The 233,949-nt window shown below is 45.6% G+C and overlaps 3 protein-coding genes across 3 annotated transcripts in view; all 3 read right to left on the bottom strand.

Annotated features, from left to right (window-relative positions):
• The window catches only part of LOC144129732 (antigen 5 like allergen Cul n 1-like), a 5,426-nt gene extending 2,988 nt beyond the window's left edge, over window positions 1–2,438 (bottom strand). Inside the window, exons 1-2 of the mRNA XM_077663819.1 lie at window positions 2,180–2,438; window positions 16–103 (exon numbers count right to left, since the gene is read on the bottom strand). Of these exons, the coding sequence (XP_077519945.1) occupies window positions 16–103; window positions 2,180–2,416 (325 nt within the window). The 5' untranslated portion in view covers window positions 2,417–2,438. The remainder of the gene's footprint in view (window positions 1–15; window positions 104–2,179) is intronic.
• Window positions 2,439–37,028: 34,590 nt separating this feature from the next.
• On the bottom strand, window positions 37,029–208,032 carry LOC144130292 (MAM and LDL-receptor class A domain-containing protein 1-like). The gene is made up of 31 exons (XM_077664244.1): window positions 207,747–208,032; window positions 201,842–201,874; window positions 201,225–201,359; window positions 190,808–190,943; window positions 188,490–188,598; window positions 181,702–181,783; window positions 170,457–170,582; window positions 161,838–161,985; window positions 158,926–159,043; window positions 157,064–157,160; window positions 156,911–156,961; window positions 151,152–151,238; window positions 121,797–122,002; window positions 119,956–120,043; window positions 119,581–119,823; window positions 103,310–103,441; window positions 91,579–91,730; window positions 85,555–85,639; window positions 82,247–82,366; window positions 80,322–80,477; window positions 67,863–67,948; window positions 64,421–64,588; window positions 59,819–59,915; window positions 57,722–57,871; window positions 55,275–55,358; window positions 52,631–52,780; window positions 50,540–50,623; window positions 44,262–44,370; window positions 43,061–43,116; window positions 39,593–39,636; window positions 37,029–37,856 (listed from the first exon to the last, which is right to left on the bottom strand). Exons 1-31 carry the CDS (start codon window positions 207,856–207,858, stop codon window positions 37,806–37,808), a joined length of 3,495 nt encoding a protein of 1,164 aa, XP_077520370.1. The 5' UTR covers window positions 207,859–208,032; the 3' UTR covers window positions 37,029–37,805.
• A 2,722-nt stretch (window positions 208,033–210,754) lies between these two features.
• Window positions 210,755–217,888, bottom strand: LOC144130291 (scoloptoxin SSD976-like). Its single transcript, XM_077664243.1, has 6 exons — window positions 217,635–217,888; window positions 216,817–216,904; window positions 215,694–215,866; window positions 214,189–214,301; window positions 212,608–212,718; window positions 210,755–210,872 (listed from the first exon to the last, which is right to left on the bottom strand). Exons 1-6 carry the CDS (start codon window positions 217,878–217,880, stop codon window positions 210,776–210,778), a joined length of 828 nt encoding a protein of 275 aa, XP_077520369.1. The 5' UTR covers window positions 217,881–217,888; the 3' UTR covers window positions 210,755–210,775.
• Window positions 217,889–233,949: the final 16,061 nt, after the last annotated feature.

The following is a 233,949-nucleotide window of genomic DNA, read 5'->3' as shown; positions in this document are numbered from 1 at the left end:
ACATTGAGAACGCACCTGCTTTTCTGTCATATTCGTCCTCATTGGCAGCGCCGCAGCGCCTTGCGTGCGCCTGAGCCAAATCGGCTAGCTCGTCGTCCCAACTCTGAAAAAATATATTTTGCGTATATCATGAACGTACAGTACGAATACACAGAGTTTCACAGCCTTCGGCCAATCATCACACTAGTACCCTCTGGAGCTTTATTGCGGCCGTAGGAACATTTCGTGAGAAGGAAGGAAGCTAATGCTTTACGTAGCGCTATAAAGGATCGAAGCTACAGCATCTATTCTATTGAACTGTTTTAGACTGTGCACTGAAGAAACAATGCGGAAACATACATTCTTAACTGACGTGCCAGTTTTGCACGAATTAAAGGCTCCGAAATGTGCAAATTGCTCAGCTGAAGGATTCCTCTGATGAAGGACAGGCTTTTGAACGACACGAATTAAAAAGTGGAGTTTAGATATGTCCTCCGCAATACTTCGAAAACAGACATTTAGGTTTTTGCTTCGGTAGTGACTAAAACGCCGTTTCGACTTTGTCTCGTGTCTACAAGGCAGCATGACATGTTTAATTTGCGATTGTATCTGGCTTCTAGATGCTTAGGCAGAAGGTCACCACGTAAGGATGCTGCTCCTCGACAATGACGCGATAAATTCTCAAGCACGCCCAAAGTTTCGATATAAGAGTGAGCTGAACGGAAGCAATTCACTCACAGGTGTTGCCACATGGAGCGTTAGGAAATCGCCAGTAAAAATACGGCAGGAAAAGTGTAAATTATGAGTTATTATAATCTTCGAGCCAGATACGCTGCATGCGCCAAGTGTGAAGGGCGAAGAATGACCACCGATAATGTTGTCTACCCCAGAAGACGAAAACAAGCCATAAGAAGAGGCAGAAAGACACTCTTAAAACAATGGGCTCCTGAGTCTGCTTTCACTGCGGCATGTGATGATCACATGCCTGGCCTGAAAGAGCACGCAGACTACATGCGATCTTACGGCCTCTCTGAGTTAGTGGCTTTCGGGCTTACATTCGGAAGACGAGCTCATCGAGCGATCGCAGCCGCGATGGCAATCGTTTTCCACGAACGCAAAATGCAGGAACTACCGCGTAGATTTTGGTGGCCGTTCATCAGCCTTTGGTGGTCATTACTGCGCCGGAACCATCTATTCATGCCGGCTTCGTGCACCACGCAAAGTGTTATTTCTGCGCACAAAAACTTGTCTCAATGCACACAGCGCCCTCTGTTTGATATTGGCGTGTCTCAAAGCTAGTCGCGATTGGGGAACACAGAGGCAGGGGGCGCGCATATTCTTTCCAGTAACTTTCACGCTGACAAAATAAACGAAGCTAAAGAAGTTATGTTATTGTACGAGAACATACCATTCAGAACGGCCTGCAAAAATCGCCTACGTAGCTTGTCTTAGCCGCTCATTTTCAAGCTAGGCAGAGTTTATGCATCTCATAAATTGCGTACTCATATCAACAAATTGACAAGAGTACGATAGTGCTTTGTTTTCAACTCAGCGGCTCCTTGGGTAACTATATCATAATCACCAGGTCACTACACCCACTGCAGGGAAACGGCCTCTCCCATGTCTCTCCAATTAACCCGGTCCTTTGCCAGCTGCGCCCACCCTATGCTTGCAAATTTCTTAATCTAATTCCCCCACTTAACCTTTTGTCGCCCCCTGGTACGCGTGCCTTCACTTGGAATTCCCTACGTTACCCTCAAGGACCAGCGGTTGTCTTGCCTTCGCATCACATGCCCTGCCCAAGCCCATTCATTCCTCTTGATTTAGGCTAGGATGTCAGCCTCCACGTTTCTGCCCCGTAGGTGAGTGCCGGTAAGATACAGCTATTGTACACTTTTCTTGAGGGATGTCACTTGAGGGTTATTGAGGGGTAACTATATACTAAAAACGAATTCCATAAAACACGGAGAAATTTTTTCCGACAAGGGACGAAATGCGCTCGACCATTGTTCGTACTAAGTGTCGTCTACGTCATGCTATTATTCACGGCTCGTCAAAAAATGCACCAACTAGCCCGACGGCATTTTTTTCTACCAATAATTCACAAAAGTATTCCAGCTGCACTTCATGTGGCTAAGCCACATACTGCATCCCTTAGCTGGAAGTAAAAGTCAACCACTTTTATCTTTCCGCCTCTTACCAGCGCGAGCATGTTGGTAGCCGGCTTGAACTTCGGGAGGTGCCCCAAGGCCACCTGGCTGCGTAGTTTGTTGTGCGCCCGGAGAAGCTCGGCTTTCTCTTCGGCGCTCAGGCCGCTGCTGATGTTGTGGCAGTTTGGATTGGCCGATTGTGGAGTGCTCATCTCCACAGAACCCTGCAGCTGGGCTTTGACCGGCCATGCCGCGAGCAGGACGAACGCAAAAAGAACCTCAGACATCTCGCACAACTTTGCTGATAGATGGGAGAAGCTGAAATAGTGAGAAAAGGGCTCAATAAATAAAAGTGTTGGGATCGGCGTAAACGTAACGAGGTGGTGGCCACGGCAAATTATGCAAAACCAAAAATCAAATAAAGAAAGCGTTCTTTATGATACGTGTTTTAAATGCATGAGTAAATGCAAGAGGCGTGATAATCATGGCTCAGGACCATGACAACCAGACCGGACAACCCCGAGAGTTTATCCCGCGAAGCAACTGTGTGACCAAAAGGAAATAGGTTCTTGACTCCAAAGCTTTCAGTTATGGTGGTTATAATTGTATACGCATCAACGCATTTAATGTGTTGCACCTTTGTTCCTGTGCGCAATTTATACTACTAAGATACCGGTCAGAGGCTGACGTTGTCTGCAGTATGAGTACTTTGCTACTTTCATACTAGTCGAGTGTTGAGCGTTTCCTATGAGGAATAATCAGGAGAAAAAAATCGACACTCTCAACAGTTCTCTGAGGGCAAGGTGTACCGCAATAGCCCCCCTGTCCACAGTTCATAACGGTAAGGTGCCGCACTATAAGGCGCAGAGACGTCCCGAACACTTCACTCTTGTAGAATATTAGTGAATTGTGCTGGTCAATCAGGAGCATCATGTTCTGCCCCACGGTGTTAAATGCGTGTACCATTGCTTAATTTGGATGGGGTTCACGAGTCCGAAGAGCCATTTTCAAGGAACTGGCTCGAAAACTGAGTGCTTTCTCTTCATCTGACGAATAGAGGCCGATTTATGCGGACCTTTAAGGTTGCGACCACAACATAAATAATGGCCTTTACTTTGTACAGACTTCTTATAGACTCCACTGCGTTCCTATATATATTTTAAGATAATTCTTGTCGTCTATTCATAACCAACAGAAAAAAATGTGCTTAAAGTGTTTGGACCCAAAATGTCAAGATTCGACACATCTCACCAATCGTGTACAATATGTTAACATTGATGGCTATCATTAAAATTTTTTACCCCTCACTTCAGGCATTCCACAAGGGAGTCTATTAGGCCCGTTGTTATTTCTAATGCATATAAAAAATATCGTTACTGCTATATCGGAACCGGACGAAATTAGAGTCTGCCGATGTGTGCATTTTGTCCAATGAAATCAACAGCCCTAAATACAAAACACTCCATAACTCTAACCTCCAGTAAATTGACACATGGTGCAATAATTGGGATATGCAGCTTAATCCCGCCAAAACAGTTTTTATGAAAATCGCCAACAAAAAAATTGGACACTCATTCCCATACAATCTTACATCGCAACCTCTTGTAGAAGTTAATATAAATATATCGGTGTGACCACAACTAATAATCTAAGTTGGAGCAGTGATATTGCCAATACACGCTCATCTTCCCACAGAAAACTTGGTCTTCGCAACAAACTTAAAAATGTTCCTTCCCGGGTAAAACAGTTATCACGCTACAACCTCATCAGACCTAAGCTGGAATATGCTTGCACATTCTGGGACGCTTACAGCAGGAAAAAAAAATGAGGAATTAGAGGCTGTAAAGCGGAAAGCCCTTTTCAAAGTATCGCACATCTGAGTCTTCCTCCATTTTAGTGAACGAAAATTCCATCCCGCAACAGCAAGGACGAAGGAAAATTCAGAGATTAAAATCCTTAATTTTGCTGAAAAACAACAAACTTGCCATGAGTTATGAATCCAGCCTTGCGTTCCTTACATCTCATCCCACGAGACATCATTGCGCACATTCTTTAACTCCGTATCAAGCAAAAATTAATGCCTTTAAATATTCTTTTTACCCGCGTACTATTGAGCAATGGAGCAAGCTGCCTTGTGATGTGATTATGTGCATTGATTCTGCTGACAAATTGCTGGCGGCTTATTCATGGTCGTGTTTCGTATTTATGTACGTTTCCTAGCTAGAGCTGAATATATCTCACTGTATTTTGCCTGTTACTTATGTTTCGTACGATGAATTTATATTCACAAAAATATATTGTTTTTGCCCCTCCAGTTTGGGCCCACTAGGGCCTGCAGTGTTTGTTAAATTAAAAAAAAAATATTACTGACAGTGCTTAGGATTTGTATTCGCTGCAGTCTAGTCAATTGATTTGTTTATAGAAAAACTTCAGACTGTACTGAAAAAACGCTATGACGGTCTATAGACTGTACAGAGAAATTTTTGTAAGGGGCTGCCGTCCCTACTGGAATAGGCACGTCGAGTTCGCCCGTTTCTAGCGCGCGCGGTTCGATGTACCGACTAGTAACCCAAGGCGTTTGTTCATCAGAGAGGGCAATCCTCGAGACTTACACTTAAGCGGCATTGACATTACGTATAAGAAAAGCGTAGTCACGTACTGGTAAGGAGACCTCTGCCCACAGTGCACAACATAGCAATATACTACAGCTTCTAAAACCAAAACCTGCGGAAGGGCTTGCGACACAGTGCATAAGACCGTACTTCGGTCTCGGGTGACTAAGTGGTGGGGTCGGGAAGCGCAAACATTTTAATTTATGCGCAGTTTATGGAAAGCGCATATGGGAAACTCTCTTTCACTTCTGAGTTCCCTCGACGTCGCTTGCATATGCACTACTTATAAAGCGTTCCACAGGTGTAGGTACTGCGCAGAAAGAGCAAGAACCGTCTCACTGGCTGCTTGTGCCTGCGAAAGTGTTATTCATCACACGGACTGGTTATTCCCCACTTTCCTAAAAAAAGCGAAGCAGACTACTACTAGTGCATGGACTGCTTTGGCCTTGTCGTTCCAGTGAAATTGCCTGAAAAATGAATCTGCTTTCTGTGCAGGCGTGCCCTAATAATTGGAAAGGCCGAATTTCAGGACTCTCTGATAATAAGGTTTACAGCCATGTGTTAAGGGTCTTTTAATTCGCACTTCTTGTTCGTGTTCAGCCGTGGCAGTCGGGCCAGTAAACCGCAGGTGTAATAACTGACGTCTGGACGGCCAATGCTAGATGCGCCACGTGTGTAGTCTGAATACCCAGGAGAGCTACGCAATTTATTTTCCCTCGTAGGGAGAATTAAAGTAGTGTATGCCTTACAGGAAGCGTGACAGTAAACGAAACAGTAGAATTTATTAATAAATTGACTCTGGTTGCATGTACCTCCCTTCTCAGAACACTGTTATGATTAGGATGTTTACTGCCAAAAGCTGCTTGGCCTGCCTGCTGAGACCTGGGCAAAAAAGCTCCAATACGTGCTTCCCCATCTACTGAATGTTTCATATGGACATATTTCTCCACTTTTCACATTGTTGGACAGTGCTACTGATGAGACAGCGAACGCGTTTTAGTTTGTCAGCTTTATTGCAACAAATGCAGAATAATAGTTACGGTCATTACCACTTCATCTATTTATTTTTCTGATATTGATCATATCCCTTTGTTCTCTCCATTTTCTATCTCTCCCTCCGTTCCCTATTCCCACGTGTAGGGTAGCATACCGGGCGCTGCCTAGTTAACTTACCTGCTTTTCCGTCTTTCTCTCTCTCCCTTTTCTGCTATTTCTTCACTCAGCCTTGACTCAAGGAATAACCGTAATGTGCCTTCTGTTTACTGGCGATGCTGACGTCGCCTTTCTTAGATATTCCCCTAAACGGCTGGCAGCAACTGCCCAGTTGACAACGGCCAATGCAGGCTTGCATGTGCTCTCGATTCGAAGGCTGCGTCGGCTACACAATAGGATATTAAAGACACATTCGTCTAGAGAAAACTGGCAAAATAGAACAAAACCACGCATGCCGATATCCCGCGACAATATATCGTTCTCCACAATGACAGGAGCATGGATGTCACATGTATTTGTACTGCTAGCAGTGATTGCGACACAACTGCTCTGTGTTTGGCACAAGTTCACAAATTCAGTTGGTGATTTCCTAAACGAGGTCTGTGCGCAATTCGGCGGTAAATAATCATAACAGACTCTGTTACCTTCGCTACATACAGAAGCATGCAAGTTTCCGAAAACGGCTAAAGTCTTGCGAGTAACCATCGAAATGCGCCACCTACTCGCCTAACAACCAGCGCAAGAACAGCTTCCCAGCACGCTATCATTTTTAGACGCATACGTATGCACATTCAGTCCTGGCGGGAAATCTGAGCGAGGACTCAGAAGTGGCGGGGAAGAGGGAGGGAGGACCAGATGCAGCGCATGGGATAAGTCAGCGACCGATTTCTGTCACGCGAACGCGCGAATTTTTTTTTTTCGCTTTGCAGCACCCAAAGAAAACGCGACACAAAAATTCCGCTGCGAGCAATTGTCTGATACAGACAGACGACAACGGTCACCTCGCATGGCCGAGCAGCCTCCTGCGTTGTCGATCACTGTGTTGAATGATGCAATCAGGCGCACGTACTTGCCAATCAGTAGCCGTAGTGAAAACGGTTCCTTCTCTTTCATTCAAGCTTATAGTCTTGCAGCGAATGTAGAGATAGGGTGAGCCCAGACCAAACAATCGTCGCCCGACGGGGAACGAAGTGAGCACCTGATAACACGACTGAGCAGTCGTACAGATATCAGAGATTACGAAGCAGTCTCGGTACTCTCCTAAAGGCGCGAACTCTGCTTTATTTCGGCTATTTCGTAGGCGGCCATGAAACCATGAAGAAAAGAGAAAATTTAATGCGCTTAGGTTGAGAAGTGCGAACATGCAGGTATGTAACATACAGCAAAGAACAGTATGAGACGAAACAATTGGCTCATGCTGATTCAGTTCGATGGCGCTTCTAGGGCCCTTCCAACAAATAGGTGAAGACCACACCACTTTACCGAGTAGTGTGCCTTCAGTTAAACTACAGCGTTTGTTTATAGCCCAGCGGTATAAATAAAAAAAACGCTAGTTGCTTGGAAAGGCCCCTAAGAATGCATAGCTGCAATGCCGTTGTTTATATTGCAGATAGCTGGCAAGCGTGCATTGATTATTAAGGACCTTCAGTGGAACGTTATCGGCAGTTATCACGGGCTTGCAGTTTCGGTGTCATACTGCGAGTTGCTAGGCATGTGACGCGCTAATGCTGCGCGTTTTCCGGAGGTGCTGGGAAGAAGACATTCTGCCGTAGACCAACACAGAAGCCCTGAAGAGTGTTTGAACGTGTTTCGACGCGAGAAATAAAGAACACATTTTAAAGCATGCAGTGGTATAGGTCGTGTTGAGCCATGGCTCCGCTTACGTTGTTGTACCATAAGGAATTTTTGTTCTTTCCGTCGTACGGGCCACGTGTCTGCCAGGATTGAAAAACACACTGAGCCTGTCTATCCCCGTAACCACCCCACGACCACCTTTAACATAACTTTTCAAGAACAAAATACACTAGACCACGAAATGCAGGCAGTCAGGATACTGCGCATTTTACTGTCGCGATCGCAGTTACGGTCTGGTTAAAATCTCTTGCGCGTCCTGCAGGCGACTTTTGCTCTTAGCTGAATCAAATTTGCAAACTGCAGCTGGATCTTTTTTACACACTTTCCTTGGTGTGGTTTACTATGGGTGGATATCGCAAATTGTTTGCAGTGGCTCAGAAACCAGTTCAAAGACTCACCTCTGCTCTGACGACTGTGAAATCTCGACACGAAATAGGCACCCTGCAAAAGAGCCTGAAAGCCAGTGGCACAGGAGAGGAACCATAAAAAAAAATGCCGGTCGCTCCGAGTGAGTTAAAACATTGAGGTTGAAAGAGAGAGGTTGAGGTTGTTGCAAGCTATAGGTGAGGTTAGCCTCGAGGATTCTGCCGGATATTGCAGATAAGCAGTTTGATCAGCGAACTTCATTAGACCAGTTAACATTGACTTCTTAGACCTAAGCTGTTGGTCACCGCTCCAATTTGCAAGCCCTCTGGGTTTGAAGTATTTGATGGTACCCTTTTGAGCGCATAAAATATGATGAGACAAAAGCCATGTCTGCTTGGTACGTGGACATAGGGAACACATATTTGTTTGTAACAACACTCACCATTGCCATGAATGCAATATGGGCATTACGAAGATACAAAAAGCTTCTCTCTCAGCCTCACTGCAGGATAACAATGTCCCGCAGTTTACAAAACTTCTGCCCAAATTTTAGTGCTGTAATGAACAAGCTTCGACTGTGAGCTTAGTATTTCATTTGCTTGGGAACAATCTTATTCACGGCTCTGAATTAGTCTGAAAGCACGATCGACAGGTTCTTTTCTGAAAATTTACCACTTAAATCTCTTTCGGGGAAGCACGAAAAAAGAAGGATAAGCGAGAGTCACTCATTACGTGCGTCAAGAGTGCTGGTCGCACCATGGGGAGCAAAAATCTTTTCTTTTGTTTGTCACGTCATGTTACATCACTACGCGTTTCAGATTAGTGCCACGTGAATGCGTATTAAGGGCGTCAGGTGCCTTGAAGAAAGAACAAAGAGAGTCAGCAAAATTTGTGGGACGCTAAGAAGCGATCGTGACCTGCCTGTACTAACCCCTCAGCGCAAATAGTCGCTGATTGGTGGTTTACCTGGAATCTCTTGGCTGCCTTCTGTTGGTTTCGTCTTCTTCTTGTCTAGACCGCAGCGATGACACGGCAATGTTGAAAAATACGGGCAAAATCCGATGAACACAGCTAAAAGCAAGCAAAATATTTTCCTTTACGATGTGATAACGCTTATAAAGGCTGTCAGCTCCAGGTAGAAAAAGCTCCGAAATTCCAGAAATGAAAGCAAAAAACCTCACTACCTCAAAAATGCGTACCTAATGCCAGCTGGGTGAACCGACTGAGGTGCAGAAAAGACGGTGGACATTATGACACTAAAAACTGAAAAAAAAGTAAATACGCATTTTGTCCAAGTACAATGCCGTGTCTTCTTGCTATGTCCACAATTTTTCTGGAACGCTCATTATTGAACTGCTCAGCTAGTTATGGCTATTGTAATTTTTGTGCGCTAAAGATAAGGCGTAAGCACTTTCTCGAGAACACGGCTGTTTATGGAAGAGGGCAAGTGACGCTATCGCAAGTGTACGAAGCCAACTACCCGGACTCGCTTCTGCTAAAGTTACAATGGTTGCGCAGCAACAAAGTAAAGAAAGCGAGAAACAGGGTAAGGAGCCGCCTACTGGTACAGAATCTTACTCTAAGCGCTTGAAAACTTTTCTTTCACCATTAGTTTTGCTGTTTTCCATTAAGGCGAAAAATTTGGCTTTTAAAGCCGTTGTTTACTATCTGAACGTAACCGTGCTTCTGAACAATGTTAACAGAAATAAGGCAGACTGGGAGCCAAGAGCACTGCACGGTTAAAATTGTGCGAGGATGCCATGCATATCGGCTACCATGGCGGCGCCACATGTTAGGCGTGGATGTAAGCGCTAATATGGACAGATTTTTGATGATGCAACGTTATAGTGCGCTAAAAGGGGCGCGGTGTTTCGCTGATAAGCTGGCCCGCGCATTTAATTGTGGTGAAAAGGTGAGCGTCCACAGTGGGCGGATGCTTGCTGCGGCGGCGCTACTGTCGCGTGGTAGTTTGGATGCCGCCGGATAACCGTTGGCTGTCTTATTCGTGCTGTTGGCTTGTCTGCTTTGCGGCGAAGCCTTTCGATTTTTTTTTGTGCTTGAGGTAGGATCTATTCAAGCAACAGTATGCTAGAATGTAAAACCGTCACCGACAACGCCGCTGTTTCGCTCCCAGCTATGACAGTTCCAAAATGAAAAATAAAGCTTTTGTTGTTTAGTTTGGCGCGATTTCAAGAAAGGAGGCAAACTTGGGGCAAAAGCTTACATCGCCAAGACGAAGAGCTGGAAGAGACCTGCGAGGTATGTACAATCGATTTTGAGGCGTTGAGCACTGGACGAAACTATGTCCATATTGTAAACGTAAAAACTACGTGTCCTATGTGGAGAGGCGCTATTGCCGGACGCTGTGCCGACGCAGTGCCAAAAGTCCCGAGTTGCTCGTACAAGAATACATGTAGCCAAGTCCTTTGGTAAGCCAATTAGCTAGCTCTTACCTCTTATTTTCCGTAGTTAAAAAACCATAACTTTGTGCTGATGCGCAAGCCGTGACTTACCTGTCAGGGAAACAGCGGTGAAGCAGGCTTCTGCAGTGAGTTAAAATTACGGGTTGTTGCGTCTTTTTCCTTATAATTTTGCGCGCGGTAAATAAAGTTTGAGGACATTCTGTTTTATTCATCCGAGAGAATCCTTGCGGCGATAGCAGATCCGGTGCAAAATATTGCCCTTAAAATCACATTTTAACTTTGTTTCAGCTGCAGTCAAGATCGAAATTGCTCATGAAAGATTTCACATACTATGAAGTGGCTGAAGGCTGTTTTTCTGCAGAAGGGCTGAACCGATCACGAGAGGAGAAAAACAGTTGCGGAGTACGACAAGGCGTTGCTTGTTGTTGGAGGTCCTTTCGTTACAACCGTCAACATTTAACAGTGGCTGCCCGTTACTGAGTTTATAAACAGTTGTTCGCTGCCAACAGTTTCTTATTTGTTAAGACAGAAGCCTTATATGACCCGTTAGTAAAGAAACCAGGGGTTTTTGTCGGCGTCCTGGAAGAGTTGTGAGGAAAACCCTTCGTCGCGTCATCAGCAAAGAGCAAAATTGAACCAAGGACCTTCATACTGCAAGGCGAGCACGAATCCCATAGGCCAATGCTAATGAACAAGTGTGTCGTAAGAAAGAAAGAAATAAAAATAAAAGTTATTGCTCTTGCCTTGAACGTGCTTAAGTAGTCTTCAGTGCCCTCCATATTTTTTATCTGTACTGGCAAGCACTAACGATGCATTCGCTTTACTGGACAAGCGATACATCGAAATTGCGGGGGCCGTGTTAACCACCCAGCATGAACATATTGTACATTAACATATTTTAACGCTGGAAGCCATTTGGTGTTTTTTTTCAGTGAAAACCCGCCTGTAGCCGCCGTAGTGGCTCAGTGGTTATGGCGCTCGGCTGCGGACGCGAAAAGTACGGTTTCGACTCCTTCCACGGCAGCCAAATTTCGATGGAGGCGGACTCCCCGGACTGTTCCAGATGTGGCGTGTTCTAGACTGTTGGCCATGTTTTAGTGGCGTGCCATTCATATCCACGAAAAAAACTCATGTTAGCATCTACTATGAAGTATTTTGACAGCATGCCCCTCTCCGAGGATTTGATTCTGTGCGCTTTGCGAGATAGTTCAAAAATCTGCGAGAGAGTTCAAAATCTCACGCCTTTTAAGCGAGACGGTCCGTAACTCGCGGTTGTAATGTTAGAAAATGTGTATTTTTTTTACATCCGCTTTCTCCCATGAACACCACCACCCATCGTGACCCTCTTTTTTCTCCTCTTCCCCTTCACCAGTGCAGATTACCAGGCCAGATATTTTTTTTTTTTGGCCAACCACTCCGTGTTTCCCCTCAATAAATCCTCTCCCGCTCAGTGGAGGCGAAATTTTAGAGGCCGTGTATTACGCAATGTCATTACACGTTAAATGCGGCTGGTGGTGGAAATTTCCAGCGTCTTTCACTACGGCGTCTCTCATAGCCTGGGTCGCATTTGGACGTTAAACTCCTGCAAACCATAAAAACCCTCCTTTGTAAATATTGCCTGAGAAGTACACTCATTTTGGGAAATGCATTTTCTACTTAGAGTGTAACTGTTTCCAGAGATTTGATAGTAGGAATCCATAATTTAGTTCTAATGCACGTCCACAATTTTTGTAGCAAAATGACGACGTATCAGCCTTCTTCAATTTTACTTTTCCTGCCGTTTGTGGGGTCGCTTTGAGCTTAGAAAGCAGCACTATCTTTGTTCTGCCGTGAATTGTCTCAGCTGCTCGGCTCTATCAGCGAACAGAAGATAGACTTGTTCGGCTTTTCATTTTTTTTATGCTCCTTCTCTCGAGATCAAAAGTTTTCAGATAAAATGCACTTAAGCTGCAGACGTCCCTTATTCGGTACTACGAAAAGCACGCGAGACTTTCTGGGAGCAGTAGATGCAATGCCTATTGCGAGTGTCATTCGACGCGAAAAGCTGCACCCGCGAGGGCTCCCTGAATGCACTAACGCCTTATAGTAACCAATATGAATGTTACGCGCAGGTGCGGCTAGTAGCGCTGCCTTTACAATATAAGGGGTGTTAGAGGGAAGACAAAGTAATTTTCAGAATTAGTTTAATTAAGGTAAACATATGGCTTTCGCGACATGATATTGCCAGCGTTGGTGCACGCCAGAAATCCTGTGAATCAGTTAACTAGTAAGATGGTTAAATAATTTCTAATAATTAAATTTTTAACTATTAGAGTTAGGTGCCTGTTTGCAACTAGAAATCATTACCGATCGTTAGTAACCGCATAGCAGTTTGTGCAATTTCGAAAACACGAATAATTTTGCCGCCGTGGCTCGAAAAAATATTGCTAATTTGGCTGGTTACGTGCACTGGAGGGGTTGCTTTGCCAGCATACTTCCCTCCTCCTCGCACAAAATTAGACACCCAAGAAGCTATCTCCTGACGTCAGATCCAAACGAACACTTTCCCTCATCTCCACAAACTTGACCTCATGCACCAAACGCTATACTCTCACACATGCCCATGGTGCCAGGCCCGGCCAACACTTTCACATTTCGTGAGGATGCGGGGCGTGTCGGGATGCGGGGCGAAACCGAACCACTTACAGACGCAGTACCCGCCATTTGAGAGGTGGGAGGCGATGCTGACCAGCGATCGTATCCAGGACCAAAGAGCCCTCATAAAATAGGTCCGTCTGACAGCTAAACGCAAATGAGGCCCTGGATAGAGGACTCCACCCACAGACCTCAAGAAACATTCCTTTGAATTTATTAAAGTTTACCTTCCTATGCATTCGAAAGCGCGTGTATTTTCGCACGATGCAGCCAGATATTGTCGAGCCGCCGCGGCGAGAGTAATCACGTGTTGAAAATTCTAAAAAGTGATATGAGGATTACAAATGACCTGCTGCAAATCTCTAATTGAAACCAGGCGCCTAACACTAATAGTTAAAAATTTAAGATTTGATAATTAGTAAACCACCTTACTAGTTAAAATGACTCGCCGGTTTTCTGCCGTCCGCCAACCCTGGCAATACCATGCTGCGGAAGCAATATCTTTACCTAAAAATTCCTATTTTTCAAATTATTTAATTTCTTCCCTCTAACACCCGCTATACTTATCAACGGTTTGAAATCTCAGAAATGGCTGTACTCAAGCTTTTTGTTTCATATTGAGCAGAAGGTATGGCCAAGCACTTTTTTTCGACATTTGGCACTAGAGAAATGTTAGTGCATTTGGCCAAAGGTCTACCGTAATGAAGTTAATTAACTACTTTCTTTTTCTTAGCTGTTCTTTGCGAGCGGGAGAGCGATCGGCTTTCTTTGCCGCCTAGTGAATTTAGCGACACGCGTGAAATTCCAAAATTCGATCCTGAGCATCGCTCTTCACGTGCCAAAGAAGGACAGGACGCCGCCGCCAGACGGCCCGCTCCGTCTACCAGCAACATTCGACGCAGCTGCAAGAAATGTGGTCGCGGTCGCGAAGGAAAACCCTGGGGGGTCCAAGTTAATCCTAAGTCCTCCACGGCGATATTTAATGTTCATTCTTTTCTTCCGTCTTTCATTCCTTTGTACAGGGTCGTCAACTCTTAGTGAGAACACGCGAGTGCGTGGCCACGCTTCGAGGGCCACTGTACAACACGGTCGAGCAATGAAGCGAAATTGCCAATGACGCAAAGCGCCACCTCCAGGCACATCTTTGCTTGTTCCACTTTATGACAGTTGCCCTTGTACCGCGCTTGTGACGCAGTGGCACTCCGAAGAGCGCGACCACATATTCATGTGTTCCCACTAAGAGTGGACGACATTGCACAGTGAGAGGACGTTGTACTGCGCATTTCCTTTACTCGGAACCATTTTTTCGACTTGCGACCTACGCAGACAATCGAATCGCAAAACGATCTTAGCTTAAGAACACGAAGACAACGATACATAAAGTTCGACATGCGTCTTTTCCTATTAGGCGCACGTTACAAGAGACAGCGATGATGGCGAAGTGCTCCAAAGGCGTATTCCAAAGGGTGATCTGGAACAAGTTTTCTTCCTCTGTAAGACCAATACAGCGTGTTTCAATTAGCACTTCGGGCTCGTATCCTGAGTTTTATAGGAGTGCGCTGCATATCTTGCCGCTTGGCGGATTCAGGAAGCTGCACCGGATTGCCAATTGGAATACGCCATAGGAAAGCGGAGCCTACCTCTTAGTGCCGGTGGTAGTTCGAATCAATCCCGGTTTGGGCAATAAGCATGGTAAGTTTTTCTTTTCTGCTGCCAACCATTCTCACGCAGATGTTCAGCCTGTATTGAATATGTTCAGCTTCAAGTTCTTTTCCAGGCTCGTGTTCTCAGGTTCGGGCTGATGCTGTTCTTCTGGTACGGTTTCATTTTCTCCTTCAGCTTCGGAACATGCTCGGCTGAGGCGATTGCAATTATTCTGACGCCCTGGACTTCGGCTTCTCTAATACCTTATGTGCTGTCATCCGACGTTAAACACAACACACTAGGAGCAGCATTCGTCTCCCCAGCAAAGAGGGCAGCAGGGTTGGACACGATATTTCACAAAAGCGTCTTCGATAGAGGTACTCGCCAGCCCTAAAAACTAATTGCGATACCGTACAGCACACATAGCTCAAATTGGTTTCCGATACAGATACTCGATACAGTACGCTCGATACTTCTACAGTTCACATAAACTGTCAGTGTTAAGAACGTTGATAGTATGACTAGCTAAGGTGACAAATGTTTTAGTGATTTTTGGCGTTTTTACTGTATTCAATATAGCCCACTGTTTTTGAGAATGCTTTTAACAAATATGGCCACATAAATTTATTTTGCGCTCTAATTTGTACGACCACCAATTTCAGAGCAGCTGGTTTTGTTTTAACTTTAGCAGCGGACTGAAGCCATGCTGACGATGTCCATGAGCAGCCTAGCGAAATCTAGTTTTAGGCTTTCTTCACGCGAACCGTTACTTGACTACATAATAATACACTTGCAACTTTTTTTGCTATTTATTTGGGCTAGCACTCAAGAGCCCCTTCACGGGTTTAGGCGTTGTCATACAGGTTCTTCTGGCAGGTGGTCCGCCTGCCCCGGCTGGCAGGTGGCAACCTTCCCACCCAGTTGTGGGAAACCTTCGGAGTTGTGTGCACCCGTTTCTCTATCTTGTCCTTCTCGCAGGCAGCCCACCGCTGAGGGGAACCTACTGGCTATGTTACACCCGAGAATGTGGCTTCTAAACATAGGAAAAGTTGCATAGACTTAGTGCTTCAGACAGAATGTGTGGTTTCAAATGTTTGATGTGCGTCTAACAAATTTATGGATCACAATACAGTGTTCAATATTAATTGTAATTGTGACTGTAATGCATGCATACAGCGAGCGTAATTACATTAGTGTGATATATCTACTGTGCTTCATCCATGCCATGCAAACACACAAAAGACACAGAATACACTTGATATACCACTTTAATCGCATAGCCACATCATGCTGAACAAAGCATAACAACGATAAACGATGCAGAACAATGGCCACAGAGTGCTAGCTCACCAAATCAGCTATTGGCCGAACACGCAAATCGACCGTCCCTTTTTCTGTTTGTTGCTGCTGTATTGACAGACGATCATCAGAGGGCAGCCTAGGAAGCAGTTGAGCCACCTAGGTCACGTGGCCTTGCGGCGTCATCACAACCAACGGTGGGGCCTGTGAGAGCCATGTTGCTCTCTCCGACCAGCCTCTTGTGTGGAGTCATTAATTCAACTGCCATTTGTCACGGAGGGCTGGTTGTTTTGACGTCACAATGCCACTTGTCACAAGTGGCAGAAAACCCACCTGGTACAGCGACTTGCACCATGTAAAAAAATGGCTGCGGTTTAGATCTTGTTAAATCTGGAGTGACGCAATAGCTACTCCTGGCCGAGTGGAACTAGCTCAGTCGAATTGCAGTCAGTATTTCGCGACTCCGCTCCGCTGGGCGTTCCTTCTTCATCTTCGTCGCACTTGACACGACGCATGCGCACAGCTGTTTGTTGCAGCTGTTACGCGCCGTGCCGCCAACAGCAGCAGCTGCTTCGCACCACGTGACCAACCCACGTGACCCGACCAACGGACACCCCACGTGGTCAACCCACGTGACCAACCACGTGACCAACAGCGCCACCACGAAGCTCAAGTTGTGCTACGTAGCTCAAGTGGTGCCACGCTGAAGGGTCGAAGAGGTGGCGTAGTGTGGCTATCGCTGCAAAATGAAATGGTGTCGTGCGATGCATAGATAAATGACTTTTCGGCTCTCTCGTAAGAACCTCGTTCATAATGAAAACAAAATAGAATGGCGTCGGTTTGTTCTCTCCGCATGACGCGAGCCAGACCTCGTGCGTAAACTGATGGGAGATACCTACCATGTTAGAGCATGAGTGCTGCCTTGTTTATTATCTAACGCTTGAGATTCTTCGCAGTCTCAGCATATATTGTTACCTTCTGAAATCGAATCTCTTGGAAGTTCTTTAGAAGTGATGTGTGGTGTCTGTATAAGGTTTTAGAGCTCTTCACTTTGATATTTTCTTTTTCAAAGAGCGCTTGTTATTACAAACCGCTTGCGACGCCAAGCCAGCAGTCATGGACAAGGGGGGTTCGCGTCCGGCCATTATGGCGCCTGGGCGTCACAGCGCGAATATGCGTTTTTATTCAAGTCCCCGCGTTGCTGCTGTGTTCACTAGGTTGTCAAGTGTGTGCACCATCAGCGCCCTAATTTCCCTATGTGCTAGCAGGGATGACGTGTAATACTTGGACACTGGCAGTCTTTTATATTTAAGGCGAATGCCTTATATGGTAGCACCAAAACTTGGCGTCGTTGTCGCTACAAGAAGGGTGTTCAAAACAATCCCCAGTGACGTCGACAGGAAACAAAGAAATCTCTTCCGAAGGCACAGCGAATCGAACCAAGGGCATCAGATTCGAAACAAGCACGCAACTCATATATGCCAGTGATCCGCTTTGCTTCTTGTCGAACACACTTTGACCCATTTTACGCATTGCCTTACATCTTTAGGCTAACGAGTAGGCATGTGATTAGAAAGGAGAAGAAAATAAATAAATAATTATTACTTTCGCCTTCAAAGCAAGAAAGCACTCCTAAGTGCCCTGTGTAATTATATTTTTCGGCTAGTATTTGCCGTACCAGAAGCTTGCGCTGAAGTTTGGCCAGCTCGTTGGCTTATGAACGTGTGTCTGCTACAGAACAGGAAAGAAACCCCTTGTTATTAGCTCATAGCCAGCGACAAAGGCTGTCAATGTGCGTGAAAACTGCGGGGTCAATACAAACGGCTAGGTAGTGACGAGACTTATGAAGAGATCACTGAGTTTACGAACAAGTACAAATAGCGTCGTCACAGCAAAACTTATGGTGCATCACAATCCGCGAAACAGAGCATCTAATTGAATCTGCGAAGAAGCTACATATTCTTTGTGGTCCAATCAGACCTCCGGATCGCAATCTTCTATTAAACTGTCGATTTGATTCAGCGCAGCAAGAAAACTTGCTGCCGAGCTCCGGCTGGAATTCGCCTTTAGCAAAGCACGCTAATTAACCAAGCAACATAATGGTTGAACCATCCTGCGCACGTTTGCTCTCTAAGGTCTGCTGATTGTGGCTTAAAGCCACGCGCTTTGTCGTCCGCATTTAATTCCTGCCAAATAGTAAATTCCACGCAGTCTGGTCATGGTTTATGGGGTATTTAAGTCCCAAAGCAACTCAGGCTATGAGGGACGCCGTGGTCTGGTGAGCAATGCTTAGCAGAAAACACACATGCCAAGTTTTCCTAGCATTCAGTGGTTTGATCGCTTTGCTGACAAGTCTGCCCTGATGCCTGCTGTTCGCATCTGCTTAGCTTGTGCATTGTTCAGATTGTTCGTGGAATTATAGACTCCTATCGGACTTGGCAGTGGCACAAAACGCTTATTCCAGTACACCATTTGTTTGGTGAACAAATTAGACAAGTTATGATTAGATGGTGGTGATTTGATGGCCTGGTAATAGGAATCGGTGTGCAAGCGCATTTTGACGTCCCTCAGACAGCGGTCATCGTGACCGCCAAGGCTGCCAGATGAAGAGCATTGCGAGCTTTGTATAAACTTAAATCGCTCAATAAGTACGCATCTTATCCTTTATAGGGCGACCAAGGCTAAGTTTTGCCTACTCATAGCATTGCAAATGTAACACGTTTTTGTATACAGGGCGACCATGAACAAACGCAAGGTAAAGATATCTGGGCAATCAAGGACAGAATAGGCATGAGCTAGATATGTGCTAAGAAGGCAAGATAGCAATGGTTCCTTACGGAGAGAGAGTGCATTCTAATGGTGCGGATACAATTATAAGGGTGGATGAGATCCGGATGTTTGGGGATGAGGCGACCGCAGGTGGCCCAGGAGAGGGTTAGATGGAAGCCAGTGGGAGATGTTTTTGTACTATAGAGTGCAGGATGTCGAACTGGAACCCGAACCTAACCAACACCTTATTTTTGCGCCATCTTGGAACTAAACTGGAACTGGAATGATTAAGAGTAACCGTTCCAAACCTGTTCGGCATGGGGCTCAGCTCTACTTTTGGTGCAACACGACAGTTTTTTTCTAAGAAAAATAGCATGCCTTATCGCGTAGATTTAGCTAGCGGCAGCTTCGGTAGACTGAAAATGACACCCGTCCAAACAATAACGAAATCGAGAAAGCCCCGACAAAGGCCGGAGAAAGGCCGGTTCCTTTTCGCGCGACGACTACCCTTATCATCAACAAGCATGCAGCTCGCCCGTACTTCCCCCTTGAGAAAAGAACGGCGGTTATGCAAATACACCTCCCGTCTTCCAGAAATATTGCGCATTCAGAAACCTTATAATATTTTTCACGAAAATAATGGGAAACCGAAACTTAAGCATAGTCGGCCCTTATCCCCCATTTGCAGCAAATGTTATGAAATTCCTACAGCTGCCGTTCATCAAAAAATTATCCATTCATAATATCATTTTCTTTTTGGTGCCATGCGTCACAGAACGGGCGCAATAATCCAACCATGTTTTGGAACATTTAAATTCAAAGGCATTGGTTGGTCGGGACAGAAGCTACACAGTAAAACATGCATAAATCACATTATTTGTTTTTACGAATCTGGACATTGTTTCTTGCAGGTGACGGAAATGGGCACAGAAAAGCGGTAGTTGTACTTGGTGTGTCATCGTAACAAGGAAGCGAGTAAAGGACGAATGCAAAAGAAAGACGACTAAACAAGCGCTTTGTCGTGGTCTTTCGCTTGCGTTCTTCCTGTTGCTCGCTTCCTTCTCAGACGAATAATGCACAACTCGCCACCTCCGTGTATGTGTTCTATCGGGTTTGACATGCGGAAGCGCCGCATGAGCTACGAGGAACGCCTTACGGGTATGGTCCGTAATAGTTCAGACCTCGTTTAGTTCTTTAGCATGCGCTGACACTGAACAGCACACGCGTCTGTTTGCGTTTTGTTTGCATCGAAATGAGCCCGCCGCGGCCGCAACTCGATCCCACTTTTTGTTATCTGCAGCGGAACGCCAAAGCCACTAAGCAACCGTAGTGGGTGAACCGACAATGGGGCTTGGAACAGAAGAAGAGATGGTAATAACAAAATAGAAGAAAAGAACGAATTCTCTTCCTAGATCACTCGTCACAAGGTAAATGTCGCTTGCAGGTGGCGGGCTTTTCGTTTATTCATGCTATCTGGAAAAGCCTTCTAAATGTAGGGTGTTAGTTACGGCGTAAGGAAGGTGAGGGGTAATGAATTTTCTTTAAATGAAGATCAAATAATAAATGATAGGGACCAGTGCGTGGAAACTAAGAAAGAGAAAAGAATTTCAAGACTAAAAAGACGCACAGGGCTATATGAACGCAATATGACAAGGAGTAATTATTCATTGACACCCACCAATGAAATTTTGTGGAAGCTAGAGGATTCGCAGTTGAAGAAGACTTCGTCTTGGTGCGGGGTCAGATATCTCTGCAACTATGAATTTTATGTTCAAGCTGTATTGCTTCACTTTGTAGCCTTAGGCTGCGCTTGAGTGGATGTCGATGAGTTTTTACTGCCTGATTACAGGCGTACTCCACCGTGGGAGATTCCCCTAGAACTTTGGACAAATTTGACAAGGAGCATGAATCGACGTCATTCCTTGTTTCCGCCGCTTCAAACGACCTTTTAAGATTATTTTATGTCCATTTCTGTGAAGATATTCGGCGCTAACCGTTCTATTATAAAGTGCGCATAATGAATGAGTTGGCATTAAGAGGACAATAGAAGGCAAGAGGTTTTGCGTTGAAATGAAGGCCACGTCCCAGAGGGATATTATGGAGTAAGTGGGAAAAATTGTCTCGAGGTGACTGATGGCAGGATAGATTGTGGAAAAATGCTTAAAGAATTTCAGGCTGTGCTGCGAGATACGTTCTTCTCGGTTCATCATTCAGTCCGGTCGATAGTACGTTTGAAGAAGTTTTGCTAGTGGATCACATGATGTGGGCCTGTCAATTTACAATCCCCTCGGAGGAGCAATGGGAGGGTGTTTTGCTCGGCCATGACCGTGACCACCGTGGGATGGCCAACGCGGCAGCGATAACCACTCGACTACGGGACTATGCGGCCCAATCGCGGGCTCTAAGAAGATTCTGCCCCAGTAAAAATATTTTCTCTCAATCAATCAAGGAAGCTGCGAGTGGTGCTTAGAAGGAAACAGACACGCTCAGTTTTTCTACTAATGTTGGACTTGAAAACTTCACTCGAAAAGCTTCACTGGCTCCCATTCTGTGGTACTTCAGTTGTCCATTGTTCATGTTCACTGGGATATCGTAGACTCCCCCCTTTGTTAGAATATACACGAGGCGCTCATGCGCGCGCAACACGTGTTTGGAAAACAGATTATTTAAGATAAGAGGGAGTATACATGGTGTGCTGGCTCTTTGAATGGGTGTTTAAGCACACATTGCAACCCCTTAGATAGAGGTGTTTTCGGCGCCTTGGCTGGTAGATAAAAATCACAGCGTTTTTCGCTGAATACCAATCGCTCTACAAGAGCGCATCTCATTCTTTTATGGAAGAACAAAGACTGAGTGTTGTCTGGGCAGAACAATGGGGATACAATACTTTTGCTTGTCTAAATAGGAAAAGAATCTTGAATAACACAGAATTCATGGTATCCGAGCTGAGATCAAAAATTGTAAACTAGCTTGGCCAGGGGATGCAATGCGCAGAGGAGAAAATTGATGGTCGAATATTGTAACGCATTTGACTCCAATGCAACGCGAACGTAGCTGTGGGCGATATAGAGTCAGGTGGGCGAATAAGATTAGCAAGTGTACGGGGCTAACGAGCTGGCACTGGACAGGGTTATTTCGAGGTCTGTGGCAGTGGCTTTTTGTCATGCAGTTGACGTGGTTCGAGAGATGATTCTTCTGATGAAAACAGGACTGGATTGTTGGCGTCACTGTCAGTGGTGGTGTCACTTCCTAGTACCCGGCTGCTCGAGCTCTCAAAGGCTACGGAGGCGGATATAGATATATCGGAAAGGTGCAGGTTTCTCGCCTATTTGTACCAAACGTTGCTGAGAGGCTATGCATAGTGTCATGTTATTATTATTTATTTATTGATTTACAAAATACTGCAGACCCTGAAATGGGTCCACGCAGGAGTGGCCAAAGACATATTGAAACAAACACAGCAAATTACATCACAGAAAACTAACATATTGGTAATAGTACATACTAAAGAACAAGACGCTACTCAGCAACTCTGAAGTAATTTTGTCAATGGCACTGATGCTGTTTACTACTTCCGGCGGGAGTTCATTCTATTGAATTACTGTGAGACAAAAATTTATATTTGAAACCATTAGCACTAGCTCTGTACGATGCTAATGATTCCGTGTGATGATCTCTTGTCGCGTTGGGATCGGCCTATTAAATCAATCAGGGCTCGTGGAAAGTACGTTGTTTTTGAGTAAGGAAAGAAATTTCAATCTGTGAATTTTTATTCCTGTTTTGAAATGTCTGTATGTTCTGTAGTCCCATGACAGTGGTTAGAGAGTCAGTAGAATGATATTTGTTAAAGATAAAATCGCATAAAGTTTCGGTGAATCTTTTCCAATGCCTCGAAGTTATGTTTTATGTAATGGTACCAGACGGTGTATGCGTACTCATAATTCGGTATGATGGATGTGTAGGCTAAAAGCTTAGCACTAGAAGGGGCAGCTTTGAATTCGTCTAATGAAGCAATGTTTCCAAGTTTCCGAAAGGATGGCGTACATATATGTGTTATAAGGGAGTAATTACTCACAGGCATCCACCCAAGCGCAGCCATACGGCTACAATGGAAAGCTATGCAGCTTTACTAAGTGAGCTAACCGGGATGGCAAGCTTATGATAAGACGAGAGCGAATTGATCACTAACCCGTAGTCGGAACAGTGTTGTTCAAAGGTTTTAGGAGAATCCCCCAAGTTGGACTAAGATTTGTAATACGCCACTATTTACTGCACTTGGGTGGATGCCAATGAGTAATTACTCCTTATCGCAAATCTACTCCACCTTGGGGGATTCCCCTAAAAATTTGATCATCACTGTTTCCATTTCGAGTTATTGATCAATTCGCTCTCGCCCTACCATAAGCTTGCCGTCCCGGTTAGGCCAGTTAGTAGAGCGACTGCTCCGGTGAAGCGGTGGTCCTAGGTTTGAACCTCGGACAAGGACGAATTTTTCTTTAACTGCTAAGTTTCTGAGAAAGCTGTATAACTTTCCTTTGTAGGCGTATAGCTGCAATTGGGTGGATGCCAATGAGTGATTACTCTCTTATTACTAACCTACTCCACCTTGGGGGATTCCTCTAAAATATTTGGCCAACATATATATGTAATGCACTCAGTCGAGCTAAAAGTTTTCGTTAGAGTAACACGTAAGTATTTGCATTCGTTAACCTCCTGAAGCGGATGATTTGGGTTGTTATGCGGAAAAAAGAGGGTATACTTCGTTTATTGGTCACTTACATAAAGTCTATTTTGTCAGAGTAAAGCTTCACCTACCATCGGCTGCATAAGAAATGATTGTTCTGCAGGTTAGAATAAGAATGACTTGGTTGTCAAATGATATGATTTCATTAAACAAGGAGCCATCAGCAAAAGGCCTAGTTTGCATTGGTTAACAAAATACGTAAACAATGCTACTTTTTCAGACCAAAAAGAGTAGTGGCCTCAGTACATTCCACTGCTCTACGTCTGAGGTGATCGGAAGGCAGCTTTAACAATGAGCATATGTATACAGACAAACTGTGCACGATTAGATCGGTAAGCAGAAAACCTGTAAAATATGTTAGAGGAAAGCCCGATAAACTAAAGCTTATGCATTAGTTTTGCTTGTGAAACAAGGTCAAATGCTTTCTTAAAACCTCGAGAAACAACCCCCATTTGTGCTAACTTGTTTAGAATATAAGGAAAACAATGAACAACAGATATTGAGTGAGGGTCGAAATCTATATCTTAATTTAAGTTCGTGTGTCGATAGAATGTTTCTGCCAATTTGAAATTATTTATATAAGTGGCTCCAATGTATTTGATAAGTTTACAAGAAGTTGTAAGTGGTATTGGACGAAAATTTGTAAGAGGTAAGGCCGGAACTTCCTTTAGTATGGGCACAATCAACGTAAATATCCAGTCTGAAGGGTCACTGCCAGTTGACAGGCTTGTATGAAAAATTGTATCAATATATTTGGATACCATTTCACTATAACGGGGTAGGAACATATTTGGAATCTCAGAAGGACAAGGAGACCGTCTGGTTGCAGATTAAACAATACTGAAAACACACCTGCAAAAGATAAAATGTTTGGTTCACGAGGACTTCATACAGCAGATTGACGTAAGGAGAGCCTTGATTATGTGAAGACACTGTATAAATATATATTAAACGGTTCAGCAATGCTTTTTTTAGGTGATAAGAACTCTGTTGGGTAGAATATTATCAACAGGTCAGTTTTTCGTGCCCAAGCCTATCCAAAACTTCTCCAGGGCATTTTGAATGAAGCTCGGTGGCGTGTGCTCGAAGTAATGACGTTTTGATTGACCCAAAGCCTGACATAGCGCACCTTGTGCATCTTCAATAGCGTTTCAGCATACACATGTTCGTTTAATCTATTTATTTTTCATTTAAACGCAAGATTTTACGAGCAATCGGAAGATAAATTTTGCATCTGGTCTTTGCTCTTTGTGAAACAAAATTTTAGGGAGGGCAGTACGCGCAGATTTCTTTAACTTTATTCCACATCATTTCATTGGAAAGTGCTCAGGCATAGCTGAAGGTAATCAAGAACGCGAAAATCTTTTACGCCAACAGGATTTGCAGGAGGGGAGTTGTTGGGTTTTCGAACGCTTGAAAAATACACCCTACAGTGATAGGAGACGTTGCTTTCCACCGAGACAGAAAAATTCTCAGTTTTTCACCTGATAAACAGAAGATTAAATATAGAGGCTTAAGTGCCCAGGACAGCATGTTGAAGGTTGCGTTGCAACATATTATCAAAAACGCTATATATGTTTACCTAGGCAAGTGCCAGAAACAGGACCTTTCCTTTATATTCCAGGCACGTTGAAATCGCCAAGAAGAATAATTTTATCATGAATGAATTTAGTTATGTGATCTATTTATAACATGTTCGCTGCGAAGCATATGACAAGCGGTAGGGTGGCGCCCCAAGTTGAAAATGGCGATGAGCTCCGAAATCATGATCCAGCAGGCAGCAAAGAAATCGTCTTCGGAAAGAAATTGCGGTAAATTAGAGAGAGGCGGAAAGGAGAAAACGTTAGTAGCTAGAGGTAGAAGCAGAGGCCACAGGCTGACATACAATGGTGCTTGCGCACGTGAAAAGCGCCACTAAAGAAGACCTCAAGCAGGACTGGAACACTCATAGCGCGCTGAGAGTATGTATGCAAGTTTTATTATATTGTCATGGGTAAGTAAATGCTTCTAGACAAACAAAAGAAAGGACGAAAAACCCCAGAGCGGCGGGCTTGATGAGGCTAACGACTTAACATCAGCTGCGCAGGCGTTTATTTCAGCTTCCTCGCCTCGGGAAGACGTGCGCTCGAGAATATCGCAGATGGTAGACGAGGAATGCTGAGTGACAATGGCTCCCGTGTAATATTAGCATCATCTCAATGCTTAAATGGTGCACCTAAAACTGAGTACTGAGAAGAGCAGTTCTGCATATAACAGGTAGCCACACTCTACCGGTCGCAATATGGTTTGAGGAGGACCAGGTGGACCACCTAAGGAAAAATAGATCGTGGAGACCTTTGAAAGCCTCCAGGAACGTAGTTTAGAAACTTAACGGGCCTTATCCTTCAATACGACAAAAAATGTCGTGACAGTATCTTTTCGCTGAGCCCTCGTCTCTGAACGGGAAACCAGACCCGCACAAGATCATCAGTTGTGTATCTAGCATCACGGCGTCTGTGGTTATAGCGTAGGGCATCCCGGCGTTGTTGGTTCTGGATCCGCACCCTGGCCAGTTCACAGGCTGCTTCTTTGAGGTGCATGCAGGCTGTCGTTGTCCGAATAGGGTAATATGGCGTCCAGCATCGTGGTTACTTCGCAACCGTGAAATAGGTGGAACGACGACATGTCAGTAGTTTCCTGTACCGTGTTATTCCACGCGAACGTGACGTATAAGGCAGCATATCGTCCCATGTTAATGGCGCGACGTCGAAGCACATTGAGAGCACGGCGTCGAGCGTTATGTTCAGCTGTTCTGTGAAACATTTCGTTTGAGGATGATATGATGTTGTCCTGCAGTGTTTTGTATGACTGTGCGGAAAAATGTGCAGGAATTAAGCTGCGAATGTAGTAACCGGGCCGGTGATTGGAATGTCCGGTGCACCATGACCCAGAATTGTGTAATCAACGAAGAATTTCACAAATTCCTCGGTTCCGCCGCTCGGAAGAGCTGCGGTTTACGCCTATAGTGTGAGGTAGTCCGTAGCAACGATGACCCACTTGTTACCTTAGTGGGAAAGTGGCGATGGTCCCAGCATGTCTATGCCGATGAGCATGAAGGCTTCGGTGTTAGCTTCAGGAACACCGTTGGTTTTGTTGGTGCACTTTGCGACCCTGACAGCCGGGACATCTGACGTAATGCGCAATTTCCGCATTAAGAAGAGGCCAGTAATGCTTTTTCTAGATACCTCAAGCATACGGGCCCCAATTTCAAGGTTTGTATCCCCGCCCCGGGTGTTCAGTCTGCAAGAACAGAGGTACTGAGGCCGATATTCACCACCTGCTATGGGTTTGCACGGCGCTGAAGCCGACGAGAATTTGACACTTGGTGGCAGAACAGCCAACCTTTTTTCACTTGTTTAAGCATCCTCATCATCCTTCATTAAATACCATTTATTCCCTGAGGTAATAAACATTGCTTAAAAAAAATCCTGGTTCATATACCGCGTGGACGGAGGGACAGCATCATTGTTCCCTCCTTTATGTTATTAAATCAGCACACCTTTTTTCATTTATTTAAGCATCCTCATCACCCATAATTACATAATCTTTCATGCCCTGAGGCAATAAACAAGGCTTAAAAGAAATGTCCAGAAGTTGGTTCATTGTGGGAAGCTTTTAAAGTTTCATCGCGCAGACTCCGAGGTATAACGATCAGGCACGGCGCATTGCGAAGCAGCAGCACGTGCATGAATGCTGAATCTGGGCCACACACGACTCGGATGGAGAGATTGAAGACAAACCGCAGAGAGCTGCAGACACTGTGCAGAACTATGCCCGAGCTGGAGGCCTAGCATTTGCTCCGTCTAAAAGTCTGAATTGCTTTCCTGAAAAAGTGCAGGAGGAGCACCGACCCTACACCAGACACAGAAGTCAACATCGAGAGTGGAGCCGTTAACAAGGTCAGTAAGCTCCAGTTACTCGGACTACCAGTGCAACAGGCACACGCGAGAGTCACATACAGCATGCGCTTCTTAAACGACAGACAAGCAGATAATTCATATCACAAGCAGACTAGCTAACCGCCGTCATTATCTTATTATACGCGCCCCTTTTATCAACCGCCTTACATATCGCGCATGTTGCTATCGGCTAACCAAAAGTGAGTTCCAAAAACAGCATATTCCCTTCCGTAAAGCCATGAAAATGAATTATACCAGAATACTCAGAAACTTGCAGACTGGTGCAATTAGATATCCGCTATGGGATCTAAGAATTTATCGAACCTCATTAAATAAGCCATCTTGAAACCCTCAAACGTACCCCTACCCTAAAGGCAGACATGTATTGCAGCAAGTCAAGCACTCGCCCCCCCCCCCCCCCCCCCCCCAGTCATTGGTAATGTGAATCTAAAGGCACTGCCCAGGAATTAAAAGTCAACATCTCTGTCTCTAAAAGCCGAGAAACATGCGCATGGAATTCCACGAGGGAAGACGCAAGGAAACGGCAAAAGCCCAGCCGGGCCCCTTTCCAAACAATGAAGCAACTCTGCTCGGACGCTGCTACACAGTTCACGGCAATTATGGCGATGGCAGCGGTGGCTGACTGCTAGGACGGCACAGTCACCAGAGCCACAGTACGCACTGGAATTAGTAAAGAGGCGGAAGAAGATTTTTATTTCAGCAGAATGTGCGTACATAAAACAAGAAAAGTTTTAATTGAGGGGGGTGGGGGTAAATCTGCTGAGGTATGTGAGGCAAGCGCCGGCTATGTGACATCAGACACGGCCTCGAGGCCTTCTCGCACTGCGCGCTGCAAAGAATAGTGCCATTTTTTTTTTCGCTGGACAGAAATCTTTAAACAGGGTTACACACCACTGTCACGGTGTAAACAATCCATGAGATAACTTCAATACATCAAGACATAGATGAAGAGAAACCATCTTAATCAATCTACGTACAGCCAGAGATAGCTCAATTTTTGAAGAACAAAATAAAAGCAGGAATAATAAAAACGCAGCAGGAAACCTACAGAAAACATCCAACAAGCAACAATACAATTTATCAGATGCTTTAACAACGCCCTCAGCGCACACAAACGAAATACGAGTGTTGAGATTACGACACTGCAGCAAAGCTACAATTGAAAGCAATACAGAGCTCCAACTTCAAACTTGCAAACCCATCCAACTCGTTTTGGTTTTTTTTTCATACTTATTTCCATTTTTCTTTCAGATCTCGATACTATTATAAAGTTGTCACTACACTATTTTGCTCGCTTCCTCGATCTTATTACGCAGCTTTTCGGAGTATTTCTTTCACTCGCCTTTTGAAAGAATAATGTGTTTTGCCTTTTATTTCGATGACAACTATTACTGGGGAAGTGATTTGTAATAGTGATAGCTGGTAATCTACTGACGGTTCTCCATACGTTGTTCTAGCCGCTTTTTTACCGTATTTTCTTAACGCATAACCGCAGTCTGATCGGCTGTATCTGGCAACGAACTTTCAGTCATGGGTTTTAATTCGAAAGCACTATTCCACTAGCAATGCTGTTAAAGGCGAGGTTTGCGTGTAGCCTCCAAGATGCCTTCAGACATGAATTTTATATTGCCGCCACTTGGTTTCGAGGCCGCAGCAGTGCGAACAAACGAATTTCGTTGGCTACTGCACGAGAGCACTAGGCTATCACCACAGCCGATCACGCCTCGCGTTAAAATGCCGCACTTCCGCTCTGCGCATTGCACGTTGCCGTCTTCATAATCTTAGATCTGTGCGCAAAAGTCGCGAAATGAAAGCCCACACGCATAACAGGGCCACTGGGCCACTGGACACTACAAACTCACATTACGTTACTGGGTGTATAGAGGCATCTGTGCTGCTTGCGTTTTCGTTGTCTAAATTTTGGCAGAGATGCGGCACTGCAGCAATAGGTCACCGGCGTTCATTGGCGTTGGCTTTGACAACGTTGCAAGCTCCATTGATTTTGAGGAAAGGAAAGGCGCATATTTCGCTCCTTGGTGCGGTGGAGACCTGAATCGCGCTCTCAGGTACGTGGCGGTGGTGTGAACTTGTAGAAACTTGCTTTCGCACAATATTTCGTACTTAGAAATGATAAATCGCCAGCATTTTTCATGGTGAAGTACGGGTAATTCGGAAAGCTCTGCTCAGATATGCTCACAACGTGCAATATTTTGCAATTTGAAGAGAGTGGTAATGCATGTTCATTTCTCGATTTGTTTCCTATGATTCGAGTACATTTATGTTTTAGAACATAGTTTTTTTTAATCTTGGGAAAAAAAACACATTAGCGCAAACAAATTCACGCAGACAAAAAAAATAAGAAGGAGACAATGGACAGGCGCCAGTTGTTCTAGACTATTTTTACCTGTGCTGTCATACACTAAAATACAGTAGTATAAAGGGAGGAATCATCGCGTAATAGAGTTTTTGATCAAACCAAGCTCAAAAATGAGCCTCAACATGCTGAGAAGAACAAAGGTGCTTGAAAGAGTTACTGCCTGTTTTGATACATGATCTACCCGCCGCGGTGGCTTAGTGGTTAAGGCGCTCGTCCACTGATCCGGAGTACCCAGGTTCCAAGCCCACCGCGGTGGCAGCGTGTTTCCATGGAGGCGAAACGCAAAAGGCTACCGTGCGTTCTGGCATGTCAGTGCACGGTAAAGATATCCAGGTAGTCGAAATTACGCCGCACTGTCGCTCTGTGCATGTCGACCTCTACTACGGTATCTTTTTCTTTCTTTCCTCTTTCACTCCCTCCTTTATCCCTACCATTACTGGGCGGTTCGGGTGTGCACCGAGATATGTGAGACAGCTACTGCGTCATTTCTTTTCCCCAAAACAGAGCTCATATGTTCATGAAAATACACTCCCAAAAACTTTTACCCTTTCACTCTACTAATTTGATGAACCTGAAAAGTTTACTTTCTATTCGTTTCAATTTCCCTATTCCTTCAAATATCCACAGTTGGATTTTTTTTTACTTTAATAGATCAGAACCGCCGAAAAAAAGTTTGTGTCGCCTGCGGACAAGATAATGCAACGTGTCTCCGGTATCATCACAGCATTATTTTATTTATGCACAAACGAGAAGTAACGGCACTGGAATCGAACTCTATGGCACGCCATATTTTATCGCTTGCAAGCTTACATTTTTTTACTTTTTTTAGAACCCATGCTGCTGGGTTTTGATGACACTGTAAATTATATTTTCAGTGTTCGAAATCACATTTATTTATGTTTAACAAAACAGACTCAACCTGCCGCCGCGGTGGCTGAGTGGTTATGGCGCTCAGCTGCTGGCCCGAAATGCACGGGTGCGATCGCGGCCTCAGCGGTTGAATTTCGATGGAGGCGAAATGCTAGAGACCAGTGATCTGTGCGATGTAAGTGCACGTTAAAAAACTCCAAGTGGTCAAAATTTCCGGAGCCCTTCACTATGGCGTCTCTCATAGCCCGAGTCGCTTTGGGACGTTAAAACTCCCATGAACCAAAAACAGACTCAATCGATTTATCTTTTTTAGAGCCCATGTTGCTAGGTTTTGATGACGCCCTTGCTGAACAAAAAAAACTATCCAGTTTCTTGTGGATCACGTGCTCTGCTTTGTTTCAAAACACCAAATGACGGAGATAGGACGGCAGTTGCCCAAAATATTCTTGCCAGTTTCCTTTGCACAGTGCGGACGCGGGCGATTTTTTTTTGCCGGAAGCAAACTATCCGCAGGATGATTGTGAAGTGCGTGACAAAGGAAAACTTAAATTGGTAGCTACTGCATTCACTGGCGGAACAGCAATTTCTTCATGCCTTTGATACGTTTCAGGACCGATTCAACTTCATGTGGCGTAGTCGGGTTCAGAAATGTTGAATTTGCCACTCGATCACCAAAATACAATTCAGAGTGGCGCTCTTACAACTATGGGAAGCGCTTAGCGTTTCAAAATGGGGATTAATGTTTTCAGCCTGGATAATATAACTAGGTATTAACATCAATAGTGAGTTCTTAAGGGGTAGTATGAGCATTTTGCAAAAGAACTGATTTCGTAAGTGGCCGTTTTTTTTTCGGGCAAGTGTAAATTGATCTGAATTTTTAAACATAGAGCCGTCTGCTGGCTTTCTTGACGTCAGTGGTAAGCTTATTTTTGTGCCTTAGCCCCGGCAATATGAACAAGGCCACCGGAACAGTCAATAGTTAGTATCAGTAACTCGCAAACTGCCTCTCGCAGCTACTCACAGGCACGCATTTCCCCTATCGCATATAGCGTCCTACATCGCACGCATCTTATCCCGAGATCCTGGCTCGTCTTCCACCTGGGCAACCGTCTCTGCCTGGTAGTGAGCGCGTTCACGTGCTAGACCGAGAAACTCTCGTCTGAGCGCCACTTGAAGGCCATCCTCACTCTGAGGAGGCAGAGCTTATCGCACTCACCTGTTCGCACATCCTGCAACATTACCGACTTACGGTAGAAGGCACTCAGCATTTAAAAAAAAATGGTGGGCGATTCAGCTTTGCTAGGCACAAAAAAATTTCGAAAGCGTTGTTTTTTGCAGGTGGACAATGCCACCGCGTACCTGAAAGCGCCGTTTAGTTATCCACTGCTTCAGGGTGCCAGTTTGCTCGTCTTCATCTTTTTAAATGTCCATGCCAATTTACCCAATGCACACTGGTGGCCCATGAACCAGTGCCGCCTTTCTGCAGCGATGTTATCAAAGCCAACACGTCTTGCTCTACTGTAGCGTTTCTGCCACAACTTCGGCCACGCCAACGCAGGAGCGCACATATGACATTACCTCCACACGGCTTTAAAGTCGAATATTAGTTTGGTAGTAGCATTAGTTGATGAAGAAGACCATGTGCAATGCACAACGTGACAGTATGTAGCAGTTAAACACGAGGCGTGTTCGGCTGCGCGTTCGACGCGCATTGACAAGCGCAGCTTATTCTCCGCCGCGTCTCGGGATGAAAATTGGTTTTTTGAGAAATAAAATGGCGCAGTATCTGTCTCACATATCGGTGGGCACCTGAACGGCGCCGTAAGGGAAGAGATAAAGGAGGGAGTAAAGAATGAAGGGAAGAAAGGGGTGCCGTAGTGGAGGGCTCCAGAATAATTTTGATCACCTGGGGATTTTCAACGTGCACTGACATCGCGCAGCACACGGGCGCCTTGGCGTTTTGCCTCCATCGAAACGCGGCCGCCGCGCTCGGTGGGATGGAATCCCTGTCGCTGACATTTCTTTCATTAATTTTTATCTTTTAATTAACTTGGCACAAACCCCCAACCACCGCAAGCTCTTGTTCGCGGTTTCCCTATCGGAATGTGCTGTCGCACTAATATTCATCTAAAGGAGCTGATGTCCTGGCCCCAAGCTGAGGCTAACACTTTCCGATATCTTGCGCTTAGGCACATATTTTAAACCACACGCTGCCCTGAAAACTGCCTTTTTTATGGCACACAACCAACTCTATGCCTTTCTACAGCAGAAACATTATGTCCTCCCTCAGTGTCCTCCATTCCCCATCCTTCCCCGCCTTAGTGGGAAGCTGTCCTGACTGCCACAGTCCTCGACGGCCAGCGTGACCTAATCACCTGGGCCACCAAAACAGTTACGTGAAAGGGCGCCCTGGACTAAGGGTTGCACTCTCCGGGGACCTCCGTACGACCTTTGTTCATAATAAAATTGTTCTCTTTCCCTTTTCAGAATTGGCTAGACTTCATTCTATTTTTGTTAGGTGTGCAGGTTAGCGTTTGGGCCTGCCAAATATAAGAAAAAGTAGACTAACTCCGCAGCGCAGCTTTTCATTTGGTGGCTTAAAACCGGGACACAAATTGTAGTTTTCGTGACACCTGTGGTACCGGGATGGGGCGAAGAGGTTCTCCGTTAACGTGGCGGGCTTGGCGCGCCTCGGCCCACCTGACAGACCAGTTGGTTTGGTTGTCGTGGTCAAAATATTCGCTATACAAGAGACAGGAGGTATGCCTGGATAAGCCCGTAAGGGACAGGTCCTTAAAAAGGCTAGGTGTAGGTCTCTAGTTTGGGACACCAGTGGAGGTGGCCGCCGCCCGGGCGCGTCTGACTAAGGTTTGTTGGGCTTGTAATTCGTGGCAGCCGAACAAGGTCGCCTCCTAGTCCTTCCGGGTTTGGTTCGGGATGGTGACAATAGCCGGGTTGGAGGGTAAGGACCACATATTGTGGTGGGTGTCCAAACACACCGCTTTACAGTGCGGGCAACTGCCGCTAAAGGAAGGGTCAAAATATTTTAGGGCTTGTGGGAACAGCAATGTATTGGTGAGAAGGCGTAGAAGGAGCAGCTCATCCGCATTCTTGATGCGTTTACACAGGCGAGAGTAAAAGCGATGACAATCTGGATAGTATGTTGTAATAACTTTAAAGGTATAGAGCGGATTAAAATCGGGTTCCTGATAGGGTGGAGAGGAGAGAACAGCCCGGTCGGAGAGCGCGCGGGTGGCTACGTCTGGTACCTCGTTCCCTGCCGACCCCTGATGAGGATGGGCCCATATAACGTAACGGTGTGCGGGGTCGGTATCATGTATGCAATTTAGACAGATTAGATTGGTTAGGAAGGTAGTCCAGCCTTGTACGATGTTCCGACAGGCCCCTCGCGAGTCGATGATTATGTATTTTGAACCGAAATGTGAGGCCGCGAAAGCAATCGCGACTTCTGCGTGTGTTGCAAAGCGGGCTCTGAAGGGGAGGTCGTTAATTGTGTTACTAGTACGAACTACCGCGGCCGTGTACCATCTGCCGTGGCGTGGACAGAAGCGTCCACGTGGTATACACCTGTTCAGTTGCCATAATGCCTGGTTAGAGCTTCCGCTCGTGCCAGGCACCGACCATTATGGTTTTCTTGTGACATGTTGGCCCGAAGAGGTTGCACATAGATGGCGCGTCTCCACAGTTCTCGGATGTCAAACCTGTCTTCCATGGGAGTGGTGTGTTGGATATGGAGTCGAGCAAGAAGGCAGCGTCCCGACTCCGTATGCGACAAGCGCGTGGACTAGTTAGTAAGGCGCACCTCCCGGAGCTCCCGGAAAGTATTCCCCGCCCCAAGTGCCATAAGACGGCTATTTGAAGTAGTGATGGGGACGTCCAGGGCACGCTTAACAATTTTGCGAAGGATGACCTCAAGGGCATCCTCCTCTTGTTTCCGTAGGTGGATATAAGGAATCGAACAGAGAAATTGAGCGGCCATTAAGGAGTTTGCCAGACGCAAGGCATCCTTAGTTCGTAACCCCCCGCGTCTGTTGGATACCCGGCGGACCATCCGGCCCACCTAGTCCCCCACCCTCTTGAGTTTGGCCAATGCAGTGTATGGCCGTCTGTGTTTGTAGGTTTAGAGTCTGTATACCCGTACCTCATCATTTCCACGTATGGAACCAATGTCAAGAGAAAGAAAAATTTGAATTGTGCACCTTGGCGAGAGATGGAGGTGCACAAATTTCGGCTTATGAAGAGAACATTGAAGAACGCAGCGAAGGGCGTAGCGGTGTACTATCGTCGCCGCTGTTTTCAGGCTGTTTGCGATGTCTCCTATGCTGCCCTGCGTGGTCCATAGGGTGATGTCATCGGCATTCTGCACGCTGGCTACACCTCGCAACTGGTCCGGCACAGAAGTGGTTTTAACAGTTGCATGTCGAACAAAAATAACAAGCGTGGCGTCGAAACTCCTCTGTCACCACTGTGGCCCATACCATTGCCCTTTACCTCGTGCGGCGTATTCGAGCCAAGCGTGGGAGATCCCTGACTGATGTGCTGCCTGGGCGCGAGATCTATATAACAGAGGGTTGTCACGTTGCCACCATCGAGAGCTAGCCGCTTGTTGCGACCGGTGGTGTCCCTGCAGGGATTTGCCGAAATCTCAGGAGTGACGATAAAGTTAGCCAACTTCAATGAGATAAACCATCGGCATCCTTCCGCGACCTTTTTTGCGATCGCAGGCTGCGAAAGTCAGCTTAGAGTGCTTCAATGCACGTGCGCCGGTTCCGACTCGCCGAGTGGCCCGTTGTCCTCCCCACGTGTGCCTTTCCCGACCCGACTGGCTTTGGGGCAGACTTCTTGCGCCCTTTTTCGCCCATATCCCGGTTACAACGATCACTGGCCATCATGTCATGATGTGCACAGGACCCCCGTAAATGGATATACCTATGTCAACCTGGGTCGCTACGCTTTCGGTGGCGAACTGGATCACGCCACCTACCCACAATGGCGTATACACACTTCCTGCCATTGTGCGGTGCTTTTTCAGGGCGCAATGTCGGTATATATTTTTGCAGTGACCACTGTACGCAAGGGCCTTTCTTAGATGTCAGCAGCGTAGCGATGTGGGGCCGTCGAAAATTCTCGCCTCTGCTTGCTGGACTTGAATTTGGGGAGAGGAAAGACGCACTAACTGTCACTTTCGCCGGAGACTCTAACAGCACCGTAAGGAATGAGATGAAAGAGAAGTTAAAGAGGAAAAAACTTAAGAGTACACAATTTCATAGCGTCTTGAGAATGCAACAGCATTAAAGTCTGAAATCCGCTCGGCCAGCTTCATTCGTTATTGCTGCTCGCCGCATGCGCTGAGCCTGTGCAGCTGCCGATACTACATCTTCAGACGGAGAGAGACGTGATTGCACGTTTAGCTTACAATTTTTAGCTTCAAATGTAAGTTTCAACGATTCAATGAGTTTCATAATGCCGTTAGCATAAACTACAATCGGTTGCACAACTGTGTGACCGAGAGCTGGGAATTCTGGTAAGTCGCGTCGGGTTTGGTTGCAAAAACTGAGGAAAAAAGTTATTATGAGCGTTGCTTGATTCGTGTTTCGGACAAGGTTGTCCTCATGTAAAGTTAGAGGCTTAGAGCGTGAGGGTTTAATAATTTTCTAGAACTTGCGAGAGTTGGTTGCGCAACATGGAAGATAGGAGAGATGAGAAAAAAGTACGTTTAGGTTTGCCTGATAAATATGAGAGTGCTTCCGTTACAAACTGACATATTCCTTCTTTGTTTTGCTAAGGTTGAAAGTGACACCTGGAAGTTCAGAAGAAAATGATCTGTCAAGAAAAAAAGGGCAGTTGTTCAGTAGCACCGATAGTTTAGGATCAGGAGAACAGCTGAACTTTTAGGCACATATTAGCACCGCTTAGACTACAAATAGGGGTGAAAACTTGAAAATTGAATATGTCATTGCGTGCGGTACGGTATAGACTAGCAGCCAAGCCCGTTTTCATTCGAGAGCACAACAGGAAGCGTAACGCGGCATCACAAGCAGCTTCACTTTTGTCACAAGGCAGCTGGAAATAACCGTTTATTCGGTTAAAATCCTTGTTTTCACCCCGGTTCCTGCCCAGATGGAAATTAAATACATTGCAAATCTCGTTATAACTATATACACAAGGCATGAGACCAAAGATGCAATATTTTTTGTTTTTTCCCTTGCAGGCATGATTGCTTTCACTTTTAGCCACATATTTGTTCACGACAAAAATTGAAAAATACGTACTGGTGTCCTGGTGTCTAGTCGCAAAGCTCTGCAGGGCTTGGAATATAAGCAGTGTCATTTTTCGCTTTAATGTTTTATTCAAGATACATTACAGGGCACGGAATGGATTTGGGTAACGAGGAAAAAAATTGCATAAGCGCAAGAGGAGCAAGTAGTAAAATTCATCGCGAAATGCAAGAGAAAAATGATGAGACACAGGAGGAATCTAAAGGGAAAAACACACATTGGTGCAAGGTGCAGTCATGGCGAAAACGTTACGGCGTCCAGGTTTGAAGAAAAGAAATTTTGCCTCTGTTGCCTCGCTGATCGGCAATTTGATGTTTGTTCCAGCGAATGGAGCCAACAAGTTCCTTTATGCTTCTATCCTTTCTTTGCTTGAGTGCGCAGCAATCATTTGTGTTTTCGTGAATTCCGATCGCGCGAATTTTTGTTCATGACTCTATATAGTGTCGTAACAAAACAAGCAGCAAGGACGCAGCACATACGGCAAATACACAAGCAAGAACAAAGCAGAGTTCATAGTAGAATTTTGAACCGTTGGAAAATGCACAACAAAGCAAAAATAATGCCGGAGTAAATAAAAAAGAGCAACAGAAACAAAGTTCGACATCGGCAATGGGTGCTTGTACAGGTGTGCCCGGAAGAAAAGTACACTGCAGCAGTTCATAAAATTCTCTATCGTCCGGCATTAGACCAGTTTAAAAATTTATTTCCGGGCCTGAAATCTCATCACACAACTAGTACATATATGACATGCAATATACATTACAGCTATTGGAAATAATATAAACCTCTTGGTTACAACGGCGCGCAGTAGGCCATGAAACTGTGCCTGTCGCTTATAATTCCCCAGGGTTCTTGACGAGGTCTTGTCCGTCAGTTGAAGAGCCCTATGGAGGAAAATTGAACATGGCAACATTAGTGGCAAGGACTCCTAGAGTCCACATTGTGGGTCGCGATTAGCAGTATAGCGAGAAAGTAAATGAATTCTGAGGGTTTATTACTGTGCCGTGGTAGTGACTGAAATCTGAAAAAGATAAAAACAGGAAGGGAAACTTAAGCTCCACCTGAAGTTTATGACGCGATGACGCTAATAAGTAATTGCCTCTATATGCGGAATCGCTCATTGTCTACTTTAAACACAGATCAGCGGGACTCCTCGTACCAGTCCTGGAGTAGTGGTGCTGCGGTTAAGCGATGTGTCACTGCCCAGGCACGTGACCGTTTCGAATAGAGCCGCCGGTGAGGCTTGCGAGACCCGGGTAGCACTTTCCGAGCCACTTCTCGCGATGAAACTTTACCTTAACTGGCACATGCTAAGGTGGTGAGTTTGCTCAGAATACAGTGGCAGGTTCCCTCCTGGCATGCTGGGCAGATTACAGTTCTCTCACAAGGTCGCCTCTGGAGATTTCTTGGGGGATTTTTTGCTCACGACGCCGCGCCACTGCCAGCGAAGACGACGCTGTAGTGTTTTCCTCTGAAAGGGACCCTGACTGCTCTCGCGTAATAAAAATAAGAATAGTAAGCATGTGAATTGGTAGAAAAGTACATCTGCGCGTTATCGTGAAATTGGGACAGCGGTTTAGGTGATCGTTTTTACGCCACGTGGCGCTACACTTTGTGGACTAAAAATCTTGGCGTCTACGAAGACGGCAGTCTTCGCGGAGAGGAAGCAGCGGCGGAAAAAGTAAAGAATGATATCGAAGCGTCGAGAAGCAGGTTATTTCTCACTATCATCTGGAACACTCACATCAAGTCACCAGAGATCGCTAACTGCTGAGCGCTTATTGGACCCAGGTGGGTAACCGTAGCGGAGTCGAATATCACGGAGTCGAATATACGGGACGCAATGAGCGTGGGCTGCATCGTTAAGCTTATGAATATCTTTCCACCCATTTCCACATTGCTACTGATCTTGTGGATCTTCGGCAAGCAGTGTAACCTATTTCAGAGTCATTTTCTAGAAAAAACCTCCGCTCTCTTTTACCTGTATGACACGTTCTGCGCCACTGGAGCCGGAGACCAAATCTAAACGCTTTGATGTTTAATTCAACAATATTTTATTGGAGAATTGACATATAAAAAACATCGATGTTTTTATAACATGCAACGCTATATTTTTAAGATAGAAAAATAAACTCCCCCTCCACCGCAAACTTTCTTGATTACTTTCTACTAAATAGACAAAAAAAATTGAATACGTCCCTTATTTCGGGCCATTTTACTAACTCAATATTATCGGCCTCGAAAGAATTGATAGAAAAGCTGTAAAGTTTATTAGCCCAAAATTCTCTCTGTATGACTGACGATGTAAATTAGTTAAGGCTAATGGCGCTCAGTCTCTCGAAGTGCGAACAAAAAAACAACGCTTACAATTTATTTTCTTGCTTTTGGACTGAACTGTAGCACTTTAACCTCGACCAAACTCTCCTTTAGCGTCAAACATATACTAGCTATCACCATCCGAGTTCCCAGACCCCTCGATAGGATCGACAGATTTATTCAAGTTTTCATACTTTTCTCGTGTGCTGTTCTGTTTGTGATTTCTACCGCCATGTTTATCCCTCTACAATGTCTCAAGCATTGAAATAATAAATATACAAACAAACAAAAAGTACAGTTGTACCTGCTTCAGTTGGATGCCGTTCCATTGCATAATTGTCGGGATAGCTGTTTGGGAAAGCATATGTTAAAAAAAAAATTAGCAGGATGGTAATACGCATATCAGAGTAGGACTGCAACACTTTTCAACATATAATGAAGACAGCGTCAGATTCCTGGACACTGATAAAGTTTAATACCAAAGCACCTCAAATCCTCCAAATGTATGGGTAATGTGGTTTCTCTCATAAATTTTTGCATAAAATTTCTTAGTGATTTTTTCATTCATTGTGCAAGAAATGCCAATCTTTTACAACAGGCGCTCAAACAGCGCCGTAACGCTCTAAAAAATTCAAATTTTTCTTCACACTATGCACCCGAATTTATTAACGGCTATTTAATTCCTTGCAGGCAAGAATAACAGAGCCCCGGCATTTTGGTTCTAGTTTACTGGTGCATTGGCTGCGGTGCATATTGCGTGTGTTGTCAGTGAAACAGTTCTGAGTTTCTTGCAACTCATCGAGAACTTTTTTAAGCAAATACGATATATAACTACCCGGTTAATATTTTGAATCTCTGAATACCAACCGCCTGCACTAACCTTCAGACCGGCTAAATCTTTTTGTGATATTTGCAAGGAAATGTGTAGATATTGCATTAATCGAAACCCCTTATATGTCCATGTTTTTGTTATTTTTATATTTTGCTTTTTGCTTTTATTCTGAAGAGTGGTTCTGCGTTACCGCAAAGGTCCAACTCTCTTTCTCTTGTACATTAGATTTAATTGTTAGGCAATAATGGAATACTGTAAGGTACTGCTTTAAGCACATATTAATGGCAACTGTCTAGCCTTCAAGTGCGCAACAAAGTCTTCCTTTTAAAGTACGTCCTGCGCTCGCAGCGATTAGTTGAGACTGCCACAGAAAACCAGTGGGGTGCGTTTTGGCAACCAAAAGTTGAAACCTACAAGCGTCCCGAGGAGGGATTTGCGGGTATATTGAGAGTTATCATGCAGTCCTACAATTCGCAAAAAATTGCATTCATAAACAGCTCCCCTTTGACATGGCATGTCAAGTGCTTGAGTAGCATATCAGTGCGTACATATGCGCCAATGTATGTCCATTCGTGTTACTAGTTGTGTCTTATTGCTTGTAATATGTCCCCTTGTACGCCAATGAAAAATAGTAGGCTTGATTGTGTCCAATGAGCGTGACTATACATCACATGTATAAGTGATCTTTTCTGCTTTTTCTCCAGTCATGTATAACTGTTTCTTTGAAAAGCTGTATGCTAATGCTCTTCAACCTGTAAAATTTAGGGGCAGCAACCTTCATCAAGCTGCTAATCAGCAGTGTTCTGTTGCCTGCGCTCGCATTTTTGTGTCTTTGTAAAGAATGCGATAGAAAACTGAAATGAATCGAATTTAAAAGATGCGTTTTTCTAGAATTTCTGAGTACGATGGCTATCTAGGCCTTTCAAAAAACGGTGTTCATACACTGCACAATGACTAACGTACTGATTCCTTCAAGATAGCCTGGCATGCATTCCCTTCGGCTTCCAAGGCGCTTTTTCGAAGACTTGTTTAATCTCAACTAAACCCATTCATGATATCTCGATTGTTACGCAAAACTGTTCAATAGGGAGTAATCACCGGATTTCTCTTTCTTTTTTTTCAGTTCAGAACTTCTCATTCACAATCCTACGGAAAGATATGTAAAACGCCAATTTAACCAACACAAATCATAGCTTTGAAGAGTCAGTCACTGAATTACAGTTTGACAGACTAAGATGAATGAAGAGTCCCACTCTTAAGTCATTACCTCATTTTACAAACACTACTTTATCCAATCCGTAAAGCCATGCGTGCTGAAACAGAAGGGAAACCCAAGTCTTCCCTTCCCGCGAAAACACTCTCATAGCTCACACTAAAAAAAAAATGGCTGCATCGTTTATAAGAATAGCTGACAAGACGACCATGATTCCTGATGCGAGAAAGCTGCAATAAGAGTTGGACTTAGCCTCGATGACTACTTTGATGGTTTTGTTCTAATTATTTTTCTACTTCAATTGATATTACACATCGTGACTAAATTTTGCTGGTGGGTGAATGCGGACGAAGGTGGGCGGTGGGTGGCGCTGGCGGATGAAGGAGTTGAATTAGGGAGCAGACGTGGGTCAAGGAGGTCGATGTGCAGCTGGCAGCACCTTGCCTTGGGGCTGGCGTAGAGAGGCGGTTGGTGGACAGTGCTTCTAAAAGGCAACTGGCTTTCTCACTTCGTCCCCGAATTACACTTTGCTGTCGGTCTTTCGTTTCCCTGCTAACGGGCCTGCAAGTGGGTGGAAGCATTGTGCAGGGTGACGGTGAGTGTATCGGTGGTGGCAGGCGCTTGAGGGGCTTGGAGTTTGGTAGAAGTATGGTGGATGGCTCCCATGGAGGACGTTATTGGTCAGAGGTGATGTAAGGTAGTTTGAGTGTGACGAAGTGTTTAAAGGGAGGCCCCTAGCTAAGGAAATGTGGCGGAGGAGATTCTCTTAGGTGGCGCTTCTGGAGGTGGAGGTATCAGACACCGAGGCTCACTGAAGAACGCGGGCCATTTTGCCAAGTGCCACTATTGCTGCTGCCGCAGTAAAACATGCAGGGTTCTTTAACGATCGGGCTTAATACCTTTTGTTTCTTAGAGCGCAGAATAAGGTCACTCGGCCACGGTGCATAGAATGATTTAAAGTTGACGCATTGCCCTATTGCTGAACAACGAGAACAAGTATTGCAGCTCTCTGAAAATATCAATTTTGAAGAATTTTCTTGCAGGGTTTTACCACAACGGGCATAACCTAAGGAAAGCGCGCACGCTTCTTTACTTTCTGCAGCTGACAGAGACAGCAATTACATGCAGCTAGTGATTTTTCTGAAAACGTGTTTTCGTTACCCAAGAACGCCTACTATTTATTGTCACTTTCTCAGTCAGCAAACGTTTTAATTTCCTTTGCACATTATGTTGGCAGGGGAATCGAAGCTTGCCTATTTTCGACATACACAACAGAGTTCCCACTTTAGCTTGTTGTCATGTTGAAACACCCGCCACTCTAATGCATGACTCTTGTGCATGATTCCTTGCTACAGAAACGACGCTGCTCCCATTTAAGCCCGAAAGATCAGAAGGCCTAGCGGTGCTGACTAGCAATTTTTTCCTAATTACTCTAAGAGTTTATGTTTAAGATATATTACTAATAACATTTTCTCTGCGTGTACGGAATACATGACCTGAACTGCTTCGGCACGAATCCGATCGCTTGTTTATTGCTGAAATCTTGGTAACTTCTCCTAAAATTTGTGTGTAAGTATGGTGTCAGCCCTTGTATCTGCTGCTCAGTTTAAGCACCAACCGAAATACTGAACTCGGACAGGTTCTCAACGACACAAACGAACACCACCAATCATTAACGGGCTAAACGCCTTACGTGACCAATAAATCGCCATAAGGTGTGCACTCACTTGTATCTTCTGTCGAGGCGTCGTATGACGGGTTAGAAAAAAACGCTGCTGAGTCCCTGCAGTAAAATAAAAAGAATTTTTCCTACTGCACTGGAAATGATTGTTTTCATCTTTATTAAAATCAATACGCAGACACTTACTGAAGCCAGTACGCGAAAATAAATGGGGCGTAGAGGAGACAATACAACAAACTCTTGACCCTATTTTCTAAAATAATCTACAGCGCTATATCCGCAGTGATAAATATCTTTATGACAAGTGGAGTTTAGGGCATTGAAGAGTGAAAGCAAAACGAGAATGTATGCTCTTAGCACTCGCGATAACCTACTTCATTCTCAGACGCCTCTGTGTAGCAGAAAGCAGTTGTGAAATATGTCTACTGTGTTAACCCGTGTTCAAAATTACCTATTCTATAAATTTATTCTGCACCGGAATTAAGCCCTCATACTGCACAAAAGACTCTCGTCTTCCTTTTGAAATTTTGTAGTCGCACTTCAACTTGAATAATAAATAATTAATAAGAATAATTGCTTTTTAGGGAAAGGAAATGGTGCAGTATCTGTCTCATATACGTTGGACACCTGAACCGCGCCGTAAGGGAAGAGAGAAAGGAGGGAGTGAAAGAATAATAATAATAATAATAATAATAATATAATAATAATAATAATAATAATAATAATAATAATAATAATTGGTTTTGGGGGGAAAGGAAATGGCGCAGTATCTGTCTCATATATCGTTGGACACCTGAACCGCGCCGTAAGGGAAGGGTAAAGGAGGGAGTGAAAGAAGAAAGGAAGTCAGAGGTGCCGTGGTGGAGGGCTCCGGAGTAATTTCGACCACCTGGGGATGTTTAACCTGCACTGACATCACACAGCACACTGGCGCCTTAGCGTTTTTCCCCCATAAAAACGCAGCCGCCGTGGTCGGGTTCGAAGAGTGTCGAAATTATATTGCCTTCATTGAACTTCAGGAGTTAAGCTGTTAAGCTAACTGGAAATCTTTTAAACGAAAAGTTATGTAAACATCTTTACCAATGCGCTATTTATCCGAGAGGATAAACAGAACTTTGTTAAAGATGCTTACATAACTCTAAGCAGAAAATTAGAAAGATGTTCATTTAATGACCAAATTAAAACTGGCTTTTTTGGCAATAGCACTTATCCTATATGCGACACAGTACTGCTTAGAGTTCACTCACTTAGCGACTCGTCGTCGTCTGACGAAGACATCAGTGAGCATCACGGCCAGGAAGACGGCGACGAAAACCGCTACGGTGATGGTCGCAACAAATAACGTTGAAGAACGTTCTGCAAAAGGGAAAAGGTATTTAGCCTTTACTTGAGACTAATTTAGACGCGCATGGGGTAGCTATAAAATTTGAGAGTTAAAAATTATTGCTTATTTTAAATTGTTTATGTGACTTCTGAGCGAACTCAGCAAGAGGGCGGTCTATTTATAGCATGTGTACGAGCCGGTCCTTTATGTTTACGTGCTAAATTTATTCGAATGAGGACGGTGAAAAAATTAATCACAATGAATTGCCTCAAATCCTAACGCCGACACGTAAACAAGGTATTGGGTTCAACAAACATGACACATCCTAAATTGTAGTATGCACGCTTCAAAGTTTAGAAAACAAATACGAGAAGTGAAAACCAGAGTGCAATGTACTACATCTCCTGGCGGTTCGGAATTCTATCGGGACTGAGCATGATGCGTCCATTTACCACGCCTACGGCTGTTCTTCTGAAAGCTAGATATTTTGGCAGGCTGGTGGATTCAGGACTGCGAAAAAAGTTTTCATTTCTATAACGACGACAGAGTAGGGAGCACAAGCAGCTCTGTCGTGTTGTTCGTGTCCTCCCTGTCGTCGTCAGTAAGCGCGAATATATTTCACTGTGTAAAACCATCTCGAGGGTAGTGAAAGGTGCACGAGTAGCACTGCATGCCGGAGAAAAGCTATCGTAGAGCGGGAATCTGACACAGGGTATGTCTTAGAAGCTGCGACTTGGTTATAAACAGAATGAAGGCGCTAAACTACGTTATCACAACTATCATTATTTCAAGATGCGCGATCACTATGGAGACATCTCGACACTCGAAGAAACAAGGCAAGACTAATCTCTAATCTGATAATGTTTAGCAAGTGTTGACAAGCGTTTTCTGTCTTTTGATACTCTGGAAAATTTTCCGAAAGAGTTCTTCAGGTTTTTCTCTGGATTGCGACAATGAGAAAAATATAAGCCAAGCTGCTAGTGTGAGATTTACATAGGGCAAAATAACATGTCTATAGGAAAAGCCCAGAGAATATTACCTTACTCTTTTTTTTCTGCCAGCAGTTTCCTCAACACATCCATTCTCCTCGCGTTCAATTTTCAGCCGCTGGCGTGAACTTGGCCATAACGGTTTAATGCCCAGTATCTCTAATTCGCTACAAAACATCATCACAATGTGTAGCTTGCATACAAATTTTCATGTCGTGTTCTGAGTAGCGAGCGCTTTGCGGAAAAAAAAATTCGCCCAACTGCGAAGGCTGCCTCAACAAAAAAAGGGAGGCGTGAATGTGCGATTTTCACATTGCATTGACAAGCGCCTCTTTTTTTGTGGGAAGGTTCAAGCGAAAAGTTACAATATTACTGTACATAACATCGCATACACTTCCAGAGCCTTCAACCTGGTTTAAAGCGCTCCAGTTTTTATTTCATATGCTATCTCCCGCCAAATAGACGTAATGTGCATTGTTTCGAATTCCAGAATACAGCTTTCTGAAATTTTGTGCGTTCGAACTAATATAAAAAGTATAGCGGCGGTAAAAGCACGCTTTTGTAATCATCAGTAATGCAGCTAGATTTTAGAAATATTTAGGCAGCAAAATCTCCGTGTAAGGCTCTTATGAGGTGATCCAAAACCGCACTTTTCGTCATGAGAATTGGGGCAACTTCGAACACCATCGCAGAGCACCACAACTGTAAAACAGATGCCACCATCTCGGCAGTTGAAGTGTTCCCATGGACATTGAATTGCAGATCTTGATAGTGGGGTGGTCGAAAATTCTTTTGTCGCCTCGGAATGAACCTCACCCGTAATCCGAAGGTTTTCTGGAACAATACCAACATCGAAAATGGTTTCGAAAAACAAATACAGCATCTAGGTTCTATTTGTAATTGTACCATGCTGGAGGTGCAGATGGATGAAGTCCGAGGGGCGGTTTCATATCTTTGTATTCATTGCTTTGACCTGATTCAGCATTCTTGGTTTCGGGCCGATGGTGCCGAAGGATGCCATTTTTCGGCCCCGAATATAAATGGCTACTGGCTAGCCGCTGCTTTGGTGAACAGTAGTATGTGCACTTTGCAACTCGTGATTATATTTTCTTCACGGTGAGTGCATTCTCCGTGCTTAGCCTCATTCACCATGCTATTAGCGGCGCACGTTCCTGTGGAGAAGCAGCAGTATGCTGCAAATAAAATGTTAACAGGGTCAAGAATGGCTACAAGCATCCTAGTTTTAAAGTAAGAAGTGCTCAAGTTCGCGCACAGCTGGAAGTGCGGCAGGGCTTTAATGTTTTCTGCTTCGAACAAACTTATGTGCTTGTGCGGGCGCATTTGAGGAAGTAAAAAGATATCCTCCCGAAGAAAAGTCAGGTGTCTTTTTTTTTCACACGTGGATTGCGTGCTGTGTATGTCATCTTTTACATCTGCTGGCAGGACCATTCAATTAAAAAGAAAGTCCTGTGCTCCTGCTTTTTTGGATTGATCGATATGACTTTGATAACAAGACGAAATTTCAGGAGATTATAATTATAGACAGTAGCCGGAACACCCGTCAACGTGAACCTTTACAGCCATATCATTTTTAAGGCAGGATGAAGAAATGCGTCAGAAACGCATATTTATTGTCGCACGATTAAGAGTTTCATTTTTTTTTGCAAAACTCTTTAGCGAACAAGCCTGATCAGCGCGCACTTTGTTTCAACCCTCATGCCTGTTCGCGCGCGCATGCATTCCTGAACCTTCCTCAGTGCAGCCGTTCTTGCAAAAAGCTCGCTGTGTAGGCTCATCGTGTTCGTCAATTTTTAAGGCGAACACCTTTAATGGCTCATACAGTCGTTCGTCCGTCAACAGAGTAAGTAGCACGTGTTAACTGAGGTACTGAAAAGCATAGAAGAAAACGGATGGTTGCTTCGGATAGAGGAGGAAAAAAATAACCTAGAAGCCACGTTTGATGGCTGGGGAATAATTAGTTTTTTAATTATTGTAAACAATGTCAAAATTGCCTCGAAATAGCGTACGCGTCAATACAACCACGGCAACGGTGTGAAGTCACATCCACCGGAAGTTGTCACGGCATAGTGAAAATTGTCACAAAATGGTCGGAGAAACGTCGAATTTGTGTCAAATTAGAAAGAAAATGTGTAATTAAGGGTAATTAATACTTAATATCCGCGAAAGATGTATAATTTGGGTATCGATATAGCCACGGGAACGGTGTCAAGTCACATTCACCGGAAGTCGTCATGGCATAGTGAAAGTTGTCAGAGAATGGTTAGGAAAACATCAGATTTGTGTCAAATTAGATGGGAAAATGCGTAATCAAGCGTAATTAATAATAAATATCCCCGAAAGATGTATAATTTGGGTATCGATATATCCACGGGAACGGTGTGACGTCACATACACCAGAAGTCGTCACGGCATAGGAAAAATTATCATAAATTGGTCGGCATTCGCCTCTCAACACTAGTTGCCAAAGTGTCTCGTAAGTTTTCTCCTCTTCTCGTGCAGCGCTGTACTCCTCTACCAACTGTAATTGGTTATTATCTAATGGCTTGCTTTATTTCATGAATAAAATATCATTTCTATAATTCGTTTGATTAGTTCCAGATGACAGTTGACCATTGCCGAGAAAAAGTTCAGAGTGATGTATGGTGGTGAATAAATACAGTGGGCAAAGTCCTCAGTAGTGTAATACTCTTATCAACTATTCCCTGCTTCTACCAAAATATTATGGAGAAATCTATCTACTGTTAGCAAGAGTAATTTATATGCCAATACTGCAAACTTTTCTAGTGACTACAGTAGGAATGTGCTGAAGCAAATTGTCAATAAGGCGCGCTTCATGTCGCATTTCTGAACCCCGTAACACACACAAAGAACCCCGAAGAGCGCCTAACCTTGTGTGTGTTGCTACCCTCTCCACTACACTCGCCGGCGCGGCGCCAAAGGAAACATGTCCGCGCACGCCGTCGAAAAACCGTGAAGGTTGAAGAATATGCGACTCGTTGCCGACGGGTAGAGCGCAGAATTGAACGTGCTGAGTGATGCCCCCTCCACTTCGCTCGCGGCCCGGCGACACTGAGTCGAAAGAACGAAGTCAAAGGTTCTGCGAAAGGTCTCCACGCCTGACCAATTGGGACACGCGCTCCGGGGGAGATTGACAAGGAAATTGTACCGGTGATACGGTATGTGCTCCCCTACCATGGTGCGATGAACGAACAGGCGCGGAGCACGCCTATATATGAAAGGCGTTGAACACTGTCTGTCAACCTGTGGCACCGTTTAAGCTGCGGAGAAGCGCGCCCGCACAACTCCCGGGTCAATACCACCCGCCCAGCAACGGACCAACAGGCAGCGTGCGCCAGTCTTTGGCACGCCTCTGTCGTGATCCCCCGGTCATCGGACTGTGTCAGTGCCCAATGAAGAAATTGTTTTCATTGGACAGTTAGCCCCTGGCTTGTGTTAATGCACTTTAGGTGCAACGTTTTGGTTGTATTGTAATCTCTCCCAAGTTTTACATTGATCGACTTGCGTTTTATTGTAAATCACTTTGTATTTGCTCGTACGGTGATTATAAAATCCTTTCTACCGTCTGCTTACTGTATAAAGATTGTTTTGTTTGTGAATCTTCGGTGCGACCGGTGAAAACTGGCCATCAAACGACAACCCCCCCCCCCCCCCCCCTGTCACTTGGTAGCTGCTCTCCGGATGAGCTTGCCACGCTGAGTCGAGCGAATCTTCTTTGGGACCGAGACCGCTGTCCCCACACGCTCTAAGGGTGTCTGGGATCACTCGCACAAGTGCGCGAAAAGGTGACAGCGTTCATTTGAAACTTCAGTGTTGCATTTCAGTACTCCCAAGAATATTTCATACTGCCATTGTAAACGTTAGTTTAAACGCCGGTCTCGAGGCGAAATCAGCTCCTGTTACCAGCCAGTGCTTAGCTATACTTATTGAAGGGCCTCGTCTAATAAGTAGAATCATTTTTGTTCCGTCAAGCCCCACCGTGAGCCTACAGCGTCGCAGAGCGTTGAGCCTAAAGTATCGCGGGACATCGAAGATCCATCACTGTAACATCACTGACATCATCTAACATCAAGCTGTAACATCTCTAGGTATAAGAGAAGCTTCAAGAGGATGAACTCCTTTAGTGCAGCAGTGTTTCTCTTCGGCCTCCTGTCCACTGACGCTTGGAATCGTAGCGCCACCGCTAGCGTTAACATTTGGATGAAATGTAGAGATCTCGCAGTACGGAACGCACATAGCTACCTTGCTGAGCGTACGCAACCCCTCTACCATCCTCATCGCAACATTCAATAAATGCGGCCACCGACTTCACATTATTGCTGATACCGGATCATCCGACCTTCTGCCTCCAATGGCCGAGATACAGCAAGCATCGATGCTCCAGCGTCGAGCAGTTCAGGAAGCTCGCTCCGTTACTACCGGTGGATAAATAACGCCCGCGTACACAGAAAATAGTTCTCTCTGCATTACAGCAGCCATATAGCCCTCTATGCATACCATACACAAAGTAAGACCCTTTTGTATTACCACCACTTTCAACAACTTTCGCACCAACAAGACAGAACATTATTAGCGGGTCGTCTTCTGCAAGCTACAGCTCCGCGCCTCCCTCAAGCAGGGCCTCCGGAGTCACCACTAGCACTCTCGTTAGCTCTTGGACATAGAAACGCTTGGACACCGATATCCGTGAAATTATACGAACTTCTTTGTATATAACTTCTCCTTATATATGTGCGTACTTTTACTTTGCCCCTATCGTTCTTTTCATTCTTCGCACTCTAAATTTGTGTCTAGCAGCGACCCTGTAGTTCCATCACTGCCGCCAGGTTGTGAATGATTATCTAGCTTACGCAGTACAGAGTGCGCCCGGCTATTCAATTTAGCGGACGTGGCCTCTGATACACCTGCATCGCCACGTGCATAAAATATGGCCACCGCAGTCTTGCTACGTTGGCCTAAATTTAAATATACTCATTACTTCACTGGTTTGTTGAAACTTGTGTTTTTTTTATTATTCATACCCTCTTGGATTATGCGTTCCTATTAAATTCTCAAGAGTTGAGCTTCTGTCAGGCCATCTTGTTTCCATGCAGTATAGGGAAAAAGCGAGGAACTAAATTGAGAATATTTAGGAATAGTAAGAGCTGCAGCGAGAACAGGAGTGCTGTCTTGCCTGCTGTTGAAGTGACCTCTGCTCCTGGAGTAAAAGATCGCGTTGTAGGCCAAGCTGACGCTGAAGTTGCTGGTTCCGCAGTCGCTGCAATAATTGTTTTTGTGGAAAATAAATAGTCAAGATTATACGTAACCCCTCCAAATTTATGCATTATGACAATGTAGTACACAAATTTTGACTAAACTTTTGAATTCCCAGCGTAAATACGGATTGAATAAATTATATTACATCAATCTGGACACCAGCGGAGTTTTGGAACCAAGCATTTTATAAATTTCTTGGTGACTGTGATCAACCTTGGGCCTGCAGTTAATGAATTTAAGATTTGGGGATAGTGTGAGGTTGGAAGGCCAGTGTCTTATACTTCTGATCTGCAAGGAAGAAATCACAGCAATGAAACCTCCATCAGGAAATCGCGTTACCTTTTATTAATAGATGAACTCGTGAAGGCTGAAAATCAAGCGACACCGCTAACGAGCCCCTCTCTGAAAATATTTTCTTGAAATGTTGCAATGTGAGAAAAATTTATGCTCGAACTGCCGCTGCTTTTTTAATCAGAAGCATGGAGGGACTTTGCCAGCGGACACTGGAGGTAGCCAACATTCATAATAAAGCTGCCATTGTAGTTCGTACACTAGGAACGATATATTCCACTTACAACTTAACTGTGATGGCTCCTACTCATATATTTTTCGTTAACGGCAGAATAAGGACACACGATAGATCACGAGCTGTCGTTCAAGCCTCCCATCACTCCAGTGAAAGTATGTGGTGTGATGAGAGTTTCTGGGGAGATGCGTCTACTATCTTTAGCCTTATATCCCAGATGCTTTAATCTAGTCATGTAGGCATGCGCCCTGCCCGGCAGAATTTTTGCTTAACACTTTACATCTGCTTAATTTTTAACATCTGCCCATGAGGAACATTAGTAGAGGGCGGTTTCTGTGTTAACCTCAGTACACATTTTCCTCTGTAGTCGCCTCCACATGAGTATATTGCGGGACAAAAGTATTCTGTATTACACTTCTGCTTCCTCTGCCGCACTACACTACAACGATAGATATTAGCAGAGGTTATAATAAAGCTCCGCTATCATTGCCCTCAATAGGTGGCCCTTTGACCCGTAGGTGGTGCAGACAGGACACAATTTTATTTGTTGTTATTGTCCACGCTAACAAATTTCCTCAATAGGTTGCATCAAGAGGTGGTGGTAGTTTATACAATTCACAATATATAATAGCGATGCTTTCCGGGAGACTGCGATAAAAAAAATTGTTAACTTTATACGCCTTTCTTTAGGCAAAGGGATGAAAGCAATAGCTTCCAACCTGATAATTTCGCTCCCCTTCCAGCAACGCACGAAGGCGCCAACAGTTCGCGCACCTGTATAGCTTTCTGACAGACCAGCACTTATCGCATGAGTTTCCAGTGCAAGCATGCATCACTGGCGCCTTTTCTTAAATAGAAAGCAATCATTGCCTCAACAACCACAAAAGCGTGCAGATAACCATTTTACTGCGCTTTTCTTTACAAGCGGTTTGAGAATTGCCTAGTGTTTTAAAGGAGCACTATGAGACACCGTAGCCACATTTTTGTTCCCTTCTTTTTTGCCTTTTCCAAAGCTAGCTGGACAGGTACATTTATCTACACGTCTTTCCTGCTCACAGGTGCACAGGCGCACATAGGCACAGGATAAGCTTTGGTGCAGATCAGGAGTATGCTGTCATATGGGGCTCCCCCGAAGCTCTTGCATTAGCCTTATAGGAGCCCTGCAGTGTTCACCATGGCCGCCCATGCACATTTCCTCAAGAAGCCGCTTTTTAGTTCTCCAGTGAAAACAATGTGGTGTGATGACAGTTTCTGGGGAGAAGCTTCTACTATCTTTGATAGTCCTTTGGTAGTTATTTACATTTATTTTTGCCGCGTGACGAAAGATAGTACTGCCTTCGTTGGCTGAAGACTTAATCAATGAAATTCTTTCAACGGAATAATCTCACCAAATAAGTGCTACTTCCAGAAATCAGTTCCATGCCGGACTCCTTGTTACTAGGCTGGTGTGGTTTCAAGCATGCAAATGAAGCGTACACGTACCACATGTGGATTCGTCAGCGCCATTAGAACAGTCTTCCTTGAAATCGCACACTTTGGACAAAGGGATGCACTGGCGGCTGCCTGAACATTCGAACTCTTTTTCACCGCACAAGGATAATGGTGAGGTTGGCACCGGGGCCAAAGGGAGCTCTAGGTAGGCAGCGCAATGCAAAACGAAAAGGCGTTAAAAAACGAATTTCAGTATAATGAACGGGCTTGGAGACACAGTTTTCGGCAAACATCAGAACGTTTAGAAACTGCCTGCGAAATGCCTCAATTTTTGCTCAGAGATAACAACGCGACACTTCAACTTGCATGCAGTCTGGACTACATACATCATATATTTAATATGCCTTCCATATAATAAGCCTTCCATATTACAAGGTAATCTGATCGCTGCGCGAGTGATGCTTCCTTGCAGAATAATACTGCTGAATGTGGCTATCTGAATTTGCTTTTTCCATATCATAACGCGGTTGTTTGACGTGCTTGCCTCCACTCTCTTGCGCATGCTCGTATTTTTTGCTACATATGCCGTGTGTCAATCCCCATTAAACCGTCGGTAGTAGGGCTTGTCAGTCGTCGTTTGTGTTTCTTCTCGGTCCTTATACAAGTTTTTCGCCCACTTCTTTTATATAATGCAAAGCTAACTTACCCGGCAACAGACTCTTCTGGTCTGGCATCTCATTCCACCAGTTAGTCGCTGCTTACTTTTCCCAGTTGACCGAAGACACCTTACAGAAGCTTAAATCACGTGGTTAACATCGGCTCAGCATGCGACGAACACAATAGATCGAATACCGTGGTTCACTATTCTTCTAAAGCAAAATACGTTCATTGGATGCCAATGAAATGTAGAAAAAACGTCAGTTCTGAAAACTGGGCAGTGAGCTCGGTATTCAGTTGGAATAAAAGTTCAATTGAAAATCTCAAATGCAATATGTCGTCAAATTTTCATGCGGTTCTTCTCGGCCAGCTGTTAGAACAAAACACTTTCAAAGAACATAACTGAGAAGGCGTATGAAATCGAGCAGATTTAATAGCACAACTCGAAAAAAACACACCTTTTCTAATAAAACGCACGATGTTTAGACACAGCCCGCACAGATAAAACTAGAAGTATACATTTATTCACACACGAGCTATGCACGTTGTGCATGCGTGCAAAATTCAAATGCGACTTACTTCGTGGCCCAACCTGCCTGAAAGCTCATCAGTACGCTTCTGCCCCCAGATTGTGCAGTTTGCCTTTAGTTGATAGCATTAGATTTATTTTTCAGGCGTAAAACTGTCTTGAGCATTTTTTTATAGTATTTGTTATTTGTTTACTTACTGTTTCTCCTTCGGTGCCAGAAATATTTTCCGTTAATCAATGTTATGCAACAATTCAAATCTCTTCTTTGATGGAACGAGACTTATTGAAGGGTCTGGTCTAATAAGTAGATTCATTTTTGTGCCGTCAAGCACAACCGAGAGTCTACAGCGTCGCAGAGCGTTCAGCCAAATGTATCACGGGACATAGAAGATACATCACTGTAATACACGCAGTAACATCTCTATGTATAAGAGCAGCTTCAAGAGCATGAACTCTTTTAGAGCAGCAGTGTTTCTCTTCAGCCTCCTCTCCACTGACGCTTGGAACCGTAGCTCCACTAGCAGCGTTAACATTCAGATGAAATTTAGGGCTCTACGGGATGCACCTAGCTACCTTGCTGAGCGTACGCAACCCCTCTACCATCCTCATCGCAACATTCAATAAATGCGGCCACCGACTTCACATTATTGCTGATACCGGATCCTCCGACCTTCTGCCCCCAATGGCCGAGATACAGCAAGCATCGATGCTCCAGCGTCGAGCTGTTCAGGAAGCTCGCTCCGTTACTACCGGCGGATAAATAACGCCCGCGTACACAGAAAATAGTTCTCTCTGCATTACAGCAGCCCTATAGCCCTCTATGCATACCATACACAAAATAAGACCCTTTTGTATTACCACCACTTTCAACAACTTTCGCACCAACAAGACGGAACATTATTAGCGGGTCGTCTTCTGCAAGCTACAGCTCCACGTATCCCTCAAGCAGGGCCTCGGAGTCACCACTAGCACTCTCGTTAGCTCTTGGACATAGAAACGCTTGGACACCGATATCCGTGAAATTATACGAACTTCTTTGTATATAACTTCTCCTTATATATGTGCGTACTTTTACTTTGCCCCTATCGTTCTTTTCGTTCTTCGCACTCTAAATTTATGTCTGGCGGGGACCCTGTATTTCCATCACTGCCGCCAGGTTGTGAATGATTATCTATCTAGCTTGCGCAGTACAGAGTGCGCCTGGCTATTCGATTTAGCGGACGTGGCCCCTCATACACCTGCATCGCCACGTGCATTAAATATGGCCACCGCAGTCTTGCTACTTTGGCCTAAATTTAAGTATACTCATTACTTCACTGGTTTGTTGAAACTTATGATTTTTTTTAAATTATTCATACCCTCGTGGATTATGCGTTTCTATTAAATTCTCAAGCTTTGAGCTTCTGTCAGGCCATCTTGTTTCCATGCAGTATAGAAAAAAGCGAGGAAATAAATTGAGAATATTTAGGAATAGTAAGAGCTGTAGCGAGCACAGGAGTGCTGTCTTGCCTGCTGTTGAAGTGATCTCTGCTCCTGGAGTAAAAGATCGCATTGTAGGCCAAGCTGACGCTGAAGTTGCTGGTACCGCAGTCGCTGCAATAATTGTTTTTGTGGAAAATAAATAGTCAAGATTATACGTAACCCCTCCAAATTTATGCATTATGACAATGTAGTACACAAATTTTGACTAAACTTTTGAATTCCCAGCGTAAATACGGATTGAATAAATTATATTACATCAATCTGGACACCAGCGGAGTTTTGGAACCAAGCATTTTATAAATTTCTTGGTGACTGTGATCAACCTTGGGCCTGCAGTTAATGAATTTAAGATTTGGGGATAGTGTGAGGTTGGAAGGCCAGTGTCTTATACTTCTGATCTGCAAGGAAGAAATCACAGCAATGAAACCTCCATCAGGAAATCGCGTTACCTTTTATTAATAGATGAACTCGTGAAGGCTGAAAATCAAGCGACACCGCTAACGAGCCCCTCTCTGAAAATATTTTCTTGAAATGTTGCAATGTGAGAAAAATTTATGCTCGAACTGCCGCTGCTTTTTTAATCAGAAGCATGGAGGGACTTTGCCAGCGGACACTGGAGGTAGCCAACATTCATAATAAAGCTGCCATTGTAGTTCGTACAGTGGGAACGATATATATTCCACTTTCAACTTAATTGTCATGGCTCCTACTCGCAAATATTTTTCTTTAACGGCAGAATAAGGACGCACGATAGATCACGAGCTGTCGTTCAAGCCTCCCAGATTTTTTTGGTGAGCCTTATATTTGAGACGCTTTAATCTAGTCATGTAGGCTTGCGCCCTGCCCGCAGGATTTTTTGCTTAACACCTAACGTATGCTTAATTTTTAACGTCTGCCCATGAGGAACTTTAGTAGAGGGCGGTTTCTGTGTTAACCTCAATACACTTTTTCTTCTGTAGTCGCCTCCACATGAGTATATTGCGGGCCAAAAGTATTCTGTATTACACTTCTGCTTCCACTGCCACACTGCACTTATGCGATAGATATTAGCCGAGGTTATAATAAAGCTCCGCTATCATTGCCCTCAATAGGCGGCAAGTTAACCCGTAGGTGGTGCAGACAGGACACTATTTTATTTGTTGTTATTGTCCACACTAACAAATTTCATCAATAGGTTGCAACAAGAGGTGGTGGTAGTTTATACAAGCCACCATATATGATCGCGTTGCTTTCCGGGAGACTACGATATAAAAAAAATGTTAACTTTATATGCCTTGCTTTAGGAAAAGGATGAAAGCAATAGCTTCCAACCTGATAGTTTTGCTCCCTTTCCAGCAACGCACGAAGGCACCAACAGTTCGCGCACCTGTAAAGCTTTCTGACAGACCAGCACTTATCGCATGAGTTTCCAGTGCAGGCATGCATCCAAGGCGCCATTTCTTAAATAGAAAGCAATCGTTGCCTCAACAGCCACAAAATCATAATAATAATAATAATAATAATAATAATAATAATAATAATAATAATAATAATAATAATAATATTAATAATAATAATAATAATAATAATAAATGGTTTTTTGGGAAAGGAAATGGCGCAGTATCTGTCTCATATATCGTTGGACACCTGAACCGCGCCGTAAGGGAAGGGATAAAGGAGGGAGTGAAAGAAGAAATGAAGAAGGAGGTGCCGTAGTGGAGGGCTCCGGAATAATTCCGACCACCTGGGGTTCTTTAACGTGCACTGACATCGCACAGCACACGGGCCTTAGCGTTTTTCCTCCATAAAAACGCAGCCGCCGTGGTCGGGTTCGAACCTGGGAACTCCGGATCAGTAATCGAGCGCCCTAACCACTCAGCCACCGCGGCGGGTCCACAAAAGCATGCAGATAACCGTTTACTGCACTTTTCATTACAAGCGGTTTGAGACTTGCCTAGTGTTTTAAAGGTGCACTATGAGATACCGTAGCCACATTTTTGTTTCCTTCTTTTTTGCCTTTTCCAAAGCTAGCTGGACAGGTACATTTATCTACACGTCCTTCCTGCTCACAGGTGCACAGGCGCACCTAGGCAAATGATAAGCTTTGGTGCAGATCAGGAGTATGCTGCCATATGGGGCTCCCTCGAAGCTCTTGCATTAGCCTTATAGGAGCCCTGCAGTGTTCACCATGGCCGCCCATGCACATTTCCTCAAGAAGCCGCTTTTTACTTCTCCAGTGAAAATATGTGGTTTGATGAGAGTTTCTGGGAAGAAGCTTCTACTATCTTTGATTGACCTCTGGTAGTTATTTGCATTTATTTTTGCCGCGTGACGAAAGATAGTACTGCCTTCGTTGGCTGAAGACTTAATCAATGAAATTCTTTCAACGGAATAATCTCACCAAATAAGTGCTACTTCCCGAAATCAGTTCCATGCCGGACTCCTTGTTACTAGGCTGGTGTGGTTTCAAGCATGCAAATGAAGCGTACACGTACCACATGTGGATTCGTCAGCGCCATTAGAACAGTCTTCCTTGAAATCGCACACTTTGGACAAAGGGATGCACTGGCGGCTGCCTGAACATTCGAACTCTTTTTCACCGCACAAGGATGATGGTGAGGTTGGCACCGGCGCCAAAGGGAGCTCTAGGTAGGCAGCGCAATGCAAAACAAAAAGGCGTTAAAAACGAATTTCAGTATAATGGACAGGCTTTGAGGCACAGTTTTCGGCAAACATTAGAACGTTTAGAAACTGCCTGCGAAATGCCTCAATTTTTGCTCAGAGATAACAACGCGACACTTCAACTCGCATGCAGTCTGGACTACATACATCATATATTTAATATGCCTTCCATATAATAAGCCTTCCATATTACAAAGTTATCTGATCGCTGCGCGAGTGATGCTTCCTTGCAGAATTATACTGCTGAATGTCGTTATCTGAATTCGCTTTTGCCATATCATAACGCGGTTGTTTGACGTGCTTGCCTCCACTCTCTTGCACATGCTCGTATTTTTTGCTACATATGCCGTGTGTCAAGCCCCATCATACCGTTAGCAGTAGGGCTTGTCAGTCGTCGTTAGTGCTTCTTTTCTGTCCTTGTACAAGTTTTGCGCCCACTTCTTTTATATCATACAAAGCTAACTTGCCCGACAACAGACTCTTCTGGTCTGGCATCTCATTCCACCAGTTCGTCGCTGCTTACTTTTCCCAGTTGACCGAAGACACCTTACAGAAACTTAAATCACGTGGGTTCACATCGGCTCAGCATGCGACGAACACAATAGATCGAAGAACGTTGTTCACTATTCTTCTAAAGCAAAATACGTTCGTTGGATGCCAATGAAATGTAGAAAAAACGTCAGTTCTGAAAACTGGGCAGTGAGCTCGGTATTCCGTTGGAATAAAAGTTCAATTGAAAATCTCAAATGTAATATGTCGTCAAATTTTCATGCGGTTCTCCTCGGCCAGCTGTTAGAACAAAACACTTTCAAAGAACATAACTGAGAAGGCGTATGAAATCGAGCAGATTTAATAGCACAAGTCGAAAAAAAAACACCTTTTCTAATAAAACGCACGATGTTTAGACACAGCCCGAAAAGATAAAACTAGAAGAATACATTTTTTCACACACGAGCTATGCACGTTGTGCATGCGTCCAGAATTCAAATGCGACTTACTTCGTGGCCCAACCTGCCTGAAAGCTCTTCAGTACGCTTCTGCCCCCAGATTGTGCAGTTTGCCTTTAGTTGATAGTTGATAGCATTAGATTTATTTTTCAGGCGTAAATTTGTCTTGAGCATTTTTTGATAGTATTTGTTATCGGTTTACTTACTGTTTCTCCTTCGGTGCCGGAAATATTTTCCGTTAATCAATGTTATGCAACAATTCAAATATCTTCTTTGATGGAACAAGACATATTGAACTGTTTCTGGGTCAATGAAAAATATCTTTTCATAGAGAATAAGTTCGTAATTAGCACAGCGGTAATGTTTTCTTAAATTTATTTTATCCCAGTTAGTTTCTGACAAAAATAAAGACAGTGAAACATGCATTGAGAAGACAAGAGCAAGCTGATAAAGAATATGTAGTCACGTCTTCGTCCATCGTAAGCATGGTTGGGGTCGTTATTCTATAAAAACAGAAATGAATATACTGAAGGCGGTAATATTTTGCAAGTAAGTCACCTCACTTGTATATGCACATTTCCAACATTCTAGGACAAAAAATTTAAAAAATTGATAAATTGTAATATACACTTATGGAAATATTTAAGGTAATGGTCTATTCATCTGACATGTACCAAAACCTTTTAAAGTGTTTGCACGATCACATCAAAAAGTTAAGACTGCGCTGAAAACCAATGGGGGATGTTTTTGACCATTGAAAAAATGTTAACAGAAAAAAAAATGCAAGACTGCCGTCGGATGAGCCTTAGATATATTGATTGTTATAGTGAAGTCTTACATTATATGAAAAAATTGCGTTCATAAATGGTTTCCCATTCAAAAATGCTTTTGTTCTGAATTGTTGGGAATGTATCACGACGGCACTTCAAAAAGAAGCGATTTTTTCTTTTGGCCTCAACTTACTATCATAGTATATCTTGCAGCTGTCTCGAAACGACACGTCATCTATGGCGATGTATCCCTGCTTCCCTGGCAGTCTGTGTTCCCCAATAAAGGCCACCTGTGGGAACAAAACGAAAAGAGTCATGAGTTTTACAGTGGCCATAACCGCACTGCAGGCATATTTCCAATGGCCCGGAGACGTGGGCTTGTTTGATTCGGTGGCGGCCGTCATTAGGTTTTCAACTGTGAAGAGCATGTCCAATGCAAGACCTACTGCCTGTGGCAGACCGTAAGACTGACATCTGCCTATAATGTTGAAATCTTTGAACCTGAAGGCTTTGAGCCCGTGTGCAGTATTGTTCTAAATTTTTTTTTTTTTTGCAAACAGAGTGCGGCGAATGGGTCAAGCTGTTGTAGTGGTATGCGTGAGGCCAGCTGGTTTACCGCGGTCGCGGACCGACCTGTGGCTTAGTGGTTTGGTCACACGTTTTAGCTACGAGAAGTGGTTTTACGACCAGTAAAAACGCGTAAAAGCACCCCCCTCCCTCCACCCCGGCAAGGAGCCCGGCTTTCTTCGGGACTGTGTGCTTGGGAGAAGCTCCGTAAGCCCTGCTGCATCGCTCGCGAGCCAAAGAAAGTTTTATGACCTCCTAGCCGTCCTAGACCCTAGTCACGCGGGCATTCAGACCGCGGTTGTGCTTAACCGCGGTTACCTATGTTAACTTCGGTTATCTCTAATCACAGTTCGCCGTTGACACACGGCTCGCCACCGTTCCGGGTTTCGGGGTTACGAACGAAGTGATGCGGTGATCCGTAGGAAAGCGACATTTGCAGATACCTTGCAACGCAGTGTCTAGAGTGCTCTCCGACAGTGCCGTCCGGTGTCAGCACTGCATACACCGTTGAATACATCGCCGTGCCTCCCACAAGCCGACCGTGCCAAGGTAGAATTTCTACGGCGGATCGCTGGCGCCAGCGTCAGAAAACCGAGCTAAAGTTTCTTGTTCCCGTAAATAATAAGCCTTGGGATACGGAAATGTCGAAAAAGAATCTTCCTTGAGAATCTCCAACCTGTACCTAGTTGCTGGTAGGACTAATAACTGTGACACAAGCTAGTTATATGTGCACGGCCGTGTAGCAGCTGCCGCCATTGCACCGCGGCTGAGCCGATCTGCTTTGCTTGCACGCTAGCTCCGCTGCTAAGGCGTTGCTGAAATCGATCAGACACACACATACACATGCCCATATATATATATATATATATATATATATATATATATATATATATATATATATATATATATATATATATATATATAATAAAAAAATAAAAAGTACAAACTTGCCCCTGTGCACCTTGTTTTCGGTGACTGTTGAATTCATTCATATATATATATATATATATATATATATATATATATATATATATATATATATATATATATATATATATATATATATATATATATATATATATATATATATATATATATATATAAGTAATTTTCTTTAAGCAATTTATTAATCTAAGAATTATTATCCTACTGATAAGCATAACACATTAAAAAAAAAAAATTAACGTTCCCCTATGCACCTTGGTTTCGGTGACTGTTGGCTCCCTTCATAAATTTGTCAAACGGGCCCCTCATTTCCTTTAACTTGTCTGCTATATATATATATATATATATATATATATATATATATATATATATATATATATATATATATGAATGGATCCAACAGTCACTGAAAACAAGGTGCACAGGGGAAAGTTTCTATTTTTTTTATTTTGTAGTGTCAGTATATGGTAGAATAATACTTCGATTAATCTGTCGTTTAAAGAAAATTACTTCCAATGCTGGAGAAAAAACAACCATGCCGCCAGTGAGATCAGAACCCACGACCTCCGAATATCGCGTCCGGTGCTCTACCAACTGAGCTACGGCATCGGCTGTCCAATGTGCTGCTTTCGTGGGTATTTATGTTTTTGCGTGTAAGCGGTATTACACTGGCAGTATTACAGGACGTGCAACGTCCGCCGCTATGGACGAGGGAGGCGCCGGTTAACTCTCTCAAGGTTCGCTTACACCTAATAAACATAAATACCCACGACAGCAGCAGATTGGACAGCCGTCGCCGTAGCTCAGTTGGTAGAGGACCGGACGCGATATTCAGAGGTCGTGGGTTCGGATCCCACCGGCGGCATGGTTGTTTTTTCTGCGGCCTTATAAGTAATTTTCTTTAAGCGATAGATTAATCAAAGTATTATTATCCTACTCATAAGCGCAGCACATAAAAAAATGCACATTCCCCTACGCACCTTGGTTTTGGTGACTGTTGACTCTCTTCATAAGTGTATATATATATATATATATATATATATATATATATATATATATATATATATATATATATATATATATATATATATATATATATATATATATATATATATATATCGAGCCCAGCCCTGCTGTCGTGTTGTGATGCCTCAAGCTGTAAGCGATAGTGGCCTGTTGTGGGGTCTTCTGCGAAATGTTGCGGTAGCTTCGAAGTAGTCTATGAACCAGTGGGCTTGTACGCTTTTCTCTGTACTTGCTACACCATGCGAGCAAGCGCTGCTGCTTTCTTTTTAAAGCGACATACGCCTGAGGCATGGGGTGGGCCACCGCACTTCTCGCATTTAGGCTGCGCTCTCGACGTCGATTCCTTGTTCAACGGGGGGTCAGCACACACTTCTCAGTAAACAGGCCCGGTAAAGCCCTTTGATATGTGGCCATGCCTCTGGCATTTGTAGCATTGCGTTCCTGCCCAAACGCTTTCATTTACGGTGCAACTATCGAATCAAAGCGTAGCCCGTTTAGAAAGTGGAGAAGCATTAGCCTCTTTGACCTCGACACCGTCTTCAGGAATGAATGTAGTGAGCCTCCTAGGCGAAATGGCGCCTTGGTCACGTAGATACTCCTGTAAAAGTTCGTTTGAGCTAGTGGCAGATACTGTTGTGAGCAAAAGTAGGTAACTTCCCCCCCCCCCCCCCCGACTCTTTCAGCGCACTCCAAATGATGCCGCTGTGCATGCGGTCCTTACCTGACGGAGAAATCCGGGTGTCGAGACCAGTGTAGTGTTCCAGTATCCAAACCTGGATTGGTTCGCTAGGTGGAAACCGCTTGCAGTGCGGCATGGCTTGGAACGTGCTTCACGCGGTAGAACAACTTGCAGTTTTGCACACGGTAGAACATCTTAAAATCTGCCATAAGCTGTCGCGTATGTGTGCCGGACTGTGGGTTCTACCTCCACAACAGCTAGCTCAGTTGCTATGAACAGACGGCTGGCGGTGGGAATGCCGACATACTAACCATCAAGCTTGTGTCTTTCTTGGGTAGAGTGCTCAAAAATTTATCTTGAGCCGACGTTACAGGTGCCGATACCACTGCGTTGGACTTGCTCCCCAAATGCTTCCTCCTTCCAGGGTAGGCCTGAAGGGTACACTACGACCAGCGCGTTTTTTTTTCGTTTAGGATACAAACTTCAGTGCTGTCCAGTTCAGCTCCTCTGCATTATCGCTAAAAGACTCCTAGGTGGCTTGTTGTTCGCCCGAGGTCTCTTTTTCGCAGTGCTCTGCTCTGTGGCAGCGACTACACCGGCCACTGGATTAGCGGCTGCTATACTGCTACCATGGCGCAGAGCGCCCAGCCGGTGGCTTCAAGAGCTTCTTACGGTGCGCTGCAATAATAATAATAATAATACTTCGTTTTGGGGGAAACCAACTGGCGCAGTATCTGTCTCATATATCTTTGGGCACCTCAACCGCGCCGTTAGGGATGAGATAAAGGAAGGAGTGGGAGAAGAAAGGAAGAAAGAGGTGCCCGAGTGGAGGGCTCCGGAATAATTTCGACCTCCTGGAGATCTTTAACGTGCACTGAAATCGCACAGCCCACGGACGCCTTAGCGTTTTGCCTCCACAAAAACGGAGCCGCCACGGTCGGGTTCGAACCCGGGAACTCCGGATCAGTAGCCAAGCGCACTAACCACTGAGCCACCGCGGCGGTTGTGCGCTACAACCAGATCGTTGCACGGCGTGTACATAACTTCGAAAAGGGCTAAAGGCTCTTAGACTGAATTAAAAACAACACCGAAAATTGTGGACGCTTCTCAGGCAGGCTGTCCCTCAATTGTTGTTAACTTTATCCTTCTGCTGAACGTGCATAATAGTCTTTCACTAATGGTTTCAAGGTCTTCAATGAATATTACAAAGAAATATGCTTTTTTGCTCTCGCCTTCTATGTAACGACAATAATTTTCTAGAAAGGTTTCTTAACTCCATGTTATGAATGGTCTTACTTTACAAGGTAAAGTAAGTAAGATGAAGCAGTCACACTCTATTATATGGCGATTGTCATTCAACACTACAGAGCCCATTCTCTTCTTTTGTTCGTGATTGCATTAACGTATATTCATTATGCACTCTCCTGCCCAGTATCACATTCTCTCCTTCGGCGAGGGTTGTAAGTATGAAGCAGTATTTTGCCAGCAACGTGCTTTCTAGTTCACAGGCCACGGAGAAGCAGGTTGAGCTGCATTATACAGTTTGGAAGCATAGGCAGAAATCACTGTCCGTCTCACCTGATACGGAGTTTCTTCACTGAAATCTACAATGGCTTGAATAAAATGAAAAAATTCAGTCGGCTCCGATTTCTGCCACTTTGTCTTCCAGGCGCCATCTTTGGCCGTGCGGATAGCAAGCTTAAGTTGGGAATTCGCTGTTCCTTGAATTATGTAGAAAAATGAGATCTGTGCAACACAAGAGCAAAACAAAACGTACACAATCATAATGCAATTCAGGTAGCCGTTGGGCAGCGCAGGCAACAATTCATATTTATATAGTTCAAAACAACAAATAACAGTATATCATTTCAGCCCTTTTACGTTTATAATTTCAGAGTAACGTAGCAAAAGCATCGACGTAAACGCAACATTGAAATACAACATTCAGCGCATGTCTACAATGATCGACGACTGCACGGTACGGACAAGACACACGCAACATAGGCACCACATAGGAACACTGTACAGAGAACGACTTGAACACTTACAAATCGTTCAACGTGTGCACTTCTGTAATATTTTGTAAAGTAAGAATTTAGGAAGAGAGTATTGTTTTAGTAGCATTTGTTTAGGGTCCAGATAGGTCATGATTAAGCATGGGATGCTGCGTTGCGCAACACAAAGCACACAACGGATAAATCTAGACGGGACAAGAACCTGTCCCATTTACCTTTGTGTGATAGGTGTTTTATGTTTCGGTATACGGTAGCCCATCTTATAAGAGCAACGGTTTAGTTTACCTCATGGTTCAATGTGTACCCTTCGCACTACCACTGCTGAATACTACTTGCTTCGTACTAACACAAATGTTGTGCAGCGAGAAAACCTCAACTTTACGAGCAGCTACGCCGGTTATTTGCTTCGTTGCCAGTTGGAGCAGTAGCGGTTTCAGCTACAAGCAAGACTATAATGATAATGAGGAACTTCGGGAAATAGCACCCTAAACAGGAACTTCCTGAGTAACGTGACGAAGAATCGCTTGATAATTTTGGAGGTTCGTGTAAAACTGGCGAACGCAAATAATTGGTTTTGGGGGAAAGAAAACGGCGCAGTACGTATCTCATATATCGTTGGACAACTGCACCGCGCCGTAAGAGAAGGGATGAAGGAGGGAGTGAAAGAAGGAAAGAAGAAAGAGGCGCCATAGTGGAGGGCTCCGGAATAATTTCGAACACCTGGGGGTCTTTAACGTGCACTGACATCGCACAGCACACGGGCGACTTAGCGTTTTGCCTCCGTAAAAACGCAGCCGCCATGGTCGGGTTCGAACCCGGGAACTCCGTATCAGTAGCCGAGCGCCCTAACCACTGAGCTACCGCGGCGGGTAAGTCAGCCGTTTCTTGACGGATTCGTGCCGTTCCTACGGGTGGAGGTTTCTCGCTTGGTGCAGCATTACTCTTTACAGTGTCATCCGCTTATTATTAGTGCAAAGCAGACATATCATTTGGTTTTTCGAACGGCTAGAGCTCTAAGGGGCGGCAAAGCAACCTTTAACGCCTGGAATAAGGGGGCAGCGTTAGAGAGCCTTCAATTTATATCAACGCGTCGCAAACAAAGTATAAGAAGTTCTGCACGCGGCTCGGGGAAAAATCCCCTCCTTTACATTTGATGCAACCTTTGCCGTTTTCGTTTACCAGCCTTGGCCACGCCGCACCTCTGTGCCAGAGAAGCTTCCGTAGTGGCGCCCGTAACCGGAAGACATGGCCGGTATTATCGTAAGAAGAGAATTTTTTAGAGTGTAGCTCTCAAGTGCGTTTTCCTGGGATAAGTGGCGTCAGCCTCTTAATGAAATTACGACGGTAGCGATGAGAGCGATCGGCGGAGGTTGAAAGATAGCTATGTTGAAAAGAGTGCGAAAAGGGAAGCGAAGGAGGAGGGTAAGCCTAGAGAACGAGGTGGAAAGCGGAGGAAGTATGTGTGACGGGAGCTCGGTGAGAGAGGTATCGGCGCTACGTGTGCAGCGGCTGCGCCGCTAAGCACAGCCCAAACACAGGCTCAGCAGCAGCGGCCACAAGTTGTAGATTGCTTTCGCTGTACGGTTAACCGATCTCGAGGCCAAGCGCCGCCGCTGTTCGGTGCTGTTCGTTGCGTCTTCAATCGCCTATGGCTCAAATACCTCAGCTGCTGCGCTAAAATTTCGCATTGTCGAATGTCGTAATCGTGGGCCAATTTTTTCGTTCATGACTAAGGCTGAACTTAACATGCCCGCCTCAGCGATGCCACCCGTAGCATAGCTTTCTGCGCTCTGGGAAGCAAGCTATGATAAAATACATTCACCATCACATTGTTTTCGCCTGTCGCACCTCCGACTTGGTGCATGCGCTCAGTGAAATATCCCGGTATAAAATGCACAGATATGCATGGGAGAAAATAATAATAACTGGTTTTGGGCAGAAAAGAAACGGCGCATATATTGTTGGACACCTGAATCGCGACCTAAGGGAAGGGATAAAGGAAGGGGTGAAAGAAGGAAGGAAGAAAGAGGTGCCGTAGTGGAGGGCTCCGGAATAATTTCGACCACCTGGGGATATTTAACGTGCACTGACATCGCACAGCACACGGGCGCCTTAGCGTTTTTCCTCCATAAAAACGCAGCCGCCGCGGTCGGGTTCGAACCCAGGAACTCCGGCTCAGTAGCCGAGCGCCCTAACCACTGAACCACCGCGGCGGGTCCCAGAACATGTTTTTGGGCTTGTTGGTTCATAGCTTCGTTTTGAAGGCAAAATGCACAAACGCGAATGGAAAAAACAAGAAATGAGTCTGGCAGTACAGGGGAATGCAATAAAATAGTTTTAGCTAATCTTTTGTCATTCAAGCACCGCACATGAAAGGAGACAGAATACATAGGCAGTACTAGCGACACAAAGAGAATCCAAATAACGCATGGCCAGTTTTAAACCGAAACCTTGGTAGAGCAGTAAAATTGTAAATGGAAGTGGCATTCACGCTTACGCTACCACTTCCGTTTATACACAATACGAACACATAAAGTGCAGGTCGCACACATAGGGCTGCTCTGTCACGGCTTCTAGTAGATTGTAATGATTTATCGCTAAAAACGACGCCGGGGCAAAAAGCAGGGCAAGCAGACAGGGCAGTTGCAGCCTTTCTTCGCGTGCTGTTTTTGGTGAAAAACGTTGTACCAGCTTACTAAACTTTCTGTTAACACGATCGATCAAAATTGCCCATGTATTCGGTATCGAGACTACCTCTAAGTTGGACCTGTGCTGTATGCTGGGTCTCTTGGGTTCGTCTTTCATGGTATCGCATTAAGAAATCTTTACCTACAATAAATATGGGAGTGAATGCTTAGCTACCACATGACGAATTCGGCCCAATGGAACGCCGTCTCCATTTGCTGTAACGGTGATCACGAGTACTCAGAAAATCGTTTTAAGGCAAAAGCCAGGCTCCATGTTTTGAGCTTAAAAAATATACGATATTTCGGTGGTATACTTACAGAGCAGGTTTCTTTATTATCAAGTGTATGGCCTATAACAGTAGCGGCTGTCTTCGTGGAGTCAGAACGAAGGAGGAGCAATTTTCCTGCAAAAAAAAATATTTACAAGGGCATGTAAGAAAAGTGCAGGAACTGAATTCATAATTACAAGCAAAACTTTGTAAATCATAATCGACTGCTCAAGAAGAACAGCAATCCTGTAGTTTTGAGAACAGGAACAAGGACTCGCACAAGTTGAAAATTCTTGAACAGCTTACTTGATTTTGCATTTAAAATTTTTAAGGAGTGGATCCAAAGTGAAAAGTACAGCCATCGCACAAACCGCAAATCTGACTGACGTCCGAATTGTACTTTTTACAGTGAAGGTCAGAAAAGCACTTGGCATGAAAGTGTGGCTCCTAAATTTTGGAAAGTCTGCCTCTGAATGAGTACAAAATTACCTTACCCCTCGAATAAATCGGTCGTGTTTTCTACGCAAAACGCGTAAGACCACAGCAGGGCAGGCATGCCTGCGCGCGCGAGCGTGTGTGTGCTTGTGCGTGTATCGTGCGTGTGTTCGTGCGTGCATGTGTGCGCGCGTGTTTGCGTGCGGGCGTGTGTGTGCGTGTGTGCGTGTGTGCGTGTGTGTGCGTGTGTGTGCGAGTGCGAGTGTGTGTGTGTGTGTGTGTGTGTGTGTGTGTGTGTGTGTGTGTGTGTGTGTGTGTGTGTGTTCGCGCGTGCGTGCGTGCGTGTGTGGGTGTGTACGTGCCGCGTGCGTGTTTACAACGGTAACAAAAATGCAGCGCTCTTTTCGCACCTGTCCAGCACTGCCTGTGGAAACGTGAACTGTCTTGCAGCGTAAGGCACAGTTAAGAGCAGAGAAACGGCTGTCAAACCGGAGGTTGTGCCGTATGTGCACACGGTAGCCCACCACTTGAAAAAAGTGGCTAACAAACATGGCCTGCCGGTTGCCTTCTCGGCCCCATGCAAGATGGCGCAGCTCTGCGCGCGAATTGCGAGCAAAGACAAGAGTGGTTGCCGCGTCAGACATGCAAACAAGTTCAAAGATTGCTGCATCAGGGTGGTATATCAGATACCGCTGTCATGCGCGAAGGTCTATGTGGGCCAAACAGGGCGGTCATAAATGAAAGGGCAGGTGAGCACGCGCGCTCATTGAAAGACCTAAGTGGTGCGCATCTTCCTGAGCACTGCACTGAGTGTTTCGACTGCCCTCGAGCGGCAGAACATTTGCCGCAGGATAGATGCCAGTCCTGCAAAAAGTGTCAACCACGGTTTCATGAGATAGATTTTGGGCAAAAGCAAGGATACTAAGGCAAGGGAACTACTGGAGGCATTTCATATAAGGAAGAGAGGCGTATATTGTGTTATCGATACATCTTTGAATCTATACAAATTGGAGATGGCATATCTTGAACGGTTCTGTTGATAGTGGTGTGTGAGACCTAGTATCTGCACGTGATCTGGTTTTTTCCTTATATTTGCTGCGCTGCCAGTGTATAAAGTTAGATGAAGTTTAGCGCTAGTCCTGTGTGCCTCTGTCTTGTGTTCGTCTTGGTTGCGCTACAGTTCCTCTGCAACAGCTAATAGCGGTAGGGAGAAAACAAATATCTGAAGGTGCTTTATGTGCGATGACACCCAGACAAATATTTTCAGACCAGGACAGCCCACGCAAATTGCCTCTGAGATGATGTGAAGCCCCGCCCGGACCACAATGTGCGCGAATGCAATATCTACATGTTTTGGGGATTTTGGTTCTACAGCGGAATAAGAGCTTGAAAAAAACGGGTGCGCAGAACCGAAGCCCAGAAGGGAAGCGTTGACATATAGTGCATGAGTGTTATCACGTTTACCACAGAATGACGGGTACAGTGTACCGTCACCTATTCAAGCGTGCACAGGTGAAGCCGACAGTACAAGCGCAGGCCTACTAAGGGCGCTCCTGACAACGTGGGACAATCTGCGTATGCGCGGTGGGGCTTGCGGCAGCGGGAAGCGGTTAAGATAGACGGTACATGATATCTTGAAGCACACTCTTATCTGGGATGTCCAGTCGCTATTGACCACGAGGTCGAACTGAGTCGCCACCTTGCGGTGCAGTGGCGAACCGTTTGCAGTGTGGACCCACTACTGACAAGCCTCCCGTGCTAGCCAGATGACGCTAGCGGTGGGTATGTCAGTAGTCGGCATGCGCGTGTCCACGGCAAGAAATTTTGGCTACTCTTGAAATACAAAAGAATTTTATGCTTGACTCTTACGCTGCAGTGAAGACAATAATTGTCCATATCGAGTGCGTCATGCGCGTTCGCGACATTCTCCGTTAGTCTTAGGCACTTCAGGTGCTTTGGCGAGCATTAAAAACTGTGTCTGAGTGGACTTCGAAAAGTGTATTGTAGTCACCAAGTCTCGAGCCTGTATGCCGTCACAAATCTAAAGGGGTTAAAATAGACCAATTTACTCCACCATACGCTAAATACTCTCTCTCTCATGCAAGCCGTTTGTTTCTAAGAGGCGAAAACTAAAGCAAGAAATTCACCGACGTTTGTAGCACATCTCTCTGAGAAGTGGCATGCCGTTGCGCTGAATATATTACATGGCCACAACGAACTTGCTCCCCTCCTTGCGTTGCTCTAAAATTGTTCACGCTTAGCAAGCGTAAGTGTCGATTTTTTTGCACGCTTGCTCTAAGTGTGGTGTGTTTTCTTGCCTTGCAAGCGTGACTTTGGCTGATTTGTTTTGCATGCTTGCTCTAAGCACGGTGGGCATTCCCGCTGAAAAATAGTGGTAGTAACTTGACGGGGAGTCAGAGATGCTTACAATAGAATGGGTGCGAAGACAACCAATTTCATTCGCCAGACTGAATAATTATCGAAAGTGTTATTTCAGGTACCTGTTTTAAAAATATTTGCATTTATTTTATTTGAAGGAAAGTGAATTTCCTGTCCCCAAATAACTTATTTAAGTTTTTATTTCCGCAGAACTTTTGCGTAAGCCGAACCGCAATTTTGTTCAGCCATTCGTAGTGTGTTCATAGTGCCTAGTACGTAGCCTGCATGTAAATGCAATAGATTTTTGCACAAGCTACGAAATGAAAGGGGTGCGTAACTATGTCACTTCGGCTGGGATGGGCAGTGGCGCGCACACCGGTGACATGCACAATAAAGAGCTAAACTATCGTTCAGAAAGTGTGACCCCAAAAAAATTTCGGAGCACTTTGCCCATCTAAAGTGACAGCCTTTGGCCTTGCCGACTGAGATTCTAGCTTCGCAGGTTCCCATAACAGTGGCACTCCCAAAGGCTTCTACTTTGCCACAATTTCGATCTAGACGACGTTGTTAGCTCTTCCGGTCTTCTTCTTCTTCTGCTTGCGGTCTACTTCTCTGACCTTCTGTTTCTTCTCTTATTCTCTGGCTCCTGGCTTCTCCGGTGGTGGCACACGTGGCGCCACCAGCGCGCGCGCCGTTACCATGATGATCTCGGGTGTGACGGCACCCTCTCCCGTCGCTATATCGACGTCCGCCCTATATTGACACATTTGTTTGTTCTGTTTGTTTTTTTTGCCACAATTGGCTGTAATTAACTCCTCACTCTGCAGTCATCAAACATGGCGTGAGGGTTACATTTTGTCCCCTTTTTCTGATGCTACCCTTCGATTTCTGCTATCCTGAATAGTTGCCGTGTTATTCGTGGAAGACAGCGTTACACTGGACGCGCGAGTATGAGCCAAAAAAGGCTTTCGCCTTAATATGCCCGTAACGCGGTAGAAGGCGAACGTACTTAAACCACACGGCTCAATGAAAAAAAAAAGACGGCTAATTTCGCGTGGTTGAAAATTATGTTTCGAGAAAGAAAATGGCGCAGTATCTGTCTTACACATCGGCGGACACCTGAACCGCGCCGAAAGGGATTGAATAAAGGAGGGAGTGACAGAAGAGAGGAAGAAAGAGGTGCCGTAGTGGAGAGCTCCGGAATAATTTCGACCGCCTGGGGATCTTTAACGTGCACTGATATCGCACAGCACAAGGGCGCATTAGCGTTTCGCCTCCATCGAAACGCAGCCGCAGCGGTCGGGTTCGAGCCCGGGAACTCCCGATCAGTAGCCGAGCGCCCTAACCACTGAGCCATCGCGGCAGGTCGCGTGGTTAGACCAATTGCGAATTAAATGCGATCGCACTTGGGTGTTCACTTTGGTTCCGGTTTTGGTTTGAGGCTCGGTTTGGAAATCGGTGATTAGTAGCCACCATGGTGGGCGCTTCTGGCCTTACTGTGATCGCACTGTAATTGGAGGCGGCCTTTAAGTTTCGTCTTTTGACGTTACTGTGTTAGTGCCCATAATTGCCGAATTGGTCACTCTCTATTTTTCATTAAGAGATAGCTACGTGTCCTCAACCATTCCTCGCGCAGTGGTGCGCCCCTGCCCTGCTATTGCAGGTACTCCCACCGTTGGCGCTTGCGAGACCTAGGTTGCTCTTCTCCAGCAACGCGCGCCGTCAAGCAGGCAGAGGCGGTTTGATGATTGGGGGTATTAATGCTAGGGCACTAAAAATGTTTGCTTGTCTCCGTGCAAGTACCCCTTCCCGGCAATTGGCGCTCCTTTTACGAAACGATTGCGAATATTACAAATTTTTATGAAACACTCAAAATTTTTGAAGCGGTGTATTACAGATTCACTGCAGAAGGGACGTTTTCTTCGGCAAAAAAAACCTCCAGTAAACATGAAACGAACTACCGGCATGGAGGGTTCCTTGAGCGCCGACGGCTGCCTACGGATCACTAGAGGACTGAAGGTGCAGCCGCTAATACGCTAATCTCGCAACGAATAGGATGAAATTCTTGTTGAGAAAAAAGCATGAATGACACCTCAGCGTGGGCGTCACTATACACCGGAAAGCTGTCTTGTGGAGATCGCCTTCGTTGGAATCTTCCTTCTCATCATAGAAAACTGACGAATCAAATTATACTCGCACATTGACAGTGTTACCTACAAATCAGTCGCATCGCTTTTTTTGTTTTCACTGATTGTGGAATCTTTCCGTGTAGACAAGCAATCTAAAAACGTGTATAGCAACCAGTGTCGCGCTCGTCGAACGCAACCTCTGCGCCTAGCTCCTGAACGACCCCGAGTGCTCCCTCCTCATGATAGGATTGTAAGGGGGAGACATTCTACAATAGGTCCCTTCTACCAGGCTAGCCTGCAGCTAGGCAGTAACGGGAGCCACTGTGACGCGCCGCACGTTGACGTCACCACGTCGCACGAGAAGCGGTGATGCAAGAAGGGGTTGTGTGGCGACAGCCCCGAATTCCAAGAACCCTGAAGTCACGCGCAGCTCACCGGTGGACGTACAATCGGCAACGTGGCTTAGCTAGTTTGCGGTATTGCGTTCACCATCGAGAGAGTGCATGCGAGAGTGACTTGTAGCCCGCTCCAGAGGCGAGGGGAAACGCTGTAGTGGGATGCACCGCTTTGCCCAGTGGGTGGGATGCAGCGCTTTGCCCAATGGCGTTGGGATGATTGTGATTGGTATGCTATGCTTTGGAAGCTTATTCAATGGATTCGGGATCTCTCAGCCTGATGTCCCAGCTTTCCTCCAAAGTGCCAGCAGGCTTATTCTAACAGATTGCCGGATCGTCTCACGAGCACGGTGGGTCAAGGCAAAGAACTTCACCGAAGTAAGTGGCTCAACAGACCGTCGAACCATTGAGTTGAGCACGGCGGTTGAAGCCAGGCAGTGACAATCGAAGGTTAACGACGAGCCTTCGAAATAAGCAATACAAAAAAGTAAACAAGGTGTTAGATATGAGGCGACAAATATACATAAGCAGTAGTAGTAGTACATTTCGCTTTTACATTGATCGCTATCCCGTTGTCTCTTTAAATTTCATTTCACGTTCGCATTATCGCTTGGCTGTCGCATTGTCATCTGGTCTGGGGTGGTGTGCGGGAGGTGAAGGTGAGTGGTTGGCTCTTCTGGTGAATGGAGGCTTCATTGGCCGAGGCTTCAGACGCCTTTTGTGAAGATTCACGAGCCGTGCTTCAGGGCGAATGTCGCTCATACTACCCACGCAGCAAAATACAGAAAGACAGCAGCAACCCTGCTTAAACCGTGAATTAGAAAAGAAAAACAAAGAGCACATCCAAGCACAAGAGGAGCACTTTAATTTTATTTTTGTTGGTGTCACAACTGATATGGAGAGAATCGAGCATGCTCTAAATAGCGGAGGTAGCCTGAAAGCGATGAAGAGGAAACTAGGCATAGGTAAAAACCTGATGTATGCATAAAGATAAACGGAGGGCAATGTCATTAGCATCATGGATAAAATAGCGAAAGTAGCCCAAGGGGTCTGCGCAAATCTATAAAGTAGCCAATGTAAAAAGATCGTCAATGTGAAAGACAGTAGCGTGAAGCAATGCGTCATCCCGCCAGTAGTGAAAGAGAAATTAAACAAAGCCTTCGGAGCAATTCAAAGGGGAAAAGCAGCTGATGAGGATTAGGACACAACAGATCAGTTGAAGGATGGAGGGGAGATTGTGCTAGAAAATTAGGCACCTTGTATGCGCAATGCTTTAATACCTCGGCCATACCAGAAGCCTGGAAGAACGGGAATATTGTCTGAATTCATAAGTAAGGATACGCCAAGGACTTGAAAAATTACAGACCGATCAGCATAGTGTCCGTTGCCTGCAAGGTACTTACTAAGCTAAAGGCTACTAGAGTCAGGGCAACGTTATACTTCAATAAACCAAATTACCAGGCAGGCTTTCGGAAAGGATATTCCACAATATATCATATTCACACTATCAATAAAGCGATAGAGAAATACGCAGAATACAACCAACAACAATATATAGGCTTCTTAATTACGAGAAAGTATTCGACTCCGTGGAAACCTGAGCAGTCGTAGAGCCATTCACCGCCTGTTTACAGGGGGTATTTCAAGGCCTCATTTGGGAACAGTTGGGGATAAGAGTTAATGGAGAATACCAAAACAATCTGTGATTCCGTGATGATCTTGCCTTGCTGAGCCACTCAGGAGGTGAACTGCGAATGATGATCAATGAGTTAGAGAGGCAGAGCAGAACGATTGGTCTAAGAAGTTAATATGCAGAAAACCAAAGTAAAGTTCAACAGTCTAGCAAGGGAACAGCAGTTCACAATTAGCAACGAGGTGCTGGAAGTGGTAAAGGAATATTAGTGACAGCTGATCCGGATCATGAGAGAGAAATAACTAGAAGGATAAGCATGAGAGGGAAATAAACAGAAGGATAAGGATGGAGTGGAGCGCATATGTCAGGTTCTCTCAGATCATGAATGACAGTTTACCAATGTCCCTGAAGGTAAAAGTCTACAGCAGCTGTATCTTGCTAGTACTCATCTAAGGGGCAGACACGTGGAGGCTAAGGAAAAGGGTTAAGCTTAAGTTAAGGACAACGCAGCGAGCCATCGAAACAAAAATGATAGGTGCAACGTTAAGAGATCGGAAGTGCGCAGAGTGGGTAGGGGACAAACGTGGTTTAATCTCATCCAAGCCGAAAACAAGAGGAAAAATGGGCTTGGACAGGACATGTAATGCGAAGACACGACAACCGCTGGTCCTGAAGGGTAACGGAGTTAATTCCAAGAGAAGGCAAGCGTAGCAGGGGGCAGGAGAAGGTTAGGTGGGCGGACGAGATTAAGAAGTTTGCAGGCATAGTGTCGGCGCTGCTGGCAATGGTTAATTGGAGAGACATGGGACAGGCCGTTGCCCTGCAATGGGCGCAATGAGGCTGATGATGACGATGATCACGGGGGTTCTTTGGAGACAGAAGACCTTGCAAAACGGTAAAATGCCACCCGTTCTACTCGATTCTTTGTGAAGACTGATATACTACCAAACTCTTTCGCTTTTTTCTCATTTTATTCTACATTGCCTGACTTACATTCTACGATCGAAGCAACCACAAGGGAAAGTTAGTGAGAATTAAAGACGGCATCATGGGCACCAAAAGAGAGTTTTGGAAACGTGCGTTTGAACTACATTGAATATGCATTTGAAAATCTACTCTGACGGAATTAGACCGACAGAAGTGTCTTCGAGATTTGCTTTGGTCTACAAGACCTGTGGATGCAAAGATACATTGAATTTAGCTTGCATTCCTTCTTAATGAAGCCTCGGACAGCCTTGGCTATGCTTGGCTTCCTGTATACTTTTATGCCACAATCGGGCGTCTCTCGCAGCCTGAGCAGCTTAAGACTTAAAATCCTGTAAACCATAAACCATCATTCAAAAATGGCGTGCAATAGTTGTTATTACCTCAGCGACGGTCCCTAATTAAGAGAGGGTCAAGGGGGTCACAACTGCAATTCATATGAAGGGAATTTCACATACTTGGGTCTATGCATTACAAAAAAAGTTAGACAACAGCTCGATGAAAACGGCGGCTTATTCATTGCTTGTCGTGCGGCGCTCGTGAGAGCGCATTTTTTTCATATTTTCTGATACAGTTTACTCAGATGATTTACTCAAAATTGTTAATAATTACTGTGGTTTAGTGCGTTTCGTTAGGCTGTACAGGGGTTCAGAAAGTATTGATACAGTGTTTTTTGGCAACATATCTCTTGCGTGATCTGTGTTTGAGGCACGTAAAGGAAGCCTGCTAAGTACGAAGGACAAAGAAACTTGACTGCGCTGATGTGCTTGCACATGGTAGCGCTCCCAATAGTGCTTTGAACAAACGAAGCCAGGCCCCCACAGCGACCAAGTGAGTGGCCTCAGCCGGTTTGACAGGCAACGCAATTATACAAATAATCAAAACAAAGACGGCTGTCAATAATTGTCGTATTACAGTTGGCGATCCGGGACAGTTCTCCGAATCTGCAAAGGAGAAACATGTTTAAAGAGTCCAGGGAATACGTCACCCAGTCCAATCAGTACTAACAACCGGCGTCGGAAACTCCGGTTAGTTTCGGTTTCAGCTACTTGCGCGCACCTTGTACCGGAGGAGAACTGATTTTTAAAATACGAATGATTCCTACACATGCAGGCAGTGTGAAAGACTGAAGGGATGACCGATTTGTCTGACGCAGCAGGAAACGAAATTGCTCTGTTTTCGACCGCAGTAGTTCGAATCACGTTAGAGGATTAAGTTTTTGTACTGCTGGATACCACTGCCATGATTACGATGCAACGCTCCAGTTGGCTTTCCTCTGGCCACCGTGGGATGAATTCGCGGTATGTCTGGATTGGCTGGACAATCGCATATCTATGAAGTTTCTTAACCGCTGCTAACGATCTGAAACGAAATCGCCCACTGAAACACTGTCTTCGGTTTTTCGAAGCTAGAAAATTTGCTCCGAATGACCAATGAAATAAGTGACAACAAACGGTCCAGCGTAATACAAAAAACACTTCCTCGAGAAGGCTAATAATGCGATCACGAAATATTTAAGCCTGTGCGCACCAATGCGAATGGGCTGAAGTGCGAAGCACTGTGGCTGGTGGGGGAATTAAATTGGGAAGACCTTCTTACATTGGCTAAGAAAGCGGAAAAAAACTGTCTGGAAGTATTTTTTTTCTGTCGAAACACGTAAACGTGATATTTATTTCCGATGTGTTGTTACTGAACGTGCCAGCTGGCAACATGCTGTTTCAACGTTTTTCTAACGTACACTTTTCATTGATGATCCGTTTCTAGTGTGTAATTCTTTGGCATTTGTTGAATATTTGAAGCATAATAAACCTGGGGTGTGTGGTATGTTTAGTATTGATGTGCAGGACATGTTTTACTCCCGACCGCATGACAGGATTCTGCAGTGTGTTAGGAGGTGTATAGAAGCAGATAATGATGAAGAAACATTCATTTCAAAGTGCGGGGTTTATGAAACTGCGTTTTTTAAACCTTTAGTTTTTTTATCTTAAATCCACTTTTGTTGAATGGGAGGGCAGACTGTATATTAAAAAAGAAACGGGGGAGTGCATTGGCTCAACAGTATCTCCAGTGCTCAGCAATATCTTCCTGTGCTCTGTTGACAAGGCTATCAAAGGTCATTTAAGTGACAGCGTTAAACAGGTGTTTGACATGTGGATGATTATCTAATTTTCGTTGACAACATTGACTTCAAGAGGCAGGTAGATGACATTTTAAAGATCTTTGATGTTAGCGGTTATGGATTGAAACTGACCATTAAAGTTCCTCAGGACAGTGAGCTGCAATTCATATAGTTATCCTTAGTTATAACTTAGAGTGGATATGAAACATTATCACATGTGTTGGTCCTTTCTGCAGCAGTCGGAAAAGCATTTGCTTAGTTACCATTCAGGGCATCCATAAATAGTGAAATATAGTACAGCTGTGCCCTGTTTGGGATCAGCAATATCTTAGTGATGCATGCATGCAATTAATAACAGTTTCAAACTGCAGTTAGAGAGGCTGAGATCAGAGGGCTTCCCAGATGATGCAATAATGCTTGCAACATAATCATGAAAAAGCATAAGTGATTTGACAAGCTAGAACCGCCGGGTCCTTCTAGTAACGAGAAAAGAAAGTATGCTGTAATACCATGCATTCATCAATAATCCCACTGGCTAAAGCAAGTGGGCAATAGGTATGGGGTGGAAATGTTGTCTTCTGCTCCTGAAAAAAACTAATAAAAATTTGCACTAATCTTTATAGGAGGGCCCGGAGACAGAAACAAAGACCAAAAAGTGCATGTGAAACATGAGTTGCAGTTTGTATCATATGCGTAGGGCGTCGTTTCTGACATTCCTTTTACCTGCGCATGAACTGTATAGGGCAAACCATGATATGCTTGAACACGCGACTACGCCTGCAAAACATGTCTTTGAGAGGTGCTGCTTCTTCTAACTTGCCTTTAAATTACAGAGATTGTTGTCCAAGTAATTCCAGTTCCTCAAGCGAATATACAAGCACTTCTCTTTTCATTCAAACTGAACTTTTGTATAGCCATAAAGATCAGTTAACAAGAGGAGTTTGCGAGGCATATCATACTGACATGAAAAACGACACATGCGTGAGCATTCCTTCTGTCCTTATCAATGAGTGTGAAATTACGTATCTTAATTCCCATCGGTAACGGTTTTAATGCGTGATAAGTGACTTCCCTGTTTCCCTTTCCATTTTTAATTTTTTTTAGTGGGATGGCTCAATAAAATTGCTGTCAATGGCCTGCCTATCACTTATAGGAGATAACAGCGCTCGAAAATGTTCCGGACGGATGTGCTGCCGCATTTCCAAGATCATGGTGACCGGGGCGACAGCCCTGCCATACGGTGGCGCCAGAGCGCGATCACGTGTTTATTCTTCTTAGTCTCTCGCAGGCTTCGTTTCAATACTAAAAAAAAATGGTTTATGGTTTATTGCTTATGGGGTTTAGAGACCAACAGCAACTCACTCAGGCTATGAGGGGCGCTGTAGTCAAGGGCTCTGAAAATTTCGACCACTGTGAGTTATTTAACGAGCATTGACGTCGCACAGTACACGGTCTTCCAGAATTTAGCCCACATTGTGATTCAACCGCCCCAGCTGGAATCGAACCCGCGTCTTTCGGGTCAGCAGACGAGCGCCATAGCCACTGAGCCACCACGGCGGGAAAGCAACAATATATGCGGGATGGACATGAGAGGCGACAAACAGTGAATTACCGTTGTATAATTAGTAACAAGCCGAGCGAATTTCTGTCGCATGCAGATACTTAAAAGATCAAGAGATTTTTAGAGTCCCGAAGCAGTCGGACTATACATTAAAGAAAATAAATGAACCTAGAGGTCTTGGTTTTCACTCGTTCCAGGGAAGTTGTAAGATTGGCCTGATTACTGAAAAATATCCTACCCTGGTCTATAAACGGCGCTAAGCATCAAGTTTGGTTGCAGCGCTGGCAAGAAATAAGCGACACCAAAGAAGGACACGTTTCTGAGGCGTGCTACAAAAAACTTTATTTGCTGTTCCTGAATCCCTCTGTAACGTAACGAAATGCTCTTTGGCTCGAAACGAATATTACCAATTGTGGACAATTTTTCTTACCGCATAAACTAATAAGATTATAACTCAACACACTAGCGAGCGCGCGCCACACGAGCGAAAACATTATGAACTTGATTTCATACAGCTTGGATGTATCTCGTTGTTTAAGTTAAACATCACGTGAAGTTACGTGAAAAAACCAGTAAGTAAGTCTTCAGTCGGCCATCTAAACTCACGCTTGCGTATGCCAGCTGACATGCGTCAGGCGGTACCTGATGAACAGCGCAGAAGAAAAGAGAAAGCATAATCTTCCATATCGAAAGTTCGAACAGCGCTTTTCAGGACTAAATATTTTGGTATTTAAGCATAGAATGAAAGCGAGCAAAAGCTGTTATCGACTGACATGAAACGTCGCTGTCACAACATGTATCAGTGGCTTACAAATCTGTTTTTGTTTGTTTTTACATGTGTCGAATTTTTCACTGTCGTCATGGACAGCTTACCTTCGGGATTTCCATTTGTGTGGTCCCGCGTCGGGCCAAAGGCCAGTGAAGACGACGGCCACGCCAACATCCACATCTGCGTCGTTCCCTCCGGTGGTGCCTGGGGCACCCAGTCACAAAAGGAGCTGTCAAAGTTGCAGCCGAGCCCGTAGTCGCCTGAAAGTTGATCAGTTGTCGCACTCGGAGCGATGCTCTATCATAATGATTCAAATTCATCACGTTTCTTAGCTTTTATTTTTAATGCGAGAGCATTACTTGGTTCGTTGTGTAAAAATAGCAGGCACGCATGACAGAAACACGGCACGGCCATCACCCCTCCTGAAGGAGTGTCACTGCAGCCGCCCAGGCAGGAGAAGGGAACACTCCTCACACTGTGCAATGCGACTCTCTCCTTGCGAGAAGGGTGAGTGCCTTCGCGATGAATAGACACAAGTTTGGGGGTGCCTCTCATCTTCCCTGGGGTGACTATACAATACTCCCAGTCTGATAACAAAGTAGACAACCCTCAAGATGGGAGCGGCTAGCCACCTCCACCACATGCACTGGGCGAGAGGCCACCGTCCAGCATGACTTGATCTTGTACACGGAAACATTGGCTTGTCGCGTCCACAAGATATTCTAGAAAATGCGATGCACCCCTGTCCTATTCATGCCCCCCCCCCCCCCCCATAATTTCTTTTGGCTTGCGAGCATAGCAAACATATTAAGCGCTTTCCACTCCAGGAGCACATATAAACGTCATTGCGGTTTGACCACATTGGCCCGAGCTTCTAAGGTTGTGGTTGTGTTGTGGCCAATATCAAAACAAGGTAAATAGTAAAGCGGTATTCTGTAAGTTTAACTGGCGGGAATTATAAGGGTGGCCTCTGTACTTGCATGTGGCGGTCTGGCAACCGCGAAAAGGAGCTTATAAAAGAACCTGCAGCCGAATATCCTGGAAACGTATTTTGAGAGCTCCGCGATTATTTTTGACGCGTCGTCAGCACTGGAAGCTTGGTAGCCGCCAGAGTTAAACGCTGCCAAGCGAAAAAGTACCAGGCTTTCTTCTGCCTTGAATTAATGTTTGCATTATGTAGTTACTTACTCTATGTTCCCGTCTGATATAAATTTTGCGATTCTTTCATGGCGTAGAAATATATTGCGCAGTTATTACAACCTTTTTTTCTTTTAACGCATGCCCATGTTGTAAACCTTGCATATTTATAAAAATCGATATTTGCTTGGATGTTAATCAACAATAAATCACGTCTCATTATGATCGGAATCCGAATGTGATCACAATATGAAGTGAGATGTGAATGTAAATCACATTCCAAAGTAATTTAATCGTGCTTAGAAGCCGAACTGCTGAATCACGTGATCCAGCGTGGCGGGTACATCCACCAATGCGGGAGGATTATTATAAGGAGTCAGATGTCTCAAATTTAAGCAAGTTCTTCTTCAAAGAAGAGATTTCTGGCCATTCGATGCATTTTTCAGTCATTAACAAGCGCCCTTTTTAAAGTATCCTTGTACAAACTTCACCTACCATGGCCACACTGACATGAGTGCGGATCAAATTAAAGAAGAATTTATTTAGGTTATATAAGGTGGATTCAAATCAAACTTTCTTCCCTTGGCTCTTACCTAATGTAACGTTAACATTTCATTGTTATAATTTTTTTCTTGATCGAGTGCTCTGTTTTTCTGTTTGAGTAGCATTAACGAGTCTTTTTTATGTTATCTTCTTTCCTGGAAGCATATAAAATTTTATCGAAAACTGGATTGTTAAACCAAAATACTGAACCTCGCACTCAGTGAATGGTTGAACGCTTGATCACTGATAATTACGTGCTGCCTACCCAGAAAGCTTGGTATTAAAGTCGCGCATCACAATGCATTATAAGCACTGTGCACACACGCTTTGCCGTATCTGCTCAGCTTACCGCAACCATGCTCATCGCTGTTGTCCCCACAGTCATCCACGTAGTCACAGCGAGCGTCGAGTCTCACGCAGGCCCCATTGGCGCAGTGGAAGTTCAGGTTAGAACAGTTTTCATATGTAGCTGGGAACAACACGAATCGAATTACTATGCATTCAGTGCGCGATGGTTTGCAGTACCGTGTTGGCTCACATAATGAACGCACCCGTTTTCCCATAATATCTCGGAAAATTTGGGGGTGCATTATGTACGTAGGTGGATTATTCAGAACTATTGTATTTTTGACGGCCAAAGTAGGGGTGCGTCGTAGCGGGCAAAGGCCGCAGTGCGTCAAGGGGCGAAGTCAATCCTCAATCAAATACTGGGGCTACCATCATCAGTACTAGAACAGGATACGTCTACCTTTCAGTCCATTTCATGCCTGCACCTGCATTTGATAAGGAGATAGGTGAAAATTTCTCAATAGGAAAATCACCAACAGCACACACTAAGTTACGACATGCTTGACGGAGCACAAATGGCTGTATTAATTCTCTTTGCCCTGTCGATGAACGGGCACAGATGCTGAAGCTGTCGAAAGCCCGCGAAACCAAATTCAAAATCGTGCTTAGCACTAATAATCTTCAAGAATGAAATAGTTGTGATATCTACTTAGTCGCATTTCCGCAAAGCTTTTCCTTAAAAGGTTGCGCATTTCACTTATTAGTCCTTCTGCGCGCAGCCGGTAGCGTTGGTCCTTAACTTAACTCGCGGTACGAGATGTATCGAAATTTGTAGGAGGAGCTGGGGCGAAACATGCGCATTTACGAGGATAGGTAAGTTGACACTGAGAATCGCAGTGCGCCGCCCTTGAACACCTGCCGCTTCGAAAAACGCAAGTCCTTACGAAAGTGGCCATCCAAGTCTGCTCATCTCTATGCGGACTCGCTCTCTGTACGCATGGTTTCTATGGAGTAGGTGTAAATAGGCGATTGATTATATGTTTATGGTCCATGCTCGGCCCCATGATGATACTCCAGCGGTCCACGTTCTGGAGAGCTATTTTCGATGTCTGATTCAGTAAAGCATCATCGGTTGAACCAGACAGCTTACGAATAAAGCATACAGTCTCCGCTTTGGCAGTGGTTGGATAATGGCAAAGCGCGCGCCAGATGCTGTGGCGTGAGCTCCAACGTTCTGCTCAAAGTAAACTAGAATATTGTCTATTCATAAGAACGCAAATGAACGATGCCACTTTAGTTACACTTTGCCTGAGTTACTCTCACTAGTTATATTTCTCATCTATAAGGCCAATGGACTTGAACAAGCGGCCGTGAGGGCTTTGGAGCCTATCTACACGGAACGCCCAGAGGTTTCACCGAATTTTCAGCTTCAAAATCAGTTTAAGTCGGCGCAGTCAAGCATTCCAGAAAGCGTTTCGGCTCTCCTCCGGCTCCATATAAAGGAAAGAAGTTGGAACGTGGTTTTGCAAGGCAGGGCTAGAGCCCTTCATAGAATAGTTGACAGCATGAGCCGGTTTTTGAGTTACTACCTCCGTGTCTTGGTTAGAGACTTCTGTCACCGCTCGCGGGCGAATAAAGTTGGGCAAGTCTTATTTATATTTGGGTTGTCATCGCATGCACTCGTTCACAGCATCGGTGGTCTTTAGCCGCGTCTAGCATGTAGTGTTCTGTAGTAAAACGCGCGAGTTTCTTCATGGATGAATGAACTTCTTTGTCGATACATTTCTAATGACATACATGATTGCCAGAACAGCAGCTTGGCCTTGTTGGTTCTTAATCCTAATGTTTAACAGCGCGCAACGTAGACGACAGGCGATAAGGGAAGCACACACAACGAGCGCTGACTTTCAACAACGTTTAATTAGAAAGGTCAAGCAAGGAAGCGAAAGAAAAAAGAAGGATTGTGGCCCTGCCATATGTACACAACGCATCCCATCGTCTAAAAAAGATTGGTGGCAAAGCAGGCGTTAATGTTGTTGTAACAGCCCGAAGAAAACTAGAAAGCTTCCATCGGCGTGTAAATGCAGAGCAGCCGAAAAAGCGGCAAGGGTGCAAAATAAACCACCAGAAGTGCATTGTGGAATACGTGGAAGCCGATGTGTATTCAATTCCTTTAAAATGTGGGAAAGAGTACGTAAGCAGACGGGCAGGTGAACCAACGCGAGAATGAAGGAGCGCAAAATTAACGTTGATCAAGCCTGTAGGCATATAGGTATTCATGTCAGGGATTGCCCTTCCAAAACATGTGCCACGGAATTCAGACAATGTCTAGTGTAGAATAGCCACGGTGAACAGTTGGTCCGCGGGATTATTGAGGACAACGAGATAGCTAAACGAAGGACCAATGCGTAGCTAGCCGTCCATATTGTTAACATAAAAAGCAACTTAGGCTGTTGGGCGTGCAGTAATCTTGCTCTGAGTTTGCAGGGCGACGGGTGTATAATGGTGTAATATGACGTGTGTGTGAACGTTTGCTGTCCGTGCTAATATAACAGTTTCGTCCTTTCCAATTAAACGCTGTTGAAAGTCAGCGGTCGTTGTGTGTGCTTCTCTATTCGCGCGTCGTCTACGTTTTGCGCTGTTAACGTCAGGATAGAGGATGCGCCAACTTCGCAAGAGACAACACAAAGAATACACCAAGAGGCACAGTCAGACCTGCTGTTGTCTGCGACTGTGTCTCGTGGTGTATTCTTAGTATTGTCTATTGCGAAGTCAGCGCGCTCCAATGTAATTATGAACGGCCAATTAGCCCCCATTAAAGCATTGGGGATACGTTTCTTTATAACGGTCGCTGCTCTCACGCTTTTATCGAAATTACGGTCGAAGTGGTTATTGATAGTTTTCTGCATTTACGTAACTCATATCACTGCTTGGGCAGCTACAAAGGCGGCGAATCTTAACATTATTTTAAACACCAGCGTTTCAAGCGGAGTAATATCGGGGTAAAGGTTTGCGGGACGTGAGTTTTAATAAAAATGCTTATTGCAGCTTCAAATCATCAACCACTCGCCTGATATTGTATGAAGGTACTAAAGGCCTAAATGCTCCTTCCTCTGGTGACAATATGTTGCGACTGGGTAGCGAAGTGGAGATGGAATAAATTAACGTTTTTGAAGAAATCGCGTCCCGCCAACTTTTGACCCCGATAGTGCCTTCCATACAAGGAAGAGTCGTCCGAGCTTAAAGAAATATTTCTCTTGCAGCACTACCGAAAGGAAGTGAAATTTGGCAAGATATAATTTATTAGTCATGGAATAGAAATACGTGTTTACACCTACACACAACAAAAAGAAATGGTCCAGTTCTCACCTGATAAAGCGCATCCTTGGTACTTAATAGCGTCTACTGCAATCATCGATTGCCCTTTGGATTTCTGGCGGCCCTCTAATTTGAACTGGGATGAAAATGTCCATGTCAGGATAGAACTCTTACTAATAAAAAATAACGTGCAATCAGCAACAAAACTAATTTCTTGTTGTGTCAAGGCGTGTTCATACAGACTGCGACATTGCATTTGTTAGACTTTTTCGAATGCGTACAAAACGTGCGTGCGGCTTAGAGAGCGTGCGGTAGTTTTGTGAAACCGATTTTACGCCAAAACGTTAATTCTGAATGGTTTGTTTTAGATCTGCATATGTCAATTCTGCAAGAAATGCACATGTGGGCGCGGCTGGAAAAGCATGAGGCAAAAAAAATTGACTGCTGAGGGAAGCCTTTTTCATCGGAGCGTGTCGTGAAAAGGTTCCTTTAGAACTGAACGCAAGAAAATAAAAGCAGTGCTTCCGAGAACAAGCTCTTTCATGTTCTGGCTGAAATAATGAATGAATAATACAAATGAAATGAATTATTTTTTTAATGGAATAGCATTCAGGTTCTCGGCTCAGAAAAAAAAAATGTCATGCTTCTTAGTCACAAAATTCTGTGATTGGGCGATAAGCTTCATGTGACCATGTGAAGCCATGACAACCTGCCCAATGGGGCAAGTCGCAAGCGGCCCGTTGAATTTTTAGCAGGCTGCCCGCCGTTGCCAATTTCAATCCAGTTGTCACCTGCACACAGTGGCGCTGCTCATGAGCCGGGAGCTCCAGAAGGGCAACCTGGGTCGCACAGGCCCCAGCGGTGCCTGTGCTTAACACATCCGCAGCACTACACCGCTGCACCACAGCGGCCCGCGAAATATGCCTGCGATTGAGACGGTCGTGATGTCATCAACATAACGCGACTAGCAAAGGTCCAGTCATAGAGCACCGTGAAATTTGAACCATCAAAATTAGCAAGTTTGCCCAGCGCCGAAAAGTTCAAAGTGCCTCCCAAATTTCGGAAGTAGGCCCATGACAGAAACTCCAATAAGGTGGATTAGTGCATCGTTTTAGTATTATCGCATTTGATAATCGAATGAATGGTACTGGAGCATTCTGGAAGGTGATGACACATGTAACCATTTGAGTGCAATGAAACCGCCTCCAATGGAAGTTTTGACGGGGAAAAACGCAAGAACAATAAACAGTGTTTTCAGGGACCAAAGCAGGCAACCTACATGCTATAGAATTTTCTTCTTAATGAAGGTGGTTAAGAAGCCCCAAGATTTTATCGCGTAGCATCGGAGGTCACTCGTTTGCCCGTATTTGGGCACTAATAATTGCAGTGTCTTCATGCTCATATTCACTCTAATCTCCGCGCAAGTGAGTAGTTTCGTTCGGAGCACTTTCAGAGTGGTCCTCTGAAACGTAATGCTATCTCGTATTTTGATAAATAATAAACGTGCTCGGCATAAACAATGGCACGACGGTGCGCGAAGTTACGCGCCAATTAGTTACTTAGGATTTTTCAGATTTTTGTTGGTTCGCTACTTTTCATTCGATCAACTCGTCTATTCCCATCACCACGGCGACAAGCCTCCCACAATAAAAATAATTAGAAATACAGAAAGTTTGCGGCGAATGTACTGATCCTCCATAAGGGTACGAAACTCGATCATACTATTGGCGGCTGCGGAGAATGATTTCATGTTTTATTATATGTTTCATGAAGAGCAGTTTGGTGTGTCGAAATCACTAATTTGTGTGTTTCAGAATCGAATAACATTTTAAACAGACAGTTCTACAGTGCAATAGATACTTAAACTTCACGATTTTTTGTAATCTCCTTAACCTACAATGTATAACCTACATATTCTATGTTAAGGAAACTAGACAGCACTTTATCGCCTATTCTTAAACAACCCTATTTCCCTTGCTCACAGGGAGACTGAAGCGGTGCTGAAGCACGTGTCACTTCACGTTTCACGTTCATAAAAAGTTTTCAGACAGTTCACGTCCTAAACTATCCTTACTTCTCGTTATAAGTTTGACTTCCTCAAGTCGTGGCTCACAGTTTTCCTCCTTGTCATCATTGCAAAAGCGGCAATGGGCGGGCAGATTCTGGAACGAGTCCGGTCGGTAACCTGTCGATCTTTCATTTTCCCTCCCGCGTTCATTGACGCAACGCCCAGTTTTCCTTACACCTATTTTGCCACATGAAAAGCAGATCTCGTAAACTACACCCGTAACATACCGGGCGCATGGTTTGCGTGTTTCGTTCCACAGCCGGAAGTGGTAGGACCACCAGTGCTGACCTTGGGACATATCTTGGTCAATCTTTCACGGTGCACAGAAGACCATAGAGACGCCGTCCTTGTTACCAGCCCTTTTGAGATTGTGTCGTCATCTATCGTCATCTATAAAGCTGGCGTCATGTATGGAGTCCACAAGCTTTCATAGTTTGATTTCGGTAAACTCAGTGAGTGGCCTGCCTGGCTGGACGACGTCGACAATTACCTGTACGGCTTTGGACGATGCCAAATAAGTGGCTAATTTGAAGCCAGATCTCTTCTCTACGGCATAAGAAAGAAGGCTCGTAAGATTTTGAGGACCCTAAATCTTGTCCAAGACGAAATCAAGAACAATGCATTCGTAAAGTCAATGTTCAACGCCTGCTTCATCAGCTCATGTAACGTTTCCTACAAGAGCGCCTGTTTCAGACGAAGGAATCGGGAGGCAGCGGAGACAGTTGATGAGTTTTCAACAACGAGTGCTACATTAATTAGCCGATGCGACATTGGAGGCTTGAAAGAACGCTTTAACCGTGAATGCTTTGCTGTCGAACTGACAGTCTCTGCGCTGTCCGAGTTGCTTATGAAAGGACGCCAGCCTCGAGTCACGCTTGAGACGGCAGCAGCAAATGTGAGACCTAAATAAAGGTTCACGAAGTAGAAAAGGAAATTGATTCAGGTAAATGGAGAAACTGCGACGCTTCAGTGACAGTGAACGTGGATACAATTAAAAAGATGCAAAGAAAGGCAGTTAAACCCGAGGGGCCAACACTCTGTGCATCTTGCGCATACTCGAGAGCCAAGTGACCCGCAGAACAGCGAACGTGTGCAAATTGCAAGCACTTAAGGCATTTTGCAAAAATGTGCACGAGAGTGCCTAATCCTCGCGTGAAAGAAGTCAAGCCCCCCCTCCCCCCCCCCCCCCCCACCGAAAAAAAACATCTTTTTTGCTGGTGTAGTCCGCTCAACTTTTTTGAAATGTCCATTCACCGACGTCGTAATAAATCGAAGCTTACTACAGAGTAAAATTGGCTCGAGAGCTCATTCCACAGTTGTCAGGTAAGATTTTCATGGAGAACTCAAAGATCTCAAGCCAGCAGGATTGCTCAAAAGACCGAGCGGAGGGAGCTTATTGGTGTTGGACAAACTCTGCGGAACCATTACCCGCAAAGAAAAATCGTCACAGCAAAGGTTTTACGTCGTCGAAGGTCTAACGATTAGCGTATTGGTACTTCCGGCAGTAGAATTTCTGGGCACTGTGCGTTTCCTGCACATCGTAACACAAAAAGGTGACTGCACGAAAATGTTGCTGGCGCTCTTTGATATCCTAGCAACAATGCTTGGCGCGAACAATGTTAACCAGAAAAATGGAGCCCAGCTATTTGCCGTCTCGATGCCTCGCAAGATTACGTTCCAAATCAGGTCCACATCGGAGAATTGGAGACACAGAATGCGCTATACTAATGCAGTTATTATTCACAACAGGTCGGCCGGAGAAGCACCGTATATCGTAAAACTTTCAGCTCGTCTACCCGTAATGAGGTATGATAACCATATGCTGTCAACTCCTTGTGAAGGGCTGTCAGCTGGCAATTCCGAAGAGTCTTTGGGAGGAAGTCTTGACCAGAATTCATTAGGGCACCAAGGAATTTTGCGATGTCGTGCGAGAGCTAGAGAATCACCTTAGTGACAAGACTTCAGCGTTGCTGTTGTTGAAGTTGCAGCCAAATTCTACCAGTGGATTATGCTCAAAGTTCAGTCAAGAGAACCAATGTTGCCACCGAAGGCGCCGCATCTCTGGCAAAAAGTTGGAACTGACCTATTTCAGTTCAGAGGCAAAGAGTACCTCTCGCTTCTGGACTGCCGGTTTAGATATGCGGAAGTGCCTTTGCCCTCGAGATGCACCTCTTGAAAGACAGTGATTGAGAAGAAGAATAGCACCTTTCTCCGTCATGAAATGACCGAAACTAAAATCACAGACAATTGTCTTCAGCTCACTGCAGCATACTGCGCAATTTGCTGCCCATTTCTGATTCCGTCACATAAGCCGCTGCCTTCGTTACCATCAAAGAAACGGGAAAGCAGAAACAATACTTAGGACAATAAAAAAAGCTTTCGGAGAAGTCAGATAATTTAAATATGTCTCCTCTGAGCTGCCATACGATGCATCACCGCAATGGATTGGGCCAAGCTGAACTCTTAAACGCAAGGCGACTGCACAGTCGTTTGCAATTGCTCCCAGAGAATCTGACCCCGCCGTCGACTGCCCAAGATACATGAATAAAGAACGAGAGCAAAAAAGTGATGAAGACAGAACCACGATTTCAGCGGAAGGCAGAGAGCATGCCCTTTAATATCCCTGTTACAGGAAAGCGACGTGTGGCCACCAGAGTTCTGGTGTAGTGGAGAGAGAAAGGAAGACGGAAAGGCAGGGAGGTTACCTAGGCAGCGCCCGGTATGCTACCCTACACGTGGGAAGGCGAACGGAGGGAGAGATAGAAAAGGGAGAGAACAAAGGGATATGATCACTTTTCCACGTGTCCGTTGGCCGTTACTTGCAAGGTACACAGGGCACACGCTGATTGTTCACAATCTTGCACTCAGTCCTGAGTCCTTCAAGAACTTTAAAAGTGCCTTCAAAGCTGTCCTCTGCGATGAAGGCTTACTCCAAGGACCCAGAACCTTGGCTTCAATAAGGGGCCGAGGATCTAAATGGCGGAGTGTTGCAGCCAGGAGTGGAGAGGTTGCCTAACAAGACAACACGCTACGTTCGGTTGGTAAACACACAGCGTGGATTCCTGAGGCGCAACCGTAGAAACGTCGTCAACTAGCCAATGCCTCCCCATGTAGAGCCTGAGTTAATAGAGTCGTACCAAACACAGTACGTCAGAACAGTTAACGTACCAGAAAGATGCGGCTAGTGAGTGCAAACGAGGATTCTCGCTTTCCTGCCTTGAAGACATCCAAACCAAAGGAAGGAAGACCTAGGGCAAGTGGTGTTGTTTGCGGCCGACCAAATTATTTGTACATGAGGTCAGTGGCCCTCACTAGGTAATACAGGGGGCTACGGGAAGAGGGACTTCGAGCGAAAATAAACGCGCTTTCTGCACTCGACATCACCGCGTTCGCTTTGTTTACTAGATGGCCCCGGCAATCCACAAGATGATGGTTTAGCCGCCGTAGTCTGCCTCAATCGAAAACCGGATCTACACTGATCACCATGACATGTCTATTTGTGTTTTGCCCTTGGGTTTGGGTTTGTTTTTCTGCCATCTACTGCGTCTTGCTTGCCGTTTGAGCAAGACAGTGCGATGAAACAACGGTGAATGATCGCCAAACAAGATGTAATGAGGACCATTTACCACCTAAACCAGTCTTGCTTCATTGATCCACCAAGGCGTCAAACATTGTAGAGCAAGCAAAAAACTCTTCACATGCCTCGGAGGCTCTTGTGGAGAAGAGTAGTGGCTATGAAATTAACACCCTCCCCTTGTTTGTACCAGCGCTCATCTGAAAAACATTGCTAGAAATCATGCATTCTCAAGCGCGCCCCCATTGCTTCATGTGTACTTAACACTTCAGGCCTGGCGGAGTAACATCGAAATTCTGGTACAGGTGCTCGCGGGAGCTTTCGATTCCGTCGCACCAAGTCAATACCAATGTCCAAGCAGTTAAGCCCGGAAAACTGCACGAAACAGCTTTTATTACGACTAACATAGGGAAAAAGTTTTCATTGCGCTTACCATGACAGCTCTAGAATAGCGACCGACTTCTACGATCGCTTCATTCCAGACGCCTTCTTCTGGTATCTCGCTCGCCGCACGTAGAGTCCAAACTGGAAACGGACGCGGGTAGCCAGCGATTTTCATATACAGGTCAACGTCCACGTCAGTTCCTGCAAGGAGAGCAAGAAAATCAGAAAAAGCGCTATGAATCAAAGTACGAGTCTTCGTTGGTAAATTATGGCACCGTTTTCTTACGTGGCCCTAAAAAAAAACAGGGGGATAAAGTCGCCCTTGCCTGGTGATGATAATACTCGCATAACGCGCCTAAAAAAACTCGATTACCGAAATCTTTGCTCTTATTTTTTCGCAAAATTCTATAAAAATTCGTACGTGGTTGTAAAATTTTGATATCAGTGCTTTCCGCGAAATATGAGCTGCGGTATGGACTCCAAATTTGAATGCGAGACAGCCTCCGCCGAAGCTCAGCTAGTAGAGTACTGCAGGCGAAATGAGGAGCTTATGGGCGCGGATCTCAACGGTTGCTTGTAGCTCTCTTTTTTAAATACTTTTCTAGTCAAATATTACTTTTAATTGTGAAGAAACAGTGCAATATTTTAAGATTTTGAGCATAATGATGGCAATGGTCTAACCTTCCGATACATAAGCAAATCTTTTTTTCAAATTTTGCCCTGCGCTTGCACGCACTAGTGAATGGTGCCATTGAAACCCAATGAAGTAGGTGTTTGAACATAAACAGCGGAGGCATCTGCGCAAATATTTACTTTTGTGGTGTCACATTGCGACATGTGAAAAAATTGCATTCGCAAAGAACTCCCAATTGAGAAATGCGCTGGTCAAGAATTCTTGCCCTTGGTAAAATCGAATCTTAGCAAAAACAAACCACGCATTGAATTCCTCGCTGCAGTCTATACCAGCATAAAATAAAGGAACATTAATCAATAATGCTCAGATTTTCAACTTCTTAGCTCCTACCTGATACAGAGAGCGGCCACCTCTTAACATAGCAGTTGTAACGAACGCTCGCTTATTGGAACTGAGGGTAGCACTTCCTTTAAAATCTGTATTACGGCAGTGGCACTGCGTCTGAGGTAAGAGGAACAAGCGTCACTTCACCACCCGGTTAAAGCCGACGAGGAAGTGTTGTCAACTCGCTCACGCTGTCGAAAATCTCGCACTTCCCACCAACGCGGACACCGAAGAGCGGCTGAAAAATGCAGTCATATAACGCATGTCTCGAAAGGCGGCAAGGGAGCGACCAGAAAGCTCAGCTTCGCGGTACACTTCTCGCAATAACTTCGTCACCTCCAATTCTCCAGCCCCAATCCCTTGAGAGCAACATTCCCGTTGATTACATGCGCCACACAACGGTATGAGTGACATGCGGCCTATTTTTCTTCGTCCGACTGGTCTGACCCAAGGTATAAGTTTAGGGGACAGAAGGAGAATGAGGGCGGAAAGACATGGGAGAGATAGGATACACATGGCAGACGCTTTTTTCTGCACTATGCCAGTATGGCTGAGGATGATAACGGTGATGACGATTATGATAATGATGGGGACGTCGGGCGACTTGGTTCGCGAAGTACCCTGCTGAATTCGACAGTAACACGGCGCAAAAATTACGAAGATCCTGTTCGAACTCGACACTATGCGACGCACCAAGCCGCTGCCTTTCGTGGCTGTGGTGGTGGCCAAGCTGTTCTGCCACCAAATTCGATGTGTATAATCACCACTGGACAAGGATATCATTCGTGCAATCTAAGTGTCGTATTCGGGACACGTGATTGAAACCATGCTTATAGCAGCTGAGCGATTTTCCGAATTATATCCCTATGTTCACGGTTACCTTAGTGCACGACACATTTTCTCGATAGCTTTTGCCATATAGGATGATCATAACCGTAAAAGGCTATGTACATAAGGGACGAGAGCATTAGTATGCTAGTGAACGCTGCCAATATCAGTGTAGCGAAAGTGCAGGAACTAATGTTGCCTATTTTTACTTGGGCCTGTTCCCGGTTGTGCCTCAATCTAAATTAGCTTGCCACCTAAAGGGTTCTTTTAATATCGAGGTAATGATGTTCAGATTAAAAAAAGTCGGCATCTTAAGCAGGAGGAGGAAACAACTTTATTGACTCCAGGAACTTGTTCAGGTGAGGAGGGGGAAGGGAATTCGGCATCTTAAAACCCGTAAAAGATGATTTCGATATATACTCAGTGGCATTAGCAATCTAAAGCAGCAGTAAGTAAATGAGAATAATAGGGAAATAAAGCTAAATATACATAGGCATTAAAATATTATTACAACATTCACATTCTGCAGGACAGAACATTTGTTTTTACTGGCATTTAAGAGATGTAGCGAGAGTGCTTGAAATTGGGGATTATTCTGTAGGCAGAAAACAGCGCTGCTACAAATCACGAGGAAGGCAATGCCGGTGCTATGCTTCCTTGGCCCTTGTTGCAGCAGTTTTTTTTTTTTTGTTGCTGTCAGAATTATCAAGCTCCTAGCTCAACACGTTTTATTGCAGGGGCTCATTACCATTGACCATATTAAAAGCAGACTGAAAAAGAAACACATGTTTCCAAGGTATATTCTCAGATTGTGCTAATGTGTAGCTAAAATTAAATAACACGCAGTTACTTCGAAGTTAAATCCGTGACCAATATATTTTTAATGGAGTAATGGTGACTGAACAAAATACGATCGCAGTTCCATTACGGTCTGTATTAGGTCTGCATTATGGTCTGCATTAATATAGCTCACGACAATATAATGCAACTGCTTAATGTCGATGTATGATTATCAGACACTAAAGACAGAAAAGAAAATCAGTGATGACGGTTTCTTTTCGAATCCAGGTCTATGTTGTCCCAGACTATAAATTTTATAAATCTGTTATATTTCAACACCTTACAAAAAAACTAGCTGTATATAAGTACAAATTTTCCCTAACTATAGGAGGAAGGGCCAGTAAGTGCCAAGGTTCCTTCCTTTGTATCGACATATCCGCCCATTATATATAACAAAAAATGGGTGACAATCAATCTCCGCCTTTAAGTCTATGGCGCCAAAGCGGTTCCTCTTTCCCACACAGACACAGGCACTATATGCTTTTTATCAATCATAATCCATGTGTGAAAGACGACACGATATAAACAAGGCTTTTCACCTAAGACTGCACCATTTTTGAAAATAGGCGGTTGGAGTTACACGAACACTTTTTCCGGCCTAGCATCCTCAGTGGTATAGTACATCAGAATGTAGCAGAGACGTGCTAAATAGTAGGCTGGTTAACTACTAATGAATGATGAACACTCTCAAGGTTCGCTTACACTGTACATAAATACCCCCCCCCCCCCCCCCCCCCCGAGAGCAGAATATTGGACAGCCGCAGCTCAGTTCGCACAGCACAGGACGAGATATTCGGAGGTCGTGGGTTCGGATGCCATCTGCCGCATGTGGTTGTTTTCTCTTCTGCTTTCTTATAAATTATATTTAAGTGATTGTATATTTTCACTAATAATGTCTAAAAAGTTAAGGACAAATTTGCAAAATTCCATCCTCTATACTCCTTGGTTCCGGTGGATATTGAATTCCGTCATGTATGCCGTAGGGAGCGCCAATTTTCCCTTCACTTTAATGCTTAATAGCTTAACGAGGGCCTCGAACCTGGCAGCTAGCCTTGATGCCATAGGCAGCATAAGAGGGTTCTCGCACAGCTTCCGCCCTAATCGTTCAACCGCTTTACAACGTGGCACTCACAGTATTACAGTATGTACAGTCATGGACAGAAGTTTGCGGGATGCAGATTCACTGAAAAAAATTAATTTTTGCGTTGCCACGCAAGGTTGTCATCTGGTACTCGCATACCAGATAGAACGCGCATTTCCCCTCACGTATTTATGTTTTTCATTGACCTGCCGTGCCGAACTGCTCCGCAATAAATTGTTTTCCGCGAATCTGCATCCCGCAAACTTTTGTCCATGACTTTTTGTACAGGTGCAGACATCTCGCTTTCCCTCGCCTTCCCTACAGTGAAGGAAGAAACATTGTTTATCCATGACGAAGCATACTGGTGTACTCTCCTACCAGGATGTACATACCATAGCTGGAAAATTAAATTAGGCAGCGCGTGAGAAATGTTAGAAGCCAACAGCGTGTTCCGCTTACATTTGTCCGCATCTGTACTACGCCCGCCGCTATGGACGAGGGTGGCGCTGGTGAACACTCTCAAGACTCGCTTACACTGCGCATAAATACAGGACAGCCGTCCAGTATTTATGCGAATCGAACAGCCGTCCGATTCACTGTAGCTCCCTTGGTAGAGCAGAGGAAGCGAAATTTGGAGGTAGTTGGTTCTGATCCCACCGGCGACGTGTGTTTATTTTTCTTCTGCTTTCTTACGAATTATCTCCAAGCGATTAACCATTTACACCATTCATCTCCAATGAAATAACACCAGAGATTGGAAGAAAAACATCCCCTATGCTCCTTGATTTCGGTGGCTGTTGGCTTCCGTCATGTACGATTGAATAGTTAGCTTCTAAGCATTACTCTTATTGTCCCTAATTATTGAGAGGCGTCTATCCCACCTTAAATATTACCCATACCCATTTTTAGAATTTCGGCAACGCGATTACGCTCGGCGCTGTGGCCCAACAAATTTTGCCTACATCGTGTCAAATGCACTCACTTTTGAGAAGCTTGCAGGCAAAGCAAGCTCTCCAGTGTACGTAACTAGTCGAAACAGCCAAATTTGTTGGCCCACAGCGCCGAGGGTAACCGCGTTTTCGAAATTCTCAGCACTGAAATTGATATTACTTACTGTAGGCTACATGCCTTTCAATAATTAAGGAGCCTAACGTTAATATTAAAAAGATAACTATTGAGTACTAGTTAACGATCCTGCTTGTTAGCACGTCTTAGCTGTATTGCGATGTACTACACCACTGACAATGCTATGCTAAAAAAAAGCGCTCTTGTTACTCAAAAAGCCTATTTTTAAAACTTTTGTACCTTTAGGTGAAAACCCTGTATGTAAAGTCTCGCTTCAACGAAGGCGCACCATCTATCCTGCGTGGCCTAGCGGTAGCCTCTAACTAGCAGCTCAAAGGCTAGGAGATACAGCGGCAGGTGTGGCAGCTTGAGAGGTGACGCTGGTAACATGAGTCGTCTGCTGCCTGTTTATATGAGGGTGAGTACAAAGACGGCCAGTGCGCTTGCCGCGGTGCTCGCGGTTGTTTCGACCGCTCAATGTCTAAATCTGTACCGCGGCCCATCCCCTGGAAACACGGGAGCCGCAAGCAGGAACAGCGATAACCGCCGCACAGCGCGCCGGTGATCAAAGCGCACGGGGAGACGCATGGATGGATGGATGGATGGATGGATGGATGGATGGATGGATGGATGGATGGATGGATGGATGGATGGACGGACGGACGGACGGACGGACGGACGGACGGACGGACGGACGGACGGACGGACGGACGGACCGATGGACAGATGGACGGACTGTTCGTCTATCCGTCCCTTTTGCAACGGGGTGGTTGCAGTTGCCACCATGCTCGATATTTTCATTATTTTTGTTGAACGGTGCTGTAAATTGGTATTAAAATTTGCCATTTTCTTTAAATATGTTTGCCTACATTTTTAACCTTTTGTCACCCCTCCGCTTTTGAGCCACCAATCTTTCAATCGCTTTTTGCTAACTTCCACCGCAGATTTATTTACATGGCCATCCGGCATGCTTACTGGTTAATTTTCTAGTTCTTTTCCGCCATTGTGAGCATAAGTATTTTATTTTCATTCTAGAAGTGCGCCATGCCGCATAAGTTGAGAAAGAGGGAAGGAATGTAGGAGGTAGAAAGTTAAAAGAAGGAGTGAAGACTTGTTGCGAGAGGTAGTCGCAGAGGTTCGCGGTGAAATGAATGTTCACAGCTCACTTTACATAGTCGCGTTTGCGGTTTCACCACAGGCCCACCTCCCAGAGGAGCCATTTTCTAATAGTTGCTGTCGCTGGGCTCGTTCACAATGCCGCACATTACAAATGTGTGGTGTAGTGTCACAGTGAGGACACCTGTCAGTTGCTGGCAGATCTTTCGCACGCCACCGTTGACGGACCAATGCTGTCAGAGCCGCCCCTGCCCGAATCCCGTCCACGGATACATCGTCCTGCCGAGTAAGACTATGGGGGTGAGGGTGCAAACACGGAGGAATTAGAGCGCGTGTTCGCTGGCGCAGAACTGCGGAATTGGAAGCATGGGACAGGAACGGATCTGGGGGAAGAGGAGAAGGTGACGGATATTATGTTCTGTGGACCTTGAGCATGGCTGAAAATATAGTGTATGCACACAGGACATGAGTACTTTGCGCAGTGCACATGAATTGACTGTGAAATCTGGAATGTGCGTCGAACCGCCTTAAGCTGTTTTAGGGCGGCGCGGGAGTCGGTGTAAATATGAACTGTATTGAATGTTGGAAGCAAGCGGCTGGAAAGCAATGATATTATAAACGGCTTGAAGTTCCAATGTCAAGGGAGTGCATGTATCCGCGGCATATGTCGCGCGAGAGTTAAGATGCGGATGAGATGGACTATACACAGCAGTAACTCCCCGTCTCTACTGAATGTGATGCATCCGCGTACAATATGTACCCTTCAGGCACATACGTTGCTGATACCGACAGAGAAACAGTGGGGCGATTGCCTGCGAGCTGTCAATAGGACCACGGTGGAAGTGTTTTTAAACGATGAAGTAGAAGAGACTGTTTACGAGCTCTGTTTGCCACCCGTTGGTCGATGAGTTCACTGTTCGGCGAACTCCTGAAGCACGGGTATGGGTGCTAAACGAGGCAGATATTTTATGGTGCGCACAGCCTCACGATTGATAGCCTCAAGGGAGGCCCACAGTCGGCGGGTGAGACGTTTAAGCTGCGCCTGACATATTATCCGTGGCTGAAGGATAGAGCGTACAAGCTGGCGGGCCGTGTGAGCACGCGCTCCACCAGAGCGCATAGCTATGCGACGAATCACACCTATTGTAGAGTAAGTATTTAAAACCTTAGCTGCCCATCTGTTTTCGTCCAGTATTATCAGGCGTTCGTCATCTAGTATTTTACTCTGAGCCTCCCGTGCTTTGAACGATGCGCAGCCCCTATCGCCTGCACTGCCTCTTTTGTGGTTTTGCCGTGGGCACCCTACTGCTAATTTTCCAGCTGTTCTCTGATTAACTTCTAATCTGAACTGAACTTCTGCCCTTAAGCACAGAACCGTATTCCCGAGAGTAAGCTTTGGTACCGTTATTCCTTTCAAAATACCTGTCAGTAATTCATATTTGATGCACAACCATAATGTCCTATGTTACCTTATTCCGGCATCTCTTCGCCCTTTTGTCCCAAAAGTCTGTTCGTGCGTTTCCGCGTACCCATACCCCGAGATATTTGTATTTGTCCACTCTGGATATTTTATGGCCTTGTATTGCAAGCATCTGATCAGTTTTATCGTTGAAAATCATCGCACCTGACTTAGCTGCCCTAAAACTGAAACCTAGAACCACTCCTTCATGAACCAGAGTTTGCAAATGCTCCTGTCTATCTGCTAACAGCCCAATATCGTCTGCATATATTAAACCCGGTAGGCTTTGCTCAACGACTGTTCCGCCTAATCTGAAGGACAGATTATAACCTAAATTGCTTCATTGCAGCCTTCTTCCTATTTATCATATAAATCATGAGCAGCAGCGGTGATATAGGACCACCTTCCCTTAAACTTTTGTGTTCCTCGACAGTGGAAGTACTTTTTATCCCTTCCCATTTAATTTCAGCTTTATTTTCTGGTTATATTTCCTCTAGAAAATCAATTACCTCATGACCGTTACCTTTATCATTTACTATGTTCCATAGGAGTATCAGTTCACGTTGTCGTATGCACCGCTTATGTCGAAGTAGGCTAAATGCTGAGGTCTATTTTGCGCCATAGCTTTTGAATCCGTTGAAGAGTTTGAACCCGTTGAACTTCTTTTGAAGATTGGCCAGTTCTAAGCTCTTTTTTATTGTTCTGTCCTGTGTTTCTCCCTCATTTTGGGGTGATTACCCTATCGTCTTTACGAAATAACTCAGCTATAACTGATGTAATGAATTTCGCAGCGTCCTCTACCTCTAAAAATTTTCCCTCAGCATATTAAATCTGTTCCTGCTTTCTTTGATTCGTTTTACCCAGTCAGCTTATATGGTTCCAAAGTTTTCTCGGCCTCATTTAGTTGCATCATGAACTTCAGCCAGCCACCGATCAGAGGACTGCTTTATTTTAGCTGGAACAGGATCTGCACTTTCTGTTTCGTTTGTCATTAAGATTTTAATTTTTTGGTCTATATCCTCTTCAGAAACCTCAGCCCTTTTTGCTTCTATGTGTTCCGTTGAAGCCACCCGTCGTTGTTCGATGGCCTCCCTAATTCCTTATTCCGTGAGCTTTGTGGCGTCCTCTTTCCTCTCCAGCGGTTTACTCCTTTTACTCGCTTCATTTTTGTACTAACGAGTATTTCTAACTGATTATAACCTCAACGTTCCATGGGGCATTTTTCTATTGCCTCCTCTATGCCGGCTAATATTAGCGCTATTTGTTCGTCTTTTTATTTTGCGTTTTTTTACATTTATGTATTTCTCTTCTGATCTGGGCCTCAACTGTATAGACTAATACGCTTATGATCACTTCCCAGGCTGTACTTCCCCTCTTCGTCTATTTCCATTATTGCCAGCTTGCTATGTTCTCCCTGCGACATTAGGCAGTAGTCAATGTCCGTCTACCAATTACGGGATTCGCACGGAGATTTCTCTCTCACATTTAGTTTCTCTATTTAAAATAAGTTGGTTGTGCCGCTCACAGAAGTCTAGCATGAACTTTCCGTTACAATCTGTGTATCCATCCACAACCTCGACGTGGCCATTTATGTCACCCATCAGAATAATATCAGCACCGTATCCAAACAGCTTTATATCGTCACTAAGATACTTAACTAGCTCCTTGTTTTCATGCCTGCATTTGTCCCCGGTCCCTAAATAAACTACCCCTAGCCATGTCCTTTTACCGGCAATCGTACCTGATACGTAGACATGTTCTTTGGAAATTCATTTTATTACAAGCCAATTTTGCTTAACGTATCAGCATACCTACCCGTCCTCCCACCTTCTCCGTTGTTGTTATGTTGCTCCCTTCTCAGATGCATCGCTGGTATGGCTAGCGCCATCTATGTGAGCATCTGGTAACAAACAACTTTTCCACTAAAGCGGATTTTTCAGTAACGACTACGACGACAAAGATGCCGACGGCAGCTTTTCTGCAGATCAGAGCCCTTAACTTACGCCGACGCGTAGGTTAAACGTTAAACAATCCGCGGCTACCCTGCTAACCTCAACACAATGATGTATGTAATATACTCAGTATGCCACCTATAACTGACAGATATTTTTAATTCTAGGATTTTTGAGTTAGATACGCGTTTTTTTTTTCGGCATATCATTGCCAGCGTTGTCGTGTAACTGAGCAAAGCTCGTAATCCTGTCACAAAAGCACGTTAACCGTACTAATGGCAACCGCGGTTTTCGCTAACCGTGGTAAAGGAGGGAGTGAAAGAAGAAAGGAAGAGAGAGGTGCCGTAGTGGAGGGCTCCGGAATAATTTCGACCACCTGGGGATCTTTAACGTGCACTGACTTCGCGCAGCACACGGGCGCCATGGAGGAAAAACGCTAAGGCGCCCGTGTGCTGTGCGATGTCAGTGCACGTTAAAGATCCCCAGGTGGGCGAAATTATTCCGGAGCCCTCCACTACGGCACCTCTCTCTTCCTTTCTTCTTTCACTCCCTCCTTTACCCTTCCCTTACGGCGCGGTTCAGGTGTGTAACGACATACGAGACAGATACTGCGCCACTTCCTTTCCCCCCAAAACCAATTATTATTATTATTATTGCTGCCCATACTAAGGAACCGATCACGATTACGGCGCTAACCATGCTAATCGCGAGCCGTGCCTGGCGACCGCGGTTTGCGTAGCTAATCAACAGAGTGGCAGCATTTGCGGCCAAAAGGTGCCCGTCGGCGTCCGAATGCGAAATTCGCACGACCTGACCCGCTTCAGCAGCGTACGTTATTCACAGGAAATGACGTCTCAACATAAACATTAAAATGTGCAGTGTCGAGAGTGCCGTCTGCCGGGCGCTTTTTTTTTATGCAGCCACCGAGTAGAGTTCGACGGCGCAGCATCAGCGTATGAATACTGCAGCACTGTCTCACGGTGCTCCAGCTACGCAACTTAACTCCGCAACGTCTAGAAAGGTGCGGCCCCTGCCAAATCACAATAATGAGCGACAAGTTCCCAACGCTTGGAGCATTGAAAACCCCGAGCTTACCACCATGCTGCCACCCTCGAAAGCAGTGGACGACGGCGCTATAGCTGTGCGCTGTTTTCTGGTGATCGCTAGGAGCCAAGGTTGTTTCGCTCTGAAGCCACAACGGCTTTTCAGCCTTTTGACTTCGCAGATAAGGGCATCAGTGACAATAGATGGGCCCCCGCTCGTTCTTTCGTCATGATCCCCGACTGTGCCTTACAAGAATTTTTGTCACTGCTTCACCACATCCTTGTAATTCTTAACGTCATCGTAAACAGCGCAGGTCAAACTGCGAATGGTTGCTTACGGTACTACTCCTGTGTGCATAGAGAGAGCCTCTGACGGATGGCAACCCGAATTTGGCGGAAGTCTGAGCCACCGCAGATATATGTAAACTGGTCTATACAAGCATTCGCTCGTGCGGCACTCTAAACGGGCAGCGAGAGTGACTCAGAGGGTTCCAAGTATGGGGTAGCGCTCTCAACTATCGACTAGCTTTGTAACTCAGCCGATGGCGCGGCGTGTACAATTACTTTCAAGAGACGCGTGGCAAGGGTATCATTTGGATACCCTTCTCAATTGGCTCCTCATCCATGGAGCCGTATTTCAATTTTAGCACCGCCTTTATTCCTGTACACAGACATGATGACCAATTCTGAGCACTTAAAGTGACGGCCTATCAAGTCGAATATTGACCGAAATAATCCCAACTTAAATTAAATACGACTAGCCTGCGCAATCGCCGACGATTTTAAAACAGGTCGTGGATTGCTGAAAGCGTACCCTAAAGGAGCATGTAGTGGAGTGACGCTGCTGTTTTTTAATGTGGTTATAACTGCTCTCCAGAGAGAATTGTGAGCCTAAGGCTGAAGTTCGTGATTTCTGAGGATTCAGCTGAGTTTTGTGATGCATGTAAAAACTGGCTATCATGCTCTGTACACAAGTTAAAATATGTTACTCGTTTTCCAAGCATGAGATATGCACAACGCTTTCAGGATAACAAGATGGGTCGACAGACAAAGGGACAATTTGTTTGATGTCTGCATCCTGAAAAAGCAAAAAAAAAACGACTGATTTGTCGGCAAAGGCTCACAAGTTGCACGTGTTTCAATCGGAGAGGGACATTTTTTTCCATTTTTCCGGATTTTTTTTCAACCGCTATTCACTGCGCCCTGCTTTACACATTATTACTATTGCAGAAGTTAAAAACGACAAAGTACGCAGTAGCTTCCGGAAGTTCGCAGGCTCTTAGGAGAAACACTAAAGGCTAATGAAGGTTTTTTAACTTATTCTTCATATCGTTTTGTATTAAATTCGGTATCGAAACCAAGAGTCGAAGGTACTTACCATTCCCGACATAGTTGTATGAGAATCGTAATGTGCAAAGTTTGCTGGTGTTTCTGATTCTCGGCGAGTCGATGACGGCATGGCTAAGGGTTTCTGATGCCGTGACGTTGAAGTAAAGGACGAGGTAATAACCTGAAAAAGCAGAACAGGAGGTTCACAACCTATGTTGTTCGTGGGAACAATATCCAAATATATGGATCTCGCTAGATAACAAGAACGTGCATAGGGGAAGAGAGATAACTGCTTTTATTTAACGTGTAAAGTGCACCGAGAGCATTTTTTCAGCACACAAACTACAAAAAGATGACCACCCAAAGCTTCACTGCTGCTCTAAAAACAAAACTCATATTAAAATACCACTCCTCATTGCACGGCTGGAACTACGTTTTTTAGGACAGCTGGACTATTACGCCAAAAACAAGTGTCTAACGAACACCTCAAGTTTTAAAGCAAAAAAGTTTTCTCACAGGTGCACTCTACCTAAAAGGCTGGCGATAGGCAATGGTCATGAAGGAGCTTCGAACCAAAGCGCGTTTGAAAAAACTTTAAAAATCACTTCCAGTGAATGTGTATGGAGTTAGCACTTACTGGTTGGTGAATTGGAATAAGCGTATTGCTGTGATAGCAAAGCTTTTTCATGAAACTAAATAGCGTAAATAGGATTTACACGTGGTGACATATCATTCAAATACATGACGAGCGCTGGCGAGAGTAGCCTTTTGAGCTGCGACTCCAAAGGAAGCTGCATATTCAGCACACGTTAACGGCCTCAGCTCCACACCGATTGGCTTTCGTCGCAGTTTTTTCATATGGTCCCCGCATGTGGATCTCGAGAGCAGAATACGACTCTCAATGCGCAAGCGGGAAGTTTAGGCCTTGGTGACACTTTATGTTGCTAAGGTCTATGACAGCGTGGATGGAGCACACGGTTCTTATTAACAGCCTTACACAGGTACAACCACCGCACTACATTTATGCCTGGATTTGTAAATTTTTAAAGGTAGATCTTTCTTCTGTACTGACAGATCTTTCTTTTCTAACACCTATGTTCAATAAAGAGGCGTGCCCCAAGGATCTGTTCTGTCTCCGCTGCTTTTTAACATATTGGTTCGGGACATAAACATTCATCCTAACATTACAGTTTATGTATACTCAGATGATATAGCTTTTTTCGTATTGGCAACGGATATTCATGCACTTTACGAGTATTTGCAGGCCTACCTGAAAGCTATTAAAATCTGGTTGGACCAAGTTAGTTTATCACTTAAAGTCAGCAAATGTGGCGTGCCGGTATTTCCGCTCGACACTCCTTTGTACATCTTGCTAGTCTGCCCCTCCATCCCAATTCCGCAGGTGGAGTCGGTTAAATACCTAAGGGTTACTTACGACCAAAGTTTAAACTGGCGACACCATGTTAGGAATAATGTTATTAAAGGGGAACGCGCTCTGGGCCGGTTGACACGAGTTGGCAATAAAAGGTTTAGCATGCGTCGCGACATGTTTCTGTTGCTCTATAAGACTTATATGAGACCGATTCAGGAATTTGGTTGCGTCTTGTCCTCTGGCAGCGCAAACTATAGGGCGCAGCCATTAGCCTTACTGGAAAGGCGTGTCCTACGGCTATGTCTCGGGCTCCCAAAATCACCTTCAAACGCTGTCTTTTATCTGGACGCCCGTATCCCCGATCTCCATTTACGCTTCCAACTTCAAACAGGGCGTACTTTCCTCATGTCTTTGGACCCGGCCCCCTGCGTTAATACTCCGATTTTTCTATCCCACCTTTTTTTCTCTAATCATTGGCTACGATATCAGCTTCCGCAAGTTAGGTTCTTGCAGAACCTGTTAGCCCCGCTTCAGGTTGATCTGATCTCCTTGCAAGTTCCTGATGCTCAGGCTGACCCCTTCTTCTATTACGACCGTATTTTCCCGTACCATGCGAAACATATGCCCGCAAATACCCTAAATGTTCTTCTTTCTGAACACGTGATGAATTTTCCTCATCATACATTTCTCACCACTCATGCCTCCGGTAGCTCTGAGAAGGCGGCGATTGGGATATAGTCGCAGGTTCTGGCTTGGAGCTATTCCGTTCGTACCCCTGATTATATACCTATATTCTCCACAGCGTATTTGGATATTGAATTGTCTCTTCTGAAAGTTTCCGGGCATGTAGAACAGGTTCTTAATCTTGCAGACTGCCTTTCAGTTCTAGTCTCTCTCTGAATTTCCGGAAAACCTTTATTGAATCGTTCGCTTAGGTTTCTTGTTCCGCGCACAGTGCGTGGTATCCGCTTTGTCTGGGTACCTGGGCATTCGTGTCTATTTTAACGAGGTGGATGATTTATTGGCTCTCAGTGCTCCTGTAATCTATTCTGTCCCTCAGCTCATTTTGTTGGAAACTTCACGTTTCCCGCGGTTCCATCATAATGCAGCCATCTTGAGTGATCCGTCGCTTAATACCGTGAATTTTGACCACTTTGAGTACCCATGGAATCTCCTGTTGCGTAAATCAAGGCATTGTGAGGTGTCAATGACGCTTCTCCGAATCCCTCACTTAAATTTGCACTTATGCAGATGTGGGTTCGCTGCGACAAACCTTGGTGTCTCATGTAGGCAAGTTGAAACAATAGCTAATTTTCTCCTCTCTTGCCGGCGGTTCGCAGTTATGAGAAAGCAGAATTTGGAGGGCCCTCTTTCGAGGTTAGGACTCCCTCTGTCTCTTCCAGTTCTCTCGTTCGGTGCGAGCGCCAAGGATTTCCCGTGAAGCAGTGTTTGTGGTTACCTTCATGATTACATAAGTGTGAGTGGCCGCCGCGGTGGCTCAATGGTTATGGCGCTCGGCTGCTGACCCGTAAGACGCGGGATCAATTCCGTCCGCGATGGTCGAATTTTGATGGAGGCGAAATTCTACACGCCCGTGTGCTGTGCGATGTCAGTGCATGTTAAAGATCCCTAGGTGCTCGAAATTTCTGGAGCCCTTCACTACGGCGTCCCACATAGCCTGAGTCGCTTTGGGACGTTAAGCCACCATAAACTAAAATAAAGAAACTAATAAGTGCGACTGATCGGCTACCTTGTTAGCTGTATACAAATTCTGTCGCATGTCCAAAAATGCTTGATTCTATTCTTGGTAATTCTTATTTCATAAATTTATTTGATGTTTCTAATTTTTATCTTGATTCAGTCTTCTACGTCGCCGCCTCACGTCTGTTTTTCCCCGCGCAAATACTTTATTGGCATTCTCCACTTTACCTTGACCAATCAGCCCGCGCGGGTATGTGTTATATTTACTGAGAAGAAGAAGAAAAAGAAGAAGACGACGAAGAAGAAGAAGAGCTCGTTCCCGCAGAACAGAACACATTGAGCTCAATTCCTCTCCACCGCCATGTACGCACTTAGGTCTATGCGGACGACATTGCGTTTTTTTGCTGCCGCGCCGGATATACATTCCCTGTATGGTCTGTTGCAGTCATATTTGAATACACTTGAGCACTGGTTGAGCTCATTACACCTGAAGTTAAATGTTGGCAAGTGCGCCACCCTTGTTTTCCCTCTATACACTCCTGTAGTGGGCTATCTCACTTGCCAGTTAAAAATAATACCGCAGGTTCAATCCCTAAAATACCTAGGGGTCATTTATGACAATAAACTCACCTGGTGACCTCACATTGACCATGTCGCGGCGAAAGGGGCTCGTGCCGTGGGCATGTTACGGAGATTATGTCATCACCGGTACGGCATGCGCAGAGATGCGCTATTAATGATCTACATAATGTACGTCAGGCCAATTTTAGAATTTGAATCAGTGTTGTTTTCAGGCTCGGCTACATATAAACTTCGCCCTCTCGTCCTTTTAGAAAGGGAAGCACTTCGCATGTGCCTCGGCCTTCCAAAATTTGTGGCTATCAATGTGCTTTACCTTGAAGCCCGCATTCCGCCTCTCTTGTCACGACTTCAATTTCTAACTGTGCAAACTTACCTCAGGATCTATGAATCCGATTTCCACCGTTCCCAAAGCATTTTCTGTTGTCAGCCCACCCCCTTTTTTGGTGTCCCCTGGTCTCGTTTCAGTTCCCCTCAGGTAGCGTTTGTGCAAAGATTACTTCAGCCTTTAGATGTAAACATTTATGATATCCTTCCTGCGCTTCGCAATGGGCCCGCTATCCACATTGTTTTCGACGACATATCCCAAAAAATGCAAAACTTTTGCCACCGAGTATACTAAATGGTCTTCTAGAAGATCATATGAGGACCCTACCTACAGATATAGCAATAAACCACTGACGCATCGCAATGCACTGAAAAAGCAGGTGTGGGAATATTTTTCTCGCATTTAGACTGGTCCTTTTCACTGCGCCTTCCAGATTTCACCCCTATTTTTCAATTTTTCAAACAGAGTTTCTAGCAGTTGTACTTGCTCTACGCAAGCTAGACCCCTCTTTTACAGCAGTTGCAGTAATTACTGAATCTTTATCCTTGTGTTCGCCCCTCGCTGCACATGTTGACGGTCCCATTTTAACAACTTTCTTATCCCTACTTCCTCCGCATTTGAGCCTTGTTCATTTAGTATGGGTTCCCGGTCACAGCAGTGTGACAGTAAATGAGATTGCTGACAATCTCGCAAAGGCTTCCCTCAGCGGCCCCGTGTTGCCAATCATCCCGGCTACAGCCAATATTACAGCATCTAGATTTCATCGACGTGCGTTTTTAAGCACGCAAGACACAACACCTTTAACATCGGCGGATTATGAGCACCTTAAATATTATTGGAACAGAAAAATTTGTTGCTCTCGGCAGCTTCAAGTATCACTGACGAGGTTGCGCTGCCGCATATCCCCTCTAAATTTCTATTTACAAAGTCGGGTTTGGCGCTCTCTCCCCTTTGTGCATTTTGCCGTGAGCCTGAATCTATAGAACAATTTTGGCTGTATTGTCGCCGATTCAAATCTCTGAGAAAAAGGTTGCTGGAGGAGGCCTTGCAGCATCTTGGCCTTAGTTTGAGCAGCCCGCTCTTGCTATAATTTGGCGCCACCACATTTGGGTTCAGCCAGAGATGTGTTTGCACAGCTCTTCTAAATTTCCTGATAGAATCTCACCGACTGCCTTGCTAAGTGTTCCAATCTTTTCTTTTCTATCATTTATTACATTTTTACTTAATCATTATTATTTTATCCCTCTCTTTATTATTATTCTTATACTTTTGAAATCAAAACTCTCATCCCTTTTCTGTTCATGACGAAAAATTCACCCGTGTTGCGCTCCCACGTGCTTTTCCTTTTTGTTAACTGCGTTCAGGTGAATAGCCACCCGATTCTTGGCCGATCCCCCAGTGTGAGTATGTGCTATCTTTTGATAGGCTAACAACAACAACAACAACATTCGGCAACTGGCCTGGGCAGCAACGTAGACGGCCTGCTTCGCCGGCTCACTAGCCGCGGCTACCGGGGCCTCCAATTAATATGGATCACAGTCCACAATGCCATAATACGATTGCTACATGTACAGCCCCCGCAAACTTAACACAAATGATGGACAGCGTAACTTGTACTAACGCCAGCATCAAGAAGTGTTTTCCGCCGGGTGTGAGATCATACCCTCAGTATGCGGCTGACGGTATAGCTGGTGCGCAGTTTGACTTGACTGCTCTTTCGCCTGCGCATGATCGCCGTGTGCACTGTGCGGTCATGAAAGGGTTAAAATAGTAGCACATTTATTTTACATATTTTCGTCATATTAATTTTTTTTCATGGGCAGGTAGTGACAGCTGATTCGGATCATGAGGGGGAAATAACTAGACGGATAAGAATGGGGCGGGGTTCGTATGGCAGCTTCTCTCAGATCATGAACGGCAGTTTACCAATATCCCTCAAGAGAAAAGTGTTCAACAGCTGTATCTTACCGGTACTCACCTAGGGGGCAGAAACATGGAGGCTAACGAAAAGGGTGTGCTTAAGGACAACGCAGCAACTATGGAAAGAAAAAGTATAGTTGTAACTTTGAGACCGGAAGCGGGCAGAGTGGGTGAGGGAACAAACGCGGGTTAATGACATTCTACTCGAATCAAGAGGAGGAAATGGGCTTTGGAGGGCATGTGATGCGAATGCAAGATAACCGCTGGTCCTTAAGGATAGCTGAGTGGATTCAAAGAGAAGGCAAGCGTAGCAGCGGGCGGCAGAAGGTTAGGTGAGCGGATGAGATTAAGAAGTTTGCAGGCATGTAGTGTGCGCAGCTGACAAACGACAGCGCTAATTGGAGAGACATTGCAGAGGCCTTTGCCGTGGAGTCCGCGCAGTCAGGCTGCTGCTGCTGCTGATGATATTTATTTTACACCGATAGCTGTTAGGAGCCCATTTTTAGATTGCGCGACCTCCGTCGGCGTAACAGGTGGGCGTTAATGACAACCACCCACCTGATATCACAGTCAACCTGGGCCGCATAAGCCAACGGGTGGCTCTGTTTAGAACAGCCGCCTGCCAGTGCAAGGGTGCATCATTTGAACACTACACCAGTGCAATATGAGGCAGCTGTATCTTTTCTAGCTCAAAATATCCCCAATACTAAATTCTTAAACAGCTCTCGCTGAATCAACGTTACATAGCTGTAACCGTCTTGTGATATTTTTTTTTTTGCAGATGATAAGTTCGCGCTTTTCGTCATATCTGAACATCACTCAAGTTTAATTGGTACGAATCGCACCGTAATGTTTTCTTGCTTAGGACATAAAACAAGCCCTCTTTTGCAACACCATCTCAGAATATTAACGCGAAAGCTTTTCTTGGCTAATGAATGGGTTGGACGGAAGTTGTAGGCGGAAGTTGTAGACGGGAGTTGTACGCACGAAATGTCAATCATTAATTAAGTTGTGTGAAAAATAAAACAGAAATGTAAAAGTTGATTAAGAAACAGTTATTTAGCAGCGTATATGTATTTTAATAAACCAGGAATTAGAAATAAAAACCAAAGGTAAAGGAAGCAAATAAAAATAAAAAATTACAGGGAGTAACAGAACATGAAAAATTACGGAAGAATGAGGACAGGGAAACGCTTTCGCATTTGTGCTCTCAAGCAGATTTAGGCACAATCCTTTAATTTTCTCATCACAGATTAAGCCGCCGCGGTGGCTCAGCTGTAATGGCACTCGGCTGCTGACTCTAAAGACGCGGGTTCGACCCTAGCCGCGGCGGTCGCATTTTGATGGAGGCGGAATGCTGTAGAGGCCCGTGTCCTGTACCCTGCCAGGGCATGTTAAATGACCCCAGGTGGTCGAAATTTCCGAAGTCTATCGCTAAGGCGTCCCGCACAGCCTGAGTAGCTTTGGGATGTTAAGCCTCCACGCACAGCGAACAAATTATCTCCAAAAAGCGCGGGCTGAGAGAGAAGCCAGGACACTTGTCTGCAAAAAAAAATGGCGATGGTTTAGCGCTGGTTAAACCTGGAATGACGTGATAGCTACAGCTGACCGAGTGGAACTTACTCAGTTGAATTGCAAAGTCATACCCCTGTTACACGGGCACTTTAACGGCCGTTAAGGAAAACGGCAGTTTGCCTCAACGGCTGTTAGGCGGAGTTACACGGCAGCGCGAGTGTCGTTGGAAATCCAACGGCGATTGACATCAACGGAGCTCGCCGGTCTCCGTTCCGCTGCCGTTTCCGTCCGTGTCGTCGTGAAATAGGCAAGATGGCAGCCCCCAGCAGCAACGTGTCCCAGCTGCAGGCGAGCGCGCCGACGCAAAAACGCTTTGCCTGGACAGCGTCATGACGCATTTACTCATCAACTTGTGGCAGGGTCACCTTCGCGGGATGCGAGCGCAGAAACACAATGCGCCCGTGTACGCGACGATGACAGCGCTGTTCAACCAGCTCTCAAGCGCGGAATGTGGGCACGTTGTGTGCGTCACAGTCAAACAGATGAAGCACAAGATGGAAAACTTGGCCCAGGCTCACAAGTAAGTTACCATGAATTTCTTAGTAATTTTTAAGTCGACTTAGCGCGTTGTTAGGCATGTTCAATGAAATCTGCCGCCCCGCAGGGCCCGACGTGTGTTTCAACGCCATAGGCAACGCCGAATTTTGCTTGACATGCGCTCGAACGTGACTTTCTCGACGCTTCGGGCGCATTGTAACGCTCATGCGGCGATGCGGGAACAGAGCTCACATCTTAGCGCAGTACAATTGGTTGTCATATGTAGCCGGTTGCTGTAATCTAGGCATAGCCGGCGTAGCCTGACGGAACGCATTTGCACCTGGAAGTCTGTTCGATCAGCAATTCAAAATAAGATCTTGACATGTGCAGTAGCTTTCCTGTAGCTTGTGGTGCAATACAGCTAACAATCGCTAAAGTCGCACTATGAAACCAGTAGTGTCCGCATTAAATGCAAGAAATACTGGTTTCTTTTTTCATTTGCAAATTATATTAGTCATAAAACAATACCACTATACTAATACAATTAATTCCATGCAATATTTTTTGACTCAGAGTGGAGTGGTACGTGTTAGGTAGTTTTGGAACTTAAAACACTATTGTACTGATCAAGAACCCACCTTTTCAACGCAACCCCTCAATTTATTATAGTTACTATTTTCAGAGGCTGGCGTGGGGTGGTACCTTTCAGGTCGCAGTAAACACAGCTTGCTAAAGGACTTGAATTGTTATCTGACGAAGTCGTGCATATAGCAGTGCAGGAAAATGCGCACTATATGTCGTGCAAATGGCATCAGCCGAAGTGATTGAACTTTACGTTCTCAATACAGCAGAAAGCCCTGAATGCATACCCTAATCAACAATCTCTCCCAAACTTGTGTCGTGATGTTGTCTATAGTCTAATTAAACTTGTATCTTGACTATCAGCTGATTTTGTTCGAAGCCTATTGAACTCTCATCGTAATTCAACAGGTTTCTCCTTTGTTGTTTACCACTTTGCCTGCGGATTTAACTTTCAGCACAAGGAGGTTCATTGTCCTTGGCAGTTTGTACTTGTGCAGCAAAAAATTGTGTTCATCTCTTAAGACACAAAGAAGTGACTCTTAGCTATAATCTGTTTTTATTTCAGAAAGACAAGCACTGCTGGCACTGGGTCTGCTGCAACTCAGTGCCCATACTGCAGATGGCTTCACACATTCCTGGGAAACATGCCTATGAATGATAGAAGCCTGGTACAAGAGAGCTTTCAGGTGCAACATTTGTTTATTTTGGTAGTATGCAAACACGCGAAATGGACTGACAAGCCGAAATTGTTTTTTTGCCGGCCAGGTTTGTCGCCGGAGGCCGGTGGCAGCAATGTTTAGAGAATTTCATGTTACTAAAGCACATGACATGAACATGAGGCATTGTTGTGTGCCAGAGTACTGAAAATGCACAGATGACTTTAATAAGCATCACAGTCTGTGTAGCTTCGAAACCATCGGTTAACATTTCCGACATACTGGATTGCACAATACTTGTCACTTTTCTTGGAGTTATGAAAATAGGGCGAGATAGGTTGGGCTGGTTATGTTACAAAAGGGTACCAGGGTAAGCCGTGCGCTTTAAAGTGTACCAAAACTCTTTTAGAGAAAACGGGAACTATTACATAAAATTCTGGTATATTTAAATGTTTCTGCGCGTTTTGTGTACCACTTCCATTCATCATGCAACACAGTAATAATCACTTAGAAGCAACATTCTGTAACGTTCCGTCGTTCTTCTTTCCTTAAGCTGACATGGTGGCACGGCTGCAGGATGCAGAGATTACTGCCTCAGGACAGCCATCAGAAGCGCCGAGCTGCCCAGACACCGGAAATGTCGAGGCGTCGACCAGTCTGGCCTCGTCCAGCGAGGAATCGACCAGCCTGGCTTCAACGCCTGCTGCCTCAGCCGAGCAAGGTCGCGCGCGCAAAAGGCGACATCATCTATAGATAAAGTTGTGCTGCTGCTAGAAAGGCAGGAAAACTGTGCCAGAAAGATGGCTAGAAAGGAGTATAAGCTGTCCAAAAAGACGGTCTGTCTCCAGGAGGAGGCCAATGACATACACCGTCAAATGGACAGCATAGTCTGCCAATACTTTGAAGGCCGGCTTGAGCGTCAGCCTGAACTCTCCGACAGCGCTGAATAAAGCCCCGTGTGCACACGTGCACGAAAAGTTGCCACAGACTCTCCCAATCTTTCACATTATTTTTATTGTTCACGATTGCATGCCTAAAACAAGACTTTTCGAAGTAGTCATGGGTTCAATGAAAAGATGTGCTTGTCCAAAGCACGTGGGACACTTTCACCTGACGAGCTTACTGCGTTGCTCACGCAAACAGAATGCGGAAACTCCCCAGCTGCTGCTTCAGCACTCCACTGTGTATCGCACTGATCACGCATGTGCTCGCATACATGTGAAGGATACAACAAGCTCGCACAATGCGTTTGACATTTTCGATTTGACACTCAATTTCCTTCAAAACCCTGAATGTAGCCTTCAATCTCCCAAAAGCATTCTCAATGACACGCATCGCTTTTGAAAGTGCGTAATTGAACGTTTGCACTGTTTGATTGCTTGCACTCATTTGAGGAAAAGGCTTCATCAAGTGACACTGCAAAGGAAAGGCCGGTCAAAGAGGCGGACCGCTCCTATTGGCATTCCGTCAATAATTTAGCTTGGTAGAGCGAAGACTTCTGTTCCTACTACGTCCGGTAGTACCGAGCCTCTGTACACTGCTGCATCATGATTGCGCCCTGGTGACCTTACATTAATATACATGAACTTCTAGTTGTGGTCTACTATAGCAAGTAAAATTATTGTATACCAGCGCTTATAATTTTAATAGTCCTGCGAATTTTTGGGGGGTGGCGAGACTTTTATATGGCAACCGTCCAGCGCGCCAAAGCCCTGCGGAAAGCCTGTGCAGGCTTCGAACTGTCGCACATGATCTCTAACATTGTTCAGTGACAGAAAGTGCACAACTTGTGGCTCGAGAACATCTACGACAACGTCACAAAACTTTTGGAAGATCAGGTTTACGGATGGCCGACTCACGCCGAAAAGATACGCCACAGTCCTTTCCTCTTACCTTTCCTTATACTCCGATGTGGCGAGTCTGTACAGCGAGAGGGCGGCGCGCTGGTGCCGGGGTATGCAAGCTCGCATGTTTCTATCCTCCCGTTTTAGTGAGGAACGCGAGCTCACGATGCACGCAAATGTGGAACGCTTCACGCGAAAGTTGGCCTTCAAATCTTCATCCGAAAACGTCGGCACGGGGTGGTGTCGTACCAAGACGGTGCTCTGGAAAGCGTCCACACACTCATTTGCCTGGCAGACATCACAACAGCGAGGCTGCGACATCGCCTCTCGGTCGCCTTCCGCTACTTCTTGATTGACGCTTTCTGAATGCGCACAGCTTGCAGTTCAGCCCTTTTTACAGACAACAAGGCCTCGTAGTGCGCAACCAGGAGAAGCGAATCGAATGGACGATCACAGTCACATTCATAAAGCGGCCGGCTAAGCGCCATTCCCCAGCTATTCTTGGGTGCGCGTCGCAAAGCCGCACCACGTTCAACATTGCACCTGCTGAATCGCGCAGACGGTCACTCGCGGTACGAAAGAAAAAAGAAAATGCACAGTGGTGCTGTGGTTAGTACAAGCTATGGAACGTGAAATGGGACGCTTCGCCACATTGAAACCACAACTAGCCACTCTACCACAACAAACGCAGCCATTATGCAACGCCATGGATCGGATCGGATCGGCTAAGTGAGCTTCTCCGCTAGTTTTTCAAACAACTCTTGCAAATAGTTAAAAAAACACTCTGTAGAGCATGTAGCACAGAAAATAATTAGGGAAACAAAACTTTTTCGACTTGGCGAGGTAAAAAGTTTAAGAGTCACGTGATAAATCGTCGAAACGGAATGGAACCGACCGAACATGGAAAGTGCCATGTGAGTGCAGCCACCACCGTTCCGTTCCCACGGCCGTTACGGCGTTCAACTGCCGTTTGCGTTAACGGCCGTTGCAAGTGCCCGTGTAACAGGGGTATCAGTCTTTCACCGCTTCGTTTCTCTGGGCGTTCTTTCTTCATCTTCGTCCCACTGGACACGGCGCATCTGCACAGCTGCGGCAGCTCGGTTTCGCCGGTGCGCCGCGGTCGGCAGCAGCAGCAGCAGCTGCTCCGCAATTCGTGGCTGGTCACGTGACCAACCAGGTAACGAACCACGTGATCAGCCACGGCGACGCGCCACCGGCAGCTGCTCCGCACCACGTCACCAACCACGTGACACCGTGGCGGTGCAGCCACAGGGAGGCAGCGCCGCCACAGGGTGGCGGCACTGCCATGCTGAGTGCTCTAAATGCTACCGTAATGTAGCTATTGCTAAAAAACAAACCGGTGCGCGCTCTTAGAAAATGAATAAATGAGAAACAACCTGACACAATTTCATGCGGTAGATTCATGCAGAATCAAAGCTTACCAGCTGACCGAACTCGTGATAGCCCTGCAGTTAGCTTTTTTTCTTTCCTTCTGCGCAGCGCAACCCATACTGTTTACTGTGTTGGAGAGGAAGCCTTGAGGTCAAAGTAAAAAGGCGCGCGACCTCCGGCAACTTCGCGTGCAATTTGGGGTTCCCGCGGTAGGAAGACTGCAACGCGATGTCTGTACAACCTCGCGGGATGGCTCAGTGGTTAGCGCGCTCGGTTACTGATCCGGAGTATCCGGGTTCGAATGTGACCGTGACGGCCGCGTTTCGATGGAGGCGGAATCTAAAGGCGCCAATGTGCTGTGCGATGTCATGGCACGTTAAAGATCCCCAAGTGGTCGAAATTATTCCGGAGCCCTCCACTACGGCACTTCTTTTGTGCTACTGCCTCCTTTATCCCTTCCCTTACGGCGCGGTTGAGGGATCCGCCGATGTGTGACACAGATATTGCACCATTTCCGTTCCCCAGAAACCGATTTTCAATTTTCGATGCCTGTGCGAGCGAGGGTGCAAGCGCGAGCAAAACATGGAAAGGCGCCCATGCGCGAGCGCTCTGTCTGCGCGTCCTTCGGCCACAGAAGAAAAATTTATTTTGCACTTGTCTGCTTATGAGTGGAAATGCGAAAGCATTTTACTGTCTTCTGCGAACAGCCTAGTCATCAGCAGAATAACTTACTCACTTGCATATCACAGCATGCTGAAAAGTGAAGGAAATCAGGCAGAGGTCCTAATCAAAGGAGCCTACAAGACAGCTTTGGGCTTACCAAAGCAGGGCACAAGTCATGTCACAGATACAAAGGCTAAGGAACTCGGCAACAGGGAGGGCCCTCCTAAGAAGGCTGAACTATAAGGGGGTCCTGCACATAGAGGATAGATCGGCAAACATCCGAGACGAAATACGTCGAACCTACCAGGTTAGCCCTATACCCAGATATATGGATCCAAATCTACATGCAGCCAGAAGACAGGCAAGGGTTGAATATGTAGAGGCGAAGATAGCCACACAAGATCAGGTGCTCTACATTGATGCCACTCTGTACCCGTGGACTCGATCGTAGCCAAAGCATCAAGAAAACGGTATCGGTTGTCACAACAAAGGAGGATGGCCTCGTCAGCGGCGCATTCACGAGAGATGGGACGGTAACTGAGGCAGAGGAGATCACCGTAGCTCTAGCGGCAGCCGAGGGTTATCGCACCAACAAATCTCTCACAATCATAACAGATTCCCAAGAAGCGTGCAGACGCTACGTGGTAGGAAGAATCAACAAGAAAGCACTAAGGATTATCTTGAAAACGCAGCGAACCAACGAAAATATCCAACATAGGATCTACTGGGTACAAGGACACGCCGGAGTCGAAGGCAATCTGAAGGCGGACAAGCTAGCTCGCGAGCTTACTATCCGAGCTGGTGCGTCAAACGCCACGGACGGCCCGGAGATAACGGTAGAGCTCACGTACGCAGCTATCCTCACCCTCATCAAAGGCAGAAGACGCAAATATCCCCAGCCACATCCTCTGCTAACACAATATGAAGCGATATGTTGGAGAAGACTCCAAACAGGAGCCTTGCACAACCTTCACATTCTACATAAGATGTATCCAGAGCAGTATAGGGATACATGTCCGTGGTGCGGGGCAACCCCCACGCTGTATCATATTACATGGGAATGCATACACAATGTAGCTTTCCGAGGTAACAAAGAGCCAAATGCGGAGCAGTGGGAGGACCGGCTAACCAGCAGCCAGCTCAAGGTCCAAAGAGACCTAGTGAGCCACGCATGCCGGATGGCCAGGGACAGTGGTGCCTTCGACTAGGGGCGCCAACCACGCTCAGACTTGCACACGTTTCGTGCGGACAGCGTTCGCGCACACTCATTAGCCAACAAAAACTTTTGCCTTTAAATTAGCTGAAACCCTGGCAGGTCGCAGTTAACGGTTGATTGCGAGAGGTTTGTCACCCAGTGAACGCTGCGCCTTATTGCTGCAGTGCCGCGTGCCTGCCACAACGTTGTCAGTGCTAATGCATAATAATAATAATTGGTTTTTGGTGGAAAGGAAATGGCGCAGTATCTGTCTCATATATCGTTGGACACCTGAACCGCGCCGTAAGGGAAGGGATAAAGGAGGGAGTGAAAGAAGAGAGGAACAAATAGGTCCGTAGTGGAGGGCTCCGGAATAATTTCGACCACCTGGGGATCTTTAACGTGCACTGACATCGCACAGCACACGGGCGCCTTAGCGTTTTTCCTCCATAAAAACGCAGCCGCCGCGGTCGGGTTCGAACCCGGGAACTCCGGATCAGTAGTCGAGCGCCCTAACCACTGAGCCACCGCGGCGGGTACTAATGCATGCAGCTCAGATTTCTCTCTCACTACCGCCGCGTACCTCAAAGCGCGATCGAGGCGTCCACTGAGCCAGGCAGCCAGTTATGCGTCCTTCCTTTCCTCAAAATCATTGGTCTAGAACGTTTTCAACGCCGAAGCCTAACACAATGAACGCCGACGGCCTATAGCTTCAGTGCCACGTTTCTGCCGCAATATTGTCAATGCTAACGCATGCAGCGCACAACTGTCTCTAGCGCCGCGTAACTTAGAGCGCGACTTTGGTGTCCATTATCCAAGGGGTCAGTCCTTTCTTGTGCTTTCGAAGCTCCCGTTCTTTGTTGGCTTCAGGACAGCTGCGGCTCGGCGACGTCGCGTGGTTCTCCTCGGTTCAAGGCCATATGAAACACGCCGAACAAGCCACGGAAGGGAGCTGTAGAGCTTTCACTTTAAAAGCGGCCAAATCGAATTGCTCGCCTGCTATCTTTAGCACCAGCAAGCATACTGAGAGCATGATCTCTCACGTGATGGCTAATACTTCGCGGCGCTAGCGTCAGTATAAGCCACGCTATCCGTCATTGCTGTTAAGTATGCGGGTGGCTGTATATCTTTGCATTTTGCGAATACCCTGTGTATACTGCGCGTTTCAAGATAATTATAAACGTGAACCTGGTTATGATGCGCAGCACAAGAAAGCCGTAGTTAGAAAGCCTTAACAGTCAGTCATCTCAAGAGACGCCATAAGGCACGCCATATTAAAAGACATCAAATGATTTCAAGAAAGCGCGGTATTGGGAAAAAAATCTCACTAGAATCGATTTTCGGCAAATTTAGGGGTTAGAAATTGCGTCTCCTATGGTCACTAAGTGATCCCAGAACTTACTTTTGAGTCTTCCAGGCGGTTGAGAGCCGGTCTTATCAATGAGCAATGTACGAATATTCTTTTTTGGTGAAAACGCATGTAATATCAGTGCACATCTTTCATGCCGGACGTCTAAATCGCGCGAATATTTATTCTATTAAAGCTTGAATTGCGGCGAGTGAGGTAATATTTCATAATGTGAAGAAACACGTGACATATTTAAGCAAAGCGTGGGTTGAAAGTAATGATTCACTCGAGAAGAAAAAAATTTGTTGGAACAAACAACTACGTTATGATCTGCGTTCAAGAAGGATCCATACCACGGCTATAGTTCGTCTGCAGCTAGCATTTTTGTGTCCAGTAAATTGTGTAATGATTCACTCGAGAAGAAAAAAATTTGTTGAAACAAACTACTACGTTATGATCTGCGTTCAAGAAGGATCCATACCACGGCTATAGTTCGTCTGCAACTAGCATTTTTGTGTCCAGTAAATTGTATGTCGCACAGAATGAGTAAAAAAAAAGTTTCTCTTTGAAAACTACGGCAAAACCCAGATCAAAAACCACGGGAAATACCTGTGACCTTATTGTATGCGCACTGAGGATGTTCGCTCTCCTACTTGCTTTCTATAAGCCGGCTTGTGGTCCCACTCACCTTTAGATAGACCACCAGCCAAAGTGGGGGCTAACGTTGAGACATTTCCTACAGGCACCCGGCGCCAGTCAGTCGGGTGGACGTTGAAGATGCCGTAAAGATTCCAGCCGCACGCGTCTTTGCTAAAGTCACATTCGCCGCAGTCCCGTTCATCGGCACCGCCGTCGCAGTCCGTCACGAAGTCGCACACCCGGTCGTTTCTGACGTAATGTCCCTTGCCGCAATGTGTCTCCGTCATCGGCTCTACGCAGGCGTAATTGGAATAGAATTTTACAGGAGTGCAAGTCTGATAAAACCCGTGTAACGTTAACACCTTTGAACAAGTTTTGGGAAAAAAATAATGTCTTGTATTGTTTGTTGACTCCCTGCACTTACCCACATCCCCGCAGCGCTCCTCGCTCACTAGTACGTCGTCGATAGCTGCGAAACCGTCCGCATTCTTTCCAGATGATGCGGAGATTGGCTTTGCAAGAGAAAAAAAAAAGAGCAGTGAAAGACAGCAACAAGTGCAGTACACGTGCAGTGAAAATGACAGTCTTCTTGATTTACAACTCAGCGAAAAACTGAAAGTGTTAACTTTATACGACGGATGGATTTTATCTACGACACTACGTCGCTGAACGAAGGGCTCATGTCTATAATAACTGCTTGTCATTGGCAATTGTAAACGTAAATGAAAACATATAAGTACTCAGATCAAACAGGCACTTGCTCGAAGATTTGGCACTAGATTCATAAATAAAGGTACATCGGAGAGTACATTTGACGAGAATTCCTTACACAGACATTGTAGTCAGGGAAACAAAAACGTAACTGTAATACGTGTTATATGAAATTCTGCACAAAAAAAAAGCTAGATGCATCTGAATTCAAATTGTCTATTCAAAGAAGGCCTTGCTTTTTTGATGTAGTAAAAACCTTACTGCCCGTACTCGTTAGTCGGAAAGAGAAGCACACTTCGCGCTCTCCCTCAAGGCTGCATGTGATTGATATTATAAGCTACTGCCTCAATGTATGAACACTTGAAAATAAAAAAAACACCTAGTTATCACAAATGTAGGGAACACACAATCAATGAAACCAAGATAATCACTGAAAAGTTAAAAAAAAACATTGTTATCCTCTTTTATTTTTCCCGTTAATGAGTGGGAAATGAGCAATCTATACAACTTTTAGTAATGTCAAAGGTCATTAAAACGCTTTAGAACAGATATCACTACCAAAGACAGCCGGTATTGGTAATCGCTTGCCAAGCAACGCGTGTCGTTGAAAAGATATCGAAACATGGGAGTCTGGTTGACAAGGATGCTTAATGGGACCTAATAAAGTAGCCAGTTTAAAATATTTTTGTCTATTGGCATTAGGTTCCCACTGCTCTTGCAATTATTGACCTTCTAGGCATGAGGAAACAAGTTTTGCTGGAAAAACAATTGTGTTCAAGCACGCTTTTTTTTTGCGTAAAGTGCGTACGTAGTAGGAAAGCCGAGAAGTAATATTTTTATCTTACTTTTGAGCTCGCACGTAGACTGCGCATGACTACTGGAATATTAGAAGTTACACAACTGTTTTCTTGTTGGCAAAAGCAGTTTTCTCGACATATATTACTTTCATGTGACTGATTGGGGGGTCTGCGACTTTGTTTCTGTTTTCTACTTTTCAATAACGTATACGTATTGTGCAGTGGTATATTCAAATTAGTTTTAGCGTGTGCATTAAGATAATTGGGAAATTTTCGCTTACGGCAGCCGCATTGGCGGTTAAAATGAGATGGGCTGTTTAATGAAAGTTAGGCTGTGTAAAAGATAAGTAGCCAGTTTTGATCACGGAGTCTTTTTAAACTGATGGGAGTATCATGCTAAAAACATTTTCCTGCATTTTAATGACATAAATGTCTATGTCCCGCGCAACACCCGCCAAGCAACGTATGGAAACCTGAAGTGTACACTGCAGGTAATGCAACTGCTGTCCACATCTCCACTTGTTGCGTGCGCCAGCCTAGCTATTCTTTACAGTAGAGATTAATCCAAACCAACTGCACCACTTTACATAATCACGGTGGTTGAAGCATGATGCAGTAGTAATGAGTGTTGATGGCATCAAAAATGGCTTCCTCTTTGTGAACAGCATTTCTGCAACCCTTCGCGACTAGTGGCGCTGTTTTGTCTTCCTTACTGAAGATGTAGAGCTGCAAACAAAGGCACTTAATGCCTGCTTACCTCTGGGAACGGCATGTCGACCTGGTAACGCTTCCAGACGCCTCCAGTTTTGGGGACACTTTCGATATCGCCGAATACTGTCACCCCGTTGAAAACGGCAGGGAGGAAGTACCAGAAAGAGAGACATTTATAGCGAAGAGGCTCACGCAGTACCATTGAAATCGGGCGGCTTTTGATGCCACGGCTTCTGAAGAGAAGGTAGTAACCTGTAAAAGAAAATGGCTGTGGTTTAGCTCTGCTTACACCTGGAGTGAAGCGATAGCTACAGCTGTTCGAGTGGAACTCGCTCGGTCAAATTGCAAAGTCAGTCTTTCGCCGCTGCGTTTCGCTGGCTGTTCCTTCCCCCCAGCCCCCCCCCCCCCCCCCCCCCCCACTAGGTTTCGCCGGAGCGCCGCGCCGCCGGCAGCTACTCCGCACCACGTGACCCACCACGTGACCAACCACGGCGCCGCCACGGAGCTCAAGGGCGGCCACGCAGCTCAAGGGGTGCCACGTTGAAGGCTCGAAGTGTTTGCGTAATTTAGCTCTCGCTACAAAAAAAAAAAAAGCAGGAGTGCCAGTGACTTATTCAATCTTAGAAACAGATCGGTACCTTCATTTTTTAGTTCCTCTTGTTCTGCTTTAATGGATTCGTGTTGTGTTTCAGAAACCAGTGGAAAAAAAAATGGTTATATAAGTACGCGAGATTTATCGATTGTAAAACATTCATTGCGTCGAGAGCATGTTGCAGGAGACACATACTATATGGCAGCTAGCCCATGACTGACTGCGACCTCATTGGCCCGCTCGATTGCCCGTACTTGAATGTTAGGGTCCGAGCTGACCAGCACGGCCTCCCACCGCTCGAGAGAAGGGAGCTGTATCAACTCCGCCGGAGGCGGATCATTTGCACAGTTCCATTGAATGTGGTCGTATGTGGCTCTTTCACCACATTTATGGCAGTTTGGGTCGTACTGGCCAGGGTACATGAGGGCAAGCACTGCCGGATTCAGAAGGTAGCGTGTTTGCAGTCGGCGCCAGGTAACTTCCTGCGCTTTTCTTAACGATTTGTGGGGAGGGGGTTATGCGCGCCTCTCCAGCCTAAAGTGATGGATGATGTCATGAAATGAGATCAACCCGTCCCTCGTGAAATTCGGGTCGGAAGGCGCGCTCACTGTCCGGTTGACGAAACCTCGGGCTTGCGCGTGAGCCGCCTCGTTCCCAGGATTAGACGAGTGGGCCGAGACCCAGATCAATTCAACTTCTCTAATCGGAAGGGGGCGTTTCGAAGGATGCGGAGTGAGGTAGATGTGATACGGCCCCTCGCGAAATTGCGAATTGCTGTTTTGGAGTCGCTGAATATAATATTAGCACGCGTATTCACTATAGCTTAGGCTATTGCCGCTTCCTCCGCCGTCTCGGAGGAGGTGGTTTCTATCGACGCGGCCGCCAACGGGGCGCCAGGAACCGTGGAACTTTTCGTGTGACCCCACCGAAACCATCCCTGTCACCTTCCCAACAACGAGAGGAACCTGCTGGTCCTGGTCCTGAGAAGGTAGGCCCGAAACTGGTTGTTCTATGACAATTTTTCATCATTGCCACGCCGCGGAACGCTATGGCGACCACTACTCAACGCGGCTACGATCTCACTGCAATGGCGTGGGCTGAAATCGACATTCAACAACCCGAAGACAGGTCTCCACCCATTGCAGATGAAGGACTGTTTACGCTGATTTCCATGCGTAAGTGGACCCAGCGTTCCAAGACATCCAAGGATGGTACCACGATGGCGTCGCTCAAGCAAACACAGGCAGCTGGGCTCAACGGCCGCCTCTTCTCCGGCAGCGATCGCGCTGCGCTGCCGCTGGATAACAAGGCTGCTTTATGGCGCCCGAAAGAGACGCCGAAAATGAGCTCAGAAGATATAATCGTGGTTCTCAAGCCAAGGCAAACCATGAACCTCAAGGAAATTTTCCAGCACGGTGAGTTGGGAGCGGCTATTGCCCAGTTCATGGGAGGAGACGCTGGCGCCGCGCTCAGCATATGTCCAGTCTGGACCCAGAACCTCGTCGTTTGTGGGACCCAACACATCGAAGCAGCCAATAAGCTGACTAAAGACATTGACCTCAATACCGGAGCGGACTCCCATCCATTTCGGGGCCACGTGAAGCTTAATGGTGAGGTGTGCCGAGGTGTGATCAGAGTGCGGGCTGATGAGACGACGGCTTCCCTCAAGAACAAGGTGAAGTGGCGCGAAAGTGAGATAGCCTTTGTGCGCAAACTGGGAAAATCAAATATAGCGGTGCTCACCTTTGTGGGCCGCAAGGTGCCGCGCTACGTGCACTACAATTGTGAATGCACGCTTGTGCGAGAATACAAACGGACGATCCCTGCATGCTTCCGCTGCGGGACCATCGGCCATCGGATTGACAACTGCCCACACCCGGACATCGGAAGATGTGGATTTTGCGGGCAAGATGTGGGCGCCTCCGAGCAGGGTCTTAACGAGCATGACTGTACCCCATGCTGCATGATCTGCGGGCAAGCCCACCTGACTGGCTCCGCTGACTGCAAGGGCAAGTTTCGGCGTCTTCAGCGATCGAGACCGCTAGCCCAGCAGCACCAAGGGGAGCAACCAAACAAGTCAAGAAAGTCACCTGGGAACAAGACAAGCAAGTCCGGCCAAGCGGCTGGGAAACAAGGCAGCAGGAAACAACCACCTGCCGCTTCCAAAAAGGCGAAATTCGGGACCGGTGAAAAGCCGCCAGCTTTCCAAGCCGGGGATTTTCCCCCCCTTGGCAACAGCCCAACTTCAAGATCAAAGGTAAGCAGCTGGGCGGGCGTCGCCTCTATTTCCTCTCCCTCCCCTTAACCCCTCGAACTTGAGCTGAGAAAAGAGCTAGCGTTTCTCAAAACCAGAATACGCAGTTAGAATCCAAATTGAACGCACTAAAAAACGCTAGGGCAGAGCCACCTCCATCGGAAACAATGGAGGACGCTGATGAATCGGCGTCTGAGTGCTCAAGCGTCGCTCCGTTGTCAGGTGCTCCGCTCACTGCAAATCTGGAAAGCCGCATGACGGATATTGAGCAAAATGTGGCTGGTCACATGACCCAACAGCCAGCGATTATTACACAAGTCATCCAAACACAAATTCAGCAGCTGGTAACAACCATTACTCAGCAACTGACTGTGTGCGTTACACAGCAAGTCACACAAAAACATTAAAGCATGGATACAGGCTAACCCAAAATTGCTTAGGCGGGCAGGACCCGTAAGGGAAGTAGGCCGTCCATCCAAAGTTTGCCGCGAAACTATTCAGGGAGAAAATCAGGATAACCCCCTCGCTACCATGGAGGGCACCAGCGCAGTGTGAGTGGGTGGGGTGAGCCAGCCAGTCTCTAGCCTTCATCATGGCTCATCGCACTAAGAGGACACCTCGTAAAATAAAACAGGAACCTTTGGGCATAATACAATGGAATTGTAGAGGCTTTCGTGACCGCGCGAAACGAGCACACCTACGCCTTTACCTTGAAACATTGGACTTTCATGCCGCCATTGTCGCGCTTCAAGAACCTGGGGCATCGGTCAAAATTTCTGGATACAACACTTCCAGCGGGACCCATCCACCTGTATTCTTGTACATAAGTCGTACACAGCACAGAAGGTAGACCTCGACATAGAGATAACATACTCTTACACTATGGTCACGGTGTTACCTCTGCGACGCTCTGACCCCCCCCCCCCCCCTGTACACATATTGAACATATACTGTCCGCCAAAGCTCAAACATTTTACTTTCTCAGATATCTTCAGCCGGGCACGGAAGATAGCGGGTCGGGACCTATTTTTGATTGTGGGAGATTTCAATGCCCCCAGCCAATTATAGGGCTACAAAAAGGGGGAGGCGCGAGGTAGAAAGCCAGCTGAGCTTATCTCTACGCTAGGCATCACCCTCCATACCGACCCAGCGCATCCCACACGAATGGGAAACTCTGACTCGGGACACGAGTCATGATGTCACACTTTCCACACATATCCAACACGTGGAATGTAACAGCACGGAAGAGACACTAGGCAGTGACCACTGCATCATTAACCCACTTATTCACGCGCGGCCCCTCAAAAAGCCCCTCACACAAGCTCGACTCCCAGACTGGCAGGCTTTCAGAAAGTCCCTGCCCTCAGCCAACCTGACTAAAGATGGATACGATCAGTGGGCCCAAAGACTTATGACAACACTCAAGCAACACGAAACACAGATACAGACCACAGAAGACTGTCTGTCAGTGGACAACCATCTATTACATATCTGGGAAGTCCCCCGCAGCCTAAGCAAACGTTTGAAAAGACAGAGACATAACAGAATACTCAAGAAGCGCATCCTAGATCTCAATCACAAAGTAGCTCAATATGCCTCGCAGCTTGCTGACGCCAACTGGATAGATCACTGTAATACGGCTGCCAGACAGATGTCCGGCAAGAACACTTGGAGGCTTTTCCGCAGCCTTATAGACCCCGCGCAGACCCGGGGCGAAACACAGCGCCAATTACAACGAGCACTCCATAATTGAAAGGGCAGCAAAACACAACTTGCAGAGACACTCAGGGACAAGTATCTCTGCTGCAAACAGGACCCTCGCGGTCAGGAGTATCTTTACGCAGGCAAAGATAATCCTGAGTTGGACCAACCGTTCCAATTATTTGATCTCAAGGCAGCCCTGACCAAAATGAGGAGAGGCACTGCGCCTGGATGGGACAAGGTCACAGTTAAACTGCTGGCCAATCTCCCTGACCAGGCGTATGAGGCCCTTCTGAAATACATCAACACTATATGGAAGGGCGAGAACCCGCTCTCCCTTGATTGGAAAACAGCCCTAGTAACCTTCATCTCCAAGGCGGGAAAGGAAATCAACACAGACTACTTGAGGTATATCTCGCTCACTTCGTGTGTGGGCAAGCTGATGGAAACCATGGTGCGGGATAGGCTCTCCGAATACTTGGAGCAACGAAACACATTTCCAGACACTATGTTCGTCTTTCGCCCACATAAGTCGGCACAGGACTTACTCCTCCATCTCAACAGAGACATAATACAACCAGTCGAACACCCACACAATGACAAGGTCGTCCTGGCCTTGAATATGAAAGGAGCCTTCGACAACATCAAACACAGCGTCATACTGACACACCTCAATGGAATCAACTGTGGCCGCAACACTTTCAACTATATCAAAGACTTCCTGACCGATCGAGACGCACTAATCAGAATCCAAGAGGAAGAATTTGGTCCGTATCAAATGTGTACGCGGGGGACACCGCAAGGCGCGGTGCTATCCCCCCTACTCTTTAATTTGGCGATGCTCCATCTCCCAGACAAGTTGAATGGTATCGAAGGCATACGGCATGCGCTGTATGCCGATGATATCACTATCTGGGCCACAGAGGGAAACTTAGGGCGCATGGAGGAATGCCTGCAAACAGCCGCTCACGTAGTGGATCGCTACGCAGGACACTGTGGTCTCCAATGCGCACCCAACAAGTCTGAATTTGTGCACCATAGGGCATCCCCTAAAGACACTACCGAAATACATCTCTCCTTAACAAGTGGCCCCATACACGAGGCCAAAGAGATTCGAATACTCGGGCTCTTCATCCAAAACAAAAGAAGAGTAGACACAACATCGCACAAACTCCGCAAAGTTGGAGACCAAGTAGGCCGTATGGTCCGTCGCGTCTCCAACAAGAGAGGGGGCTTGCGAAGCAGGGATGCCGTGCGGCTCGCCCATGCTTTCGTAATCAGCCGAATCCTCTATTCGGTCCCTTATCTGCGCTTGCGGAAACACGACGAAGACAAAATTCAGGTAATACTCCGCAAAATGATGAAGAGGGCACTTGACCTTCCTGTGTCCACCTCCAATGCGAGACTTCATGCATTGGGAGTGGTGAACACTTTTCAGGAACTCAAGGAAGCCCATCTCACAAATCAATACACGAGGCTAGCCCAAACGAAGTCGGGTCGACACTTGCTAGCCCGCCTTTACATCCAACATGATTTTCACATTCAGGAGCGGGTCCTAGTGCCCGAACTCTGGAGACGCGCCGTCAGAGTTTGACCCCTCCCCACTAAGATGGACAAGGAGGATCATAGTGGTCGTAATCAGGCTAGGGCGGAAGCCTTAGCGCACCACTATGGCAACAAACATGGTGTCTTTTACGTAGATGTAGCCGGGCCTACCCCCACGGGGGGTGGTACACGGCCGCGGTCATACATCAAGAAATACAGGTGGATGGGCTTTCCTTTCGAGCCCCAGGCACAACACAAGCTGAAGAGGTTGCCATCGCCCTAGCTGCTTCTGATTCAAAATCCAAACACATAATAACAGACTCGCGTTCGGCATGTCGCAATTATGAGGCTGGCTGGATAACTCCACTAGCTGAACGAATACTAAGGAACTGCAGCCGGGATACCGATACTACACCCCGCAGCCTGGTTTGGACTCCGGGCCATCAGGGCCTAGCAGGAAACGATGCTGCAGACGCGGCGGCTCGAGCACTCATTCACCGGGCATTCCCATTGGCTCCTGAGCACCTGGAACCTAAAGGTAGCTACTTAGTCTCCTTCAAAGCTATCACATCCTATTATAAGGATAGGCGTCGCCTCTACCCGGCCCCTGCAAAGGGACTGGGGAAAGCAAACGAACGCGTTCTACTCCGATTATTCACGAACACAATGCTGTGCCCGGCAGTACTAAAACACTTGGATCCCGCGTTCACTGGCAGGTGCAAACACTGTGGGGAGGTGGCTGACACCTACCACATGGTTTGTGCTTGCCAGCGCAACTCAGCTCTCTCCCCAGACCCCAACCCTACCAGAGAGGAATTTGAGGCGGCCCTGATTGGCTGTTCGGACCTTCAGTCCCAAAAGGCTTTGGTCAAGAGTGCTAATTAAGCTGGCGGCTTCGACCAGTGGGGTGCCGGAATAAGGACTCCACCCATTGCGGGGCTCTTTAATGAGCCTCACCTCTTTCATTCAATAAAGGATTTTCACCATCACCACCGTTCCCGTTCACCGCAACCAGTGCAAACGCTTTTCTCTCGGTTTTCCGGTATTCCGCATGCGTCTACGTACGCCACATTGTCGTTCCGGCCGTATTTGGTGTGTAGGGCACGAGCCCTCGCTGTGCGTCAGCCTTCGTGGTGCGCGGGGTGCATGTTCTTGGGTAGGGGTTTAATCAAAAGAGCTTTCTTGACGTGCGTGGGTAATTGCGTTTTCGAGTCCCTCTCTGGGAGCTGTTCGCACATCTTTAGTCTGTATAGGATGGCCCTCCGAGCTGGGAAACGAGGTGCGCCCCGCACAGCTCCGAGAGTTTGTTTTGTACCCCAAGAGCCAGCAACCTTTCCGTGGACGTACTGTGCGGGAGCTCCAGGGCCGCCTTGTAGGCCTGCAGGATTGCAGCGCCGACCTTGTTCCTTTCCGCGAGCTGCAGTTGCAGGTAAGGGAGGATGTAGACGATCCTGCTCAGCATGAAGGCCTGCACAAGATGACTTAGATCTTTCTCTTTCATGCCTCGTCTTTTGTTGGAGATCCGTCTGATTAGCCGCGCAGTCGCATTAACCATGGCCGTAAGGATGTTTATTGTTTCGGTGTTTTTGCGATTGCTCTGTATGTACATGCCCAGTATGCCTATGGTTTGGACCTCCTTGACCGGAAGTCCTTGCACATATAAATTCAGAGGGGTCGGCGTGGTCAGGTTTGCGTTTCTACCGCGTGGCTTCGCCCTAAGAACCAGCAATTCCGATTTCGAGTGCGAGCATCAAGGCCCACTCCCGACGCGTAAGTTCCAATTATGTCAACCGCCTGCTGCAGTGTATCTTCTATTTGGTCGTCATTCCCAGTGGTCACCCACAGGGTGATGTCGTCCGCGTATAAGGTGTGCTGCAGCCACCGCAAGGCGGCGAGTTAGGGGAGTAGTGTTATGAGTGCAAGGTTAAAGAGGAAAGGCGAGAGCACCGAGCCTCGTGGCGTACCTCGGCTTCCCAGAGGAATGGGCTCCGATTTGAGGCCACCTAATGCAAGCTCTGCAGTCAGCTCGGATAGGAATGATCGGACGTGATTGAATGTCCGTTCTCACGGGTCTATTTTAGAGAGGTTCTTGAGGATGGCCTCATGCGAGACGTGGTCGAAGGCCTTGTTCAGGTCCAGCCCGAGCACCGCCTTCGTCCCGGTCCCGCGTAGAGGGTCAGCACGTCCTTCTTAAGCTGGAGGATCACGTCCTGCGTGGACAAGCTAGCCCTAAAGCCAATCATTGTGGGAGGAAGTAGGTCGCGGTCATCCGCGTAAATTTGCAGTCGGGTAAAGATGAGATGCTTCATGGGTTTTCGGATGCAAGACGTGAGGTAGATGGGCCGCAGATTCTTGATCGAGAGTTTCTTTCCCAGTTTGGGGATGAAGGTCACCCGTGCATGCATGCCTCCATTCCTGGGGTATCTCGCCTTCCCTCCAGTAGGGGTTCATTAGGTCTGTCAGAGCCGCGAAAGACTTGGGATCTAGGTTTCTGAGCGTCTTGTTCGACACTCCGTCTAGTCCCGCCGCGGAGGAGGTACGGAGCTGACGCGAGAAAAGTTATCTACTTTCAACAGAGAGGGAACCATGAATGGAAAAACACGGAGGTTAAATAGGCGACGCCCAGTATGCTACCCTACACAAGGAAAGTGTGACGAACGGAGAGACAGAAAGGAGAGAGATGAAGGTAGAACACTGACTTTTAAAGCGAAAGCTTTGCTGCTCGCTTCCGTAGCTCGTTCGGCGTTTGTTTCACATGTTTTCAACCGAGAAGAATCACGTGACGTCGCCGAGCCGCATCACGCGACCGCCATGACGTTACTTCGCCGTGCTGCCGTCGCCGCCGCCTTTGTGTTGCAGCGCTCGAGTGTTGCAGCACCATGCAATCGCTACAGACTCTTCTGTTAGTAGGAAAGGAGCGTTGCTGCCATTAAAACGGCAGGAGTCGCTATGGTAAGCCAGTAAAGACGCCCCGTGAAGTGACCGTTACGCAGTGGACCTTGAAACGTTGTCAGCAAGCGATATCTGACAACCCCGCGGACTCGCCAGCCCTCGCTTTGTACAACTAAGTTTGGAAGAATTAAACCTGTAGCAATTTTTCCGCGTGTCCGTAGTCCACGTGACTAACAGGGTACACTGAGGACGCACTGAATGTTTAAAGCCTTGAACTAAACCCTGTGTCTTTCATCAATTTTAAAAGCGCCTTCACACCTGTCATCTGCGATGATAATTTAGCACAAGGATCCAGAATCTCAGCCTCTGTAAGGGGACGAGGATCAAAGCGGCAACCAGTGGGACACGCTCACGCTCAGATCGAAGGCGATCGCCAAGTTAGTGATTAATTGTCTATTTGCACCCGCAGTTCTCACACGCATGAGAATCTGCAATAGCCACTAATTTGGAGTAGACATTTGTGAACGCCACTCCCATCCACAGGCGACACAAAAGCGTAGCTTATCAGCGGGAGAGGAAGGATGGCGGGTTGAGTTGAAGTAAAGGGTCGAGGTGGTGTAAGCGGCATACCGAGTTCCCAGGGGTAGACTATGACGCTGAAGTCTCGTTTCGTCCAAGCACTCGGAGATGAATTGCTGCAACAGCTCTTGTCAGTGCCCGGACGACGTTGAAGCTGCCGTGGGCCGATGGAGCTGAAGGATCAACTTCGACGGTTGCATAAATGCCACTGTGTCCTGGTAGCCACTGAAAGATGATCTTATGACACTCTCCAAGCGCCTGGTGCAGTAGATATCTCCGCTACGAGCTTCTCGTGGTGCCATGATGTAAAGCAGAATTCATACATTGTAAAAAAGCTTTCGAATTGAACTGCACAGCCTCGTGAAGAGCGGAAAATTCTGACCCGGTGGTGGATATCCGATGTGAATTTAGGTAGTTGATACGGGCTTGTTCGGCAGGAATGGCCACGGCGCATGTTGTCGAACTATTAGAAAAGACCAAGGCATATGTGTATACATCACTGCGGGCACTATACTCGGCTAGGAGTAGGGAGATTGTCAACTGTTAAAGGGCCGGCGTCAATAATGACGATTTCTTCAATATCCCCGTAATTGTAAAGCACATATATGGCTCCCGAAGACACCACAGTGCAGAGGAATGCCGCGCCGCCGGGATGAACTGTGATGGGATGAACGACTGGTGGATTGCTCTTATCTTTGGGAATGCAACGTGCGGGTTTCGTACGGGTACTGACACAAGGGGATGCTGGGGAGTCCTTGTTAGATGACGTAAGTGAATCCTGATGGGGTCCAGGACTGTATACGTCGAAAGTTTCCAGCCCTTGGCGTTAGCAATGGTCGCAACCGTTGATGCACTGCGAGGGAGACCAAGGCATGTGCGAAGAGCCTCACCTTGAACCACCCGGAAGGTCCGCAACTTTGTCATGCATGTGTTGGAAAGCACGGGTGCAATCTCGCATCAAAATTCAAAACGAAAAGGTAAAGTTAAATCGCATACGTACACGTACACGCATACGTACACAACGCACACGTAGCGCAAGCTTTTACGGCATGGTCATCTTGCCAGGGATTTCTGTAGCCGATTTCACGCTCATGCTTTTAGATGGCGACGTCGTTAAGACTACGCGTGTCCCTCACAGTGCCAATGCCATTAAACGGTCTACCATAGGAGACATCAATGATTTCTCTTGTAATCCTATCCCAGTAGGTGGATTTGCCACCTACTCTCGCAACTTGTCGAGTTTTTGACCGCGTGTATTGCCACAAATGTTATTTAGACTGTTTCGTACACCACTCAGTTCAACGTCGCGTCTGCATCCTCTCTGAACACGGCCAGAGTCTGGGAGTTTCTATCCCAATATAAGGCCGGCAGCGACTACACCCGCTCCGAAATCGAGGTTTTTCCCTTCAGCTTGGGCAGCGAGCCAAACTGACTGTGTATGACGACCTCGCGATCCCGGCTGAAATATATTGGCTCATATTTGTCTCCAAAAGACCTTTCGACTTCTCCCTTTTCGAAAACTTCGCTTGTCGCTGCTACTATTTGCCTTCCTTCTCCCCCGCCCTCTCTCTTCTGCTGGCTTCAGCGCAATGACCGTCACTGAACCTTCCTTCTGTTCTTTCTCTTTTCTTGGAAGTGAACGCCGGGGACTCGTCGTTTTCGCCTTTATGGTTGTGTGCAATACTTAAGAAGATGACTTCTGCCACCCGCCGGTTGCTTTCTTTATTCCTTGCCCACTTCTGCTTATGGTCCGTGGTACCGGCGCGGCTATTCCCACAGCCGTTCAGGCTCTTCTTTGTGCAGGTGCTTCTCACTTCATTTTCGTATCAATGTTTTTTCAAGAAGTTCGAAAGGTGGGTGTTTGAAAGCTGAATCATCGACCGACGAATCTTCGTTCGGCTTTCCCCCGGGAGAAGCCACCGATGAAATAAACGACAGGTGCGACAAAGAGGTCGCCGCCACTTTTCTTGGATTTTATCCGATACCAATCAATGATCCCTGAAACATCGGCCATGCCGGAACTCAACGAATGTATGACTAAATTCCAGGCGTCACTTGGTAAATTTGAGGAATTGCGCAGTCTACTGAAAGAATGCGAAGAAATTTCTGAAATTAACGACACCTAGCTGCTATCGCTTGTGCACAAGTTAGGGCAGCTTGAAAACCGAAGTAGGAGGTGCAATTTATTATTATTTTTACGTAGACGACGAAGACGAGTAAGGAACGTACGAAAAGGCTGAGGAATATACTCCAGCAGTTTGTCAATCAAAGCTACAGTGTGAATAGGTTCCTACAAAGAAAGCACATCGTCTTAGTAGGCAGAGTGCCGAAATAAACCGGCATTCCTTTCGTTCAAGGACAAGAAGGCTGTGTTATGAAGGGCAAATAAATTGAAATGTACAGATATTAGTACACCAGACGACTTTTTTGATAGCATGCGAAGGAGGGAAGCAATTGTGCGTTTACGTTCTTGCAACTTTTTACATAAACAGTGTGAAGCACGTCTTTGATGAATCTAGGTGAACTTTGGTACTTAATTCGACAGTCGACAGCCGATGAATCAGCTCCTCCTTTTCTTATTCTAAATTGCAGAAGTATTCTTATTGAAGCCTGGTTGCTCAGACCAGGCCAAATCAACTGACGTTCTTTTATCTGAATCCTGGCTCGATGCTAAATTTCAGAATGCTGAAGAGAAGAAATGCCGCTTCGCTGCTCGACGTATATGAGGATGGTGAGTTTCTCGATTCACCGGAACTTCGTGCTGTCGCTAAGTTTCCGAATCCTTCAACGATGACAGATGTTCGAAAAAAACCACATCAGTTTGAGCACTACATTTCCGACGCTTTATCTGCTTTTAGGAGCAGCGATTGCGTAGAGGTAGAGCGACCGCCTCACGTGCAAGAGGAGCAGGGTTCAAATCCTGGTGCCACGCAATTCTCCGCCAGGTTAAAAAAAAAAAAACCTCGTGTCGATGGAATTGCACAAGCAGGCCTGGGGTGCGTCCTGATCTCGGTGACTAGAACCGACAACACACTCCCTCACCAGAACAGGACTTGGCCGCCCTGGAGTAGTACTTGGCCACAACCTTCTATGAACATACCAATTAACCCTTGGCCCTCAGTCCCCAGCACCTGCTGAGCAACTGACCACGGCGGCGGCCAGACCTGTGACGCAGCGGAGGGTGCTAGGAATTTCTGGCTCCGACACGCCGCCATTGGAATCTCAACCTTGCAACGTTTAACCCTTGAACTTTATCTATTGAGGCTAGCCTAGCAGTGCTGTTGGAGGAACTAGCGGGAATTAAATGGGATGTGATAGGGCTTAGCGATGTTAGGAGGATAGGTGAGGCGTATACAGTACTAAAGGACGGACACATACTGTGCTATCGCGGATTAGCGGATAGACGAGAACTAGGTGTGGGACTCATTAATCAGTATATAGCCGGCAACATAGAGGAGTTTAGTAGTATTAACGAGAGGGTAGCAGCTATAGTAGCTAGGCTGAATAGGAGGTACAAGCTGAAAGTGGTGCAGGCCTACGCACCCACATCCAGCCATGATGACCAGACCGTTGAAAGTATCTATTAGGACGTAGAATCGGCAATGAATATAGTAAAATCACAGTACAATGTACTGATGGGCGACTTCAATGCGAAGGTGGGCAAGAAGCAGGGTGACGACCACGCGGTAGGTGACTACGGGATAGGTTCTAGAAATAGCAGGGAAGATCTAGTTATCAGTCGAATTTGCAGATATAAATAATTTACAGATCATGAATACCTTCTTCCGCAAATGAGAAAACGGGAAGTGGACCTGAAAGATTCCCAATGGTGAGACTACAAATGAAATCGACTTCATACTATGCGCTAAACCTGGCATCGCTCAGGATGTGGCCGTCCTAGGAAAGGTGCGTTGTAGCGACCACAGAATGGTAAGGTCTCGAATTAGCTTAGACTTGAAGAGGGAACGGAAGAAGCTAGTGAAGAGGAAGTCCATTAACGAGTGAGTCGTAAGGAGGAAAGTACAAGAGTTTAGGATAGTGCTGCAGAACAGATATTCGGATTTAACTGATGAAGACGATCTTGATGTTCATACAATGAACGATAATCTGACAGCCATCATTACGGAGTGCGCAGTAGAAGTTGGCGGTAGGACAGTTCGATAGGATACCGGAAAGCTATCTCAGGTGAAAAAAGATCTGATTAAGAAGCGCCAAAGCTTGAGAGCGTCTAACCATACCGACAGAATAGAACTGACAGAGTTATCGAAGTTAATAAATAAGCGCAAGTTAGTCGACATAAGGAAGTTTAATATGGAGAGAATCGAGCATGCTCTAAAGAACGGAGGTAGCCTAAAAGCGGTGAAGAGGAAACTAGGCATAGGTAAAAACCAGATGTATGCGTTAAGAGACAAGAAGGGCAATGTCATTCGCAATATGGATAAGATAGTTAACGTAGCCGAAGAGTTTATCAACAGATCTGTACAGTAGCCAATGTAATCAGAGCGTTAATTAGAAAGACAGTAGTGCACAGCAATGCGTTATCCCACCAGTAATGAAAGATGAAGTAAAGAAAGCCTTAGGAGCAATGGAAAGGGGAAAAGCAGCTGGGGAGGATCAGGTAACAGCAGATCTGTTGAAGGATGGTGGGGACATCGTGCTAGAAAACTTGCCACCCTGTATACGCAATGCATTATGACCTCGACTTTACTAGAAGCTTGGAAGAATGCAAACATTATTTTTATTCATAAGAAGGGAGACGCCAAGGACTCGAAAAATTACAGACCGATCAGCTTACTATTCGTTTCCTACAATGTATTTACTAAGGTAATCGCTAATAGAGTCAGGGCAACCTTATATTTTAATCAGCCAAATGATCAGGCAGGTTTTCGTAAAAGATATTCCACAATAGATCATATTCACACTGTCAATCAGGTGATAGAGAAATGCGCAAAATGTAACCAACCTCTATATATAGCCTTCATTGATTACGAGAAAGCGTTCGACTCAGTGGAAACCTCAGCAGTCATACAGGCATTGCGTAATCAGGGGATACAAGAGCCTTATGTTAAAATCCTGGAAGATATATATAGCAACTGCACATCTACCATAGTTCTCCATAAAGTCAGCAACAAAACTCCAATAAGGAAGGGCGTCAGGCAAGGAGACACGACCTCGCCAATGCTATTCACCGCCTGTTTACATAAGGTATTCCGAGCCATGAATTAGGAAGAGTTTGGAATAGGAGTAATTGGAGAATACCAAAATAATCTGCGATTCGCTGATGACATTGCCTTGCTCAGTCACTCATGAGGTGAACTGCAAATCATGACCAATCAGTTAAACAGGCAAAGCAGAGCGCTGGGTCTAAAAATTAATATGCGAAAACCAAGGTATTGTTCAACAATCTAGCAAGGAAACAGTACATCACAAATGGCAGTGAGGGCCTGGAAGTTGTAAAGGAATACGTCTACTTTGGCCAGGTAGTGATAGCTGATCCGGATCATGAGAGGGAGATAACCAGAAGGATAAGAATGGGGTGCAGCGCATATGGCAGTTTCTCTCAGATCATCAGTGCCAGTTTACCAATTTCCCTCAAGAGAAAAATGTACAACAGCTGTATCTTACCGGTACTCAGCTACGGGGCAGAAACGTGGAGGCTAACGAAAAGAGTTCAGCTTAAGTTAAGGGCAACGCAGCGAGCCATGGAAAGAAAAATGATAGGTGTAACGTTAAGAGACCGGAACTGGGCAGAGTGGGTTAGGGAGCAAATGCGGGTTAAGGACATCCTAGTCGAAATCAAGAGGAAGAAATGGGCTTGGGCAGGGCATGTAATGCGAAGGCAAGGTAACCGCTGGTTCTTAAGGGTAACGGAGTGGATTCCAAAGGAAAGTAAGCGTAGCAGGGGGCGGCAGAAGGTTAGGTGGGCGGATGAGATTAAGAAGTTTGCAGGCATAGGGTGGATGCAGCTGGCAAAAGAGAGGGCTAATTGGAGAGTCATGGGAGAGGCCTTTGCCCTGCAGTGGGTGCAGTAAGGCTGATAATGATGATCATCATCATTTGCTTCAAATGTCGCAACCCTGACTACCGTTCTTGGCGGCAGAAACAACCTCTCTGGATGATAGCGTGCGCGTAAAGACGTGTTCCGCTCTTTTCCGTGTGTATTACTACCTGCACGCGTGTTTTAGGCGTTCTGACCTGAGTGTCAACTGAAGACCACACAAATTCTAGCGTAATGGCGTCGGTAATGTGCTTACGCAGCCTGAAAACCAGTTGGCAAAGTGGGTTATTGCATACGCGAGCCGCGTCAGTAACAGTCAGGAGTTAAACTAGTCCTTAAGTGAAAAAAACTTTTTGGGCATCGTGTTGTTGATAGAAAATTTAGGCCGCACATCTGCGGCCTACCTTTAGATATAACTACGCACCACTAGCCACGATGCTGGCAGTCCTTCCTTGAAAAAACAAATGAATGCATCGCCCTCCAGCGTCTTCGACTTGAATAGTACCATATATTCACGTGGTGGTAACAACGCCGTGGACAATGGAGGAGCAGAGTGGCGTAGAATTCAAACTCTGCATTTGGCGGACTTGCGCTCACAATGAACTGATCAGCTTTGCGGCTGCGATATCAACAAGTGTTCTCGGCTCCTGTCGAACAAAGTGTCTCATTCTGTTGGTCGCGCTCAATTTAAAGCTGAAAAGGAGCCTGCGAGAAATGGTGCCGAAAGCGGCTATAAGGTGACTCAGTATTCTGGCGCTCAGCTGCTGACCAGAAAGACGCCGGTGCGATCGCGGCCGCGGCGGTCGCATTTCGATGGAGGCGAAATTGTAGACGCCCGTGTACTGTGCGATGTCAGGGCATTTAAAGATCCCCAGGTAGTAGAAATTTGAGGAGCCTTCCTCGGCGGCGTCTCTCATAATCTGAGTCTTTTGAAGGCTTTTGCTTGCGGCGACTAATTGCCATTTAAAAGGCACGTATGTGTTTGTCATCGTGGTCCGAAGTTCAGCGACGCGCGAAAAAACCTTCACAAATCATCGGTGATAAGCGCACACTCATAGGAACCTGCGCACAGCTTTCTTATCGGCCGGGGGCGGACACAGTGCGACAGCAGTTGCTTTCTGTGGGTCTGGGCGCACTGCCCTCTTGCTAAGGATGTGGGCTAGAAACAGCACCTCTTCATAAGCAATGTAGCACTTCTCTGCTTTCAAGGTTAGGCCGGACGACTTGATTACGTCTAGTACTATTCGAAGCCTTTTTAGGCGGTCAACAAAGTTAGATGCGGACGACGTCATCCAAATCTCCTAGACAAATTTGCCACTTCACTCCTGCCAGCACCTATCCATCAGTCGCTGGAACGTAGATGGTGCGGAGCAAATACCCAATTGTGTCACGTTGAACTCGAAAGGGCCATCTAGAGTGATGTATGCGGTCTTCTCGCGATCTGTTTCATCGACTTCAATTTCCCAGAAGCCGCTCGTGAGGTCCATGGATGCGAGTGCTTTCATCTGCTCATGTCATCTCCGGGGTGCAGTTTTCGTTTACAGTGGCTGAACTTATCGCTGCAATAGATCGGGCAAAACTGAAGACTGCCCCTGGTCATGGCGGCATGACATATGAGGTGTTTAAAAACCTAAAGGGAGCTACCCTGGAGATATACTCATTTAAATAAACACTGTCTGGCAGCCAAGAGACATACCCGAGCAATGGCTGCAAGCAGCTGTCATCCCTAACCCTCATCCCGGAAAACCGCATGACAACATATCCAATCTCCGCCCCATTGCTCTCACGTCTACCGTGTGGAAATTGTTGGAACGCATGTTGGCAAACCGTCTGCAGTTATGGCAATGTACATACACGACTGGTAGCCTCCTCACAGATTGGCTTTTGCACTCACCTTGGTGCAGAGTATGGCCTAGAACATTTATCTTCTCTGATTATGATCGGTGGCCGATCGTCCAGTATCCGGAAAGTTCGCGCCATGTATGTGCACAAGGCATATGACCATATCAGTCATGCGGACCTCATTGAGGTGCTACACTGAATCCACTTACCCGCAAACATCTGCACTTTTTTAACACCTTTCTAACATCTCGTGAATTCACCATCCGCAACAACAAAGAAAATGTGGGATCATTTCGGCCACATCGTGGTGTTCAACAAGGGTCAGTTGCTAGCTCCTCTACTGTTCAGAATTTGTCTCCGACACTTGGTATGGCGCTTCGGCGACATTTCTGACCTGCACGAATTCATTTGTGCAGATGATTACAGACTGGTTTGTTCATCCATCTCTCTAAATTGAGGCCACAAGTTTACAACACGCACCGAAAATTACAGATCAATAGTATTCTTATGTAGGATTCACGTTGTCCCTCTAAAAGACGGATCTGCTTCCCATCGCGAACACGCATTGCCGCAGTGTGTTTAGCAGCACCCCATCAGCCTTTATCTGAACGGAAATAGAATTACAATCGTTACCTCACTCCGAGTCACCGGCCTTTACCTGCTTGATTCTGGCTCTGCAAGCCCTGGCTTCGCACAACACACCAGAAGGTGTTTTAAATGCTGCATCTTATCCGCTGCATTTCTCATAAATCAGGTGGTGCCACATCCACCATCGCCCACCTCGTCATGCGTTCTGTTCTACAGCTAAGATTGATTTACCAAGTCCAATTCTGGCACATGACACGCGCCGAGTGGGATAGCTTGAAATCGACCAATTGAGCAGCAATGCGTGTTATTAGGAGCCTCCCACAAAATACCCCAATTCACGCCCTCCAGGCAGAGGCGCAAGCAAACACGCTTGACGAAGTGATTTGCCAGCGTCGACAAGGACGGCGCACAAAATTCCGCAATATCCCTGAAGCAGCAGCTCTCTCAAAATATATTGAAGAGGCCTCTGTGTCCCCTATCATTTCCGGCCCGTCTCGACACACTATCTTTATCACAAGTTATGGACAATCGGCATATGACTCGCGAACACTCACGATCTTTTAGCCACCTGAGTGAGCCCAGTGTAGGGACGCATGGCGCCTCGTCTACGATTGAAACCTAGTGTGACTGAAGACGACGTGACCACGGCTATCGTTTCCCCTGAATTATAATCACAAATTGCAACATGCTCACATGCTTGCTCCCCTGCCTGGCCGGTCGACACAGGCAGAGCTGTTGGCCATTTGGGGCGCATTAATAATCCTCTGTCCACTGTTTCCATCTGAAGCGACCTTTGACATCCTCACGGACTCCTCAGACGCCATCAGTGCTCTGCGGTGTGTTCTGTACACTAACGTATTGGCTCAGATAATTCAGGACATAATTGGAAAATTCTCCCTCACGGTATGTGTAAGATGCGTTATTCGAGTTGCCCACCTCACACAACTTTTGGTTGATAAAGCAAGTCACGAATCAGCTCCTCCGCGTCGCTTCAAGAGGTCCCAGCCTCTCCAGAGACATTAATCTTTCAAGAAAAACAAAACTTCCTGTGTGCCACGCGGGCACTTCTGCCACCGTGTGGCACCAACCTCCCTGGCGGCCTTGCGCGCTGGAAAGAGGTGTTGCTTTGAAGGTTACGCCTCCGTGTCGCCCTCACCCCAGCGGTGATCTGGTCGTGGCCGGCTCAGTATCATGCCCCTTCCGGTGCCTCCTGCCCCTTTTGTCCCGCTGCTGTCTGCGACGCGCACACTAAACACTTGCTTTGGACCTGCCCCTCTCTTAGTGCTATCCAGCAGAAACACCTGCTCCGGTGAGGGCCGCCCCAAGCTATCCACAAGATGTGGAAGATTGGATTTTTGGGCCGGACCACTGGGTGTTACTCGACTTTCTTGGAGAGATCAGTGTGCACCTATATTTGTAATACCTTATGCAAGAAGGCATACTGCCGCAATAAAAACAAAGAAAGGCTGAGGAAGTTTATCTGGCGGGGGTGCTGACCAAATAGCGCATGTAATCCACGCCCAGCGTACTCCAAGCAGCTCATTGGTGATCCAAATGAAACCAACAGTGTCGATACAGCAAAAGCTGTAGGTCGGGACACCGTACAGCTCGTTAACATGCAAGCAAGAACTTGAGCGCTTCCAGCCACCGCGGCGCAATATAGTTATAGGGTTTTAACATAGTTAGACCGAGTAGACATATAACAGCGTGCTTTTTTTGTGGTTGGCTAATGGATTTTTTGTGCTTCGGACGGATGAACGTTTTGTACGGTGGCAAGCTGTAAAAAAACTTGTGGTAAAGAGAAAGGCGAGCTAGTTTACGGCAAGATGCAAGAGTATGAAGTTAAAGTTGGGATTTCATTTGTGCTACACTGTAAGAGTATTTGGAAAGAATGAATCGTGAAGCACGATTATTAATAGATTCCAGTAAATATGAAAGTGTGTGCTCCGGTTTTGATCTGATGAGCGATACATAAGCGATTAACTTGACTGAAAGGGGTGCTATGGCAATGCTGCGTCGCAAGTAACCTAAGACGCGATTGGCAGAGTTTGCTATATGAGTAATATGGCTGGTCCAGGATAGATCACTGGAGATATGAATACCTAAGGACTTGATTGTGTCGGTTTAGGTTTATGGGGGTTTAACGTCCCAAAGCGACTCAGGCTATGAGAGACGCTGTAGTGAAGGGCTCCGGAAATTTCGACCACCTGGGGTTCTTTAACGTGCACTGACATCGCACAGTACAAAGGCCCCTAGAATTTCGCCTCCATCGAAATTCGACCGCAGCGGCCGGGATCGAACCGGCGTCTTACAGGCCAGCAGCCGAGCGCCATATCCACTCAGCCACCGCGGCGGCTTTTGATTGTGTCGGTTTGAGTTATAGGACAACCGTAAATGAGGTAGTTAGGAGATGAGTAGTTACTTCGGGGGTGGAAAGTGATTAAAAAGGCTGTGTTAACATTGAGTTTCATGACCCTGGTGTCGCAGGAAAAAAGCAAGCTGGGATTCATAAGAATGTCCTTGACGGATATCATGCTGCTCGGGGCTAAAAAAAAATGTCAGATGATAAGAACGTTGCAACCTGAGAATAGAAAATATGCTGCATAATTTTCTAACAAACGCCTGTGATAGATATCGTCGGTAGTTACTGGGCCATGAGCGGTTACCCTTTTTTAAGACAAGAACGACCTTCTCGATCTTGCAGCCAGCGCAAATGGTACAAGATGTAAGCTACTGCTGATATACGAGCAATAATGCCATATGTTCCAGCCTTGGATGCGAATTCTTTGCTCTCTCAATGAGGTTAAAGATTCCTTTCGGGTTGAAGTTTATAGGGTACAATTGAGGATGAGCATATTCCGGTGGGAGTGGAAGGTTTACAAAGGACACACTAGTGAAGACAGCAAAAAATGCTACATTGACACAACAGCAACATCGTGATCATGTACATTGCAGCCATCGGTACGAGACAAAGAAATATTCGTTGGAACTGAAGGATTGATGGTTTTCCAAAATTTTTTTGGGTTGTGGAGCCACTGAGCTCGAGAGCGCCACGCAGCAGCCGAAATGTGTGTGTTCCCGTCGGCCTACCAGCCATTTGTCGACACGGCCGCGCCGACACGTGCCCGCGACAAGGAGCTAGCCGGGCACACGTTACGTGAGTTATAGTGAGCCGGCAGTCTGGTCTCGGTGCCGTTGGAGGATCCCTGTAACAGGAAACCCTAAACGGCCCTTTCACCCGCACCGCATTTCGGAGAAACGCTCCCTTTTATATGTGCGTGTGTGTGCTGACTCCGCGTGTTCGCCGTGTGGAAAACGGCGCCGCTTCTGGGCGACATGCGGGAAGCCGGGAGCATGGATTGTGCCTGGTCAGTGTCAGTGGCGCGCTTTCCGAACGCTGGCCTTTAGGTTTCTTTTTCATTAAGTCGACGGGCGGCTGCGGCGGTGGCATGCCATGGTGCCAGAGCGGCGCGGAAAGATATACACCTCAGCTACGCTCACTGCCCGAACTTGCAGTCAACGCGGCGCAGAGACGATTCTTCTTTTGGCCAAGCGCTTTTGTTTCTGCTGGCTGTCGCCGGTTCAAGGAAAAGAGGGCAAATGACGGTTCTGTTCGTGTGTGTGTGTGTGTGTGTGTGTGTGTGTGTGTGTGTGTGTGTGTGTGTGTGTGTGTGTGTGTGTGTGTGTGTGTGTGTGTGTGTGTGTGTGTGTGTGTGTGTGTGTGTGTGTGTGTGTGTGTGTGTGTGTGTGCGCGCGTCCGCGAGTGCGTGTGTGCGTGTGCGTGCGTGTGTGTGTGCGTGTGCGTGCGTGCGTGCGTGCGCGTGCGTGTGTGCGTGTGTGTGTGTGTGCGTGCGAGCGTGCGTGCGTGCGTGTGTGTGTGTGTGTGTGTGTGTGTGTGTGTGTGTGTGTGTGTGTGTGTGTGTGTGTGTGTGTGTGTGTGTGTGTGTGTGTGTGTGTGTGTGTGTGTGTGTGTGTGTGTGTGTGTGCGTGCGTGCGTGCGTGCGTGCGTGTGTGTGTGTGTGTGTGTGTGCGTGCGTGTGCGTGTGCGTGTGCGTGTGTGTGTGGGGGGAGGGTTCCTGCCTCGATTCGTCAGCGCAGTCCGACTTCCTGAGGGGAAGATGGTGTGTTACGATTTCGCTGCGCTTTTATTGGTTTGTGCCTTATCGCGGTCTTGTGGGTCTCGCTGGAAGCACTGTGGTCCTACCTAAATGCACGGCCACAGGCGTCTGTACGTCACGAAGGGGCCGGCCTCCGATGAGGTGAGGTGAGGTGAGGGGTTAAGAAGAGAGGTTGGCGGGAATCTGGGGGTTCTCGCCAGGAGGGTTTGACCGGGAGTGCTCTGGCGGCTCCACTCTGTTGTTGCTCTCCCTTTGTTCTATTCTGTATTGACTGTACTATTCATGCTACTCTAATATATATAAACGTTTTCGTTTCACAACGAAAGTCGTCGGGATCATCCTTCACGCAAACGCCAATCACAAGAACGGGCCGTAACGGTAACGAGAAGGCCGGACCTCGCTACGCAACAGCAGAGAGGAAGAAAAGAACCTTCTACTGGGGTCGTTACGCAGCATAGAGGGAAGAGTGTTATTGCAAAGGTTGTGTTTGGTGGTATGTAAGGATTCTTGGTACTCGCTAGCGGCACAAAAATACTTAGTCCATGCACTGTCATCGTCTGAATGCTTAGCAGCACAAAAAAGCTTCTTTTTTTTTGTGTTGTTCAAACGTTTTAATACTCAGTTGGACTGTGCACGCTCAGTTATTGTGATTGTAGGGATGTACACAATTGTGATTAGACGTCGCATTTCTGTTTTAAAAACTTGCCAGACAGTTTCGACAGAATGCTATTGACGACTGGCTGCGAAAGTGCCACAAAACGATGCTAGCTCAGCATTCATACCTACATATTCACCTTTAGCATAGAGTGCTAATGTTTTAGTTTTTTTTATTCTCAGTACACTACAGTGTATAGAGCCGCAGATAACAGTGTGATCGCTAGTGGAGGGAAGAAAGGTAAGCGAAGAAAAGATATCGGCATTGATTGTTAAAATGCGGTCCAGAATATTAGATGAGTGGTCAGTGAAGCGAATGGGTTCTGTGACCAGCTGTGATAGGCCGAAAATCAGGCGCGTGTTCAAGAATTCACTTACGGCTTTGCATTTAGACCAGGTGGAAGCCGGATTAGTCCAGTTTTTCGAGAGACAATTGAAATCACTAAACAGGGCTATGGAGGTATTGTCGCGTAGCGAGATTCGCAGGTTTCGTGCGCCAGTTTTTCCAACAAGCTGAATGTGTTCTTCTCCCCGCGGTGCGACTGTTGCTGTCTTTGTGCTCGCTGCTGTGCGGGGAGCCATTAGAGGGGCGCACACCCCGACTTTTGCCAGAGCCGTTTTCTCTCTGGCTCTTTGTGAGCAGGCGTTGTGCGGCCCCCTCCCCGGCTTTGTTCGAATGCTTAGTTAGAGTAAAACGCACTGAGACGCACGGTTAGCTGCCTGCAGGGGGACAATGTCTCCCAAGGCCGTGTCCGAGACACCAGAGCGGGCGCGCGGACCCCCTCCCCCGTGGTTTCCAGGAGAGTCGCGCGAAGTGATTGCTTCGGGCAGCAGACTGCCCGGCGGACCAGATGCGTCGGAGACGAGCCGCGAGGGCTGAGAGCGCGGACGGCGGGTCGCGTGGTGCACCGACTGGGAGGTTTGCATTCCCTGTGTTTCGGATGTTATTTGTGTGTTTGTATCTGTGTGCCAAGCGGAGATGCGCGCGTCTTCGTGGAATTTGCGCGGTGCTCTCGAGTAAACAACCTCGTGGGCACCGGCGTGCTATTGGCTGCTTTCGTTTTAAAGAAATCGTTCTCATTGGCTTCGACAACCGCATTTCCGATTGGTTACTGAAAGTGTCCCCAGGATCCTGGGCAAACGTATTTAAGAGGGGGTTTTGGCGCGAGGAACGGTGGAGAGGAACGGCTGCGGTCCTGCTGCTCGGGACCTCTGCTCGGAAGATGTTGCGCGCCCTTTGGTATGACTGACGGCGTTATTATTTACTCTTAGAGCTTTGTATTAGTTTGTTGAGTTTAAATGATGTTTTGCACCCGTTTTAAATAAACCAAGTTAATTCATGCTACCCATCGGCACCTGCTGGTCAACTTCTTCGAGGCGGCGGAGCGACCGTTCCGTCCCGACGTTACGCTTTGTTACAGTATTATGATACATGGTTGTCAGAGGTTGCAATGAGTCGTGAAATAGAGATAAGAAAGAGGCGTCATTAGTTGGGGGTCGATGACAAATACCAATTAGAAAGCGCGTGAAGGTAGCATTGTAACACATCCAAATCATTTCTAGTGGGGTTGGAATATCGTTCACTGTGCAGTGCAGTGATCGGTTGCCGCGATAAGAACACTGTCACCAAGTGCATTACCAGGTCTATCTTTGCGAAAGATATCGAAGTGAGGAATGAAGGCAATATCTCGAGATGTGTCATAGAAGAATTTAGCCATGTCTCTGTACGCAGTACAAAATAGCTAGAAGAAGAAATGAGGCTGCAAATTTCAACGCGTTTTGGTATAACGCTGCGAAATTAGTATAGAAAATGAACCTGGGAATCACTAACAGTCGTGAATTCGTGTTGTATTTGCAATTCGCGCTAGGAATTTTCGAGAACCTTTTGTGCGGCATGGTCATAAATGTATGTTTTGTAGTTTGCGATAAGCTTGCCATGTCTTAATTTGATTTTAAGGTCGCCTTCCTTTGCAAACTGGAAAAGTTTTTTCAACGCAAGACAAGTTTCAGGCGAGAAGTCTTCACTGACGCTGTAATTTGTTCCCTTAAACTTTTTGCACAAAGAAAGGACGTGATTTTTATCTTTGAAGTGCTCAAACCTGACGATAATGGGTCTTTCCTTCCCTTACGTCTAAGTACACAGTCTACGAGCACGTTCAGTACCTCGTGGCTGAACGTCAAAATCAAGAAACTGATGACAGTGGTCAATGATTAGCTTCTCGCTTTCAGATCAAGAATCATTTTGGCTGTCTGTCAAACCATAAAACACAAAGGTGTTGCGTCGAGACCTATTTTAAGTGTCTACAATGCGGGCTGTCAAAGCAGATAAAAGAGCCAAGCAATCATTTGTGACTGACTGTACTTCACTCAACTCGGACTTCAAGGAGGCAAGCGACATGAACTCTGTTTCAATTTTTGCGAGCCTGGTACTGAGATCATCGAAACTTCTTTCATGCTCAGAGAGTTTTTCATTAATTGACTTAAGCCCACCAAGTATCGCTGATTGCCCGCACTGCAGGTCCTGAGCATCTTTAACAATTAAGGTGCTAAAAGAGCGTGAACAGTATCAAGAGGCCTTGGGTTCATCTCGACGTCTCCCGCTAACAGCTCTAACGATCCTCCCCATCTTGCACATTTGTCGCAGCGCATTTTCCACGTGGATGAGAACTAAGTCTCCGCAAGATGTCATTCAAGCCTGTTGTTTGTCTCAAGTGTTCCCCGACCTTAGCGCCAAAAGACGTTCCTTCTTTTATCGCCTCCAAAATTGCTCCAGCAGTCCTTTATGGTGCATCCATCTCCGTGTCACAGCTTGCGTTGACGAACTGACATCATGACACAGGGGTGGTAGCGACGTCAATCTCCTTCCTGTCAGAAAACGCGCCGGAGTAAGAATTTCGGGGTCTTCTGGCGATGAAGAAATGCAGGTTGGGGGCGGGAGTAAATGATGTTTTTCACGTCCTGTAGTACTGTGGTATACGTTGTTCGAACGTGAGCCTTGCCTGGCGTACTATTTTACGGTGGCAAACCTTCACAATCGTCACCATCCTTTCCCAGATTCTAACTCATTGTGTTACTCTTGTCTTGGAACAGTGGTCGTGGGAAGTTCCTTCAAACAAGAGGTCTTTCAACGCTGCAGTTTCTTTGGAGACGCTCTGAAAGGTTTTAGCGTTGTTAGTGCATATCACTGAGGGCAGTTCTCATCGGGCGGTAAATCGTCGGAAAGCCAATAGGAACATATAGGATGATAGGTTCGAGACAAGCTCCAGATGAACTGCTCGCGTAACTGCTCAAGTGAAGAGAGCAATGTAAAATTTGGAGACGATGTCTTTGTCCTTAATAAAGAGGCATCCGGTGCAGTCTAAGCCTACCACTTTAAACGGTTCCGAGCGGCAAAATCTTTCTGTTGGTATCGACACTGGGAGAGCTTGTCCTGGCTTCCCATGACCTTTGAGGGAGATGTTGCATTTGTTTACAACCCTTTTAACATGTTGAAATCCTCGTGGAATCCCAAAACCTTTCTCTCACTTCTGTTAAAGTGTCTCAAGAGCCACCGCGTTAATGTTCGTAACTGAGCGTCGCCAATAATGAGCTCCGTGAACGGATGGCTGGGAGGGAGGAGCAGTCGATGATTCACATCTTCATTATCGCCAGAGACTTGCAGCCGCACTTCCACCCATACCAGTCCCTTAGGGTCCAAAATAGGCTGCACCTTCTCTAAGCTTGATTGAGATTTTAATGAGCGTCCTTGGCCAAGAAGGGATATGTCATCCGTGTGAGCTTCTTCCTGAACAGCTTTCAACCAGTATGCTCCGGCCTTTCTATCTCTTTCTTTGCTAGACAAGAAGAAAGTTTGCCTGACGGACTCCGGCAACAGATTTTGAATCTGAACACCAAGGCAGTTATCCGCAAAGCTCGAAAAAAACTACTGCGGCGAGCTAAGTCCATGATCGGCATAAATGGCCTTACTTGTAACGCCCTTCTTTCCTTTAAGTGAATATTGACGAGAAACGCAGGCACGAGTAAACAATGGCTTTCGTGGGAGACGCACTCTCACTTCCCTCCGCCTCCACCCCCCCCCCCCCAAAACAAAGAGAATACTCAACACCCGTTTCGCACGCCGGTGGCCCAGGTTCGGTTCCCACCTATACGATAATTTTCTTCTATTATTTGTTTTCTTTTCTTATGAATGATCGTGCGGACACTCTTGCGGACAGGCTCTGTCTACAATTTTTGTACGCGCCATTTATGAGCCAAAAAAACGCTTTTTTTGGCGCATAAATGTACCCGAGAAATGTACCAGCAGAACCGCTCTTACTCGTTGCGGACTGGATAGAGTGCAGTAGGCGATAGGTGGACGTCGTGCGATCGAATCCCACCTACGGACTACAGCACATTATCTCCAAGTGAAAAAAATTCCTGAAATCATTTCTATCTCATTGTGGAACGAAAAAATTGTAAACTCTTTTGCACCTTAATTGGTGTAAGAAGCACCGATACGGAGGTCGCCGGTTCCGAGTGGTCAAAAAAAAAAAAGGTCGATTTTTACACATATGTTTTACGCAATAAATGTGCCTTTTGGCGCGAACGACATCCGTTTACTTAAGGTTGCATGAGATGACTGCCGCCCCAACGGCCGCTCGGTAGTTTCTTTTTACCATCTTGCTTGGCTTGTCTTGCTTTCCGACTTTGGGCGCTATTGTTTCGGTTTGGCAACAGAAACGTCTACGTTCGCACAAAGAGTCAGGAAATTGATTCTTACTAAGGACAAAATCTCGTTTCAGTTCTCCAGCTACTCTTAAGCATTTTAGTGTGTGCGCACACATTTCCTAACACTGTCAGTGCAGAGCGGTCGCGGCAGCGGTCTGTATCTGCGACAATGTTTTGTCTTGCACTCGAGTTCTACACAAGCTTCACACCAACAAAGTTTGTCGGTATATACCGCTGTCTCTGATCGTTTCTTCACTTTACGTTGCAGCATAGATCACTGTTCTAGCGTAGGTGTGTGCAACAGCAGCATTGCAACCCTTAGCAAGAGGGGTCTCCGGCGATTATTTGCGCTTGCACTTTTGACGAAACGTTCTTGCGGATCCTATACTGTGACTGTGCAAGTGCAGTAAAGTTGGTCATTAGTTCGTAGAGTGCAAACAAAATATGCACGTGAGCAGCGCAACTGTAATAGTGACAGTCTCAGCTCGCGAAGTGATCGAGTGATGAACACGTTACCAACCTGAGAAGTCATGTTGCGGTGCCGATAAAACAGTTCTTTATCAACGACCGCTCGGAGGAATAAATATGCTGGATATTCTCTTTACGGAATGGTACGATGCGGAAAAAACCAAATGAGCCGAATGTCGCTACCAGGCGGTGCCAAACAAAAGGGTATCGTTGTTGTTGTTGTTAGCCTATCAAAAGATGGCACATACCCACACTTGGGGATTGGCCAAGAATCGGGTGGCTATTCACCTGAACGCAGTTAACAAAAAGGAAAAGCACGTGGGAGCGCAACACCGGTGAATTTTTCGTCATGAACAGAAAAGGGATGAGTGTTTTGATTTAAAAATTTTAAGAATAATATTGAAGAGAGGGATTAAATATTAATGATTTAGTCAAAATGCAATAATTGATAGAAAAGAAAAGTTTGGAACACTTAGCAAGGCAGTCGGTGATATTCTATCAGGAAATTTAGAACAGCGGTAAACACAGATCTGTGGCTGAACCCAAGTGTGGTGGCGCCAAATGATAGCAAGAGCGGGCTGCACAAACTAAGGCCAAGATGCTGCAAGGGCTCCTCCAGCAACCTTTTTCTCAGAGAGTTGAATCGGCGACAATACAGCCAAAAATGTTCAATAGATTCAGGCTCACGGCAAAATGCACAAAGGGGAGAGAGCGCCAAACCCGACTTATGTAAATAGAAATTTAGAGGGGGGATAAGGCAGCGCAGCCTCGTCAGTGATACTTCCAGCTGCCGAGAGCAACAACTTTTCCTGTTCCAATAATATTTAAGGTGCTCATAATCCACCGATTTTAAAAGTGATGTGTCTTGCGTGCTTAAAAAGGCACGTCGCCGAAATCTAGATGCTGTAACATAGGCTGTAGCCGGGATGATTGGCAACAAGGGGCCGCAGAGGGAAGCCTTTGCGAGATTATCAGCAATCTCATTTACTGTCACACTGCTGTGACCGGGAACCCATACTAATTGAACAAGGCTCAAATGCGGAGGAAGTAGGGATAAGAAAGTTGATAAAATGGGACCGTCATTTCGTTTCCCTCTCGTGACCGCACTGTGAGCCTCTCGCATAATCAGATTTGATATACCTCCTCCAACTCGGATTCGGAGCTTGGCCGATCTGCACGCTCTAGGTCAGAGAATTGAAGGAGCTAGCAGAGGATGCAAGTAATGTTTGTCTCCAAAGAGATGTTCGTCAAAGCGCCGCTCATGAACTCACGCGGTGTTTAGCACTGCTCCCTTGCCTTCCAAGACGTTAGCAGTCCCAAAAGCTGAAAGAAATATTCTGCGGCAACAAAAAGGCACTCCAAGCGGTGTGTCAGTGGGCGTCTAAACGAACCAAGACATTTGCAGTTCATAGTTGCCTTGAAATGAAGGGTTTAAAAGCGTGGCTCTCAACTAGGGAACTTACCGTCTCCTGTCTTCATCGTGTGGTCTTCGGGAAGCTTATCAAAGGATCCAGCGCGCTCCACTTCAAAGGCTGGCACGTTCGCTGATTCTAGAAAATTGTTGACATGAGAAAGGTTTGTCAGGTATAGTACCCGGCGCTGTTTCCGTTCATTGTGCTTCAAGAAAAAATTTACGCCGTTTACGCTATGTCGCGTAACGCGCTGAATACAGCAAGATTAGGTTCCATGCATGCGCCAATTAATTGTTTTCGCCTACGCTTTGCGTGTCCTGTGTTAAGCGCGCATATTCAGTACACGGCCGCCGCTGACGCTCGAGCTGTCGAGAACTGCGCGCCACTGCAGCGTTGATGGTCCCACCTTCGCCAATCCTGTGAGGCGAAGCGACTTATGTAGGCGCTGCGCTCTTCGCAGCATGAACACACTGGCATGAGACTCACTTGTGTAGTGATGGCAACATGAACGCTAAGGCTACACAACTTCACCCTCGTCATCCAGCTACCATCGTGCTTTCCTTCTCCCTCTCCTTACTGTCAGAACCGAGCGCGCCGGCGCTGCACATTACCCTCTTCTCCCATCTCTCATTCTCGTTCTCAATGCTGGTAGGGAGTTAAGCGTACGTTTTGGAGACGTCGCAGTAATAGTTATAGCGGTAAATAAAATTTGAGAGGACGCCTAGAAGGTATGAAGCTTTAGCGATGATCAGATAATGCACATATATGCAGAACTGTTGATTCTGTACTTAAAATTCATAGACCGCGGGAAGTCCTCATACCACCCCTTGCGCAGTTGCGCAGCGGTTAAAGGATGCGCCACTGCCTTGAGATGTCGGGTGTTGCCACATGTGGGGCTTGCGCGACCTAGGTTCCTCTCTCCGAGTCAGTTTTCGCGACCAATAATTAATTTAACTACCATCTGCCAGTGTGCGCAGTTTGCTCAATATGTGAAATAGTACCAACAAAATCCCGTACAATATTGTGCTTGCATAACACGTGCTGAATCTTGCGTGTGCGCTTTCCCTTTAAAGTTTTGTAATATGCACCTCCGGTCTCAGCCAGGGTAGCTGTGTTTACAAAAGCCGAAAACTGGCGGCCCTACTTGTCCGGGTTTCAGTCCGCAGCTAATTTTCGAGCTTTAACAAAAACCTTCTTCATTGAAAAAGCATACATACTGGAGATTGTCTTTGCTATCATTTAATTATCACTAATTTCATACATACATTTCATACATTTTGCGGACTATTCCGCTTAAAGCAGTGTTACACCTTCAAAAAATCGTGCCTAATTAGATCCACTGTCACTGCGACGAAAACACGCTCGCCTATCTCTGTTTCACAAGCTTTATTAGCACGACATTTTGCATGACGACTTCTTTCAGCTACCTTGCCTCATCTTACCTCGCCGTGATCATCCTTATAAAGTCAATCGCCCAGCCTGTCAGTCATTATTTTACGCGCAACCATTCATACCTATAACCATAAGTGACTGAAATAACCTACCATCAAATATTGATGCCGAGGTTCACCCAGACAAATTTCACAAATCTTTATACTAACATCAGAATGTGATGTCTCTGTGCACCACTTTACTTTTATAAAGTTAGTAATCCTTCTTTTGTGCCCAATCGAATACCCCTACCTTCTTCCAGATTTTTCTTTTCCAATCATATTTTTTTTCTATTTTGCTTTTGTATTTTAAATCCAAGCTGTTTGAATTTTTGGGCTTTTTTATTTGCGCTATAATGTTGTTACTGTTTTTTACGGTACTTCAAAATGGTTTCTGTACCTTTTTTTTTCTCTCTTTTCTACTTCGAGCAAAGTGTTGTCAGAGTGCTTCGTGTGTCCCCCTGTTTAATACCCTGTCCGGAGGGCCTCTGCGGTGTTTGAATAAATAAATAGATAAATCAGATCAACGGAAAAAATAACATTTCTTTATGATGGTACACCATCTTGACAGCTCACGTCACACGTATAGTCTGAATGCCTATCAGAACGCTTTGGAAAAGAGGAGCACTCTGCTTTGAGGGGAAAAATTGCTTAAACTATGGGCTCCTAAAATTTCTGCTCGCACCGTACAAGCCCAGCGTGACCAAAAGTACTTAGAAAATCTTTGGAATGTTTTCGCAGAAAGTTCTTTCTCGAGCACGGGCACGTCCGCTTGCTGCGCCCATGGACTTGACGAACACGGCAGTCATTTCAATAGCGGTTGTAGAGCGATATCACAGCGTGTGCTGTTACAGATGAAATACGCAAGTGGAAGTCGCTCACACCATCTCCAGGTGATCGTGCCAAATAGGGCCGCTAAAATAAATGCTTAAAGGAACCATTTGCAGAGCTTATACACGGTGCTCCACGTAATGTGTGCCCTGAGTGCAAAAAGGGGGGTGAACCATAACTGGTTGAAGCCAGCGACATGTTGTTTGGCACCGTGTCATCCTCATCATCAGCCTGACTACTCCGACTTCAGAACAAAGGCATCTCCCATGTCTCCCCAATTAACCCTGTCCTTTGCCAGCTGCGGCCACAGTATCGTCGCAAACTTCTTAAACTCATCCGGCCACCTAACCTTCTGCTGCCCCCTGCTACGCTTACTTTCCTTTAGAATCCACTCCTTCATACTTAATGATCAGCGTTTATTTTGCGTTCGCGTTACATGCCCTGCCGAAGCCCATTTCTTCCTCTTGATTTCGACTATAGGATGCAATTAACATGCGTTTGTTCCCTCACCTACTCTTGCCACTTCTGATCTCTTAACGTTACTTCTATAATTTTTATTTCCATAGCTGGCTACGTTTTGCTCAATTTAAAGGGGCTCTGAAAGGGGCTCTTATAAAGTTGCGGTATGCCTGGGATCTTAAAGAACGTCGATTCACGCATATTGTCTAGCAAGAATTGTTTCAATGCGCTTTGTATATGCTGAGCTCTGTACAGTCAAATTTCGATTTCAGCGCCATTTCCTCTCCTCTCGTTACATTTTGCACGCTGGAAGCTGCTGGAAGGTGGGCGCTCCTCCGCCGGCTCCACCGCCGGGGGAGAAGCTTCCCGACCCAACGGAGCTACGCGGCTCACTGGCCGCGGCGACGGTAGCTGCCTGACGCCTGAAAGAATGTAACCAATGCCCACCTCTCAAATCGTATACGCACATGCGAGCAACGGAGAAGGGTGCGAGCCTGAAAAAGTCGCCGGCAAGAGCTCGCACACTTCGGCGCGTGATTGTGGTTTCTCTGCTTCTTGTAGAAGAATGTTATTTGGCTCAGGTGTTTGTGACAACACACCGCAGTGATTGAGAGAGTTGATGTGCTCTCCTCAGAAGGTGTTGCAGAGCCCCTTTAAGCTTAACCCGTTTCATTAGTCTTCACGTGTCTGCCAGATAGTTGAGTAGCGATAAGATACAGCTTTTATATGATTTACTCTTGAGGGGTATTGACAAACTGCCATTCGTGGTCTGAGAGAACCTACCATGCACGCTCTTCGCTATTATATTTCTTCTAGGCATTTTCCTCTCATTATCCGAGTCAGCAGTCACTACTTGCGCGAGGTGGACGCATTCCCTAACCACTTCCAACACCTCGTTACAAATTGTCAACTGCTGTTCTCTTGCGAAACTGTTCAACATTACTTTGTTTTTATGCATGTTAAATTTCATTTGATCATGCCTTCCAGTTCTCCTGAGTTACTTAGCAAGGCAATATCATTACCGAATAATAGATTACTTTAGGTATTCTTGATTAACTCTTATCGCCAACTGTTCCCAATCGAGGCTTCGGAATGCCTCCTGTAAACAAGCAGCGAATAGAATTGGTGCGATCATGTCTCCCTGCCGACACCCTGCCTAACTGAAATTTTATTGCCGACTTTATGGATGACTGTTAGATATGCAGTCGTTATAGAGATCCTGCAGTAATTTCACGTAAGACACCCTACCTCTGATTCCGCAATGTCTGCGTGACTGCTGAAGTTTCCACTCACTCCAATGGTTCGTCGTGTTCAATGAAGACTATATATAGGGGTTGGCTATAATAGTTGGTTTCTGGGAAAAGGAAATGGCGCAGTATCTGTCTCATATATCGTTGGACACCTGAGCCGCGCCGCTAGGGAAGGGATATGGGAGGGAGTGAAAGTAGAAAGGAAGAAAGAGGTGCCATAGTGGAGGGCACAGGAGTAATTTGCACCACCTGTGGATCTTTAACGTACACTGACATCGCACAGCATACGGGCGCCTTTTTGGTCTCGCCTTCATCGAAACGCGGCCGCTGCGGTCGGGTTCGAACCCGGGTACTCCAGCTCAGTAGGCAAAGTGCAATCCTGTAATTTCTTGTCATCTCCTCACGTGGCTTTTTCTTTCTTTATATAATTGTTCCCCTAATTTACACTAATCAATTACTCAATTAACATTTATTAATTAACGATACGACGTCATCGTCCTTCATCGCGACATATCGCGCCACTCATTACATTATTACTGAGTTACGTTAAGCTTGAACACAATCATTCATCTGGAGTGACGCCATCGTGTGGTCATACTTCTCGGACAGGCTTTGTCGACAAGTTTTGCCGACGGGTTTTGCCGACGGTTTTTCATGACAATGCTGATAACTGCGTAAGCCACTAACCTCGAGGCGTTCAGCGAGCACGTTCGATTCGTAGAAAACACGTTTGGCAGCGCTTCAGTATGGGAGCGTAAGAACACTACAACTTTTTTTTTCTCAGTATTTCGTCGCCTTTTTTTAAATGCCGGAGAAAAAGAATACGTTTGAAATGCGTTCCTACAAGTATTCATCGCTTTTTCTGAAACCACTACAGTTTAAACAAGCGCTCTTGGACCAGAAACGAACGTCGCATATTTTGCATAATTCATAGTAGTTAATACACTGCAGGTTTTTTCAAGAAGCACCACATAATTCAGGTTTTATCAATGTATGGCTACAAGCTAGGTCATTTGTATAAACTCTGTTTACTAAAAAAATAATGATGCCATACCAAGGTTAGCACGGCTAGCGGAAAACTTCCCTGTTTCTAATGTTCGCCATCCCGAAGTGCGGTACATCGCCAAATGCATAACCAATTATGGACATCAAATGCCGAAATTTCTACTTCCCACACTTCTAAATCGCGTATTAAAAGAAACTAACATTGACATATCTGGTATATCACCAAAAGAACTGCGTGAAATGTATGTATAATGATGCCATACACTGACCTTTTTTTTTCTTTTTCCCTGATGTTTTCCTCTTCGAATGATTTTGCCTAACTCACGTATGTGTTTTGTCCAAGTGTCCAAGTGTACTTCCTTAGCCGCACGCTTCTGTGCTGTCCGTGTGCTACGGCGTTCAGGGCTCCTCAAACTGTTTCTAAAAGCTTTTATCTGCCCTCCTCGTAACTTTTTTGTTGCGGAATAAAATTTGATTTGATTTAATTAAGAATTAATAAAGAATAACTTAAAACTACTCTTTACGAGAACGTGGCCTCCAATGGTGGTACTGGGGTGCAAAAGCCAATGCTCATCTTCTCACCTTCTTTCTTCCTCACCGCTATAGTGTCTTGGACGTCAACACTCTATTTCCTCGAAGCACTAATTCATCTCCCCGTCTCCCTGTGAGCTGACGTGCTGTGCCGTTAATTGATACTTTCGCTCTCGCTTAGTCGTGTGTGAAAATGAAAAACATGTCCGCTTGAATGTAAGGTACGAGTAAACAGACATCGGAATGTTCCCAGGGTCGTTTTATCAACCTTATTTTTTTATATTAAACGTAGCGCAAGTCTCACCTTGTGTCGGTATTTCCAAGGGCAGGCATTCATTCTCGAACGTGCACAAATCTTGGAATAAAATGCAGAAATTAGAAATATTGCATTTCACTGAAAACTTCAATGAGCTAAACTATTTGACAGTACACGGCATTGAAAACTCGTGGCACTTACTGTACGGAGGACACTCGCCATCTGCAAACTCCAAGTCATCCACCATGATTCCTGAATCATGCCTCACTGCCTTGGCCGCCACACCTTCAAAGACGAGCTGCGCAAAGTTATTGGAGCATACATAAAGACTGCCGCATTTTGCGCATTTTCCCTGAGTTGCGAGTGGAACATAAAGTTAGCGTTGAAACAATGAAAGCAATCTATCATCTAAACACACCTGACATCCACTGGAAACGAAACTCATTTAAGAAAAGCTTAGCCTTCTCTTCAGTATTGGTTCATTCAGGATATTTTGCTGAAAATAGCCAATGAGAATTTGTCGTCTCTAACAATGCGCCCAGAAATAAGACAGACACGCCTGTCGTCTTGTGGACTAAACTATGCGTCGCCACGACTGAAGTAGTGTTTCTGCAGCGACAGGTGACCGTGAACAGGATCGAAAGACACCTTGCTACAAGATTTTTAGTCATTACGAAATAATCTTATCCTGCAATAAAAACGCTTTAGAACCATAAAAATTATCGTGGTTTTTAAATCGCCTACGACACCTTCAATATCGGGCTATTATGACACGCAGGGTCACCTTACCGCCGGATGACCTCTCCACCTTTCCTTTAATTCAACTGCCTTCTCTCTTTAAACGAAGCTAATTTTCGCTATAACTTCCAGTTCAGGTGAAAAGCATAAAGCTTGAGTAGGAACTGCGGTTTGATCCTGAGTGGTCCAATTATTTTCTTGCCATCTGAAGTGAGAAGAGATATGGAAAGACATAACTTATACTATACCTCCTGTTTACAGGAGGTATTCCGAGGCCTGAATTGGGAACAGTTAGTGATAACAGTTACTGGAGAATACCTAAATAATCTGCGATTCGATGATGACATTGCCTTGCTGAGTTCCTCAGGAGATGAATTGCAAAGCATCATCAATGAGTTAGATGATCAGAGCAGAATGGTGGTTGTAAAAATTCAGATGAAGAAAACCAAAGTAATGTTCAGCAGTCTAGCAAGAGAACAGCAGTTCACAATTGGTAGCGAGCTGCTGCAAGTGGTAGAGGAATTCGTCAACTTAGGGCAGGTAGTGACAACTGATCCGGATCATGAGACAGGAATAACTAGAAGAATAAGAATGGGGTGGAGCGCATACAGCAGGTACTCTCAGATCATGAGTGCCAGTTTACCAATATCCTTCAAGAGAAAATTATACAATAGCTGTATCTTACTGGTACTCACCTACGGGGAGAAACGTGGAGACTAACGAAAAGGGTTCAGCTTAAGTTAAGGACAACGCAGCGAGCCATGGTAAGTAAAAATGACATGGTAACGTTAGGAGACCGGAAGCGGGCAGTGTGGTTGAAGGAACAAACGCGGGTTAATGACATCCTAGCCGAAATAAAGACGAAGAAATGGGATTTGGCAGGGCATGGAATGCGAAGGCAACGTAACGATGGTCCTTAAGGGTAATGGAATGAATTCCAAGAGAACGGAAGCGTAGCACCTGGCGGCAGGAGGTTAGGTGGCCGGGTGAGATTATGAAGTTTCCAGGCATAGTGTGGGCGCAGATGGCAAAGGACAGGGTTAATTGGGGAGACATGGGAGAGGCCTTTGCTCTGCAGTGGGCACTGTAAGGCTGACGATGATGATGATATACAAGACACTTTCTCAGTGATGTATAGACCAAACTGCTCGTACAAGCCACCTTTCTAGCATTGATAAGCATAAGGCTTGCGTAGGATTGTATGATGTAATTCCAGTGTCATACCGCACGCTCCACTCGTGTCGCGACTGGTGCACATTTCCCAGCAAAAGTGTTCCGGCCTATTAAAAACAAAAGAGGAAAGGAAGAAATTGGGCTTAACTAACATGCCAGTCTGATCTCGAAGAGACGGTTACAGTGCGAGCAATCCAACCGCCTGGCCGTTTGGGCGTGGAGACAGAGGCAGAGAACAACGGATTTCCTAGTACGGTTTCTTTTGTGAACCTGTGAAAAGAAATGAAGACCACAAGCAGTGAGAAAGTTAGTATGGGTATATTTCAAATCAGAATCTGGAATTGCTTGGCGAGTCGGTTATTCATGTGTTAGCAAGAAACCAGAGACAGCCTAGACACAGGACTCGAAGACGGCGCGTACACGCACTGTCGCTGTACATACAACTGATTTAATTTTATTTCGTCCACGTACATAAAGCCATATTTCTCGTGCAAGCGCACATGCAATTAAAAAAAATCAAGTCCGGTCGCCATTTCGTCCTCGCTAAAAAGCGCTACTTTTTCTTTGTTGAATAGGACTGACGGGTCGCTTGTGCAGGAGCACCACTTTGAGGGCTTGCCCTATATGTACGGTGGCGGTTTCTGTCCCGCAAGGTTTTTGCCGTACGGGAACAGTTTCAAACCTCCATTTAAAATTTCGCGCCATAATGACGATCAGCGTGTAGCGCGGCCTGAGGCAACGCTCTCTCGTGGTTTGAGTTTCGCCGCGTGATTGCAACAGTGGCCCGCGAAACTTGATTTTTAGCTTTATCGGCATTCCCTTGCTGAGGCGGCGGCAGTTTCTTTCCATTCTTGGCGCTCATCTTAGGTTGTTTATCACAGACGCTCACGAGGTATTCTCGCTCATTGTTTTGCTGGGTTTCTTTCCAGTTATTTAGACGCATGGTAAATCGGCGATATGGTCTAACGCACTGCCCATTCTCTTGACACATACAGCGATGACTTTTCCGACTCTGATTTTGCTCCATTCGCCTGGTCTAAAGCGGAACGCATTTTTCTTCACAAGAGGACAGCACTCTTAAATACTACTTAACACTTTGCAGTTCTGAGTGATGCTGACGCCAGTATACCGGTCCTGATTTTTTAAACAATTTCTTCCCGACTGAAAATATTTTGTACTTTCAAAATCCGCAGTCAAGTCATTTTACCATCCAGAAACCTTTCTTCAAAAAATTTTCAACAAAATTGCTTCAACGAAGCTCTCGCTCACGCCTTCACTTCCCCCTGCAAATAATGCTCGCGAGGTGTTCTCTTCGACGGACTTCTTGTCTTCTTGCGTCAGCGAAATGGCTTTCACTACGTGTGGGTAACGGGCTGTGCCCCATTGGCTCAAAAGTGGCAGACCTACCGCACGAGCATTGTTATCAGGGGGAGTCCAGGCAGGGGCGAGAACTGCTTCAGGCATTTCTAATCAAGTACACTCAGCGTTCCTGCTTAAGGGACCGATGTGTATTTATCACAGAGAAAGATTAGGGCTTTTTATCGCGGATGGAATGGCGGCCAGATTTCATTTTTTTTAATTTGCATGTGCGCTTGCGCGAGAAAATGGCTTCGGGTATACGTTGAGGAGACAAAAATAAATCATTCGCAATTCCAGAGACAGTGCGTGTGTGCCTTCTTCTAGTCTTGTGTGCCTTTTTCTGGTCTTGTGTCTTGGTTTTCGTTGGTTTTGTTTTGCAACAACATATATTTTAAAATTCAACTGCAATTGGCACAAACACACGCGATTCATAGAGCCGACCTAAGCTGCCTTAGGAGCTAATGAATTCCAATAAAAGAAAAGTGCGACCAAATCCAAGCCCCAAATTCAGTGATTTCAGCGTGAAATACTGGAACTGCAACACAATGTGTGGCGGTCACTTTGAGGCCGCAGGTAGGTACATTTCCCCTCCTTATTACCGCATCTTCTGTATTTGGCATTGTGTCTACAACTATTTAGCTATTTTTTCCTTCGCAGAATTTATAGCGGAAATATAACCTCGTACATTTTAGGGCTTCTACAAAGAAGATTTATTCTGAAATGTCCTTTTCCCCACTCTGAAAGAAGCCCATGAGACTAATGGTTTTAGCATGATTCTGGCCGCTCTTACAGCGATGGTGGCTGCACAGGCATCGTGCTATATATTACACTCTAATAGGAGAGGAGTCTGCAGTACTGCAGAAAATTCTCCTTCACATATTGCCCTCCTCAATGGCCGTCAGGGGCACAAAAACAGCGCAAGGCCCGGGAAGTTTAAATGACCATTTGCGTCCTCTCTTCGCTGTTCCAAAAGAACATTCGCGATAAATGTACAGCAGAATTAGTTATGGCACTCATGGCTGTTATCGACACTATAACAATCCCCAACTGAAGAATCTCACGCGCAGCTGTGATCTAGAGGATTTAGATCAATATCTAGGATCATCTTCTTGTAACACAATGAAACCTCACTTTTTTCAGACGACTATAAGAACTTTTTTTTTTCGCTCTCTGAATCTTAACCTGGATTTTTTTTAACAGAAGGTTCCCTTGGATTTCATATGAATATTAGAGCACAATCTGCGGCTGGGGGTCATCGTTCGGCAGCAGGAAGTACACAAATGCCTGCGACTTCACTGCGAAAATCAGTGCGACGTTTTTTCCTTTATACTGGATTTTTTCTCTTATCAGACGCGAATGTTGGATGGGCTCATTAGAGGCTTGAGTAGAATTTACCTCTCAGCACAAAGCGCGAACGTAACGTTGCGAGTATGAGTAACTTATAACACAGCTTTACTGGTCGTATAGGCAGCGGTGAATTCTTAAATACGCCTTTATTCCAAGAATTGTAGTTTCTCCTTTGCAGCCTTATTCAATAGAGGAACTTCTATTGGTCTTTAGAGTTAGTTTAGCTTATTTATTTATTGAAGTGCGTGAGCATTGCGTTTGGAGTTTCTGCAAGCTACAACCCAAGTTGAACTTATTTTATACCCAAAGTAGAGGGAGGGAGGAAAACTGATCTGCGACCGAGCATTCTTGAGCTCACCTGTACACGTTGAGCTGGCCGCTATGGCCGCGTCCACTGAACCAGAAGGTGACACAGGTGGCCTCAGTCGAAGGCCGCTTCTGAAGAAAGACTCTGGAAACCGGGTGGTGTGAGTCTACTGCAGTCGTGTTGAGGTACAAGTAGTGCCCTGGCGGAAATCCGTAACCCGGTCAAAAGTTAGCTCCACCTAGTTCAGTAACTGTGGCGTGGCGCGGTATATTTGCCCCCACCGCTAAGACTGTAACGAGTGCTACTCATTTTGTGCAAACCGCAAAAAGTATGAATCACTCCACTTAGTCCCTCTGCTCAACAGGTCAACTGCTTTTTAACAGTGCTGGGCGAAAATGGGAAACAATTCATCCTTGTGGTTTTACTATCATTCTGAAAACTATCACCTGTTAGCGCGCCGTCTTTTAAGGTAGACCGACTCTATGCACAGACAACTGAAGAGTTCGCACAAAAACAAAGATGTGAACCGTGCGTTCACATCCAAGAAAAAAATGTTGCTTGTTTAACAATACCTTCAATAAATATCCGCGGCGAAATTTCTGGTAAAGATTTTGTTAAATCCCACAGACTGCCTGCAGGGCGTTTCATATCTCTTGAGCAGGGATAAAAAATTTATTGGGGCACTAAAAAGGCGTCAAAGCAATCAATTAATTTTCGCAAAATTGGGCACAACCCAGGGAATTTTTATGCCTCCTAATTCACTGTTTAGACAAGAATAATATACGGAATGTGTATTTTACATTTCGGCCCCGGGCCTGTTTTATTTTGCTGTAAGGGCGTCTCAGAAACAGCCGACAGACCTTTTGCAGCAACGTGCCTCTTGCGGCATTTAAATGAAGCACTTTAAACGTTAAATAATTCATGTGACTGCGCTCTTATGCTACATTATTCTACCTGCTCCATACCGTGTTTTGGGCAAATTAATTCCAAGTAACTGGGAGAATTACTTGAAACAGAGTTGATGTTCCTTTGGTTGCGAGTCAGAGGATCTATTCATAGGCCTTTGAGGCACGTTCGTTCGACTTCGTTGAAGGGAAAACTTGTGTTCTACTGGTGTAAGGATACCGCCTACTAATGTGTGCCTATGAGTGCGTATAATTAGAAAGGAGAACTAATAGAGAAAAAAGTATAAAATAAATATTAACACTGTCGCGTCATACCCTTAATGTGGAGCTTAAGTGTCCTGATTTTTTTCTAGCCTCCATGAAGGACAACGCACAAAAAATAGACGCAGCTATAGCGTACTATACTGCTCTCTATTTCATTGTCTGTTGTCCTGCTTGCGTGATCTAAATAAATGTTTTGAAATAAATGTTGCATAATTAATATTTACTAATAATCTAAAAACACGGAATTGAAAAATACTAGAGTCGCGCTATACAGCGGGAAATAATGCAAAGCCTTTGTTTTCGCTCAAGTTACGTGAAACGTCCTGTTTAAGTCTCTTGGGCGTCCTGTGGTCTGATACGCTTTCGCATTTGACCCACTGAGATTTTTATTGGTTTAGAAACAAATAAATGCATTTCTTGAAAAGATCTAAAATTCTACAGGTCTTCTGTAAGCCACAGAGCGGGATCCACAAATTGTGCTTCTGCGCGAAAACATTTTATGGTCCTGTATATTACGTGTGACTACTATTGAATTATATTCCCCTGCAGGCACCTGAACTCACAGTTCGATTTCAAACTTTCGACCGAAAAATATTCTGTCCGTACGTTTCTATATTAGTCCTCAGAAATGAAAACAAAACTGAGTGAACTTTCTTTTTTACCGACTGTTACAGGTACCATTTCAAAAATTCCTTAAAAAGGAGACCTTTAAATAGACACAAAATCTTATAGGGCCGAACGATTTCCTGCAGCAGATGTCAGTTACAATAAATATGATTTTAATCACTAAGGTTAAAACCTAACTTTTTGTAACTCTCATAAAAGCACTACTATTTATTTACTACCAATGATGAGGCCGAATCAACACTAAACACAATACAACTTCCCGTTTATGGGAACCCTGAAATGATTTTGATTGGCGTTCTAGAGCAAAATATCCGTAGAGATGGTCTTTTTGGGTATTCGAGTCAAGTTTTAAAGCTCTGCATGGATCTTAAAATTTAGAAATAATTTTTAATAAGCGCTGCTCACCGTAGCTCGTAGACAATTAGGGCGACACACTCCACCGCGCATTCCCTACCCCATTGATGTCAGTGGGCAGAGGAACCAGCCATCAACCTCGCTCCGTCTGCCCACTGACGTCATCAGGGTAGGAGACGCGCGGCGGGGTGTGCCGCCCTAATCAGTTGCGAGCTACGGCGAGCAGAGATTTTATAAAAATTATTTCTGAATTATACCTTGCCCACGCGGAGCTTGCAAATTTCACTCGCATGCCCATAAAGACCACCTCTACAGATCTGTTGCAGTAGATTATGCACATCGAAATCATTTCAGGGTCCCTTTAATGCGATGGCATTATAGGCTTTATTGGGGAAAAAATGTGTATTCAGACACAGTGTTCGGTAATTGGCTGCAGTGAAGTGACTTCACTGCTCGTAAAGGCATCCACAGGTTTTAATGCTCTCTCACTGCAAACACATCATGTGATTTGATATCCTTGTGAATGTTGTTTTTTGAAAAAAGAAAAATAGATTGTAACAAAACGCTGGAGCCCGAAGAATTGATGGGTTTTTTTACCGCACGAGACCAAAACTCAGGCATGGCGCCCACAGCATAATCAGTATAAACTCAATCTCCCTTCTAACATGTTGTAGTGCCTAAAGCTCCTAACTGAAACAGCCTGCGCTATTCTACCAGGTCACAGCATTGTTTTGTTTCATCGTCTCATGCAAGGGCAGGGCTAGTGATTGCCAACTACATGGATCTTACTTTTCAGAGCGACAGAACAAAAGGCAGTTCTCGCCGAGGTACAATAGAGCAGTGAGGCAACATTTGGTGCAGTGGTCATTGCAGCGGAAGGTCATGACCCTCAACACATCTCCGTATATAGGACTACCTAATAAATGTTCTCACCACCACCACGATCAGTGAACGTTGCGTTCACACCTCTTTTTGCGCACTTCATGCCCTAAATTTCGGCATCGCGCGGAAAATTGCATCTAATTCCTGGCGCCTAGGTGCTTCTTGGAATGATTTCTTTTTCTCCCTTTCATAACAGATACCGCATTGTCTTGTCCTGCCTTCAAACTCACGATTGGCTACGTTAATTCAAACATTAACCACAAAGTTTCAGCTGTTTTGTTACTTAACTAGGATCTTTTTCTTCGCTGGCGTCCGCCAAGGCTGACAGTTCATTCCTGAAAAGAAATCGTTTCTTCTTGGAACCTCGTGTTTATTGCATGTTTCGAAATATTAACTTAAACGTCCGGCTTTATCTTATTACCTTAAACAAATGGCTTACACGCGTTACGGAACTTCCTCATGATCCTTGAATGCGTAAGCACAGAGGTTACATTTTTTGATGCAGTGATGTTTATAGCGCAAACAAAGACAAGGACAAGAGAGGTGACATGGTGTGAGTGTTGCCTCTCTTGTTTTTTCTCCTTGTTCGCGCTATATGCCTTTCTACGTCAAGATAAAGTACCAGCTCGCACAACAGGAAGTTTTAATGAAGAACAAAGGTTCCAGCAGCTCCACCGCAAAGTTTTGTGATTTCCCTGAAGGAAATCAAGTCCTCACACATATCACAAACGCTATAAATATTAATATACGAGTTGTTAAAATTCTTTAAATTCAAGCTTGCAAGATGGGCTAATTGTCGCTTAAAGGTCGAAGGGCTCCTATGTGTTTTGGTGAATTTCCCGACGTAGAGTAGATGTGCGACCAAAGAGCAAATAATCATTAGCATAATCTCAAGCCTACCGACATCACTGAAAAAAACTTACCAGCTTTAACGCGTTGTAGTTAGAGAAGAATTCGCCGTAATGCGGGCTAGACCATTTACATCTTTCATCGGTTCAAGAAAAGACCCAGTTAATTTGTCCATTGATTCTGCCTTGCAGTGACATCTGCCAGCGGCTTTGGTAAGCTAAGCTGGTATGTGGCTCTTTTTCACAGGCGATGGTGCCAGGTGCCGTCCCCTACACACGGTTGAATTTTCCTTCAGCTACTAAATTTGTGAAATCCGTACACTTTTCCCATACGAAGCGCTTAGGAAGCGAGTGCTCCCCTTTACGGAACATTATTTATGACCTCGAACAAAGTCTATTTCCTCCTCTTTCTCGAAATAACTCAGCCTCCCTGCCGATAATTGTCTTCTGGCAACGATAAGGGATCAAATTGCGTCATTAAAACAACCAAAGCGATTTCTAATGTCGATTGGAAGTTGAACACGTGGCTATTCTTACTCTCATTTCAGAATTTTATCCCTGGTTTATCCATTCAGAAGCAGTGCCCATCAGTGATGGAAGTGAGTCTAAGAGACCGATTAAGACGTTCAGGCAGGAGTTTTCTTCTAACTTGTCTGAACTGGTTTGCCTTAGTTGCCTCTGGTTGCATAACAGCGCAGTTATGCAACCAGATGTTTTGTGAGCACCACAATGTTTCTTTTTGTAAGGCAGTGGTAGCCAAATATTACCAACGAAAAGGCACATCGAACTGTGAGGCATGTTCTATTGAGCAATGCATAAATGATAAAGTATGCAGGGTAATAAATGCGCACAGCATAGCGCGTCGCATTACTATAGGTACCCGTCTGTTCCAAGATGGGGAAGTGTTCGTATTGCAGTGTGTACAAATGTGCATTATCACAATTTTCACCGGTTTCTGATTTTGTCATCAATGCACTCAAGTGTTCTCAGCCGTTGTTGTCCTCAGTCAATGTAGTGAAGAAAACTCTCAATGAAGCGCAAGTTGTGCACAGAATTCTCTGCGCTCGCGGCTTCACATGGGTGAAACAGTAAGGCGGCTTCCTCAGTGAAAAGTTACGTGAGCACCTCATCCCTTGCCTGCGCATTATCACACTATAAGCCTTCAACAGAGATGCACAAGGAGCATAGTAGAACTGCAAACTGCGGAAGTGTACGCAGCTGTTGAGGCCGTATTTATAAGATGCAAGAAATCCATGAAATATGGAAGATATATTTTGTTAATAAACAACCAAGAACAGTGAATTAGTCATGTCATATCCTTTGATTTGCCCCAAAAAGAAATAAGATTCACAAGAAGGTCGGTCGGCGGCATGCTCTATAAAAAAATCTACCGGAGGCATGGACCTTTCCAGCAATGAAGGCCATTAACATAGTGCCGAGAAAACTGCCAGTGTTTAAAAGGGCGACTTCGACGTTTTTCTACCACCCAGGATTTTACTGAAACTTTCACGATATATTTTAGAAGTCTACTGATCTTTTTTGCCAAATTTCGCAGGCGCCTACGGTTTTGTTTCAATGCAAATGAATTTTAGAATTTCCCATGTTGTCGCCTGAAACAGGACGATTTCTTGGGTCAACCTTGCCTGCGTGATGCTACAGTTTGCGCGATCATCTACAATCGCTCTTCTATTCTGGAAGAGCAAAATTTATATCTTGGTTTTGGTCCTTTCCGAGAGATAATGATCTATGCCGTCAAAACAGTCGCCTGTTTACTCAATCGAGGTACATGCACACGGTATGCTTTAGAACTCTATTATTAATGTCATGTTTTGGTAAAAATCCTGTTTCTTTTTCGGCTATCAGTTTCTTGCTGTTTTATAATACTTCTGCTCGGTATCTTGAAACATGGTTATTTGTGCCGAAGGGAAAGGAGTCAATGAGATGTTATGTGAAGTGATTATGTAGCCAAAATATCTTAAACACCTCAAAGTTACCCTTTAAAATATGATTACATGACATACGTCAAAACTATGTTGTCTTCTTCCCACTTTTTCACTTTCTCTTCTTCATTCTCATCAAGAGCCTTAAATTTGCTACACATAACAAGCTGCGCCTGGTTGCTAAGTAGAGTTTTCTTCGGGATATATTTTGCTATGTAACTTGTTCTTAACTATAAATGAGCAAAATTGTTATTTGCTATATGATGGTATAAATATAGCTTTTCTTATACTACATTTCACTCAGCCGATAGACTTACACATATTACAAGCAAAAGAAGAATACCCACTACATAATCATATACAGTCGAACCCGCTTATAACGAACCCGACGGTCACGCGGATTCCGTTTCTCGTATTCCGTCGTTCGCAGTAAGTGGGCTCTCCATGTCACATCCAAAAAATAGTCAGACAGTCCGAGTCCGTTATGCGCGTCTGTGTATTGATACTAGAGGCTATTGCGGCGCTTTCCAAGCTCTCCAGAGCTGTCACGTGCCGCTCGCGGATAGTGTTGCTGCCTACAAGCGGCTTTAGGGATGTGATATTACTAATGACCCGGATCATCCCATACAAAAATGTCCTATGGCCGGATATAGACATTTGTCCCAAATAGCCATAAACCTTTCCTATTTCTATCTATAGCCGTTGATACAGGCTGATATATTTTTATATAAAGAGCTTAAGACAGTTGCATGGTTCCAAAGCTATAACTTAAGTGGCATAGATTTTTTCAATAGCTAGCAATAAGCACCTCTGTGGGTCTTATAGGCGTTCATAAAAGGCCTTAGACGGACATTGTTTTTTCCACGGACGGCCATAAGAAGTTTTCGTATGGGATGAGAGGGGAATAAGAAAAATAAGAATGTGGTGGGGCGTATATGGCAGGTTCTCTCAGAACATGAATAGCAGTTACTTATGTCCCTCAAGAGAAAAGTATACAACAGCTGTATCTTACCGGAATTCACCTATGGCGCAGAAACGTTGAGGCTAACAAAAGGGGCTCAGATTCAGTTAAGGACCACGCAGCGAGCCATGGAAAGAAAAATAATAGGTAAAACGTTAAGAGACCGGAAGCGGGCACAGTTGGTGAGGGAACAAACGTGAGTTGAAGACATACTGGTCGAAATCAAGAGGAAGAAATGGGCTTGGGCAGGGCATGTAATGCGAAGGCAAGGTAACCGTTGGCTTATAAGTGTAAGGGAACGGGCTCCAAGATAGTGGAAGCGCAGCAGCGGGCGGCAGAAAAATAGGTGGACGGATGAGATTAAGAAGTTTGCGGAGATACGATGGCTGTAACTGTCGAAGGACAGGGTTAATTCGAAAGACATCAGAGAGTCAGGCTGATGATGATGGCGGCGGAAACCTCAACGAGAGCTCGTGGTGGATCGGTCTCCTAGTCGTCGTCTTCATCACACTGCTATCAATAGGAGAGTGTTCGTACTTTGTGTACTAATATTTTATTCACTGCATAGCTATCCAAAATCAGCATCATCATCCGTACCAACGAAGCCATTCAAGGCGTCATCAGGTCAGGCTAGGTGCGCATCGATGACGCGTTGCCATGAATCTAAATGCGTCCGATAGGTACAGTGTCTTCCATCCTTCTGGGTTCGTAAGCACTGGATTACGGAAGCAATTATTGATGCTACCCGCACTCAATTCCATCCATGCCAACCTACTCCACTGAGCACTTGGAAGAGAGTTACCCGAAATAGGACGTCGACACTTGGTGAGTCAAATGTTATCAGTATTCACTGGGGAAGTGGCGGCGAGTAGATGCCTATAGCGTGTGAATTATCCCGACGGCACGTGGCACGTCCGGCTCGTGGCGTTCGGTGGCAGAAAGCGTGGTTGCCGCACTCAGAGAAGAAGTTGTATGCCACACGGTTATCGAGAACGAACAGGACCATCCTATATATTTTAAGCCACTACGCAAGGAAGTTCATCGCCTCCGAAAACTTATGCCGAGTGGCGCACTCGTCGAAGAAAAAAAAAATTCAGCTCATCATCGAAGGCTTTGCGTCGTAGCTGCAGCGCACCAGAATGCAGCTTTAAAAGCAGTGAGTCTTGAAAGCTTCCGGATGACACACGGCGGCCGCCGGCGCTGCTGTCCAGGTTCGTCCACAGGACGGTAATGCGAAGCTTGCTGCAGTTTCCTCGAGCGCTAGGCGCGGCCTATGAAGGCATCCGTTTTTGACGGCCGCATTTCAGAAGAAATTTTGTAGCCGTTCGATACATCACGTGTTATTTTTTAGCGTTTGTGTTGAAGTGTTTTTTCCTTAGAATGGAGGGCAGGGGTTATCACGGAGGCTTGGAGGAGCTCTTCACGTAATAGAACTTGAACAAACGGCGGTTTTCTATCCTGGAGCCTAGATTGCAGCGCTTCGTCATTTGCTGTAACCTAGTTCTGAGGCAGCACTTCTTCGTAGTATCTGAGGTGCAACGTCATTAAGCTGATCCATATTTTGATGGTAGTACCGCCCTCATTCGTGTAAGCGAGCGGCCGTTATAACTGCGGCCATTAGAAGTGGGCTCGACTGTAGTAGTATTCTAATAGGGGCATAAAAAAATGCGTGTGCGATCCTTGTATTGGTCTACCGCTTAATAATGCAGTAGGAGGAAAAGCACATGTATTTTAATTTCTATTTTTCCTTGCTGAATTTTCTTTTCGCTAGACTAGAAGCTTACAAGACTACAACATGAGGCATAAGCCATACGAAAGGTGTTACCGCTTCTTCTGTTAACACGCATCATAGATCCTGCGCGGAGTGCCGAGGCAAGTAAACATCTCACCTTGCAGATTCTTTAGCGTGTGGTCCGGAAACCCAAACAGCGAGGCACGGCGAGGTTGCCAGAGGCTGAAGCTCCTCGGATCGTGTATGAGCAAGCACGGAGAATCCTCCTCCCAAGAGCAGAAGTCTGAGCGGGGAAATTTACAAACGATTTGCAGTATTTTTGACCCGGAATAAGGAAAAGCAATGTCTGGTATGCGGAACCAGATAATAGGCAATCACAATCAAACTAATGCAGTTCTTAAGCCCAAGCGCTGCACATTTTCGCAGGAGCTGGCCAGACTCTATCACTGAATGCAACTTATCAATCTGTTACTAATACAATCGTGAATCCCAAAAACGGTGACCAGGAACAGTTTTCTATAAGCTCTCTATTTTTCTGGAATCACGAAGATAGCTGTTGCATCATTAGCAAGCTCTCAAGCAGAGATAGCTGGCGTATCATTAGCTGCTCTCAAATAGATCGCGTCGGAACATCTGTATTCTCAGCACAGGCACCACATACATGTATACACAGATGACCCCTTCAACTGAACCAGTTCCGCGGGGCCTGTAGCGATGCCGGCGATGTCCATCTTGATGAAGATTAAGACGACCTACCACACTTCCTAAACTAGTGCGGAACTAGCTGCTTTTCGGGCTGCCTGAGTTCAGCAGCCAACAACCTCCACGTGAATGGTCAGTTTTAACTGATTCTAGAGCAGCCCTTCAAGGTCAGCAAGCTGTTCTACGCCGTGGGTCGTACTATGAACTGGTTACAGAGATTTGCGAGCTGTACCACTACGCCATATCGAAAGGTCATAACATATTTTTTAATGGCTGCCGGACACTGCGGTAGCGAAGGGAACAATTATGTTGCTGAGGCTGCCATATCTGCCGACAATCACGGAGTTCATGTCTGTATTCCTGTGTCAAGAGTTGACGCAGCGTGTGAGCTAGGCAGGTTTGCGCTAGAACTCACACTTTCTTCGTGGAACACTGGAGTTTTTTCAACCGTCGCCTCAGGGCATTGTATCCTGGACTAAGCCTTCATCTTCCACACAATATACCGAGTCGTGAAGCTACCAATGAAATTTTTTGGCTATTGGAGACGAGCAACGCTTTTCAATTATTAACACAAAACACACCCAAAGCAAAGATCGAGGAACAGGGCTCTCTTTGTATCTGGTCGTCCTGCGCCATGCGAACGTACGCTTCAGGTTCCCAACGAAGACGCTGCCTGAAAGCTCTGTGCGGTCTTGGAAATCATCATAAGTGCCTTTGAAGCATCGGCTCCAGGTATACTCTTAGTACAACGCTGAGGGCAAATCGACCAAACTATTTTTCTCAGTAAAAATTAATTTTCTCCCTCTTTATGGCTGAAAACACAGCAAAAGATTTCTTTATTAAAGTGAAAATTGCATTTAAACATCCTCCCGCAAGTGGATTCAAATTCATGCCGGCTTTCTCAAGAAGGAATTTTTGCCAGAATTGTAAGGTGAATTTTGGTGTATCGTAGCCTCTGGGTTACGCGCCGTAAAATCAATGCCGATGCCCGATTTTACTGGCGGAATCAGCCGCTATGGCGACGCCTGTTTTATGTTTATTGTTTTTCGTTTTTTTCCTCGCTAGAATAAGCTGTTTTTTTATGAGAGTGCCCCTTTCTGATTGAAACGGAGTTCTCTATCTATGCATCGCAACTTCTATTTATACTCAGTGTTCCTTTTATTTTGGTTCTACGCAGATTTGATTCGTGGCGCACAAGACACAAAATAACTCAATGTATTTTTATCTCGAACGACGTTCGTTTACACCTAGGCTTCCTAAGTTCTTTTGTCGCATCTTATCGCTAGAACTTGCTGGTTTCATGTGGAATTGTCGTCTTTCCGCTTTTTTTTTTCACCATCTGCGGGGAGCGCGGCCGATTCCAGTAATTACTTTGCAGCGTTCCTCATAAAAGAACAGAAAGAGCAAACAGAGCGAAAGAAAACAGCACGTAGAAACAGAACACATGAATAAAAAGACGTACACAAGCCCTGACTTACGAGTGAGATTTCATTTCAGGGAAAGGCGTATAAATATGGTTTACGGTTTATGCAGGTACAACGCCCCAAAGCGACTCAGGCTATAAGGGCTGCCGTAAAGAAGGGCTCCGGAAGTTTCGACCACCTGAGGTTCTTCAGCGTGCGCTGGCATTGCACAGTACACTGACCTCTAGCATTTCACCTCCATCGAAATTCGATAACCGCGGCCAAGATCGACTTTTGGGTCAGCAACCAACCGCCATAACCACTGAACCACCGCGGCGGCCACGCGCATAAATAGGCCTAAGCAAGGAAGACAAAACTGGAATGCGTCGCGATCGCCTGGAATAATTCTACTAACTTGAAACAGTAAAAAAGATACGAAGGAGGCCACAAAATTGAAGATAAAAGCAATGGGAACCGATGGTGTAAATGGACATAACAGACAAAAAGATTAAAACCCGTAAGTTTAAAAATTTTAGCAGTTTTCAAGCAGCCTTTATTATTCTGTCTACTACTACAACCTGTTCGAAGCTTTCGGTGACTACAGGAGCGTATGTTGTGTCGTTGCGTGGTATTAGGTTCTGCGCTTTGTGACGGCGCTATCAATAGTCGTAGAGAGATCCTTGGTCTTGTAACTAATCGGTCATTCTGATCAGTAAACTCCGCCAGGGTCACTTTCAGAGAAACGGTATATGTATTATTTTTTTGTCTACGCCGAACGCAATTCCTAGCGAGAGCAAAAAGGGCAGCTTCATTAGTTATCTCCCTTTGTTGCGCAATAACCTGTATTACTTATGCAAAGGCTGTTAATAAGAGCATGAAAGTCAAACGGCACGAGGCAAGAAGCGTGTGCCCGTATTTAGTGAGCGGCATCTTGCGGTGGTACTTGAATTACCGCTCCCATGTTCTCGTGTGTGTATGGGCCAACCTGGTCGATATGTGAACGACCACACCTGAGAACATGGCTATGCAGCTACGCAAGCGGCAGTAATTTTGCTGCACCTTACCTCACTTGGCTGCACTCCACAGTTTGGCACGTGTATGATATTGCGCGACACGTCTTCGGGCGCAACAAGAAATCTCTGAGGCCCACACATTGCACAAGGCCGCTACGTGTTTCTTCACTCTCACACGCGATTAAATGGGGAGTAGAAAAGGAGTTTATGTACTTCCTTGCGTTTATTGCTTACTCCTTTTTTTGCTTCACCTATATTTCCCTTATCTTGCAGCAAAGCAAAGAAAGATTTTGGCAGTCAGAGCTTTGGTCTTTTCTTTTCCTTTGTTAGTCGTGCAGAGTGAGTGATAATATTGTGAATATTTGTAATAATGCGAATAAACCAGTATTGGAAAAATGGTTTGACAAGCTTTAAACTTATATCCTTTTGTTCAAGCTTTATAACTGCAACTGCATTGTATACGTGTGACATAGAGCCGAGGCGATGCTATGCGCACGCCATGCTTAATCCCATTCACTTTTCGTCTACCTCTTCTACTGCCCTAAGCTGCCGCGGTGGTTCAGTGGTTATGGCGCTTGGCTGCTGACCCGAATGACGCGGGTTCGATCCCGGCCGCGGCGGTCGCATTTCGACGGAGGCGAAAGGCTAGAGGCCCGTGTGCTGTGTGAAGTGCACGTTAAACAGCTCCAGGTTTTCGAAATTTCCGCACCCTTCTATTACGGCGTCCCTGAAAGCCTCAGTAACTTTGGAACGTTAAACCACATACCCGAACCACGCCGATCTATGTCGTAGTTCACACTGGAAACCTTGTAAAATTAGGTAAGACCATTTCATAACATAGCTTAACATTCATTTTTTCGGGTGTCATCACATCTCGTTAGCGCACAGCCTCCCAAACCCGAGGGTCGAGTGGAAGAAATTTCTCATTATCATCATCACCATCATCATCAGCCTCACTCCGCCCACCGTAGGGCAAAGGTCTCTACCATGTCTCTCCAATTAACCTTGTCATTTGCCTGCTGCGCCCACTGTATGCCCGCAAACTTTCTTAATCCCATGCGCCCACCTAAATTTCTGCCGCCCCCTTCTACGCTTGCCTTCTCTTGGAATCTACTTATCTTGGCTTCGCATTACATGTCCTGCACAAGCCCATTTCTTCCTCTTGTTTCGACTAGGATGTCATTAACCCGCATTTGTTCTCTCACCCACTCTGCCCACTTCTCATCATTAATGATCATATTCTTCACGTGGTAAGCCAAGGTGCACAGCTTCCTTTCTGGTGCACTCTATTGTGCGGCCGCGATTCTTTAGCAGGCACTGGTATGATGTGACGCGTTACATTAGGAATAAAGGAGGGCACCGGGTGGCCTCAAGTGGGGTCTTGTTGTATTCCTCGATGACTTCAGGATGAAGTGATTGATGTACATGGTATCTGAGCACGGTCATTGATTTTGCATTTGAGGCGTGTTACTATATTTTGATTCGATCGTTCCTTCTGTTGCGCTGACGGTGCTGCGATGTGAATAATTGATGAATCTTGCTTCGCTTGAGAAAGCGCATACATTTGCCGGCTTGAAAACGAGGTCCTCGACCCGAAAAGACCTTCCTGAGCTTTCTAGCAACAAATATGTGCGGTAAGCACAAACTTTAGGCGCCGCTTGTCTCGTTTTTGTGGTCAAAAGCCCGTACGTAGAACGGGTAACGTAATCGATGACTAGATGGATAAATTTGTTGGATTAACCGTAGTCAGCAAAGCCGCCGATTGTATCTATGGCGAACAGGTCGAAATGTTATTCAGCAGGAAGTAGGAACTCAACAAAGCCATACTTTGATTTTCGGTTTCTTGCATTTTTGGCGAGTGTCACATTGATGTACGCATATTGCAACACCATTGATTTTGCCAGAAGAGTACTATTCGGGAGAAATGTACGCTCCGCGTCTTCTTTGTACCAGTGTGTCCGAAATACTTGCGAGCTTACTCAAGAACGGTGCGGTGAGTCGAAGCGCTTGGGGAATATACACTTGCCTGGTCCCTCTTTTGTCAACGATAGCGATATTGTTGTCCATGGTCTATTGCGTATGCCGCTTCAGGGTGGTCACAATGATCTGCTTGAAGCTCTTCCATGTTGAGAAGTTGCAGCATCGCAGCAAAGTTTGTCTGATTCGGTGTTGCTATTATCTTTCGCGCGTTTAATAATAATATCATGCAGAGGTAATTTTAGCACCCATCGAAAAAGACGGCTTTGAGGATTTTGGATGGCCTGCAATCATGGATGCGGAGCATAGCCTACTGTTATAGTTAAATGCTTGCCATGCAACTACCAATTTCATCAGTCAACAAGACACTCTCGTTCTTTGATGGTATAGTTAGCTTCACACTTGGGATGTCTACGATGCGGCACGCAACTGGATGTTCCAGGCGTCAAGGGCTGGCAGATTGAGGACGCCATCCATTCCTTCATTGGATGCATCCCAGTAGATATGTATGGCTTGTTGGGATGAAAAATGCGTTTGTAGTATGGGCTCTTGAGTTAATTGTTCTTTCAGTCCTGCAGCTGCGCAATCACAATCGGCCGACCACAACCACTTCGTGTCCTTTTGAAGTAACTTTGTGAGCGGCACTAAAACGGTAAATTACGGCATGTACACGTTGACGGCGCCCAAAAAATCATTGAAGAGACTTTTGTCTCCAAAGCTTGTGGAAACGCAGCACAGGATTGATCTCGCATGGTTTGGGTGTCAGGACGCCCCTAGAAATTTTGTGACCTAGGTACTGAACAGGATGCTCAGCAAAAGAGCGCTTCTTGTGCCTGATCTGGGTGTTCTTGGCGCAAAAGGCTTCCAACACTGGTTCGAAATCTACCATTCGACCTGAGAACTCGTTCGAATAACTAACGATGTCATCAAAGTAGTTCGCTCCATGCTTGAGGCAGTGCTTCCTGATGGCTGCTTTGAACGCTCTTTTGAAAGTCGCGGGAGCATTCCTTGGACCGATGAGCATCATAACCCTTTGATAATAGCCGCTAGGCTTGACAAAAGCCGTTTTGTTTATATAATCATAGTGAATTCGAATTTTATTTATTTATTTGTTTGAAAATACTGCAGCCTCATTCTAGGGGCTATAGCAGAAGTCGGTACATAAGATGTGTTAAAATTCCACGCATAAAATGGTACATGGCAAGGATTACAAATATAAACGCTGCACACAACACCATACAATGCTACGACTCAATTGCCGACGTCAAAATCATAAATTGATAATGCACGAATGTTTCCATGCAAAGAGTTCCAATTCTCCATAGTACGCGAAAAAAGTTGTATTTGAAAACGGTAGTACGGGAAAAAAGGTTGGATATTAAGATCGTGATGGTTCCTGGTTACAGATGGTTTTAAAAACGAGGTATGCTTACCCCCTGAAAGGCAATTACCAGAATGCACTATTGGGTGAAGAAGTTTTAAAGACTGTTTTCCGGAGGGATGCGAGCGGACTTCGGTTTAGGGAAGACATCGCAGATGAAGTTGAAAAATGAAAGTAGTAGCGGCGGAAAATAAATCTTACAGCTTTTCTTTGCACAGATTCTATTTGATCAACTTCACATTGGTTATATGGATTCCAAACATTTGAAGCGTTTTCAAGAATAGGGCGAATTAGTGTTTTGTACATGAGCAATTTGGCCTCTTTAGGAGCATCCCATACACTGCGCCTCAAGTAACCTACCTTTTTAAGAGCTTTAGCTGTGATGTGATCGATGTGTTTGGATACGCGGTGGGTGAAAGCCATGACAACTGTCTTGCTGAAATTGATGTTCATCTGCCACGTATTGCACCAGTCACAGAACATGCAAAAAGACTCATTCCGAAGGAAGTGATCATCGACAGAGTTAATAGTGTGGTTCAATACGCAATCATCGGCGTATAGACGGATCTTAGAGGTTATACTGCCAGGCACATCATTAATGTATAGTAAAAACAACGAACGGCCAAGGACAGAGCCGTGGAGAATACCTGAGGTTACATCGGCTAAGGAAGATTCAACGGAATTGAAGCGAACAGACAGGGAGCGCTGCGAGAGGAAGTCGGCAATCGATTCAACGAGTTGAGCGTTATTGTGAACAACTTTCAGTTTGCATAACAATTCAGAGTGAAGGACCGTGTCAAAAGCTTTTGATGGCATCGATTTGGTTACTGGCATCTATGCTGAGAAGAATGTCATGTGCTAATTTGGTTAACTCCGTCACGGTACTAAACCCCTTACGAAACCCGTGTTGAGCCCTTGATACAAGATTAGTTGCTTCAAGAAATTTCATAATTTGTTTATAAATAATGTGCTCTAGGATCTTACATGAATGCATAGTTAAAGAGATCGGCCTATAGTCAGAAAGAAATTGTTTGATGTCGGGTTTATAGAGCGGGAGTACATTGGCGAGTTTCCATGAGGAAGGGACAATGCCAGTAGAAAGAGGTATTTGAAAAATAATTTAGAGATATCGAGACGACCAAAGGGAATAACGCGCAAGGAAGGTGTTTGGGATACAGTCTGGTTCAGCGTATTTTTGTGAGTCAAGGTGCAAGATAGATTTAAAACGCCCTGAGTGCAAACGTGATATCAGAGATAGAACGATCATGATTAGGAAGACTGAAAGATGGAATCATGTTATTATCACATGCAAAGACAGAATGAAAGTAAGCATTAAATGCATCAGACATTTGAGCAGGGTCAGTGACAATATAACTTAGAAGGACTTTGGTGTAGGCCAGTTGGTATGACATCGTGAAGAGCAAAACCGCAGTGACAATATCTTCATTAATAACGAATGAGGTGTATGAAGTGTCTGAAGGTAGAGCAGATCTAGCGCCAAAATTTACGAGGGTTATCTCTTAACAGCCCTTGGAGCTGAACGTCGAAATAGAAACCGTTAGCAGAGTGCATTTTAACACGATGTTCATTTTTTGCAGCTTGAAATCGAGCAATAGCATCAGGGTTACTGTTGCCTGTCATACGCCTCAGCCGAGACACACGACGTGACATCTGCAAAACATCGCGATTAATCCAAGGAAGAGTAGTATTTCTTCTCTTCGTTTTGACGGGAAGAAATAGTTTAATGCACAGTTTAACAAGCTTTTCACAATATTCAAGAAGGTCATTAACATCGCCGTCACAGCTGAGCGCGCAGAAGGAGTCGAAGCACTAGGCCAGTTTGTCGATTACGGAGTTGTCAGAATGATGGAAATCCAGAAATGACGTGAATGTCCACTGTGGTTTGGTAGTGAAGCGGGACAGGGTAAGAAGAACTCTTTCATGGTCGGAATAACCATCGACAACCCTACACTGAAAGCCGGTCTCTACTAGGTTGGGGCTTAGGAAGATTTAGTCTAGCAGTGAACTTAGTCTGGTAGGAAACGTAACTATTTGAGTGAGTCCAACAGAGAGCGAGAGATCTATTAACTCTTTTGCTAAAGAAGCGTCACGGCCAGAATAACACATCGATGGCCAGTGAATACCGACACGCTGAAATCACCAATGAAGTTGATGCTTGGTACTGTATGACTATGTATCAACTGGCTAAGAGAGTGCAAAACATCAACAGAGGTTCCGAGGGGTCGGCAAAAAAGGCGGATAATAACAGCCTGTTTTTCTAAATAAAGCTTGTACCAAATTGACTCAGTGCTGTAAGGAGCAGGTAGTATAGAAAATCTAAGATATGAACGAAGAAGTAAAGCTACACCACCGCCTTTGCCCTGATGTCTGTCGGCACGGATAGCAGGGTAACCGGGTGGGGTAAATTCAGAGTCATATGTCAGGGTGTAGCCAGGTTTCGTAGATGCCAATAATGTGAGGGTCATGGGAGGACACAAGCGCAAGAAGATCAGGGAGTTTGTTTGAGATGCTTCTAGTGTTAAGATTTAAGACAACGAGACTGGTTGGAGAGCTAGGTAACCGGCAACGGGGTGATGAACGAAGCTCAGTAGATTCGGTAGCCAATGCCCTGACATGATGTCTAGTTTGGTGATGTACTTGAACTACACTAGACGATCTGAAACATGGTCTATTCAAGGAATGGGTTGGTAGTCACGTAAGGTGACGGCGTTCAGCCGGCGACAATAAATACTCAAAGCATGAGCGTCGTCCGCCTTTTTTTCTCTGCCAAGATGACCGGAACAGCGTAGGGAATGAAAAAGGCCCCACAAAATTTTGTGCAAGAAGGGCATTATTTTTTTGTCAATTCTGCTTGATCTGTTTGCGAACATCGGTACAGAGGACAATGAATCGTAGTATTATCGGTAGTAGTGGCACTCTTCCGCTCAGTCGTTATGCACCCAAAGTCCGTCTGTGGTTCAAGGAGCTGTTCAAGGAGGACCTGTATACCTTTCGAGAGTTCACCACGAAAGAGTTTATCATTTATGAGGCTGTGCTGGGGGAATAGAATTCTCCTGCCTTGTGTTATGCTCTCCTTGTGTGACACTTATGTCGTTCAAATTCAGTGATGTGTTGAAGCAGAACGCTGTATCCAGGCCAAGAAGTAAATCAGCCTCCATGCTCTGCAGCACATTCATTTGAACTTTCCTCTTTTTGTTTCCAATCTGTAGTTGCACGTCAACACGACCCAGATATTTCGTAGTGTGCGTAACTTGCTGAACACTGGTGGAGAAGTCCTTTATCAACTTCGGCTGTAAATTTATTGTGGGCAGCCTATTTAATAGAGGTGATTTTTTCTCCTGTATCAAGCGTTTTGCAGCAACAGGGCACCCATTAGTGGAAGCTGTGAAGCAGTGTAAGCGTATTAATGAAGCTCTGGGTCGCACAACACGTTTCCCTAATCGAGATCAAGAGCAGACACTAGTTGTGTAAGCAAATCTGGCGTGGAAAGCTAACCGCTGAGCAATGCTGGCACTCAGGGCTTGGCAGGAATCATCCCATAGCAAAGGGCACTGGCTGTGACGGAGGGCTGCGATTGTTTTGCCTCATTATTGCACTCTGGGACAAGAAAGAAGATCGGCTCACCCGACTAAGGGTGGCCTCGACTCACTAGGCCATGGTCAAGCACTGTGGCGGAATGGTGATGGCGCTTCCCGCGAGGACGAGGTCCATGTCAGGCGGCACACCATTAGTAAGGCCAGATATTACGTGTGTGTCCTTGAAACCAGCAAGCAAGCTGAGTCGACTTTTTTCTTCGTAGTAACTCTTGATGGTCTGGCCCATGTATGAGCGGTAATGAATGAAAAAACGAAACAAGTTGACTCCAGCTGCAGCAAAACGAACAAGCGAGCGACTCTTGAGGTCGTTACACAACTACACATATTCGGAAATGTCAATGACGTAGGAGCCGGAAGCGTTCCCGTCGAGGTACTCACTGATGAGGGTCGCGTTCCGCCTACGAACTAGCTGCTGCATTCATTTCAAAGAGGCGAAGCCATTTCTTGACCGGCACGTCTTCCGGCTTTGCGGAGTACTTGAGAATGCCGAGCCGCTTGACGCGGCGTTGTTCAGTCGATTTGTGTGACGTGGAGCCGAGCGATGCAATGCGAACGTCATGTTTACATTTGTTGTTTACCTCAGTAAACATTACACATACCCATGCGTAATGATTGGCCAAGGTACGGGGTGAATACTAAGGAACTATTTGCGCAGAAATAAAAAGGCGTGAGGCGGCGAAGTACAATAATGGAATAACTGACGTTCAGAAAAAATAATAATTGCGGAAAAAATAAATTAAACAAACCTTAAGAGGCAGGAATAGAATAACGTACACTTTTGGGACATGCGGCAGAATTTTTGTATGCAGTTGACCCTGTTAACGGACCAGTTGCAATGATGTAATCATGAAGGTAGCCGCGATCACTGATTAACAAGGATCCCTTGGCGCTCGCAGCGAACCAGCGAAGAACTGGAAGAGTCACAGGGAGTCCTAACCTTGAAAATGGGACCTCCAAGTACTGCTTTCTCTGAAATTCGAACCTCCGATCCAGTAATAGAGGAAGAAATGTGCTATTTTTTAATTTCACCGCATGAGTCACAAAGCTTTATGTTTTTCAAACCCGCATCTGCATGAGTAAAAATTTAGGTGAGGGATTCTGCAACGCAAGAGCGTCATTGACAACTCACACAGCCTCATACTCACACCTCAATGTGTGGCTTACCCTTCACATCGACCCTTCGGCTACCTCTTCTACTGTCCGTGCGTCACATGAATATCTCCAAAAAGGAGTTCTAAATTTCTTCGCTCGACTCTGTACCAAAAGTGCCACAATGTTTGCAGAAGATTCACAAGAAAAGCTTTCTTACCTATCATTGCACAACGTCCAGAATACACTTGAATGTCATCTAGTGCAACCAGGCCACGTGCGAAGTAGGTTTGTATCAGGATCTAAAACACACATGTAGCAACATGTAAGGACACTGGACTGCACTAAGTACTATAAGTGCGAAAAAAAAGTACAGGTATTATAGGCTTCCCCTCTTGGACTCATGTCTTTTCTCAAAGCATGTGAGGCCAAACAGCTATTACAGGTGGTATTCTGACCCTTCATGGTTTCTGTTGTTCATCAGAATAAGGCTTGTGACATCGGTGGAGGAGAAAGAAAAACGTTTAATGCCTAGAATGGTTGAGTGGGCCCTTATTTGAGGAACCGCCGCTCTTACTCGGTTCACCAGCGAAAGCTGGTCTTCCGAATGTTAGCTGTACAGCGCCCTCTCCCTGCCTTCAGTTATTGGGTTTCAGATTCGTGCAATAGCTGGGTTTTTCAGGGATGCCCATACCATATGGTATAAGTTAGCCACTTCACCACAGAAGGCGCAATGCGGATATTACGAATTTGGAAAAATATAGCTAAATTTTACGGCTTTTCTATAAGCATTCAATTGCAAATTCCTTAAAATGACCCCTAGCTCTCTGTATATATTGTCGTGCAGTTCGATGCGCACATTCCTCACTAATATCAAATTTTGAAATAAATCCCTGTAGATTAATAGCGGTTCCGAATAATTATTTTCTTCGATTGTTGGAGAACCCGGAGTAATAGCGCGCGGGCAGCAGAGTGAGAGCTTTTGTTTCCATCATCCGCAGTGTCCTGGAGTCCGTAGGACTATAGATTTGAAGACTCTATTTTTAGTTGTGAGTATTTTCTTTGCATGTTTACCAATCCTTCTTCTTGTATAGTTATGGCATGCCGTAAGGGAGTTTGTAGTTACACACGAGACCTTCCGGGAAACCATCGCCAAAGCAATCGGCGCCTTCTCCATCTGGGCGATTCCCTCGCATCGTGATGCCCCATTAACTAATTTGCCGTCGATGGAAGAACAAAAAATCACAGATTCTTACCCAAGTATTCATTATCGACATACCGTAAAATAATGACTGATTAATTGATCTTTTCGCGGAGGACTTTGTTATCTACCAACGATATTTGGGTATAATGACGTTATCCTACAGAGAGATTTAAACAAATTTACGGCATAGTTTAAGGCATGGAAGATAGAAATATAAGTTGACAACAATACCATACGACGTTCTGTGAGCTGTCTGACTTTATTTTTAATACATATTTAATAAACAACTCTACTACTTCAACTGGTTTCAGATTTGAAGTACGCGGGTGTGTTTTTGATTTTATTGCTTTGTATTGCACTTTTTATAAGTGCCACGCTGAGTATATTTTTTGTACTACCCCCCCCCCCCCCCCTCCTTCTCCCTCTAAGTATGCCCTATTGTGCCTTTGGGGTATTTTAAAGTCACAAATTGAAGAGCAAAAGTATCGTTCATAGCATAATCGCGACATCATTACCCAGATTATGCAATCATGAATGACTGCCAATACGACAGAACTCGTTTCCCACTGCTACAACCATTCCCAGCAATTCTGGACAAAAGCATTTTTGAATCGGGAATCATTGATGAGCGCAATTTTTTCGTATAATGAAAGATTTCACTATAACAATAAACATATCTGCAGATCACCCGATGGCAGTTTTGAATTTTTTTTCTATAAACGTTTTTGCTCTTTTCGAAAGCGTTCCCCGTTGGTTTCCTATGGGAGTCTCAACTGTTTGATGCGACCGACGGAAACACTATTTAGAAGAAAGGTTTCGCTACATATCAGAAGAATAGACAATTACCTTCATTATTACCGTAATTTTTCTTTACAATTTCCCAATTTTCAAAATTTCTCTCTGTAATTACTGTAGATACGCTCGACCCCAGTAAGGAAAAAACCATCGAGACCAATTCAGTTTTTGAACTGGATGCTGTCAGATTGAAATAGCAGCAATACGAAATGCTTTCCGGTTTATAAATCAAGCTGGGAAATTCAACTGCTTTCTCTCATTTTGGTCGGATAGTCTGACAAGCTTCCCCATTTTCAATAGGAAAGTCTTATTGGCTCTTCTGTTCCGCTTCGGTCATCGAAGTTTTTCCTTAGGCTCCAATGGTTTTCATTGCAAATAAAGGTATCGCCCATTTTGCTTCCTAGTTTCCAGTCGAAGGGTCTAACTTTTCTGTCAACGTCTATTTGGGGACCACCTGCCGTGGCTCCGTAGCTCTCAGCTATGACGACGTGGGTAGAATCCCGGCCGCGGCAGCCGCCTATCGTTGGAGGTGAGATGCAAGGCACCCATGCAAATTCGTGAACAGCAGATTGTGGACCATGCTTCAGCTGCCACAGTCTTCTGACACGCTGCTTAGCAAAAATTACTGGGTGTAGTGCATATACAAGTAAGTAATATTTTCTTCTCCCCTCGCATATAAGGGCCGCAAACATTTCTGTTTCAGTTTAAACGCGGAAGCGTTGTCCGTGTAGTTATATCTGCGACTGTACTGTGCGTTGTCAGTGCACGTTGATGAAACCAAGGTGGTCAAAATTAATCCGAAAACCTACACTACGCCACCACTGCATACACATGTGTGGCCTTGGAATGCAAGGCTTCGCAAACCGCATTCCGGGCACATTTGATTTCTTCAGTCCTAACAGCTTAACCCAGTAACTTGCCTTGCTCCAGTTCAACAGTCCCATTAGTTTCTTTACTCTGACAATTCTCCTTATAATTATGTTTTGTATGGCTTTTTTCAGTTGCCGCATTGTTCTATTTCTCTAGACGTGTTGTCCAGGCACAAATGATCAACATGCGTTAGAGCCCTGGTGTCGGCCGAATAAGTTCGAACTGTATCTTTTTAACCATCGAGGGACTTTCTTGACAACGATACTTTTTCTTCGTACACTTTGTATAGTGGAAACGTGTTTATTCCGCCGAAGTTATTTGTCTTTTGTCTACCATCAGATGATAGTTAGCCTCACAAAGTGATATTTAGTGACAGAATCTGGTATTTGGACTTATACGCCTCAGGGTTCCTGCGCACCTTAAACTTCTTGCGTTCGTAGTTTAGTACGTACTGACACCACCACTCCTACAACTGCCACTGCAGGTAGAGCCGTAGCAAAAAGACACGCATTTTCGCAACCAGGATATCATCGTCCTAGTCAGTGATAAACAAGAGTTTCACCGACGAACCCGACCGCGGCGGCTGCGTTTTTATGGAGGAAAAACGCTAAGGCGCCCGTGTGCTGTGCGATGTCAGTGCACGTTAAAGATCCCCAGGTGGTCGAAATTATTCCGGAGCCCTCCACTACGGCACCTCCTTCTTCCTTTCTTCTTTCACTCCCTCCTTTATCCTTCTCTTACGGTGGGGTTCGGGTGTCCAACGATATATGAGACAGATTCTGCGCCATTTCCTGTCCCCAAAAACCAATTATTATTATTATGAAGCAAAGCTGAAAACATCGCTCGGGTATACATGGTGAAATGGGCGGAATCCAGAAATGACTGTAACTTGCAAGTATTTTTACTGTGACTTGCCAGGGGCGCTGACAGTCTGGTCCGTAGACATCAGCACAGAGCAGCAGCTTTGCTGCCATTAGTGTCATTCCGGATAATTTTGGTGCCGCTCGATATGTCGTATTTGTTTATACACTATTCTGTAATAAAGTGCAAGGCCGCGGGAGCAAGAAATTTGGTAACCCATTGGCTGTCCGATAACACAACAAAACAATGTGCTTATCAGGTGGAAATCGCGAGGAATCCAGATACGCGGTTACTCAATTTGAAGCAACGTAAACGTTTAACCAAAGCTGCACTGCAACGCTCGGTCCCCATGAGTTCAGAATTAATTTAGAGCTTCAATAAATCGCGGTTTAATTTTTAGCAGAAATATCATAAACGACGCGGTAGTCGTACTGATAGAAAACTATATTTGCTCAATTTAAATCATCTCCTTTCAGGAGATTTGGACAAACAAAGTGATTATTTTGAGTAATCTACATATTTTTTCGGCTCTATAGGTCTTGGAATAGCGCCAACAAGAAAGCGAGTATTATTTTTTGATAATTTCAATTGTCATCATTACATTCTCTGCATTAAAGCGTTTCAAAATATAATTCAATCTTTCCGTGTTATGGATATAAGTGAACACGCAAGGTTATTTCAAAATGGTTTCGACTGAATGGCAATAAGAGCGCGAATTGCTCTTCCAGGTTCAGGTTATACCTACTTGGAATCCTACAGGCAACCTTTCGGAAATTTCTGAGTAAATTCATTGGACCAATCCAGTGTTAAAGCAGAATGGTAGATTCTGAACAGTCTCGGAAGAGAACGGCAGTTTAAAATAGGTTGCCAGGCGCTGGAAGTCGTGAAGGAAAAATTCGGGGGCACTGACGATCGAAACTGCGTGACGAAAGCCTTTCCGCACGACTTTGGACGCAACTGTTACCACCTCTGTGAATTATAATTAATTGAACATTATAATTCGATAGTCATTATATTCTAATTACTAATTATTGTCACTAATTAACAGGCAGTTTCTTAATCCGGCGTTTTGTTCGTCTACTCTGTATTTTTTTCCACTGTGCTGTGACGACTTCCGGTGAATGTGACGTCACACCATTTCTGGGCGCATTTTATTTCTGATATAAAGAATGGACTAATTACTCTGCAGTCATAAAACTTGGCTTCTAGGTTCATTTTTCCTCTATTATTTGATGCACAATTCTTTTTCTCCTTTATTGGTTCCCGAGTTCTTTCACTATACTTTGACGACTTCCGGTGGATGTGACGTCCCACCATACTCGTGTCTACATCGACGTCCGCGCTATTTCGACGCAATTTGGCATTTTTGGTTATACTTAACCAATTACTCTACAGTCATCAAGCTTTGTTTCTGCGGTAATTTTTTCCTCCTCTATCTGAATAAACCATTGTATTTTCTCCTATCTTTATTAGTTCCACTAAACGAAACCTCAAGGACGGACGGACACGATCGTGGACGTGAGCATGAGCTATTAAAGCCTTTCGCCTTAATACATCTACTAAGGGAAGGTAGCGACCGCAGATCCGAACAACGAGAGTGAAATCACTAGAAGAGTAAGATTGCGGTGGAGTGCATTTCGTAGGTAATCTTAGATCATGAATGGCAGTTTACCAGTGTAATGGGTGGTAGTTTAAATGGTGAATTCACATCTATGTAGAACTGGGCATTGTCTACTTTACATTTATAGATGCCTGAGAGTCCTCATACCACTCCTGGCGCCGTGGCGGAGCGGTTTATCGATGCGCCGCGGCCCTGCGATGGCAGGTACTACCACCCTGGGCTTCTGGTACCCAGATTGCTGTTCCTCAGTGGCCAATCATTAATTTAACTTCCAAGTGCCACGGTGGGCAGTTTGCTTACAATCAGGACGGTGGGCACGATGTAATGACCCTGCAAGGTCACGAGCACTAGAAGGCCTACCTGCCTCCTGGTTTGCTTCTGTGGGGAATTTTCAAGGATTTTGCGCTCACATCAACGACACTGACGTCGACGGCGACGCAGGACTTTCTGCAACACGAGCTTCTTAACGTTATCGCTTTGAATGCACTTCGAACACCATACCTGATTAGCAGCACGAAGGCAAAAAACGCAGGAGGGCCTGGTTGCGAAACTTTTACAAGCGCCAATTTGTACTTCGAGTCGCGTCGACTGACGAGCTGTCATTCGGGTGATGTATAAGAGAGAGATGAAAACGTTTGTTTCGTCGACCAACAGGCTTGGTGGGGATTGGGTGGTGGTTTTGAGCCGTTGGCTCTCGGCGACATCCATGGCCCGTGTCACCGCCCGGAGTTGGTCCTCCAGGACGGAGCTGAGCAACGCCCTCTCTCTCCTTTTGTTCAGTATTCGAAAGCTGCAAGTCTTTAGGAGGTCCGTCCTAAGGACATTCATGCATCATGCATGCTAATGTGCCTTTTGAGGTTGACACATATGCAACACTTGGGGGTATACTTTATCTCGTAGAGAAGAGAGTAGATCTAGCAGATGTGGTGGGGCAGCCGCGAGTGGCTTGCCTTAGTTGTTTGCGAGTAAAGTTTAAAAAGGAGCGAGAGAAAATTTGGAAGAAACGATTCATATACACGCTACAGCATGTGCTCCTGTTCGTTCTGAATAAGAACAAAGATCGTAACCTTGTGCGGAACGGGGGGCGGTAGTATGGTAAAGCACAGCGTCGCTTTTTCTGGTGCTCATTGATGGACGTGTGAAGTCTCGGGCAAACGTCCTTTCGGTTAATTTTTTACAAGGCAGCAATTAAAAGGCAGTTTCAGGCTCGGCATTTTCACAGGAAGCCACCGAAATTTTAGCAAATTGGCTGCAAGAGCGAAAACGAAAGGCGAGAAATCTTGCCATATTTTCGGCCCATATACTAACTGCGTTATCCCATTCAGATGTTGAGGCTTGCCAAGACATCAACAGCGTTGGCTAATCACACGCCCGTTTTAGCTATGAGTGCACAAAAAATGAAGTTTTTCGAACCTGAAGCTGTATTTTGTAATTATTCTTTCCTCTTCTAATGTTATTTTGCTTTGGCACCCCCAGGTTTGACATCAGGAGTAACTAACGACATTGCATGCACGCTACTGGCTGCGATCACAGGAACAATCGACAAGTTATGTAAAAGAAGAATGGACAAGGGAGTGAATGTACTTGCAAAAACGACCCCTGAAGACAGTTTTTGCTTTTTTTACGAAATCAGCACCGTTGTGGGTTAAATACACACCTTAAACTTCCCTGAACTCCTCTTGAAGTCGACCAGCACGTGTTCCCATCGGTGGCTGACGCGAGCGCTGGTGTTGAACACGCTCTCACCAGCTGCGTACACTGCCAATCTGCGGCGGAGAATTAGCGAGTTAGACGTGAACGATTCAAGCCGCGGAAGATCACTACCCTCGTTGCATAGATTTTTTTTATGAGAATGCATTAAAAGGCTCATCAGCAGCGAAACCTGGCGTGGGAGTTGACCAGCCGCAGTGGACCCAACAACCTAGGTGACGTCACCGTGGCATCGATGTAAAATAAAATTTCGTCCGAAGGTGCGGGCAATTGAACCGAGGGAAATTGGCGGCGAAGCGAGCACGCAACCTATAGGTCATGAAATCTTGTTGCGTTTTGGTGAAGGAAGGTGGACTTGGTAACTGCGTTGCCTTAGGACTGTATGCTAACGAGTCTGTGGCATTAGGAACCATGAGAAAAACAAAATAAAAAAAGAAATGTAGCTACCATGCTTTCGCTTTCAAAACAAGTAAGTATTCTTAAGTGGCCTCCGTAATTTCTTATTATTCATTACTGCTTCTGTATGTTTTTCAGCAACGTTCTCGGGTATTGCCACAGCATCCCAAGACAACTTTGTTTTTCATGTAGCTGTATTGAAATCCCTTAATGGTTTCGTAATGTACTTTCGCAATCGCGAATTTTATGCTGTCAGTATACGTTTAAGAGTGAAAGCGTAATGGTCAGCATAATGCCCAGCTTTCAGTATTTTTAAGTTTACGGAAACCTCCTGGTGCCCTCCTCCTTCAAAAAAACATGAAAGGCTACTGACTGTAAAAAGAGGCGCTACTAAAGAAGCGCTAATCTGTATCGTGCACCTTTGTGCCATGACTTTGTGGCGGATTACTTAAAATAAAACGTGTGTTGCAAAACTTCGAATGAGCAGTAAGGTTAACTAAGGTATTAGAGTTCCTGTAGGACACTTGCGCGACGCATTTTTTTACAACGAGTGATACATTACTCGCTCGAACTGTAGCAAGGCACGCGTTTAATGCACTTTTTTGAAGACAGCATGGGAGACAGCTTCATTTCAGATTTTTTTCGTTGACGTTAAGGCTGAAGAACTGACAAACGTCAAGTGATTTAGGAGTCGTAGTTAAAGTGCCCTGAGGAGCATCTCTACTTACAAGATCCAAAAAAACCGGAAAAATGTTTCTGAAACTCTGGCTTAACATTCTTCGACCCACAAAAGACACAATGCTTTGTGGCTTTGAGAGCCGTTGTAACACCTATGAAACCTTTGCCATGACATATCGGAAGACTGAAGGCTGCTGATTTTTTTTTTCTTCATTGGTAGCCGAAGAAAACGTACATGTATTTTTGAGCCTTATCCTGAATTGTTCTCGTCATACCCTCTCCTAATAAAGGATAGCGAAGTGGATTTTACGTATGCTTTTAGAAACTTCTGAATCAATGTATACGCTCATTTTTATGGTCTGAATATAGTGAAGCATGGCAAGAGGGCGCGATTGCGATTGCATGGTGGCAAAAGTGAAGCGCCAAATATTAATGATATTTTATGTGAATAATGTTCATTCTACCAGACAGCAATTAAACAGCTTTAGCACATCTCGATATCATAGCTTCATGTTGCGGTCTTGCATGCAAAGCCGTAACGCACCACTTACGTGCGCCTAGTGATACACTTGTATAAGAAAAGGTTGCTATAGATTCGACCAAGAAAAGCAAAACAGTATGTCGCCGTTTAATTGCGACTCAAAGCACTTCATCGAGGACACAAAGGGTGAGTCTGTTTTCTACTTAACCTATTTTCTTTATATGAAACGACTGATTGAGGAGAGTGTTAACTACAATAAAATATGGCGAACACCTACCTCGCAAACAAAAATAACAATGCACTTAGTAGTTTATAATTTATATTTCATCAAGATGTGGTGTCCCCATTAGGGGATGCTCAGGTAATATCAAAATTTCTCCGCAGAACCTTGCTTACGCTTGTTTTACGCGAAATTAAATGGAAAATTGAAACTACAAATCCTGGTTTCATCAGTGTGAACAATGCTCGTTTCTGTCAACATCAGTTTAGATCTTTCCACTTCTACCATAACTTTAAGACAGATTTTGAGCAGCTCTCCATGCTTTTAAACAATGATGAAGCCCTCTACAAAATACTGCCCTCCTTCGATACCGACATTATAGCTACCCAATCCTGACGTAAGACACCGTGCACGCATTGTCCTTGGAGCGCGAAGCACCCTCTTCCTGTTTTTTTTTAGTACACCTACCTGGCTGTTCATTGTTACTCACTTGTTATGCATTGCGTGGAATGTGAACAACCAGAGGCTCAGGCAGGCGCTATTGTTAGCGTTGACGTCCAGATCGGGACTTTCGAGGCTTGCTGTTGCAGCATCGCTACTGTTGCTCAAGGCGAAAATAAAGCGGCCTAGAAGTGTGAGTGAGATATGCATGTTGACATTAGTGTGCATCCGCGCACATGAAGAAATTTGACGCAAACCAAGAACTGTAGAAATTTTCCTTTAAATCAACTTCATATCGTAGCACAATCGCAGCGCCACTTGAGCATACTGGAAGGGATTCGTGCAACTCTAAAATGATGTCGATACTGGCAGGTAAACTAGGAGCTCAAAAAAATCGCGACCGAAAGCACCTGGTTCATTTCCAACGCTTACATTACGCATCCCTGCCTCTCTCCAGCTGTCCAATTCACATGCACGCATGCGCACACACATACACCCAAACACAAAACACACGCATACGCATACAGGCAGAACAACATCTTACAAATGATTAAGTTAAAGTCACATACGACAGATTATGCCCGCAAAAAGATGGCGCGGTTCTCAAGGATCGTGTCTCGTAGTCTATGGGTCGTTTGTGCTTAGCGAAGGGAGGCGGCGACTGCAACATAAGCAGTTCACGCTGATGGACCGCCTCTTATTCATGTCCGCGCTCTTCTGCAGTATTGGCCATTGGTTTTCTGTATTGCTCGTTGTACAGACCGAAGTGCCTGTCGTCTATGAACAATGGCTGCCGTGCACCAAAGTGCACAGTCGTGGCTGAAACGCACACGTGGTGGCTGAAACGATGCTGCAAAAGACAAAGAGCCGAAATGTGAAATTGGCTGACCCGAGGAGAACTGGACGGGGAAAAATTAAGGTGATGCCAAACTTGCGCAGGGTTTACCCCAAACTCCACGAAATTCCGCTGAGGCAAGGCGTTAACGTTGTCTTTTACTTTAAGATTTTTGTTCACATGTTGCGTGCGATAGAACTATACCCTCTGTGTGTACGACGCAACATGAAAACTGTTACATTACGCATGCGACTATTGGAGTGCACAAGATTCCCCTGACTTGTGAAAATGATTACATCAACTAAACAGGCCGGTGTGTGAATAGTTGTTTGCGAGAACACCACACTTCTTTGAACCTCACTGATGGAGCAACACTGCCTCGCCACTGCCGGGATTGGGGTGCTACCCACTGCTTCCTAATGTTACTCTTCTATATAGAGGCTAGGGCAAGCTGGTGCGTAAAATTCTCGAAGCTTATCACATGACCACGTAAGGGGATAATTGCGTCAGCACAGCATCTATCTCTCTTTTAGTGAAGACCAAATTTACCTCCGCACCAGCGCTAGCGCCTTGGTTTTCTGCTAACCGTCACTGATTGTGTGTCTCTTTGTGGTCGTGCTGTACAAGCTTGGCTGTTTTTCTGGGGAGACGGGCATGTTTCAATAAAGCACAGTTGTTCCAGTAGCAGTGTGTGATTAGTCTCTTATCGGTCCTTCGTCATTTCACCGTTTTATTTATTTATTTCCACGAACCAACTGACGCAGATTGCAACTCTTTTGCACAGTCAGTGGTGGTCACCGTGCGTTCCGTCTTAGCTCAGCGCGGACACGCAGCTTGTGCCTCTAATAGGAGAGTTATTTATGAAGGTCCCTGCGTTCCCTCTTGCTTGTGCTGGCATGCGGGAAGAAATTTGCTTTCTTCGGCACTTTGCCGCCATTGGCCACAACTGGGGGCGACTCAGTACTGACGGCCGCCGCATATGAGCGCATAATAACAGCTTTTCGCTTTAAAAACCCGGCTGTCATCAGTGCTGACCCACACTTATTGCGTAGCTCCTACAGTGCTCAATTCTGCGTCTCGCCTCAGAATTTAATAATACGGAGCCACATGTATAGCCCGCAGGAATGAAATCCGGCGCCAGCCTGTTGCCGTTTCCTCTACGCGCTCCGACTAAGTTCAACTATAAGCATAAATCAAAGTCACTGCAGAAAATATGCACCTGTGCAGTAGCTAGGTGCCTGTGGCTCTCGGCTGCTAAGCCCAAAGTCGCGATAGCTGTGCGGGACGCGGCGGCTAATGCGAGCGACGTATAAAAACTCCCATGTACAGTCGCGGCCAGCATAATAAGGAGCAGGGTTCCGCAAACGAACTCCTTTGACCCATTAGAAGGCCCACGACCACTCCTCGTCCGTAATTTCCTGTACTGCAGTGGTTGTCTCTGAAACCAACAGCCGTGCAATTTGTGAAAATTCTTTAACAACAGTATTAGCGCCGCAGCAGTGAAGTGATATCGCTACTTTTCTCTCCGCTGTCCCTGCTTTTGGTCGGTTTCCTTCACCTTTCAAGTCAGCGTGTCCTCAAAAATAAACAAGTGCCTTTTTCCTGCGTTTTTAAAAAGAGGAGCGGAGTACTTTAGGTTTCTAAGTCACGGTCCCGCTCGCGCAGTGTTTTTTCGCGCTTTTCGCATTCCGGTGTCACGGTATGCGTGAAACACGTGCATTGCCCCTGTACAGGGCCAGTATTGGAGCAGCACGAATATTGAAGGCAGGCCCGAAAATAGAAACGCACGAGGTGCTTTCCGACGGGGTGGTCCGCCCATGTTCATGGGAAAGAGGAAGTACTGAACGAGGTTAATTATCATAGAAGGACAGAGTAGTACCCGTACCCCGCACGTAGATAAAGGGACCAGACCAGTCAACTGAAGTTCGCGCGCGCGCGCGTGTGTGTGTGTGTGTGCGCGCGCGTGTGTGTGTGTCACAATAGGAAAGAGTGAGAACAACTTGCAAACGAGAAAACGTCGTTCGTAATTTGCCCATGAAATAGAATAAAGGACCAATGAAATGCGATTCTCTGCAGTGCTACAGCGAACTCTCAAATGCAAGCGTAGAGGATGCGGAGTACGAACGGGCTTCGGCGAAAGAGAGCGCGAACGGGCTCTGATCGGAATTTTCCCCGCTTTACAATGCGCGCATGACTCTTAATATTTTGTGGATACGATAATAACTGCCCGATCTACTCCCTGGAGTTTTTGATTTGAAATTCCAAACCTAGATCGGGGTTCGTTTAGCTTACACAAACTAAGAGGAATCCCTAATATGTGCCGATACATGCTGTGTTCTTGGACACATGCTACGGGCAACTTTGAAGAAGGTCTTTCAAGCCACTACGTAAACTATCAGATTTTAGCCTATTCAGAAAAGCTATTCCGTTTGTTTGTGGTGCTTCTGTATTGAACAAAGAGTTCAGTATGTTGAAGAGCCGTATGATGGACCGACATGTCGAGCCACCAAGATCGGCGAAGTGCATTTTCCGAGAGCGTTGCGTTTTGGCGCAGGGAGTGCATGCGGAAAGATTGTACGGGAAGGTTTTGGTATATATTATGTTGGAAAAAATGTTTTAGACTACATAGAAACCTACAGGACAAATTAACAGAGAAGAAGAGGTACACGGTATAGCTTTGTAGTGACACATCGACCTTGGCCTCTCATTTATGTTGTCTTGTAGATTTCCATGCAGCGCACAAAATTGTTTGCCAACCTTGCGGAGACGTCGCTGTGGAAGCAGTGTTCGTAAGGCCGTGGCCTTAACATGCACGACGCAGGGTCAAACCGTTAATCGAAGTGACGTAGTCACAGCGTTGGCTTGCACCTGTTAACGAATGTGGATGCATGAATGCGTAGCCCACATGAGAATTGCGATGTTTTGCTGGCTTTAATTTCTGTTTTCGAACTGACGTGCAGTAACAGTTCGAAATTCAACCTTTGTCCGAAAAGTTCAGAGACTTAGCCCTTTAAAAAATGGGTTCAACATTGAGATCGTTTGTGCAGCAACTTTTTGAAATATTCTCCCTTCAAGTCTCTACACAGGTCACAACGCTTCTTGAGGTCCTGGAAACAGTTGGTAAACGGGTATTTTGGCAGGGCTGTCAGCTTCTTTGTCGTGGCGTTTTGAATGGCGTCCACGCTCCCCATCCAGCGACCATTTAGGCCTCTCTTCACACGAGGAAACCGGAAAAAATCGCATGGGGAGAGGTCAGGCGAGTATGGCGGATGAGGAAGTACAGTAATGCTGTGCTTGGCGAGAAATTTTGTCACACTCAGAGCAGTGTGCGTTCTTGCGTTATCGTGGAGAAGGCTTCCATTGTCCAGATGCCCATAAGTCAGGGCGACGGCGTCGCAGTGCATAACGCATATGTTGGAGCACGCGGATATAAAACTCCTGATTCACCGTCTGCCCTTGCGGGACGAACTCGTGAGGTATGACACATTTGGCATCTAAAAAAACTATAGGCATCATCTTTGTTTTGGTCTTCTGTCGCCGCACCTTTCGCGACGCCTGGGACCTTGTGGACTGTAATTCGGCGCTCTGCCTCTTTGTCTGAGGACCGTATTGAAAACACGATGTCTCGTGTTCAGCAGTGATGCTGTCGACGAATGCAGCATCCTTCGCTGCCTCGGAGAGCAAATCAGAGCTCACTGATGCCCGCGTCTCCTTCTGATCCTGTGTGAGCGCAGCAAACAACGTGCCTCCCCAGGTGCTCCCAGAAAGTATAGAATGTCCTAGTCCCAGTACAACATTTATCGAACATTTCCAGGCCGTAGAGGCAGGACACAGAAACACAAGCAAAAGGGCAGTGTGCCCACTAATGGCCTAGAAACGTTGTTTAGAGGGTGGTAAGCAGAAACAAAAACAAATCATAGCCTTTTGGTCCCAGAAAGGTAACTGGGAGAACGTTTTTGGGAAAAATGCTTTTCAACAAAAAATACAAATTGACTGCTCGCTCCCTTTTGCTCCCTTCCTCACTTCAAAAGCTACGGGGAGAGAAGATTGTTTTGCTCTTGCACTCGCCGTTTTGAGAGATCAGTTTTGTTCGAGCAGCCGAAGGAAGCGCAGTTCACCCCGGATCTCTCTCGTGGGCCGTCGGCTCCATGCTGCAGGCAGGCAGGCGACGGCGGTCTGCCTTTTCATCGCACCGCAGGGAGCGGCGATCAGCAACGCGTCCGTCTTCTATAGTGTTTCCAACTTCAGGACGGTGCGGCGGCCACTGCGGGCATCTCCTACTACCAGCAGTCTTCGTTGCGCCGCTGTCTAGCAGAGGAGCAGTAATGGAATCCCGTCGCTCGCCCGGCTTCCTAGCTGGACGGAAGCCACCTTGCACACACGTATTCGCGCAGCCCCTAGCCGCTCGCGCGCAAGCCCCAGAGCGAGGCAGCTCTTGCTCTCATCACTGGGCTGTCGTGAACTTCGTAGCTACGGATTCATGGCAGCTCTCCCGCGCACCTCGGCGTGCCCAGATAATTTCTTTTGGAACTGGTGCAGCGGCGCGTGCACATTGCAAGTCTTTTGCGCAGCTTCACGGCCCTATACCATAATGGCGCTCTTACAGGCGTCGTTCGCGGCAGCGGATTTCAAGGCAATGGGCGACTCCTAGAGCGCACTCTGCATGCCTCAGCGCCTCCGGCGACTGTGGCGTAATGTTGGTGGCAGCGTGGCCGTCCACTGCGGTCATAGGCTGGAGAGATCTTCGGAGCCCCACCAGACTCTTGCGGCGAGTGCCCATGGATTAACCTGCTCTACCTACATTGCCGTGCTCTCGCGGCGGTGTAGTCTGTGTTGTGTTCGCCTCACTGACTCCCGACCCACCCCCACCAGATTACTTGTGCCTTGATCACCTTGATCTCGCCTCCCACGCCGTGTTGTGCCGCACGCGCGGTCTGCTGTACCATGGGCACGGCGTGCCAGGGCTCTTACCTCAAGACATCTCCCCTTTCCATACGGCTCCAAGCAGTCCTATCTCCACACTTAGTCACAAGAAAATAAAACGGAGGTGTAACGAGGATGTAACTCGTATGTTTGAGCGTTCGCTGTGCCGTGAGAAGGCGCATCACAGAAGGCTGCGTTGAACTCATATATATATAGTTGCAGCATTTTATTTCATCCCCGGGTTTGCGTTGGCAACGTCGTCAAGGAATGTTGGTTCATGCTCATTTTTTATTTTCGCGTCTTAGAATTAATTTATTTTTCCCCGCTTTGATAACACGCTCAAGCTTACTCCGAGCCTCGTGGGAGAGGCAAAGCGAGAGAGAGGTTTCACCCTGCAGAAAATCCGTGACCTGAAACCGCGTATCTGTATCGTACTCCCATATCGTCTTTTCTTTTCGCACCCAGGTTGCTCTTTACATGCATTTGCTTTTGCGTGTGCATTTATGCTTTTGTACCCTTTAGAACGTTTGCTTAAGGTGCATCAACTTTCAGCTTGTATTATGTTTTTATTGCTTCATTTTCTCAGATTTCGCAGAGCTAGAGAAAAATTTGGCTATTATTATATGCTTGTGCCGTAGTGCTCCTTACATTGTTTGTTAAATGGTGCATACATATGCGTCTCCTGTTTGTATTTATTTAAATGCAAAGAGCATATCTAATAAACTGAAAATACATCTGTATTGCGCTGCTATTTCCTGTTACATGGGCGGGATATGGCGACTTTTTGAATTAATATTTTCTTTGTGTGTAAAATTCTAGCACATTTCGTGATCTTGTGGCGGGAGCAGCGCAGCACGAAACAAAGAAGAGAGAGGAGGGAATCGGCGCTGATTAACAACCAGATTTTTAATGCACGTTAGTCGAATATATACATCTCGCTCCTGCAATAAGGAAAGGACAGAAGCATGACAAACGCATAAGATTTACACGTGGTAAACTATTAGGGAAACGCACGCAGATAATCAATTTCGCTGTCACGAAAGGCTATCGAAAGTATGCTGACGCGTACGTCGATCTTTTGTCTGATGTTGAAGGCTTCTTCAATCTCCCTGGTCCGTTGATCAAAATATGACGTGATGACCATTGCGTTACTGAGCTGCAGGTCACATTCATGCTCTCAGCAATGTTTTGCTAATTCACTGCTGATGGCGCCCTTTAGGGATCTTTTGTGCTCTCGAAGCCGTTCATTCAAACAGCGCCCTGTTTTACCAATGTAGGCGCGTCCGCATGACAGAGGTATTTTATAAACCCCATTTTCACACATTTCACATGTTTTTTTTCGGTGTTTTTTCTTGCATTGATTTTTCTTTGCTCGCTGTTGACTTTCGCGCACAGGCTTCTTAACTTTTGGGTGCTGACATGGGCACTTTTACACCAGCTCTTGCTCCTACCTTTTTGAGGCTGTGGGAAATGCCATTAAAGTAAGGAATGACCGCGAACGGCTTCTTTTCTTCTGATCTGGTTGTGACATATTTTCTGCCTCTAAGTGCTTGCAGAATTCCTTCTGCGACACTAGATAGCAGTCTCGTCGGGTAACCTGCTGCTTTCAGCCGACTGTTTTGGGCGTCAAAACTGCCTTGAACTTCATGACGACAGGATCTCATCAATACGGCTCTCATTGCTGCTTTTGCTAAGGACTAAACGGACCAGAAGAACTAGGACTAGAAATAGCAAGTGTACTCCCAGAAAACGACGTTACGCGATTTCTTGACTTGACGCTAGCCTTTCTAGGCGCTCACATATGCTGGCGGTATGGATCACGAAGCTAGAAAGGACCGCTCCCCAACACGTATGCACACTCCAAGATCATCAAGGGGGCATAGAAAAAAACTGCCATGCGAGCCGCATTGACGAGATCCTGTCATCATGAAGTTAAAGGCAGTTTTTACACCCAGAACCGTCGGCTGAAAGCTGCAGGTTGCCCGACGAGACTGCTATCCAGTGTTGCAGAAGGGATTCTGCAAGCACTTAGAGGCAGAAAATATTTCACAACCACATCAGAATAAAGGAAACCGTACGTGGTCATTCCTTACATTAGTGGAATTTACTGCAGTCTCAAAAAGGTAGGAGCAAGAGCTGGTGTAAAAGTGCTCATGTCAGCACCCATCAAGTTAAGAAGCCTGTGCGCGAAAGTGAACAGCGAGCAAAGAAAAAATTAATGCAAGAAAAAACGCCGGAAATAAACATGTGTAATGTGTGAAAAGCGGGGTTTATGAAATACCTCTGTCATGCAGACCCACCTACATTGGTCAAACAGGGCGCTGTTTGAATAAACGGCTTCGACAGCACAAAAGATTCCTAAAGGGCTTCATCAGCAGTGAATTAGCAAAACATTGCAGAGAGCATGAATGCGCTCCGCAGCTTATCAACACGATGGTCATCCCGTCATATTTTGATCAACGGACCAGGGAGATTGGACAAGCCTTTAACATCCGACGAAAGAGCGACGTATCTGCATACCTTCAATAGCGCTTCATGACAGAGAAATTGATTACCTCCGTGCGATGTTTTAATATTTCACCACGTGTACATCTTATGCGTTTTTCATGCTTCTTTCTTTTCCTTCTTATACGAGCGAGATGTATATATTCGACGAACGTGTATTAAAAATCTGGTTGTTATTCGGCGTCGTGTCCCGCCTCTCTTTGTCTCGTGCTGTGCTGCTCCCCTCACAAGATTATGCACCAACCACCCCAAATTTTCACCTTGTTTAAGCACACTTCATATAAAAAGGTGAGTCCGAATGGCCTAGCCAGCAAGCATGCACGAGAGTGGACAGATGTATTACACCACCTGTAACGTAAGCATGTGCCTGAAATCTGACATATGTGCGCTTAGATGCCTGAAGTCTGCATGAAAAAGAAGAAATAATTTTATTGAGCCAGAGCCGAGAAATTTAGCGTTAACCTATTAGGGCTATCCCTGGGACGCACAACTTTTTGAACACGGCTAGTTGTGGGGACGTTTTTTGGATATCTTCGGGGAAAATGAGCACCTCCTGGGGAGATTCCAAATGTCCTGATGGGATATTTCTGGCAGATTTTGAGGAGGTTTTGTGTTTGTTGGGATTGAGTGCGGCACAAGTCTGGCATTCAGCTTCCGTTACCGCAAGTTGTCACGCCAAATTTGGTTGCATGTTGTCTTACTCTTACTAATGTCGAGAGCATCTGATAGCATGCGGACGGTTATGGTGCGGTCTTGCTGCACGATTTCCCTGATTCGAGCCACGCTGCTTTCATTCCGTGAGGTTGCAGAGCGTCCATGTCTTGTGTCGTCTTCCTCCGACGTTCTCCCCGAAATGAACCTCTTGTCCCACTCGAAAACTCGCGCCCGCGATAATGTTTTTTTGCCGCAAGCGTCAGGAAAGAGATCATACGTCTTTGCGGCTGTCTTGCCAAGCTTCACAGAGAATTTTATGCTTACACGCTGCTCCAGGTGGACGTCCATCTCTCCACATTCACTAACGGTAGAACGCGCAGACGAATAGTGACAACGTATTTTTACATGTAGTGCCATCTTGCGGCTCCCGCAGCAATTAACATAAATTGCTCAGGTTAGCCCGAAAGGATGGCGCTACACATACGCACCAACATTTGTTTTGTTTATCATTTCAAGAGAAGACAATAAATCACTCTCGAAGCTTTACGGACAAAGGTAGTATAATACAGGTTTCATCAGCTGAAGAGAACAAACTTTTGTTAATTGTTCATGTATGGAAGAGGTGTAGGGCTCTCTGAGGGCGTACTTAGAATAGAAACAGTTTTTCTTCCTAATTACAATGTAATATGTTTGCATTTCGGTCCTAATTTGTTCCGTAAAGCTCAGAAGTAAGGTAAAATTCACTCACGTATTTGTAGCTCAATTATGTGCATGCTTATTGTAGAGCTCTACTTCGTGTCATTGTTGTGTGCTAAAAGAAATGGAAACGAGGTGTGCAGTGGCTCACAGACGCATCCAGCCATTAACTGCGGCCAGTCAATTAGTGCTACCTAGGTAGAGGTTTTGTGAGCACGCTCTCGTGCCGATAACGCATCAGACTTGGTTCCAGGTTTATTCAACAGCCTAATGCAGTGGTAACTTCCGCCAAAAGCGTTATGACACTCACTGTGCTGCGACATTCATCTATGCTTCAGAGAAGCCATCGTAAGAAAACAGGCACACCTTGCAGCTTCGTGGTAGGCTTTAGAACCTGTTCACGTGTCTTCAAGATTATAAAAATTAAAATACTTTCGGATAAACAATGATAAGCACCTGTAATGCAAATTTTCTGCCTATCAATCCAGACGACCACTTGAAGTGCTTGCGTGAATTAAATCCTACGGAAAATGGCTACGTTTCTTCAGAGATTTTTTTCAGGAACGATGCATTAGCTCATGTGAAAAGCCCTCAATGTTACTGCAGCATGAAAATCACTGCCATCGTGCAACAAGCGCTGTCCTGAGAGAAAAGCATATTTTGGTTACTCTATCTGCATGTCTGCAACACAATTTCAGGTTAGATGCTAAGCGTTATGCAATTTATTCCTTCATATGCCTTCAAGAGTTAATGGAAGCTCCCTTGATCATTTGCGATTATCAGCCGATTGTTATTTGATTAATTGGAGATTCATCAATACAATTCGTGGAAACGTTAGCTATTATAAACTCACCACTGTATGCCCTCAGAGTGTGGTCGAAACGTGGGAAGTCAGGGATCTTCTTGGTGGGATCATTGAGCGTCCACTTGACTGCCGCACTCGTCGCGTGCCATCCGCACATGGTCCCTTCTTCGAACGTGCACCAAACTGTAATTCAAGAGAGAGATTGCGAAAATGTTTGGTTTTGTTTAGGAGATTTGACGTCGCAAAGCAACTCACGTTGTGAGAAACACCGTAGTGAAGGGCTCCGAAAATTTCGTTCACCTGGGTTTCTTTAACGTGCACTGACATCGCCCTGTGCACAGGCCTCTATAATATCGCCACCACAAAAATTCGACCGCCACTTCACAATGTTAGTGTATAAAACACAACAGTACTCTATATAAGTCGGCGCTATTGCTTTACAGTCGAGCCTGCTGTGGTTGAATCTAATGAAAACACATGTTTCTTGCAGTAGAGAAATCCATTTTTACTAATAATATTATGAAACAAAAGTTAAAAAGAACTCATATTCAAGGATGCAATCGAGAATGCCCTCTCTGGGACAGTTAATGACGCTTCCTTAGATATTGCTTTTCAGGATCGGGTAGGAAACCGTAGAGAGCAAGGTTAAAACATCGAGTACTCACTTGGAGAATTCGAGGACCAAGGCAATTTCGCACCTAAAAAAGAAGGTGAATTTATTTTCATTGCAACAATACGTCAGTGGGATTTTGCACAAATATACGTACACTATGTTTTATTCTTACGGCTAATTGCTAAAAGGTAGCCAATAAACTAGTCCCTTGTTCTTCGTCAGGTAGGTTGTTATACTTAGGAGAATGTTTTCGCATAGCACGTTTGCACTTCACGAACCGAATTAACTGGCTGCTTCTTGCAGGTGCCAACTCTGCTGGCCCTGTCACATCATGTTTATATTGGGAAAACTAGAATGAACAATGCTGTCTTGAGTAGTGGATTTCGAGCACAGGCGCATAGCTGGAACTACTTTGCTACACAAAGCGAGATATGAATAAAAGAACGAAGCAAACGGTGTAGTAATAAGGAAGCCGTAAATGCATAGTGGAGCAGCTAAAGAAGAAATTTTGGAAGAAAACAAGAAACGTTGTACGGGTGGCTTCCATTGAGCATATTAGTGAAAGATGCTCCAAACAAAAGAGCATGTGTTAGATGCTCTTCTCGCAGCGTCCGGGTGAGAGCAACGAGCGGACAGAGGGCACATGAGGGGGTGCCGCTGTTTGACGCGCGCTGCTGGGAGTGGCTAGCGCTCTCTCCGGCCGCACGGTTTCGGTTTCAGCCATGTTCGGCCCGAGAAATTGTTGTGCTGTATGAGTTTGCCAGATGATGCAGCCGGGCCCTTTCCCTTAATGATGCCGCTGTCTACCCTAGTACCTGAAAACTTTAGCTAAAGCTTGAATCCGTAATTTTATTTGTTAGAAACGGGACTCGGTAGAAATCTGTTTCTTAGTAACCATTCCGAGCACGGAGCCGCCCTTAGAGCCGCCCTTTGGCATAGAGGTTGGGCTTGAATCTCAAATTATCTTTACTGAGTAACTTTAGGTTGAAATTGAAGCCGTACCGGAACTTTTCAAAAATTCAAAACATCAGCAACGAATCTGCTGCAGCGTGTTCTCTAAACATGGACGAAGACTCGTCTAGAAAAATGTCTGTAATTCTCTTTATACCATCTGAAGTCCCATTACCTGCGCACTCAGAAATAGAAAAAAATAAAGCTGAGGATGTGCATAATACAAGATCCTGTGAACATCCTGGTTTTCTGAAGACGTGGATGCTGTCCCATCTAATGACCGTGGAGCGCAACTATGATGAAATGAAGGTCCACAAGATTTTCCACAAAAATTCCTGAGATGTTTTGAAAAATGACCTTATCTCTTTAGTGTTGAAACGGTGATGAAACCAGATAAAAGCCGGAAACATGCAGCATGATGTGTGGCATGAAAGTGCGATAAGAAAATCTGAACGCGGAACCTCTGCAAATCACGATTGTCAGGCATTGAACGGGCTTATTGGCTAGCTGGAGATAAAAGCGCCGGCACATACAGCATGATTTGTTCCGCGAAAGTTGCGATAAAAGAAAATTAACGGGTGACCTCTGGAAATCACGACTGTCAGGCTTGCAAAGTGCTTATTGGATAGCTGAAAATAAATGCCCGGCTCATGTACCACGATGTCTTCCGTAAAAGCGCACTAAGAGAGCATGAACGGCGAAGCTCTGGAAACTACAATTGTTTGGCATGCAACATGCTTATTGGGGAGCTGGAGATAAAAGGCGGGCACAAGCAGCATGATGTGTTGCGTCAAAGTACTATAAGAGGAAACGAAAGGGGAACCTCCGGAAATCACGATTGTCAGGCATGCAACGTAATATTTGTTAGCTGGAGATAAAAGCCAGGTACATGAAGCACGATGTGTTTCGTGAAAGCGTGATGAGAAAAATGAATGAAGAACCACTAGAAATCGCGATAAAAGCCCGACATATTCAGCATAATGTGTTGCGTGAAAGTGCGATTAGAGAACATTAACGAGGAAGGTCTGGAAATCACGATTGTCAGGCATCCAACGGGCTGATTGGGTCGCTGGAGATAGGAGCCTGCCACATGAATCATGGTTTGTTCCACGAAAGTGCAATAAGAGAAAATGAAAGGGAAGCTCTGGAAATCGCGATTGTCAGGCATCGAAAGGGCTGACTGGGTGGCTGGAGATAGGAGCCGGGCACATGAATCATGGTTTGTTCCACGAAAGTGCAATAAGAGAAAATCGAAGGGAAGCTCTGGAAATCGCGATTGTCAGGCATCCAAAGGGCTGACTGGGTGGCTGGAAATAGGAACCGGGCACATGAATCATGGTTTGTTCCACGAAAGTGCAATAAGAGAAAATGAAAGGGAAGCTCTGGAAACCGCGATTGTCAGGCATCCGACTGGCTTATTGGGTAGCTCGAGATAAAAGCCCAGCACATGCAGCATTATGGGTTTCGTGAAAATGAGATAAAAGAAAATGAACGGGAAGCTCGTTAAATCACGATTGCCATGCATGCAACGGGCTCATTCGGCAGCTGGAGACAAAAACAATGGGCGAAACAGCCCACCGCCTTCCAGAAGCCATCTTAGGCCATCATATCGATGATAATGACGGCTACGTGACCGCACGACAATCATGTGCCTAGTGCGACGGAGTCGTTATAAAATAAAACAGGAAAACGAAAATCCTCTTACACTTTCTGCGTTTTGTTTCCATATTACAACACCGGTTTTGTGCCTACACCTAACTAAACACAACTATAAATGAAATCGAAAACCTAAACGCATAGCTGCAACGGCATTCCTAAAAACTTTTGTCATATGTGACACCTTCAGCTGAAGGTCCAGAACAGAATACGTTTTTGGAAGAAATTCACTTTGAGATGGCTGTGTGGTTTTTAGTTTGTTAGTAAAAAGCTATTATCGAACTGTGCTTGCTTAACATTAAAGCATTTGGCGAAGTATTAGGCATTCTGGCTGCAAGTGAGGAAGCGTACGATCATATCAGTTCATGTCTTATTTCACACGTATGGAGTGTCTATTTTGATATGGCCATTATTTTTTACATGCTTTTCAGGAAAGGAAACAGCGCAGTAGCTGTTTCACTTTCACTTTGTGATCACAACCGCGCGGTAAGGGAAGGACCGAAGGGGCAAGTTTAATAAGAAAGGGAGGAAGGAGTGCAGTAGAGGAGGGCTTCGGAATAATTTCGAGCACCTGCGGATCTTCACCGACATGTCGCACAGCACACTGGCGAATTTGGCACTTCGCCTCCATCGACACGCAGCCGCCCCGGGTAGGGTTCCATTCCTGGAATTCCGGCTCAGTAACTAAGCGCCATAATCATTTAGCCGGGTGTAGGAAAAACGTCCCCGGAAGAAGCGCTCCAGGAAAAAAGTCCCGAAAAAAAGGTATCCCGAGGAAGCGCCCTCAAGGAAAAAACCTCCCCAAATGAACAGCTACCCAAACAATGAATTCTTCCGGAACTGCCCCGACAAAAATTGCTCTATATTGCAACGGATAGAAGAAGAGATGAATGAAGACTCTCGGAGGTGAGCGTGCTCTGGGATTCGGTGCTCTGTGCCTGGTGCTCTGTGCAGGCCGCCCTGTGCTCTTCACCTGTGTGCTGTGCCCGGGCGTTCTCTCGTCGTTCCCACCTGGACCACGTAACAATATATTGATACGAGGCGGCAAGCCAAGCAACAGGACATGATGACTGATGTTAATATGATTTAAAGGCTGAGGGACTAGCCCGAGGGCCCCGTCCCGGGCCACTGCCCTCTTCTTCGTCTTCGTAACATCATCCTGGTCCTCCAAGCGATCGTCCCGATCGATTGCTTGAATTCTTAATGGTGAGGTGACGGTGAGCATGATCAGAAAGGATAGAAGATGAATGTCTTGGCACCAAAATGAGCGAAATGACCTGATGTACAATTGTCCCCGGAGCTTCAGGTCCAGCGGTTGGTCGCTTACAGCCGAAGGTCAAGGTTTGAGGACTCTCCGGACAGCTTGGGCGGGGGTGTTGTCTTGGTACGGGCCGTCGTCGGGTCATACTGCGTCTGGTCCTGGTCGTCGTGTCTTGTGGCCGGGGCTGGGGATGGAGCGGGGCAAAATGGCTGGGCGGTTCTTGTCAGGTCGAGCTGGTGTTGAGCCGGGCGGCGGAGTCTAGGTTTCCTCGGCTAACGACGAAGGTGACTAGAAGGCGCCGATGCTCCAGGGACGAGGAGGACGATGAGGAACTCGCACCTCACATCAAATGATACGAGGCGGCAAGGCAAGGAGCAGGACAACGATGACAGATAATACAATTTAATAGTTGCGGGACTAGCGCGAGCGCTCCGTCTCGCACCACTGCCTTCTTCGTCATTGTTACAATATGTAGGCATTAAGTAATTGCTGTACCTGATTTCTTTCACTCCCTCCTTTAACCCTTCCCTTACTGCGCGGTTCAGGTGTCCAAAGATATATGAGACAGATACTGCGCCATTTCCTTTCCCCAAAAAAACCAATTATTATTACCTGATCACACCAAGGTCATGTAATTTCCATTCGGAAAATACATACGACAGCGTTTAAATCTATACTTGGACAAGTATTCAGCTTTTAGCACTCTGAGTATCGTTACACCACGTATGCTTATCCGTACACTTACCTTGCAAGCGCTGGTGCAAGCGCGAAGCTGCTTTCTCGAGCAGCAATGCATAGGCGGTAAACTACCGCCCTCGGAATATTGCACGGAGCTCAAGTGATATCTCGATTATATTTTAGAGGGCATGTGCACTTCTTGTGCCATGCTATATTTAACCTATAAATATGATGCCCAGCAATAAACATATTCAGCTTGTATCTAGTCTGTGTATCAAGATTTCCCTCTCGTCTATATATAGTGCTCTGTGGCAAATCTTCCGAGCCTTGAGCGACAAAACCCTGGAACACCTGCGTTGCAGTGACCATACCGTTGCGTTTACAGGTAAGTGATTCGTTCCACTGTGAAATATCATAAACTTGGCTGATGACGAAAGAGACCACTAGTGGCACACCCCGCATGCGAGGCGGATGCTGAAATCACTGCGCGTTACGAGACGTTTGACGGCACCCGTTTGGGGACATTTTTGCCTGCTTAAAAAATGGCGACGTTTATTCTGGTGACGTTTTTCGGGGGACAATCATTTACAAAGCTGCAAAATGATGGGAGTTATTGAAATATCGCGTAGAGAAATAGGCAAACGAAAAGCGTTGTGTTAAAGCAACACCCTCGCCTTTTTACGTGTTGTTTCTACGCTACATTATTGACAAAATCTGTCTCACCAACTGCCCGCCATTGCAGCTTGCGCATAGCACATCATGTGCGGTATAAGCTAACTGCACTATCAAGCTGCTCTTTAGGTGCGCGTACTATGATATATAAGTACCAAAGAAAGCAAGAAAATATTTTACGCTTAACGAAAAAATAAATTCCTGAAAAACAGCGCGAACTTGAACACGGACAGAAGGAAGACAACAGAAGGGCGCTGTCCGTGTTCAAGTTCGCGCTGTTTTTCAGGAATATGTCGTACCAACTCGCCCAAGCATCTGTGAAAAAATAAATATCGACTTAGTACATGTCAGTCGTGATCACAGGCACACACAGAATGTAATTACGAGTTCTTGTCGTCCGCTGAAGTGCTCTCATTTATTTTTGTGATTTTTGGCAAAACGTTTGAATGAAGGAATACAAGGCCGTTTTTCTCTGATTCGTACATTAACTATTCAACACTGTTTTTACCATCCATAAACTGGATGCTGCGCTTAAGGCAACCGACTGCCTAAGATTGCACTCATCATATGCGCTGTCCCGAAATTTTCCTAATTCCTCAGAAAATTATTCACAATTGTTTACCTTATGCGATAAATGAGCAGCACATTTTTGGACACCAGGCAGACGAGAAATAATATGAACGTGGTGACTTTAGTGATTTCCCTTTGAGAGTTACGTGCCAAATTGCGCAGCACTTGCCTGCGGCGAAGAAAGGAACTTCCGCCAAGATCAGAACGAGCAACCTTCTGCAGAAAAAGTTAGGAAGAAAGGTTGCCATCTTGAAACGAAGCCCTCCTCTGTGCGGCCGCATCGCAGAGGGAACGGAGGGGGCTTGGCAGACACGCACGCCGAAGTCTCACTCGTGATTGCGCGGAGCACGTCTGTTTCAGTAACGGGAGGTGATGTCAGTGTCGGAGTGCCTCGTATTCCACACGAAAGCTACAGGCGAGAATACGTCGCAAGCTTCGACTACATGCTTTAAAATGTCGCCACAGGTATCAGAGCAACACAATATCGCAATACTCGATTTTGCACTCACGCTCGTCCTTATCGTCGACCCACCTTTGTCTTTCGTACGGCCACTTTTCGTGTTTGTCGTGAAGCACGGTCTTATCTGCTTCATGCTTTTGCCACGCTTAAGGTCAGGTCACTGCTTAGCTGAATGAAAGGCCACAGTGCTAACAGCAGCAGCCGGCTGTCTCCGTGCAGTGGGTGAGCTCTCTCTCGTGGAAGCAAAGAATTCAGGGGCCAGGGGTGGGGGATATTGTACGTTTTATTCGTCCCTGAAGGAATTGTTCTCAACAGTGCAAAATGAATGCTTCGAAATGACTATATTTACGGGCAAAACCATGCTCCAATATTTAAATTCTTGACATAACAGAAGTTATCACGTACAAAAACTCCAGACAGTCCTAACTCTCAAAAGCCGGCGATAGATCCGCCTAGAAAAGGTACGCTTCAGTGAGCAAAATTCTGCTGAAAAGAATTTGAGTGCTAGCCGGTTTAATTGCTAGCCATGAAAAGCTATGGAGATAAGCTACCATTGGTCAAATGCGTTATCTACAACATAATGCGCTTGCGCTAAGCACTTTGGCTGGAGAGCTTTTTCCCGCATTGAAGATTTTTGTTTCGAAGAGCTTTTGACAACCTGTTTCTTGTACGGCGCAATAAGTTCCGAGGCAGCGTTGGCTTTTTAGCGGCACCCGCATGTAGTTTTTACACTGCATACTTGCAATATGATTGCCCGCATGGGTTGCAAAAATTGTGGGAATAACTTTGCCGGCACCACGAAAACGCAACAGAACATTTCGAAAAAGCGAATTTTTTGTCAGTATTTAACAAAGCTGGGAACAAAGGTGCTGCAGTCGATCACGTAAATTGAGCTCCGTGCCAGAGAGACGAAGCCTTTACTGATTGCTCTTTGCAAGTCCAGAGAGTCCTTATCGACAGTGGATAGGGGGGTCCTGACCCCCCCCCCCCCTCTCTCTCAGGGTGGGGGGGCACAGCATGCGAGTGTCCTCTCTGATATTCGTCCAACGACTACTCGGTCTGCATCTAATGATACGAGCAGCACACGCAACACTGGGAAGCCGCACGAGCGAGGAGGCCTCCATTCCTTTCCGCAACAGAGTCAGATGTTCAAAAAAAACTGCTGTATGATCACAATTTGTCAACAATCAAAGAACATGCCATGACTACGTGTGGTTCTGTTTAACTTCAATTCACTGCTTTTCATTCATATCTGTGATTGCCACAGAGCCGAGAGCCAGCGGCTCTGAGCGTGGACAGACAGTACAAAGGTTCGCGGTAATATTAGTGAGTTGCCTTAACGACGTAGAGACACCGATTCTTGTCCACGATCGTTTGTAGACAAACTAGTCACTTGTCCGGAATGTCCCGTGCCTAAATTGCTCGAATTGTGAAGCTCGATGGACTAAATTTCGCTCCGCCTTTAATGAAACTTCTGGAGGAGTACAGTCCAAGGTTCCTATAATGCGCAAACAGTGTCACTGAAAAGTATGTCGCTTAAACACTTCGTTCCCCCCTGTCGGAAAAAAATGTCCTCGCACCGGAGCTGAAGGAGTACGCAGAAGAGCAACCTGGGTCAGACACGCCTCACCGGCGGTGGCGCATTGCCTAACCGCTGCACCACTGGGCCAGGAACGACATGAGGACTCCCTACGGTCTATAAATGTAAAGTGAAGAATTACCAATTCCGCATATGGGCATCAAACTCTTAACGCTATCGCGACATATTCTTAAAGCGGAGCTTAAGGGGGTCGAATGTGTGAAACTTGCAGGTAAAGCGTACGAATACTTTTTGGGCTAGCATTTGAAATGTTGACGTAATGGTCGATTAAAAACGCGACTGCCTTCAAGCTTCTCCGCAGCGTAAAGTGCCAAGTACGAAGCGCATGATGACGTCATCGATGGTACCGGAATATTTCCAAAACATAAACGCTTGCTTTGAAGGAAAAAAAATAATGCGACCGAAGCCAAAGCTGACCGAGCGTTGTTTGGCAGCATGCGACGAGGCACGACAGGTTGTGGCTGTCGGCAGCGGTATTTTGAAATCTTACCTTCCGTGACGTCACGCTGAACCTCCCCGCACTGCTCGATTGCTTTAAAAAGCAGCCCAAAATCCAATCCTCGATTACATCACTGTTTTAAATGCAAGCGCCAAAACACTTGGCATGCTGTACCTATACTCTGCATAGATTTGAATCCTTAAATATTGCGAAATTCTCAAGAAGTATTGCAGTTGCCTTCTAAGAGTCCCCTCTCTTTTTTTAGTTAATCTCAGAATACTGTGAGTACTCAAGGTAACTCTTCTTTTTCGCATGTTTCCGGAAATGAATCAATATTTAGAACAAAAATTTAAAGTTCTAGCAGTTACATCAGTGCATCACATTAAAATCAACACGTTTGTGCGAAAGCTAAAAGACATGAAGTTAAGAACCCAAAATCACAGGGTGATTCGCATACCTGATCAAGGCATGAGTTCAGAGCATAGAGAGAGTACGCAATAGTATATTAGGCTGTACTAAAATGTCTAAGGCCTGTTTTCTTGCGTAAGAAGTGTACAGCTTAGACCATTCGAAGACCTCACAGTTATTCAACTCAATTTCTGGTGACATAACAAAAACTGCGCTGCAAAGGTAATGGAGATAAAATAGACGGTGATTAATCATGCGAAAACACTTTATCGCATTTACAATTGCGTCGGCTCAGATACAAAGCCAGATAACGAGCATGATAGCTAGGGCGATGGGTCGCCAGTTCCACTCATCCTCTGTGAGCATGGCTTGGTCGTGTTCCGGAACCCTGCAAAAGGCGATGAGAACAGTGAGCGGCAAACTAATTCCTAAATATCACGCAAATTTTCTTCGAAAATGACTGTCAATAAGTCACATCAAGAGGTTAGAGTCGGCGGGCTGCTCAACAGCCGCATGCGAAAGCTCCTTGTTCAAGTGCGTGACAGATGCTGAAGCAGGGCCAATTTACGGCTCCAGCAGCTCGAAGACAGAAAGCTTAGACGAAAAACGGCTGAAGCCGCCAAGAGACGAAGTGCTTAACCGAGGGAAAAGAGAACTAAGTAGCCGCACTTTTCCTGATGTTGCCATCCCCCTGTTAACGACAAAGCAAATGCCTAAGCGCCTGAGTCCACGGCTCTCATATTACTTATCGTGAGCTCTGGGTTAACATCTACCCAAAGGCCTAGAGAAAAAAATGGCTGGTGGTTTAGCATTGCTAAGCACAAAATATTGTGTGAAAGCCCAGTGTATTCCAGGTGTAAACCACCGCCACGTACCTCAAAAGCACGACTGAGTTACCCACTGACCCAAAGAGCGAGTTATGCGTGTCTGCAACCTTTTCATCGCCATTGCCAATTCACCTAATGTACGCCGGCGGCCTATGCTCCAGTGCCGCATTTCTGCAGCCGTGTTGTCAACGCTAACGCGTATTGCTCTAGTGCCGTGTTTTTGCCACAACGTTATCCACGCCGACGCGAGCAGCGCACATCGTTTTGTCGCTACCACCGGATAGCTGAAAGCGCGGAATGTTACTTTGAGAGTAGTATTAGTTGATGAAGAAGACGATGCGCAATGCACAGTGCGATAGTGTGTTGCAGTTTAACACGAGGGACAATAGCCTGGCACTCTCGTGCATTGGCCAGCGCAGCTGATCTCTTCGCTCCGCCTAGGTTTCGAATCGCCTTTACAGCAATATTTATTTTATTTGTTTAACGTTTGCCAAGGTTACCCTCAGGGTCAAGCATCACGTAAACTTCGTGAAGTAATGCTTTCGCACTGGAACAAAAAACCAGAACGCATTTTCATCCTTGGCTGGCTAAATGTGACCTCGAAGAGGAAGGGAGCGAAAGACACCGCTTAAGCGACCTATGTTACATATACAGGAGACACAGGAGAAGGAACACAACATGTAGAGACAAATAACGAAAACCATTATTCGTCTTTCTGACATAGGCCAGCTCCGATCTTGATACCGCACCTAGTAGCTGGCATGCATTGCCTTCTTATATGCTTGTAGGTATCGATGAGCTCGGTCTAAGCAATCTCTTTGGAGAAGAATAAAGTATCTAAGATTTATTAAAATAATCCCAACCCTTTTCCACGGTTGACAGGACTTGTATGATTCAATTGCCGATATGGATGCCCCGCAGCACTAAGCATGCCCACGGAGAGGATTTCAGTTCTTTTCCAAAGCAGATGCTTGAGATCAAAATGGGAATTGCTCCCTGTCTGCGATATTCCCCAAGCCGTCTCAGCAGCTTCAGCGACGCAGTCACAATGTTAATATAAATATTCGACCAATAAGCTGACAACCTCAGCTTGGTATCGAATGGTATCGAAATATTTAGTACGCAACCTAGGACAGCGGTTCTGGTTCCCTATGTGACCTTTGTTACACTAAGAATAATTTTGCGGATAAACAGAAAGCGAAATAAAAATTGGAGCCTTTTGTTTTAGCCTTACTCTTCCATTGGAAACGTAACGACGTTTAGCTGATTCGTGGCAGAACTCTGCGCGGTTCTTACTTCATGCCATCGATGCGGCACAAACCGGAGAGCTTGTCGCACGCGGAACCAGGAGGGCAGCGGCTGCAAGCGGCGCCTTCTTCATACACGGGCAAGCCCCGAACATTCCCCCTGAAGTGGACAGGGAAAGTGTAAAGAGACAGTAGCCGGGGGGTGGCAAAAATGCGGAAATCGACACGAGCAACATAGTGGTACGTGTATACAACTCATGATGTGAAAGCGAACCGTTTGTCTTTTCTTGTGGAAAGACTGAACTGGTATGCGGCACTCAATTAAAGAAGCTACATCATTTAAAATGTGTGTTAGTATCCGCTCCGCAAAATTTTGTAAGGTGTCGTCAAACCAAAATTCGACCATGAGAGAAAAATTGTGCTTGTAGCATCTGCGCAATAGGTTTTATTATTCAGTGTATTTGATATATTTAATGCATTATATTACCACCACTGGCCTCTGAAAACTTTTATGAAAGGGAATAGAATTATTGTTTTTTATTATTATTATTTACAAATACTGCTGTCTAGGAAGGAGGACATAGCATACGTGGGTACATTAGTAAAAACAAATAACATGGGTAGCATAGAAATAGAAAGCATAGCCGTATTAAAAACAGATCAACAGGTCAAATTGTTAGGCAGCTGAACTACGAACTGTTCAATTGGCAATGCGCGAAGTGAGCCGTCCAATCGATTCCATATTTCAACAGTTAGCAGGGAAAAAAATTTAAAGCAGTCTATATGTGGTTTGAAAGGAACAATGTTTAACGGGTGGTTCCATCGGGTTGTACTTGCGCTTGAGGACACAAAAGAGAAGGGTGCCTGAATGCAAGATGACGTGTGAACGATCTTGTGCAGCATGATGATGCGTTCACGTGTGCGCCTATGTTCTAACGTTTGCAAAGATAAAGTGTGTTTATGTGAAGAAGGTGAAAAGTTGTGATCGTACCGGCCAAAGATGAATCGTATTGCTTTTTTTGAACTGATTCTAAACGGTCACTGTTGCGCACGTGATGAGGAAATGATCGGTTCTACATCCTACAGAGTGCTTTATGCTAGCTCATTTGTAGTACATTTTGGAAACATGCTCTGATTGCTAGAGGATAGTCCAGTTTTAAATAGCGTGAGATGTTCGCCTTGTTTGTATTAGTACAACATTGTGGAATTCTGAGTAATTGCATTCCCTAAAAATACGCGAAGACTACTACGGCATGTGGTATTGCGTGGTCTATTGTACCTAATAAACTGATTTCTGCGCAAGACAAGTTTTTCTTTAGTGGGGACATATAAATCTTCTAGCGCAAATGTCACCATTCACTCATGCGAGGTACCCTAGGACCTGTTGGTTAAATTTTGTGAAGGCTGCGTGTTTTCATCTCAACCGCAGTCCTATTCTTCCAGTTTACGCCCTCGTATTAAATAGCAATCACTCCTAGGCCAAAACATTCTGTCAGTTATGAATAATTAACACGCAACTTGTACTCTTAAATGTCCACATACTGTGTAGCAATTCAGAAAATGTGGCGTTAAACAGGCACAGTCTATTGCTTGAAAGCAACGATTTGTTTTATTGGTCTTCGTAACTCACCCAGGACTGTAATAGCAAGTGAGCGACCTTTGGTACGGGTACCGTCCAACGTTGTCTTTTCGGGTGTATGTTGCCACGCCGCAACCAACGGTCTGCGTGTTCGCCCAAATCATCTGCGTGGGGTATAGAGACACATTACAGAGGGCGAAATAGTCTCTGAGTGCCCTGCAGGATTGGACTGGTGATGCTCTAAGTTCTACCGCTGCATGCTGGCTGAGGCACGTTCAAAATATCCGCGTTCGCACGCCATTGCAGTAAGGGCAGACATATATTCAGTGAAAACGCGATATGTTCGGTATTCTTAAATTTTATTTACGTTCCAAACCAGCAATATGTATTACGATGCCAGCTTCTGCATTTTAGCGTCCCACATTGTCGGGTCGTGAACATGAACTGGCACGTGAGAGACAACTGCACTTTAGACTTAGACCATGGCCGCTGCAGTGATGAGTTCAAACCTCTCACTTGAGAGACGTAGAGCTAGATAGCGTCTGAAGAAATGTGCAAGCGCTTTTCATACCTCACCCGGAAGAAAAGGGGAGGTGCGTTGCATTTATGTGCACAATTTTTGCTAGCATATGCACTTAGAAAGACAAAGGTAAGCGGGTTGAAACATACGCCGCAATTTGATCAGCTATCAATATATCGGCATCAGAAAGCCCGAGCCCAAAATCTAAAAACTGTTCGCAGATCGGCAGGAAGCATGATTTCCTGGCATATTTGCTTTCATTCGTGATGACATCACAGGATTGGGCCGTACAGGAAATTCCTTCACGTGTGGGATGTAGAGCTACATGGTCCGCGAAGAAATATTCAAGCGCTTCTCCTACCCCAACCGGAAGAAAATGGGGCGTGCGCTGCGTTTATGTGCACAATTTACGCTGACATTTTGACTTCGAAAAACTAATAGCTCCGACTTTCGGCGATCCAAGCCTTAAAAAGGGGTAAAAAATAGCAATGCTGCTCTTATTCTACTGGACACGTCGTACATTCTTCATCATCTAGAGTAATACTCCAAAAGCGCCATTTATTTCTCAGCGCCACTGCTGAAGTGTAATACCAAGTCCGAACATAGGCGCCACTGCAACTGCGTTATAAGCAGAGATTTCGACTTGTGCGTACGTCGCAGGTTTGTTCGCATAAGACTAAAACAATATGCGCACCGTTCAATGCTACGACAGGAGGAGGGCAGAACAATAATGCTTTATATATTTTTAACATTATTAGATTCAGACTAAAGCAGGAGCCATCCACATTCGCTAACGTGAACTTTAGAAATTGAAGCGATAAATGGATTTTGGGTGCGTTGCTGTAGACAGAGCTCAAACCACGGTAAAATTTTTTGAGGAATCTGACAGCAGTAAGCGAAGTCAGTCTTCATAGCTGTAATGGCGTCCAGAGGTTTTAATCGATGTACTTAATTTATGCGAACATTGAGTGCAGTCGCCAGCATTCAACAATATCGTGCTCGCTATTGCAGTGATAGCTGAAGGATCAGTGCGAACCTGCGTGAACTGGCCGATGCCGCTTTCGGTGTTGCGATAAGAGCTTATGACGTCGTCCTCGACGTCCTTGTGCTCGCTCTTCCACACCTTGATGTGCGGCAAGTCCAGATGGTCTGCGAACGGGTCCGAGCTTGCTTCCCAGCCTATATTCCGGCCGAGTGTCCCCAATAAACCTGTGTGCATAGATAATGAAAAATGTTTAGCCAGAAGCTGGCTTCAGCTAATCAACAGATGAGTACATAACGCAACGATGTAATTGACTTTTGACTGCAATTTCAGACACTGTAAATTAACATATCGTCTAAGTTTAAAACAGCCACGTGATAAAAACAAAACAGCAGTAAAAATTTCAGCAGAGATTTTCTTCTGTGCAACGAGCAAAGGTGAAGGAAGTACTAACAATGCCACAGTTTGGAGCAGTATGTCTCGAAAATTACTTGCTGCACCACTAATATTTCACTTACGCAACGTTCGTTTGCAGGTAGCATGCACCCTTGATGGCATTGTAACGGTGCGCTGTCTACTTTTATGCGGCAACTCAATATCTAAGACCAAACAAGCGCTAGCATCTTTTAATTTGGTTTGCCACTCAAGATTTTTCACAACTGTCCCATTTTTGTGGCCTCGACGACAGCCTAATAACACAACTTATAGCGTTTTTGTCAATGACAACAAACGTGAACTCCTCCCATCGCATTGCATTTATTATTCTTCACGTTGTTGTTAATACAATTCATGCACTATGGCGGCAAACGTTGTAAAATATTGTATAATGCGTCGCCGGTGCTCTATTTTCTTGAACCCCGGTATATGTTTGAATTTCACGAGCGGCAGCACTTAAAAACAACGCTTTCGTGGCACCTTTACCTAACTTTCACCTAGTGTTTCAAGTGATTACGAGCGAAGGTCAAGGAGGCAGTGAACAAAACCCATCATCTTTTAACTTGTTTTGCAGATAATGTGTTGTCAAAAATTTCTATCGAAATGAATGAAACATTATATATTTTGGAGTGAAGGCTGCGTACTTTCCAGGAAAAATATATTGCTATTTCTTTTGTGTTTGTCATGTTTGCTTCAGGTTACAGTTTTGCTAGAGAAATGCGTTTTTGCATTAATGACATACCCGTTCTTTTCTCATGATCGTTCTCCCTCGCAGCGCCGCATTGCCTTGCGTGCTCCTCAGCCAAGTCAGCGAGTTCGTCATCCCACCTCTGGAGAAAGGCATGTTACGTCAGTCATTGCAAGCACGACAACCGCACGTACGTGGGCAGCCCTGCCCCATTCTTGACATGCAGCGTCTGTTTTAAAGCTCCCGCAGGAACACAATCTGCCTCATGGAGAAAACTCCCGCTTCAGATAATAATATCCTGGAAACAAGGCTATCAATTACACAAATTTACCACAATGTGCAGTCATAAATTATGCCGAAGCACATACTCTAAACACACATTTATAAATGCAGAGATTAAACGATTTGCAAAGTATAACTTGCCGAAGTGTGATATTCATTTTTGCTTTAGTTCTATAATTTTCAATACGAAAACTACGATGCTGAGGTTAAGATGTTTCCCCGAGTTCTATATGTTTACAGCCTATATAACACTATATGTTGTGAACGTTTCTTCTACGCCTCATGCACAACAAACAACCGCCGTCCTCAAACCCACCTAAACCTTTTTTTGAAGAGCCACGAAGATTTGCGCGAAATAGACTGAACACAGTAAGAACATTGGAAGATATGCGTGCGTTACTTGCTCTCACTGCGTGTCGTGCAGCTGACCTCGTACTTTTTTTGCCTTAATAAAATATGCATCAACAAGCCCTAAAACATGTGTTTCTGCATAAACTGTCATAAAAAGTATTCTCTTCGAAATACACTCAGACGAGCTATTATATATCGAACGCAAAAGCAAATATCAACCGCTTGTGTTGCTCTCTTACCAGCGCAAACATGTTAGCGGCCGGCTTGAGCCCCGGGAGCTGCCCCCTGGTCACCTGGCTGCGAAGCTCATTGTGCGCGCGGAGCAGCTCGGCTTTCTCTTCGGCGTTAAGACGGCTGCTGACGTTGTGGCAGTTTGAATCGGCCGACAGGGCGGCCACGTACACGCCCTCACGCTGCTGACCGAAGGCTGGCCACACAGCGAGCAGGGCGAAAGCGAGAAGCATCTCGGGCATCTCGCGCATCATTTCTCCACAACGGAAGAGAAGCTGAAATGGCGAGAATGAAATGCAAAGGTGGTCCTTTAAAATTACGTGAACGTAACAGACCGGCGGCTATGGCAAACATTGTCGAATCAGATATGTGCTTTTCAGGATCAAAAATTATCACAAAAGTGCAAACACAAAATACGAGATAACCGCACCTGATAACCAAGGTAACCATGCCCGATAACTAATAGCAGTTGCCACACAAAGGAAACAAGTGAGCAATCTGGAATATCGAGATGATTCTAGAGGAACTGGGTGATTTAGGGTGTGAGGATCGGTATAATTTGAACAGTTAATAAAAGTTTATTCCAATTCAATACTTTTCTCCGGCTGACGTTGGTTCAGCTGCTCATCCTTTCACGTGACAAAAATTAGGGGGCAAGCATGCACACTGCGGAGCATATTCTTTGTTTAAGCGTCCCAGCAATTGCTAACTATTCCAGCGTTAAGCATCAGTGCACTAAAACACACGGAGATAGCGAGACAACTTAGTTCTTGAAAAATAATGGCGAATTCCAGTCGTTCCGAGGCAGCATGCCTTGCTTCGCAACGTAAAGTGCTTGTTTCATAGAGAGTGGACGCAACGCTCTTTGTGGTGGGATCTGGAGCTTCAATACAGACCCCTACTTTATATCGACCCCACTTGTGATTTTCACATGCCATGCAATTTAGAGAGGCGTGGCGCTAATTGTCTCTACCGAATTCGCTTCGACGTTTCTGCACAAATTACTTTCTTCATAAAACTGGTGCATCAAGCAGCCCTCCGTACCCGACATGCGGCATTGGCGAAGATATTCAACGCTTGGTGTGCTGCTGGTGAGCGAAGCGCCTTCGACTTCACTTGGGAGAAAAACCCTACTAGTTTATCTTAGCGACAAGGGGCTTATAGGCACCCTTTGATGAACCTGCGTGTTTTTGTGTGTGCAAATGTAGTGTATGGTTAATTTCGCGTTTCACCTTTCCTTACTTTCCTTTTCTTTCCCCTCTTTATCACCTTCATCCGGAGTGGCATGCCAGGTTAACTACCAGACACACATGTCCTGTGATCTTTAAAAATTTTTTCTGTCTCACTGGTTCATATTGATCGGGTTCTCGAGCACAAGTGGTCGTGAAACTGCTCTTAATCTGTCTTAGAAAGGCAGATTTACTGGGAAATCGAGGGCGCGGTGACGCCACCTTCGGAATAGCCGGGCCGATTGTGCTCTTTTCAGCGCTGGTTTAGATATCGGCAGCTAACACTGGACATTCAGCTGCATTCCTGACGGCGTCGTCGTGTGTCGTTATCTCGAATAGCGAAGAATAGCGCTCAAAGGAGCTCAGGCAACAGAACAAGTCACAATAGCGGAACTTATCTTCTCCAAGTGGTGTTTGTTAAAAGAGGATTTCTTCAACCACCTCGCACAGGGCCGAAAATCACCGCCTATATCGGCACCGCAGCTAGAAGCAATTCGGAATTAGGGAAACACATACGCACAGGGGCATGTACTCGTTCCACCTGCTTCTTAGCCTTGGTTTGTATTTGGCTTAGGAATGACAAAACCCAGAGCAACTCGCGAGTTAACAGCAGGGTAAAACTGAATTGTGCCATCAACAAGCGGTGCTGAAAACGAAGGTTACCGGTCGGATGCAAGACCAGGCCAAGGTAGCATCGATATCAAAGTTTCAGTAGGGCTTTACTTCAGTGGGCGATCAGGACTGAGTCGGTCTGTGAGGGATTTAGCTGCTATGGCGTGAATCCGGAACCCCGTTCGATATCGACCAGTTGACTTTGCCAATAAGGTTCTTTTAGCAGGACGTCCCCATTAAGTCACCTACTCTGGGACATTCTGCTGTATGTACTCTATGCAATCAACTTCATTTCATTCGCATGTGTGTAAGCTACAGTTCGTTTGAAATGACAAGATATTACGGAAGAACGACAGAATAGAGAAGCAAAGCAATAGACATAGTTTAAGCGAGCACACCCTTCCGGTTCCAGCGGTTATGTCCTATGTGAGGTAGACGAACGTGCTGCTACGATTAGGAGATCACACAGAATCAGCACCAGAATACTTCGCATCGTATAATCTCTTTTTGCTTTGGAACTTATCACAGAGTAGTAATAACAGAGCAGTATCTCAGAAGCAAGTAGTAATAGTATTATAAACAACCGAAAACGCATTGTCCAGAGGTATAGGAAAGAACAAGTGTGTGCGGCGATGGAGAACCAGTAGCCGCGAGTAACAATTGAACTGGAAACTCGCATTTGTTATTTCTCAAATCCACTACGCTATGTCACGTCCAACACTAACGAACAACTCCATAGAATGGCCACTATTAGCACAAGCAGTATTGATAGGTGAGAAGGCGTAGAATAATGGTTATACTCAGCTGGGCGAACATAAGCCGACCTTGTTTACCCTATGAATCAATCCTATGGGATGTACAGCCTTCGTTAAAAGTTTATATCCCAGGTGGGCTTTGCGTCTGGACCACGCCGTGTGGCTCGTAATGCATCACGAGTGTCCTAAACCTTTACAAGGATCGAGGGTTTGTCGCGCCAATCAGTATCAGGCCAGCACGACGAAGGAAATGATTGATTTACTGGCTGAAGTGCTAGAACGTCCGATGAAGCGGAGCCGAACGGCGCGTGACGCCGGCACGAGGAGGGAGCTCAATTCCACCGCACTTCGGCTTCACCATCTTCGACGGCTGGTGCTGCTCCTGCTGCGTAAGGCCGCTGCTGCTACTACAGATGTCTGGCTGTCCCCGCCATGAAGTTTAGGAATCTGTGGATGCTACAAGTGCCCAACTGTAGAAGCGAACTTCCATGAGTTTTAAACTTTTCACATAAGCTGTGCGCACCGATGCGGAATAGCGGAAATTTTAGGATGAAACCAAAAGATGACAGCCCGAAATAACCCCGCATCCTTTCAACTCTACAGGCGACAAAAACTGATTTTCCAAAGGTAGCTTTTCATGTGTGTGTATGCTCGCTGTCATTCTTACATCATCAGAGAGCGCTACCTAGTTCTTCGTTCTTCAGTGCATTACTCTGAGTCGAAGATTACTTAAATGGGCTTCCAAGACACCTACAAGCGCTTTCTAACTCCATATACTTCACTGAGAGGCTGCGAACGGCAGGTACCACACACGTAGGAGCCAGTATCCTCCAGAAAAAGGCATAGCGACAACGATTGATGGAAGGCGAAATGCGTAGTTACAGAGTAGTACAAGACAGCCGATCACAGAACATAAAATGCTCTAGCTTCGCAATAACAAAACATAAGGAAAGTCACGCAACTGAGAACATAGGACCGTACATGTACTTCCGTTTTGAGTGATTAATCTCCTGCCAGCTTCTGGAAGAGTAAGCAATTTAATCTAAGCGCTCTTTATGTGCAGCGTATAAGATAACCCATGGTCCTTCTCCCTGATTTTCTCGACGTCTTTCCGTCAAATTACGTCCCAATATCAAAAGGATGTTCTAAGGACGCTCTTTTGCTATAGGTACCTTACAGAATACGTGAGGGGTGTTTTATAGTATACTTCCGCCATCAGAACTGTTATGCAATACGCACATCTACTATACATTTTTTAACGCAAAAGATAACGTGATTACTAGGGCATGAGGTGCTATGGCCTTCCCTTTCTAATGCAAGTACCTTTACTATCAAATATGACTCCGCTCACCTAATGTGATAACTTTATAACCGCGCCGAATTTCACGAGGCTATAAATATTAGCCACACAGTAACGTATTCCTCCTATTCAGCCGTGGCGGATGGGTGACAAAACACAAGTTCAATCAGTGATATCCGGACGGCCACTGCCATGTATACCACTTATGTTGGTGGTTTGCGCAACTACGAGTGGTAAACATCTTTCTGGCAATAAGAATACACGTTGTTATGCAAATAAGAAACTGGGCAGCGAAAAGTAGTCATCTATAACTCCACTTACTGAGGGGTGAATTTTCACTCATTCTCCGAACACTGTTATAATTCTGTTCTTTCCTCCATGAGGCTGTGGAACATACCTCCCGAGACCTAGGAAAACACTCGGCAATGTGCGCTTAATCATTTGCGCAGGTTCTCTAAGGGAATTTTTCGGCAGTTTTTCACATTGAAGGGTAGCGCTGAAGGCGTTGTGGAGTGTCGCCTTGATTGCAGAGCACTTAGGACAGTTGCTGTCATTACCACTGCTTGCATTTCCTAACCCGATTTTGCTTCAACCAGCCGAAACTCACGGAGTACCCGAAATGTATGTATTGTTTCTGCGCGACGCTGCTGGCGCTTTTGTTCATTCGCTGCAAGCACAGGCAGCATCTTTGTTGCTTCAAGCCAGAGGCGCCGGACACGCTTTACTCTCGCTGATTCTCTGTGCGCGGACTCCAAGAATGCACTTTGTGTCGCGGAAGTTATTGCGGCAAAACCACTTCCTCTGGTGCAAAATCGTTCAAACGCAGTCGATGATTTCTCAATGGTGACCTATGGGCAGTTGGGCATGATAGAATCTTGACAGGACGTGTCACCATCGTGGCTACATTCACAGACGTGTATTCTTCATGAACCAAATAAAAGAGTGGAGATACCCTCGAACTATATTCAGTACACATAAAAACACGAACAAGTACAGCTTCCGAACACATCACCCAAGGGCGCATTGATATGAGCACGCAGTCCTGGAGACAATTCTACCAAGAGTGGCAAAAGCAGTAGGAAGAGGAGGATGAAAAATAAAGGGGCGACGCGCGGTATCAGTCAAAGACCGAATGCTGCCACGTGAAATTGTTTTTCGCATCGCAGGACGCGAATGAAAACGAAACAATAATTTCGTGGTGAAAAATTTTGATATGAAGAGAAAGCAAATGCTGCTCTGATAACCAGGTCTGAAAGTGGACGTACGTATACAGCTTGGAACAGCATAAGAGGAAATGTGTGGCCTCGTGCCGATTCAACTGCATCACGCTTGTGAGATGTTCCCATACCTGGGGCACACCTCATCACGCTACCGAAAGAGCACACCTTCAGCCGAAGAGCAGCTTTAGTTGAAGGCTCATTGCTTCAACATTAAAAAAAATTATGAGGTGCACTTAATTTTCCTTACAAACAGAAATACGAAAGCTGTGTGCTCTCCACCACCTGCGCCATCTGCTGTTTCAGTGCCATACATTGCGAGGGGTTTCCCACTGGGGGTTGCATGATGGCGCTACGACTGCACACTAAGCACGGAGGAAATTTACCGGAAATGGAGGAAATTAGTCACTCGCTTGATTGCGACAGTCGTAAACAAGATACTCATAGTTACTCATGTAGGACTCGGTACATATCTCGAAGATACGTTTCTTTAACAACTGTGCATTCACTAGACATGCTTTTATTCAGCGTCAAACGTCGAAGTGTTGTAGCAGAGTGCCAGCGTCCGCGTCTCACAAGGCGGCGTCGCGAGTTCGATTCCCGCGTAGACCCGAATTTTCTTATTATTTTAATCGCCATACATTTGCGGACACTTTTTCAGACAGCCTTTGTCTGCAACTTCCGTCCACACCAGTGCAAACAGTCTCTGTGTACAACTTCCATTTACGCCATCTTACTCATGAGCCAGGAAAAGATTTCGCCTTAAAACGACATGGTGCTTCTGAAGGGATATTACGAATCCATTGCGGTATCTAGACCAGATGCCTCGCAGACGTAAAAAGACGTGTTTAGAATGCATAGAACATCTAAAGGCCGAGCAATTGACCTTCGGTGCAGTCGAGGGAGTTCGCTTGCACATTGCGAAAACTATTGAAGCTTTTTGCGACATGATATGCAATTGATGTGCCTCGCACTGAGCGTTCTTAGGCGGTCAAATGAATAGATTCTGAAAACAAAGTAGAACCTAATAGAGAGTGATTTTATGTGTTTCTGGCCAAGGATACTCGAAGAAGGTATACAGCAGGCCACAGTAGAAGGCATTGAAAGCTCGGCTTTGTATATGTCGTGCACTCGCACACTCCGCATTAAGCTTTTGTTTTGCAAGTTGTACGAGACAGGCGTCTACCATAAATGATAAACACACTGCGCCTTTCAATCCTCGGTGAATACCTCCGCACTACAGCAAAATGCTTGAAAATCGCGAGTAAAAATGAATAATACACCGCAAAATTTATACATAGCTATTATAACAAATATGTGTAAGGTAATACACAGAATAAAATTCTCATAAAAAGCACCAACGCAACCCGAAAGCAATGTTGTCTTTAAGAAAAATGATTGCGACAGCAAAGCCATATGTACGAGTTACAGAAACTTGTGCTCAACGTGCTTTCTTGCATACTTTGTGCTTCACTATGAGTGGATGTCAAAGATTAGTCATGTCGCAAAATTCAAGTCTAAGACGTGCTTCTGGTTTCATAACTGCGTCAAGTCGACTGGGAATGGGTGATGTGGAAAAGATACTGACATACAGTGGCCCAGGAGATAAACTCAAGGAGAAATGCCCATGGCACAGAGAGCGTAAAAATAATTAGCTCCATGACGATGAAATGAATCAGTCCATTTACACCCTTTAGCTTACCAATGATTTTTTAGGCATAGATTGTAATTTATAAAAATTAATCGTACCTGGTTCTTGGTCCATCACGGCACGCTATCGAGCACATATAACATGACGAAGCAGAAACATTTCTTGCATATTACATGCCCATAGGAAGCGCACGTTTGCACTTAACATTAATCCACACTGCAATAAAGCAGTATCGGCACGAGGGGAATATAATGAGCTAACTCTTAGCTATACTTGAGGGTGCCATTGGTGCTCTATTAACCCAGCTTATGCTCAGACGTCCGTGGCTCATTAAATTTGCTATGACTGTAACTCTACAGCAAAACAGAACATTTCTGGTTGTGAAATGTGAGCTTGGTATTTCACTCGGTGATAAATAATTTTCATCAAAGCGGAGAAATAGTCTGGACAACGTGGATGGCGGCTGCTTTTACAGACAATTAACCAATTAGTCTCTCCTCTAATAATATCGAAGAAGAAAATAGCACGAGTAAGGTGCACAAAAAAAAACTGGCAAGTTTCGTCTAGCAAGCACGCTGGTGGCGTCATGTATTTTCCTACTTTTATTTTGTTTTTTCTTTTTTCCACATGACGGCACAGCAGTACACATTTTACGTTATCATTTATCACTGCGTAAACATTTATCACTGCATAAATTTAGTAATTTGGCTGTTTTTCAGTAGATCACTTTGTGGCTCAGAAAGCTCTCTTTAAAGACAAAGCACACGCCATGAGAAATACTGGTGAAAAAAACACGAAATATTTGATTGAAAAACTTCGCACAACTCGCATAGCCAACCCGCACAATATTTCGGAATTATATCAAATATATTCAGCCACAAAAAAGAGAATAACTATTCTAGAATATGTGCTTTTAATTTTGGACGTCGTAAACTAGCCATCATAGCTACAGAACTCCTCATGCTTTATAAACTTTACAATCAGTAAAAAAAAAAATAAGCTCCTTGCACGATGCGCTTTGGTCTACTCTACAGCGCAGTCTCTAGGTCGATCTCGGGCCGTCATAGAAAAAAGTCGATCTACTACACACCTGGTGGCACGGAATTGATCAAAACATGCTCGGCTTCTCCACAGGGGCTAGAAAAGCAGCGAATATCCTTGGCAACGGCGAATACGAAAGTCACAGATGGTCACGTGTCGATTGTTTGGGCTGGGAAAAGGGGTCTTCTCTGCCGGAAGCAAAATCAGGCAAATTAATGTCGTCTTTTCACACAAAGCATTCCCATGCATCTGCAAAGTCAAGTGCCCATTCTGCGGAAGCGCAGAGAACACTGCCATTGCTCAGCAGGGTCGGTGCTAGACGAGGACCCCACCGTGCGATGCTCGCCGGGATCGCCTCAGCGTTGAGAGGTTTCGTGAGACGCTTAATTATACACCCTTATAACGCTGACGGAAAAACCTGGATCCAAAATGTTGAGTTGAGGAAAGCAGAACCAGCGACGGGTTTATTGGCCGGGCAGGCGAACACTGGCCTGGGCCCAGTACCAGCTCTCCCCACACGCATAGCGTTCCTCACACAATCGCGCAGCCAGGCGCGTTCTCGTCGTAGCCACATGCATTGGCTAGGGTACTGCCTACAACACAAAACTGATGTAAAGTTGTTTTGCAACATACTAGGTACTGTTACTCGTCCAGAAGCGGCCCGGAACACGCACGTTATAGCATTTGGTGCCATTATTGAAATTTAAATGATTTGAATAGGCGCGGTAAGGAAAGAGTTAAGGCTGGTATATTACAGGGGATGCATTGAAGTACGTCAGGAAATCAAAGCCCTATTTAAGACATCGGGCACACCTTGTAGATTATTGCTCACCATGCCGCAGGAAAGCATTGTATGGGAAGCAGGCCTCTCCTTGAATCCGAAACGAAAACATTCAGCACTATATGTGGGACGTTAAATAGCAAACGCTGCCTGCCCTGCACTGAGCCTTCATCGCCAATTTACGCTCTTTATCGCTTACCTGCTATATCCCGGCTGGCTTCTTCGAGTTTCTTCTTCTTCCTCTTTTCCACACTGCAGCGATGGCATGATGAAGTTGGAAAGGTAGAGGCAGAATGCGACAAACTCAGCGGAAGGCATGCAAAATATTTCGTTTCCGTGGTTATAGCGCTTCTAAAGCCATTGAATTCAATCTTGGGAAATCACAAAAATAAATACGATAGATGTCATTGCCTCACAAATTAATCCCACTGAGAGTGGAGAGAACACACTTGAATCCACGAAGAGCTCGTGTGATCACCAAAAGAGAGAGAGAAGTAAGGAAGAAATGACAGGTTTTCATCTCGATGTGAACACTGGACAGTTTTTATGGAACGCTTGTCATTCAACTCTTTTGCCCGTTATGGCAGTAATCAAAATCGCACATTTGCAAAGCCGACAGGCGTGCTGACTCGATTTTGGGAAATCTTTCATGCTTTCTTAAAAAGCTGGAGGAGAACACAACGAAGGGGCAACAAATCCACGTACTGATATGGAATTCCCCTCGATGTGCATGAGGATGTTTTTCTGAATTTTGATCGTGCTACGTACCTTTCAAGCGCGAACTTGCTTTGAAGGCCTTTGGTTACGGCATGAAATTTACAGCGGTTTCTGTATGTTGTTGAACCGAATATGCCGAGGGTGGTAGCCAAAGGGCATACTGCACAAAACTGTGTTGTCTTGTAGAACTCCTTCTACCACGACGCCAGCAGCCAGCAGCCACGACGCCAGCAGCCAGAGTTATCACGTTGACAGCTTGCCTACTGTCGATGATGTAGATGTTAAAACTTTGCTCGCGACACGACATTTGACCTTACGATGACCCAACAAAAAAAAGAACTGGCTGTGAAAGCACCTGCAGAGTTTTTCCACACTTGGCTCGGGGTGAGGGTGTGGGGGAGGGAATAGCCTTCTCTTTCAGCAAGAAGGACGCCTTGGGCAACGACCGACGATGGACAGACGACAGGGGAACAGGGACAGGGGAACGGTGTCTTCAAGTAATTAACCGTGTCCGACAGGAGCCGGCCACCTCAGGAAATTTCCTCAGGATTCAGTTGGGGCCCGCGGCGCCGCAAGAATCACCTGTGTGCCTTTTGCAATACTGTCGCATCACAGTGCGAAATAGCTGCGGAATTGTGAATCCTCCTCGCCAGTCTCACGGATGGACTCTGCAACGAGTGTCCCCGCTTGCTACGTGCTGTGCAACTTTTCCCATCTTGAAGCAATATGTTACGTATTGTAATGGTCACCACCTGGTGAAGGGGCGGACCTTAGGGGATCTAAGGAGCGTGTCGAGTCAGAATGAACGCTCTGGGCCGTGGCGACAAGGCTAATCCAGTCGCTCGACGCATGAACTATTAATTTATGGCTGTTTCCTCTTCCCTTAAAAGTGTAAATTAGTTTCTTCAAAGTGCCAGAAAACCCACTTGTTTTCATCTTCCCAAACTTCAAGTTCCGTGTTTCCTCAGCCCGAAGGCTCGGAAACGCTACCCACTGGAGCCCGGGTTCGAGGTAGCCCCCACGTCCAGGCCAATTGATAATCAGCGGTGGGATCGGAATATACAAGCGGCAACAACGGTCGGCCAGCGAAAGAGCAGTTGTCTTGGGACATGATCACATGTATGGGTGAGTGCTTGGCTTTCCTCTGATGTGGACCAAATTCTAAAGGAGGGTTAAAATTTCGAAATTTGGTATTTTCGCATACTTGCTTTAGAAATAGCCTTGACTCTGAACTATTAAGAACCTACAGAAGCTGCAGAAGCCGGACCTGTTGCTGTTGGGTGAGGAATTGGGGATTGATACAAAGGCCCTGCCACGAAAAATCATTCAGGCAATCACTGATTTGGAGGCAGATGATGAGGAGCTCAGTGAAGCTGGAGCCTCATAGAAAAAAAAGGAAGAGCAGCTCAGACAGCAGAATAGGCGTGAGCGTGAAAGGGAGAATAAAGAAAACTGGAGCGGGAGATAGAGCTCGGTTAGATAGAAATTGAGCAAGAGGTCAGGCAGTTGTTCCCATCAAGTGGTAGCGCTTCTCAACAAGAAGGCAGAGCTCAATATGTCTAGGTACATGCAGTCATATGGGATATCAGGGGATATCGGTCTGTACCTTGCAAATTTTGGACGAACGTGCGAGAAACCGTCCTTCAGTCGAGACACTTGGTCTCAAAGGCTACCGACGGTTCTGCCCTGCGAGGCAGCAGAGCTTGTCGCGCAGCTCAGCAAGGAGGTCGTGGATAATTACGAGAAGGTCAATGGTTGCCTTCTACGAAAGTACCGACTTAGCGACGAAAGGTTCCGGCAAAGATTTTGGGGAGCTAAGAAATCGAGGGACGTGAGCTATCCCTATTTCTTTTACATGCTGAAAGTTAACTTGGTCGAGTGGCTAAAGAGCACCGAGTTCTACATTGACCGGGACGCTGTAGTTGAAAGAATTTTCTTGAGGCAGATTTACAACTGCCTCCCTGAACAGGAAAAAAAAATTGGCTACTGTACAGGACAACGTAACGTCTGCGACAAAAGCTGCCGAACTCTTTCGCTTTGCTCAGGCAGTTTAGCTACAACACTAGAGTTGATAGGCCCCGTAATTTCGGTAGAAGTGGGAATTATCGTCGCCAGAGCCACTTTTGGAGCTCTACAGTGGAAAAAGAAGAAAGGAAGGTTTCTTTCGATAAACCTCAAAGGAAGGATGACAATGAGAAGTGTGCAAAAGCGGCCTAAGCGCAGAAAGAAAATGAGGCGTTTGAGGCCAGAGGCCACCCACTTGCTACAGATGCAATGCGCCGGGTCACATAACAGTGGACAGCCGAAAAGTAAAGGTTGCGTTCTCGTATGTCAGCAACTGCGATGAAAACATGAAGCTGGTTTGGTTTATGCGGGTTTAACGTCCCAATGCAACTCAGGCTATGAGAGACGGCGTAGTGAAGGGCTCCGGGAATTTCGGCCACCTGGGGTTCTTTAACGTGCACTGACATCGCATAGTAAACGGGCCTCTAGAATTTCGCCTTCTTCGAAATTCGACCGCCGTGACCGGGATCGAATTCGCGTCTTTCGGGCCAGCAGCCGAGCACCATAACCGCTCATCCACCACGGCGGCTTGAAAGCATGAAGCTGTTGAAACCTTACTTGCATGACCTGGTAGTGAACAGGAAGTCAAGCAAGGTGCTGCACTACTCGAGCCGCAACAATGGATGTTGTCCATCCGTCGTGTTTGTCACCATCCGATTACACAGGCCAATGATCATGGATCAGACAGATAGTGGAAGACAAACAAAGCGTGCGCTTGCCAGTAGCGACATTGGTAATTGAGGGCTCTTTCGGTACGCTTACCACCGAAGCCTCAGTTTCAGGAAAGCTACCTAAATGCTATCCGCGTTTATTCTCCACCAAATCGAATACGTTATTACGACTGAAGAGGATCTATTTTGGAGACCGAGTTGTGCAGCCCTTAACACGTTCCAAAGCGCGAGAACTTTCAACACAGCTTACACATGAGAATTGCACTGCGAAGGAAAGAGCCGTTAAACTTGGGGCAGAAGTGGATGAACACGATTCAGAAAATCATACTAACGAGAGACCCAAGACCGGTCAGCTTGGGAATAAGCATGACGAACCGCGGAACTGGGAAATCCTACGGAGAGTGGATTTTGCTGCCAGTATCAAGCATTTTCACGACACTGCTAAGTGCGAACCGAGAAGAGCTAGGTATGGAACAAGCAAATGACCCGACCATACAGGAGATCAGAAAGCTCCACAGAAAAAGTAAGGGAAAGAAAGAGAATATTGCTTTCCAGATGAGAGGCGGTGTGCTTTATCGCTTATGCAAGGATAAGCGTGAATTGGAGCGAGATCAACTAGTCGTTCCCCAGAAGTACTGATAAGACTTACGGCGACTTTCACATGGCAATTCGTGGTCATGCCACCTGGATTTCAGGAAAACCAATCAGAGGCTTTTGCAAGAATACTATTGGCCTGGATGGTTTAAGGACATGGAGCGTTTTGTAAGGTCGTGCGACACATGTTATTGATCATTATGGAAAATCCAGGCGCTAACAAACAGCGACACAGAACGGACACAGCGCTTAAGCGGGTCAGAAAGGTGGGAGATAAATGAAAAGCATCGATGGTTTTAGTACCGATCATTACTGAGCCGTTTCACCGGATGGTGATAGATGTAGCTGGTATACTTCGGAGCACACTTCAATCGGCCGTTGAACAGTTAGTGCTCGAAATCGTGTTTCGGGAAATGACATGTTGGCACTGTATTTAAAATATACTCTCGTAAATGCTAAATTAATTCGCCTAAAGCATACTTCAATTCTAACGAATGAGCTGTCCGCGTAAACATATTTGCAGCAGAGTGCGAGCTGCCGTTCAACAACAACCTGGTGATGTAAATCGCGTTTCGGGAAATCGCATTTGCATGTCGGCTATTTATTTAAAGTGTGCTTTCCTTTATACGAAATTAATTTGTCCAAAGGATACCTAAATTCTAACAGATGGGTAGTCCACGTCCACATATTCAGCACACTTCAATCTGCTGTGGAAAAACCTAGTGCTCGAAATTACGTTTCTGGGAATCGAAATCACGTTTCTGGGAAGAGTGAAAACTTTCACTTTTCTGTCGTCCATTCGCTTATGGTAACTTCTAGCCATAAGGCAATCACAGCTTATTTAAGTTACATGTGGACAGCTTGATAGCATTATACCGGCAAGGGCGCCATGCGCACCTGCGGGCTCGAACATGCCAGCGAAAAGGACCTCGACTGGCCGGGCCGACCGGCTCCCATAGACGCCCATGTATTTTTTCTTGACACGTCGACTCCTGACCGATGCCCCACGCAAGTTACGACAAGCAATTCGGTTCTAGCTAGACTGCAGATTTGAAAGCGTCCACTCCGACTGTTGCGCGGCAATCTGGGGGCCCAAAGTCTTTGCGCAAAAAGCGCCTCACCGGGCAAGACAATGTGTCTCCTCTCGAGGGGTAGATGTAAGCCAAGCCAAGTATCAATTTTTCGGAGCAGTTCCTGTTTGCTGACGTCACTTTCCGTCGGCATTTCCTGTGTGGCGCCATCTTTCCCGTTCAGGTCCCGTCACGTGACCTCCCATTGTCATTGACTTCTTGATGACAACACGTTTTCTCTGGGATTGTCTGTCTCCTGATGCTTATAACCAGTTCAGTCATTACTTTTTCTGTTGACAACAATGATCAGTATTATCCAGCGAATCCCACTAGTACACCTTTTTAACGCGACGGCGTTAATGAGCTCGTGTCGCAGAAAAGCCGGTGTCGTCGGCGTCTGCGTCGGCGTCTTTGGCCGTGAGCGAAAAATGGCGCATGTCGGGGGACAGCTAACCACGCCGTAAAGGCGTAAGGGAAGGGATTTTAACGCGACAGCGATAAGGATTGATTGATGGATTGATTTATTGATTGATTATTTGATTGATTGATTTTTCTTCCATTACGGCGCGATCCGCGTGTCTACCGAGAATTGACAGGCGTCATTTCCTTCCTTCAAAGCAATTCTTTATTTCATTTTCCTTCCCTTACGGCCCAGTTCGGGTGTCCACCGAGATATGTGAGACAGACGTCCGTTCCTAAAATTATCCAAAGGGCCACGCGTTGCGCCGAACGAGCGATGTCGTTCCGTGGACTACTCAGCAACGCTACGACACGATGTCGCGTCTGAATCTTAAAGGGCCACTGAAAGGGGTGCTCGAGCTTGACTTTAACATCCTTGCACTATGTAGAGTACAGGCCACCGAGCGTCCATACCGCGTACGAGACCTCAAAAGCGAGCGCGAAATTTAAAATAAATTTTTAAAAACTTCCGATTTCGTACCTCGCAGCGACGCGTGGTGCCGGGCTTTCGCACGAAAATCTGGCATACTAATATGCTTACAGGTACAGCTACATGAGCGGTTTACATATAATAAGCCTCAGTGCCTCAATATAGAGTTGAGTTCAGGTGAGGTGTTGAATGCTACAGGTGGGATTAGTCTTGCTTATTCTGCCGGTAATCGCTCTCAATTCAATGTTAATAATGTTCAATTTTATGTTAATAATGTCCTAAAACCTGTCGGACCTACCCCACTATGCGCAGAGACATAATAATACATATTCCCTTCCCGCAATCACCATCTATGTACAGATTCCCTTCACACAGTCCACATCACAGCCAACTCCGGAAGTCACCATCTACGAACATATTTAGACACAGTAGAAACACAGTCCATTTCAGTGCCACAGCTTGTAGACAAGGCACCAGTAGGGAATCCGCGCTCTAGCCTGCGGAGGGTAGATTTTGAATCAGGATGACAACAGGATGAACCGGACAAGACCCTAACTTCCATAAAGCGACCTCAATAGCAGCGCTTTCTGCCGTTGTGGAGGATACGACAGCAGTACAGCATACAGATCACTTACTGTTCAAAGAAGGAATGTAAAAAGCCGCTGCGCTAGCTTGTTTGACCTTGTGCACAGAACCATCCGTGAAAAGTTTAAGATGGCGGGCATACTCTGTTTCCAAATGTTCAATTGCGAGCAAACGCGTTGCTGCCAAAGGAGAGCTGCGCTTTGCGCTTACATGGGGAATTGTGAGCTTACACTCGAGGGTCGCAAAAGACCAGGAGGGTTTCAACCGTTTCCTTTGCCTTCGGACATTAAGGCCTAAAGAATTAAGAGTATTAAGTGCCAAGTAGGCCTTTGACTCGCATCTCTTGCAGAGCCGCTGGAGAAGGGATCGCCCAGCTACCGTCTATCCTAGGCGGCCGAGATGCATTAGTAGTCTCTCAGAAGCGACCAGGCTAAGAGGTTTTGATAGAGACTCATGAAGTACAGCCTTGTTCGCACCCGTCTGAGGAACTCCAATGGCTCTTCTTAGGCCCTTTCTGTGGAGAACTTCGAGACGTTCAACAATACCATTTGTTGGGCGAGATGGTGCTTACGATGATCCATAACAGCGCGACAGACGGAACAGAGAAGAGAGGACACAACACAGAGCGCTGGCTGGCCGATGTGTTAACGAAAGATTAAAGGAGCACGATTATAATGTCTCTCGTGTCGCCATCACAGGCCACGTAGCAAAACATGGCAGACACTGCAAAGATGACGAGTACCAGGAAGACGATGACGGCTCAAAATCCTGTATTCCACTCTACAATACATGCTCTGTGATAGCAAAGAACCGCGACTCGCTAGCTAGGGAAACAATAGAAGCCCACATCATAGCTAAGACCTCAGACCAATGTTCCAGTACTCCCTCTGTAGCACTGTCAGATAAGGAAAACTGTTACCTCGATTGTGAACGCTAACTTGTGAATGCAAACTTGTGCCTGCTGTAGCGGTGATATTTCCCACGTATGACTCTTACCTGTTGACACGTGCCTGATGTACTGGTGATTTTGAATGTCACGCAAGTCAAACGTGCTTGTATCCTTCCCTGCCACCACGGCAGTATTTATACTGGCTGGCGGCCGATAAACTATTTAGTTATGAGTCAGCGCTCTGTGTTGTGTCCTGTC

This window comes from Amblyomma americanum, chromosome 4 (assembly GCF_052857255.1).
Source record: "Amblyomma americanum isolate KBUSLIRL-KWMA chromosome 4, ASM5285725v1, whole genome shotgun sequence".
NCBI lineage: Eukaryota > Metazoa > Arthropoda > Arachnida > Ixodida > Ixodidae > Amblyomma > Amblyomma americanum.
Note: the sequence above shows the minus strand (reverse complement) of the source record. Positions and strands in the feature narration are given on the sequence as shown.

Bases quoted from the DNA above. Each gene is read 5' to 3' on its own strand.
- LOC144130291 (XM_077664243.1), bottom strand. From the start codon at position 217,880: ATGATGCGCGAGATGCCCGAGATGCTTCTCGCTTTCGCCCTGCTCGCT. The intron at 216,905-217,634 runs GTAAGAGAGCAA...GCCTTTCTCCAG, and splicing joins CCGCTAACATGTTTGCGCTG to AGGTGGGATGACGAACTCGC. The intron at 215,867-216,816 runs GTATGTCATTAA...CTATGCACACAG, and splicing joins CGATCATGAGAAAAGAACGG to GTTTATTGGGGACACTCGGC.
- LOC144130292 (XM_077664244.1), bottom strand. From the start codon at position 207,858: ATGCGGCCGCACAGAGGAGGGCTTCGTTTCAAGATGGCAACCTTTCTT. The intron at 188,599-190,807 runs GTGAGTAACAAT...TCTCCGCCGCAG, and splicing joins TTCCACGCAATGCATAACAA to ATTGGCAGTGTACGCAGCTG. The intron at 57,872-59,818 runs GTAAGTTGAGGC...CTGCCTACCTAG, and splicing joins CTGCAAGATATACTATGATA to AGCTCCCTTTGGCGCCGGTG.